Raw genomic sequence first — 257,435 nt, 5'->3', positions numbered from 1 at the left:
GGCGACTGATGGGCGGCTGCAGCCCCTCGCTGAGCTGCTGTCCCAGGCTGTTCCTAGGCTCAGGTGGATGTCTCCTCATCCCTGTCCCTGCTTGTGTCCCCCAAAACTCTGCTTTTCAGGGCCCCCACTGAAACCACCCACCAGCACCTCCACCCCCGCAGCCACATTTGTTGGGCTATAAAATACATGAATAATCGCTGGAAATAAAAAAGCATTAAAAAGAACCCTGCGAGCAGCAAAGAGCCGAGCTTTTAGCCAATCAATTAAAAGGCCGAGCGAGGGGATTAGCTCACTGAAATATTAATTTTTAATGAGGTTGTGTCTGAGCTCCTCCAAGCTCCCAAGGCCCTGCTCTGTGGGGGCTGGGCTGCAGGGGCCTGGACTGGGGCAGTCAGCAGCCACTGGTGAGCACCGCTGCACCTCCCCAGGGTAAGCACCCCTGCACCGACAGGTGAGCACCCCAACACCCGTGGGTGGGCACCCCTGCACCCACGGGTGAGCACCGCTGTCTGCCTGCCGCAGCCCGGCAGACACAGGCATCTCCATGGCCATGCGTGTTGCCAGCCTCCTGCAGCCCCCGCTTCTCGCTTCACGGGGACGGGCTTCTCCCACGAGCTGGTCTCATCCCCAGGTGTAGGGACAGCGATGGCAGCAGGGTGACACCAGCAGCCACACATCCAGCCCCGTGTGCAGTGAAACGCCGTTTCTCCCCGGTGCTGTCCCCTCCCGTCCCCACCATTCTCACTCCCACGTGGGGACAGACCAGCAGCCCAAGCCACCGCCAGAGCCTGGGCCCCTCTGGGCTCTGTATTTATAATTAAAAAAAATCATATACAAATACATACATATATATAATATATATATAAAAATGTGGGCAGGAGAGCATGGCTGGCTGCAGGGCTCAGTGCCCCTCTCTGCCCCGCGCAGTGATGCTTTGGTGGCCACATCTGTGTCCCAGGAGATGCTGGTGGCCAGGAGGCACTGGATACTGTCCAAGAGGCAGTGGGCTTGGAGCATCTCTGGGCAAATTCCTCCCCGCCACTCCGTGCCTCAGTTTCCCTGTCTATATGAGGGTCACCTCATGGCTGGACCCCTGGTAACAGGCACTTGTGGGCAGAGGACCACCATGGGACATCCCCGCAGCAGTGGCATACGGCCCTGGGCTCTAGGGCACCTGGATCTGCAGGTCCTCATCCTCGTCAGGGTCGCTGGTGCCGTCCCCAGTGTCATCGGGGCTGAAGCGGGCACTGCGCATCTTGCCAAAAAGTGGGGTGCTCTGCTGCCGCCGCAGCCTGCCGATGGAGAGCTGCCGGGGTGGGGGGCGGCAGGGCATAGCCCTGGGGGCACGCCAAAGCCAAGCCCATCCCCATGCACCCCTACAGCACAACTGCACCCCAGCGGGACCCCATTCCTGTGGCTCCCACTAAGCTCTGGGTGCAGAATCAGCCCCCCCAGCCTGGGGCTGACCCTCCGGGGCTGGACACCGCCATGCCGGGCATCTCGGATCCAGCCAAGAGAGCAGAGCAGGGAGCAGTCATCTCCCTAAAGTGGGGATCCCCCCCGCAAAATACCCAAGTGCCCGTTCCCGGGAGCCTGCTGTGGTTTTAGCTCCTCACTCGCCCTTGCGTGAAAATTCATCAACGAAAATTTATGAAGCAAATTTGAAATCCAAAGGCCCAGGACCTGGTTGGATCTGACCTTTTTGCTGCGTTTTACTGGAAAGCATGAATTATTTAAGGGTGAGTGCATGGGGAGGGCTGCAGGGGGGGAAGACGAAGCCTCCATTATTCCTCCATGATTTAATGAAGGTGTCTCAATAAAATAAAGGAAGATTATAAACACAACCCCCCCCCCAGCACCTCCCAGAGATGCGGCATCAATCTCTCACGGCCATTTCAGCTCTTCGCTGCTGCAGAGGCGAAGCAAGGCCATGGAAAGTTTTTAAGGGCAATAAAACCCATCTCTCACCTCCCCAAACTGGTATGGGATGCTTGGAGCCTGCCCTGGCCTTGGGTACTGGTGGGTGTAACCCTAAGCGGTGTGAAACTGGGCTGTACTGGTCTGTGGGCAGACTTATGCGGGTTTAACTGGGAGATGAACGCCATCCAGCTTGCAGCAGGGTGAAGGCTGCTCCAAGGATGGTTGCATATCCTCCAAGGATGTTGGAGGCACTTTGGCCATGCTTAGCCTGGGGTTCAACCTGGGAGATGCTGGCTGAGGGATGGTGGCAAGGAGAATGTGATCCCACCCACAGGTCCTTGCTGGTCCCCACCATGGCCCACCCCAGTCCCCTACTCACCGGGACTGCAGATGCTCCAGCTGCACCTGGAAGCTCTCGCTCTGCTCCGTCTGCTCATCCAGCGACCGCTGCAGCTTCCGTGTCTGATTGTGGGCCTCATCCAGCTGCAGGATGGGATAGGACGGGACGGGACGGGACGGGATGGGATGGGATGGGACGGGACCATTGGCAGCCGTGAGGGAGCGGAGCTTCCCACCCCTGTCCCCTCCACCAGCACAAGCTTCCCCACCTCGTCCTCAGCTTGAGCCAGCTCCTTCTTCAGCTCCTCCACCCTCAAGCGCAGCTTCTTCACCTCACCCTCGTGCTGCTCCACGCGGCGATTGGCATGGGCCAGCTCAGCCATCTTCTCCTGGTATTGCTTCTTCAGCTTGCTGTGGATGTGCTTCAGGTCGGCCAGCTCCTGAGGTGGGCATGGGGCGGGGGGCTGAGTGGGTGAGAGCCACCCACCCCACTGCTGGGTGCCCCTTCTACCTCCCCAGGGACCTTTCCCACCACCCCACCCAATGAAAGAGGAGCTGATGGAGCAAGGACGGGGTCACTACTACCCCTTAGATAAAGGGTGGTGGTAGAATTTGGGCTTGAGGAGGTCCTGGGGGATGCTAAGCCACCACTGAAGCAACAGGGTCACGCAGGGAGAGGGTGGTGGGGGACAGGACCACCCCCATGGCACCTTGTTCTTCTCAAAGAGCTCGGCCTGGATGGTTTTGAGGTCAGTGTCCAGGGTGCTGGCCGTCTGGCGCCGCTTGCGAGCCAGCACCTCCTCCAGGTCCTCGATCTGCGCCCGCAGCTTCTTGTTCTCCCGCTCCAGGTTGAGCTTCTCTGTCTCCAGCCGCTCCCGCCGGCCCCACTCGGCTGCATTCTCTGCCTGCAGCCGCTCCATCTGGGACAGGGAGACATGGAGTGGCTGGGGACAGCAGAGACCCCCCCCTCCACCTCTCCCTTTGGCCCCCCACATTGGTGTTTGGCCTCACCTCTGCACGCAGCTCGGCCAGCTTTTTGTCCATGCTGGAGCGAGCACCCAGCTCATCCTCCAGGTCCTCGGAGATGCGTCCCAGCTCGTCCTGGTGGATCTCCTTCAGGATGTTGAGCTGTGGGAGGACACACAGCACCCAAGGTGGGCAGCAAGGACCCACCTTGCACCACACAGGCCCTGTCCGCACCCATCCACTGGAGCAACTGTCTCTAATTAAGACCCTTAATGAGCACCCTGGAGTTGGGGAGGTGGCTGTGGGTCACTGTGTCCAACCATCAGGACGTGCCACCTGCCGGGGCACAGGCCACCCCCCAGGGCACCCCTGATCCCCAGGCACCTTGCTCACCTGCTTCATCACCTCCTGCTTGTTCTTGTTGAGCTCCTCATACTTGATCTTCCACTGGCTGAGCTCACCCTCCAGCTTCTCAATGCTCTTGCTGAGTGCCAGCTTGTCCCTGGGGAGAGGCAACACTGGCAGGACCCCATGGGACATCCCATCCCCGTGGGGACCGGGCTGGGCATGGCTGGTACTCTGTGAGGATGACGCCCCGAGCACTCACTCCCGCTCCTTGAGCAGCACTTTTTGGCACTCATCCAGCCTCAGCTTCAGGGCGGTAACTTTGGTGGCATCTTCTTCCACGACGCTGACGTCCTCCCAGAGCAGGCGGCTCCGTTCCTGGCGGGTGAAGGAGGCCCGGGGGCCCCGCTGCTCCCAGCTCTCGTCCTGCTTGCTCGTCAAGATGTTTTCCATCAGTTCCAGCTCCTGTGGCACCATGGGTGGCCCAGCACAGGGGACAGGGTGAGAGGCCAGCCCTGGCTTCCCACCCCCTACAGCACCCAACCATCACCCCATAACCAAGAGCATCCCTCCAGCCAAACTCAGCAGCATCCTTCCCTCCGATCCCCAGGGACCCCGTGCGTCTGATGGAGAAGGACCTGCCCTCCCTGGGGAGCTCCCATACACCATCACACTCTGCTGCCAGCTCCCTGCCTCCCTGGAAATTTGGGATAATATCGACCTACTACACCGACCTTGCCGTGACTGCCATGTGGGTAATCTTCTACCAGTCTCCATGAGTGCTCGGTAAATGAGCTGCAGGGGCTTTCTGGGGAAGGGACGTCCCTGGGGACTGAGCCAGGAGGCCACAGGGGATGCTCAGATTGATTTGCCGCTTGCTCAGCAGCTGTGCTGTCAGGGGGACTGAACTGGCACGGCATGGCACCCCATGCGGTGACTTCTGCGTCGTGACAGAGCTGATGGCAGCAGAGAGGGGATGGCTGGAGCAACTGGGAACATCCCTGTGGTGGCTCTGGTGTCCCCTCCTTCCTGCTCCTCCTCCTCCCTTCAGCACAGACCTTTGCCAGAAGCCTGTATGGACACTCTGGCATTCAAGCCATTGCTGGGAGATGCCACCAGCACTGCCAAAGCCACCGTCCCCTGTGCCAGCACACCGACTTTTGCTTAACACCTCCAAAGTGAAAGCCCCGAGAAAAGGACCAGAGCCAATGCCAAGGTGATCTCACCGCACGGGTCTATGGGGGTCCTGGACACCCCCATGACACTCCTCCAAGAGGGGCCTGTGTCCCCCCACGTGCTGCTCCAAGAGGGGTCTGAGCCCAAAATCCCACTCCAAGAGGGGTCTGACACCATGACACTGCTCTGAGAGGGGTCTGACGCCCCCCACGCTGCTCCACCTGCCCTCTCCAAGGAGGCTGACCTGCCCTGCTAATCCAAGAGGGGGACTGCCCCTCCACGCTGCCCACCTTTGTGGGGCAGGAGGTGACCCCTGTGGGCACCTGCAGGCAGTGGTGGTTTGGGGGCATGTGTGGGCAGCTGGCAGGGCTGAGGAGCCCCCTTGGCACCCTGCCAGACCCTCCTGCCCCTCACCTTGGCTTTTTGGGGCGCTTCGGCCCCCACATCCCGCACAGGCTCATGCTCAGGGTCAGTCTCTCCCTCCGCCCCATCGGCATCGGGTGGGCTGCCGGTGCCTGGTTGGCCGTGAAGCCGTGCCGACAGTCGGGCAGGCGGCGGGCGCTCGTCCGGCCGGTCGCGGTCGTGGCGCAGGCTGGCCAGCTCTTTGGTGAGGGCCTCCAGGCGATGCCGCAGCTGCCGCACCTCCTCACGGGCCCGGTTGCGCTCAGCCCGTACCTTGCTCCATTTCTCCCGCCAGTTGGCTGTGCAATCCGACCACCATCGCATTGTCTTCTCCATCTGGGCTGCCCGCGCCCGCGCCTCCTCCAGCTCCCGCAGCCGCAGCTCCTCCCGCCCTTCCCAGTCCCCTTCCAGCAATGCCGGGGAGGGGCCGGGTGAGGGTGTCCCACTGAGGGGGGACGGGGAGGGCTCGGGGGCCAGCAGGGCCAGCAGCGAGCCCCCCGGCAGTGGCGGGGAGCCAGCCAGACGCGAGGCCCCGCTTTGGCTCATGGTGGGTCTCCCTTAGGGCATGGCTGTCACCGTGGGGGTGGTGCCTGGGACCTGTGGGAGACAGGAGGGCTCAGGGGGACTATGGAGGGATGCAGGGAGTGGCTGGCGGAAAGGGAGGCACAGGCCCTGGTTTTGGGAGGTAGCACACTGAGTGTTGAGGTCCATGGCATGGACCCCGTCCAGGTCCCCAGAAGACTCTAACAATGTCCCCAGCTGGGTCCCTAATAACCCCGGTGAGGTCCCCAGTGATGGTCCTAGCAAGGAGCCAAGTGATGGCCCCACCAGGTCCCCACCAAAGACCCCAGCAAGGTTTTCAGCACAGACCTTGGCAGGGTCCCCACTGAGGACCACAGTGAGGTCCCTGCTGATGGCCCCAGCAGGGTCCCTGATGCAGACCTGATGAGGTCCCCAGCGAGGACCACAGCCCACCACCCGGCCACCAGCACCCTGTCCCAGCTTCACACCTTGTCCCAGCTTCACCCTGCAGCAGGCACCAGCCTAGCCTGGTGCACCTCTGCCAGCGCCCTGGAAGCAACGTCTACAGGTCATCTGGATGACATCATCCACATGAGGTCATCTGGATGACGTCATCTGCAGGCCTCCAAGATCATACCCTGTTACTGTGCTGGGGGGACCCGGCTGCACCCCAGCAGCTCCGGTGCAGGTCACAGCCTGGACCAGGCGCCAGCGAGGCAGAATCAGCTCCAGAAGATCAAACCGGCTGCAGTGGCAGGACGCGCGCCAAGGTGGCCAGACCCGCTTGCCGGTGCTGACGCAACAAAGGGCCGGTGCTGACCGCCTACGGCCCGGCCTCGACCTCCCATCCCTGCTCGGCCAGGCGGCTAAACCGCCCCAGGAAACCTTAATGGGAGCCTGTGCGTGCCCTAATGGGATAAGTACAGAGGCTGGCCGCCGCCAGCCCGCAGCCTCCCGGCAGGTTTTTGGGATGGTATAGCCCGGACCTGCCGCCAAATCCGGTCGGGCTGCGAGAGTCGGTGCCGGAGCAGCGGCCGATGGCAATTACGTGCTTTGCACCGGGGAAAAAAAAAAAAAAAAATTATCTGATATTATTTGCTGAAACGGTGAAGTTTCGGGAAAACTCGGCGGCGAGCACTGGTCCGTGCTCTGCTGCTGTCCGCACGGGGCTGCTGCCCCGGGGAGGGATCCCGGGGCCCAGCAGGATGCGGCACCGGCGCCCGCGCAGCGCCCCCGGGAGCGCGCCCCCCCGCGCCGCTCCCGCCTTGAGCGCGGCCCCGCCAGCGGTCCCGGGCTGCCGGCGGGGGGGTGGAGCCGCCCGCCCCTCGCGCCTCTCCATTGGTCGTAGGCGCTGCCACTCCGCCGCCGGCGGTGACGCGGCCCGGCCCGCGGGACCCGCCGCATTCCTCCGCGCCCGCCCCGCCCCGTCCCGTCCCGTCCCGCTCGGCCCGGTACGGCCAGTACCGCCCGGCGCGGCTCGGCCCGGCCTGGCCCGGCTTGCTGCGGTACCGCCCCTCCCCGCCCCGGCCCGGCCGCCCCCGCCCCCCCCGGCAAAGTTTCCCGAAAGTTTCCCGTCGCGCCGGTGCCGCGTCCCGCCTGCCCTGCCCCCCCCACTCCCTCACCGGTATCGGCGCGGCGGCGGTGCAGGCAGCCCGCGCGGGCCGAGGCGCTGCCGGCCGAGTCTCCTCCTCCTGCCCTCCCCTCCTCCTCCTCCCCTCCTTCCCCCGTCGCTCCCGCCCCCCCCCCCCCCCGCCCGCTCCCGGGGGGCGGGGGGGGCCCGTCCCACCGCCGGAGCTGCCGAGGGGGCTCCCACGCTGCTTGTGTCACGGGACGGAAGCGGGGGGGGGAGGGGGTTGCTTGTGTGCTTGCACGCGTGGGTTTCCAAGCTGTTGTGCTCGGGGGGCATCGCACGGGGAGTTTCCACAGCGATGCACGCGCGTGGAGGCACGCCTGCGTGCTTGCACACGCGTGCAGGGGGGTGTTTGCCCACGGGGGGGATGTTGCTCGGGGGTGTTTCTGCAGATTTTTTTTTACGTGTAGGCGAGTTGCACACAAGTGTCTGCGCCAAGGTGCAGTGCCTGCACACAAACGTGTTGTAAGCGTGTGTCCAGGCGTGTTGCCCGTGAGCATTTGCACGCGGGAGGTTGCGCACTCCCGTTTGCATGTGGTCGAGGTTGCTCACGGGTGCTCGCAGACGCGCGCGGGGGCGTGCTTGCACGCGAGCGTGGTGCAGAGAGGGGCTTGCACGGGCGCACACTCACACGGCCATGCTTCCGCACATTTTTACGGGTGCTTGCGCACAGGCGTGCTGGCGCACAAGTGTGATGCACATGGGGCTGCAGCTGCCAGAACTTCAGCTCGGCCCTCGGCTTCTCTCCAGCCTGGGCCTCTTCAGGAGCTGAGGGCTCCTGGAGCTGCTGGCACCATGGCCTCGGTGCTGGGGGGCCGGTACCGGCTGCTGGAGCCTGACCCTTCTTCCCTCTGGCTCTGGCTGCTCTCGCAGGATTGGCACCGCTCTGCTCCAAATCCTTGAGTCGGAGGCTGGGGCTTGGGAGGGGACCTGTGGGGAGGACGGGACATCCCCACCCAAGGGTCCCCACGGGTGAGCGGGTCCCAGCCACACAGCACTGCCCACTGCGTCCCTGCATGTCCCAGGGCTGGCTGCGTCCTTCTTCCAACCAAGCAGCCAAGCCTCAAACCACCATTTCCCCCCGATGTTCTTCCCTTTGCTGGATGATTTTCAGCCACAAAATTGGGAAAAACAAGCAGCTGAGAGGATTTGTGTCCCACATGACACAGAAGTGATGCTATGGGACCCTGATACCCTTTTGTCCCCCAGCATCAAGCAAAGCAGGGAAAACTAAATCAAATCAAAGCAAAACTGCAAATGCCCGTGCATGTTCTCTCCAAGCCCAGTATTTTTCCACTGGTAACAACCCCAAAAAGCTGGAGGCGGGGGATGCTTTGCTATCCCACGCCCCTATCCCTGTATTTTGTGCTGGAGGAGCCTGAACAGGCGCCTTCGCTTGCAGCTGGTAAAGCAATTTTGCAGGCAGTTTGGCCCGAGCTGGTGGTGCGTGCTGGTGGGTTTTAACCCATTCCTGGCACTAAAACTGGACTTTGAAAGCTGGCAAAGTTTTTCCAAGTGTGTCCTTACTGTTTGCTTGGACGTGCACATCTCGGTGATACTGGCAAGTTCAAGGATGTGTAGCAGCATGCTGGGATCTGTGGGTTTTGCCCTTGCAAAAATCAAACCTCCTTGGCCCAGGCCATGTCACCTCAGGATGTGGACAGTGACCCATCTCCGTGGCCCATGGACCATTCTCCTGGCACCCTTCTTCTCCAGCTCTGGGTTTCCAGCCTGGCTCAGGGTCTCTGGCTGTGCCCAGCAGACCCCCTTATATCTGTCCCAAAGGGTTCTCACCTTTGGGATGGATCAGACAGAGGCAGAAGGTTGCCCCGTGCCATGAACTGAGCCCTGGAGACTCGTTGCATGAATGGCTGCAGGTGCTGGGCAAGCACAGTGTGGCATCACTGCCCTGCAGCGGGCACCGGTGTGGCAGAGCCATCCGTGCTTCCCATGCCTCTGCACATGGCCATGTCCCTGCAGCCCCTGGAGCACAAGGTAAAGCCGTTTGGGGCAAATCTAACTATTTTGGGGAAAAAAAAAAAAAAAGAGACGATCTTTTTTCCTACAACTGGGCCAGCTGGCATTGCTGGGGAGCTCTGACACCATGGCTGGGGGTGGCATGGAGGATGCTGGCTCTGTCCTGGCAGTAGCGTCAAACTGTGGTATCACAGAATCATAGGGTATCTTGAGTCGGAAGGGACCCATAAGGACCACTGAGTCCAACTCCCTGCTCCTTGCGGGACTACCTAAACTAAATCATATGATAAGCGCATCGTCCAGTGCTCCTTGAACTCTGACAGGCTTGGTGCGGTGACCACTTCCCCGGGGAGCCTGTTCCAGGGACCACTACTCTCTCAGTAAAGAAGCTTTTCCTAATGTCCCACCTGAACTTCACCTGACACAGCTTCATTCCAACTCCTCATGTTCTGTCGCTGTCACCAGAGAGAGGAGATCAGCACCTCCCCCCTCCGCTGCCCCCCTGGAGGAAGTTGTTGACTGCGATGAGGTCACCCCTCAGCAGTGAGGTCACCCCTCAGCGATGAGGTCACCCCTCAGCCTCCTCTTCTCCAACCTGAACAAGTCAAGTGACCTTGTAAGTCTTGGCCTTGACGCTTTTCACAATCTTGGTCACCCTCCTCTGGACACACTACAATAGTTTGATGTCCTTCTTACATTGAGGCACCCAAAACTGCACCCAGGACTGAAGGTGGGGCAACACCAGTGCCGTGTAGAGTGGGACAATCACCTCCCTCGCCTGGCTAGCAATGCTGTGCTTGGTGCGCCCCAGGACATGGCTGGCCCTTTTGGCTACCAGGGCACACTGTTGACTCATATTCAACTGGCCATCGACCCAGACCCCCAGATCTCTTTCTGTGGGGCTGCTCTCCAGCCTCTTGTCCCCGAGTTTGTACGTGTAACCAGGATTACCCCATCCCAGGTGGAGAATCTGGCACTTGCTTTTGTTAAACTTCATAGGGCTGGTTATTGCCCAGCTCTCTAGCCTATCCAGATCTCTCTGTAAGGCCTTTCTACCCTCAAGGGAGTCCACAGGTCCTCCTAGTTTAGTATCGTCAGCAAACTTAATGTACCTTCCATTCCCATGTCCACATAATTTATAAAAACATTAAAGAGCACCATCCCTAAAATTGAGCCCTGGGGAACCCCACTGGTGACTGGTGACTGGCCACCAGCCTGATGTGACCCCGTTTACGATAACCCTGTGAGCCTGACCCGTCAGCCAATTGCTCACTCAATGTGCAATGGACTGGTGCAGCTGTGTGCTGGACAGTTTGTCCGTAATGATACTGTGAGAGACAGCACCAAAAGCTTTGCTAAAATCCAAACCCACCACATCTACCAGCTTCCCTTGGTCAACTCAACGGATGACCTTGTCATAAAAGGAAATTAAGTTGGTTGAACAGGACTTTCCCCTCATGAACCTGTGCTGGTTATGACCAATGACTGCATTGTCTCTCAAATGTTTTTCAGTAACTCGCAGAATAACCTTCTCCGTCATTTTACTGGGTACTGAAGTGAGACTGACAGGCCTGTAACTACCAGGCTTTTCCTTCTTACCGTTCTTGAAAACTGGGACAACATTTCCCAACTTCCAGTCGACTGGGACCTCTCGAGATTCCCAAGACTGTTAAAAAATAATGGAGAGGTCCTGTGATGGCATCAGCCAGCTTTTTCAGCACCCTAGGATGAATCCCACCAGGCCCCATAGACTCATATGCATCCAGCTGGAGCAGCAAGTCTTGAACAAGCTCAGTGTTGGCTGGGAGTTTATCATGCCCCCGGGCATGGTTGGCCAACATAGGAGTGTGGTGATCCCAGGGCCCACCATCGGTGTTGAAGATAGAGTTGAAGAAGGTGTAAGCATCTCCACTTTGTCTACGTCCCTATTTGTGAGGTGACCGTCCTCATCAAACAATGGATTAGTGTTATTTCTGAACCTCCTTTTGCTGTCAACATATTTTTAAAAGCCCTTTTTGTTGTCCTTCGCAGTGCCAGCCAGCTTTAGCGCTAATCCATCTTTGGCCACATGAATTTTCTCCCTATGGTGGCGAAAAACTCCGTAGTCCTCCCGCATCACCTGTCCTTGCTCCCAACATCCGTACGCTTTTCTTTTCCACCTCAGTCCTACCAGCAGATCCTTGCCCAGCCATGCCAGCCTTCTGCCCCACTGGCTTGACTTCCCACACTTACCGAACCATGCCATGTTGATGGTCTGCTTGGAGCCCAGCTCCTGCCCTGGTGGCACTGCTGTGGTGCCAGTGCTGCCACAGTAGCCAGCCGGGACCTTCAGCATGGGAGAGCAGGAGTTGCTGGTGAGCCACTGGTGGGGAGAAGCTCATTAGAGGCAGAAGGTTAATTATATCAGGGGAGCAGGTTGGTTTTGGGCCACGCTGAACCGCAGCCGTCTGCTGTGTCCTTGGAGTTTGGCACTGCTGGGGATGCTCCCTCCTGCTCTGGGCTGCGAAAAAGAGTAAGCAAAAGGAAATGTAAAAGCTCTCTTGATTTAATCTGCTCATCCGCATACACTTCCTTTTCTGCTGCCTCAACTATCTGGAGTGGCTGATCCCATCGTGGTAGTGCTGATGCTGAGAGCTGCCCTGTGCCTAAGGTAGGGGCTTTGCTGGAGCGAGGGGGGGTGCGGGGGTCTGGCATGGCACTGGAGGGGCTTGCTGGGGTGCTGAACTGCTCCTCACAAAGGCAATACCCACCCAAAGTGACACCCATGCCCTGCCATTTCTGGAGGGTGCAGCAAGGGAATGATGCCCTCTCTAGCTCGATGGCAGCGGGGATGGTGTTTGGCATCACCAGGCTGCGCCAAGTGGCAGGGGAGGTCGGGCTGAGCGCCTGCATCAGGCACCCTGGGTATCTGAGGGTTATGTCGGTGAGAAGTGAAAGGGTTCTTTATTGTGAAACATCCTGAAAGGGACGTGGTGGCTGTCCCTCGCTGGGGGTCAGAGGGCAGCCTATGCAGGCAGCTGCCCACAGCGCTGCTGCTCCTGCCCTGGGAGGCTCCGGCTGCATTGGCCATGGCCAGCCTCAGCGCCTCAAAGCATCAATCCCATCACTGCATCCACAGTAAAACCATTTGTATGGGGGGGTGCACCCTGGCACCACTGCACTCACAGCCCCTCTCCCCAACTACTTTTGGTGCTAGTGGGTGTTACCGTGGCGGGCGTTGCTGTGAGTGGCACTGGATGCAGTGTTGCAATGGATGCAAACCTTGCTGCCAGCCACCTTCCCCCCACCCTGTGCTGGGGATGCTTCCTCCTCCCCAGCTCAGTGCTGGGCCACTGCCAGGAATCGCGGGCACCACGGTAGATCATGCCGGCGACCCTTCTGGCTTGTAGGCTGCTTGCTGGGGATCTGCAGCCACAGGCTGGGATGGCAGTGAGGTCTGAGTCCCTGTTGGGGCAGGTGGGGGGAAGGAGGAAACCTTACTGCCCGCGGTTTTACAACCGTAACGGTAAAATGGATGCAAAGGGCATCTCGCACCCCAGTTGCTGTGGCAAACAGCCTCCACCTCGCCCTGCTGCTGGCGCAGCTGCTTGGTGCTTCTGGGCTGCAGCTTTGCCACCATGATGGCTTTAGTGGGGCTTGGCTGCTGGGGGTGGGGGCAAGCCGCCAGGACCCCATCTTTGTCCTGCACCCAGCATATGGGAAAGGGCCAAAGTCCCAGGGGATGTGGGTGGGGGGATCCAAGGAGCTGCTCTGGTACTGGGTGCCTTTTGCAGGAGAGGACCATGGCGATGCCCACCCCTCTGCTCATTGCCCTTGTCCTCTGCCTCACCAGCCTGTGTCCTGGGGGCTCAAGGTAGGGACATCTCCCATCCTGGTGTTGGGCTGGGTGCTTTCGGTGCTGTTTGGGGCTCCCAGGGCTGGGGTGGGCTGGAGAGCGCGGCAAGGTGCTGCACACCAAGGCTCAGCTCCCAAAACAGCTCTGTCACAGCTGGAGAAGAGCAACATGGACACCCTGGAGAAGGAGCTGCAGCAGGGCTGCGGCAGCACCCACCATGCGACGGAGAGGTGAGCCCCAGCTCCCACCCCCCTGTCCCTCAGACCCCCCCAGACCCACAGGGGCCAGATCCTGCTGCACCCTGCCCTGAACACCCTCCCCGTGCAGGTTAAACAGGCTGGAGGAGAAGCTGACCCGCCGGGAGAAATCCAACTTTATGGGCTGTGTGGTCGAGACCTACGTGTTCAAGTTTATGACTGAGCACTTCAGAGGGTTAAACCTCAGCAGCAGGATGGTTGGTCTCCACCCCTGCCACTGCTGGGGCTATTCCTGTACCCCCTGGGCCTCTCCACATCCCCACCCCTTCCCTGGGGAGGTGCCGGGGGGTGCTGGGGTGGCTGACATTTGCTCACACTGGGTTTCTGTCATCCTCCAAGGATGCTTTATGCCAGAAAAGCCTTCTGAGATGTGGCTCTGCCAGGGTGTTGCAGGCAGCCATGACTGCAGGTCCCCAGCACTGTTGCTGGGATAAATCCAAGGGCTTCTAAAGCCGGTGGGGTTCTGCAGCCGAGAGGCAGGATTTCCATCCTGAAGCTCTTCTGATTTATGAACAGGGAAGCCCTGGCCCCCACCTCCCCACCATGGGAAGGGAGAGGGAAACCGTGGTGGGGAGCATGCGGGGCTACTTCCCTGTCCCAGTGCAAGGGGGTCGTGCAGAGGCACCGTGGCACTTCCTCCCCAGCCATGGGGCTGCCCTGACAGGGAAGTCCAACCGCTCCGGCCCGAGGTCCCTTTGTGCAGGACAAGGCAGGTTCTGGAGGCAGGGGTGCCTGCCTGCCAGCTGGAACCCCTTTCTCAGGACCTGGGAGCCGAGGCTGTCTGAGGGAGCTCACCAAGGTGTGAAATCCCACTGGGAAAGCAACCCGGTGCGACGCCATCTGCCCTGTGCTCTCTCCACAGCAGGGCCAGCGCAACAAGTGTGCCCACCCCTGGGTGATGGATCCCCCGTCCGTGTGCTATGGGCTGGGAGGGCTCTGACATTGAGACGGGAGTGGCTGCTGCTGCTGGAACTGCCACTGGGGCCAGGGAATGCTGTGGGGCCACATTGGTAACTGGGGTGGCTGTGCTAGGAGGAGCAGCCAGGGCAGCACCCTGACCCCACTCAAGCCAGCCGAGCATGGGGTGGCCAAACTCATCTCTCCCCTGCCCAACGGCGCAGGATGCAAAGCCGGGTGGTGGTAGGAGGCTCAGGCACGCCATGAACTTCCCAGCGGAGTTCGTGGAGGGTGTCTGGGCAGGGGGAGTGGAGCAGGACCTTGTCTGCGTCTACATCCACAGCCCCTGCATCTTCTAGGTGAGCCACAGGTCCTTGCATGGACCCCTCAAGCATCCTTAACCAGCAGCATGCCTGCCCCATCACGCACTACCTGCTGCTCAGGATGGGTGGGATGTCCTGGGGACCCAGGACTCTCCCTGCAGGCACCCTGGCTCTTGCAGGATGCCCACAACAGCTCCTTGTTGAACAATGACATGCTGGAAGTTTTCCTGAAGAGCAGGCGCGTGTTCGGGCTCAGCTGCCCTATGGAGATCCAGTTCTGGCATGACATGATGCTGGTGAGAAGGACTCCACTGCAGGCATGAGGTGGAGAGTCCCCAGAACTGGTGTTTCCCCTGGAGTTGGGGAAAGAGAAAGTGTCCACTCTTTGTATTGGGACCAGAAGGTTTCTGGGGTCTCTGGGGAGCAGAAAGGGTCCACAGCTTTTGCCCTCTGTCTCCTTTCCACCAGGATCCCTCCAATGCCACCTGCATCTTCTGGCAGCCCGGAGTCAGTAAGTGTGGCCGTGGCCAGGACCGGGGCAATGCCAGCTCAGTGCCACCCCAAAGGCTTCACCCATCTGCCTCGTGGGCAGCCCTGGCAGGGCTCGATGTCCCCTCGATGTCCTCGTCCCCTGACCGCTGTGCCACCCTCTGATGGATGCTTTCTGGCAGGCGCTGGCAGCACAGGCAGCTGGAGCAGGGAGGGCTGCAAGATGACGCACAGGGAGGGCACCGTTATCTGCCACTGCAACCACCTCACCTACTTCGCCATCCTGCTGGTCCACATCCGTCCTTCCTCCTTCCTTCTTTCTTCCTTGTCCCTCCTATCCCCATGTTCCTTCTTCTTTCCCTCCTTTCTGCTTCCTTATCCTTCCTTCCCTCCCTTCTTCCTTCTTTCCTCCTTCCCTCTTCCTCCTTCCCTTGTTCTCTCCGTGCCTCTTCCTTTTCCCTCTTACTCCTTTCTCCTTTGTATTTCCCTCCTTCCTGCTTCCTTCTTCCCTCTTTCCTCTTCCCCTCCTTCCATCCTCCTCCTTCCTCCTTCCATCTTCCTCCTTTCCTCTTCCTTCCATCTTCCTCCTTTCCTCTTCCGTCCATCCTTCTTCCTTCTCCCTGGAAGTGTGAGTGTAGGTGGGTGTGGGGGGATACAGGGTGTATGGGGGGGTACAGGATGTGTGGAGGATGTCCTGCAGGAGAGGGTGGCCAGGGGGGCAGTTTTGCAGGGGGTCCCGCCCTTTCCCAGTGGGCAGGTGCTGCTGCGGGACATGCTCACCCTCTCCCTCCCTGCTCCCGGCAGCTCCCAGCGGGCACCCTGGGCCCAGCCCAGCTGGCATCGCTCACCCACAACAGCACCATCGGCTGCTCCCTCTTGGCTGCTGCCACCCTCTGCACCCTCCTGCTCTGCTGCTTCTTCAGGAAGAGTCGTGCTGTGCCGTGCCGTGCCATGCTGTGCATACTGTGTTGGGCTATGCCATGTCTTGCCATGACATGTCTTGCCATGCCATGCCACACCATGCTTCACCATGCCGTGCAGTGCCGTGCCACCCAGTGGGCACCCACCAGCACCCCCTGCCCTCCCCGCTCTTGCAGGCAGTGGCTGAGGGACAACACCACCAGGATCCACAGGCACCTCCTGACCACGCTGCTCCTGCTCAGCTGCAGCTTCCTGCTGAGCACAACTAGCTAGCTGGCTGTTAGCACCGAGGGGCTCTGCCAGGTCACTGCTGCCCTGCTGCACACCAGCCTTCTCTGCTCCCTGGCATGGATGGCTGCTGAGGCCTTCTACCTCCTCCTCCTCAAGGTCTACAACATCTACATCCAGCACTACGTCCTCAAGCTCTGCCTCTTCGCTTGGGGTGAGTGGGCACCGGCCCTGCCTGCATGTGCCTGTCCATGTGGCACAGCCCCACACAGCCTGTCCCTGGGCCCGCAGGTCTGCCCACGCTGGCCGTGGTGGCTGTTTTTGTCTTCAAGGGACATACATATGGGTACCTCGCCATCAGCACTTCTGAAGGCTACAGGAACGTGACTATGTGAGTGGAGGGGCTTCCAGCTCCCCAGGCACCCTAGGCACACCAGGCACCCTGTGGACCCTGAGCACCCCTGGCACACCTTACTTCCTGGCCACCCCATCACCCTGGGCACAGCATGGGCTGCAGGCACAGCGTGCAGCCCAGGCACAGCATGCACCCTGGGCATGCCAGGCACAACAGGCACCCCGAACACACCAGGCATGCTGGGCGCTCCGAGTGCACCATGAACCTTGCATATACCAGGCACACCGGGCACATGGGACACACTGGGCACCCCATGCAGTGTGGGGACCTTGGGCGCCCCAGACACCCTGGGCAGATGGGGCTGTCTCAGGGCTGGGGCCAGCAGGAACCAGCCGTAGCTCTGCTGGGTGTCAGTGTCTGTCTGAGTCTGCCGGCTGCCCGCCTCCATCTCACCATGCATGGGGGCACCCACCACTGTGCCTCCCATGCTCAGCTCCTCAGCGATGCTGGCCCTTGTCCCCAAGAGAGTCCCCCTCCACCAGTTGCTGGCTCACCAGCCCACTGGCCCATTATGCCACCCTCTGCTACGCTGGCATCATCATGCTCTTCAACACACTGGTGCTGGGGAGGGTGGTGATGATACTGCGGAGGATCCAGTGGCAGAAGGGGCAGGCAAGGAAGGACTGGGAGACAGTGCTTGGGCTTACCTGTCTGCTGGGTACCACCTGGGGCCTAGCCTTCTTCAGCTTTGGTGTCTTCATCATCCCCCAGCTCTACCTCTTCACCATCCTCAACTCCCTGTAAGGTCGGTGAGGAGCACCGAGGCTGGGGGGGGAGAGTTTTGGGTGGACGGGCACCCTGTGGTTTGGGAGCAGCAGGGTCCTCATCACCTTCCTGCTCCTCACAGGAGCTCGGTGCACCCATGGCAGTGACCATGTTGCCACCCACCCACAGGTCTCTTTGTCTCCCTCTGGTACATCACCATTTACCACCTGAGCAAGCCAGGCTCCATCAGCAACACCTCCAGATAACGCACCCTGACACTAGGGTGAGGGGCTGCAAGGAGAGCTTGGGGGCTGCTCCCTGAAGACACAGCGTGGCGCCATCCCCTGGGCTAGACAGCCAGCACTGTGGATGCCACAGGTTTCTTCAAGGGATGCATTTGGTCTCCAAAGCTGGGTTTCTGGGTGGTGGGAGCTGCTTGCTGCTGGGGGGCTGCAGCTCAGGGCTGCCCCAGTGACCACCCAGGGCAGCCCTGCCAGCTCGCAGCCCCTGCATTAGTAACCAACACTGACTTCACCTGCTGAAGGCTGACACTTCCCATTAAAAGCACTGTTTAATAGCCGATGCGGGTCTCCTTCACTGTCAGAGGAGCAGTGCAGCTCTGGATGGGGTCCCTCAGCCATCTGCTGTCACCCCGTCACCCCACAGTGGGCAGAGCCAGCAGCCACACTCTGCTTGTCGTTAGTGAAGGTCCCACTAGATGGCACGAGGTTTTTGAAGATGGTCTCAGCTCTGGACTGTGCACACGGCGGCATGTGCTGCCGGTGGTAGCCGGTTAGTGGTGCTGGTTAGCGGTGCCAAGGAGCCCCCTGACAGCAGTGAGGGTACAATCTGGGCCCCCTTGGGTTGCTGCCACTGTACATCTCACAAGGGACAGGCAGAAGCAGGGGCTCTCTGGCTACAGCCCCCCAACCCATTTGGTGCCAGCATGGCTGTGGGCTGGCAAACGTGGCTGTAAGGCTGCTGCACCCCCAGACCACCCCGACCCCCCCTTTTCACCCACAACAACACCCCATCAAAAGCCCTCCTGCTTGCCCCAAAGCCAGTATGGGGACAGAGGCCACCCACATCCCTGGGTCGGCAGGAAAACAGGTGAGCAGGGCTTTGGCTTGGCATCGGGTGGATGTGCTGGGGCAGAGAAGAGGGTGGGAAGTGAACTGATAACTCGGCTTTCCTCCTGCTCTCCCTGAGGAAGGCAGACCCCAAGCAGAGCTCCTCAACATGACCACTTTATTGGGTTTTAAGTGGTCCAGCCTCCGGGAAATAAATAGCAAGGACAAATCGCAGGGACTAAAACCATCAGTTGGAGGCAGTGAGTCAGGTCTAAGCCCCCACTGCATCCCCATACACCAGGCTTAACCCGGAACTGCACCCATGGTTTTTACCTTTCCTGGTGCCTGAGATTTTGGAGTTGGGCATCCTGCTCTACCTGCCAGGATGCAGAGCAGCATCACAGCACGGTGATGCCAGTATGGCCATGAATCCGCCCATGGGGACAACGGGGTCCCCACCGTCCCCATGCATGTAGCTTGCAGGGTGCACCAGTGAGGTGCCATTTACTCATGCTGCCCATTTCTGGTCCAGTGGCAGGGGACCAGGCATCACAGAGCAGCCTCACAGGGTGACATGTGGCCTGACTGCCTTCCCATGCCGCTCTGCCGAGTGCCATTTCCCTTTCTAGTTGTTTCCCGGGACCTGGTTCCAGGCAGTGGAGGGAGCTGCTGGCTATTGTTCTTTGTTCTGTGCACAAAGTGTGGCCAGTGCCGCAGAGTTTCCATCCCTCCTGCCGGCGGGCAGGACAAAAGCCTGTCCCGCCGGGCACCGTGGTGCCCCTGGCTTGTGGGTGCGCTCCCGCCGCATGGCGATGAGCTGTGCATGTCTCACTGCTCCGGCGGCTGACTTCAGCTATTAAATAAGAAGCCTTGGGGTTTGGTGAGGTGCCAAGTGCCTGGCTTGTCCTCCATGAGCTCCACGGTGGAAGAGTTGCATCCTGGCTGTGGCAGCTCCAGCCCCTGGGTTGCTCTTGGGGTGCACTTTCTGCGCCTCTTCTCCCCACCTTGAGATTTCAGGGCTTGTGGCGTGAGTCATGCTGGCTGCTGGTGCCTGCACATGCACCGATGCCAGCATGAGAATACACCTTGTTCCGTTATCCGGTGGCACTTGGAAAACAATATCTTGGTGGTTGCCTCACAGCAGCGGGAACGCAACACCTGCGGGGCCCAGTGGTCCCTGGGGAGCTGAGCCTGTTGGGGACCAGTGGGACATGGTGGTCTCTGGGGAGCTGAGCCTGTTGCTGGTGACCGGGGGCAGAAAAGGCCCTTTTCCAAACCGCACCATGCCAGGAGCAGCATCAAAACGCGCCCTGAAGTCCCCTGGGAGCACAGGGTGGGATCCAACCTCCCACCACCCCAGTGCCCCACAGCAATTGGGCTGCCTCACCCCAGCCCTAGGGCACTGTGGGCAGGAGAAGGGGAAGCTGGCCCATCTAACCTCCCCAAGGAGAAACAGTCCTGTTTACCTTCCCCTGTGCCTTATCCGGCAGGAGGCCAGCGCTGAGCTGCCAGAGGTGGTTGTTCCATCCTTTTTTCCCCAGGAAGGTGGCTTGGCGTCACCACGGTGCTTTAAGGCTTAAATCAAGTGGCAAAGCTCTGGAATTATTGCAAATACTTCACATTTTGGGGAAACAAGCAGCCGGGGCAGAGGCTAAATCCATTTGGGAATGGGACGCTGGGGGCAGACCTCGGCTGATTTTGGGATCCACCTTTGGAATTTGGCTGCCAGGGAGCAGACAAGCCCAGTTCCCACATCCTGCGGGAGCATTCTCACCCAGTTTTCCCCCACACTTCCCTGACATCATTGTGGGTTTATTTGCAAAGCTGAGCCTAAACAAATAAGTCAGGTTTATTGCTCTCTCTACGGTTGGGTTTTATAACCCTGGCACCCAGTGAGTTGTTGTTATCATTGCTGCCTGACGGAGAAACCCCGACGTGGTGTGGGGGTGACTCACCTCCCCATTTGATGTGTTTTCGGGAGCAAGGCTGAGGACGTGGAGTAGTGGCAATGGGGGAATGGGAGCACCCACAGCTGCTCAAGGCAGCTGTGGAGCTTTCTCGGCCTCCCTGGGATCACCATTCCCTGATGTTCCCAAGGCTGCCCTGGCATCACTCAGTGGATTTGGATGGGGGACCTCTGGGCATCCCCTCCCACCAGCACTCATCTGCTTCATCATCATCATCCTCACCCTTCTGCGCCATCCAGTGGAGTTGGGCTGAGCCAGGGTCTCCCATGGTCTCCCAAGGGGCTTTTAGGGGGGGTCTCGGCCCCCTGGGCTGGGGCTGTCACTGCTCGGGGCACTCGCCGGCTCGCCCTTGGCTTCAGACGGTGCCAGGGCACCTCTGCCCGTACTTGCCTTGCCTTGCCTTGGCTTCCAGCAGCCTGGCGAAATGTGCCCTTGCCTGCCGGAGCCTGCCCGTGCCATGGCCATGCCGCCACGCTCCTCCAGCATGCTCCTGCTCGTCTGCCGCCAGCACTGGGGCCTTGAGGAGCTTTTAGGGGTTTTAGGGGTTATTTTTTTTAGCTTTTACAATTTTAAAGAAGCTTTAGGAATTTTTTTTTTTTAACCTTTTAGGCACTTTAGGATCTTTTAGGGCTTGTAGGAACTTTAAGGGGCTTTAGGAGCTTTTAAAGCTTTTAGGAACTTGAAGGGTTTTTAGGATCTTTTCGGGCTTTTAGGAACTTGTAGGGCTTTAGGAACTTTTAGGTTTTTTAGGAACTATTAGGGCTTTAGGAACTTTTAGGGCTTTTAGGAACTTTAAGGGGTTTTAGGAGTTTTTAGAGCTTTAGGAGCTTTTAGGGCTTTTAGGAACTTTTAGGGCTTTGAGGGTTTTGAGGGGCTTTGAGGGTTTTGAGGAGCTTTGAGGGTTTTGAGGAACCTTTACAGCTTTGAGGAAGTTTTAGGGGGTTTAGGAACTTTTATGGTTTGGTTTTCAGGAACTTTTAGGGCTTTGAGGAACTCCTCAGCTTGAGCAGTAAACCCTTATCAGGCCGAGTGAGTGCTGCCGGCCTGATCCCAAGGGCAAATGTACCTTGCAGGAGACAACACAAGGCTTTCCTCCCTCTCAGTGCTCAGCCAGTGACTTTGAAGACGGCAGCACACACAGACACCCCGCCCCCCCCCCCGATAACATCAGCAAGTGCAGACGTCCACCAAAATAACTCCTGATAAGGTCAAGTGCAGACAAAAGGCTTTTTGTTGCATAAACAGCGGCAAAAAGGTGGCCTAAAACCTTTCCTCACAGCGACACCGGATCCGCACCTGATCCCCCGCTCCAGGAGGGCCTGATCCTGTGGGAGTCACTCCTGGGTTTAGCAGCCTTAGCCCTGGGAAGGCAGATTTACGGCATTTCCTGAAGGAGCTGGTCGGGATGACCTGCAGTGGGAGGCTTGGCTCACCGTGATGCTCCTGCAGCTCTGGCTGCCATCACGGCATGTTTCAGAGCCCGCCCCACTCCCTGCGGCGTGGGGATGGTTGGGCTTCAAAGGCAGCCGCGTTAGCCACGGTCCAGCCGCGTGAGGCCGCATGAGCCTTGTCCCGTGGGAGCCTGTTCCCACAGAAGCCGGGGAAATTCGGAGCTTGGAGCTGGAAATTAAACCAAGCTGGGGGACAATGGGAACATGCCGGATGTCCTCCTCTCCGGGGCCACGGCTGCCTTTTATCTCCATTGCCTTCTCTACTGGATCAGGAGGTTGTTTCCACCCTTCCCCCAGCAGAAAGAAAAGTCTCATTCAAGCCATTGAAAATATCTGCAAGAGCAACTATTTACCCAGGGCACTTCCCGGAGCCCTCCCTGCCTGCCCTCCTCCCCCCGGCTCCCGGCAGCCCCAGCTTTCTCCCGCCAGGCTGCTTTTCAGGGCACACAAAGGGCTGGAACGGCTGGATGTGGGCGCCGCTTGGCAGCGGCTTCATCTGCAGCATCCATCGCTGCCACGACACTTTCAGCCTCAGCTCCAACCGCTGCCGCGGCGTCCCGAGGGGGTGGGAGCCCTGTGCCGTGGCCGGGGGAGTCACGTCCAGGCTCTACCCCCCCACATCCTAGCCCACCTCCTCCAGGGATGTGCCGGGGGGGGGCATGGGGGACCCCCTCCCCAGCTGCCCCCCAGTTCGGGGCCTGGGCTTCTTGCCCTACTTCTCGCCTCCCTCGTTTCCTGCGGGGAGCGGGACAGGGTTCACAGGGACACTCTGTCCCGGCTGATTTCCCATTAATTGTTATTTTTTAATCCCTTTCGCAGCCAAGCGTGCAGCCGCCCGGCTCCGTCCCTCCGCTGGATGCCCGCCAGCCCGGAGCTGAAGGGCGGTGGGACGGGGCACCCCCGGCTTCCGCTGTCCCCAGTCGTGGTCCCCCAACCCGCCCCGGTGCCGGTACCGGCCGGGTGGGGTGATGCAGCCCGGTGCTCCCAGCCAGAGCCGGGCCGATCCGGGCTGGGCTGGGCTGGGCAGGTGCCGTGACCAAGGGTTGGTGGCCCCGCTGTCCCCGCAAGCGATCCCGGAGGGTGTCGGAGGGGTCGGTGCTGCGCGACCCGTCCCGGTCCCGCCCCGCTGAGTCACCGCCTGCCCGGGGGGACGGGGCGGGGCGGGGCGGGACCGTGTGTCCCGCTGCACCGCGCCGAGCCGAGCCAAGCCGAGCCGAGCCGGCTGGGCTGCAAGGTGCCGAGCCGAGCCGGGGCAGCGCGCCCAGCCGGACCCGGTCACAGGTATCGGGGAGCGGCTGAGCCAGGCGCGGGGGGGTCCGGTGTTTGCTTTCGGGATCCCAAAGGCCACGGTAAGGGGCGCTGCCTGGCATGCCCTTACTGGGGTTGCTGGGAGGGGATACTACGGGGTCCTCGGTGTGGGGCGGGAACGCGGCGGGGGGCAGGAGGGACACACTGCGTGCGGGCCGAGTGGGGTGGGCATCTGTCACCCGCTGGGGTCAGGCCAGCAGGACTGGGAGAGCACTGAGGCTCTGCGTGGCTGGGACTGGTGCCACTGGGCAGCACCTTGGGGTGCCCAGTTGGCCAGCAGAGCAGGGAGCAACCTGTCTGGATGGAGCTTAGGGGTGCTTTGTGGGGTGAACCCTGCTCTGCTTGCTACGGGGACATTTTGCCTCCCCACGCCTGAGTGGTGGGTGTGACACCTTCATCTGGGCAGGGACCGGAGGGTCTCTGCTCATGGCCATGGCGTGAGTTGTCTGGTGAAGCCTCCAGCCCTGCTAAATGGGTTTTGCCCTCGCCTGCTCCCACCACCCCTCACCCCTGCCCTGGAGCCAAGCGGAATTCCCAGGCCTCAAAGCCATGAATCCCCATGAGACACCCAGGGCCAGCTGCTCCCGGCTGCTGCTGGTGGCACAGCTGAGCCCCATGAAGCCCTCACTGCTAGGCCAGGCCCTGTGGGTGGCTGCTGCTTCCCACTCTGGGTGAACCACCAGCGCACCCCATTCCTCCTCCTCCATGCTGGCGGAGGGCGCAGCATCCCTGTGGGACCGCCGGCGTGTCTCAGCAGGGTGTTCTCCCTCCTCTAAAATGCTTGTTAGGGGGACTTCCTCCTGCAACATCTCATCTTGCTTCTGCCCGTCCTGGCATGCCGCTGCAGGGTGCTCTGGGTGCTCCCTGCCCGCAGGCTGCCTGAACTGCCCCTCCAGAGGGACCAGCAAAACGCAGTGAGGCCAGCTGGCAAACTGAAATGAAGTCTCCTGGAATAACCTCCTGGCAGCAAGTCTGAATGGCTGGTGAGGAGGGAAGGCAGCCAAAGCTCGTTTCACGATCTGAGGGCTGCAGTAACCCCCCTCCAAGCTCCACCGCCAGTGGGGAGCCAGGACTGTTTTGGAGATGTTGGGTGGACAAATTCTTTAAGCCCAGGACCACAGCCACAGTGGGTTTTGCTGTGCCCCTTGCTGTGTTTGCAGCTCCCATGTGAATTAAGCTGAGGACTAAAAATGCTGCATGCTTGGTTGCCATCCAGGTCTTAATCCCGTGGCCCGGGGGCTGCTATTCACAGAGCAACAGGTTTGCAAGCAACTGCACGCTGCTGGGATGGGGACCTGTGGGGCTGGCCGTCCGCACACCTTGCAGTGGCACCCACAGGTGTCAGAGGGACGTGGTGTTGCAGGGTTTGCAGACAGCGGGCTGGGTGGCTCCTGGCGTGCCTGTGTCTGCATGGTACCAGCTGGGCGGCAGCCTGTCGACACCTGTTTTTTGGGAGGGCTCTGACCTGCCAACTGCTTTCCCATCAGCTCACCGACAGCTGGAATTTGGCAGGAATTGGGGGTGGGGGGCGTGTGTGCCCATGGCCTCTTACCTGGCTCTTTGTGTGCTGCTGACCTTGTCCTGGCTGTGCTTGGCTTTTCTGCAGCTGGAAAAGCCTGCTGGGACTGTATTCACCCTTGCCAGGCTCCAGGTTGGCTGCTTTCTGTGCCAAATGCCTGGGAGCCTGATTTGGGGTGGTCCTGGGCTGCTCTGCACAGCCTTGTACCTCCCTTTCCCAGCACCCATGGTGCAGGCAGATGATGGAGACCTTGCTCATGCAGAGCATGGGACAAGACCTGGGAGCAGATGGGGTGTTTTGGGAGCCATTTAAAACCCGAGGGGTGCTTTGGAGGGAGGGAAGGTACAAGCTGACCCACAGGAGGAGGCCAAGCGCACCGTAAGGACGTCTGTACTCCTCTGAGGCCAGTGACGAGGTGTGGGCTGCTGGGGGAGGACGACCTGCGCCACTTCATTCCCATTTCACGGCAGCCCTCAACTCGCCGCAGGCATACCTGGTCCTTCGCAGACCATTTGCAGCCCCTGCCGAAGCCTCAGGCTTTGCATGCCACAGAGCTGGGTGCCATGTTGCCCAGGCGCTGGAGGAAGTGCTCGTTTAGTTCGCTGTGATATTTCTGGCTGTGGTGTTATTTAGGAAATAGAATTTTTCTTTACATTTTGAACATTACAGCCCAGCTTTAAGGAAAAACTCCATCTTGAGAGCCTCAGACACAAGTGGTCTTGCCTGTGCCAGCCTCCTCTCAGCTCTCCCCACGCCTGCTGGGGAAGGGATGGTTGCCAGCGACTGGGGAATACAGATCTGGCAGGGAGCTGTGCCGCTCCCGTGGGAATCTTTGTCAGGTCTGGTTTTATCCTGTCGACAAAACTCAGCTGGTGGCTGCTGGGTGTTGTGTGCAACCCCACAGCCCAGGAAAAGCTGATCCCGTGGCACAAGCTTGACACAGCTGGACTGCCAGCATGGTGCACCTGCCGCTCAGCTCCTCGGCATTAACGAACGTGCCGGGTTGGACCCTGCCGCCCACCAATGATGGGAAAGGCTCGCATGCCGATGCTGTGAATAATGTGTGGGCTGGCCCCTGCACCATGGGCCGCTGGCCAAGGACAAGGGCACTTTGTGAAGCACCTGGGTGACCGACACTGAGGCATCCCCTTTGCGGGGGGGTCCCCGCTGGGGTCCCTGCCTCCTCAGGCAGCTCCAGCTCCAGGGCACATTGTCTGTGATCCCTAGAACGGGGATCGGTCACGGAAAGCTGTTCTGCATCTTGAGGAGTCCATCCTGGCTTGACTCTCTGTGCCTCAGTTTCCCCATCTGGTTCCTGAGTCCTTGCCTGGGTAACAGATTGTGGGTGATGAGGTGCAGGCTTGTTACCACCTCGAGGAACAGAGCATCGGTGTATTTTCCTAACGGACCTGGAAGGAAAACAGAGATAAAAGCCCCAGGATCTCCCTGTTTCCGGTGTTTGTTTGATGCGTCAGTGCATCTTCCCTTCTCATCAGGAAAAACGTCATGTCCAAAAGCCATGTGCTACCTCTAAAAGCTTAAATACCTGCTACCAAGTCACCCAGGGACCAGTAAGGTGATAGTAAACACCAGGCTTTTTTTTTTGGTGGGTTTTTTAGGGTTTTTTTTCCCATTTGCCTCCACGTTTAGAGGCTGCAGTATTGTTCCTTGACTTTGTTTTTGGAGACCAATGTGTTCTTTCAATGGGAGGACACAATGTGATGGCTGGGGCTGAGCTTCCCTCCATGCTGGTGGCAAGGGAGCCTGGTCCTGACTGCGTAGCCCTGGCGGTGTCTCCACCACCTCTTTTTACATCATCTGACTGATTTTGGGGGCAAACCAGAAGTTTTTCTATGTGTTACTGTTCTTGGAGGAGCTCCGGCTGGGGCAGCGGGTAAAGCCATCCTGCCTTGGGGATGATGGTGTGGAGGTAGGGCTGGTGCTGAAGGATGTCTCTGCTTGGTCAATGGGATAGCGCGGGGCTTTTGAAGTTGGGTGACACTGAGGACATGCTCTGGTGGCAGTGGGGAAGCATGGCTGCGCATTCCCACTGCCACCCAGGGATGGGAAGATGACGGGGCAGGATCCAGCCTCGGCGTGGGCTTGGAGCATCCGGCTCCCTCCAGCACTGCTTATCGCTGGCACGGATGGGAGCTGTGTTTTCCCACTGTGAAACCTTTTTAGGGGATTTTCTCTCGCTATTGTTCAGCTCAGGAAACAGCAATCGGTGTCAGGGCGAGCGGGACCATATAGGTCTTGGAGGGGAAATACCAGCTCCCCCACCCACATCCCTGGAGGGATTTCTGGTCCCAGTTGACTAACGGCTGAAAGGGGCTGATCCTGTCCTCTGACCACCCCAGTAGAATCCTCAAGATGCCAGCACAGCAGGATGGGCTGAAGCCTCGTTGGGATTCATCATTCTCCTTCTGGAGGGGATGCTTTCCCAGCATGCCAGCTGTGTGCTGCAGTTGGCATTCATGTGCTGCACTATTGCTTTTAAGCCATGCAGGTGTTTCCCATCGCCACTGGCATTTTGCCGCCCCGGATCCGTGCTTTTTGGATCCACATGTGTGATTTCCAAGTGTGCGGCAAGGCACCAGAATGCCAGCCCCATCCACATCCAGCTACTGCTGCCAAATCATGCCTGTGCTGTACCCTCCCAGCCCACACCGGGAAACCTCGTTAGTGCCACAGTCAATTATACCCATGGCAGCAGGTTAATTAACAACCCAAAGCCCCCGTCTTCTGGTGATAAACTGCTGCAAGAAGCAGACAGGGAGGGACGGCAAGTGAGCTGTGCCTGCGGTGACACGCCGGCACAGGATGTGCCCTGGATCCGTGCTGGCCAGAGAAACCGCTGGGAGAAGCCCATGCTGGTGGGAGAAACCTGCTAACAGGGACACTGAATTTCAAGCAAGCAGTTTTCCCTCAACCTTCCCATCTGACGACCCTTGGGTGCCTGGGAGAGCTCACCAGCCTTTGCAGGTGATGCTGGTGGGTGCCCTGGCACCCGCTTGCAGCAAATGAAACAGAATGTGGCCACTCAGTGGGTTTTGAGAAAGATGCTTTGAGAGTGGCACAGGAGCAGGATGCAGTGGTGGCAAACCACGTGCCGGTTTGGCTTTGGGCATTGGCGAGTGTTCAGCTCTCCTGGCTGGTCCAGCAGACCGATGCTGTCCTGCCCTGGGGGGGCTTCTGCTGGTTACCGGACCCTGGCAGGACAGGTCCCACCAGCCTCAGCCCATCACTGGGGTGACAGCAGGGTGAGGAGGAGGCGAAGCAGCACCTCAGAGGCAACTTGTGGCATGGGGAAGGCAGAAAGCATGATGGAAAGAGCTGTGGGTGTGAAGGCTGTGGCTGGGTGGAGTATGTGGGTGCAGAAGCACCCTAGGGTTCTCAGCGCTGGCCTTGGTGAAAGTCACAGCAGCCCTGGCCACATATAAAGACAAAGGAAAGGGTGGTGGAGCAGCATGCTGGATGAAGGGATGGAGAAAGGGGATGCAGAAGTTGTTGCCTGGCTGGTCGTGAGGGGCAGAAGGGGTTTTGGCAGCTGCGGTTGCTCCACTGGCATCCCCAGGGAGAGCCTGGGACAGCCCATTTCTGCCAGGCTGAAATGACAGAGAGGTTTGCAACGTGCCTGGCTCCTTGGCTAATCTGCAGAAGCTGAAAGCACCCAAGAATATAATTTTAGGGCTGGTGAATTAGGAAACCACTGTTTCCTTCTGTTCCTATCGCTCATGCTAAGAAGTCAAGGCCCGAACCAAGATGTGAAGCAGGAAGTGGAAGAGGGAACCCCTCCCATGTCAAATTGTTGGTGGTTGGCGCCCATGCTGGGGTGGTGGGCACTCTTTCTGTGCTGAGAGCCCAGGGACCTGGCTGCCAGCCTCCCCCATCTTTCCAACCCCACAGCTGGGTGGGATGCCCAGTGCTCGTGGCTCCTCCTGGTGGCAGAGGCACTGGGGAGCTGGCCGTGACACTGGCCAGTGTCCTACCAGCACAGACTTTGCTCTCCACCGGCTGACCCCATGGTATGGGTGATACCCAAATACTTATGTGGCCCCTTTCCTTTGTACCCTTCCAGGCTCTGCTTTCTCCTTGGAGGCCAAGCCAGAGAGCCGCCTGGGATGAAGGTCCTCCTTCTGCTCCTTCTCTTCCCTCTCCAAGGTAGAATGCCCCAACTACATCCTGCCCCGGGACAGTGAGCCAGGTTTGGGCTGCTGGAAGTAACTGGCAGCCCCCCAAAATTGACTAGGGGGCACTGAGGAGTGTTTGCAGCTGTGGCTTCCACAGAGGTGAAACGTCTTGTGGGCTGACATGTCTCTGGGGCAGGATGGGACCTTTCCAGGGAAAGGAGATGGTCTCTATCCATCCCTTCTGGGAATGGAGAGGTCCTCTGTCAGTCTCTGCCAATGTGGGTGGTGGCACCTGGGAGAGGGTGCCCCCAAGAGATGGCGGAGGTCCTTCTGCCCCAGGAGCTCTGGCGAATCCTCCTAGCATGGCTGTGGGGACACTGGGGAGATGGCCTCTCTTAAACAGCCTGCCCAGGCAGAGAGCCTGGTGTGCCATGCATGATGGCTGATGCGGGGATGCAGTGTTTGCCAGGGGCAGCTGCCCCTCCGCCTAAACCAATGTCTCTGTGTGTTTGTGCAATGCAGGGGTGGGAGCCACTAGCCACCGGGAAGAGGACTTCCGCTTCTGTGGTGACCGAAACCAGACCCAGAAGAGCTCCGTCATCTATGAGCATGGCCCTGCCAGCATCTCCATCGAGAACACGGCCCAGGCACTGATAATAAAAAGGCCCTTTTTGCTAAACAGGAGAAACTTTTACAACAAGTACACCTTGCCCCCCACTTTGGGCAGGTACCGCTTCTGTGTCTACTGGTTCAAGGCCAATGAGACCCTGAAGTTGGTGTATGGGAAGCAGAGCTTCATCCTGGGTGGGGACCCATCCAGCAGCATCAGCTGGGGGAAGGAGAGTCAGAAGACTAAAAGAAACAGCACCTTCATCTTCAATGCGTCCTGCATCTCGAAGGATGGGAAGAACACCTCCCTTGACAATGCATCCGAATACTTCTTCCCCGGTAAATGCAAAGCAATGTTATTTTAATGGAATAAAGGGTTCATTTCATCCCCAGCCCATTCTCTAGCCATCAGCAGAGCATTGGTGGTGTCCCAGTATGTGCTACAGTATGATGATATGAAGACACAGCTGAAGGGTGATGGAAGGGGACATAGTTTGCTTGAAGGAGCACAGAGGCAGCCCCTGGTACCCAGGTTCCCTAGAGATGAAGATGGAGATTTTCAACAGTGTTTTGCCCCTTAAAATCCTGGGAAATTGTGTGCTTTGCAGAGGTCTCCAAGGGTCCTGTCTGCAATGCTAGGCACCTAGCTAGGCTGGTCCTGATGGCCTTGGTGGGAGCCAAGCTCTGGGTGGCAGCATGAGCCCTCTGGGTTGGGGTCTCCATCAGCTCCCTGGGCTTGGGGTCGCCCTGAAGCCCTCTGCTTTCTTCTCCCACTGGGGCTGTGCCCGGTTGGTTCGGGGCATGGGGAAGCTGGCTCTGTCCATGCATTTTATGGCATTTCTTGTTGTGTGTCTGGGAGCAAGACGTGGAGGAGCAGCTCGCCACCTTGGACAGCCTCATCGCCCGGCCCCCGGCACTGGCTGCAGGAGCCACAAAGCAGCAGATACTTCGGTGGTGAGTTCCCAGCTCGTGCCGTTCCCACCACCAATGCGGTGCCAGCTGCATCCCACTCAGTGCGCCTCTTCCCTGGCAGCGAGCTCGGGCACCTGGAGAAGACACTGGCCAAGGTGGAACTCGAAGGGCAGAACCAGACCTTTGGGAATGCCACCGTGCGTGTGACCATCCTGAGGGTCCAGCCCACTCAGGCTCCTCTGCACCTGGCCTTTGCTTCTCAAAGAGAGGTATGTCCTGGGCAGCGTGTCCTGATGGTCTTGGCCCACCAGCATCCTCTCTCAACCTCTCCTGACAAGTGTCTCCTTGCAGGAGGTTGGAGAGGTCCATGGGTTTACGGTGGACCTGCCGAGCAGCCTGTTTGTGACAGCGAAGGAGAGGGAAAAGGTGGTGGAGCACAGGGTGTTCCTCATAGACATCGACAACCAGACCATGTTCCAGGTAATGCCCATGCACATGGCATGGTGGGGTGTCCCCGCTGTGCTGGGGGCTCTGGTGGCATAGGGCAGCAAGGATGCCACCCAGAGCAGGGTGCTGATACTTGCTTGGAGAAGATGCTTCAAAGATAAGCTAGAAGCTTGATGGGGAAAGAGGCACTGGACCTCCTTGCACACTCTCACCCACTTCACACCCAGCAGCTCTTCCTTCCTATACTCCCACTGCATCTTCTTCTCTGACAGGATGAAAACAGCAGCCACATCCTGGGTGACAAGGTGATTGGCATCTCCCTGGTGGACACGGTGGTGGCCAACCTCTCCGACCCAGTGGTCCTCACTTTCTTCCACAACCAACTGCCGGTAGGTGGGGAAAGAGCCTCATCAAACCTCATCCCACCAGGAATGGAGGGACAAGAAAGGCTCAGGGCCTGCCAGCTTAGAGAGTGGTCACAATCCAGCAGGTCCATGCCCTTGGCCTGCCTGTACAGGGTCTGCTATGTCTTCTGGGGCTGACTCAGATCACGGCTCCACTGTGTGCACCGGTGGTGGCGCTGCCTGCACAGGAGATGCTGCTTTGCAGCTGTGTCACCTCCAGTCATGCTGCTCAAAGCTGAACCCCTTATTTTAAAAAGGGGACCTGGGAGGATGTATCTGCTCTTCAAGCTGCCAAGAGAACGGTCTCCGCCTGGAGCCCACTCCCATGATATGGGACAGTTTGTCTCCTGAGACCTTCTTGCCTCCTGCCCCATGTTCTCCCCTATCAAATGTGCTGGGCGGTCAGCAAACCCACAGCAGCACCCTGATCAGGGCCCGTGGTTTTTGTCATTGCAGAAGAACGTGATCCCGCTCTGCGTCTTCTGGCAGGAGGATACCACTGGTAAGTGCTCCCACACTTGGGTGTGAAGCCAGGTGCTGCCTTTGCTCCTTTTGCAGGGTACCACAGACCCACTGGTAGGGGTAAAAGTCGCTCTGCACCTCCCTTCCTCTCTCCAGCTCCATAAACCTTTCCCATGGGGTGGATTTCAGGTTTTTCCCTTCAGTTTTCTGCCTCCCTAGGGATGGGTCCTGATGCTCAGGGTGCTATCTGAGTGTGTGTGCTTGGCATGGGACAAGCTAGGACCCCCACTTTTGTCCCTCTCCCTGCCATGGACACGTTGCCCTGAAGATGCACAAACTCAGAGAGGATGTTCCTGCTGCTCACCAGACGCTCTCCCTTTCTCTTGCACAGCCAGTTCTGGGAGCTGGGACAGCTACGGTTGTACAACAGTGATGGGCGGCAGCCAGACAGACTGCAGATGCAACCACCTCACCTACTTTGCCGTGCTGATGGTGGGTAGCACCTTCCCACAGCTCTCTACATCGTTCCCACCAACTGTTCTTCCTCACCATCTCTCACTCCTCCTTCTCCTCAGATATCCTCCCCGGAGATCACTTACATACACAGGGATTACCTGAGTATCATAACCTACATCGGCTGCCTGATCTCAGCTTTGGCATCCATTTGCACCATCTTCTTCCTCTACTTCAGGTGCAGTCTGACAGGTCACCACATGCTCCCTGTCTGTGTCCTGTACATTGCCACTACACATGGGTGGGTGCAAGCTCTCCAAATGCAGTTGGTGGCCTGGCTAGAAGCATGACAAAGGAGTCATGCTTGAAGAAAGTAGAGTTCTCCTCACCAGAAACCACCCCCTTGGTCAGGTCTCCTGCAGTGCACTTGAAAACACTGGCTGTTTTCCATGATTTTGGAAAATCGGCTTGGTGGTTGTTATGGATCCGGCGAGCAGAAGCCTGCAAATTTCTTTTCAAGGGCCCGGTGGAGAACACGAGTGTCTTCTTCTGAGTCATGTCACTGATCCTATGTGGATGATTCAGAGCTGAAATGATGTCACTCCCTAACCCCCATGGCCTAGACCTGAAATGCAGGGTCATGTGCAAGGACCTGTGCACATGTAACGGGTGGTCCCACCCATGGGGCTAGGCTTTGAGGATCTCCTGGCTCTTCTGGCTGGGGCAAGCTGCCCCATGCGGAGCTGTGGGGTGTTGTGGGGAACCAGGGATGCTGGCCAGGCATGGTGGTGAGTGTGCCCCTCTCAATTCTCCAGAAGCAAGCAGCAAGACCAGATTACGGGCATGTACATCCACATGAACCTGCTGGGTGCCATCTTCCTCCTGGACGTCACCTTCCTCATCTCTGAGCGTTTGGCTTCCAGCAGCAGCGAGGCAGTCTGCAGAGCTGGGGGGCTGTTCCTGCACTTCTCTCTCCTGAGCTGCCTCACCTGGATGGGCATTGAGGGCTACAACCTCTACCGGCTTGTGATTGAAGTCTTCAATGCCTATCATGACCACTTCCTCCTCAAGCTCTGCCTGGTGGGCTGGGGTGAGCATGTGGGAGGCAGAGACACCCTGAGGGCACAGGGCACGGGGTGGAGGGGCACCCGGGTAGGTCTTTCCCACCGTATATGGTGCCTGGATGGGGATGGAGATGTAGCTGTGGGGGAGCAGATGTCTGAAAGCAGAGAGGTCTCTCTGTCAAGAGACTCGGTGGAGAAGGAGACTTGATGGCTGAGACAGAAGCAGGTGCTAGAGCAAGGGTGGGTCACTGCTTGGGGTCTTTAAATAGTAATGAGATCCTTTCTTTCTGAAAGAAACATTCAGGACAGCCCAGAGAGATGGGCTTGATACAGGAAGCACTCACGCATCTCTGCTGTGCTTTGGGCAGGAGGCCACAGTAGGAAGATCTCGTGATCTTTTGTGGCCTAAAATTCCATGGCCCTGGGAGACCCTTGGCTGGGGTCGGTGCAGCACAGCTCAGTTCTGGGCCAGGGCTTATGTCAGGCATCCTTGTTGCGTGCTCCATCCTCAGTTCCCCCTTGGGAGGGAGAATGTTGTTTTGTACTCTGGGGAGAAAGGGTCAACGAGTCCTTCCAGAAGGTCCAAGGGCCAGGGACTAGGGCGGCTGCTTCACTCTGTTCTTGCCACCCAGGACTCCCCTTCTTCTGCGTGATGCTGATCTTCCTGGCTAGCTGGACTAACTATGGCCCCTTCTCCATTCCTGTCTATGAGTCTGTTGGTGGCAAATCCACCAATGCAACCATGTAAGTCATGGGCAATGGGTCGTCTGGTCCCTGGTCTTAGATAGTCAAGTGGCTAAACCTACACCATGTCCTACAGGCTTTCCTTAGCCCGCCTGTGGCTTTTCTGGGACTTTGTGCAGGGTGGTGGTGGGGAGTCCCCCCTCCCTGTTTAACTAAGCTGGGCGCTGGGTTTGCACCACACCTTAGTTCTCCCCCAGACCCTCCAACTCATGTCCCTGTGGGGTGTCACAGCATAACCCTCTGCCCTTTCTCCTTCCTCCAGATGCTGGATCACGAGTCCCCTGATCCATAACATCGTGAACCTGGGTTTCTTCAGCCTGGTGTTCCTCTTTAACTCGGTCATGCTGGGGGCCATGGTCCGGGAGATCCTCCGGCCAAACAAGAAAGGCCACAAGCTCAAGCATGTCCTAGCACTCTTTGGGCTGAGCATCCTGCTGGGCATCCCCTGGGCACTGGTTTTCTTCTCCTTCACCTCTGGTGTCTTCCGCCTCGTCTCCCTCTACATTTTCACCATCATCAACTCCCTCCAAGGTGAGCCTGGGACGCCGGGATCCTCTGAAGGGCACCAGGGCTTTCACGGGATATTGGTGGGGTGGTGACAGGGTACAGAGAAGCTGTCCCTGGCAGGCTCGCTTTCGGCTGCTGTTGGTTCGATGGGGTTCACCCACCCTTCCTTCCTCCTCTCACAGGTTTCCTCATCTTCCTCTGGTACTGGACCATGGTCCTTCAGGCGAGAAAGTCCCCTGACACGCAGAGCAGTTCCGACAACGTCAAACTGCAGCCCAACAGCAGCCAGAGCCACCTCGGCTGAGCCCTGGGATGGTCATGCTGCACCGTGCTGGGGCTCCCCACGCGGTGGACGGCAGTGAGAAGGACCAACATCATCTGCTTTGCTACCGCACCTGCCTCGTAGGGCTGCTAGGAGCCCAGGGACCCACAGTGGGACTGGCTGCCCCTTGCCTCTGCTGGCCCCCCTTCCCTAATCTTCCCACCCCACCACGTCCCACCAGGCAGCGGCACATCCCTCGGCTTGGCATCCTTGGGGCAGGAGGGAGGGATGCTTGCCCGGGCAGCGAGGGCTGCGGAAAGTGGAGGGGGCAGGGACAGGGTCCCCAGTGCCTCTGGACATCCCCTCCTGTGCCCCGAGGCCAGGGAGGATGGGTGAGAAAGGCTCCATCTTCAGCCCTTACTGGTGGTCACCAAGAGGGTCCTTCTCCAGTGAAGATAGAATAACGCTGCCCCCGTGACACCCTTTAGCAGCTGAAATAATGTATTTTTGTTATTTTGTTGGATGTATATTTTTGGATGTTGTAGAAATTGAATAAGCACACCCACACACTAGACTTGTGCCCATTAAAGTTCTTCCTGCTCGGAGTGTGGCTCACTGGGTGTCTCTGCTGCATGCGTTGGCGGGCTTTCTGATGGGATCCATCCCTTGGCCGCAGTTGTCCCATCCCTGAGGCAGGACCTGGCGTTTCACCCTGTAGGATCCTGCTGAGCTGCAACCAGTAACGGTGCACCCAGCAGAGCACCAGCAGCCTGGTGCTGTAGGGATCTGGCTGATGGAGGGGGGATGCTGTGGCTCAGGGGAGTCTCTGGGGATTGTCACTACCCACCAAAGAGGGAGGCTAGTGGAAGACAGGAATCTGAAGACAGAGGCTTCGCAGGATGGGAATCGCCTCCCACGGTGGCTGTGGGGCCAGGCAGTGCTCCCTTATGGACAATGCTCCACTTGAGGCTCATCCCCTTCCACCCGGCTCCTAGCTCCTGGCTGGGGCAGGGGGACCTTCCTGGGGAGGGGATGTTTCATCCCCAGTGGCTCATGGTGATGCCTGGTGGCATGCCTGGTTTGGGAGAGGGAAGCTCCAACACGTCGCTGGGCTGGTGGGGTCCATTGGCCAAGGATTTGCCAGGATGGGGGGGAGAAGGGGGAAGAAAAAAGCCCTGAGTCACCGAGGGGAATTGGCCAAGGGGGAAATGACACACCTCTGATGGTTACCACTGTTGCTGCGAGCTGGGGAAGGTTGCTTGCCAACCCACAGGAAGGCGCAAGGGATTCACAGAAGCAAAATGAGGTCATGGCCGTTTCCTCAGGAGCAGCCCCAAGCCCTGGGGAAGCCTGGGGAGGAGCACAGCCACCAGGACAAGGGGGAGCAGACCATCATGGGATCACTAGAGGTGATCAGGATACCCCACAAAACAGCATGAACCTGCTCCAGGGCACCATCCTGCTGCTCCTGGTGGTGCCTGGTGAGTGGAGGGTGAGGGGGATGCGGGCATCCCTGTCTTGGAGTGTGTGTGGGCTGAGGGGGTACCTTTTCCCATCGGAAAGTGTTGACCCAAAGATTGTGGTGGAGTTTCACCCTGAAATGTGGCCAGGCCAGAAGGGAGAATGCCCCCTGGGATATGCAGAGAGCTGGCAGAGGTGAGTGGAGGTGGGGGGGTGGGGGGGTGGGGGGTGTGCGGTTTGCTGCTGGGGGCTATGTTAAAACCTGGGACCAGCATCCCAGAGTCTCTTCTGCAAGCCGCCCTAGGGGGGCTGGACATGGTGACATGTCAATGCAGGCACGGTGGCTTTGCCTTCACCAGCCCTGATGGCTGTCCAGTTGCTTTTTGAAGCCCATGTAACAGTAGGGCTGCCCCTTAAGAACCTGGAAGCTGGCAGATTCTCCTGCCTCCCTCTTCCCCTGTGGGCAGGGGGAGGACTGACCCTAGATATTTGGGGTTTCCCCCCATTTCCCCATACGCTCTTCTTCCCGATGCTTCTGGGGGACAGGAGAGCTGTGCTGGTGAGTGTTCCCCCCCATCACTGTCCTTGTCCCGGTGCCCACCTGGTGCCACGGTGCCCAGCAGTCACGCTGCTCCCCTCCTCCCCAGCCCTGGGGCGGGGTGACGGGTACCACCAGTGCTGCAAGATGGTGGAGTTGGAGGAACAAGGTGACGGGACCCTCAGCCCTGACTTGCCCCGGCACTGCCTGGAGCTGGGGTGCTCCAGCAGCTCTGCTTGCGCCTGCCTGCGGGAGCACCGGCTCAGGTAGCAGGCAGGGATGGCTGTGGTGGGGTTTGGGGGCTCAGTCCCCCACATCCACTGGTCCCACAGCCCTCCTGCCCTGCAGGATGCTGCAGTCAGGGGGGCCAGTACTTCGCAGTGGGCTGGCTGGGCTGAAGGTGCTGCTCCTGAAAATCAGCAGGGCTGTCACCCACGATGTCCTCATCACCTTTTCCCCCTAAGAGATGAGATGGGCCCCTCTCCCTTGCTCAGTAGGGTCTGCATCTTCCAAGCATCCCTGACCCCTGCCCCAGGGCTTGGTGTGCCATGGTGTGCTCATCCTCTACCCTGTTCCATGGTTGCATCATGGGCCCACGTTAGCTTTAGCATCCCTTGGCAAGGAGTCACATGAAATGGTGCTTGGGAGGGAAAAGCCCTCCCCAAGGAGCTGTCCCAGCAGCAGACGGGTTGTCAGGGGGAGGGGGAGGAAGAGGAGGAAGGTGTGGGACCTTGTGCCTTCTGCCCACTCCCAGGCTATCCCACTCTCTGGATGTTCCAGGGAACCATGTCCCATGGGGTGATGGTGGATTGTGGCTCTGCTGGGAGCTGCTCCCAGTTCTGCCCTTTTGCTGTTGGGTGCTCGGTATAGTGTTCTCCCCTTCGGCCCTTGGGGCTGCTGCCAATGTTGCACCTGAGCACGGCTGAATTTGTGCCTGGACAAGGCTGGTGTGTCCTGAACAGAGAGCTGATGCTGCCAGCAAGCAATCCCCCACTGCTGTTCTCCACCTCAGGGCCCTAGGATGCCGAACATGACAGAGAAGGGGAAAGCAGGCAGAAACCAGCTCCCCAGGGAGATATTCTGGTCCCTGAGCAGCCAGACAGCATGTGTGGTGGTGAGAGTCCTCAACATCCAGCAGCTTGGCATGTTCAAGGTATGAGCTGGCATTGCCAGCATCCCTCCAGCCGCTACCACTTGCTACCTTCTGGCTCGGCTCAGGGAGAGTTGCCCCCATGCAGGAGGTCAACCAGACAGGGCAGGTCCTGGACAACACTCTGGTGGGCATCACGGTGGGAGAGACAAGAATCTCTGGGCTGCAGGACCCTGTGCAGCTCGCCTTCGCCCGTGGGCAGCTGGCCCACATAAGTCAGCCGGGCCCTGCCTCCATCTCTTCTCCGGTGCCCCTTCACCATGGAGTCTGTTGACACTACTCTCCCTGCTTGCAGGGTGTCACCCCACAATGCGTATTCTGGGATCCCAGCAAAGGTATGGTCCTTGTCAGGGCTGGACATGGGGCCGGGCGCAGGTACTGTGCCCAGTGCTCATGGCCATCACCCTGTGCCTGTTGCAGGGCAGGCAGGAGGCTGGAGCGGCAGAGGATGTGTCACACAGCCCAGGGACAAGGAGACAGTCTGCTCCTGCGACCATCTCACCTTCTTCACCCTTCTCCTGGTGACAGTCCCACTCCTCACAGCTCTTACTCGTACCCTGGGCTGCACTGCCTGCCCCACCTTGGTGGCTCCTTGGGTGTCATGAGTAGCACAGGGCTAGTTATAGCTACTCCCAGGCAAGCACAGGTCCCAAAATCAAGTCCTGCCTGGCTCAGGAGGGCAGCAGTAGCTCAGCAGAGTGGGTAGAGGGTCGAAAAGGACCCCAGTCTAGTGCAGGCTCTGGAGAAGCAAGGCTTGGGGTCCTGCCTTCTGGTAGAGGCTCCCAGGAGAGTGCTCATGGTGGTCCACCATAGCCTTCACTCATCCATCACCCCCACCCCAGGGAGCACCTTCTCAGAGCCTCCACTGCCCTGCTTCCCCTGGAGACCTTCTGAGTGGACAGACAGGGGGCTTGTGTGGGGTCCCTGCAGCAGCCCACTGGGGTTATCAGCCCTGTTGGCTCTTGTAGCTGCAGTTCGGTTTTCTAGGTTGATCCAAGGCCTGTGCAACTCAATGTGCACGTCTTTGGCAGAATCCAGCTCTGGACAGGCCCACGGCACAAGCCTTGATGGCTGTTGCCACTGCTGGCTGCAGGGTAGCCATGGCTTTCTCCATCTTCACCATCACCTTCTGCATCTAAGGTAGGATGTGCCAGCAGCTCCCTGGGGACTTGTCAGGCTGGGAGAGGTGTGTGTCAAATCTGATGCCTCTGCATGAGCTTGCTGCAATACAGCGTGGGGCCTCGCTCAGCTGTGACCCCTGCCTTTTCTAGTCCCCCTGGGGGACACTCAGGTACAGGTTCAGGTCCAAGGAGACCCTCCACATCAACTTGGGGCTGCACGCAAACCTCATTGGCAGCCTGCTCCTCCTCAACCTGGCCTTCCTGCTCAACAGCGGAGTCTCCAGTGGGATCCAGACAGGGACCTGCAAGGTCCTAGGAGGGGCTCACCCACTACTGCCTGCTCTGCTGCTTCACCTAGATGGTGCTGGAGGGCTGTCACCTCTACCTCCTCTTCGTCAAGGTCTTCGCAACGTACATCCACTACTACCTGGCGAAGCTGTGCCTGGTGAGAATCACCAGCCCGGTCAGGTTGAGGGGAGGATGGATGAGGCTCTGCAGCTCTTCCAAATGTCATGGTCAGGATTGGGAAGTGTCTTACACAGGCCCAGTGCATGAAATTCAGGGCAGCACCTGCAGGCACCTCCCATCCTGCTGGGGACCAGCCTCCTGCCATCGAGCAGGTGATGTCCTCAGGGGGGTCTTTGTTTCCCCATTGCCAGCCCTCCACGGCACCTTGGGGGCATCAGACCAGATGATCCTGCAGAGAGGTTAGGGGACACCTCAAGCCCTGCTGTCGAGTGTTGTCCTCCCGCCTCCACATCACATCCCAGCAGCAACTGTTATGCCCCCAGCACTTGTGCAACCTCAGTGTGTCCCTAAGCCCCATCTTCCCTGAGGTCAGCACACCCAGGGACATCCCGAGACCCCAAGCCAACCACCTCGCTGGCTGCTTGCCTTTCTGGCCTCCTCCACATGTCTCTCTTGTCCTTCCAGGCTTCCCTGCTCTTGTGGTGGGGGTGGCAGGAGCCATCGACAGCTACGGAGAATACAACATCCAGACCATGGACCACCAGGTCATAGCCCAGCTGTGCGTGTGCCACTACCCACAGGGCTTAGGTGGCCCTTTGGCAAAGGGAGCGGTAACCCGGCCCTGCTGGGAGCATGCCGGTGGGGGGTTGCGCCCAACCTGCTCAGCTTTATACTGTGCTTCTGCTTCCCTAATTGTGATTACCACACAGCAGCTACAGCCGTGGTAACCACCACCACCTCTTGAGCCTCCTCGCTCATGCCTGCAGGCCTCCAGGGCATGGAGGGACATCCAAGGTCCACCTGGACCTTCCCTAGGCTCCCTCTCAGCTGAGCAACACGGGGACAGTGGATCTGCAACACTGTCTCCCCTGCTTCACCCTGGCCTTTGAAAACCCCACCAGCACAAGGGTATTCCTACACCCCCAAACATGTCCCCATGGGGAGGCTCCCATGGGTGCTCCTGGGGCTAGCAGAGCTGCTGGAGGCACCACAGTTGTCTCTTTTCAGGTGCTGGATCACTTCCAAACATCTCCTGGTCCACTACATCACCAACTGTGGCTACTTCAGCCTCATCTTTCTCTTCAACATGGCTGTCTTCGGGGTGGTGATCCAGAAGAGCTGCTGCCTGCAGGGCATGAGGGCAGCGCAGAGAGACCGCAAGGCCTGGAAGGTGGCTCTGCTGGCAGTGGGGCTCTCCTGCTTGCTGGGAGCCACCTGGGCCCTGGCATTCCTCACCCATGGCACCTCCTCTGCGCCCATGCTCTACCTCTTCACCATCCTCAACTCTCTCCAAGGTCAGGGCCAGCTCCAAACTGGGCTCCCTGTGCTTAGTTGGGGAACATGGAGGAGGCAGGAGACAGCCTGGCAGTGGGCTGACCAGGGGTTCCAAGGCACCTGCATCTTCCCAGCACTGTCATGCCCTTCCCTTTGGCAGGGCACGTCAAGCAGTAGGTCCAGCCACCAGTGAGGAGCTGGTCATGGCTCCCAACCACATCCACTGCACTGGAGGGGGGGCAGTTCTTCCAAGGAAGTCATTCCTTAGCAGAGGAACACGGACATTATCCACCCAGGCCATGTCCCAGACAAATGGCTCACCTGAAGCATGGGGACACCCTCCTGCAGGAGCGAGCTGGGGGAACCCCCTGGAAGCAGCAGGGAAGTGCCAGCAGCATCCTGGCAGGATGCTTCCCACCGTCTCCTGCTGCTGCTGCTGCTGAGTGTCTGCCTTCCTTTCCCTGCAGGAATCATCATATTCATCTGGCTGGTCATCCTCTACTACCTGAAGACAAAGGAGACCACTGGCTGCCTCTCCCACATCATGACACAAAACGACAAAACTGCCACAGTGTCCCAGGACTAGCTGGGCTAGTTTATGAGAGCTGACTTTACCATGCCTCAGTTTACCCTTCAGTGGGCATGATCCACCTTAGCAGGGCTCTTTGCTTCAGCCTTTCTGTTCCTAGTGGCCTGCTTTGGGCAAGGAACTCCAGAGACATCCCTTCTGCTAAGGCTGCAGCTCCCCTGTGGTCTTGAAGTACCCTGATTTCATTCCCCCGAGGCTCTTGTGGGGGTGAGGAGGAAGCCCACGAACAGCCTGCTTTCAGCCAGGATGGAGCCATCCCCCTCTTCACTAGAGATGGCCTTTGGTGCTGGACTAGCCCAGCGGTTGGTTTTCCTGCTGTTGGATGTGGGAGGATTGCCTCGCCCCAGCCCAGACTCATGAGGTTCTGGTCTGGGAACGAGCCAAAAAAAGAGAAATCCCACAGGCTTCTTTGCAATTCATCCTCTCCAAATGGACTAGGGATGGGCTTTTCAGGCAGGGATCTGCTGGACATCCCTCCTGCAAAACACCCTCTGGGGTCAGCAACAACTTCTGTGAGGACACTGTGCTTCAGCCCCTCACAGGGAAAACACTTGGCTTCTCCTTGTCTGTGTTTTAGTGTTAAACCTCTGCCTGCTGTCTGAGCACTATGACTTCAGTCTTTGATGCTTACAGTACAGTTTGTTATCTGCTTTATATTAGGCATATATTGATGGGCAAGAAATCTTGCTGGTAATTTGTCATGAACAAAAGGAGAATTCTGTCATGAATGATGGAAGAAAGATGCATGGATAGGTGTATATACACACAGAGAGCAGTCCTTTCTGCTAGTGCTACATCTGTGTCACACAGAACCACGCAAAGTCCAGCTCTGGTGGGCAAGTATCTAGTGAGGGTACCTCCATCTCCCCATGCACCTAGGTGACTCTCTGGGGAGGAGGAAAGCAGGAGGAAGGAACCTCCCATCCCTGGACACATCTTTCGAGGCTGGAGAGCATGAGCCAGGAGGGGATGAGAAGGTTCTAGGGATCCTATGGGAAATAGGGACTCTCTGATGGGACTCATCCGTCAAAAGGCACCATTTGCACCCAACCATCACCTCCTTCCCAAAAAAAAACCCTGTAAAGGCACAGGCAAGAGCCTCTCTGCTACTGTCACATTTATTTGGAAACAGCCGTTTTCTACACCATTCGTCGCCTCACGCTGACGGCCGCAGCAGCCACAGTGAGCACACTGAGCACACACAGCAGGATGAGGGCCCCGGGGAGCCACGGGTTGGGTCCTGCCAAAGAGAACAGTTGTTTACATGAGGCTGGGGGCAGATTTGTGGGAGGTCATCTCCTGTGAAGGGTAAGAGCTGCTGGAGCTGGGGGTACTTCAGGGCCCTGAGGGCATTAACAGGACTCAGTCACCCCACTTGGCCTCACTTGGGGCCTCCACCCACACCCGCTGCCCAGGAGCTCCACTTAGCTCGGCATGCACGCCTGGTCTGAGCTATGCTGTACGGGGACTTGCCCCCAGCCCTGGTCCTGGACCGCTGCTTGGATCGGTGCTCAGAAGGAGCCTGCCTTGCTGGGTTGGTCTGGTGGTCCAGTGTGAAAATCCATTCTTCCTTGCCCAGGGTGCTGCACCGACAGCCTTCTGGCTTCTGGTCCCTTCCCACCCAGCTCCCCTGCTCAGCCCAACCTGGGCCTGGTATGGGGATGCTCATGCACAGCTAACCTCTCTGTGCTGGTTTGGCTTCTGGAGTACGCTGTGCATGGCCATGACGTCTGAAAGACTCCACGTATCTGTGCAGGGCAGTGATTTTAGCAGCCCTTTTTAATAATCTGGCATTGCCTAGACAGTTGCAAGGGTCTGTGAGCTGCTCCTGCCCTCCTCAGAGGGACACACGTACCCCCTAGATCCTGTTGGTCGGTCCTGGAATGGTGGGTCTCTGCTCCCAAGGAAGGAGCAGCCAGCAGATGGATAGGCCCATAGGAGACAATCTTATTGTAGTCATTTGCCAGCGTCCGCTTGCTCCTCCAGTGCCTGGGGCATTGCTGTCAAAAAAGCCAAGGAAAGAGTGATGGGACCAGAAGGCAGGGACGAAGCCTGCTCCGGGGACAAGAGCTGGTGGTCTCCCCCTGGCAGAGGCATAGCTGAGGCTGCAGCGTAGGAGCAGTTACGACCCCAGAGCATGAGAGGAGCTGGTTCCTGAAGGACCTTAACCTGCTCCTCCCCAGGTCCTAGCACAAATCTCTCCTCCTGCAAATACCCAGCAGACAGAGGGAAGAGGGAAAGGAGCTCTCTGGTGGGTTCAAGCCCTCATAACTTTAGTTCAGGGCACTGGACTGAGCTCCTGCTGCTGGGAGGTGTTTATTGTGCTGAGGCACCCGAAACCAGAGCAGAGCCTCTTCTCCAAACATCAGGCCAAGGGAAGGGAGGTCCCCCTGTCCGCCCAGGGTGTGATGCAGACCACCAGGAGAGCTCACCTTGGCACAGGGTTCTGGGCTGCTGGGGAGACAGAGACGGACACGACAGTGCAGGAACACCTCGGGGTAACCAATAAACTGAAACATCTGGAAGCTGAACTTGGCGGTAGTGGTCTCTCCAATGGCGTTCATGTATGTCACTGAATCGTCGTGGGGACACCTGGGACACGATGGCTGAGTCAGCAGGTGGCAAAAGAGGGGGAGCATCCCAGCCTGGGACACTAGAGCAGACAGGGACCAGGTACAGCCCCCAAGCTTTGCTGAACAGGACTATTTCTGTCTTGGTGCTAGTGGGGATGCCTTTCCTTGGCACCCTGTGTTGTGCCCAGCTCAGGGAGGAGCTGCCACCAGCACAGGAGCTGACTGTGTCATGCTGTGTGGGGCCACAGCTGCTCTGCAGGAGTGGAGTGAGCCTGGCTGTGGCTCTCACTTCCCAAATAACCACATTACTGGCTTCAGCTTGGCTGCAGCCATCTCTAACACAAGCTTTTCAGCAGAGAGCTCTCTGCACATCCCAGCAAGGTCTCCCGTCTCCCCTCCTTGCCTTTTGCTTCCCCAGCTGGCCAGGAGTGATGCTAGAGGGAAGGCAGCACTATTGGCAGCAGAGCAGGATCAGGAGAGCCGCCTCAGTTCAAAGCAGTTAGAGGGCTCATCTGTGGGGCTGTCCCACCTATTCAGTGATGGTGTCCACCATAGGTTCCACTTATGAGCAATGATGGTGTCATTGCTCATTTCTCCCTCACAGCAACCTGCCTTAGCAGCCTGCAATGGGACATGACTGTGCTCACGGTGCAAGGAGACCAGTTGCACTAGGGGCACTCCACTCACCCCTTCTCAATGAGCTTGTGCCGCACATCCTGGTAGGGATCTGCACTTGGCGTGGCCCAGCAGTCCTCAACGTTCAGCAGGAAGTACTTGAGCTGGTGCTGTCCTTCTGTCTCCAGCAGGACATAGAGCGTGTCCGTGACATGGATGGCTGCAGTCGGCAGGTGATAGGGCTGGAGGTAGGAGGGGGTCTTGTACAGTCTCATGCTGACATTGAAGTGTCCTTCTCTGACCACAAACTGCACCAGCCTGAGAGGAGAGGAGGAGAGCTCATGAGCAGAACGAGAAGTCAGGAAGAACATAGCGCAAGTCAAGCCACAGGCACAGGTGCATTGACTCTGGAGGTGCTTCTGCTCCTGGGTGGAGCCTCATGAGAGCCATGCCTCGAGCTGCCTCCTGGCTGGTGTGTCTGCACACAGTGCAGACAGGGGCAAGGAGCTCCAGAGCTTCCCACTGATCGGCTCACCAGTGAGGGCTATAGGAAAGGCAGCCCAGGGGGTCCTAACCCGTATCTCCAGAGGACCCTTATTTTTTGGTTATTTGGTTTCAAGCAGTGAGGACAGGAGAAAGGTGGATTGTGAGTGTTCCTCCTTGACTCTGTCCCAGGCCCAAACCCTGTGTTGAAAAACCGTGTTGAGACGAGAAAGGGAGGCAGTCTCATGCGGCATTGCTCTCAGAGCTCTCTAGTGACTCCCCAGGGCCTTTATAGATCACCTCACTGAAGGCACCTATTTTTCTGCAAGCTCAAAGATACCATGTCAGCAGCAAGGTAAAGAGGGACCACTCACTTGTCAACAGCAGTGAGAGCAAAGGGCAGTTTCACCACCTGCTCGTAGGCGTAGACGCAGAAGAAATGCACCTCCAGCTGAAAACTCCGGGAGATCATGCCCCCACGTGCTTCCCGCTCTGATTCAATGACGTTGGAGTATGACACGTGGGAGCTGTTTTGCTGGAATGACAGAGAAATCAAGTCTCAAGACCGTGAAAGAAAGTAAAGAGCACATGGAGACTTTCATGCTCAGCTGAGTAGGACAAGATGTGCTGCCAGCAGGGGTTTGGTAGAGGCAGAAGAGCTTTCTGACAGCCCCCCGGGAAGCCTTCCAAGGGGAACAAGAGCTTTACAGCATCCAGATATAAAAGGAAAAGCCTCCAGGGCTTCCCCTTGCTGTCCCCACTCAACAGGTCTGCTCCTCTCACATCTTTGGAGCTATGCAGAGAGACTCTGCCGGATCCTTACCTGAATTATTGATCCACAGGCAGTGTGGTTTTCACCTGTGAGAGTGGCTGCAAAAAACACCTCACCCTGTTCTTCCCTTTCTGAGACCTTGCATGCCTTGTTCTTCAGGTGGATGAGCTCCTGGGGGATTTTCAAGAGTTCAAATGCTTCCTTCCTCACCATCATCTTCATGTGCTCTTCCTCGCAGGACAACTTCAGTACCACATCTGGGGGAAAAAGCCATCTGCAATAGCAATAAGGAAGAAGCCTGAAGCAGCCCTAGCTCAGCTATGGGATGGCACAATCTCAGTGATCTCAACAGACCCTCATCCCAGCCTTGTTGGAGGCTGCTGGTAGCGCTCTTCATAGACACTAGGCAAAAGACAAACCTTTGGGAACATGCAGAAGTGAATGGGGGTCTGTCATTTTCTACTGGTTGCCTAAGAGCTGCACAAAACCATGGCTGCCACTACTCTGAACACAGTCCTTAAGCTCAACACATTGAAGGCAGATGTCGTGGACCCTTTTGAGGGCTGTCTACAGAATCACTGCAGTCTGCTGAGGGCACCAGACAGGACAATGATCCTCTCTTTCAGATGAAGAAGACACAGGTTTTGGCCAGTGTCTGAAAGGGGCTTCACTGTAGCTGTGCTTGTGTGTGTGTGTGCTCGTTCTGAGACTGTGAGGAAACTGTGCTCCGCAGCACGCCCTGCTGCCCTGGCACAGCTACACCATGGCATGGCTTCTTGACAGCCAAGGAATTAAGGGATCAAGACTTTTGGGGAGGGAGAAAATGGTCTGTGACTGGGTCTTGTACTGATGTGTGGTCAGGACATGGTGGTGGTGGTGTGGAATGCACACAGCTGAGACATGCTCCTGGAGTCTGCAAAGGAGAGCAGTGGTAGCACCAGTGCATCGTGCCCATCACCCTTCCCTCTGCTGCCAGTGGACAGGCTGAGGAGGACACACCAACATTCCCAGTACTACCTTGGCAGAACACTCCTGTGAAGCCTGCTTTGCAGCTGCAAACTGGTCTGTCCTCCACCACCTGGCAGTCCCCCTGGTGCTGGCACGGGTTGGGCAGGCAGGCGTCTGGGCTCCTCCTGAGACGGAAGGCAACCCCTCGCCTCTGGCCACGTGGGCTTGCCAGCTCACCTGCAGCAAAAGTAAGGTGAGTAAGCTGAAACACAGCAAGAATATCTCCCCTATGAGAGATGTGAGAGCGAACTCACCCCATGGCATGAAGCCTTGCCTAGCTTGCAAGAGCTGAGACTCTCACTTAGAGCCAGAGCAGGCACATCTGAGGAAGAACCTGCCACCTTGGCTTGCCTGGGAGCATGTGACTGACAGCCTGGGAGACCTCCTCAGTGGGGCTGTAATCTCGATCAGAGCTATAGAGCCTGCCACCAGCTAGGAAGGAGAGTGGTGGCATGTCACAGCACCTCTGCCCATCTGCATGGGTTATATACCATACACAGCTGGGATGGAGAGCCTCAGTTTTCTGCCTAATTTGCTGGCTATTGCACCCCAGTTCCTGGCCATTCTGAGCCCTGCTCTGTTGTGCCCCCTTAGCAGCCTTCAGTGGTGTCCTGAATGAGGAACCTGGACACAGATCAGGTGAGGGTTTGACCTCTCCTTTCCATACTACCCATCTGTGACCCAGCAGGGACAGTGTACAGGGAGACTCACTCTTGTTGCCTTCACAGCCAGCCAGGCAGAGGGCAGAGACCAGCAGCAAACATCTCACAGTCCTTTCCTGTAAAAAACAAGCAGGCTCTGCATAACTTCAGTTTTTAGCATGCTCACTGGAGATGATTGCAGTCATTCAGAAAGAGCCAACCCTCAAGCATAGGTGCGATAATTTCTGTGCTGTATTTCTCCCAAAACCTCCAGGTTCAATGGCACAAAATAATACCTGATCCCAAAGGGCCAGATCAGCAGTGCCTCCCCCTCACAGGCTAATACAAGGGTCAAATACTGTCCTGAATTTAGGTAGCTATTCCAAAAAGAGGAGGCAGGAGAAACCAGACCTCAGACCTGCAGGGATGTGCTGACAGTGATAAAGCCACATTTCAGTAAAAACAGGCACTTTGGGTAAAACCACAGAGCTGAGGCATCAGTCCAGGCTCCCCAAAGAGGAAAAGTTTCCCTCTTCCCACTACAGCTCTTTTGAAGAGGTTCGATTTGCAAAAGGATCCTTGCTTTTCCAGTAACCCATATCCATATCAAGGAGACAACAGGATAAAAAACTCTCAAAGCCTTGAACTCAGCTAAAATTAATGCCACAAAGCCACAGACTAAGATGATCTATCCCGTCAGCACAGATAATGGTTTTCTTTAGGGAAATTAATGGTGTGGTGCCAGATGAGCCCTGGACACTGGAGTGTCCTTATCAGGGATGTGGATATGAGTCAGCCGGGGCCAATGGCTGGAGCAATGCTCTGCCACCTGTCTGCCCCGCTGGGCAAAGCCAATGCCAAAAGCCCCACTCCAGTTTGGCAGCACATTGCATACCCCCTCCGCTGGACCCCAAACAGCTTCAACCACCAGACATCTGAAAGTTTATTCCCAGCTCTGCTCCTTGATTGCTGCAAGTCCTGAGAGAACCCACCAGTGTCAAGATCTCACCCTGTTCTCATCCCACTTACCATTGCCAGGCCACTCTATGCTCCTCCACTCACTGCTGCCCCGGGTCGCTCTTGTGCTCCCCGCCGCATGCCTTATATCGCCTTCCGGCAGCTCATCCTTCTCCCCCACGCAAACATGCTGCCTCCGTGATTGCACAAGAGCCAGCTTAGCATCCTTCAGCCGCGGCTGGGGTGGAAAGGACTCTGCGAAAAGTCCATTCTCTGGCATGGATGGCTCTCCTGATTAGCCAACTGCTTGTATACACTGACCCAATTCACGGCCCTGATGTGATCCCAAAGAGGGGGAGTATCTGCAAAATCCCAGGGAATCGGGGCGTTTGTGCATCCAACTGTTTTTGTGGTACCTGCTTTTGACGCAGCAATAACAACAGATACCACAGCAGCACACGCGAAGGCCAGATAACTGCATGTACTGAATACACGCAGTTTCGCAACTGCAAAGTGCATTTGCTTCAGCTGGTTTTTTAATGACTTCTGACATCTAAGATCTGGTAAGAAGTACTGCTGAGAGACGGCGAGATGAGGGCTTGGTCCTACCATGCTTTGTTTGGGGAACAGTAACCAGCTGCAAATAGCAGTAATCACTCGAAGTGATGCTTCTTGATATATATTGACTATACTCTGTGCATCCTCAGAGCTTGAATTGCTACAGTCACCACAACACAGCAGCAAATGTGAACATCCATCCATCCATTTTTTTTTCCTAACCACAACAAAAAACAGAAACCAAAAATGTTTAGCACATGACCCTGCTTACAACCTAATAAAATACTAAATAAAAAAAGAAACAAAAAAGAAAAAAGAAAAAGGCCTCCTGCTATCCCCTGCTGACAGCTTTTGGGTGAGAATCTCTGCTTTCCATTATGTATTTTACAAAGCAATTAACCGGGACAGAAGCTTGCACGGACTCGCTTAGAGGTGCAAAGGCCACGTGGCCCACAGGCTTAGAAAGCAACAAAGGAAAAGGAGAGGAATGCTGGTGGAGAGCGCGGGTGGGTTTTTGGGTGTTCTTCTTTTTTTCAGAGAGTGAAATTCGTCAGTTTAAGAGCAGCCCTATGGTCTCCAAGGGGCTACTGGCAAAGCCATCCTGGCCGGCATGGTTTTGCCGCTTCCCCCTCATTTTGCCCAAAAATCTTCTGGACGGGGGGGCTGCCACTAGAAACCCACGGTCTCCCCAGGCGGCACTGGGGCGGTTGCCAGGAGCTTTCAGCCGGGGAGACAGCCCAATGGCAGGGAGGGCTGGGGCAGCCGAGGGGATGCGGGATGGGACCTGAGGAGCCCCCTCGAGGCCTGGGGGCAGCCTGGGGGAGGCCTGGGGTGACAGGAGGCCTGGGCGGGGGTCCTGAGGGTAGGGCAGCCGTAGGCCCTGGGGTAGGCTGGAGGCAGGTTGTGAGAGAGGCTCGGGGCAGGCTGGGGTAGACCCCAGGGTGCGGGAAGTAGTGGTAGCCCCCGAGGTAGGTTGCGGGGAGGCCCGGGGGAGGCAGCAGGCCCCCGCCACGGCCCCAGGCCGCCTTTGCGGCGGGCGTTGCCATGGCGCACGGGCTCGGCAGCAGCGCTGAGGCGGCGGCGGTAAGGCCGGGGGAGGCGGCGGGAGGGCGGGGGAGCAGCCGCCGCAGGCTGGCTGTCCTTGGGAGCCGCGAGGCTAAGGGGGCGGCGGGGGCGGGAGGCTGTCGGGGTGGTGCAGAGGCCGGGTAGCAGTGCTGGGCCCCGGAATGCCCCCCATCCCGCCACCCCCTGCCTTCCCAGTGCAAGGTCTGTGTCTCCTTCTCGCTGTCTGTGCCTCACGGGGTCGGCCTGACCGCAAGAAGGGGGAAGCAAACAGGCCCCACCTCCCTAAGATGTAAATAAATAATATAAACAGCCCGCTGTCCTTGGAGGCTGCTGACTGCTGTAAAATGTCCCCCTCCCTTCAAGGCCCCTAAGCAGCTGGCCAGGCTCGGTGCAGCCCGCAGGCTGTGGTGTGGGGCATCGCAGGTACCCAGCGGCTTTCCAGAGCTGCTTGCCAGCCGGCAGCACCCCAGGAAGGCCAGTGGACGCAGCATTTACATGGCTACAGGAAACAGGATACATCATGATCTGAGACTGAACGTGGAGAAGTGCTGTGCCTTACTAAGCCAGGTTGCCCCTGTTCTGTCCTCTCCCCCACACTCGAGTTGTCCAGGAACATGCAGCCACTTATTTACCAAGCCCAGCCCAAACTCAAATTCAGTGCTCACACTTTACCGTCATGCTTCTGGCTGCCTCAGCCATGCTCATGTACTAAGTCACTGCAGCCGGAATGCGAGTCTTGCTGTGTTGCTGTATACTGGGTCCCAGCCCTGAATTCACCCTGGTGCATGCATTTCTGTAGTGCCCAGGAGGAGGCAGAATGGAGGTCCTGGAGGAGAAGGAGGAAGAGGAGCAAAGAGAAGAAGAGCTGAAGGCTTTGGAGATCAGTGATAACCTCCAGGACGTGGAGACTAAGGTGCCTGTGGAGCAAGTCTGTGTCCCAAGTGATGCACTGTAAGTCACCGTGTGTCTGTCCGTTACTGGGATGAGTGGAGATGGCCCCTTTAGGGTCTGTGGAGAGATTGCACTCATGTGGATGGTGCGTGTGGTACCCTTGCACAGTGGGGGAGTGAGCAAGTTTCATGTGCCCGGTGTGTTTGTCCATGAGTGGGCACGTGTGAGTTAAGACAAGATAACTCACTTCATTGTACATTTGTTCACTGCTGTATCATGGCACTGTATAAAGATCCCCTGAGCCTCTGGGTATTTGTCAGCTTGCCATCACTCCAGAGAAGCTTGGCTATGTCAAAATCATGTCCTTGGATATGATCCCCATTTTTTTTCATGGGAAATAGGGAGCCCCTGCCATGTTTTGATAGCAGGTCATCTTGCTCGAATTGCTCCTGGCTTACTAACTGTGTCTCTTTGCCTGCTCCTGCCCTGGAAGTGACTTTGACTGGAAGTCCATTGACACATCACAGTTACCAGCCTCATACAAGACAAACTCCCTGAAGGAAAAGAAGCTGCTGCACATCGCTGACCATTTCTTCCAGCAGTACACTCACCTCTGCCCTGACCGCAAGCCACTCTTCCTCCACCCGGTCAACGAGTGTGGCGTGGAGGTATGGGAAGGTGCCAGGCTGGGCCACAGCGCAGGGGGCACTTGGTTTCCATAGTGCCAAAAGTGGGGAAGGACAGCAGCACTTCCTGCCCTCTCTCCTGGCCAAAGGAAATGGGAACCCACTTGCTGTGCTCACAGCACCCTGGGAACGCCCTGGCTATCCAAATCCACAAGCACATTGTACAATGCACATGGTGGTGGTGCCATGCAGGCTGCAGGCAGCTCACAGCCCTGCAGCGTGATGCTTAGGAAACAAGAAAGACCACAGAAACATAAAGGAAAGTAAGAGAAACACATGAAATAGATAAGGCTCAGGCTCAGTCACAGATATGGATTCAGAGCTGGGTCTTATTCTGAACTTTGCAGAAGTTACAGGGAAGGAAGTAAATATGGAAGTTTGTGGTCTGGTTTTGTTTAGGACTGGACCCAAGCTGCACGACTGTTGTCTAGTTCTGGACCTGATGCTCCCCTAGGCATCTGGAATTGCCACTTTGGACCAGCTTTCCCCAGCATTTATTGTATCATTAACATGCAAGGCAAAAAATGCTGGAGGATGTAAAACATGGAAAGGGTAGTAGCTATTTGTCTTGCTTGAAAACTAAGAGAAGTGGCTCACACCTGTAATGTGTCTGAGATAAGCTTGAAGTTTTAGCCACAGACAAGTAGATGGCCTCTCAACCCCATGCAATTTCCATCTCGGAACAGGTGAGGAAGGTTACTGACACTGTTGGTATGCTCTAGGGAGGTCCTGAATGTGAGCTGCAACATCCAGGGGTTGTTTGAGGATGGCTTCGGACAGGAGACTCTGCCAGGCATCTGTTGGCTAACTAAAGTCCTCTTGTTGCCCTACAGAAGTTTGTGAGCACGACAGTGAGGCCAACCCGGCTGCCTTACACAGAGCTGTACCACTGGGATGGCTGTGCCAGCTTCGTCTCTGATTACCTCACCATGGAGCCCCTCAAGTCCCCGATCACACCGGTAAGAAAGGGGCTGCAGTCCCATCAGAAACAGCCCCATAACAGTGGTAACAGAAGGGCCTCTCAGCAGGACACAAGGTGGACACCCCAGTGGCTGGGATTACAAACGTCTTTGACCCTTCCGTCATCCCCTCATTACTTAGACAACCCCCCAGTTTTCTCAGGCCCTGTGCACTCTGTTTGGACCTGTAATCCCAGTACGTGTACACTGTTGTACCTGTCAAGCAGTTAAGCACCATTTCTACACGACTGGGCCTGACCCTGCTCGCAGCCATCCCAGATGACCAGCCAGTCTGCTATGGGTTGCAATGACTGACAAGCTTCCCCTCCAAAGACCAGGATGCCTTGAAACAAAGGAGCATATAAAACCTAGGGGATGATGCTTGACCTCAGTGACCCATTCTTAGGGGCTTTAGCCATTTCTATCCCAATTTTGGGGAAATTTTGGTGTGGCTGAAGGGAGATTTCTAGACTGGCAAGAAGGGATGGTGCCAGAGTTGGGGCAAGTTCTTGGCTGGTGTGAATCAGCCAAGGCAAAGGGAGCTTGCTCTTTGATAGCAAGCACTGCTGATGCCCTGCAGAGTGCCCCAAACAATCTACACCGGCTCTGTGCTGGCCAAGCATGTCCCAGGGTCTCAAGAGGAGCTCTGGTACTTTGCGACCACAGAGAATGTATTTCCATTTAGCAGACAGAGACTGCTAAATGATGCCTGAGATCTGGCAGTAGACTATGTAGAACCTCTCTGCATGCAGTATGTACATATTGATCCCTTTGCTTGCTCACCGGTGAGGGCCAGAAGGGAATATGTTCCCTCCTTTGAACCGTAATTTAGCTTATGGGTCTTTTGCTTTGAAATGCTGCAGACAGACCAGCTAGAGATGGAGGTAAGCCCCACTCCAGAGTTGTGGTTAGCATTAAGTTTTCAGCAGTTTGATGATCTTCTCTCCCTATGGTTAAATTTGTCACCAGATTTGGGGTCAGAATTTCCCCAGATCACTTTGGAAGGGACTTTTAGGGTTTGTGGCTTATATAGGAATTTTATGTAACAGATTCCCTATGGGTGCAGAGCCCAGGGATATGGGCAATGCCCTCTCTTGCTCCTGCTCTCTGCCTGGTGTGTGTTTCATGTTTACAAAACAAGCACTGTGAACATGCATATCTCTCGTTCAAGCCCAGTTCACTGTATTCCCCAACCACAATCCTGCAATACCAGAGAGGGAACTGCTTTGACTTCAGTGTGCTGCTGTGCTCCATGCTGATCGGGGCCGGGTATGATGCCTACTGTGTGAATGGGTATGCCACCCGCAAGATATGCACCCTGGACGAGACTCTGGAGTTGTGCCCACTGCTCAGGAAGCCACGGGAGGTGAGACCTGCAGTGAGTGGGCAAGGAGGAGCCCAGCATGCATGCTCAGCCTGTTCATTTCCAGTGAGCTCCAGTTGAGCTAAGGGGAGTAGCTTCAGGTCCACACTAGGTTTCAATCTGTACCAAGCAGGGACCTCACCACAGGGATCTTTTGAGTGATTTCCCTGAGTTCCTTAAGAGGCCTCTTTGGCTTCACTGAATTCCTGCTTACCTGGTCCAATATTGCAAACTGCCAAGGGTTGGGAACTGAGAGGTATCAGTAAGCCGTATGTTTTCTCCCTTCTCTTGATCTCTGCTGGGTTTCACAGCAATACCCTGCTTTTCTGGAGGCAGGTACCAAAAGAGGGGATAAAGAAGAAGTCCAACAAGTATAGAGTTAAGCCCCCACCAGACCTGCAGAGCAAATTTGAGCTTCAGCAGGAGGCCAAGATGACGGCAGAAAGTGAAGCGGCTCAAAAGAACAAGGAAAGAGGAGAGGAGAAGGTCACGGTGAGTTAGTGAGGTCCACCTCACTGTAAACTCCAGGAACAAGAGCTGAGACACAGGTAATGGCTGACCAAAGAAAGGAGGTCACCACCCTCTGCCATGAAGCATGACACAACTCTGATCGTGGCCACGAGCACCTGGCCTCTGGGAGCATGTGCTGGCACAGGACTGTGTACTGGGTACATACTACTGCTCTTCTGAAGAGCGTTGAAGGGCTGGGAGATCTTTAGAAGTGGGCAAAGGAGAGGATAAGATTGCTGTTGGGTTGGACTAAAGAGTCAATAGATAGCAGTAATTACTGCTCTGTCCTCTGTGCTACAGGAAGTGGAAAAGCCCAAGTGTGACCCTTTGTATGGCTTACGTGTGCATGCATGGGTTTTGGTTCTGTCTGGGAAGAGGGAAGTTCCTGAGACCTTCTTCATCAACCCCTTCACGGGAAACAGCCACAGCACCATGGATGAGCACTTCCTTGGGATCGAGAGTGTCTGGAACCACAGGAACTACTGGGTGAACATGCAGGACTGCTGGAACGGCTGCAAGGTAATGAGCCCTTAAGCACCCTGTTTCTGGGAGGGACAGTTGGGCTAACCTGAGTCCTGGGGAAGTCCAAGATCAGTGGTGATCCCAGTTTCCACTTAGCATTCCCTGTGTTGGCTCTGGTCATGTTGAAGTGATTACATAGACTCTGGAACTACGCCAGGACATCCCAGACCCTGAGCAAGCAGATATGGATCACATCTATTAAACCCCTACAGTGCTAGAATAGCAGCTTTTAAGGCTGGCTGGACACTTATTCTCTCAAACAACAGCTTTTAAGGCAGAGAATGTTTTGAGCCTCTCAGGCTCTTGATTAGGCTCTTCCCACACCTCAGCTACTCCTCAGCTGATATAAAGTCTGAGAGGCGAGGGTCTGAGTTAGAGCAACTTGACCCTAGGGCCGTGCACACCCCGAGGAAAGAGGCAGAAGCGTTTCCAGCAACTTCCTCTCATCTGTGACAGAGGCACCGTGAAGAAGGGAGTCTGCAGCCCTCTAGGCACACAGGCAGTTTTTGGGGTCTCCACCAGCCAGCCAAGGGTCTGACGAGCCTACCTCACTGACATCCAGTCTAGAGTCCTTTAACTCTCTAACACCCAGCCAGGTCCAGAGCACCGCAGATGTGCAGGAGTAGCGTTTAGTTTAGTGTCAGGCCCTTGAGACTGCCCTGTAGTTAAGTGGGTTTCTTCTGTATTGCCTAGGATCTCATCTTTGACTTGGGTGATGCTATCCGCTGGGAAATTATGCTTTCGGGGAGCAACAAGCCTCTTCAGCTGCTCCCAGATGCTGAGGAGAAAAAGGAGTTATCTGACAGGGACATGGATGACATGGTGAGTGACCCAAATAACGGCTCTCGTGCAGTGGCGATGCTGTATTGAACTGATGTGTTCATAGGCCTGCATATGTTTGCCTGCCTGCTGCCCTCTCCAGGTCAGATCACTATTGCTCTGGCTAGGTGTTGGTTGGTACTTTAGATTCCTTCTCAGTCTTGAACAGTTCTGGTGTTTTTTGAAGCAGGGCCCCAAGTGGTACTTCTCGTGTCCTGGGTGGGTAGGGATCTCCAGTAGGCCTCCAGTGCATTGATCTTTGGGATGAAATAATTTAAAAAAGTAAAATTCAAACTGAATTTTTTCTGGACACTCTTTCTCTGCTGGTCAGCATCCTGCTCTCCTACCTGCTAGGTTGAGTGGCCAACCAGATGTAGAAATAATGTATGTACTCTAATATACCCAAAAAACTCCTGTGTACTGGAAGCAAAAAATGGTATGTTGTTCTGGTGGGAGAACACAGCATGATAAAGCAGGCATTGCACCAGGACGGAGTAACACCAGTAACAGTATGTTCCCTCCTGTTACCTACTCTCCTCAGCCTGTGCCCATAACCGGGGAGCAAAGCACCCTCCATGGTCTACCTAAAACAAGCTGGTTGTTGGTTTGAATGACGATTGTCACATTTGTTCCCTGTCCAGCGTAAGCGTTAGCCAGAAGATCATTTCATTAGTACGGGTGTGCTAGTGAGAGCGTGGGGATGCAACAAAGCTCTCCTTCCACGTAAACTGCAGTGTGCTGCTTTGCCTCTGTCCTCAGGCTGTGTGTGACCAACCCAGCTCTCACAACTGTGCCCACCCTGTTCCCCAGGACCAGTGCAGCCTTGCACGAGCTGAGCTCTGATCTCTGCACCGCATGTCTAGAACCAAAATGCCTCCTGGCACAGTAAGACAAGCTGCCAAAAATGCAAATCTCTGCTTCTGTTTCAGCAGGAGAAGGAAGAGGAAGACATGAGTTTTGACATGCCACCATCATGGGTAGCCCCAATTCAGATATCTCCCAGAGGTATGTATTCTTCCTTTGCCTTTTGCTTGCCTTCCAGCTAACCTTTTAGTGGATTTGGGACATTTGTTTATCTCACTCAAGAGTTCTCCCTTCAGGTTGGACAAGGTACAACAGTGAAGTGCAGTAGATGAAGACAGCAACAGCTGTTGGTTTGAGTGCCTGTCCTCAGTGCACTGTCTCATCCTCACACATACACACATACACACACACACTCTCTATCAATATCTACTTTGGGGGATAAAAGACTTATACTATTATAATGTTAAAGCACAAGAGGCAGGGTCTGAACAGCTTCACTGGCAGCTGAACGCAATCAATAGATGCATGGTTCCCTTAGACCATGGTTTTCTCCCTCTTGAATTCTTTTTCTTGGGGCTGAGTATAAGGGAGCGAATTTTTCTGACACCTCTCTTGCCCACTGCAGAGTTTGAGACCCGCTGTTCCCAGGGGAGGAAAGTGATCCTGTACAAGAAAGCAAAACTGGAGAAATGGGCACCGTACCTGAATGGAAATGGGCTGGTGAAACGCCTCACCATCTACGCAGACTTAGACCGTAAGAGGGATGAGTGAACCCACTCGGCACGCTGAGCAAACACAGCCTGGGGTGTGCTGATGGGAAGTAGGAGGTGGTCCCCTTTCTGCCAGAGTCTCTCTTGTGCTTTCTTATCCTCCTTTCATGTTTGTGGGGGTCTTATCTACCGCATCTTCAAATGCTTCATCATGCTCACTGTCTGTCAAACCCCAGGACTTTCTAACACTGCTAGGGGTTCCTGTGAGAGTTTGAATCTGTTTTACACCCCAGTGGTGAGGCTGTTCAGTGTCGCAGGTCAGACGCTTGAATTTTCAGTCTTCAGAGAAATGGAAGGTTGGTTTGATTTGATCCACTAGTATCACTATTCCCGCTGGTGTTGACAGGCACTGTAGAAAGGGGCAGCTACGGACTGTGGATATTTGTGTACTCCAAAGCATTATTCTTCAACAGCTGGTCCAAGAAACCATGCAGGTTCCTAACTGGACAGACAACGTCTTGTCCTCAGCCTGCTTGGATAGTGGAATGCCCCTATCTCATTTCCCTTCCCTCCTGACTCTATCATTAAATATTTGGGATGGAATTTCTCTCACCTAACCATAGCCATTTGCTGTGCCACCTTCCCCCCTGACCTGGTTACTTCAGTTCTTGCTGATGGAGAGGAATAAATGAGCTTAAGGTATAATTCATCGACTCAAACACAGATAAGGATTTATCTACAAAATGCCCCTGTGCAGAGGGCTAATGCCAGTGACTATATGATTTCTGCGGCTGTATCAGGAGCACAGGATGCTTGCATAGACACTGAGAGCTCATCAGATGAATCTTGCCACCTCCAACAGGGTGATGTAAAGTTGTGAAACAGTTTTCTCCTGCCAGGTACTGAAGTCGTGGAGGTGAGGGAGTGGTTCAAAAACCGAGAAGACATGTTGGATATGAGAGAAGTGAATACACAAACACAGCTGACCACGGAGTACTTCAGCCCAGGACACCTTCTCAGCCTTAAAGGTATGCCAGCTCATCTGGGCAACCACTGCAGGTGATGGGACTTCATGTGAATCCCTTCTAGCAGTGGCAAAAGCCCAAAGTCGGGGGGGCAGCAAGCTTGTGGGATGAATCGCCTAGATAAATAATATGGTCTCCAGTGAAGAGCAGAGAATTGGGTTGTTGGCTTCCAGTCCTGGACAGTGCTTCCTCCAGCACAACAGAAGAAAAAGACGTATCTATCATGTATAGGGTGATATAATTTACTTTTACCAGTAGAGGTGATAGAAGTAGAAACTTTCTCCTTAGGATTATGTTTGGTCTCTCAGCGTTGTGCAACTTTGGGAGGGAAAGTCCTGCATCAGACCTGTTGCTACAGCATCATTGCACCCGTTCCTGCTGCACCCGTTCTTGGTTTGGGAAGAGCAGGGTCCAGGCTCCACTCACTACTGCCTTGCTGTGTAAGGAAGGCAGTGGCTCTGCAAAGCTGTCCTGCCATCCCCATGCCGTGGCATATTGGTACACAGCAGCAAGAAGATAGCATTCCCTTCTTACAGTCTTTTGATTTGTTGGCTGCTGAAGAAAATGAGACTTCCTCTGGACACACTTGTACTCACCATATTATGGTTGCTAATTCTGAAAACGTATGCAATTTCTCTTATGTCCTTAGCTCACACCTCTATGTTGCTGGAACCAGAGACTGACCATTCGATGGAGTTTTACAATGAGGCGCGAGTCGATGGTCTCCAGAAATGTGTTGAAAATGCTACCGGGTTGACAGAGTACTTCGTGGGGCGGGATGACTTCCTGCACATCCGGCACGTAGAGTTTGGCAAAAGAGGAAAGAAAATACACTTGCCTGGCACCAGAACTGACAGCAACTCCCGGCCTATAGTGGTATGGGCAAGGCAGGAACAGAAAAATATCTGTCACTGTGATATTTATGCAAAACATACTGCCTAGGGCTTTAGGTTCATTTTCAGTGGGCACAGCCAAGGCAAAACTCCAGATGGGACCTCCAAGCCTTGTTCAGCTGCTGAGTCTCTAGTGGCTTTCCTGACAGAAAGCTACAGTGTGACCAGTTGTCACGAACTGCATTGAGGAGCTAGAACGCAACTAGGAAACTAAGTCTTGGAAAATGTCAGAGGAAAGAAGAAAGCTTGACTATGATTTGGAATGAAATTTTCACAAGACCCAAAACTAGTCAAATGATTTCATGTTCTGACCCCAAACTAATAATATTTTAGATTCTGGTGAAGTGCCCCGTCACTGATTTGTTACAAGCAGATAATCTACCTCTTCCTCTAGTCGGGTCTGATTTGGAGGACGGAAGAGGGAGGAAATCTGACATCTGGCAGTGTGGCTCAGACGCTTCACCTGCCAAGACAGGCAGTGGCCTGCCTTTGGACCAGCACCCAACGCGCTCCTTTTTCCTTCCTTGTGTTGGCAAATGTGCGAAACTGTTGTGCTCCAAAATACCTTGCTTCCTGCAGTTCCCTCAGGCAGGGATGCATCCCAAGGTAGCTTTGAGCTTGGAGAGCATACTTCAGTCCACAAATAGGAGACTTCTGTATTGCTTTAAGCAGCTTTGTGCTTTTTTTCTCAGGTGCAGGCCAAGAGATGCTGTGATAGTCCAGGCAGAAAAGCTCAATTTTTCCCTTGGCTCTGGTAAAAAGGTACCTACCCCAATTCTACAAATTTCGTGTGGTCTAACCTGCTTCCATCTCTTCCTTTTCACCCCCATTAGCAAATCAAGGAGTGTTTTCACAGAAACCTAGAAAAGCCTGCGGATGAAGATGTAGCAGAACGTGTCTTTCTGATCACGGAGGAGACGATCCATCTAACGTATCATCTCAAGGATAAATACATTACTGCCTCGAAGAAGGATTTCTTCAAAACAGCAGGGAGGGATAGGAAGGGAAACGAAATTGTCATGACCCCAGAAACGTGCATCACATACCAGGTATGGAGAAAAACTATGTATATTGAAGCTTTTCTAGACACAAAGGGAAGGTGAAATGTCAGTGGAAGAACTACAAGAATGACATATTCCATGCTGCCCCTCTGCTCCATCTGCACCCCTCCATCACAGAAAGCCCCAGGCTGACGACATGAAAGCCCCTGCAGGTGCACTACTACCCTGGAAGTGACTGGACAGGCAGGATGTAGTGTAGCGTGAAAGGCCATGCCTTGCTCTAGCCATGCCTGAGGTCATCTTCCCAGACTTGGTCATCAGGCAGTGTAGACACAGTCACTGGGATCTTGCACGATGCTGGTTCAGCAGCTGTTGGGCTCAGTCCTGCGGATTCATGGCAGGGAAGCTGAAATTTCCTCTGCCATTTTCTCAAAGAAGAGATACAGCAGAAATGCAGAAGCAGACAACCTGTGTTCTAGCTCCAATTCTGCCCAAGGCCACATTGTTGCTTAAATCTCCCAGAGTTTATGCTGCAGATGCAGAGCAAGATGCTTAATGCATTGCTGATAGATAGGTAGCCTTAAATAAAAAATAGTCCCCAAAAGTGGAGTGCTGTCATTAAGCCAGATTCTCTCATGTGGGGTAGGGGGTCACTCCACTAACATCGTTGATGTGAGTCTGTAACCAGGGGCAGCAGTCTGCCTGTAAATTCTGCAGTGATGCTGCACAATTACACTCAGGAAAATCAAAAAAAGATTGCAAATACAGGATTTTTTTAGCATTATGCACTTTTTAAAAAGTTTCTCTTTCCCTTTGGGGAGAATACCCAGAACGCAGTTGGTGGAGTGCCATCCTGTCATCTCACCCTGCAAAACCAGTTCCAACCAAATAGCAGCATCAGCAAAGCACAAGATGTGCTATCTGGCTCACATTACTGATAGATTCAAAATCGAAATGAAGTCTAATAAACTGTTGACCATGGGTTATATGTTTCAGTGGTGGAAATCAGCGGTGCTATATTGACTATAGCAGAACTGTGCCTGTTTCTGTTAGCAGAGTACCTGGTCCCATGCACCTGGAGAGCGCTACTGTCTTTCACTAGCTTATCTGCTTCCAGGCAGGGTCCTCTGAGAGAGACAAGAAGCTGCTCCAGCTGTACAAATTGTTGCAGAAGCTAACAGAGGAGGAGAAGCAGCTGAAGCAACAAGCCCGGCAATCCGAAGCAGAGGTAACAGGGAGGTGTCCACACTGTGTCAAAAGTTGGTCAGGCATGGAAACAGTTTCAGCTGACTGGTTGCCAAAGTATCTTCAGCAGAAACTGTGATAAAAATAAAACTGGTGTCACAAAGCTGGTCTCCATGCTGAATTATCAAGCTTGCAACCCAGCCATTGTCCAATGAAGGTATAGTTTTGATGTATTTATGGAGACTCACGCGCTTTCCAGCTCCTGCTCTTACTCTTCATTCTCTGGGAGGAAGACTGTTTGAGAGAGCAAATGCCAGCATATGAATTGGGGCATCTGGAAACCTGCCTGCTTTTTGCCTGGGAAGGGGACCAAAAAGAAAGGATATATTATGTAATATTCTATCGGGTTGCTAGGCATTTCCAGGAAGCCCTATCCAAAATATTGAAGTGACTTTTTGTGGGAGCAACTGTAGGGAAATACTTCATAAAATACATTGCTTGTGCCACTAATCACACTGTGACCGGTGTAACAAATCCATGTTCTTAGAAGTCTTTGTAATGACTTCATGATAAATACAACTATTCTAGCAGATGGAGGCAAAGCTGCTGGATTTTATTTTAGTGTTTTTGTGAGGAAGAAGAGCCCCTGAAGGAGCTGGAGAGGGAATGCTCAGCTATATTAGCACAGAATACTAGTAATAATTAAGAACAAGATTGCAAAAGTCCATTTTATTTTTTTTTCCAGAAATTTGAAGCTAGTTCACTGTGGCCTCATGAACTACCTTGCCAAATTTCTCAGTCTTGATGTATCAAGACAAAATATTCACATTGCTTGTGCTGTATGTCCTGTTAAGACAAAGAATAAGCCAAAGCTATTAGTGCAATTTCAAAAGTAGCAGCAAGACTATGACTCCAGAAGAGCCTTCTTAACAGATAACATCAATAATTGTGTTCAAGAATTTTATACAGAGGAGCAATCTAAAAATAAGACCACTGTCTGCTTCATCTATCGGCAGGATATGAACATATTTGTATAATCTTCTATATTTAGCCTTTTGCAACAGTTCTTGCATGCAGTGTCTGCTCTGATAGCAGGTCACACATGTAAAAGTACTGTGGTCTTGTGGGAAAGCTGAGGGGTCTGTCTTCTGATTTTTTGGAAGGTGTTAAATATTTTGAAGATCCGTGAGAATGAAGAAGCCACTGTTAAATTATCAGTTTCAATTTATAATACAGAGAGGAATGAAAAGCAAAGACAACAGTATGAAGCCATGGTAGGTAGACTTCATTAATCCCAGTATTTATTACATGTACACAAAGAAATCCAGAGTAAGCTTTTTCTGTGCGAGGAATTATCTCTGAAGAGCTTTTAGTATCATTAAAATATACTGGGCCAAATCCCTAGCAGGTGTAAATCAGCACAGCTTCAATTGACTTCCCGTGACAATATAACATGATCATGCTATGACCTTCTGACTTTCTGGAAAAACTCGCATCACTGAGAAAGATTATTGTTTTATTGTGTTTAGTTAATAAAGAAAATAATTAACAAGGATTAGCTGGTAACCGGGATTATGAGGGGAGTATGATAATGGAATCCAAACTGCATCTTTCTAGCCAGGGCTCATTGGTTCAGGCAAATATGCACTTCTTTGTGTGATACAAATCAGTTGTTTTCTTGGTTTTCATTATTATTTCCAAAGCAAATTTTTTTCCAGGATCTTTGTTGAGGAATTAATACCTTATGAATGTTCTAGACAAATGCAAAAAGATTCAAGAATAATTACTTGCAATTTTTTCAAGATCTCCAATATGCTTCTTGTTTTTAGACTGAACTTCCCTGAATAGAGAGGTTATAAAAGGTGATACTAGGTTTTTCATGCCAAACTTCTGGCGTGAAACACCAATAGGGGCAAAGATCCAAGAATGAGTTATTTGCCAGACTACAAGCTGGTATCACTCAAAATACGCTGTCTTAATCTCTTTCTGTCCAAATAGAAATGCATTTTGTAGAGTCGTTCTTGCATCGCAGTGGATAATGTGTTTTGTGCAAGAGATATCTCTACAATCAAGGAAATGAGGACAAATGTTGAAAAGGACGATAGAAAATAAACTACAGAATGAAAACCGCATTGGGAAAGGGATGGTATACAAAGCTAATGCAAAGCAGTAGTTTTGAACAAACTATAGGAAAAAGAAACGTTATTTCCTCCCTGGGCTGGGGGAAGGAGTTTTGCCCTTTGCTTTTATTTTGCCTTACCCACAGGGTGTTCGAGGGAACAGGTAAATGGGACTGTGACTCACTCTCCTTTCCCCTCCAGAAGAACACAATGGAGGATGAGCTCCTGGGACAAGAGGAACAGGATCTGGATTACCTGGCACCTTTCCTTATTCAAACTGGCCACAGAGAGAAAATGACCAAGGGGCAGGCCCTGTGCATCAGAGATGACTGCCTGACTGATTTTAAGCATCGTCTCATTGATAAAGCTAACATCATCCAGGCTCGCTTTGAGAAGGTATTCCTAGCCTTGTTCCAGGATGTGCCTGTTACTTGAGTCTCTTCTGCACTAGCAGGAGGGTAACACACATCTTGTTGCGACAGCAGGCGAGAAACAAACCTTTGGTTAGTTTAAGAGTCATAAACATGCTTGTATACCTTTTTTTTTTTTTTTTTTTTTTTTCGTTAGCACGTGAGATCAAAGAACAAAATGGCTCCAGAGTGAAATGTAGTCCCTGTCTCAATCACAGCTGATTTGGTTCTCCAGGGCTTCTTGAATGTAGTGAGGCAAGGCATTCAGGTTTTCCTGCCTCTCACTCTTCCACGTTTTTATTCCCCTTGTTTTCTTGTTCTGTGAGACCTCATCTGAAACTTACTGCCTCCCTTGAAAATAAACCAGCTCTGATTTGCGGCTTCCTTCATCTCAGCTCCCTGAACTTTGCATTGCACTTTCGTATGCCTTTGCTTCTCGCTCTCCTCTTTACTATCCTGACTTGTGGTTCCTCGCTCCCCCAACAGGCGGTGGAAGAACTGCAGAAGAAGGACCAGTGGTTTCAGGAAAACAAGAATCGGCTCAGCGCAGAGGAGGAGGATGACTTCCTCACACGTTACTTTGAAAATGCATTCCACATCCACATTCTGGCGCTGAGGCTCAACAGGTATTGGGAAGGACTGCCTGAGTACAGTGCCTAGGGGAGGTCCCCAAGTCAGCCCCCCAGGAACTCAGCACTGAAGCTACTCTATAAAATACTCTACTTGATGTCCCGCTGTGGTTTTCCTCTGATATCCCCCTTCTTGTCCTAGGGAAAAGCAGACGGCGCCACAGAAATACCTTGCTCTTGAAGAGAAGCTGCGCAAGGATCCTCGCTTAGCTGAGCACCTCAGTCATGCCTGATTTCTTTATTCCTTCACGCCAGACACTGTAAATCAGGGCTGAAGCCTGTTAGAAGCAGCCTGAAAAAAATGTGGAGGGGTTTTTCCTACTTACCTGCAGTAAATCTTTCATTAATACCAGATTCATGGAGATTTTAATGAACCTGTAGCATTCCACTGTCTTTTTCTTTTCCCTCATTTTAAGGCCCATCTACAATTACATCAAGAGGCTGAAGGAAGGCAAATTGTCTTCTCAGGCTGTTCCATCATGTTTGAGACTGAAGTCTGAATGAGACCTTAGCTTTAAGGTCTGCTTCAGAAGTTGCTCCAAATTATGCACGTTATATGGCAGGGCTTTTCTTCCCCAAACCTTCTCCCTAGCTGCTGACATCAGGAGCAGGATTATTTGGAATACTGGTTCTTTTCCAACATAATAATATTTTAACAAAATCATAATTTCATTTTAGAATTTGTTATTTTCAAATATTTTGAACTTGTGAGTTCACAACAAATATAAAACCACTTTGACCTGATTTAGAGCTCTCTATTAATTAGAAACCCCAACAAAGACTAATACTCAAATTGACAAACTTTGGATTTTTAACATCTTTATTTTTCTCTTTGAATGTCTCCAATCATCATTCACAAATATTGGCAGACAGGGTGAAAAGTCTAGAGAAATCCAAAAAGCATTCCAAATCCAAGAAATTTTAGGTAATCAAGTATTTTGGTTAATAATCATTCCCCAAGATCCACAAATGGAAGTCAGTATGTGTGTGCCACGTATTGGTATTTATGTAAGTCCCTGAACCTGGCAGGAAACAATTTCTTATGTCACCCATAGTATATTAGGCACCATGGATACCTACGGTGGTTCTACCTACAGTTCTCAACAGCTACACTCTTCAAGGAACAACCTCTCATGATCCCCTTCAACGACTGCAGCTGGGGGAAGGCAGAAACTTATTTTGCTATGATGCAGCAGAATAAGGGACATTTCACCTGAAATACAGCATGAACCAGAGCAGATTAAACTTCTTGGTTTATGGTAGCTGTCCATTTCAAGTGTTAGTAGATACACTACAGAAAGGGCTTTTACAGAGAAACACATCCCCCTGTGACTGCCTCTTTTATTGCAAGAGTCATTTTCTCTCGGGTTGTTTCTGTTACATTTTAAGAGGTAAACACAGTGTTAAAACCGGAAGCCAACATAGCTCATTATGCCTAATCTGAATATCCTGTGTCATTAAAATATACCAGATTACCCTTATAGAGAGCCCATTAATTTAGGTGTTGCTTAAAGGATGCACTCCATTTTGGGCTCAGCAATGGAGAGCAGAGAATTCAGTGTCTCCTGTGGGAGGCAGTTGCAATGTTTGGCACCCACCACAACAAATCCCCAGGTCTGCCAGGGCCTCCCAGCTCCCAGTTTTGGAGCTCTGAGCTGTTTCATGACAGTACATCACGTTTCAAGCCACTGACAACAGCAGCAGCCTACTGTACTCCAACATGCTGCTTGACAGTTCTGCATCCCTCTGTCAGTGCTTGGCTACTGTGGTGACCTAGCCACAGACAGAAACAGGCCAGGAAAGGAGAAAGCTCAGAACAGCTCAATCTTTGAGACAGAAGGGTATTCCAGTAAGATCATGCTACTGAAAAGAAACATCAGGAATTTCAGGAAGGAACTAAAACTATTTCCAAATCACAAGGACAGCAAACTGCTGAAGGGCTGAGGGACCTTGGGGAACTGGGGAGAAAGGAAGCCCTAAGGTCTCTAGGCAGAAAGAAAGGAGCAAGCAAGCTTGTGGTTATGAACTCATCAGTGCTAATTCAACACCAGAAAAGAACAAATTAATTTAAAAAACCTTTTACAGGCACTAGGGACATAGCAGCTGCCAAAAAAACAGCTAATACATATTATCAAGGACTAGCATCAAACTAATTTTATTTCCTCTTTTGATGGAGTAATTGGCTTCAGAGACAGGGAGGGAAGCGTAGAAGCGGTGTGATTCCAGCTCAGCCAGGCTCTGCTGGGAGGAAAAACCAACTGAGGCCCCGGTGGGCCTGGCTTGCCGCGGGTAGCAAGAGCCAGAGAAGCTGGTGCCTGGCAAAAAGACACAGAAAAGGAGGGAGCCCGGCGAAGGGGAATCGCTTCCTGAGGACACGCCGGCCATAGCCCAGACACACAACCGCCTCGGCCGCCAGCGGGCCCTGAGGGTAAAGGCCGCGAAAGTGCCTCTCGATCGTCCCTTCCGAAGCTCCAGGCTGAGGGACCTCCAGAGCCCGCAGCGAAGCGCCAGCGCCCGGCCCCGCTGCCCGACACCGCCCCTGAGGGCGACGCAGCTCCGCCCCACAGCGCCACAAAATGGCGGCCCCACGGCTCTTAGCGCGCTGCCCTCCTTATTGGCCGCGCTTGAAAGGCTCCGCCAAGAAGCTGCGCGCCGAATGGCCGACCGCTCTGCGGTCGCTAAGGCAACAGCCCCTCCCTCAGTTCCTATTGGTCGAGAGCCGTGCGGAAATCGCGGCAACCGTCCGACTCGGTGTGGTGGGGCTCAGCGGCGCCGGGGATTGGCCAGGGGATGGCGGCTTTGATTGGCGGCGGCCGGGCGGAGGCGGGCTGTGGCCGAGGTTTGTTGTGAGGGGCCGGTAGGCAGGCGGCACTGGGGGACCGGTGCCGCTGGCAGAGGTGCGGGAGGCCCCGCCGAGCATCGGCGCCACCAGCGTTCAAGTGTCCCCCGTGGCAGCTCCGGGCTCCGCCCGCTGCTCCTCATAGCTCGGTGAGGCTGCGGCGTCCCGAGGAGCGCTTCCTGCCCGGCACCGCCCGCCGGGCTCCCTGCTGGCCCGTCGCTACCGTGATGGTCGTCAGCAGTGAGGCCTCTCCCCGCGCTCCTGCCGGGCCGGGCGGCGGGCTGGGCCCCTGCCCGCTGCCTCGGTGCGGCCTTCCGGCTCCTCGGCCCCAGTGTGGCGGCCGCGTCGCCATAACCCCGGCCGCTGTTGTTTTTTTTTTTTGCCTCCAGGGTGGCCGGGGAAGCTCGGGTGGATGGCTTGGCGGCGGTAGGACGTGCCGGTGGAGAGGCGGCCCGGGCGGTGGAGCCTCGCTGGGAGGAGAAAGGTGCTTCTGCCCTGCCCGCCGGAGCGGCGCCGCGCTGAGCCATGGCCGGGGCCGTCGCCACTAAGACGGCGTGGAAGCTGCGTGAGTGTCGGCGGGCTGCTCTGCCGCGGGACGGCAGAGGATTTTCTCCAGCTGGAAGGGGGGGGATGGAAGAGGCGGTCTGTGATAGGAACAAGCTAATACCCGCCTTGGGTGTGGATGCCCCGGCCCTTACCCAAGTTTTTAACTCCTAGAAACCCTTTCTGAAAGCATGGCAGCATGGTGTAATAGCGTAGAGCCTCCACATTGCCATTTACCCTTAGCAGGTTTGCCGGTGATACAAAACTGGGAAGAGTGGCTGGCAAGCCAGAAGCAAGATCTGGACAGGCTGGAGAGCTGGGTGGAGCGGAACCTAATGAGTTTCAATAAGGGCAAGTGTAGGGTCCTGCATCTGGGGAGGAATAACCCCCTGCACCAGTCCAGGCTGCAGGTCAACAGAGAGCAGCTCGGAGGAGAAGGACCTGGAAGTCCTGGTAGACAGCAAGTTGACCGTGAGCCCAGACACGTGCTATTGTGGCCAAGAAGGCCAATGGTATCCTGGGGTGCATGAAGAAGACTGTGGCCAGCAGGTCGAGGGAGGTTCTCCTCTGCCTCTGCTCTGCCTTGGTGAGGCCACATCTGGAGTGCTGTGTCCAGTTCTGGGCCCTTCAGTTCAAGAGGGACAGGGAACTACTGGAGATAGTCCAGTGGAGGACTACGAAGATGATTAGGGGGCTGGAGCATCTCTCTTATGAGGAAAGGCTGAGAGACCTGGGGCTCTTTAGCCTGGAGAAGAGAAGACTGAGAGGGGACCTTATCAACACTTAGATATATCTAAAGGATGGGCGTCAAGAGGATGGGACCAGGCTCTTTTTGGTGGTGCCCAGTGACAAGACAAGAGGCAACGGGCAGAAACTGGAGCACAGGAAGTTCCACCTGAACATGAGGAAAAACAGCTTTACTCTGAGGGTGGCAGAGCACTGGAACAGGCTGCCCAGGGAGGTTGTGGAGTCTCCTTCCCTGGAGATATTCAAAACCCACCCAGATGCAGTCCTGTGTAACCTGCTGTAGGCAAAACTGCTTTAACAGGGGGCTTGGACTAGATAATCTTCAGAGGTCACTTCCAACCCCCACCATTCTGTGATTTTCAAAGGGTCACGGCCTGTTCTTTTTCTGAGTAGTTGCTGTAATGCTATCCTAAATTTCTAGCTAACACCACGTGACTCTCATGCAGTGCAAGAACAACCAAGGGAGTGATGGAAACCCCACTTCAGAGCCGAGGCTGCCCCAGGGAGTTCCCTTGGTCTCAGGCGCTGCCCTTCATTGCTGCCACTTGTTGCAGAAGGTGCACTGAGCTTTTTGCTGCAGGAGGGGTGAGGTGATCTTTGCAGGGCCTGTGTGTCTCATTCTCTTGAAATTCCTTTGCAAGAGATAATAGAAGTCTGCTGCTTTTATGTGCATTATTTTTCCTCCAAAGGAGTATTAAACAGTTGGCGACTGTCCGTTTCCAGCTGCTTTGCTGGTGACTGATGAGTTATTTCATAGGGGCTCTTGAGGAATGCTTAGAAGCAATGGGAAGTGATTGGTTGGTCAGAAGCGTGAGCTTTAGACCTGTGACTTGGGGCCTAGAAATTAGCTAGCAGAAATACAGTATCCTTGACTGGTGACACATTAAAGGAGATGAGAGAATTAACTTAGTAATCTCATACCATTTTGAGCAGAAAGCCAGTTTGCTAGGTTATCTTCCCATTCCTGAAACTCCAGTTATAGGAAAAGCTGAAAGTCAATCAATCTTCATTCTCTTTAAGTGGGCAGAAGCTCTTGATCTTCATTTCTGATAGGCTCTGCCTGATCTGAGCATCCTCTTTAGAGCAAGAGGCATTCTGAATGTTAGAAATGTTTCAGTGATGCTATGTAGGAGCTCAGTATTACTGAGCTGGTGGGTGATATCTGGTGACGAATACTTAATTAAAAAAAAAAGGTTGTGAGTTTAAGGAAATTGGCCCTTCATGGAGGAGCAGATGAAGCTATCTGGCCATGGCTGGGTTATAACCTGGCTTTTACGAGCAGAGGGTTGAAGCTTCAGCAATGACGTTTAAACTTACAAGATACTAAGAATGAAATCAAGAGGAGGGAAAAAGCGGAGCTGCTGACGCACTCGTTTCAGCAGCAATGCTCAGCATCAAGTCTGTGTATACATACGTACGTATGTACCTTAGCATTGTCAGCTGGAAGGTTGGTCTTCCAACACAAGTATATTTTCAGATTTGCCCTTTTCATCTAATTTACAGCCCAGTTACCTTTGTAATTTGAAAGGTGTTTCTCCAGCTAAAATGAAAGTTGCGCCCTTTTGCTTTCAAAAAAGCACTCCTGAGAGCTTGAGATCAAAGCACCTGTTATTATTGTTGCAGCCATCTAATATCCTTTTGGATTAGTGTTGCATGTAAAATGATGATCAAATTGCTCCTCCCACCAAAACAGTCTGAATGAAAGCTGAATTGATTGCTGCCTAGCCTTTTTACAAAAAAGTTTCGTAACTATTAGGCATGCACATCCCATGAGCTTTCAAAGACGAGAACTGTAAGAGGAAGAAATTGGTAAATACATCTGCCAAAAGCCCCTGCCAAAAAATTGAGTGGATTTAAAAATCCACCGTGCACATTAGATATCTAAGCAAAGATGCTCCTTTGGCTTCTCTTTTGCCCCAAATTTGTATCTTTATGATGATGCTTCCTTGGAGTTCTATCAGAGCTTCCCCTCCACCCCCAGTTTTTTAACAGTCTTGTGATATCAATCGCGTTTGTTCTCTTGTGCCCTTTCGGATATATATTCACCCTTCCTTTGTCACACCTTGCATTGCTGTGTTTCACCCATGTTACGTAGTGGGAATGTAGCAAAGCCTCTGCCAAAGTTTGGAGGAGGGAGCTCCGCCTATTCCCTCTGCTGAGTCTGTTTTTCTGAGTAAGGTAATAAACTACTTCTGCTAATCCACCAGTTCCTCTCAGGTTGGACAGTCTGCTGCTTTCTAGAACGGGATTAGAGGGCTTTTTGCTAGATGACTGGCTGCTGCATACTGCAGCTTCTCAGGCAGCTCAGCTCACTGAGACCCACCTGAGTACCAAAGGTAAAGCAACTTCTGTGGGCAGGTTGCCATAGTTGAGCAAATCTTTAAAAGCTACTGTGCTGCTGCTAAAGAGAGAAGATGCTTTTTGTAAGCCATGTGGGCACTGGAGTTGTGAAGCTTGGTCAGCAAATGTCTCAAGTACGGCAGGCAGCGCCAAGAAGGACTGTTTCAAGCAAGATAATAGTGTGACTTCTTATCTGAACAGTGGACTGCTGCAGCTTGTCCAGTGGAAATCGGAAAGTTTTTCTGGAGGAAAAATTTTTTTTTTTTTTAGTCCTTTGGGAGGGATGGTATAGGGAAAATTGTTATATTAGTCTGTAATAACTAATATAACTTTGTTTTGTGCAGATGAGATCACGGCTCACAGCAGCAGTGTATCCTCAGTAGTCCTGGGGAAAAGTTCAGGTCGGCTGCTGGCAACTGGAGGAGATGATTGTCGGGTCAACATATGGTCAGTTAGCAAGCCCAACTGCGTCATGGTAAGAACAGGCCTGTTTTCAACTGTTGAAGGATGGGAATATTAATTCTGAGGTATGGAGGGTGGGAATGTGAGGGGAAGGATTGGCTTGTAGCCTGTGGGACTTGTGATAGAGTTTACCAGTACAAAGCTGGGTGACCGGATTCTAGCTAAAGATAGTGACAGGATTCAGTAACTGGTGAGACCACTGTTCCAGAGAGGATTTGGGGTGGCTGGCTGCTTCACCTGGGCCAGTGCTTGCTCAGATAATGACTTGTGCCTTCCATTACCAGGGTACAGATAATTAAATGCAGCTAGTTTTATAGTGCAAGCTACAGGGGCCAGTTTTATACTCTGGAGTTTGCCCTCACAGCAGGAAACATCCGCAGCAGGATGCATTCCAACCTGTCCCACAGTCACTAACTGTCAGCACAATGTTTGTCAGAATGGTTTGCTAACTTGCCTGTAGGCCGGGAAAGAATGATGCTGGGCACGGGGTGTTAGAAAGAGTAGGATTACCCCTGCAGTGATCACTAAAACACACCATATTTAACAGATGTCTGTCCTGCATCGCTTTTGCTTTGGGTGGTTGTAGTGGAAAGCCGTCTTTAGCTAGTGTCATTTGTCACTTGTTTAATTAACAACACAATGATGTTGTGTTACTGAAGGCATTTCTCTAGCCAATGTGAACCTTGTGAGGAAGAAACTGAGAAAGCGGGGTCAAAAAGACTGGAAGGAGAATGTGTTGACTTTATTTTTCCATTAGTTTACTCAGGTCAAGTATAAAGAGGTTGAAATGAGTGCGAAAGGAGTTTCTTGCCTTTGGGCGTGCTGTGCTTTTTGCATAGTGTACTCAAGTGATGTCTTTCCAGGCCCTTCATGGTGGCATGCCACTAGTTTGAAACCAGAGTATTGTCTTCCATGAGAAGGAAGGCTGAAGGACAAAATACCTCCATCCCCCATCTGTTGGAGCAGAGCTGTACCTCTCCTGCACTTCCTGGGAACCACGGGTGTTAAAAGCTGGTCTTTGAGGGACTGACTGGAGCTGCTGAGGGCTTGTGCCATTCTTGTATCTCAAAAGAAGTTTGATTTTGGGGGATTGTGCTGTGTTTTTTGTCCTCTGAAATTCGTCTGAACAATACATTGTTAGGATTGCAGATGTTTATGTGTCGGGGGAGAGGAAGAAGAGGAACTTTTCAAGTAGCGTTGCGACTTTGGTTCCAGGGTGAGCTCTGTTTCTCACTAAGCAGTGAGTAGAGTGTGTAGAGGATTTCAGTTGCATGTGAAATCTTAAGAAAGCCCTGTCAGAACAGGCAGCTTTCAACTGGTGTTCCCAGCCTCTGTACATGTGTGGGAGGCACAGAGCTAGCTTGGCCATTTAAAAAGACCTGTTTGAGGATGAAGTAAAGCATAGAATATTGCTTAATTGACAAGTGAAAAGACTACAATAGTGGTATCTATGTTGATTTGGTTTCTAGAACTAGTTTTAAATATTCTTGTGTTTTAATTAAATACTGGTCTTTCCAAAATACTTACGTAATTTGTAAGCTTGTAGATGCTCAAGGATGAAAAGAACTGCATAGGTGTGAATTACTACCTTATGCCTCAAGTTAATGCTTCAGTAATAGCACCACATTATCGCTGTGACACCCATTGCTGGCAGTGACATATGGCTCCTTGCTTATGTGGAGGTTTCAAAGTAGCCCTGCTTTTGTTCTTGCTTTGATTTTGTAACTGGTTCCTGACGCTTACGTGACCCACTTAGAGCAAACACGGTGCCGTTGCACTTGCACAGCATAATTTTTATAATGTAAGCATATGTCAAACTTGTCTGGGCACCTGCACCTAATGTTTCACTACCCATGTCTCTGTTGATGCAGCCTTTAAAAATTGTTCAGTGCACTGCAGAAAGTGGGATAACATGCAGGGTGTTATATGCAGTGACGGTCTTTAGGATGCTTTACTGTGCTGGAAGCTGATGAGGAAATAAAGGACCAGTGGCACAACCAGGTGGTCCCAACTCAAGGCTCAATATTTCAGTTACCAATCAAAACAGTGCCGTTGTGGAGAGGCCTGTGTCAGTAGCTGTTAATTGTGACTCATGGCTTTTTTTGCAGAGCTTGACAGGCCATACAACACCCATTGAGAGCCTGCAGATCAATTCGAATGAGGAACTCATCGTTGCAGGGTCCCAGTCAGGGTCCATTCGAGTTTGGGACCTGGGAGCTGCCAAAAGTATGTTTCCGTGTTTTGACTTCTGTTAATGCACGCTTTGTGTAACATCCTTGTGCTTAACATCTATGCTGACCCAGAAGGTTCTCACCTTAAGAAGGAACAGGAGCCTGCTATTGCTTTCATCTTCATTTCCATCCCTCTTAGAGGGCTTTTATGCACTTCCTACTGAGACTGTAGAGCTGTGTATGCAGGCTTGAGCAGATGTTTGTATGTGTATTGTGGAGACTGATTTGAGGAACTAGGTTTTGACCTAAGTGTGTTGAAATCTATGTTCCAGGTCAGGTTCCATGCATGTGTAGAGCAACCAGGCATACTGAATTGGTATTTAGAGCCTCAGCTTAAAATTGCCAACCTTAATAAAAGGATCTAAAATTAGATTGGAAGTTTTGAGTATATTAGGATCTGCACAAGTCCAGGAATCCCCTGCTTGCTGACCTCTTGTCCTCATTCTTAGGTTCTAACTTTTCTTTTGTTCCTAGAGTGATTTTGCTCCTCTTCTGCTTTTGCATGGCCATATAAATAGACAAAGACCTTATTTTTAATAAATTGTAAAAGCTGTGAACTCATCGAGCTCTGATCCTTTAAAGGCCAACTGTTGAGTCATGCTTATTTATTGCATTTTTCTCAAATCCTAGAACAAGTTTGCAAAGGTACCATGAATCACTTGAGTACATTCCAGCAGGAATACCATAAAATGACTGAATATTTCTTGTAGGTTGCTACTTGTTCATAGAAAGAACGTGTAATGAAAATAGACTTACACGGCTGAGCTAAGGAGACAAACAGCAGGTGGCATAAATAATAAAAAGCACTTTTGTCATTCAGACAGTTAGAATGAGTTCAGTTATAAAATAGTTTGGCTGTACCAGTGGAGAGTAACTGATCTGGCTGAATTTGTTAGGAGACCTATGAGCCAGTGTCTGTGCAATAACCACTCCAGGTCTGGCTCAAGAGCTAGTTTCTGCCAGGGGACTCGTCAGACTGTTCCAGATGACAGATGATAGAGAGATTGCCCTTGTTATCTGAGCGATTTTAGTTCATCGAAGTTGAGTTCTGCATTTGTCTCTGCTTTCAGAGATATAGTGTACCAGTTCTACTGGTCCTTCCTGGTTTCCAGAATGACAAGAGGTGTTACTTAGTTGACGACTTGCTGAACACTGTGATCATTTCCTTGTCTCACGCTTTCTGAATGTCCTTTCCTGGTCTTGGGGATCATTCTTGCAAGGGGCACTTGAAGGATTCCAGGGCAAATATTGGAACCTAAAAGGCAGAAATCAGGCTTGTGTCTGGATGAGGGTGCAGAGTCCCAGCAAAAGGTCTGGCTGATAGCTGCAGGGTGAACAATGCAGGCAATCAAATGTCTCTTTTGCTTCCTGCCTAAAACAATTCCCCCCCACCTCCATCTTGCTCTCTTTGTACCAAGTGGAAATATACTCTGCCTGACAGCTGCCTCAAAGCCTGGCTTTTTAGTTTTCTTTTCAGAATGGAAACCTTCGGAGTTTTATTCATAGTTTCCACACCTAAGGATGGGACTTTCATTAGGGTCATTGAACATGGGCCCTCTATTGCTGTTTCTTTGCATTGCAAGGGTAAAGGCAGAAACATTTCCATGAAATAATGTATACAAAGGCATAAACAGTGTATAGCATGTCTAATGTGTGTTGTATTAGCATGTGCTTAACGGTGAGGGTAGTGTGGCTAAACATGGCGTCTGGGGGAAATGAACTACTAAATATTTCCTTCCTGTTCCTTCTCCCTGCTCTGCTTCTCCCTTTTCCCAGTTCTTCGTACCTTACTTGGTCACAAAGCAAATATCTGCAGCCTTGGTTTCCATCCTTTCGGAAGCTTTGTGGCATCTGGCTCTTCGGACACAAACATTAAGGTAAAACCCAGCTTCCCCTAGAGCTTGCGCTCTTTACTTGCAGTATCTTCATTTCAAAGAGTGCTAGAAGATGTTTTGTGTCCAGCTGTTGGCAGATGCTGTACATCATCATTTCCATGTGTGTGGGCAGGTGTGTTTATGAGTGCTTGTGAAATTCTTGCATGTATTTTCACAGAGGTAGCTCATGAGTGTGACTCCTCTGTTGTGGAATGTGTCTCTGAATAAGGTGCCAGCTCAGACCTGGTGTCAGCAAGCGCAGGTGTCCTGGTTGCTGTGGATTGCATCTGCTTCATCAAGCTGGTATTTGACTGTAGGAACTGAGCTTCTGTAGTGAGAAATATGTTACAGAAGTGATTGTCACTTGGGGAAACTAGGTTAGGAAATATCCCTGAAGCAAATGGGTTCAACAGCCCCTTCAGTGTTTCTGCAGTGTCTGTCAGCTTGGTGACAGGGAGAGGTCTTGTTCCAATGGGACTCTTGGGCTCCCCACGTACTGCTCTAAGCATATCTTCTGTTTGCTTGTAGCTCTGGGATGTAAGAAGAAAAGGCTGTGTCTTCAGGTACAAGGTAAAATGCTTCATTAGTTTTCAGGTGAAGAGGGGAGAAAGATTTCTGTGGAGGAGTTGTGAGCAAACCTTACAGTGATTAATTATGTATGATTAACTTCCTGGTTTTTCCAGTATGGAAATAAGATCTGCATGATTTGTGAGGTGGCCTGGCAAACCTCTGCAGGCCTCTGTGAACTGTATGGGAATAGGAAATGGCTATTGCAGGAGTTAATGTACTGTAGTCTGGTTGGCTTTAGTGGTGGGTGGAGAGCATCCTTGAGTGTTTCTTTATACTGTGACTGGTATTACCATGCAAGTCCCCACTGCATAAAGATGATTCTGTTCTTGGGGCCTCTTTTTACCCAAAGAACTTGCTGTATATTAATTCCGTTTAGAAACCAACTTAATGGCACAGCACTTCTGACCACCTATAAATCTGTGTAATTTAAAAGTTGATTCTTATTAATTAAGCCAGATCTATATTTACCATACTTAAACTGATGGCAGAAATCTTGATGAGAGAGAGATTACACACATTTAGCGTGGATGGGTATAGCTCTTGAGTGTAGTGTTTAGTGTTCTGTGAGCTGTGGACTCTGTGAAATGGTTACTTGATTATGTTGTGTAGGATTGAAAGACAAAAGCCAGAATTCCCTCTATAGGAAGGACACCCCCATTTGTTTTTCTCATTTCAGGGTCACACAGAAGCAGTTCGATGTCTCCGCTTTAGTCCTGATGGGAAATGGTTAGCCTCTGCTGCTGATGATCACACTATAAAGGTAATTTATTGTGACACCCTCCTTATGTGCTCATGGCACGTAGGAATGCTGGGGTTGTCTTTTTACCAGGCATTACCAGCACTTGCTCATAAACCGCTTTAGTTCGTTAGGCAGCTGTCTGAGCCCTGTGGCTTTGCAGGGAACAGTCCAGTGACCCACAGCATCCAGAAAAGAGCTGCAAGTGTTGAAATGCACTTATCCAACAGACGTGTTGGCACTATGCGCATGAAAGGTCAAGTTTTGATGGTGGTAGCATTGTGAACATTGGCCTCGGTCACCTCAGTAAACGTTACAAGAAGGAGCTGTCCACAGCACGTTGCTTCGCAATACCAATTTCTGGCTCTGCTCAGTTAATTCAATAGGAGTGTATTGTCGTACATGTTGCATGTGATTATCAGTCTGAAAATTGCTGTCAGGAGTGAGCAGAGCAAGAGAAGGAATTCAGAAAAGTATTGACTGAAGCAGTGACTTCAGTTATTTCAGACGTGGTGTGGAGGAACGTGGGTGAAGGACTGATTTTTTTGTTTTCAGCTTTACATGAAACAAGCTGATCAGTCATTTCCCTCTGGATTTTTCAGTGGAGACTAGAGCGCAGGAAGAATGAATTGCTAAGGGATTCAGAGCTTTTGGGTTTTTGTTTGCTTTTGAAATATAATCTGTGGGGACAGGTGGAACTGCTGTTTTTTATTCCAGTCTCTAAGTATAAACCAGAAACTTCAGGGGACAAACTAAATGGAAAATTTAAAGAGAATGCCAAAAAAAAAAAAAGAGGGGAAAAAAAAATAAAATGCAGCCTTAAATGGCTGGGATGGCAGTCCTTCCCTGATCATTGCTTTCTTTGACAAACTTGTGTCTGTTCTTGGAGAGGGCGAAGTGTTAGAAGGTTGCTAGTATGAGGAAATCCGAAGTGTATCTGAATTCTGTAATGTGAAGTCTTTTCAAGAGTCTCTGTGTTCTTTCCTTCTTCCAGCTGTGGGATCTGGCTGCTGGGAAGATAATGTTTGAGTTTACAGGACATACTGGCCCAGTAAATGTTGTTGAATTCCATCCCAATGAATACCTTTTGGCTTCTGGCAGCTCTGACAGGTACATAAGGGGAGGGAGAAAGAACGGAATTGCATATGTTGGTTCCTTTTCCTAATGCCCTTTCTTTTATGAACGTGGAAAATAGGGATGTCACACAGCTCAAACCTGCCATCGCAGGAGCCTGACACCTAGCCAGCAGCATGTCACAGCACATGCAACATGGAGATCTTGCCTTCTCAGCCAAAATTGACGGCACCGACCACACTAGGAAACAATGCGATAGCCTCAAGTGTCTTGGTAATCCAGCTGACTATCTGAAGAGCAAGCAGTCGTGCTTAGCTAGCAGGGTGTCCTTTTAGGTCTAGGTCAGCTCTAAATACCTATCCATACTGAGAGCCTCGAAGCATCTGTGGCTGGGTTCACAGATCTTAGCTAGACCAGCCTGTGTAAGTTCATCATATGTACACAACAGCGAAAGTCATTCTGGCTGTTAGCGTCTTCAGTTCTGGATCCTGCAGCAGGTTTCTAGAGGGATGAGCGATGATTTTTTTTTTGTTCTGTTTCGTGTGCAGGACTGTTCGGTTCTGGGACTTGGAGAAATTTCAGGTTGTGAGCTGTATTGAAGAGGAGGCTACTCCTGTCAGGTATATTAAATTCCTACTGCAGTGTACTAGGCAGAGACTAAAGTGGGGGTGAACGGAAGATTTCATGAAAGAGACATTTTCTGGGGAGAAGTTTGGGCAGCTTGAGATGTTGCTCAGGCCCACCAGGTTGCACAAGTAAACACCAGATCGGTGGGTTCATTGTTAGAAACGGGGCTGGCGGTGTCAGTGAAGTCAGGGATACAGCCCTGGGGTCCTTGTGGGACTGAGCGAGGTTGGAAATGTGGGCCTAATTCTGCCTTCCTCCCAGGTGTGTGCTCTTCAGCCCAGACGGCTGCTGCTTGTATAGTGGCTTCCAGGATTCGCTGCGTGTGTACGGCTGGGAGCCAGAGCGCTGTTTTGATGTGGTCTCGGTGAACTGGGGAAAAGTAGCTGACTTATCTATCTTCAACGGCCAGCTGGTAAGCCACTGCTCCTGAGAAGTGGGGTAAGTGGCTGCGAGACATGAGATAAAATCCTCCTGCCTCCTTCCAGACCTTCTGACCTTTAAGTTAGAGTATAAGTGGCCAGGGCTTGCAATGTGCCCAGCACTTGGACAAAGATTGTGTACTTTTGCTTTCAGCAGCCTTGTCTCTCCACTTTGTCTCTCTTTGGCTTCTGGAGGAAAGAACTGGGGCTTGGTTTGACCGGTATTTGGAAACTATGCTTGGCAAAAGTTTTGTCATAGCCTTTCATAAAACATTGGCAGCTCCAAGTTGAAAAAGCCGAAGAACTGAACCGAGACATTCTCAAGCAGGGTTGCTTAGGGTCACTTCACCATGCCTGTTCTCAGAAAGACTGGTGTGTGCCCTGCTCCCTGGTGAATTACCTTGATCTTTTGCCTCTGCAGATAGGAGTTTCCTTTGCTCAAAGCACAGTCTCTTCCTTCGTTGTGGATCTTGGCAGAGTCACAAAGTCGGATTCTGTTCCTCGTGGGCTGATCAGGGACGACGAGCCTTTTGTGCCGCCTACCCCCACGGGATCCTCCCTTCGTCGCATCTATGACAGGCCCTCAACTAGCTGCAGCAAGCCACAAAGGTAAGGGAGTCTGCTGGCTTGATGAATTTCGAGATTTTAAGGAAATGTACCAAGGAGCTTAGTTCTCTCGCTCTCTCTAACAGAGTCACAAGAGTCTATATGACTTGCCCTGACAGTTCTCTTTTTTTTTTTTCTTTTTTTTTTTTTTTTCCCCACAGCAGAGTGAAGCACAACTCAGAGAGTGAGAGGCGCAGTCCCAGCAGTGAAGATGACCGGGATGAGAAGGAATCAAAGGCTGAGATCCAGAACCCAGAGGATTACAGAGAGATCTTCCAGCCCAAGAACGCTATCTGTCAGTACCAGGGTTATTGCACTTTTGAGTGGTGTGTGATTAGAGCTGTAGACACTAAACTGGTTCAGTAGAAGTGAGCTTTGGCTTACCATAACAGAGGATTCGCCTGTGACTGGGAGAGTTTAGAAAACTGTTCTTTAATATTCTGTGCTTGGACACTGAACCACAGATTGTGTTGGTGAACTGCTGGAAGGTGGCACCTTCGCTAGGGTGCAGTGATGTCTAGTCGAAGGGTGGCTGAAGGTCGAATCCAGAGCTGCGCTGTAAGTGTGCTGCCTTCCTGTCCTGACTAGGAAGAACTGCTGGGTCTTTGGAATTAGCTTAGAATTTTGACATGTATAAAATCAGCAGCCTCCATTAAAGAAGGCAAAATGTTTAGTTAAAGCAGAGATCGTTGTTCAGGAGGCATAGTGCAATACCTGTATCTCATTTTTATGTAAATGAGAGAAAATAGATACTCTTTCTAAGGAATGAAATCTAAGTCACTATTTTAATTTACTTATGTAAATCAATTTAGAGGGAAGTGAATTTTTTGTAATATAATTTGTTGTGACAGTGCCTTTTACAGTAGCATTGAACTACGTGGGTCAGTGTTGTCACATCCATGAAGGCTGAAAGCCATTGGCTAAGCTCAACGATAGTGTCAAGGTCTGAAGGAGATAACTCTGCTTGCCATATCACTGACTACTCTAATCTGTGGAGTTGTTCGACATCTCCAAGCTCCAAGGCTGACTTATCGCTAATCTGTAGCCTTGGATGCTCCTTCATTTGTTTAATTTTTGCTCTCTTTCTGTAGGTCGAACTCCTCCTCGAAATGAGCCCTTTCCAGCCCCTCCTGAGGATGGTGAGTATGAAAATGACCCCTTGGTGGGAATGAGGTTAATGGCCCTCAAAAGAGGGAGAGCTGACTGTCTGCAGAAGCAACTACTTGTAGTCTAGCTATACAGAACCTTTGCTCTCAACTTCTCTAGAAAGGAACGATCAGTTTCTGCTTTCCCACTTCTTTTCAGAGCTTGTAGCTGCGAAAGAAGCAGTGAAGCCCAGCCAAGCTGTGGATGTCCAGACCTCGTTGCCAAAGCAAGAACTTGTACGTACTGTATGTTTATGCTCCCGCTGTGAAAGATATGTGAGAGCTGGAGATTTTATGATTTCTAATCAAGCTGATCCTTTCCTGAAAAGCAGTAAAAGTGCAGCTCCTGTCTTTGTCCTGCAGTGTCTCTTGCCTGAGCAGTAGAATCAAATACCAAGCCTCCAACAGGCAATGGCTTTATTGCTTTTGTTGCTCCTTGCACTTGCAGTTGTGTTTCTCCTTGCATCTCAAAATTGGGCCACTCTGAATAGACCAAAGTGTCAGGTTTCTGCAAGTGCTTGAACTAAGGCTATTTTGTCAACAAAATCACAAGCAGCTGATGGGCCAGTATACGTTATACTGGCTTATTTAGAAGTCTGTCTTGGCCTTCAGGCTGGCCATGGCCCATTGCCCTGATTTTGGATGCTGATAGCAATGACAGCACTTCTGCTGGGGCATGTCCATGTTCTTTGCAAACCTTAATTACATCTTGGTGTGTACCTGACAGAGATTTTATTGCCTCTTAAACTATGCTAGCAAATTGGAGACTGCTTCTGCATTGGGACACTGCTGTGAGAGAAAAGTGGGTCAGGAGAAAAAAAGACCAGACTAGGGCCAGTCTGTTGCTGCTAGAGCTTTTATCCCAATTTCTTCTGCAGCCTGATCCAGTTCAGAAGCCACCAACTGTCTCTTCAACTCCTGTGACCAGAACAGAGCCGTCAGTGATTCCTGCAGCCAGGAATGAGCCCATTGGCCTGAAGGCCTCTGACTTTCTACCAGTAAGTGTCTCTGGACAAAAGTTTTCAGCCGGTGTCTGTGTTGAGTGGCATCGGCAAGGGGGTTCGCTGAGGTGCAGAAGTGTCTTGGGTGCTTTCTGTGGCCTGCAGTCCTCCGTACTGAATAAGAGCACATTACCTCCTGCTCTCCCTCTGCTTCCCCTACCACCTTACCCTCCCGCCTCTCGACTGCTTTGACTTGCAGTTCCTGGGGAATTAGCACCGCAGGATTGCTGGATCCAGCCCCCGTTGCGATTGACACGTTGCTGGGAACACAGCAGTGCTGATCCACACTCATGAAGAACCTGTTATCAAAGCAGAGAGCAAGGGATGAGACAGAGACACTGAACAATTCCACATGTGAGACAGTGATTCATTTAGAAAGCTGGTGTCCACCATTATGCACACGTAATTATTTCACAGGAATCTTTGCCTCTCGCATCTCAGAGGCCTCTTGGCCTCTCTTGGGGAGGGTTATCCCTGTCCCAAAAAGGAAGAAGGGACCAGAGCATCCTGATGATCCCAGACTATAAATGTGAACAAAGGAGTAGTGGTTCCAGCATGGCTTGGGCAGAAATCAAATTGGGAGTCTAATAAATTGTGTAAGATTTATGCTTTTGTAATAAAATTTACTGATTTCAGATGAACATCTCACATTAAAAAAATAGGGTTTGCATGAAAACATTTCTTCATCAAAACATACTGGTTTTGAAAACTTATTTTAATTCACCTTTTCTTAATTTTGAGAGTTTTTTGAACACTTCAAACATGTTTGTGATTGATATAGTAGAAAAGGCCAAAGAGAAGTAACTGAAATCAGAACAAATTGAGCATTTCTAGTTTAAAATGTTTTAAAAACAATCTGTAAGGAAGTCAGTATTTACTGGCACTTTGTACACCAAAACCAGCTCTTGCTTAGGCCAGAGAAAGCTCCTACCCTTCTGTGCCATCCTGCTTTGCTGCTGCTGCTCCACTGGTGTCTGTACTTTCAGGCTGTGAAGAACCAAAGCCAGACCGAGCTCGTGGATGAGGAAGCCATGTCCCAGATCAGGAAAGGCCATGAAACCATGTGTGTGGTGCTCACCAGCCGCCACAAGAATCTGGACACCGTGCGGGCTGTGTGGAGCACTGGTGACATCAAGGCAAGGATGTGGAGATACCTGAGGGGAGCAGCTGAGCAGCTCTTTTGGCTTGCCTGGGGCTGATTCTGCTTCTTGCACAAAATGCAGGGTCTCGCAGCTTTTGGCCCCGGGCGTGCACCGCAGAGTGCCGCTGTGTCCCGCCTGCGGTTGAGTGGTCATAAAGCAGCATGGAGAAAACTCTCTCACGTGAGAGTTATCTTCTCCTTCCTAGCCAACTCCACGTTTCCTCTACCTCGTTTTTGAAAAGCCGCACTTGATACTAGTTGCATTAGCCTAGCCAGGTTGAGCTTTGCAATAGACGACTTCTTTTTTTCCCCTTCTCTCTCAGAACTCTGTGGACTCTGCGGTGGCAATCAACGATCTGTCTGTTGTTGTGGACCTCTTGAATATTGTCAACCAAAAAGCGTGAGTCCTCGGTGGGGGGAGCCCCTGGGTTACTCAAAAGCCATCAGGAGCGCTTTGTTGTTCCTGCCTCGTGACCGGTGGGCCACGGCAGTGTGAAATCCACATGTTTGTGGTCAGACTTTCAAGCCTGCAGTGCCAGTAACTGGCACTGGAGTTGTATGGGGCCTTTTCTATAGGCAAACGATGTCTTGCAAGGAAAATTGAAGTCTAAGGGCTTCATAAAGTGATTCTGCTGAGAGTCGATGAAGTATGTCAGAACCTGCCACTTTCTGTCACAAGGGGGAGTCGGTGAACTTGGTCAGTAAACTTGAGTGTTGCTGCCTTGGCTTTTTTGACAGAAAGCAGTGTTTGTGTCGACTCAGCCTTGTAAAGCCTTAGTCTCCGGTGTCAGAATGTGTCCTTTTCTTTTCAGGTCTCTCTGGAAGCTGGATTTGTGTACTATAGTCCTGCCACAGATAGAAAAACTGCTCCAAAGTAAATATGAAAGGTGAGGCCCCAAGAACATGGTGTGCTTGGGGGACAAGATGTTGATATTCATAGGAGAGCTCCACTGGGTATAGCTGAAAGAAAATCTGAAAAATCACAGCAGATACAGTATAATGCCAATACAATGTGTGGAAGAGAGCAGTGGAGTTGCCAAGTGTGTAGGGGGAAAAGATATGGAATGTATGCATGGGCAGGAAGAGCCGGATATTGACATTCAGCATAGGTGCGTTGGATTGAAAGCATCTCTGGCAGCCAGGAAAGGCCAAATTGATGTAGAACAAGTGGGCTTTGTGCACTGTTGACTTGGGACAAGGGGAATGAAGTCCTGTGACAGCCTTTGGGTCACTTGGAAGATTGCTTTGAACAACCTCATCGTTAGGTGGCCAAAAAAAAAAATGCAGCGTCTCTCTTTAAGATGGAGTTTCTGCCCTTCCTTCCTGCCAGGAGAGAGGCTCCTGCCAAGTCCCCTCAGCAGGACATCTCTGCTCTTGAGCAGAAAGGCTCCACTTAGCAGGGTATGTGCCAGGACCTTTCAAAAGGGCTCACTTTGTCAGTCTTGACTTGAACCAAGAAGCGTTGGTAAGGAGAGCAACAGCCAAGTACCAAGATTACAGGTGGTGTGGGGGGGCCATCTGAGTAGATTGTCCCCAGTGACTGGATGTGAGTGAGGACTGTGTGCTGGGAGGAAAGGAATGAAATTCATAGCAGACCCGATTCTCTGCTTTTCAGTTACGTGCAGACTGGCTGTACCTCCCTGAAACTCATTCTCCAGAGATTCCTGCCACTGATCACAGACATCCTCACTGCACCGCCTTCTGTCGGAGTGGACATCACCAGAGAGGAAAGGTGAGGTGCTTACTCACCTCTGCTTGCTCCCTTTTTGAACCAGTCTGTCGCTTGGGTGAGCTCTGCTCCTTGCCATTGGGGTTTTTATGCTAGACTGGGCATGCCTGCCTTTTTGTCTGCAAACACCAAACCCTCCTGCTCTGGGAAAAACACCATGGACTGCTTTTCCCTCTGTCACTGTGTATTGAGTCATACCTAAACAAAGTGTGAGTATGTTAGGAGTAAAACCACCCTGTGGCTTCACCCTCTGCCTCACAGGACACAGCCAGGCCCTGGATTTCCAGTTCATTCACAGGATGGCTCTGCTCTGAGAATTGGCCCTCTGAAAACAGCACCTCCTTCCTCCCTGGGCTTTGCTGCCAAAGGGGAAAAGAGGTGTGAAAGAGCCCTTATGTGGATGCCATCCTCCTGTGTCATCAGGATGAGGGCTGAATATGCGATGTTTCTGCAGAGCTATGCTCACATTTCAGCCTCTTCCAAGACATTTGCACGGCTTGTGTTTTCTCTCCTGCTTGAGTTGCATCTTTGGCACTGCAGGAACAAGCACGTCTTGAGCAGCTGAGGATTCATGCTGTGTCTGCTCTTGGTTGTTCGCAGGCTCCATAAATGCAAGCTGTGCTACAAGCAGCTGAAAAACATCAGCAACATCGTCAAGAACAAGTCTGGGCTCAGCGGCCGCCATGGTAGTGCCTTTCGGGAACTGCATCTCCTCATGGCTGTTCTGGAGTGACAGCTGCCACCTCCTCACATGCAAACACCGGTGGCCAGGCTCCCCTCTGCTCTTGGTCTGGCTGGATTTTGCCTCTCTCCATGTGTCCACCTTCCCCCACAGCATGGTAGGGAAGTGGAATCTTGCTGGCTGGTTGCCTGCCCAGCCCCAGTGCCTTGCAGGCTGGATGGAGGACTGAAGCAGAGAGGTGTCTGTGCTGTGTGAGGGGACCCGGCTGGCGGAGGGCCCTGCTGAGCCCCTGAAGGGAAGCAGCTTCATTTTAGCTCTTCATCTTGGCATCAAGCTTGCAGCTGCTCTGTCTCTGTGTGCTGGCCTTTCCCAGGTGGGAGGGCTCCGAGCCTGCTGTCACTTTTTCACCCGTGTGTGCTGTCGGTTCTTGTCGTCCCGTGCTGCGGCCAGCTGGCCCTGCTGGCTCTGTGCAGCATGATGAAGACTGCAGCGCCCACCCCACAAAAGCCTGCTGGGGGGGAGTGCCCTTTCCCTGCGGAGGGGACTTCTTCCAGCTGCCACGTGGGACTGGCCCCTTTGGCTTCCTTCCCCAAACATGAGCCAGGACACCATGCCCAGTGTGGTCTCAAGGACCTGTATCAAGAGGAGGCTGGCTCTTGGCTTCTTAAAAGTCTCTGCTGGCACCCTGAGCCACAGAAGGTTAGTATCTTCAGACTGTTGCTGGGAACCGAGGTCTACCTGGATCTGTTAAAATATGTGACTTAAAGCAGGACTTGTGGGATGTGTTTGCCTTTGGGGGTAAGGATTTGGGAGGGTGGAGGAACAGAGGACATGGACTAGTGTCTTTCTGCATCCACTGGATTGCTCTTTAAGGTGGTGGTTTTTTCCCAATAAATGTCTGTCAGAATCTTTCTGTCCCTCTTTCTTTCCTGTGGGGAAAGAGGTTCCTGTTGGTGCTTCCCCTGCTCCTCCCAGCCTGTCTCCCATTTTATACACTGGAGCCTGTTCTCCAGGAAACTGTAACTTATAATGAATTTTATTAAAAGATTTGTAACTTTTTTTAAAAAAACCCCTTGCGTTAAATGCCTGAATCTCTTGAAATACTGTTCATCTTGGCACAGCTTCTGGCTGGGAGTGTCCAGGGAAAGCAGGGCTCTGTTCCCTGCATGTCCCAGGGTGAAGCTGGCCATTCTCACCCTTCCTGCTGGGAGGGCTGCTGTGAGTAAGTGGATGCAGTAAGCAAGGACAGTGCTTAGCAGGTGTCTTGCTGAAACCCCGGGGGAGGTTTCACTTTGCTGGGTAGCTCCCAGCCCAAAGAGCAACATAATCGTTTGTGGCTTGTCCTTTTCCCTGGCCCGAGCCCCTGGGGATGCAGGAGCCTGTTTCAGGTTTGTGTAGTGGGGCCAGCAGGAAAGCTGAAGCCAATCCCTACCTTACTGGTCCTTCATCCAAGTTTTAGTGAACGAAGGGGAGCGTCCTGCTCTGCTCCATGGCTCTGGAGGAGGTGGCTCACACAGCCAGAGGCCCAGAGCTGAGGATGCTGCCTGCTTTGAGCACCAGGAGCTCACGGTGTGCATCCTGCCTGCAATGCAGCTCTCTGGTGATAAGCCAGTGCCTGGACCCGACTGAGGTGTGAAAAGGCTTCACCAGCCTTCTGCCTCCAGCCCCGCATGCCTGGAGAGCTGGGAGAAGCATGAGATAGAGCAAGATACTGCAACACTGGGGCTTACTTAGGGTTGAACAACTCAAATCTCTTGCTAATTAAGGGAGGCTGATAGCTGCTATCTGGGGGGGGGGGCTGTGCTGCCAGAGGCAGCTGCAAGAAGAGGGATTTAATGAGCTTTTCCAGCCAGGGGGAGATGGGGAGTGGGACTGAGCAAGCCTCAAATGGAAATAACAGTAGCGCCAGAGGATGGGCTTTAACAGTTTATTTAAAATAGGGTTTGTTACAAAACAGGATTACTTTTTTTAATTATTAAAATACATAGAAACATCTAATATTACAAAAGGCTAAATTTATTTTTCCCCCCTTTTTTTTTAAATAGAATACGTTGTGGAAGAGTGAGAGGGGGCTGGGGTGGGAAGGAGCCATCAGTGCATCCATTCAGTTATTTGCAGCAGGCTCCGTACCCACGGGTGGGTGCTCAGGGGTGCAGGGAGCAGTACTGTCTCCTCTAACCCCCCTGCCAGCTGCTGTCCCAAGACATAAGCCAACAGGCTTCTGGGCTGGAGGTTTGGGGATTTTGTTTTGTTTTCCACTTGTTTTCCATTCCAAGACCATGTAAACAGGGTATAAATATTTCAAACACTTTCATCTTGACCACACTGTGATCGCTCTTGACAAGACAACTGGTAAATAACTTTACAATAGCTTCATTCAAAACTGCTAAATCCAGCCTGGTGCCATGCAACACAGGCAGCCCCACAACTGCTCTCCCGCTGTGCCGGGGTGGCCGGCACAGGGCCCTGGCAGCACCAGCACCACAATGAACAGCAGGCAGCTTGGCTCATGCATGGCACCGAGGTGCCTTCATGCAACAACAGAGCTTGACAAACCTACGGGGAAAGGAGCTGCTGGGATTTTTTTTCTCTGCCTTAAAATGGAGGAAGCGCTGCTCCAAAAGACATGGGGCAGCTATGTGGATGCAGTCCTCGGGGAGCCAGGGCCAGGCTGGCCCTCATGATGGGGGTAGCAGAGACATGTCCAGGGGCTTGTCTGGCTCCAAGGCCCCCCCCCCCCCCCAGCCAGATAACTCTATTGATGTAAAAACAAAGCTGGAGACATTGGGGGAGCACCCAGCAGCTCCCCGCTCTGGTTAAAACCATCCCTCCAGCAAAAATAAAATGTCATGCAGCTGAGCATCTGAGGGGGTAGATCCCTGCCCAGCACCACTGTCCCCCACCTGGAGATGGGGGTCTGGCTGCTGGGAGACCCTGGCTCCGTGCTGCTCATAGTGAGAGGTGCTGTCACCCTCTGGTCACAGGTCCTGGTAAGCGAGGGGATGGCACCGAAGCCTTTGTGTCTTCCAGCAGCCAGCTCTCTGTAGCTCCGTGAGGCACCAGGTCCTGCAGCAGGTTTGGTGCTGGGGCTGGCACTCATCACACAGGGACTGGTCTCAGCTTCCCTGGGGGGGGGGAAGACACGCATGGGTCATGTGGCAGGGCACAGGGGGTGGGGGGGGGGCATGGCCATCACTGCCCCAGCTCCATCCGGGGGCGTTTCAGCCAGTGCTGCATTAAACTGGTACCACAAGCATCCCCATGAGCAGCACAGCCTGGCACCCCTGCCCTCCTCGGGAAGCAGGGCCAAAGCAGAGCCCTCCACCAGCTCCCGGCCGGAGGCACTCACCTGGCAGCCATGGCTGCCCCTAAGTCAGGCTGAAATCGAAGGGGAGAAATGTTCAGCCTGGTGGCACAGCCACTGCCCTGCAGCATCTCTTCCCCCCGCCCAGAGCCGACCGCAGCAGCTTCGTGCCAGGGTGCTCTTGGGGAAGTGCTAACCAGGCTCCCACTGGCTAATTAGCCATTAGTTAATGAGCTGATTACAGATCAGCTAGCTCCTCGATGCAGGCTTTCCCTGCCAGCATCTGGCTGGGCTGAGGGTGGTGTAGGAGTCTCCTCCAAGGGAGGGACCCCGGCTGGGCACCCGGGGTGCGGAGTGAGGCCATGGGGCCCCACCACCTACCTGAGGTCTGGAGCTTCCTGCGGATGGAGGCAGCACGGCCGGAGAGCTGTGCTGGGCTGGGGGACACATGGCCCCGGCTGGAGGGTGCTGCAGTCCCGGGTGAGTCACCCTGTGGGGAGATGGGGCATGGCCCCAGAGTCAGCCCATGCCAGTCCTCAGAGGGAAGGAACAGGGATGGGCTCGTGGGCCTGCCTGGGTAGTGGTGTCCAAATATGCTCTCGGGGTACCACAGGGCTGCTGCAAAATAGGGCTTGGAAGAGCCAAGGTGGCAGCATCAGCTGGCCGCTGCTGCCTGGGGACAGCACACATCCCGCTGGGTGACAGTCCCCAAACGAGGTGGCTCCAGGGGGGGACACCCATCAGCAAACAGCCATGGGGACAGCACCCCCCCACCAATTCCCCGGGACAAGGAGGAAGAGGAAGGGCACCAGCAGCCCCTCGGTTACCTCCAGCTGCTCCTGGCTGGGCCAAGAGGCCAGCTCAGCCTTGCGGGAGACGGGACCCAACTCCACGGAGCGAACCCTCTCGGCGAACTTCAGGGAGCACAGAGTCTCACTGGTGTTCTTCTCAGCGGGAGAGACCTGCAGGCAGGCAGGAGCAAGCAGAAAGTCACCTTGCCCGATGCCTGCACAGCCCCAGGGCTCCCCCTGGCCCCCGGCAAACATGCCAGCACCAGGCCAGTGAGATGCTATTATTAACCCACCGCCCCCAGGATAGCCCCATCCATCCGTGCCCGGGCCAGCCAGATCCCCTGTCACCAACTGCCGCAGCACAAGGGACAGCTGGGAAAAGCTGCAGCAGGTGGCAGGGGCTCGGGTACTCCCCGAGGGGGCTCAGTGTGGGTTCAGGCAGCCGAGGGGGGGGGTCACAGGCCAGGTATGGAGAAGCTGCCAGAGCCTAAAATTCTCCTGGCAAGTGAAGGGATGGGGAGATGCCAACATGCAAGGTACACCATGCTCATCCCTGTGCAGGCAGAGGGCGAGATCATGGACCTCTGCGTTCATTCCCCAGCCCCTAGCCTTGTCGGGGGCACAGAGTCGAGGACAGCACTACCCCCGGCCCTACGGCTGGAGACTGGAGGATGTCCCCATGGGCAAGGCCAGTCCCCTGGTCCCAAGCCCAGCTCCTGCCTCCAGCATCCCGCCCCAGCACTGGTGTGAGCAGGGCCCAAACCCATCCCAAAAAACTGCACCCAGTGGCTGCAGGGATGCTGACGGGTGCCCATCCCCTACCTGCACCATCATGAGGGTCTTGCTGTCACCGCTGAGCGAGTCCTGCAGCAGGTAGGTCAGCTTGGAGTTGCGGAAGGGCACGTGGCCCTGCCGGGAACGCAGGGCGTAAATGACGTCGCCCAGTGCTGAGAGGGACTTGTTGATGTGCTGCGCCTCGCGGAGCCGGCTGCCCTCCGCGCCCGACCGCCCGACTCGCTCCGATCCCGCCAAGTCCACCAGGTTCAGCTTCCCTGGGGGGACACAGCCAGCCCCCACCCCACCCCAAGGCTGGTGTCAGCACCCGGCCCCATGCAGCTCTGGGGCCCAGACGCCCCGGTGAGGGGCTTGCTGCATGGCACTCACCTGTGGTGCGGAGCCCCGTGCTGCGGTCAAGGCCGCGGACAGTGACGATGAGGAGGGCATGGGAGCGGGAGCTGTGCTCGTTCAGGTTCGTGCACTCCGTCGCCCGGTTGACATGGCCGAACTCGAAGACCTGGGGAAGCCCAGGGAGGTGAGGGGTGAAGCCAGCCTGCCCCAAACCCACCACAAACCCCCACCGTGACCTGGGGATATAACCTGAGTGACAGCCTTCCATGAGGTGCCTGGACCATTGGAGTGATGACTGCTGTGAGGTCTCTGCCCGGGTGAGGCAGTGAAGGCTGAGGGTGACAGGCACTGCAGTGACAGCCACATCCCGCTAATCCCCCAGGAGCTGCTGGGGCCCCACGCTTTTATTTTTAACCCACTGCAGCTCACCCCATGGGACAGCGACCATCACATTGCACCCAAGCACCTATTTTGGTCTCTGTTGCTCCCCAGCGCTTCAGAAATACTCCTGAATTTGGGGGTCATGCACCAAAGACACCCCCCCAGTTCATCACACCCCCCGTTCCACCCTCCTGCTCCCGCTGCCCCTGCCATCTCCCCGCACCTTGTTGATGTCCTCCACGCTCTGCACCCTGAACTCGGTCAGCCCGGGCACATAGAGCTGCCCGCTGCCGTCCGGGCACAGCTTGATCTCCAGCTTCTCCTGTGGCTCCTTCCCCAGCAAGTCCCTGGGCAAAGGGGCATCCGTCACCATCCCCACCCCAGGGATGGGGGGGATGACAGGCGCTGGCTCCCCTCCAGCATGGCATCCCAGACTCCTCCTGGCCTCTCCTGCCTGCGACTGGGCAGGGGAGGAAAATATTTCTCATGCTCCCAGTTGGTTATTTCTAAATATAACATCTAGGGTCGGGGGGATTAGGGAGGAGAGGGGGATGCCTCAGCCACCGCATCAGGGCCAGGGGAGCGGGAACAATGGCAGGACTATGAGCTTGTATGAGTAACGGAGCCCTTTGAAAGGGCGTCATGCACTGAAACAAAATGTAAAAATAAATCCTTGCGTGGCCAAATCCAGTGCTCAAGGCCCTGGGAATAAGCTGTGTGGCCAAGGCAGGGCTGGGGGGATGGGGAAGAGCAGCGTGGGGTGATGTCCACCGATGCCGGCTCCCCAGCAGCTCCGCTCACTCCACCAGAAAGCTTTTCCCCATTCCCTGTACCTGAGCGCCTCGTTGTAAATCTCGGCAGCGCTGACGCTGATGGCGTAGTCCCAGTCGGCCGCCTTGCCCCGCACCTCGGAGAAGAGGAGCTGCAGGGCTCGCTGGTTGATCCCTGGGTTAGCTGCCGTTCCCTAATGGATTGGGATGAGGAATGGGGTGTGGGGGGGAAACACTCTCTTGCATTTTATTCTGCATTTTTTTTCTAAGCAGGAGAAGCCCAGAGGGTGGGGGGACATTGTGGAGGGCTGTACGAACCCCTTGGCAGCAGCAGTGACCATCACTGGTGCACCCCGGGTCAGAGCTGGCCACCAGCCTGGTTAGGGGAGGGTGCCAAGACCGGGCACCATGGGACGGAAAGCTGAGGAAGAAGAGGGAAGCAAAGCCAGTCAAACTCACCTCCATTGTGTAGGTTTTTCCTGCCCCTGTCTGCCCATAGGCAAAGATGCAGACGTTGTAGCCATCGATACAGGAGGTGACCAGGGCTTGAACCTCCTGAAACACCTGGAGGGGGGAGCAGGTGTCAGGAGAAGGTGGCAGCATCCCCATCTCATACAGCAGTGTGGATGGCAGCACGCACCTCCTCCTGGGATGCTTGCGGGGGGAAGACTTTATCCAGCTCGAAGGACACCTGCTTCCCCTTGTGCAGGAGGTGCAGGACAGCATCATCATCAGCATCGAAGCTCACCGCATTGCTCGCCTCCGGGCCCTCGCCATCCTCCTTTGTGATGGGACGGACTCGCCCAAAAACACGGATGTTTCCTTGGGTGGGGGGGATGCAGGGATGGTTTCAGCCCCAGTGCATCCCACTGCAACACCCCCTGTCACCGACAAACACCATGCAGGGTTGAATGACAGAAGCATCCCATTGCCAACTTGAGCATCTTACGGAAATATGAAGGACCCAAGTGGGGTGATGCTCCGCTGTCCCTCCTGCCCCTCCCTCAGGGACATGCTCTCCCATGGTGGGACCTGCCACCCCCCTCATGCACCTTTCAGCCGCACCAGCTCATTGTGACACTTCTTGCGGAGCTGCAGCTCCCGCCGGTACTTGCGCAGCAGCTCCCGGTTGGTGCTGTGCACCTCCTCAATGGCGTGGCCGATCTGGGGCGGGGAATGGAAACCAGTGGCTCAGCGACCCCCCCGCCCCAGCATCTCCATACTGCGTGGTGGGGAAACCAGGGTTCTGGTCCCAGGGAGGGGGCTCACCTCGGCCCTGGCGCTCCGCAGGGTCTCCTGAAGGAGCAAGGGGAAGTCACGGACCTGACGCTTCAGGCTGTTGTAGTCATGGGTGAGGGTACGCAGCGCCGGCTGCAGTGTCAGCAGGTTGGTCCGGACACCTGCAGGCATGAGGCGGGGTGAGGGGCAGGTGGCATGACCACCCCAGCAGCGGCCGGGTGACCCTGTGAGCCCTCTGCCCCCTCCTCACCCGCTAGGTTTTCATGCACTGCTTTCATCTCCACTTGGGCACGGGAAAATGCCTCTTCGATGGCGTGGTTCTTCTCCTCCTCCATCGCCTGCATCTCCTCCAGCATCTGCCCATGGGCTCGCTCCAGCTCAGCCTCGTACATCATGATCTGGGAGAGGAGCAAGGTGGGGGTAACCAGTGACCACCCGCTGCTGCACTGTATCACCCACTGAGCACCACACAGGCAGGAACCATGGTGGAGCTGGGCAGGGTGATTTCTGATTTACACCCGTCACGCTCAGACCTGAGCTCGGAGCTGAGCCGCTGTCTTTTGGGAGCTCTGCAGCTGCTGTTCCATCTCCTTCAGCACCTGTCTCTGCATCCCCACCTGCTCCTGCAGGTACTGGTTTCGGGACTGGCTCTCACACAGGGCTTGCTTTGCTTTGGCCGACTCCACCTCCACTGTCTTGATGATGTACTGGGGAGAAAAGCACCAGAGATGGGGTGTACTGGGGAAGCAGCACCCGAGGGGCCTGGGATGGAGCTAATTTAAAAAATCAAGGTGCTGCACTGATGTGCTCAGGGCAGAGGGATGAGTGGCACTTGCAGGGCACCCACTGGGCACCACTAGGCACCCAGCCCAGTCAGGAGAGATGGAGAGCCCCATGGCGCTCACCTTTATTTGTTGGGGCTGGGACTTGAGGCTGGCAATGGTCTCCTGGCTGTCCCGCAGACGCCGGCTGAGCCGCTCCTCCTCCTCGGCTCTCTCGGCTAGGGAGTCCTTGAGCCGCAGCTCCACCTCAGCCAAGCGGTTCGTCTTCTGCTGCACCTCCAGGTCCAGCTCCGCCAGCTTGGCCCGCGTCTCCTCCGCCTCCCGCTGCAGCTGGGACAGCCGCTCCTGCAGCCCAGCATTCTCCTGGCCCCAAAACAGCACAGCTGAGGCCGTGTCACCCATGGGTGCCTGTCATCATGCCGCCACCGCTGCCGACTCACCTGGAGGTGGGTGCAGTCCCGGCACGGTGCTGCCTGCTGCTGCCGCCGCAGCTCCTGCACCTCCCCCTGGCACGCCTTCATCTCTTGCCGCAAGCGCTCGTTCTCGGCCGCCAGCAGGTCCCGGTGCTTCTCCGCATCCGTGCCGCCCTGTGGACGGGAGAGGATGGAAGCCTGCTGCACTCCAGGGATCCCCCAGCCCACCATATGGGGGATCTCCAGTCCCCCAAAGAGGGTCTTTCACTTCCCCTCTCAGGGTGACGGTGCTGGGGGGGCCTTTGCTGGCTGCGCCCCAGAGTCACCAGTAACAACATTACGTCGGACAGGAAAATCCCACAGATTTCATCACCCCATGTCTCTCTCTCAGCTCCCAGGGTCCAAACTGTGACCTTGGGCAGGTTTTAATCCTTCTGTGCCCTCCCCCTGTGCCCGCTTCCTCCTTGGGGACCCACAGCTCTGGTGTCCCTTGGGGCAAGGGTGGCTCAGCCCAAGCCCGGTGGCAGCTCACCAGCTCTGAGCGCAACCGGCTGATCTCCTGCGCCTGCTCCAGAAGCTTCGCCTTCAGAGTTTCAACCTGTCAACACAGGCAAGGTTAACCAGGAGACATCTCAGCAGCTTTTGGAGAAGACCCCATGGTGTCAACCCGGCCACTGACATCCAGTCTGGCTCGCACCTTTGTTATGCCTTAATTTTCCACCTCGCTCTGAGCGTCTGATTCACATGAGCTGATTAAAATGAGCGTTAATGAAAGCCTTGCTTTGACCTTGTTCGATCACGGGTATAATTTGTCCACGTTGAGCATTAGCAGAAACCATTATTAAAAAAAAAAAAAGCACCGTCTTTGGAGAAGGAAAAGACCCAAACCTATCCATAACTGTGTTTAAAGAGCTAGAAGTGCCTCATCCTGCCCTTGCAACACTGCTTTGCTTTGCCTTCTCTACTTTTCTTTCTAGGAAAGTTATCTTGGGAGAAGGAGGGAGCAGGAACTCTCCAGCCATGTGTCTGAGTCCGATGGGAGGATGCTCACCAGTCACCCCATCTGGGCATCTGCCCATCCCATGGGGACCGGTTGCAAAACCAGGTGGGTTCCATAAATCCTCCCATTTTTTGTGCTGGGACCAGCGAGTGTCCCCCCAAAAATATGCAGTTATTCAAACTAACAGTGGCAGTGCATGCTTGGCAAAGCCAGCGGTCTCATGGGCTGTGTTTCTACAGGGTTTGCCCACCTGCTCTGTCCCTCAGCCCCATGCCCAAAAACTGATGGCTGCTGGGCAAGCATCACCACCTTCCCAAAACTTACCCTGGAGAGACCCAGACAACCTGGCTGTGCCCCTCACCGCCATCCCCCAGATCCCAGCCTGGCTCCCGGTTTCCCCATGCTGGGAAGCCGCCGCTCTGCCAAACCCCTTGCCCAGCCGTGGCAGGCTGTTGCCCCATCCCAATAACCAGCTTTTTCTAAGCAAACGGGCCTCGCTGGACCATCATTTAGGAACTGCTGATTAATAACAAATGCAGACATGCTGACACAGTGCTGTAATTAACGATGAGAAGTTATTAAGCCACCGCCCTTGCGGAGACAGCACGCTCAGCACAGCACGGCCAGGGCTTCTGCGGGCGAGCTCCGCACACGTACGGCTACAAGCCAGTGAAGGCGGCTGCTACCTGCTGGCATTGAGAACCCCCTTCCCTCTGCGGCAGGGCTTCCCTGCTCTGGCTGGGGGACCAAGCACACCAGCCTTGTGCTTGAGTGGGAAAAATCTCATTTCCGTATTCAGTAAGGTGGATTATGAAGGTGTTTTTTAAAGTCTCTTTAAGAGTGGGGGGGGACTGAGAACAGAGAGTCACTGCTTGTTACAAGGAAACTGCTGCCCCAGCTGGCCAACTCGCACACCGGAGCCTGCCCACCACTCCCCATGCCCGCAGCACCCAAAAGTGCCAATGCACCTCCATTCCCTACCTGCTCCAGCTGCATCCTGCTCTCCAGAGGTGACAGGGACTCCTTGGCAGCTGGATCTTTGGCAGCTGGATCTGGCTCAAGCCATGGGCCGGCCATCCCCAAGCTTTGGAAGTTTGGATCAATGCTTTGCTCCGGCCAGTGTTGGCTGCACTCGCTGCTGAACTGGCCAGCGCGGGGCTGGATCCTAACCGCACTCACACTTGTGTCATGCAGAGTATGCCAACCAAATGCAGGACAATTACCTCCGCCTTTCTGACACCCGTGGAACAAGCAGAACCTGACTGTAACAGCTTCCACAACAGCCACATGCAAATTCCTTTATGAGCAGCCGGAATTCCACACCAAGGATGTGGTCGCGCTGGCACAGGGGATAGTTTTGGGGGCGTTTTGGTCACGGCAGCCAAGCTTAGCCTGCTGCAGCAGCCCTGCACTGGGAGGGTGGACGATTGTCACAGGGCTCCAGCCCCAAATCCCAAAGCCCTCCCGTCCGCATCACATCCAAGGAGCTGCGTGCCCTCACCGGCGTTAATGCGGTGTCACCGTAACATCAATCGGGGGGCTGCGAGCACCCCAAGGGAGGCACAGCCAAAGCCGGCGGGACGGCCATGGAGCTCAGGAGCTCCTGGCTCCCAGATCATCCCTATGCACCTCAGCGGAGAAGATGCTCCATGATTGAGGTCCCTCACTAACCGCAAGCCACAGTGCACCAGCCAAGCCACAGCCTGAAGCTGTAGAACCCAATGGACACCCTCGTGTCCCCCTGTCTCCGCTGTACCTGGCTTTGCAGTTGAAGAGAGTGGGAGAGCTCATGGTTCTCCCAGGCAGCGAGCTTCTCCTGCAGCCGCAGCTTCTCCTCCTGCAGATGTGCCATGGAGGCCATCACCTTCTGGATCACTGGGAAGGGCCGGGCCGCTGGAAGGCTGGCGCGTTTCCCACCACAGAGCTTCCCTCCTGCAGTGGGAGCAAAGATGGAGCCGGTCAGGATCTGGCTGCCTCGCTGGGGAAGGGGATGCCAGCTATGGAAAGAGTCCCCAGGAGCTGCAGTGGAGATGGGATGGCAGCAAGAGGGACTTGGACTTGCAGAAGTCCCACGGAGAGCAGTGACAAGCCGGCGGGTGCATCCCAAGTGCCACAGTGCCAGCCAATGGCTAATGGTGGGGGTCCAGCTGGGTGAGCCCCTGTAGAGGGGTGGGAGCCAAAGGGATCTGCTGATGCTGGCTGAGCATCCCAGGCTGTAACACAGAGCACCTGCCCACGCCACCGTGCTGTGACCCAGCCCCATCACACGCTGAGATGCTGCCGCCTCACTCAGATAACAACCGCCTTCACCATGGCGCTCTGATTCATCCTGGCATCCTTTTTTCTGAATGAGCAGGTGCCAGTGGAAACCAGTATGTGATCATGTTATTAAAGACTGCATCGTTACACACAAATATAATGGAAGCCAGATTAAAATTATATGGGTACCGTGAATGGCTGTATTGCCTAATCCTTGTGTGTTCAGCTTTCTAACCTTCCTAGAATTATTTTAAACATTGTTTTCTTCGTGTTAATAGAGCCCTCAGTGCTGACAAAAGCCAACCTGGCCATACATCAGAGCCTACCAAATGAATTCCTAAACGACTTGGTAGTTCCCAAGAAGAAATGAGCTGGCCTGACTCATTCCCAACATGGGGATGAGGCACCGCAGCGGGAAAAGTGGCGGCCAGGATCCCGGCTGCCTGGCGCCCTTCCCTGCCTGCCCTGGATTTCACCTGCTGCCACCAGAAACCTGAGGTTTTAAAGGCAGAAGGTGATGCTGGGAACTGCTTCGCTGCCTGAGGGCAGATGCTGCCTGCTTTATGCGAAACATCCTGAATATAAGAAACAAGACATTTTTGTCTGTGAATCAGGCTTTTGACCTTTAAAAAGAGTTAAAGAGCTAGCAGAGTGGGCAAAAAATGAGACCAAACTACGGTTCTGCTGTCGACTGTGTGCCATGGGACTCACCCAGCAAAGTCTGCAGGAGTTCTTGCTGGAGTTTGTTTTCCTGCCTTGGACTGGATACCCTGAAAGAGTGCTGACGGGCACCAGCTTTTCTTTATTTCTGTGCTGAAAGCTCAGACCAGCTCAGGTAGGGGACTGTGATGTTCCCTTGAAACCCAACACACACAAAACCCACCCCAAAACTCCTAAAGTCAACAGGAACGCCAGCTCTCGCCCCTCAGGGAGTGCGCAGGGATAAGACAAGATTACAGGAGGCACCAGGGCTCCTGTGGAAAGACTGGGTGTCTGCACACATCATCCACATGAAACCTGGGCTGGGAGCGAAGGATTCTGCAGGGCTGGATTCAAAGCCACGACACGCAGCTACAAGTCAAACTGCCAGGCAGGGGTGATCCCGCACGGACAATGCATTCCTCTTTGCTCCAACACCTTCCTCCTGCAAGAGCATCCTTGGGAGAGGAGATGCCAGCCAGACCTGCATTACATCTACCACCGGGCAGATGTGCTGGTGGCAACGTGGGGTTTGAGCATGGCACACTGACCCTCCTGTTTTCCAAAATGCTTTAAAACCTCTTTGGAAAGGCAGCTGCTTCCATGGCTCTGCCCTGTTACCACTGCCAGGCAGACTCCCTTCCTCCTGCATCCCTGCCCCTTCCCACCAACCATGTCGCATCAGGAGCCGCTCGGGGATGCAGCCAGGGACCACGCCAGGAGCAGCACCTGGGAGGCACCCTGACAAGCCCAGACAATTTGGTCCTGGTGGAGAAAGATGGGAAACCATGGGGATTCAGCCACCCTGGTGTGGCCATGCACACTGTGAGTGTTTTCACAAATACAACACTTTCCTTGAGATGGAGGCGAGCGGCGGGTTTGCTGGTGCTCCTGCTCTGTTCACCCGGTTAAATAATCCATCGGTCGCCTGGCATCCGACAGCTGCCTGGTATTTGATTTCTACTGGGACCCAATCCCCCTGGTGAGTGCAGCTGCGTGTCTATGTGCGCACCAAAAGAGAAGTCCCCCCAGTACCCACTGGCAGGCACTGGGCACCTGTCCCATCGCATCCCTCCTCCCAAGCACCCGCTACCGCATCCTGGCTTCCCCCTTACCTGCTTTCTCCAGGTTCATGGTGCAGGCTGCCTGCACCGGCGTGGCAGCTGCTGGCTCACAGGGAGATGCCAGCAGCTCCTCTGTGGCCGGTGTCGGGGTCCGGTGCTGGCTCTCTTCCCGCCGCTCACCTGCCGTCTCCCGCAGGGCCTGTGTCCGTGAGAAGAAACAGGACGGAGAGCTGAGATGCAGCGACCATGCACGACGTGATGGAAATGGTGCTGGCGTGCTGGCATTTCACCAGGCTGGCCAGGAGGTGCGAGCAGGGAGGAGGTACACAGAGGACAGGATGGTGGGACCAGGGGAAAGCCTCCCTCTGCGTGATTTCAGTGTTTTCAGTGTTGGTAAGCTGCTGCAATGAACTTACTGTGTTGCTTTTAGTTCTCCCCATAAACAACTCAGCTTGGTCATGCAGATATACTGAATATTACCTATTTTTCTCTCTATGGCCTTAAAAAACAAAGACCCTGGCTTGCAGGCGGGGTTGAATGCGATGCTGCTCGCTGGTGAGCTGCGGCTCAGGTAATGCCATGCCCCGTGGAATGGAGCACAGCTCCGAAAAAAACAGAGAAGAAATCTGGAAGGAGGGAAAGGAATATAGAGAAGGTCCCAAATGTTTTTATCTGTTGGACCTATCACTGGCTTGCAGAAAAAAAAAAAAAAGTTAATCTGTTTTTTATCACTATTGTAAAAAGTGCTATGGCATGGATACTTTTGGAAGCTGAGCTGCCAATCAGCCAAGGTCACAGAATCGCTCCCTGCCCCACTCAAAAGTGCTTTTCTTACTTATATCTTATTGCAGAACCTGTGCTCGCCCCATGGGCCAGCAATGCTGGGAAACCCATCTCACCCAGACAGAGCAGTGAATACTCAGGACATGCCAAATATTTCTGAGAGTAACTTGGAAGGAAGGAGATGGCGGCAGTATCTCCCGGAGAAGCTGCATGTCTCTGCATTTGAGGCTCTGTAAGGGTTTTGCCAGAGGGAATTCATCAAGGCTGGTGTGAGATAGGAAGGTGTTTTCCTTCTTTTCAAAGGGGAATTTAAACGATTTGCCTGAAGCCCAGAATGAACTGGTGGCAGCAACATCAGTACACTGTGTCCTGACACTGTCCCCAGCTGCAGTAGCCTTCCTCTTCCTCCTCCTCCACCTCACTGGCAAACACCACCTCACGGCACTGCATTGTCTTATCAATCTTCTGCCTTGAGCTCTCCTGCTACATGACCCAGAAGTGACCCAGAAAATGTTATTCCAGGTTGTTCCCCAGCGTTTTTCGGTGCCTTCCGACTTCCTGGAGATGCTTGTCCCTCCCCACCCATGCAGCAGCACTGCTCGAGGCACACGGTGCTGGGGTCAAGGAGGAAACCTGCTCCGGTGACGGGGGGGACCAGCCAGCTCCCACTGAGGGATGGCCCAGTAGGGTGCGAGCCATCCTACCCACCACCCCAAAACCACCCTTCCCACCCGAGCCACAGCTGGCTCAGCGCTCCTCACCTGGAGAGCCAGGCAGGGCCCGCGGGGGGTTGCAGCGTCCGGCCAGCTCACACGGAGGATTTTACGGTGAACCAGTGCAGGCAGAAGAGGAACCTGGGGAGAGGAGTCCACTCCGCTCCTGGTGATGAGCGTGTCCTGCCTGCGGCCTGAGATGGAGCGAAAAGCATCACTGTATCAACCCCAGACCCCAGGATGGGCACAGGCTTCGGCCTCACTCAGCAAACCCACCTCCTCCTCCTCGCTGCTCCCGCTGCACCAGTGCGGCAGAGACGGTGCATGAGTTTTATTTAAAATGTTAATTATGTTAATTAGAGAAATTAGCCCTTCGGGGGGTGGAGACTGGTTGTAATGAGAATTCAGGGTGTAGCATCCTTTTGTCCTCTGCAGGACCAGATCCCACTGGGGACATCCCACCCCTGCCCCTCGTCAAGGTTCTCTGCTTTGCTTCCCGTGATCCTATCATGGAAAAGCTGCCAAAGCCGGCTTGCATCACCAAAACAGGATGGACGGACCCTGCCGGCATCACCTCCCTCCGCTGCCCCCAAATATTTCCTTTATTTGTCATGCAGCCAAACCCAAAAGCAGACAGGGCAGCAGTTCCTTGCCTTTCTGAGCTGCACAGAAGGAAAAGAGCATCTTGAGGAGCTTTTTCCCGGCGGCTGTGTCCTCCTCTACTACAGGAGAAGCGGGTGGCAAGGGCTACATCCCAATGGGACCTGCTTGGGGACCCTGTAACCCCTCCCCATCCACTTGCCACAAGCTCTGCCACCACCACAGGCAGCCAAATGGCTTCTCTGGCAAGAAAAGAAAAAAAAAATCAACAACCCACAAATAAAACCCTACTAATGTAGGGGGTTTTTTCCCCTAAAATGATCCGGAGGCACTTGGGCCTGAGGTGGAAGCAGCGTCAGGAGGGAGATGTGCCCCGATGAAGTCAGTCCACCGCTCTGGACTTCTTCCCAGTCTGTAATTAGTCATAACATTTTGCTCGCGCTGTGAAAACAGAGGATTTCCAAAGCACTAGTGGATGCCTGGATAACAGGCAATGAGTTCCCCATCCCGGCATGGGTAGTGGCAGCCACTGGGCAAAGGAAGTGCTGAAAACCCCGTTTTTGGAGGTTTTGATGCCAACCTATGTTCAGCTGGGCTGGCCCGAATGCAAGAGAAGAAGCAGTGCCCAGATAAGCAGCTGCCAGCATGTAGGGATGGGGAACGCTGAAGCCAACAGCAAAAAGAGCCTAAACTGGGGGGGGGGGGGCTCAGCCTCCCCCTTTGCTGAAACCCATCCGGCACCACTGTCGAGGGAGGCAGGAAGGGCTGTTTCCTGACAAGCAGCTGCAGGTTAAGGCAAGCAGCAGCCTCCCCGCCTGCAAAACAGCTCAGCTGCTGTGGAGAAAAGACCTTGACTAAACTCACCTACGGGGTCTGTGCTCCAGGGAGAGAGAAGGAGCCCTTCCGAGGAGCCGAGGCCGGGGAGAAGCGAGGGCCCCACGTCTTCCCTGCCATGCGTGCCGCTCTGTTCTCTTTCTTACGTGTTAAATTTTAACCTTTCTCCCTAAGCTGCTGGCTCAGAAGGGCCTGGAGGGAGATGGAGGCTGCCCTCTTTGCTCACCCCCGGCTGCCTACTGCTTCGTGCCCACTTTGGAGTCTCTGTTTCTCAAATCCCGAGCTTCATCCGGAAAGAAATGCGAAAAATGCAGGCTGGCCTGTTCCCAGCCTCTCCTTCCCCAAGCATGAGCAAGGGCGTGAGCTCAGCAAGGCTGAGCCCCAAAGCAAAAGGACGAGCCACTGCGCCTTACTCACCGGCTGAGGGAAGGTCCTTCGTCTTCCAGGTGGCCCTTGTGGAGGGCACGAATCCCAAATCCCAGGTTTTGCAGGATGTGATCATGGCACGGGGGTCCCGAGCGCAGCAACAGCTCTGCGGGAAAGTGCAAGGACAACCATCTCAGCCCACCTAAGCTTCCAGCCGTGAGAGCCCAGGGGACCGAGCTGGGGCAAACCACGACGGCAACGCCGGCCCGAGTCCCAAATCCCGTGGAAAGTTGCACCAATCCCGATGTCACTCCCGGGGTGCCGAAAGCCCCGGGATCCCTCCGGGCTCCCGGCGGATGTGACATAAACCGGGGCTGTAATTAATTTACTCATTCCTGAAGCCTTTCCAGGCTCCTCCTAACTGCGACTTGGGGGTTATTTCTTTAGAAACTACAGGCTCGCGGGCAGCCCGGGGCGACACCGGGCCCAGGCATCCCCCCCGCAGCCCGGGGCCGTGCGGGCACCGCAGCGCCCGGCCCGGGGCTGCCTCGGCGGGGGGACAGGGGCGCGGAGCCCCGGGTACCGCCCCGCCTGCCCCGGGGGTCCTTTGTTCTCCCAACCGGCGGCTCCGGGAGGGCGGGGTGGTCCCGGTCCCATGTCCCGGTCCCGAAGCGCAGGAGGCGCAGCCCCGCCCGCAGCCCCCCGGTGCCGGTGCGCAGACGTTCCGCCCCGCCCCGCTCTGCGCCCCGCTCTGCGCCCCGCTCCGCGCCCCGCTCCGCGCCCCGCCGGTCCCGGTGCTGTTCCCGATCCCGTGCCGGTCCCGGCGGCGCCGCCCGCTGCAGGCTAACGGAGAACCGTGCTCTCGCCGCCCTCCCGGGTGCTCCGTGGCGCGTACCCCCCCGCAGTCCCCTCAGACAAAGGGACCCCCGATCCGTTCCGGTCCAGCCCGCCCCCCCGCCCGCGGCGGTGCCAGTGCCGCGCCCGCGGGGCCACTCACCGGGCGCGGGGCGGCGGCACTCGCGGGGCAGCCGGCGCCAGCCCCGGCCCCACCCTCCCGGGCACTTCAGTAACGGAAACGACGAGCTCCGCCCCGCTCTCGTTGCCGTGGAAACCCCCGAAACCCCCCGACGGGTGGCGGAGGCGGGGCTCCCCTCCCACCCCCACACCCCGTACGGCAGCGGCGGCGACGGCCTCGGCGGGCACGGGGCTCCGGAGGGGGGGGTGTGTGGCCCCGGCCTGGCCCCGGGGAGCTCCCAGTGCGTCCCCGGTGCACCCCCAGCCCCTCTTGCCGGAGCCCTGGCGAGCTCAGTGGACCCCCGGTGTCCCCTCGGCCCTTCCCAGGGCATCCCGATCCCCTCATACTCCCCTGATCCCCCCCTTGTCAGAGCCCTGGGGGTCTCCAGTGTGTCACTGGTACACCCAGTGTGTCCCTGACCCTTCTGACCCTGGCGCCGGTGCTTCCCGAGGAGCCCCGGTGTGCCCTCATCCTGCCCACGCACCCCTCCCAGCATGGCTCTTTGGAGTGCTCCTGGCCCTCTCCTCCAGCACCAAAGCCCGGCACGGCCACAGCTGCGTCCCTCTTCCCTTGGGGGATGATGGGAACAGAGCCACCAGCACCACTGAGATGATGACTGCAGTGCCAGTGACCCGCACGCCAAGGACCAGAGGTGACAAACTGTGCCCTCACCCACCGCTGCATCCCCATCACTCCCAAACACTGATGCATCAGCTGGCACCAATGCTGACCGGCACCCCAGGCTCACTGGGGGCCCAGATTTCACCAGGAAAACAACCTGTTTCTAACCCGTGGGCACGAAGACAACAGCACGGTGTGCCCTGAGAGGTCTCCAAAGGCCCTGGTGTCAGAAAGGCAATAAAAGGTTCTGCTTTAAATATAATTTATGATTTGTATCTACCTGTCCGTATTGCACATACAATCATTATGTTAATGGCTGGTTTGGGTGACACAAGTTACTCATGACTTGTTCATGGTAATTAACTGGCAGTACTGGCTATCTCCCACAACAAAACTTCACTTGGTGCTCGTGGCAGCAGCAGGTGCCCCATGCCGATGGCTCATATCCGCACGCCCAACGTCGGGCTGACCCGTGGGGCAGGGGTCCTGCGCAGGTTCAGGGACACAGGGGTGGCAGTCTCTTGGGAGATGTTGGTTTGGTGCCAGCCCTGCAGGACAGCTCTGCCCAGCTGCGGGGTGTGATCCTCTCAGACCAGGGGTCATGACATCCCACCCTGCCACGCTCAGTCACAGCCTTTCGCTCACTCCCGGCCAGGTTTGGAGCAGAATTCAGCCTTGTCCCTTTAGCCCAGCATCTCCCTCTTGGGCATCCTCACCCAGGACACACCCTCCCATCCCCTGCCACCAGTCAGCCCCATGGATGGGGGATGGAGGAGAGTCATCGGCAGGCGGGACAACAAGCCACTCCCGCCACTCACCCCAGGGAAAGGGGGCTGGGAAGGGTCACCTCGATGTTCCCATGCCCCTGGCCCAGCACCGTTCTCATCCATGAGAAGCAAATGCCATCCTGGCCCCGGCAGCTGCCTCCACCGCTGTGCTGAAGCTGCCTTCCCCCCACCACAGAAAAAACCCACCAGAAACCTCCCAGCTTCTGCAAAGCGGCACCTCCCCTTCGCTGCACCTGAGGCTTATTGGCATTCCCAGCACAGAGCCCTTGGCATGGATGTATGTGAGTGTGTGCCTATAGACACACGTATGTTTGTGTACCCATAAAGGCCCTAAGCAGTTGTGCTGATTTGCATAAATACCCTATTATCTGTGCAGCTCCTTTGGCTGGTTTGGTGATAATATTAACAGACATAAAGTTACTTTCTACTTTCCGATAGCGACTGTAATGCCATATCCTCACTGACTTCATTTACACTCTGTAAGAGTAAAATAAATGTTTATGTAAATGACTTTAACTGGTAAGTAATTTCCTGGCTTTTGAATGCTTCAGGTTTTTAATGGTATTGCAATTATGCAGTGCACCTAAGTTGAATCAATTACATCAAATAAGTCTAAATTAACCAGGCATATGTGTGAATTTCCCAGTTTAGAAAAATGACTTCATGAATTATCATGGAGCAAAATTTGAGATGCGGAAGGACTTTTGTGCCAACAGCCGTATTCAAATAGTCACCTGGGAGCATTAAACCCCCCCCACACCCGCCCTGAGCTGCGGGGCTGACTGTCGGTGAGGGCAGTGTGGTTTTCCAGCAGCCTTAGCACACCAGGGACAGGATCCCCAGGGGTCCAGAAGTGGGGTTATTTAGGGTCGGATGCATGCTGGTGGTCAGGTACCAGCTCCGTGTCCCTTGGCCGCGATGCTATTTAGCTCAAAGGAGTGCTGAAAATCCCAGGGGCTGCCTGGGGGACTGCAGGCAGCATGGATACCTGTGCAGGCAGCGGGCACCCTGCCCATATCCCACCTCTCTGCAGGGATTCACCTACAGTGGCTGGAATAATCTCAGCCTCGTCCCCGCAGCGATGCTCCAGTCTTCCTTTTCTTGGATGTCACATCTCCGTGACCTGAGCAAGCACTGAATGGCTGACAACATCACCGAAGGTATTTTTAGAAATGCTGCTTTGCAGGCAGGCAGAGAAAAGGCAGCGACAGGCGGGGTTTGCAGCCAGCGGCACCCTCCTGCGAACACTCAGCAGGTAGCAGGAAGGCTCGATATATCGACAGCCATCAGCGCTAAAACACAGCTGCCCTCCACGGACGGCACCAGCAGCACGGCACACATCCAGGGGACGGCAGCCCCAGTGCGGGTTTAGCTCTTTGCTTTTATCTCAGCTCTTTCCGTAGCTGAAAAGCAATTGCTGTTGCAATGCTGTGAAGTCAGGCAGGTTAATTTGCCTTTTACTTAGATGAAGGGAAGCTCCAGCAATCGAAAGACATCGCTGAGTGGGGCCTTTTGCATCCGGCTTTTGTTCTGCTCCAAGCAAATGTTTAACCTACATCTGGAAGATGGCAAAAAAAATCCCCCAAATCCCAGCAAAAAAATTTAACTCCCCCTCCCTAACCTAGTCCAGGAATGCAGGCAGGAGCATACCTGAAGCCTCTTGTATGTTGGGATGCTCCTTGTAGAAAATTCCCACCAGAAGCACCAGACGTCATGAGAATGGGTCCCTAGAGCGCAATTAATTATAACCCAGCTCATTACTCTCATTTTGCTCCTCCTTGAGGAGGTGAGGGGATTTCTCAGTGTTGCTGAGACACAGTCTGCCAAGCCGACATGAAATGCTTACCAAAGCAGGAACAAACCCCCTGCATTCCTACATCGCCCTTTTGTGCAAAGATAGGAGTTTTAATTAAGTCTCAGCATGCTCCTGAGAAATTTAATACTCATTTTAAAGTCCACCAATTGAATTAATTCAACCCGGAGGCTCTGATCCTTGAGATAGGGTTGGATTGAGCAGGGTGGAGGGTGAGAGCTGGGGAGGGGTGTTGCAAGGATTGCCACCTAAATCTGACACTTTGGGATGCTGACGGCGTGGGCAGCAGCTTCGGATGGTGGTGGGGGGCTCCGCAGCTGCTAGGCTCATCCCCCTGGCTAAACCTTGTGAGCCAGCTAGGCCAGGTTTGGGGTGGCAGGGAGCAGCCCAGGGCAGCATGGAGCTGATCCAGAGCCGAAGAACTTGGCTCTGCCTTTGTCCCCCCGTGCAAATCTTCTTTATAGCAAGCAAATTACAAAAGCAAACTCTTTTAAAATTTTTTTTTAACTCTACAACCCGCATCACAACCTGAGCCGCAGTCAGGGGAGTGCAGTGCAGTGCAAGGTGTAGCAGCAATCAGATGGGCAGCTCTTCCTCCCCGCTGGATTTCCTCCCTCGGACTGCATTGCAGAGCCGTCTAACCAAAACCTCACCCTCCCTGTCTCCCTTTTACCTACCTTTTCTCTTCATCATATTTCTTTCAGCTGATTTCAGGTACGACTTGGGTTTGGCTTTAATGCTTGTGCCTCCTGCCCTAAGGAAAGCACCGCCAGGCTCATCCTGGGCCACATTGGCTGATGAGGAGCTGGGAGCTGCTCTGCAGGAGGACTGCAGCTCACCTGCTAAGTCATTAATGTTTCATGGCATTAACCAATACGAGCGCCTGCTTATAAAGCACTTCTTAGAAACAGGGCTAAGAATAAGCATGAGGTGGCCCAGCTGAGGCGAAACCTGCCCTGTCGGCTGGGGGGTGCCCATGCTGGTTTGAGCAGACCTAGTGAGGGGGCAGTTTGATACCAAGTAAATTCCATCCAGGATATTTTATCCTGCAAATAAAAATGAAAGCTGTACTGGAAAGATCGCTGCATCCCAAGCAGGAGGTCCTGGAGCTCCTGGTCTGGCAAGAGCACACCAGCAGCCCCCCAGCCAGTGCTTACGGGGCATCCTTGGGACCCTCTGCTTGGGACTTCGGGTGCTTTCTGCAATTGTTTTAAAATAAAAAAATATATGAAGATAGAAGCTGCAGGTGGATAATTGGGATTTTTTTCAGTGTTTTCACATCTGCTGCTCATTTTCTCCTTGAAGCCAAGCCCCCATTGTGCCACCGAGCCCCTTACGCTAGCTGGGCAACACCGGTAACAGGGTGTGCAAAGGCAGGGTTAGGCTTTCCTCAGCACAGGCAGAAGTGATGGCAGCTATCTCCTTTAAAAAATACATTCAGTTCTCAGCAAAACCATTTATTTTTAGTGCCCTCCAAGGTCAGCTTGACTTTGGAGAAGAAATGAAGCAAGAGCAGTAATTCTGAATAATTTAGGGAATAGAGTTTCAGGGCTGATGTAAAGTGGCTGTGCCGTGTCGGGGGGGCTGGGGAAGTGCAGGGCTCACTGACACCCAGCTGGTTTAGGCATGGACACAGGTAAACCAGTAAGAGCCTCTACAGGGAAGGGGGAAATACCCCTGTGGTCACAGAGTAAATGCACCCATGTAAAGGAAATTACTGTGACAGTGGGTAATCCACAAGATGGACTCAGCTGCATCCCGACTGCAACGTGAAAGCCGCACCCAACAAAGACATGAATATGCAAATAAGGTGGGATGTTCTCTGATGGAATTAAATAGCCTTCCCACTAACCAGATTTGACTGCTCGATATTGAACTGTCTGCAGAATCCCACTGTGAGTTCACCCCAGCACGGCTACAGCCTCACTGGTGCTGCCGCCACCAGGTCCTCAGCACGCTCCGTGTCACCTATAGATTTTAATGTGCCCTGGGGATGTCCAGCGGGCACAGTGCAGCCCCTCCACTTGTCCCACTGTGTCTCGGTGCTGGATGCCAGGCCACCACCGCTCTGCAGCTTTGACCCCAAAAGTCCTCCAGTGGGCTCTAAACATTATCCTCCCATGCATTATTGACACTCACTATGTATCATGGCTGGCCCTGCGTTCGCACCGGCGATGCAGATCAAATGCAGCAGCGGTGCCTGTGTCAGCTGCTGGGTGGTCGTCAGCAGAGCCCCTTGGCCACAGCCTAGGGACGCGCCAGCTCAGCCGTGCCCTGACATCCATTTGCATTCGAGCCCCCCGCCCCCCCCCCCTCCCCCCCCCCAGTTTTCCCAGTGCTGTGGGGATGCTCCCACCACCTCTGTGCACTGCCCGGTGATCTCTCCCCGGCTTTATCTTCCCTGAGCTGGAGCACGCCAGCCTGCCCTGTGCTGTTGCAGCTTCCCACTTAGCAAGAAAAAAGGCTGGTGTCTTTCAAGTTTAACTTACTGAAGCAGATTTCATGATGATTTAATTATTGTGGACCCAACTGGGACCATATTCTCATTTTTTTTTCTTCTAAGCTGTAGTTGAGTTGGCAAAGAAAACTGTGCTCAATTACTAGAAAGAGTCACCAAAGAGGTCCATGAATCAACCTGCCAAAATTTTACAGGGAAAAGTATTTTTTCCTTTTAAAACAATACACAAACAGATGCACAACTACCACAGAAACTCATCCTGTTTCCGAACAAAAGCAAAATTTCTTGTTCCTGTGCTGGTGCTTCAAAGACATCATTCTGTTGCAGCAGACGTCAGAATTGCAAACTGCAAATGAAGTGACAGGATCTGCCCTCAAAGCAGGTTTTGTACTCAACAAGGGTCTTCTGCTTCTTGGATAAGCGAGCGGAAGTTGGGGAGACAATCAAAGGAAATGTTAAATTGCAGCCTCCCGCTAAGGTTTAGGGAAAATGGAGCAGCGTGGCACCGTGCAAGGGTATTTTAGAAAAGAAAACTTTTACATCTACGCCCAATGAATATTAAACAGCCACACGCTTCAGCTCTGCTGCCTGCGCCCAGCACTGCGTGAGCAGATTTAATTTGTCTTTATGAAGAGGAGCGGACCCACACCCATATTTTCATGCATATTCCTTAGAGATGAGCGTGATCTGAAAGGTGAACCTGGGTCCTCTCTGCCAGGAGATCCCTTGAGCAATCACTCACAACTGGAAAAACGAGGAGACATTAAGGCAAATCCGGCAGCGCAGGCAGGAGGAGCAGGCAGCAGGGTTTATGCAGACTGACATGGAAGAATTGCCAGCCCGCTGGTTTTTTTCATGCAAACCTTCCTGGGCTTTCAGAGCTGTCTGGGGATCCTTGAGAGGTGTCAGGTGGAAAAAGAAGGATGAGATGGAGGAAGAAATGGCAGATGAGGTGGGATTGAGGCACATCCGGGATGCTCCGCATCCCAGGTAAGGTGGGACTGGGGTTCTCTGGGGCTCACATGTCTCTATTCAAGCTACTTTCACCTTCAGCCCATCTGACAAAAAATTCTGCTTAATTAACCCCTTGGGAGACAGCAGCAGAAGAAATACAGCACCTCTGTGCAAACATCCGGGCACGTTTCATGAAAATTACTCTGATCCAGAGGCATTTTGCTGGTTTTCAGCCCCAGCCTTTGCTTTTGATGTAGACTCTGCTCCACTTGCCCCCAGCCCCACCCTACAGCTCTCACCTGTGGGCCCATCCAGGCCAACCCTGGTCTCGGCCACATTTTTCAAAAGCATCCTCCTCCACGGGCCAGTGTCCTCATGGTGCCTGTGGGTCGGCAGAAACACCCCCCAAGGCCGTGGCTCTTGCCCTCCTCACTGCGGGCAGGGATGCTCTCCGTAGCCTGCATCCCACTCCTCTTATCTCTCCCCTTGCTCCAGCCCTGCACTGACAGTCCTGCCAGCGAACACAGTGCGTGCATGGCTCCACACAGCCTGGGAAGGGGTGCTCAGCTCCGGATATGGCCTGTGCAGACCCCCACCACAAGCCTCGCAAGGGAGCAAGCTGGGCTGGTGTGGCTGTGCTGGCATGGCCAATGCTGGCAGCAGCTCTCTGCAGTGGGGTGCTTCACTTCGCTTTTCTGCACATGGTGCCATGCTGCTGGCACGCCGGCACTGAAAAATCGTTGCCTTTTTGTCAAGGGCTTTGCCAACACTGTCCCAATCTCAGGGGGCCCTGAACGAATCCCCCCAGCAGTTCTCCTCTTCCCTTGTTAAGGACCAGTAAAGGTGATCTGTAACGGTGCTCAGTCCCAGAAAGGTCCCAATGGCTGATGCAGAGCTGGGCCTGCAGGAACCCCCAGGGATGCTCTGCTTGCCACCAGCCTCCCCAGTGAGCGAAGGCAGAGGATGGCTTCCCGCACCCAGTGTCACCTTCACCACCAAACTTCTCAGCCTATGCAAACCTCTGGCAGTTCTGCCCTGTCCATGACCAGAGACAGAGAAAGCAACGTCCCCTCTGCTCCCATCTGCCAGTGCATTAAGAAATTGAGAGCCCATTAAAGTCCGTTCCCTCCTGAGCACCATTGGTCCCAGGCAAATTGCTGACACAACTGATTTAGTAGCACTGGCAGCCAGGTGGACTTTCCTCCCTCCTCAGACATCCAGATTTAGATGGGTTTGGTGTCACCTGGGTCTGCTGCTCTGAGCACTGGCTATCGTCAAAAGAAGTGGTTTAATTACACAGAATGAGTGTGATAATTTGATTTATTTTTTTTTCCCCCATCACCTGTTAAAAGTTTAGCTTGGTCAATGCCTTTCCTTGCAGACCTGCCTCTTCACTGCAGACCACATGAGGATGCCGGGATGGGTTGGGAAAGAGCTCAGAGGAAAGTGCTCCTCTGTGCTCACACCATCCCATCAACTGCATCGGCCAGAAGGCCCCCATAGCACCAAAAACTCTCCAGTTTCTCAATGCAGGCAAGCTGGAAAGCCCCATTTCCCTGCCATTAACCTCCACCTGTGAGCACTTTCTAGAAAGCAGCCAAGAACAGTAGAACTGGGGAGATTTGCAAAATAAACAGTGATCAAACACAAAGATCTCGGTTCCTGCTCTGGAGGGCATCTGCCAAGACACGCAGATTGTATCGGGCTAAATGACAAAAGGAAAACCACCCTAATTAGTGTTCAGAAAAGCACTTTAATGAGAAGCATGTTAGTGTAAAGAGCGAGACCGCCAAGAGGTGAAGTCATTACTAAATGCCAGAGAAACAGGAAAAGGGGCAGAGCCAATCTCTACCTGCCCAGGCCGCCGCACCATTTTCTCACTTTTTAAAATAGTATTTCAGGTTATTAGTGAGGAATTTATAAAGCACAGAGCTGAATGCCCAGCAACAGGGCAGAGACACTGCACACAACGAGCTCTGAGCAGCCGAACGCCAGACATGGCCAGCTCACCCTGGGGAGGGTTTGGCAGCCCTCGCAGACACCTCCCTTCCTTTTTGGGGCATAGCATAGGTTTTATGGCTGGAGCTTCCCCTCACAAAGGGGAGACCAGAAGCCCTGTCAATGCTACAAGTCCCGTCTTGCCAGCGACTGTGACAGCCTCTAGTAACCACGGCAGCAGAGATTTTTTTTTTTCACGTGATGTTGGTATTTCTGCAGCACAAAAGAGCCTCTTATCTAGAATGAGTAACTAGTCTGTCTGGTCTTCACTCCTCTGGTTATTGCTAAGACAGAGCGGCACAGCATGGCCCACATGATGCTCACCGTGGGGCAAATTCGGACTATCCATGGGGAGACCCATGGGCTGGGACATATGGGAGGTTCCAGACAGCAAAAGGATGCTCACACGGGTGCAGCAATTGTCCTGCTGCATGGAGGCAGATCCAGCCCACCACGTCCGAACTGTTAAAGCTGGAAAGGGAGCAGTGGCCATCCTGGTGAGCTCGAGTTTACAGAGCAAGCATCTGCAAAATCGGTGAAGTACATTGGGCCATGCCATACCCTGGATGTCACAGCTAGAGCTGGCAGGGATGTCCCCTGGCTGCCTCATAGCATCCCCACAACCTGGTTTATTCTCCAGTTGTTTACATTTCCCCCAAAATTCCTTCCAATTTATCCAAGAAAAGAGTTTTTGGACTTTAACTGTTTGACTTCCAACTCTTCTCATGCATCTAGTGACTTCTAAAAGCAGAAAAAAAAAAAAAGGCACGAAATAACATAGGTATCTAGGCTTTACTTCTTCGGATGACTCAAACCCAGCTCACTGGATATTGCTCAGATCTCCCCAAGACATTCACCCTAGGGCATGCACCAAAGTTGGAAAATTTTGTCCCAAAATAAGAGTGGGTAAATGAGGAAAGAATGAGAAAAGGAAAAATGTCATTCAGCCCAAGCTGCTGCCAATAAACCCTGGCATGGGCACCCATCAGCTTGCATACTTCTGTGTGAGTCCTTCCCAAATGGTGATCTGGCTTTTTTTTCAGGGTGTTAACTCCAGTGGGACCATTACTACATTTAAAAGGAGCTGTGTGCTAGGGGCAGAGAGAAAACCAGACTTGCATTAACTCCATTTTAGAGAAAGGTAAAGGGGATTCAGGGAGATTTGATTACAACCATGACTCAAAGCAGATCTACACAGTGGAAAAAATATGTATAGGTAGAAAAAGTGGTTTACAGACCATTCCCAAAGTTAGGAGCATATCCTGCTGGTTAAGGTCTCCAGGCTTCAAGGTTAAAGTGTTTAATTTTATTTCAAGCTTTCTAATTAAGCACCATTTAACTGGGCTTTCCACTTATCCCACAATTTCTTTCTTGGCCTGAGTCTAATCCCCAAACCTGCTTATTTGTTTTTACTTTCGTTATAACCTTATCAGTGATTAACCTGCAATTGCACTTAATCTTTTTAAAAGATTGCTCTGACTATAAATACAGAGAAGCTACATGCCCTGTTTCTGTCCAGAGGAAAACAACTTCCTCCACAGTCAGATGCCTATGGTGGGATATATTATTCCTTCTATAAGTTGTTTCTTTTTTTTATTGGAGACATTTGTCTTCTCTAACTTCATACAGATCATTAAATCTGTATCGCTTTTCTGAAAGATGGCCAAGCACAGGCCACAAGGAATATGAATACACCTCCAGCATAAAAAGTACATATAAATATTAAATAGTACCTATCTATATATAGAAGTGTGTGTATATGTGTATATATATATATATATAAAGCTTCCAGTAAAGATGCTACTTGTGATAGTGAGGTAAAACCTAGCACATTAATACAGATCCAACAACAGCAAGCTCTGCGTGTTCCTTCAGCAGTTATCTGTCCCACTTATTTCACTCAAAGCAGCAACAGCAAAAATATTGCTGCAAGAAAACCTGGTTTCTATGACTATGGACCTCTGAGAAATCTGTTAATCAGAAATATAAGTCAGGAGGAAGTCTGCAGTGCAGAATTCCAGGGTGCTGGACTGGCAATAAGCAATTGCATGGCAAGATCCACCAAATACTGCATTAATATTATTAAAGGATATCGTATCGATCCAACACTTAAGGACATCAAAATGGAATGAGCAAAAGCTAATAAGAAATGCAGTAAAGGTACATGGAGCATTACCAAATCCATCAGGAACATTGCAAGGGCAGTGGAAAGAACAGACCCATGATAAGCGCATGCTGCAAGCTGTTTAATAGGAAGGAATGCAAAGGAAACCCATTGCAAATACAGCAAAACCAGTAAAGGAATGGAATTACAAAATTCAGCAGAAAGCAAATTTATGGCAACCCCCAAAATAAGAGGCACTAAACATTGCCCACCTCCTTAGCCTACCTGTCATTTATAAATAATCCCGCACAGCAGATAGATCTGAGCTCAACTCTCCAACTCAGCCTGTAAGCCCAGCCCTACCTTGACCTTAATTATTACCTGGAGAATAATCTCTCTGAAGAACTAAAGCTGTAAACAGATCGCAGAGGAGGATAATTTTAAATCTCCCCGTGGTTCCAGAATTACCAGTTACGTATCCATCATCATCTAATGCTGCGTGTTGAAAACTAAGACCTTCACTCAAGTATTTGCCACTTAAGAAAGTATTTTTCCCTCCTTCTGGTGATTAAAAAAATATTGCAATTCTACTACTAGCATTACATGACCTCTGAGACTCTAAAAACTTTATTGGAAAAATATGTGAACTGCACATGGGGACCTTCCTGGCTCTGTTGGTGCAACAATGAGCAAAAAGTTGGAAAACAACCAGAAATTTGAAATAAATCCACAGCAAATGGACGGTGGTGTTTATTGTAGATAAAGTGAATTATGAAAGCCATTACAGCCCACTATTTATTTAACGCTCTTTCTAAACCATATCAAACCGTAGCAGCAAATCAGAACCCCAGTTTGACTTTTGCAGATTTCCTGGTTGGATTATATAAATATTTATATAGAGAAAAAAATACTTCGCACTCCCTAGGGAAACCTTCTGCCCAGCTGGAAAACCTCTTGCAAATGACTGAGGACGAGAAATATTTAGGGAGCTTTGGGTGAGTCCAGGATTTCCCCTGAAACATTAAGGGCATTGGTGGCTTCAGACACTCCTGTGGTATATTGGAACTCATTAAACCTGTTTAAAAGAGAGCAAGCCATCGTTAATTAACACTAACACATATTCTGGCTTTTTCCGCCACAGAAACCCATCTATTTTGCAAGAGAGGTAAAAAAAAAAAAAAGGCAACAAAATAAGAAGACCCTGTAGGAGGTGAAGATCAGCCCCAGGCTTCTGATGGGAAGAGGGATCACCCACGTATGGGGGCGACACCAGTGCTGACACCCTTCATGAACAGCCCAGCTGTCTCATGGCCAGACCTGTGAAACCTGCAGCACTGCTCACCTCACAGTATTTGCTGAACACCTGAAAAGTCCCTTGGCTGTGGCACCAGGCCTGCTCCCTGGGGCAAAAACCTGCACCAGCTTTTCCTCTGGAGGATGGAAACCAGCTCCTCTCGACAGAGCCAGTGGTGCTGCGGAGATCTGGCCAGCCAAACCTTGAGGAGGATCTGCATCGTTTCACTCGGCAATGTCTCACCTACCGCTTCTCACCACCTCTCAGCTCACCAGTAGCTCGCTCCAGTTGTTACTAGGTTTGAGGAAGACAAGGAACTGGTGGTGCTGGAGGAAGATCGGACACCTCAAGCCATCAGCTGGTCATGCTGGCTGCTAACCAGGCATTTGCCTTCCCATCCAGTGCCAATCCAAACATGGCTGGGAGAGCACCTTCACAAGCACCCCGTTGCAGCGATGTGCAAGAGCAGAGTGGCTTCCTCATGGGAAATGTGGCCAAAAGCCAACCAAGGGACTGAAAGGGGATGGAAACTGGCTGCTGGAAACGTGGCAGGTCACTGAGGTCCAGCAATGAGCTCAGGGGACAACCTTGTGCATGCTTGTTTGCATGCTATGGGCTCTGGCATGACTCTGAAATGCTGGCTGGGAGAGGAGAGCAGTTACTGCACTTCTCTTTCCTGTCCCAGCTGGAAACCAACACGGCTTCTCCTTTCCTGCATTTGATTAATCCCTCCGGGCAGTGGCAGGTTGGTGCACCCATGGAAGCCCAGGGCTGGAAGGGATCTCCAGGAACATCTCCTCATCCAGGATTGTGCTTCTCCATCCCTGAAAGACGCTCATCACATCTCTTCATAACAGTCACCAGTGACGGAGAGCCCACCACCTTCCTGGGGTGGACAGCTGGCAGGAGCTCCTCTTCCCAGAGGCAAACTCAAGGTGGTCTTGGCACCATGCAGGGACCCACAGGCATCATGCAATCTATACACACCAGGATGGACCTCGGCCTTCTCGTGACAGTGTGATTTGGTCTGTGCTTGGCTTGTGAGCATAATCCACATCCTTTTTGGATGAATCACTCTCCAGCTGCTGCTGAGAAACCTTGTTGGTTTTTTTCCCTTGTTTCTGCACAAGTGGTGACTCAGCTGTTAGAGGCGAATAACTTCACGCTTATCTGAACACTCATTAACCATCCAGGGCCATAAAAAGCAATTTCTTCAGGGACCCCTCCTGTCCATAAGTCTGGATTTTGAAGCAAGAGGGCTGGCCTGAGATTTAGTGGGGATATTCACAGAATCATAGTGTCACAGAATGGTTTGTGTTGGAAGGGACTTTTAAAGGCCACCTAGTCCAACCCCCCTGCAGTGAGCAGAGACAACTAGATCAGGTTGCTCAGAGCCCCGTCCAATCTGACCTTGAAGGTTTCCAGGGATGGGGCTTCTACCACCTCTCTGGGCAGCCTGTGTCAGTGTTTCACCAGCCTCATTGTAAAAAATTTATTCCTTATATCCAGTCTAAATCTACCCTCTTTTAGTTTAAAAACATTAGTCCTTCTGTCACAACAGACCATGCTAGAAAGATTGTACCCATCTTTCTTATAGGCTCCCTTTAGGTACTGGAAGGCTGCTGTAAGGTCTCCTCGGAGCCTTCTCTTCTCCAGGCTGAACAGCCCCAACTCTCTTAGCCTGTCCTCACAGGAGAGGTGCTCCAGTCTTCTGATCATTTTTGTGGCCCTATTCGTAAAGATGCTCAATAAAAATAGATCTCCAGAGCATGTAAGCCTTGTGTGGTTCTAGGTCATATGGCAGAGGTTTTTATCAACAATGGGTGAAGGTCTAGGCAGTAAAGAAAGGCAGATCCTACCTGCAGCACTTAGCAAAGCCTACAGCTACTGCATGGAAATTGTTAATGACAAAAAACTTCTACCTCAGAGCATTTGCCTGACTCCTACTTCTGTCCCAGGACCTGCTTGTTTCTCATTTCTTTTCTTTTTCTTCTTCTTCTTTCTCTGAAATCTCAGCAGCAAGGATTTCTTCATCCTTTTGTGCGGTAGAAATCACACGAATGGTGACTAAACTATCAGAAGATTTTGAGAATATTTCTTCTCCCAGGTGGGTGCATGCTTTGTGGGAGGTGACAGGCGATCTCTGGTGCACTGGTGATTTCGGTGGGGTCGGGCTGAAGCTGGAACCCTGAGATCCATAAAAAAAAGACAGAAATCAACCTTAGCAGACCCTTGCCCACTGTCCCCAACCATGGTGTCTGCACTGTGCAAGGCAGTCGGGTGTTTCATAGAGTTTCACCACACTGGATCTCATCATCGGGATGTCGGTTGCTGCCAAAGACAACCCCTGTGTGAAGGGCAGCTGGGTTATATCCTGCACATCCTGAGAGAAATGAGTAGAGATGAGTGCAACGAAGTGTTCTCATACCTCCTGCACTAGCTCTTGTTTTGCTCCTGAAGTATCTGGAGAGGTTTATCTTGGCAAAAGCTTGGCAGAAGTGTTGTTGTGAGGGAAGGGCTGCAGACTGCCCTGTCCTAAAGCCTCCTTTAGAGAGGAGCCTCAGAAACCACATCTGTGGATGTGCCACGGAGACAAACGACCTTCTAATGGGGTCCTGCTAACCCCATGAATGGGGTTAGCTCCTAAGGATGGGTCTTGTTGCCACTACCATATGGAGTGTGTGGTGCCGCTGTTCACTGCTGCCTTTAACTGGTCATTAATTAGTGTTAAACACCACATTGTGTGAGGCCTGGTGTGCTTTTGTGAAGGACTGCAGAAATGCAGTTATGCTCAATGTGTCCTTGGATATTTACCCAGCCTCAAGGGTACGCTCCCTATCAGCTGCTTTTTCACCTCCCTTTACACGTCCAGATGTGATAGTCTGCATAACTCCATGCTGGGAAGAGGAAAAACAAAGTCTGCATGGAGATACGACCTTTTTTTTACGAGTTTAGCAGAGACACTTGGAAGAAAAAAAATAAAGAAAGAAAAGCAGGGCTATTTTCTTTTGCAGTTGCTCATGACAAAAAAGCAAGGGTGATTTCACTGCAGCTCACGCAGAGTTGGCAGGGTGGCGTGCCTGCTGCTGGGGCCTCTGCCCCAGCCGTGCTGTGAAAGCTTTGCAAATATTGACTGGCCTGTGGATGCTGGATGTCGGCATCACCCTCCGTCCTGCCAGCACTTCGATTAATTATGAGTGGCTCTGTCTCTGCATCACGAAAGAGATGTTTTTCTGTGCCTAGAGCCCAGCTAGAAATCAGACTCAGATTTAGCATAGCTGGGCAAAAAGTCAAGGTATTTCCCTTTTGGTTGCAAAACAAACCCCTGTGGGACAATGACATTCTCCCAAGGCCATGTGTAAGATGCTGGACCACACCTTCCCATCTGCCCATGCTATGTCAGACTCTGATGACCTGAGCTCACTCCTTTAAGGCACCTTAATGACAATCTCTGGAGCCGGTGTCGGAGAGCCACTTGGCACCTAGTGAAGCAAAGCCAAATTGCCATCCTCTCAATGCTGACCTGCGCCGCCTGCATCGCCTTCAGCTCCTTCAGCCTCCACCGGAGCTGTGTCAGCTGCCCTTTACCCCCCATCCTCCCTGTGACGGCCAGGGCAGCCTGGAAGAGCTTCGGGGTGTCAGCTCTCGGGGGGATGATCAGTGGGTCTCCAGGCGCTCCTTTCTCATCTTTAGGTTTATTGTTGTTTTTCAGCATTTTCCTACAGCAAGGAAAGGGAGAGATCATTTCAGCCCAGTGACATATTAGCTGGATTTTATAATGCAGAAAAATCAGACTTTAAAAGGACAAGGATTTTTTTACGCATTAGGTAGGACACAATAACAAATTTAAGTAATGCTAAAAACTAAGGTGGATATTTTAATATTTTTTTAAACAAATGCTCTTCGGCCACTTTTGTTCCTGAGCTGCACCCACGTTTAGTGGTGAAGCTTTGCAGCAGGGCTGGCCTGGCTCTGTGCACTTCCAGCCTCCCCAACCCACAGTGAGGGACGGGTGCCCTCTGCCGAAGTGCTGCAGCTCCAGCCCAGCTTGTCTGCCTAACGCCAGAGCTTTCCCAGGGCTTTGCACAGAGAGAAACCTCCCCTGTGATTCTGAAATCTATACTCTCCTTTTTTTAAAACCCCACAGGCTAGAAAGCAGCAGCCCCACACGCACTTGGCCTTCTTACGCAGCAGCTTCTGAGACTCCGGATAATGAACCAAAATCTCGTTCAAATCCTTCTTATCCAAAATGAAAAGGTTAGCGAAGCCGTGAGCTACGACGTTTGCTGTCCGGCGATTCCCCCCTCCTGCTGCCAGCAAGCTGAGAGAGACACGGCGAGATGTCAATGCTGTTATTCACAGGCTCAGCACAACTTAAATGTCCCTTTTCATGTCTCCATCTCTCTCTTTCAGAGGACTCAGTGTTTAATTTTCACCCCCAATGAAATTTCCCAAGCTGAATTTTTAAAGAACGATGCGAAACATTGGCATGGAGTACTATATAAAAAAATATTTGCCTGTTTGAAGCTTTAAATATTGTGTTTTACACCAGTCTAGTGTCTGCTGGGCTGCAGGGAGGCAAGCTCTACCACTGTGTTACAAATTGGTACAGGACTTTACGTGACCATGAAATGGGCAGATTAATGGCTGGGGGCCTGTTTTAGTAAAATATCTTTTCTTATTCATTTTCCCACCCCTCCATATCCCTCTGCCTACCATCACTAACTCACCAGGCAGAAAACAGTACGATGACAAAGATAGTGGGAAAGCTCCAAGAAAAAAAAGCCGTAATTTGTGTAGCAGATGCTGCAGTGTTCGTAGCTCTCAATCACAAAGAATAATTTGGGTGTTGCTGATCTCCCCACCCATAGCCCGCAAGCTGTATTTCCCCGGCTCCCTGGCAATGCTTCACTCACCTTATTTCTCCAAACACTGATCCGGCTTTCAGAGTCACCAGTACGGTTTTGCCGTTGGGTCCCCCCAGCACCTGCACTTGTCCTGCCTGGATAATGTACATCTCGCGGCCAATTTCTCCCTGCAATGAAGATAGGTGCTGTGTGGGGTACCCAGAAACAGGGAGACCTTATGGGTGCCCTAATCTGCATCTTGCTGGAAACCCCCATGGCCATACTGCCCTCTCCAAGCTCTCAAAATGCTTTGTCCTGATGGTGCTTCACTCCGGAGCATCCTCATCTAAGCATCTCAAAGTCCCCTCCAGCTCAGCAGGCTCTTCCCAGCTCTTCTGCTGTTCACGGCTGCAGCAGAAGAGGTCAGACTTTGCACAAGACCAGCTGCAGCTGAGGATGTTTCTGCTTTGAATTCCCACCCTGTGAAGCAGCTCGGTGCCACGGTGATGGGCCAGGCCTGGCTTTTCCCACTCTGCGTTGCTCCTAGTGCCCTGCACAGCCCAGCCACGAAACCAGGGATGGAAGAGCATCTCATTACCTTCTTACACACATAGTCATTAGGCAGGTAGACCACCGATCTGAGCCGCTTCAGCATGTCGAAGATCATCTGCCTGTCACAGCCCTGAGCCGAAAGAGAGCCAACAGCAGTGTTAGTCTGTGCCAGCATGGCAGGCTTCGCCGACCAGGACCCGCGCTGCAGAGGGTACCTGGAAGAGGGCCACTTTGCTCACGATATTGTAGTTCACGTCAATGGCGATGTCCAGCCTCATCTTGTCCGGCAGCTGCACCAGCAGCTCTGACTCATCTGCGAGACAAAGTAGAAAACTGGCTGTTTCCAGCACTCGATCCGAGAGCGCATCCTTGTGGCAGTGGCACTGGGAATGCAGCCCATGTTCTGGTGGCAGAGGGCAGGAGCCAGCTCACCCAGAAAGGCCCCCTCCAGTCTCTGCCCACCCAGCAACTTGCAGTTCTAAAACCAACAGGTGATGGAGAGCTGCCCTTCGCATTTTCTTTGCCCTGACATCTCTCAGAGACAGATTGGTGAGCCCAAGCCAGCATCTTTGTTGGCCAGGAGAGTGGGTGCAGAAGTCCTGCCTGACGATTTACTGGTAGGGTGACCCAGTGGGTGTGCTGTTGGACACGCTCTGGCCAGTGGTTGCCAGTCACTGCCCTCTCCCCAGGGACCGGGAGGTGGGATCCTGGAGTCAGTGTGCTATGAGTGATGCCAGGTCACCAAGATGCTGTGATCCAGTGGCAGCCTATGCATCCTATACGTGGGCAAACAAGCCCCTATATCGAAGGGTAGAATAAGCCACCCCCAATCCCAAAACTGCAGTGTTGTTTGACAGTAACATTTCAGATCTGCCAAGCAAATACAGTGAAACACATGCAGTGCAAGTATTGACACTTGGAGTGGTTGGATCTCACCTAGCATGCCTTGAGAATGCCATGTGTACTCATACCACGTTTTCACCCGGTTCTGAACAGTTTTGGGGATTTTGTAGAAGTTCATATATTTAATGGTACTGTCCATGCAGCTTCGATAGTAAGTTTGCCCTGCGGTAGCAGCGCCGACCACATCTCTCATCTGAATGGGAGGAAGAGGTGGAAGAGATGTTTTAATTCCTGTCATCCATCACGCAGTTTAAACAGGTTGGAGCACATATGCAGAGTCCTAACAACATCTGCCAGATCCCTTTTGTCTTCCACCGATGCTCAGCAGGTCCTCACATGGGGAAAACAAGCCTGGAGATGCAAACCTGTGGACCAACCCCACCGAAACCTTCCCCACCAGAGGCTGGGAACCCCCGCCAGTCCTGCTCACCTGCCCTATCATGACAGAGAAAGCAAAGACGCCTGTGAAGTAGTTCAGCAGCTGGAAGATGATCTCAAACAGCGTCTTGGGGTCCGGCAGGCCCCCGATGGTGATGAGGGTTTTGACTGCCCAGTAGTAGCAGCGGATGTAGCTGGGTGGAAGAGAGGAGGCAGCTTTGGACATGCTCCTGGTGTGAAAGGCCTGTTTCACCCCTCAGTACCAGGCTCACATCCTCTGGCCATGGCAAGCCAGAGACTGCTGAGACTAATTATGGGTGATGAATGGAAAATTAGGGGGATGCAGACTCCCCACCACACCTGCAGGTGCTTCTGGAGATGCTACAGGAGCAGGGGCATATAGAAACCCTCCAGAAACCTCCATGTGGGAGGCTCAGCTGCTCTGGCTGCTCCCGTTTTCTGCTTCTTACAGCTCCACTAAATAAACCACCAATGTATTTTTAGCAACTTTTACACTTTTAGAAATAGTCAGGGGAAAAAAAAAGAGTTTGTGAACAAATTGTTGGCATGGGACTCAGGAGATGTCAAGTGAATTCTTGATTCACTAGTCGTGGGCACTCCCTTGGATGTTATAATTACACCTAGAGATACCCATATGTATATCACACAAAACACCTCTATAGCAGCAACACTAACACGGAAAGCCAAGAGCTCAAAGGGAAGGCGACACCCACACTAAGGCTGTATGGATGACAGTCACTTGTCCCCATCTACACCCACACCTCACAGTAAGTTTTTAATGCACTTGCCCGTGTGTTTTTGCAGGAAACTCTCGTTTACTGCATAGTGCTAAATTAGTTAAACATTACTCAGTGTTTTATTTTGCCCATGTTGTACAGCACATGGGTGTGGGCATTCGCTACAAGGCAGCGTTCAGCTCATGAGCCAAGTACTCTCCCTGTGGCATCCATCACTGACAATGCAATGGACATTTAACACATGTATCTTGGAAATGCCACAGCAAAGGGATGGAGTGGCCACTGTCCCTGTCTTGCACCCTGGGAATGATGGCACTGGGTCAGCCCAAGGAGCCTGACACGTGGCACCTAGGACATAGCTTCAGGCCTCCATCCCAACCTGGCAGTAGGTCACGATGAACAGAAACAGGGCTCACACTGCCATCCTTCTTGGCCAGGGAGCATTCCCTTGCTTTCCGGCACCGGGTTCCCAGGTTTTCAGCCTCTTCAACCTGCCATTGCCTTCTACCTGCAGCCTCTTCATCTTGCAGCACTGTACGTTACTGCACAACGCATCTCTCCTGTCCCTGTCATTCTCCCTGGCTCCCCATCTTCCCCCCAACCCTTTACTTCAGGGGTATTTATGAACCCGGATGCATCCTAATACTTCCATTCTTGCTCCAGCTCATCACAGCAAGCTGTGCTGCATGAGGACCCAAGCCCTGGCTTGTACCTGTTTCCTTCCCCATCGTAGACCCAGGTGGTAGAGCCCAGTCCTTCATAGGCTGATGCCCAGTAATAGAGGCAGGAGTTCACATGCAAGCTGTACAGTAAATAGGCAGTGGTCCGAATCACTCTGAAAAAAAAAGGAGAGAGCAGGAGGGGAGATGACATGGCATCTGCTGGGAGAAACACATCAGATCCCCCTCAGCATCACAAGGAGATTTGAAGCGATGAGCTGAGTGCTGACCATGCAGTTGCTGCCAATGCAGGAACCACAGAGCACCCAAACATGTGGCCTTGCTGCTCCCTCCCACAGCCCTGCAGCTCCAGAAGTGCCAGAAAATAAAGCAGCTTATACAATGGTGGCTCCTCTTCACCACCAGCATGCCTGTCCCTACTGGATCAGAAGGAGGTGATCCCACCCATGCAAGCTCCAGGACCCTCATGTCCCACCTGCATCAGCCAATGCCCATGTCAGTCGGTCCAGGGACAGTGGGAAAATAAATCAGAAACCCAGAACGGGTGCACACCGAAGTGAAACTTCTTCCCCAGCAGCAAACAGCAACTCTGCACTCCCTCCCTCCCTCTCACCTGTAGATGTACGCCTTGCTCAGGATAGCCTCCAGCCGGTTGTTGAACTCAAAGAAGGCCATGTACTGGGAGGAGAAGGAAAGCAGCGTGCTCCAGCTTCCCGTGGCCACCACCAGGAGAGTTACATCCCTATAAAACCCCACTCCCCCTCCGTTTTCCTCCTGCAGCCCTTCTGCAGCATGAACCACCATGGACAGATTTGGCTCCATCTGTAAGTGCCCTTCTATTCAAATGTGAGGGTGTTTTAGGATTGAAATGAAATGTTTGACCAACAGCACCGCAAAGCCTTCAGGATGAGACTTCCCGTCCATTTTACAACCCTCTTGTCACCATTGATGAGTCTAGCAAGCCATAGCTTACCCCAGCCAGCGTGGGACTCCTCCACATCCACTGCAACTGGTGTTCTGCCTGATTTTACAAGTTCCAACTCACCTTCAGACAGCGAGGAAAGCGTAGGAGTGGGTTGACACCGACTTTGAAGTAGAAGAAATCCAGGGGCAGGAGGCACACCACATCCATCTGAAATCCACACAAAGAGAGAAACCTCTGTGGGGATCTGCAGGCGTGGTGAGGTGAAGCTGCAAGCCACAGTTCAGATTAAAGATTTAAATTAATAAATAAAATTACATCAAACCTTAAAGCGTTGTGATCGCAGGTAGTTCTCTCTCATGGCCTTTTTATCGGTCTGATTGGGAATAGGAGGGTGAGAGAGAGAGAAAGATTGATCATTGCTTGCAGAAAGGAAAGTCATGGCCAACAGGGTCCTGCCTGGCTTTCCTCTTCTGCACTGCAATAGGGAAGATGCTCCCTTCATGCCCAGGAAGGGGAGTAGAGCAAGAGGAGCAGAAGACGACCTGGCTGCATGCCACCTTCGCACCCTATCTCAGGACTTCCTGTGCTCGTTTTGCAGCCCAGAGAAAGCACATCGCAGTGCCAGCACTGCAAAATTCTGTTTACAGGAGAAATCTCCTTGTCTGAGCATTTGCATGGGCAACAGGAAGGCTGCACCTTCAAGATTTTGTTTTTCACAGCTTATTTAATTGGATATGGAAACCAAATCAAGGGCTTTCACTTGTCTCAGGCATGTGATCTAGCATCCAGACTGCAATTGCTTTTGTCATATTGCTAATGCGTTCTGCCTAGCTGTGCTCCTGAAAATTAAACCCAGAGTTTATTATGCTGTCTGATCACGGTTAGCAGCATATGGTTGTGCAGGGGCTGGTCGGCGTGCATCTCACTGCACTGCTGGCAGGACTGCCCTGTAGAGCAGCACCCTCTGAGCATCCCTACCCAGGAATCACACGCCATGGACCACACACTTTATAGATAGGCTGGTGCGGACTTTAGGGGAAAAACAGTCTGTTTGGCAGACAAAAACACTGCCAGCTTATCCACTACATGGCAGGAGAAATGCCTGCAGTCCTCCAAGAGTGGGCTCAGCCCTGGTGGCCACAGCCATGGTGGGAGAGCTTGGAGAGCTTGATTCAGAGATCAGTGACCAGCACCATCCATGCCACAAGGGGTGATGGGAGGTTGAAATGGATGCTGCCACTCACTATTATGTCTCCTCCCTGGACAAACTGCATTCGGGTCTGAAAGACGACGATGTCCAGCAGATAGACGAGGTCACAGAGGTAGTCCACAAGCAGCCAGCAGTGGATGTTTGCCGGTGTCTGGTAGGGGAAAGCCCAGCGGACAGGGATCAACCAGCAGTTCCAGTTCCAGGCCACGACAACGAAGAACAGCCACAGCACATACATCAGGTCTGCACACAGGGAACCGCACCACAATTAGCTGGACACATGTCCCTTGTCCATGTGAATCTGCTATGCAAAGGGTTTTTCATCCCCTGCCCTGAGTGCAGGGAGGAAACATGCAGGTCGCTTATCGACAGCATTTAATTACAAATGAGCTGGGCTCTAGATGCAAAGTGAATACCACCATTGGCAGAGCACCTTGCTTTTTATCAGAAAGCCTCTGCTAACTTTGCTGGTTATCCAAGGTTTGCTTTTGCTTTACTCCCACAATACCGACCTCCCTGCTTTGTTTTTTTCCTCTTGGGGCTGTGCTGAGCCGAATGCTGGCTGCCCGAGCCTAGGGGCTTCAAAACAGCTGTGAAATAGCAAAGACTAAGGAAGGAGCTGGGTTCCTGTAGGGTGTCCACCAGACAGTGGCTTTTTCTTTTGCAATTGTTTTTATTTGGGGTGTCCACACCACAGGGACAGCGTTTGTCCACTAAAAAGCCTGAAACAGGAGAAAGCATCTGCCCATTCGCTGTCTGGTCATGCTCCTGACACCCAGAGCTATCAGGAAGTGTTTAGGAAAGCCTGTGCATCTTAGGGGAATTTAAAACTCTGGTTTTTAGTAGACAGGTATAAGCTGAGTTGCTACTTCCTTAGTCCATCCTTCTCTACAAGGTCTCATCTTTTACACCTCCTCCCCTCCTCCCCCCCTCTCCCCCAGCCCCACCAGCTTGCCCCCAGCCTAGGCGTGTGGCCACGGCTCCATCACTCACTGGTGAGCGGGTCGATGCTGCTGGGGAACCCGTAGTTCTTCAGGCGGTCCAGCCAAGGCTGGTACTTGAATGTGCAGCACAGCATCTCGCAGTAGTGCTCATCCCCCGCCGGCTTGTTCCCCTCTGGCTCCCCTCCTGGGGGCGGCACCAGTGATGCTGCAAGTGCTGGCTTGGCGGGGGCTGGGAGAGGACATACCGTTATTTTAAAGGGCAGAAAATCCTCTTACAGCAATTTGTTTTTAAGGCCCTTAAACTGATAATAAAGTAGCTGTCTCCCTGAGAACACAGTGTGTGTGGGGACTCACCAGTTAAATGTTCCCAGTGCCACTCAAACTCACATGCCACAGGGCTCTCATCATCCGAGGTGACATTTGGGTCAGTCAGCTTCTCCTTTGCCTTCTCAGTCCTCTCTTTAAAGAGCTTCACCAGCTCCTGGAGCCGGTTGTTGATGATGGTACTGCTCAGGCTCGTGGCTGAACTGATGCGCTCGGGCAGGCTGTGAGGAGACCATCAGGCATTTCATGTAGGTAGGAAAGCCCAAGGGCAGGTTGATGACCCATTTTTTAACCTACAGGATCCTGAATTAGGATTTACCCATATTTATCTGGTTATTGTGTAATGAGAAGAACACAAGTTAAGGTGTTTTCAGTAAAATACCATCAAGCAGCAGCAGCCCGAGCCTCATCCTTGCCCTGGGGTGTGAGATGCCCTCAGAGGTACTTGGAAAGCACCAAGATCCCAGGCTGGATTGCATGTGCTTGGGAGAATATGATTTTGGAAGAATGATGGGGTGAAAATGTGCACCAAGCCTCTGAATTTACAAACTATATCATCTCTTTTCAGCCTCTTTATTAACATTAGGTTGGATTGAGATCAGGATGCTTTACCTAAAAATGACTGAGAAGCATCACTACAAGGGAGGAAAAAAACAAGTTCATTTGCTGTAGCTCCAGGCTGGTTCATTGTGAAAACTGGCATAAGGATTTCTGCCCAGGAAGAAGGTAAAACCCTGCACTATGTGGAGGTGCAGACCCTCCCCAAGACTTTGCTTCCCAGGGAGGACAGCTCCTTCTGAGGCTGCCCCTGGGGCTGCAGGGAAGCCAGAACCTGGGGTGCATGATGCACAGCTTGTGCTTGCTTTCTACGTGGAAGAAAAAGGTAATTTCTCCACAATCAGTAAAATCAAGGTGTCCCCATAGTGCTATAGTGTATGTATATCAAAGGTGCACTTTCTCTGTGGTTAAACCTAGTCTTAAGGAGAACATTTCTACCTAGATATGGGAAAAACAAGAGAGCAGTTTCTGCTCCAAGGAGCATCGTGATCATTATTTTTGGAGAGGAGGTGCATTACTTGTTACGCAGTGCTAGACCTGCTGTGGGCACAGCTGCCTCTCCCTCTGGTATCCCAGAACTTCTAGGATCTTTGCTATTTCCACCCAAGTGCCAGGATCCAAACCACTGGGAGCCTGGCCCATTTGGAGACCCTTGGTCCGACCATGCACCTTTCCCTCTGCAACTCGTCCCAGACCAGCAGCAATCGGGTGGGGGACTGGATCACCGGTCTCTCATCCAGACCACCCTCCAGGGCCAGTAACTTCCTCCTGTGTTCACAAACACAGCAACTGAGGCTCAGCTTTTCCCTCATCCTCAGCCAGCTTATCTCCCTCCTTCTCCTCCTCAAAGGTCTCATCTGTTTCCACTTCCCCTTCTCCTACCAGGGCTGTTGCCTGAAGTAAACAGGAGCAAACCACCCTGCTCCTTTGCTGCTAAAGCCCTGTTTCTTCCTGGGCACAACCGAGCCTGTGGCTGCAGGGGGATGCAGCTACCCAGCCCATTTTGCAACCCGTTTTGGGCACCTGGCAAGATACACAGAGGGCGGGCACTGCTCTGTGCTTGTCCCCAATGCTGCACCACCACAGCACTGCACTTTGAGAGGCAGGCAAGGAAAACGCAATACCAGTATGGAGCAAGACAGCAAAATCTGGAAAAAAAAAGAAGGTACTGAGGACACCACCTGGCTCTGAGCTGGTTCTGTAGCACCTTAAACCCCCAAGACAAAGAGTGAATTGCAGAACAACAGATACACAACATAGACCCTCTAATGGCTGCTGGTACCTGCAAAGCCAAGTGCAAATTGCAACAGCCAAACGGAGCCCTACAAACACTGTCCTGGCAATGCAGAGCCAGTGACAGCTGATGTCTTCCTAGAAGATGTGTCCTAACGCAGCTGCCTTTGGTACAGACAGGTATCTGGAACAGCTTCCTTACATGTGGGCAAGCAACGTGACAGAAGGAAGATGACAATCTCAGAAAAAATCTCAACTGGTTCCCAAACCTGCAGTCAAGTCCAGAGTTTTAACTGTGACAAAGAAACTGTCTTCTGCCACCACAGCTGTTGCTCTAAATTAACCAGGATTTCACTGACCCTGGTGCAAAATGGCTTGGTGCTGCGTGTGGAGCAGGAGCAAGCAGGATGCCGAGGTAGATCATCCTGCCATTGCAAGTCTCCTGAAGAAAGCCAAATATTGTGAACCCACCCATCTCTAGCCTCAATGGCTCTCAGGCACGCCCTGCTGGGAAGGGGAGCAGATGAACAAGACCAACGAAACCTTCATTGCCCAAAGCACGCAGCACAGGAACGGAGGAAAACCACTGACCCCCCTGTTAAAGTACCCTCAGATGTTGATGGAGAGTTTCCCAAAACCGCATCAATTTGGAGAAGTAGTTCTGCCAAGGCCCATGATGTTGTTAGGACAACATCCATCACCTCTCACTGGTCTCCAGCTGCCCCCGCCCACCTCTGTCCCCTCAGGGCACCACGCTGCCCATTGCCCATCCTCATCCATGCGCAAGCCCAAGATGCCTACACTGACAGCCCAAAGGCCTCTTGCTCTGTAAGGGGGACCTTGCAGAAAGGGTATCACTGGCCCCTCTCTTTGCCTGTGGCATGGCTCCCCATGGGCCACAGAGCTTGTGTTGTCTCCCTCCAAGTACATGCAAAGCTTTGTGTGTCAGCATCCATCTGGAAAAATTGTCTCATTTTGCTTCAGGTTAATGCATGCCCTCGGAAAGATGTAAAAGGAGATAAATGTCCCCAAGAAGGCTGTAAATTCAGAGGCACAGCAAAAATCCCTTGATACTCTGCAGTGCCTGTAGTTCACCTGCATTCCCAGCAGATGTAAGAAGGAGCAGGAGCTACCCAAAAACTAACTCAAACTTCAGTGGATTTTGGAAACAGGTGAGTGAAGGGCTCAAAGGGAATCTGGGATGTTACATTAAGTCCAATGGAGAAGTTCATGTATGTGCAACCCTAAGGCCAAAACTTGAAGGTCCAGCAGTTTCTCAGTTATCCATGTTAAAAGAGGAACTTGTGTGATAATCCCCTGGAAAACATTCTGTCCTTTGAAATGGTCCAGCTGCACAGGACAGCACCTCCAGTTCGCTGTCAGAATGGCACTAAAACACAGATTTTTTTCCACTGATGCATGAAGACTTCAAACTGCATGTCCTACAATGCAAAGAGACCCAAGAGATGCATAGCTAGCTAAGAGGAGGCGTGTATGTAGACAAAGTAAAAGCTAAAGGTGGAAGATGAAATAAATAAATTAATAATAAATTAATAGTAAATAAATTGAGATGTGGAAATGTGCAGCACAGGTACAAAGAGCTGCATGAACCTCCTTGCACAAATATGCAGGAAGCCAGGTATGAAAGAATTTGAATACAAACAATAAAACTGTAAATTACCACCTTCAGAGACCAGGTAGAAAGTGCAATTGCCTAAATAGAGATATAGGATGAGCAACACGAGGCTGGCAGCCGCTGCCTGGGCTTGGTCATTGGTGTGGACCATGGGTGGCTTCTCCAATGCTGCCCAGAACAAAGCCTCCAGCTGTGCTCAAGTACCTCTGCAGCACCGGCCACCACGCAACCACCCACTGAACAGCCAGCTGTGATGGAAGACCCCGTCGCAACCTAAACACTGCTCCATTTTCAATGCCCTTGGAAAGCTGTGGCCATAAGCACCGGGCTGTCCTACACCTGCCCAAAGCAATGTGGGACGCACAGGCTCCCTACCCATATGGCATCATCTGGTGTAGCCTGGTATTTATCACCTGCAAGATCTTGTTTCCAGGCACCAATTAGGCAATGTGTGTCTCGTTTGTGGTGAGTCTTTTGTGACTCTGTGTAAGCAATGTTAACTCTAATCCTTTACAGACCCTTGTGGGAAAAAACCTCAAGACTATGGCCAACAGAAATGACTTAGGATAAATGGATGATTGCTCAATGCAGAGTTGATGTCCTCTTCCTCTGAAAACACCAGCTGGAGCTGAGCATTTTCCTTCTGGTTCAGAATGAGGAAATGTTATTTCTTTATGTAGCAAAACAGGAGTTGCTTGCTTTTAAAAATCTTCAGCTCTGCCAAGATACCTCCAGTCTTGTCCTGACAGACACTACCTAGAGACATGGCAGAAAGGTTCATATGCTCATACTGCATATGCAACCTTCTTGTAACTGCAAATATACAACCTGTTTTAAGAAACTGGTAGAAAATATCGTGAGAAAACTGAGGTGCTCAAAAAAAAATAGCCCTACTGAGGAACCAGAGGATCACAGAATGGTTTGGGTTGGAAGGGAGATTTGAAGGGACACCTTCCACTAGAGCAGGTTGCTCAAAGCCCCATCCAGCCTGGCCTTGAATGCTGCCAGGGAGGGGGCAGCCACAGCTTCTCTGGACAATCTGTGCAAGTGCCTCACCATCCTCATCATACAATGTCTCTTCCTCATGTCCAGTCCAATCCTACCCTCTTTCTGCTTAAAACCATTGCCCCTTGTCCTGTCACTACAGGCCCTGGTAAAAAGTCTTTCTCCATCTTTTTTACAAGCCTCTCCTTACGTGTTGAAAGACCACAATAAGGTTTTGATAAAAGACTTGATAAAAAATGATGGTGGGGACAGAACTGCACATAAGTAAGTGGATCTAAATAAACTAAGGCTGTGCCTTTGTGTTGCTGGACCCTGCGCTCCAGAGATGCCCAAGAGGTGCTGAGATGCGTGGCATGTGTGTGAATCCAAATTGCTGTCCATTTTCTACATGGGTTGAAGGCATAAGAGCCCATCACCTTGACCCTGATTCAAACTGAGAGCTGCCACGCCTACTGATGGAATTGGAAAACATGGACTCTTCTGTCTCAGAAAAACAGCCTGTTCTGTTCATTAACTTAGGAGAGAAAAATGCATCCTGAGCAGCAACTGCCAAAGGTGTTTCCCCAGACTGATCCCAAACATTCTGTGGCTGAGGATGCAAGCCTCGACTGCTCTTCAGAAATGAGCTTGTTATCACAGGACAATTGTTGTCGCTTGGCTAAGAGAAAAAAGGCAGTGAGATACAGCAGGCTTTAAATGACTGGCCTCTTAATGCTGTCAGTATTTGCACTGCAGGTATTTTGTATGACTCCTTGGGCTCTGCTTTCCCAGTTTAAAAAGCTGTTCAACAGACTGGATTATGGACATTTTTGCCATTTTATTTCCAAATCCTCCAGGAGCTTGCTTACTAAAAGATCCAAGCTGTTAAGTGAGGATGAATATAACACCTGGTTTTCAGCACAGAACAAAACACCACAGTTTTTATTTTTAATCCTCTGCAAGGATGAGCCTCAAAACCCCCCCAAACAACAGCCAAAAAAACAATTAGCTTCCTCCAGCCTCGATTTTAAAGCTCAGTTTTAATCCTCCCCCTCTCCAAGCATCCTTGATCCAGAGGCACAAAGCCAGGGGGGAATATGCAAACCCTTCCAGCAAAAATGCAAGAAGAAAACTGTTGGGTTTTATGATGAAGGCCTATACCCAGCAGACAGACCCCCACCCTGTGCTCTGAATTTGGGAGCAGACACCTGTGTCAACAAACATATGAGATCTGACCACGACCTGGGGATTGAGCCCATCTCCAGGAGGACACACAGACAGGGCTGTCCCTGGCCCCCAAAAGCTTTACATAAAATTTAACCATTTAATTTAAAAAACGCAAAAATAGAGGCAAGGCCTTGCATGGGGTTGACAGCCACACGTCACCCTGGCTCGCTGTCCAAACCTGCCAGAAACAGGTTGCTCCATATGGTTGTATAAATTTTCCTGCACCAGCACTACTGGGGGGGGGGAGGTGAGAGCCCTGGGAGCCAGGGACCGTGTCTGGGCAGAGCCATACCTGGAGGACGCCAGCGCTGTGCCGGGCACCACCAGCATGTTGGGAGTGCCGGTGTCGGGCACTGGTAAGTGGGCACCGTTGTTCTCCACAGCATCGCCTCCGCTGTCCACAACCTTGATGTCCACGGTGGGGTAATTACCTGGCCCGTGGAGAAGGACAATAATTGCAGGTGAGAGGGGTGCAGGGTCCAGCCTGCAGCCAAGATGGATCCCCAAGCCCCATTGCCTCCACCAAGCTGCCTTCAAACCCCACAGCACACTGGAAGATCTCTCCTTTTCCCTCCATTCCCTTCTCATCTGGCACTCCTTTCTCCTAACAATTTAAAGCTTTTCTTTCTCCTTTTTTTGCCCAGTTTTTAACACTATAAGAAGTGCCACCTTCTTCCCTTCTGCTTTCCCAGCTTGCAGTGATTGCAACTACTCTGTGCAAGCATCGGGTCCCCGTGGTTCAGAAAACGATGGAGATGGGGATTATCAGCAGGAACACAGGATTTCCAGCTGCAAAACTGCCTCCCAGGGTCTAGAAAATCTCTTGGGTCTTCTGAATATAGACATATGGACTATGCAAGCTCCAAATTACACGACCGCTTGCTTTTCATGCAGAAGGTGGCCCTGTTTAAAAAAGACCTTACAGCCTCTCTCTTTTGCAGAGGTAGTAACTGCTTCCTGCCTCAAGGTTCAAAGCGGGAAGGTTGGATGTTTATAGTGGGTAAAGAGAGGTGTCAAGTGCCCAGGGGAGAAATGGCACTGGGGGTTATCTTGGCTAGACCCTGCAGCCAGACGGGCTCTGAAATGTCATCTCTTTTCTTAGCTGTATAACAAAATGCAATGAGTTCCTGCAGGGTTGCTTCCAATGGAGGTATTCGCATGTCTGAAAGACCCTGTGCACAGCGCCCCCCCCTCCCCCCCGATGTAGGACAGTGGACCAGAGTGTGGCTTGATCAAATCACCAAGAAAAGGCCAGTTTGGGTTGCAAAGTTAAAATCCCATTGCATGTAAGGAAAAGCATCAGAATTGGGCTCGCTGGTTAAAAACAAAGCAAAGCTACAGAAACATCATTTGTACTTCTGGATTAAAAAGCAGAAAACTGTCAACAGCAAACCTCCATCTTACCGTCCTCTTGGTATGAGTGGGTTGCATGACTGCTGAGGAGAGAACTGCGTGTGCAGCGGATATTTAACCCTCTGCCTGCACATCCTTCAGGAGAGTTTTGGGCCAGTCAGGTCAAAACATACAGCATACCATTTATGGATATTGGCAAACGCTCTCTAGGGGTTAGCTAGAAAGGCACGTAGTGACGAGGCGAGAGCGGAAAAAACATGAATTTTGTTCCCCAGCCTCTGTGCTGCAATACAAAGCGTGCTTTTATTTATTTTTTTCCCAAAAAAGCAACGAAAAGCAACTACTCCAGCAATAACCCCTTGCCACTCTCAAGCTATGCAAGCCCGTTGTCAAAGCCGACATCTCTAGTACCTAGGGGGGGTTGCTCCTCATTGCAAAAATTGCGGTTGACAACTCCAGCCTTTGGCGTGCTGGTGACAAGGATGGGCATGTGGGAGGCAGCGGTGGCTTGGTAGCTGGGGACATTGGGGAGCTGCTCTAGCATGCTGCGGCCGGGAAGGGAGGTGTCCCCGCCATTGAGCGGCTTGTCATGCACCAGCTGATCTAGCTCAACGTCTCGGACACGCTTGGACATGCTGCTAGGTGCCTAGGTGCTTCAAGCAAAGGACAAGTCATCTGAAGCTGCAATAAAACACAGAGTGGTTTGAGACAGGACGGTTGCGTCAGCACAAAGAAATGCAGGGCTGCTGGGGTTTTTGTTTCCGCCCATCGCTCACAGGTGTGGGTGGCACAGGACAGTGGCAGCAAGCATCCTACCACACGCTTTTCTAGCACTACTCCAAGGTCAGGTGCTCTGCAACGGCTGCAAAAGCAGAGAAATTGCCAGCCTATACCAGGGCTCATGTCAAGTCATCTGTTGTGCAACTGCCCACTCAACGTCAGTGGAGTTATGCCAGGATCTGCCTTTGCTCACTCAGGCTGTGATGGGAGCTCACCGCCCGATTTTCATTACCAACCCGTTACCTCTCCTCAAAGGTTACATTAAAATGTGCTTTATGCCACCAGTTATTTCCCAAATTGAGCAAAGTGGTAAAGAAAAAAAAAACCTTTTTACCCACCCGCTACATTCTTCAGCTGAAGGAGATTCACATCAGAGATTGCTTAATCAACAAGACTAAGCACTGCGTAAGCACCAGCCTTTCCGAGCTGGCTCTGGCTGATGACACTATTGCCATCGCGCTGTGCCCATGGGATGCTTTAAGCCAGTGAAAAGCCCCAGCTGCCCTCAAGGGCCCACGCTGCAGAAAACTCAGCTGCCCGCTCCCAGACAGCGAGCAGTGGGCAGAGAGAAGCTGCATTTGCCCCTCGCCAGGCATCGTACTGCCTGCTTCGCTGCATCCTAATTTGGCGTTAATGCTGCTATATATTATACCTTCAGCATCGGTTTCAACAGCTTCAGCTGTCTCCTCTTCCACCTTCAAAATGAAAAAGCCATTTTAATGAGAAAAAGACCTGCTCCATCAGCAAGAACGGACTTGGCTGCTTGATTGGGTGCCCCATATCCCCCCACCATTCACCAGCCTCTCAGTCTGTTGTTCAGTGCCAACATTTTAGGGTGAAAGCAGCCCTCCCTTGGTGCACTGCTGCTGTCTCAAGTGCAGAGATGGGGACATCTCAGTGGGCAACATTCCCAGTGCCCATCCCGATCCCTGCACCTCACCAGAGCACTGCGTCCCCCCGGACAAGCTCCGAGCCCCCAGCATGTGATGGGCAGCAAGACCTCATGGCAGAGCTGAGACCAAGCAAGGAGCAATGTCATACCTGTACAAAAGCACCTTCAAGATCACTTATCTCAGCTTCTTCCAGCTGCTCAAACCTGAGGGCCTCCTCTGCAAAGTAGGCTTCATCCACACCCTCATCAGCAGTGAGCCAGAGCGACTGAAGCGGGGGGCTGGATAGTAGAGATCAAGCAGAGACAAGTGTCTGAGCTCACTTTTGCCCTTTCTGAGGTTGGGCACATTGCGAATGGGGGGCATCAGGTCAACGGGGATGGTGTACGGCTCGCTCAGTGTCGGGGAGCGCTGCTCTTCCAGCTCCACTGCAAGCCTCATTTGCAGGGGAACAATACCAGAGAAATCTTAGTTTAATACCGTAATGGTACAAAAAAATTGGCTGCTTAGGTTAGAAGGGACTTGGAAAAAGTATTGTATGGGAGACCAGGTGAGAAATGCATAAATAATGCACGGCATTGCATATGTATGAGCAAAAATTACAGATGCAGAAAACACAGGCAGCATGTTTCTCCTGCTGTGCACAATAATTTTTCATATAATTAAAATTTGCCAAATAAAAAGCTAAGAGCCAAATTTCCGGGCAGGGCTGCCCTGCAAACACCATCTGAATCCCATGTTTGCCTCTGTGAAACACCACCAGAACACATAATTCTCATTTTCCTTCAGCAGCAAGCACAGACCTCAGCTCCACTATTCTGACAAAGGGTGCTCACAAGATCGATTTTAGTGGTTTAATGTAACTTTATAACTGAAAAAAAAGCCTCATTGTGTTGTTCTGTGCATATATCTCCTGATTTGTCCTTTGCTGGTGAGAGACGCAAAGTGGGGATTTGGGATAATGAAAAATTTTAAGACAGCTAAATACACGAAAATTGAAAAACCATCTTTCTGCATTCTTGGCAGGTCCTAAGTCAGAAGCATACCTAGTAAGCAGTGGCTGTTTTTTCTCTTTTATCTCCATGTCTTGAAAAACTGTTATTTTCCAAACTTTCCAGTTTCCATATTTCTTTTTAAAATTATTTTAAATAATTCCCCCCATTTAATGCAAGTCTTGTGATCCTAACCTAGAAAACCTGTCGTTGTTTCTCTTTTCCCGCAAACAGAAAAACACAGTGAAGGGTGGAGAAGCATCTCATTCACCCACCAACTGAAGCTCAATTTTCTGTAGTCAAGCTCTAGGGAGATTTTGATGAAATAGAAAGAGGTGGGTTTAACACTGAATAATCATGTATTTTCAGCTTCTCCCTGAAAATCTAGCTATTTCAGGGGAACTAACGGAGAACAATATTGTAGCGCTAGGTAATAAATCCCTACATGTTTATCTCACGTGAAATCAGAGTAAAACAGTAAACTAAGCAGAAAGATTTTTCTAAATACCATCTAGATCAAAGTCACTGCCTACAACAGCTAACAGTAACTCAGCTACTTTCTACAGCAGGAAAAAATGTAAAATTGCACCTACTTGTATTAAGTAGCATTTTCAGGTACAACACATAATCCTGACTTTAAACTCAGCTCTGTAATACTCATAGTAATTCCGACTGCCCTGAATTAATGGCTGTGGTTTTAAATAACGTGGACCATCTCCAGGAGTCAGGTGCTCCCAAGTCTTGACGAAGGCACAAGCTGGGGCTCCTGTTTGGCCAAGTGGCTGGACCCTGATGAAAGGGCTGTGGTTGCTATGGGCGGCCGCAATGGAGCCTCTGTCACCAGGAAACACTCGCCTGTCACCAGGTACCACGTCAGCAGCGAGTCCTGGGGTGAGCTGGTTTGCAAAAGCATCCCTCCCCAAAGCATCCCTCCCTCCTCAGCACACCCCAGCAGCCCACCAGGCTGGGGAGCCCCACTCTGCCACGAGGTGCTCGCTCCTCCGTGGGTGTTTCAGCCTCGCTGGCTTCTGACTGCAGCTGAAACAACAACCACAGTCACACGCTTGTTTCCAACAAAGCCGTAAAAGCAACAGGAGCCACTCACCCTGCGTTCTCCTTCACCTCCTCCTCCTTCTTCTCCTCCTCCTCCTCCTCTTCCTCCCCCTCCTCCTCCTTTTCCTCCTCGGCAGCGCTCGGGGAGCACAACCACAGCCTGGGGAGAAGAAATTCGTTAGGTGAAATCCAAAAAATATGTCTGAACCTCACAAGAGGAGCACTGCCAGTCTCTGCATCCCCTTTGGCTGGAGATGCTCTCCATCCATCCTCCAGCCAACATCTTGAGGCGACACACACACTCTGCACATGTTGTTTCACAGTCCATTAGTGTCTGCAGCCCCAAGTGGGTGGGAGGAAGAACAGAGAAAAAAATAGAGTCCTTGAGCCTTCAAATTCCCCTTGTGACGTGGGGAGAGGATGTGCTTAGTGGTCATTTGTTGCTGATTTTGACCAAAACCTCCCTGCTAATGAAATCCACCCTCCAGGACAGGACATGCTTGCAGCCCACAGCTTCTCAGGCTCATATACTAAGGGGAAAAAAATGCTGAAAAATATTTTTATAACGTCCAGCATTTTCTGGCTGAGCAGAAGAGAGCTCTGCTGAGTGAACGTGGCTCTGGGCATCACTTGTGCTTAGTGCAGGTGAGCATTGCCCATGTCAGAGGTGGTGGCTGCTGCACTCACCCTCCACTGCACATGTGCTGGGCTCAGGGAGCATTTTGGGGGGCTCCCAAACCCTTTGGGAGAGTGTATGGACACCTCTCATGCCCCTGCTACAATGCAGCCCGCTCCTGGCTCTGAATGCATTGCCCAGCCCTCAGAAGGACCTCAGCAGGGGTTTCTTTTGGAAGAAGTAGGATGAATTACATAGAGAACACTACCATTTTCAAATGTCCTGACAGTTGGACCTGCAGTTGATGGAAACGAGGTCCAACCCTCTTGCCTTAGGGACAAAATCTACTTATGGGAAGCCTAAGCAGAGCACCCTTCAGCTGTCCTCCGCAGGGCAACACAAAGCATTGCATTCATGGCTCTGCCCCCACCCAAATTTCAACACCAGCAGGAAAGGCTGTTTGCTCAAACACCTTTTGGGTCTTTCTGGTGCCCCCCTCCTTGGAAACAGGCACCTCGGCTGCCTGCTGCCAGCTCCATCGCTGGCAAGGAGAGATGCCCAGGGATGTGCTCATTTCCTCCCATGGCCACCATGCGGGTAGCCGGAGAGCATGCAGAGCTTCCCATCAACAGCATCTCCCTTCTCCTACCTGTTTTCTTCTTCCTGAGGTTCCTCCTGTATGGGGGGAAGGGGACGAGCGTCTGCTACCAGCTCAGCCTCACGACCCTGGGCCATCATCTTGCATGTGACTTCGTTAATCCAGTCATTACTGATCTCTTCCAGGACGAGGTCAGTCTCCTCAGGTTCCCCAGGAACAATATGGACTGAAACAGGAATGGGGAAAGGGAGGTGATGAAGTGAGAGTAGCATATTTTCAAGAAGCCAGGGGTAGGGCCAGGGCAGGTCCCACGTTTTAGCTGCTCGATGCAGAGGTGCTGCTGCATGCCACAGACTTGTGCAGCCCCAGTCCCCTCGAGCTGTGCCAGATGGATGCCTTGGGCACTTTTGCCAGAAGGAAGAAGAAAATTCACTGTTTTGTGCCAAGGGCAGCTGGAGCCCTATGAAATCTGTAAGTCTTTGCATACAGGTGCCCATCAGCTTCCCTATGCGCCTAGAAACCTCCACCAGCAGACAATCTGGTCTGTCTCCAGGCCACGTTTTGACTCTCCTTGCAAACAGAAGCAGCCAGAGGAAGACTCCAAAGCCTTTCCCTTTGCAAACCCCAAACGAGATGCTGCATTAGTGCAGCCCAAGGGCCCTGGTTTTCCAGAGCAAGGCTCAACCTGGAGGTCACATTGCAATGTCCTGAAGCATCATGCCGCATCCACTCCCAGCACTCATGGCATAGGAAGCATCCCACATGCCCCGCAATTTCCCAGCATTGCTAGGAGAAAATCCACGGTGGGTTATCAGGGAGGTTGTCAGACCTGCTGCAAAGCGAAGAGCGTGGGCCTGACCGGTGACCAGCCCCCTCCGTGTCCCAGGGGTACCCATCCTACCATGCCAGTCACACATCGGAGAAACAGGAGGAGAAAGCGCATCCATATACTGTAAAACCAGTTTATTTTGAGGTCTGCCTGACAACAGAACTTACATGTCCACAGTGAAGGTAATAGGAAATGTGCAAATTCAACTACAGAAAGGCAGGAAACCCACCCACGGTCAGCTCTGTGCCATATTTACCCACCCCACAGTGCCCACGCTGCTGTCAGGACATTCCCTCTAGGTCTCCATTAATTAGAATGCAGGACAGCAATCAGGGAGATGGCTTTTAAGCCACACTACAGCTTTTGGATACATTATATGAAAACAGGGTAAATACTAAAGTTGTAGCCTGGTACCAGTGGGATTCATTATAAACACAGGGGATGGACATCAGGTTGGATTCTTGGCTCATGATTCATCTTTATGACTGTCTAGATCATCCTAAAGAGACATGATGAGACAGTGGGAGACCTTATCGGGGCCTTTCAATATATCAGGGGAGGAGTTGAGGAAAGATGAAGAAAGACTTTTTACCAAGGCATGTAATGACAGGACAAGGGACAATGGTTTTAAACTTGAAGGAGGTAGATTTAGATTGGACATAAGGAAGAAATATTGTATGATAAGAGTGGTGAGGCACTGGAGCATGTTGCTCAGGGAAATTGTGGGTGTCGCCTCCCTGGCAGTGTTCAAGGCCAGACCGGATGGGGCTTGGAGCAACCTGCTCTAGTGGAAGGTGTCCCTGCCCATGGCGGGGGGGGTTGTACCTGATTGTCTTTGAAGGTCCCTCCCAACCCAACCCATCCTGTGATTCTAAGGTCTGTACTAAAAACCTGGGGTGCAGGGGCTTTCATTCCATCCAGCCCAGCATACCTGGCCTGGCTCCGCCTGCCTACACACCTCTAGGCTGGAGACAGCCCCTGGGATCCCCTCCCTGCTGGGACACTCCTGCTGCCTGTTAGTGCTGCAGCCAAAGAGCTGTGAGCTTCAGGAAGGAGCAGCCGTAGTTGGGAGAAGAGTTTGGTGTAAGTCCTCCCATAAGGAGAGCCTGGGCAAAGGATTTCAACCTTTAATTCCTATCCATTCGCCTAGAGATTAACTTCACCCACCTGCATTTGCTGCTGCAAACCAGAGCCCTTTCCACTGGCTGGGAGAATACAGTCAGTTAATGGAAGAAAAGCAATGAGAAGCTGACGAGAGCTTTAAGAGCTTTGTAACATTACACTTCAGAGGCAGAAGTCTTCTAAAAGAAGCCTGTGGGCTTCAGCTGGAAGTCTCAGGGGTGAATATTTGGATGCTAGGAGGGGCTGAGGGGGCCAGGAGTGCTGGGAGGCTGCAACAAGAGGCTTTCTGCCTCCAAGGTGTCCTGAGTGATGCTTTTCTACCTTCCTATAAATTGTAGCTCCCATCTCGTAGACATCATCCTGCAAAACCAATAGCTCCAGTTCCCAGAGGCAAGGATGAGCCAGGATGGGACAGCACTGGGACCAGAGACACACAGCCAGCCTCTGGTCCCCGTCGCCCTGGCTGCGAAGGAGCTAGAGACAATTTGCAGATTCCCCTTTGCTTTTCCTCCCCAGCTGCACTTTCTCCTTGGGCTGGTCTCGTTTGGCTGTGGGAAGGGCTGGCTTGCCACAGTCTTCGTTTTCCGTTTGTTTCAGAGGCGCTAAGCCCCTTTGCCCCCTGAAACAAAAGGAGAAGGAAAACATTAATGAGCATGCTGGCACTTCTGTGACAGGGCAGATCTCTGCACCAAAGTGAGCTGCAACGCCAGGCAGCCAGGCACAAAGGGTGCGACCGCCCTGCAAGTGCGGCAGCATCCCATTGGTTCTGCCTCTTTCCAAAGTCCATGGCAGTGCTCAGGTCTCCAGTTTGTACAAACACACAGAGAAACACCTTCCCACAGGATTTCCCATTCCGAGATTCCACCAGTGGCTGGTGGCTCAGTGGGAGCAACCTCCTAGCATGTCCCTGGAGGGATGCACAGCCTCCGTGTGCCACCGCGCATCCCCGCTCCCCTCGGCAGCTCCCATGGCCCAGCCAAACACTCATTCCTTGGGACAGCACTTGCACAGGGCTGTATGACATCTCCCCTGCCTGGTCCACCCATGGAGGCAGCTGTGGCTCCCAGCCGGGCTCCCTGTTTTGCTCAGCATTCCACAACGTGGCTGGTGGGGGGAGTCAAGCCCGCAGAGCCAGAGCTTGTTTCCCCTCCACAGGCAGGCAAGAAGCGGTGTGAACCCCGCAATGTTTTCCTACAACCATGCAGACTCACATCTAATGCATCTAACCCCAGGATTTTGTTCTCCCAAGGTAGCTGTCTAGACATCTCACACCAGGCTTGGCAAACACCCTCGATCTGGACAGCAAACATACCAAACAGTGCAATGAAGGGGGCAGGTGTGAATTCCCTTGTAATCCTTTGATCAGATTCCACCAGCTTGGCAAACATCCTCCGGCACAGCTCAAGGACAGACCTTGATATCAGCACTAACCTGAAAACCTGGGACCTGAGGATGTGGGATGCAGCACTCAGAGACTCCAACGGCCTGATTTTCCCAAGCCCATGCCACAACCCTGGATCTGCTCCTGCTTCTCAGGCATCAACAGCCTCTCACGGCTTCCACAGGGGATTTCAGGGGCTCCCCAGCTGGCACCCATGGCAGACCAGGGAATAAAAGCAACCAGCAGCCCCTCTTCTCAATGACCTTTCTGACCTCAGCAAGCTAACCGGCACGGTGAGATGGAACAACCACTTACTTTCTTCCACAGGACTCGAGGCTGCTGCAGTCACTTCCTGCCAGGAGGAAAATGGAAATATGAGATGTTGCCCATTTTCGGTAAAACCTAAATTTGCACCCTAAATGCCCCATTTTCACTAAATGTGGCCCTTTTACTGTAAATAGCTCATGTAATTTCTCGGGGCATGTTGGATGGCTTGACCATGGGCACAAGCACCCGCAAGCATGATGGTAAGGGCAGGAGCACATCAGTGAGTTCGCCTGGGTGCAAGGGAAGGAAAGGAGAGTGTGTAAAGCTGCTGCTGCTGCTGCTGCTGCTTCTCCTTAGAGCTGGACCACACCTGGGTGAGATGCCAGGGCCTGGACACCACCCTATGCCACACAGAAAGACGAGGAAATGGCAAAGAAAGCACATGCTATGGGCTCTCGCTGCTTAGAAGCCAAATCTTGGTTTTCATCAGCTAAGCAGGTCGTGGGGATTTGTTCTCTTGAAGGAGTGGGTTGACAGCCTAAACCATGCTGTCCCAGCACTGATCTGGAGGCATCTGCATGGCAGGGGACACCCTCCCTGCTGGGGATGTGGCATTCACGCGCCCTTTGCGTATCCAGCAGACAGCATACCTGTGAGTCCTGCTTCTCCCTGGTCACCGGCTGCGGCATCACCTTCTCCAGCCCCTGGACAAACCAGGCAAACATCCTGGTGACCAGAAATCACTGTCAGACCCGGCAGCGAGAGCCTTTGCTCCCACGGCAGCCATCCCTCTGGCCATGGTAGCCTTGCAGAAGATGCAGCCATGGTTACCTGCTGCCATCCCCAGCCAGGGATCGAGGGATGAGGGTGGCCACTGGCTCCAGCTGCTCCTCGGCCGCTGCTGGCTCCACAGCTACTGGGGTACTCTGGGTGGCTGAAACACTGCTTTTTGACTTTGCCCGGGATTTCGTCTCTTTTGTGCCTGCTCAGGTTTATTTGGATAGGCAATGCAGCAGTCATCTTATAAATTGTTGGGGAAGGGGAGCAAGCGAGGAAGGGTCACCTCCCACAGAGGGAGAGGGTTGGGGGACATCCCTGGCAGGCTCGCCCCCGGGGACCCAGCCTGGGATGAGGACCCGGGCAGTTTGGGGACAGATGTGGTGTAGAGGCAGTGTTGTGATGCCAGGACCCGGCATGCCCACCCCTCTTGGCACAGTTGGTACAGCAGGTAACGGAAGGCAGCCCCAGCGCCGGTGCCTGCTTGTACCCAGGTTCTCAAAGGCAGCATGTCCCCTCTGAAAGGGCCACCCAGGGAAAGGGGATCACTCACCTTCCACCATGGCTTTGCACTTCTGCTCCTTCGACTCCAGCTGCAGAGGGACAGTGACCAATGGACGTGGCAAAGCACGATCTGTGGCCCCACATCACTCCGGGCATGCACATTCCCCACCCCAAGGGGACCCATGCACACAGTCCCACACACCCTCCACTGCAGTTTTGCCCCCATTTCATTGACAAGGACTGTTAAACCCAGACCCCAGCTTTGCTGGCACCAGTGGGTCCTGAACGGAGGGTGGGGGCAGCGTGCGGACAGGTTGGGGAGCACAGGGACAGCACCCCAAGGTCTCTTTTGCTCTGCTGATTTCCCCTGGGGTTTCCCTCCCCAGGGTGGAAGGACAGGGAGCCCACTTCGCTGTCACCTCTGCCCAGAAGCCCCCCAACTTCTCCCAGCCAGGCGGTGCTCACCTCTGGCTTTTTCAGCATCTCCGGCTGAGGCACCATCCTCTCGAAACCCTGCATCAGCCAACTGAGCACCCGCACACCTGCCCTGCAGGGAGAGCGCACCATGGTCAAGGAAATCGTCCTGCACCCCTCTTGCCCTCCCCCCCTGCCCCCCCCCCGCCGGCCTACCACTCCTCTGTGCCAGCATCTGACCCAGCCTCAGACTCACAGCCATCCAGCTCATCCTCCTCTGGATCGAAGGGGGTTATCTCTGCAAGGAGAGTGATGCCATGGGGGTGGGGGAGAGCCAGGACATGCACTGCTGGGAGCTCCTGATTCTCCCACCAGCCAGCTCAAGGGGACAATAGCACCACCATCACTGACTGCAGAGGTGGGAAGTGGGAGTCCCAGAAGGGCCCCCAGGATGCTGCAAGCTCCCGGCTTTCCTTACCTAGAACATCCTCTTCCTCATCCCTGAGGATCTGGACCTCCGTCTGAAAAGCCAAACAGACCGTCACCTGCCCTGCAGCCAGGGGGCGGGGGTGTCATTCCACCGGGTGGGGAGGGAAACCTGCCCTTTCCCCGGGGACAGATGAAGGCAGAAGCCCAGGCAGGGCAGGTTTAGTTACAGAATCACAGAATGTTAGGGGTTGGAAGGGACCTCAAAAGATCATCTAGTCCAATCCCCCTGCCAGAGCAAGACCACCTAGAGTAGATCACACAGGAACACATCCAGGTGGGTTTTGAATGCCTCCAGAGAAGGAGACTCAATAACCTCTCTGGGCAGCCTGTTCCAGTGCTCTGTCACCCTCACAGTGTTAGCACTGGGAGAGTGATAGGAAAGAACAGAAAAAAAAAAAAAAAAGAAAAGAAAGAAGAAAAGGTAAAAAGAGCTAGAAGCCCAAATACACCAGACCATTGCCCAGATCTGTTACCTACTTGATCAGGAATGTCAATGCTTGTCTCGACACTCTTCCCGAGCACCTGCAGCATCCCCGGGGCTAGGACCGGCTGGGGAATCACCTTCTCCAGCCCCTGGGAGAGCCAGGAGAGAACACTGCTCCCCACGCTGCCAGGAAAGAGGGTGAGTCAGGTTGGGATCCCCATCCCGGGCATCCAGTCCCTGACTGAAAGCAAAATCCCAAGCAAACTGTGTTGCATACTGGAGGGTGCAAGAGCAATACCTCTCGAACACGGAGCCTGGGTCCTCAGGGACTGCAAATCCCACCTTCTTTTCCATTTCTTCAATGGCAGCAGGAAAAAAAAAAAAAAAATAGAAAAGAAAGCTCCCATCATGGCTCCGTCAGCTCCTGGTGTGCCAGGCAGGAGGGAGACAGGCTGGTAAAAGCACATCTACCTGCAGTGGGTGCTTACCTTCGGTGCATGCACGGTCAGCAGCATCCCCAGGGCCACCAGCTTTTCCCATCGGTGCCTACAGGGTAAAAGGCAGAAGGTGTCAGAAAGTGAAGCACAGGGGACTCTGTCCCCTGCTCAAAGAGGTCTGCAAACCCCAGGGACTCCCCATCCTTCCTGCTGCCTCCTGGCAGCTCGGAAGGGGGATGCATCCTGGCCCCCATCCCTCCCAGGGATGCTGCGGAGCATCCCTGGGTGCCGCAGTGCAGGGGCTGGGCACAGAAGCACTGGGCATCTCTCCATCAGGCTCATGGGGTCCTTGGTAGCCCCTGAACTGGCTCCATGCTCACCTTAGTCGGCTCCGGGTCCCGCACCAGGGCCGAAGGTGTCTCCTCCGTCAGATGGGGCACCGGGGGCTGGGGAACCACCCGCTCGATCCAGCCCAGCATCCCTCCACCTGAAGGCAGCAAGGAGGGGTCCCCAGCCAGCGAGAGGCCAGCAGCAGGAATGCACGCTCCACAGGGAATACAGGGTGCACCAGGAGCTCACACTGTCCCCAGGGCAGCCCAAAAAGGTCCTTGGTGTCCTTCTGTTCCTGCGTCCTGCTTGGGAAACATGGCGCTGCAGCACAGCCAGACCAAACCCGGCTCAATCCCTGACCCCTCACTGTTATTGTGAGCAAACTACTCCCTCTATTTTAAGCTTGCAGGCTCAGTTAACTTGCTTTTCCTAAATGTAACTGCTCATTTGGGGGTTTTCTTTGCACAGCCTTCCATGGCCAGGGTTGCACAAGGAGAAGCACCAGTGAAGCCGTAGCAGATAGATTACAGAAACTGTGATGCTCTCCTCAGGGTCCCTATGCTCCCCCTCATTTTTTGTTTGAGGACTGAAAAACAATAGTAATTTGAGCAGAATTGGTTTATTAGCATGTTCATGTCCCAAAACACGTATCAACTCATTCTGCCTCTAGCACACAACTCTGCTCCATCACAGCCAAGGGCCATGGTGGCTGCTGGGGCAGACACCTGCCTGGGGCCCTGGGGAGGGCAGCAAAGGCAGCCAGTGCTGTCTTGCTGTGGCTGCTGAGACGTTGAAGGGGTAGGCAAAAGCAAGACATTGCAGAGCAGGGATTCAGCTGTTCGAGCTCTGTTTGTTCTATCATTTTGAGTCATCCCCCCTCCCCCTTCTCAGTGAGACTTCAAGCTGGGACGCAGCACCAGTGAGCCGAGCAAGGCTGCACGTTCCCATGCTTGGGTACAGGACAAGGGCTGGGGGCTCTCCCCCAGCTCAAACTGGCGATGTCTTCTGCTGCTGCCCCTCCAAAAAGATGCACTCTGCCCAAAATGCCCCTCCAAAGATACCCCACTGTTCCATGAGGGGCTCAGGGGCATCTCCAGTGGTCCCCATGCTGCTGATCACAGGAGACACCCTCAAAGGGCAAGACAATGCAGATACCTGAGCTCCATCCAGCCCAGCCAGGAGACTGCATGGGAGTTTTGATCCCAGGTTAACATGTGGCCCCAGTCTCATACACGCAGCAGGTTCCAGGCTGGAAGCCGCTCAGCGCTGGGCTCTTTATGTTAACCCCTCACTCAGCTTTAGGGAGTGAGAACAGAACACCTACAAATCCCTCAAGGTGGGTCATCGGGGGCTGCCCAAATCCTTGCATCTTAAATCTTAACGAGCTGAGATTCCCAGGTGAGGTGACATGCATCCTCAGCTCTTTGCTCACCGCTGCCTTGTGCAAGCCCAGGAGCTGGGTTGGGATGGGGCCAAAGCATTGTCCCACGCAGCACCTCCAGCCCCCGGCACCCCACGCTCTCTCCAGGAGAGCCCCCTTATCCTTGAGACAGGGCGCATGCAAAAAACCCCTCCCAGGAGATCTGATGACCAGAAACCAATTAAGAAATTGCCTTTTACCTCTCACTGGGTGTAGGGGGATTAAGGAAATGCAAATGTCCCAGGAACAGCAAGGAAAACCCAGTGGAGCCATGCAGCACAGCAGCATTTCCACCCATGCTTTGGAGCAAACCCCCTGTGACAGCCAAGGTCTCCTCCTCCAATATAAGCTTGCGCAGCTGTAAAAGCCTGGAGCTTAAGGCCCGGGAAGGAAAATGGAGGCCCAGGGCCATTCCTCTGGTGCATTCAAACGAGAGAGGGGACAGAAACATTTGTGGGTCCCCAAAAAACCAGTTGCTGGAAGAAATAGGAATAAGCAGCCAGGATTTGCCTGCACCGAAGAGTGGGCAGCCATGTGCACGCCCCCCACGTTATAGGCACTGGCTGATGCCACCACCCATCGTGCCAGCTCCGTGGGGCTCTCACCAGCGGGCAAAGGGCCCCAGTCTCAGACAGCAAGAAGCGGGGCGCATCCCCATTTGGAGAAGGGAGCCCTTCAGCCTCTTCCTCCCATCCAGCATCAGATCAAATCCCTCCATATTACCCAGTTCTATCGCCCTTGCATCATCACTCCCCATTGACCTGCCGCATCACTCCCTCACCATGGACCTGCGCCCCCCGCCACAGCTCACTCTCCAGCTCTGTTTCAGAGCACCAAATCCCCGCCACAGCATGTGGAGGTGGCCCTGCAGAAACCCCAGCTGCATCTCTCACCTCCATTGCAGGCACTTACCCCCGCACGCTCACAACCGCCTCCTTGGGAAGCCACCCCCGGGATGTGTGGGCTCCCTTGGCCACTGCAGCTCACCGCTGACCCCCCAAACCCACCCTAATCCGCTCAGGGCTCTGCAAGGATTAGCCCAGCACTGCCTGCAAATTGGATTATCAGCATCCAGCTGTCCTGAATGCCCTGGCTCCCATCAGGGAGCCTGGATTTTGTGCAGGATAGTGCAAAGAAACCCCCAAAATCAAGGAGGTTTGAGCATCCTCAAAATCCCTGGGGCCACCAAAGCTACCCCAGGCACTCACCAGCTGGGTGCAAGCCCGGCAGTGCTGCGGGGAAGGCCGCTGTTTCACCCAGGTGCAGGTGGGCGCAGGGATGTGCAGCCGAGCAGCAATGGGGCTGCCAAAACCTTGCAGGGCGATGCAAGGGTGATGTGCCGACGGTGAAGTGCCAAGGGTGATGTGCCTGAGCATGCTCCAGCCACAGCTCTGCCCCCCCACCCCGCAGGAGGCAGCAAATCTGTGTCAGGCTGAGCTAAGTCTCCCCTTGCTGAGCCTGCCAATTGCTGCTTGATCCGTTTACCTCCAGCCCTACGCGGCTGCCAGCCTTTCCCATCGCCCCTAATCGCAGCCTTGGTTACACCCCAGAATCCAGGTATCAGCACAGCTTCACTGCTCGATGTCCAGCCCCAGCTTCTGTCTTTGGCTAGAGCTGCCCAGAGCACTACCAGAGTCCCCTGACCAGGTCCTTCATTCCCCAGTCCCATGGGTGTCCCCAGCCCAGCACCTCTGCAGCTTTCATTCACAGCGAGGGAAACTGAGGCACAGAGCAGCCACCTCCAAAATCACACCTTACTCTCCACTCACTGGGCCTGGGGAAGCCAACTGAAAAGCATCTCTATATTTCTGAGATACCGTTCACTCTGAAGCAGAGTGATGACTGATGAAATATGAATCAAAGGTGCTTGCCACACCCCCTCAGGCCTCACGGCTACCACAGCCATTACCCAGCCTCATCTCTCCCCACTTTGCTCCCCGTGACTCCAGACAGAAGAGCTGTCCCTGCCCCAGCAGTGATCAGCAGCAAACCCTCCATGGTGGCCGGCAGAAGAGTTCAGGGCTCCCATCCCAGGCCAGGCAGCCCTGATCATCCTGGTTTCCCCCTCCTTGGGGTGAGCTCAGACCCTCCCACAGCACCTGCTTGCAAACCTCCAGCCCCCGTAGTGCAATGGGATCAGTCAACCCTGCGCATCCCTTCGCCTCTCCAGCCTCTCACGCTGCCTCCAGCCCCGGCGCAGCCCCTGGCTGGCGGTGCGGAGGGGCAAGCAAGGCAAACTGCGTCGCTGAGCACACCGAAGCCCTGTATGCCTGTGCCATTGTCACACAAAGCATATGGGCCACTGCCGCTCCTCCCTTGGCCCAGCCTACCCCAGGAAGTGCAATAAGCCGAGATGGCCACCACCAGGATGCTGCCTCCGTCATCAGGCTGCAGGGGCCAGGGCTGCCAAGTGCTGGGGCAGGTGATGCTCCAGCACTCCAAAAAAATCCCTTTTTAATCTGTTGGCAACTTCAGCTGCTCCAAATGCACTCCTCTGCACAGGGCTGGGGGTAAACCCACTGCTCTGCACTGCGGGATGGATGCTGATCCCTGCACCAGGGCTGGGGGTGGCAGGGGAGCCTCGGTGCTGAAAACAGGGCACAGGGGCTGCTGCATAATGCCTTGAAACCCCTGGATCACCAGGAAAAACCACCCATGCAAAGGGAGCAAGAGGTGGTGCATCCAAGAGCCCCATGTGCAAGCTCCTGGGGAACAGCAACGGCTCCTGGACAGGCGTGGCTTTAAACCAACTTGTTGCCCCTGCAGCAGGATCAGCAGTTGGAAGCAGCACAGGCCCAAATCCTGCAACCCTTGGGGTGCAGCCTGGCCCAGGTGCCACCTCACAGGAGGCTGCCAGGGTCCCACCTGAGCAGATGGCACTGCCTGAAACAGCAAAGCGATGCTGGGGCAGTTTCAGGTGGACTTTTGCAGGCTCAGGTTCATGAAATCCTGCAGTGAGGGGCTCAAAAAAAGCAGCATCTGCTGATGGCTAAACCTGCATCTCCCCTAAGAACACTCTGGAGGTGCATCTTCGAGCCAGACCTGTCTACAATGGTCTTTGACTTATTTCTGCAAGCGAATGTCCAGGAGGAACCCCGGGGAGGAAGGCAAAGGTTCAGCTCCTCACCTGGGCAGTGCTGTCACTACTCCTGGCATGCTTGCTGGAGAACTACTTTCCATCCATTTCTGCTGTCCTTTCATTTGCATCCCTAGTTTTTATGTTCCTGGGGTAAGGCAGGAGGGATCAGCGATGTTACCTGCATGGAAAATAGCTGCCAAATAGGTAAGGTCTTCTGGAAAAGCAAAGACACCTTAAGGGTCTCTTAATAATGTGCTGAGGGGATGCTGCTCCTACCAACCGCTCCTGGTCCTCCCTCAGACAGAGCCCAGGGCTCTGGCGTCTGCAAAAATTATGCAGCTTTGCTGTGACTTAGGAAAATCAAAGGCGAGAAAGTAAAAAGCCCATGCAAAGCACTGGTGGCACCGATGTGGTTTTGCCTGCCCTGAGGATACGGAGTATTTCCTCAAACCACAAAGTTCAAACGTGGCCACAGCTTAGGGCTATCGGCTGTGTTTGAACTTTTCATCTTCCCATGGAAATCATCCAGCTGGGAATAAGAAAGTAGGGCAGCTGGGAAAGGTATTGCCCTTCTGCCACTGGGCACGATCCTGCTCAGCAGCACTAACGCCCTCCCAGGGCTCAGCACTGCTGCCACGGAGGGACTAGTGACCCAGTATCAGTGTCAGCAAAGGGGAAGGGGGTCCTGCCCCTTCCCCTGAGACACAGACATCCCTCCTCCTCCTCCTCCAGAGCACCTCTCTGCTGAAATTTAAGGAGCTCTGAATGGAGCAGCCAACCAAGAAGGGATGCTGAGACATCTCCCAGCCACAGAATCCTGGGCGAGTGCTGTCCCCACTCTGGCCTCAGTTTCCCATCCCATCCCCTTTCCAAACCTTCAGCCAGAAGTGTTTTTACAGTGATCTGGAGATGAACACACATCTTACCTGGCCTGGGTGTGGGATGGAGCAAGTCAGGTTGTCTGCAGGTAGCGGGCTCCTCTCTCGCTATCACAGGATGGGGGGGCGGGGTGTGTGTGTGTGCAGAAAAAAAAACCTCTGGGAAAGCTGAAAGAGTCATGCATGGGGCTGGGGTCCTCGGAGCACAACGCCCATCAGCTTCTGCCTCCTAAACGGGCAGTTCTTTCTGGCAGGCTGAGAACCCTGCCTGCTTCTGCCCTGAAGCCCCAGCAGCAAGCTTTGCCCCAGGGAGGGAGTGGTCCACCCCTAGCAAGGGCCAAAAGCACATTGCAGATTCTGTTTGGTTTTGCTTTTGGCCCTTTTGGAGCCTGCCTGTACCCTGTGTCTCGACTTCCAGTTTCCAGGTGGATGAGCTATTGTTTCTCCATCAAAAAAGTTCAGGGGAAAGAAAGAAAATATGAAAAAAAATACCAAGGCAGACAGTGCACAAATGACAAACAGGGGAGGTGGAGCCCGGCACGTGGCCTCCACTCCAGAAATCTTACACACTCACAGGAAGTTATAAATAACTATAAATTTATTAATAAAGCAAAACCATTTGACACTCACACAGAAGAGCAGGATGTGTTAATACAATATATATACACACATACATGGAGTATCATCTTAGAAACACACGGAGAGCAGTGTTAAAGGCACTGCAAGCCACACAAACCTCATCATCCTTGGCCGCAATTTCCCACACCCCTGGGAACTCTGCTGGAGGCTTGAGCACAGGTTATGAGGAGCGTGAGAACCTCACTGGCCATGAAATCCCTTGGATCCACAGCTCAGGGGCATCTGGAGACAAGCTCGTGGTCCGGCTCCCACCTGTGGTCCTGCTCTCCCTTCTGAGTATCCCAGGCACACTGCGAGAGCAGCATCTTCATGTCCAGAAAAGCAGCGGAGGCTGCTGCCGGGAGGTGCTGCAGAGCATCTCCCTGGCAGCTGGGGAGAAGCTGTGCTCACCAGGGCCCAGGGGAGAGCCGTCATCCCCGAACCTTGCGGGTCTGCCGTTATTGCATCTCAGCAGTATGCCTGTGTGTGCAGGAACCTTCCCGCAGGTGAACTCGCCACCCAATGGAGAAAGAGTCAAAGTCAGAAGAACAAGGGTTTTTTTGCTTATTATTAATAGCCAGGCTCCGGCTCCAGCCTGGACTTGATGGTAAATACCCAAGGGAAGTGTAGAAAGTGCTCTCCTCCCTCCTAACAGTGCAAGGCCAGGCTTGAGCACCCAGAAATGGTCCCAAACCACTGTCAGAGGATGCTTTCCCCCCTCGCCCTCCACTCCAGCACGTGGGCCCTAAGACCAGAGCGTGCATGTCTTCCTACCCAGATCGCAGGGATGGTACCTGCTCCCTGGAGAGCTGGCAGGGCTGCCTGGGCATATCCGCAGTCCCAGGGGTGTCCACGCCACGGCTAACTCAGCTCAGCCACCTGCCTGATGCGCAGAGCCGCTCCACAGGCATTCCCAGGAGAACCGAGCAGCCTAACCGCACCCCAGTGCCATGACTTCTCCCTAGTAACATGCGACAGCCCTTCAGTAACTTAACACCCAGCCCTGGAGATGTGGCAAAGGGACCGACCATGGAAATGGCTGCTCTCACCCCAGTGCCTGTTTCCTACAGCTCTGCTCTGGCTCCAACTTGCTTGCCAGAGCCAGCTGTACCACAGACACAACCTGGGCAAGCCAAGATGCCAGGCCCCAAGCATCACCCATGCCCAGGGAGATGGACAGCCCCATGGGGGGAAGGATCAGAAGCACCTGCTGGATTCCAGAAAGATTCAGGTCCCAAACATCTGCCTGCATCATCAGTGGTTTGGTATCACCTGGATCCAGTCTCAGCCTGGAAGAGGAATTTGGGGCGGTGGGATGGGGAGGAGAGGGGGAAGAGACCTTGCAACTGAAATGGAAAAAGGGATGAAAACCAAACCACTGCTACAAATAAAGAACTGGAAAAAAAAGGGCAAAGAAGCCAAGAAGGTCATATAAAAGTATAAGCAAAATAGCTGTGGAGGGGAAGGGGCTGAGGCAGAGCTAAAGGCATCCCATAGGTAGGGTAAGGGGAAGTGAAGACTGGATAAAAGCCCAGGTAACAACTACCTTCTTCCTGGACCCAGGAAGCCAGAGGAACAGCAGCCCTAAACAGCAGGATTTATCTCCTGGACAGCATCCACACTGCTTTCATCCAACCTAACCCTCCTTGCTGCCTCTCCAGTGGCATCCTATGCTCAAGCTGCCTGCCAAAGAGAACAACCCTACAGAGCATCCTCAGGTGGTCTGACAACCAGGTCTTGAAGATAAGCACGAGCACTTGCCACAGCGCTGACGCAACACCAGCTCCAGCACAGTGACCTTCTTGGGTGATGCGAGAGGCCAACCAAGCATGAAGAAGCCTGAAAGTCTCTGGAAATAAACATCAGAAGCGAAGTGTGACGCAGGTACAGAGTAGAAACATGTTTTACTTCCAAGAGGCTTTGGCCACATCTGCTCTTTGGTTTGAAATGGAAACACCAGCAGTTTGCAGAGAGCCCTTCACAGTGCGATGCCCGGGGACATCAGCCCCCCCGGTCAGTCCCTGCCTGCCCAGCCCAGCACCACGCTCCTGACACTCATGTGCCCCCTGTATTTCCATCACCTCTCACCTCACGGTACAAAACATGACTCAAAGGCACAGCAACGGAGATCAACCTGCTCCCCCAGCCTGCCCGTACGCAACACAGCTTGCTTCCAACTAGACAATCGCCCTATAAAAATATACCCGAGGCTCTCAGTAGCCACTTGGCCACCTGCTCCGCACAGGTCCTCCACCCGCCAGCTCTGTCTGAAGCCACCACAGCCTTCTACTGGATTTGGGCTGTGGCAGGCAGCAAACAAGATGAAGAGACTGAGTCACTACAGGCCCACGGCCAGTCCTACTTAATCATGCTCTGATGCTGCACCATGATGTTTTTGAACCTGGAGGCACCTACTCACAGGTACTTGCTGAGGACCTGGACCTGGGCTCATCCCTGCCGAGCTCCCCACAGCATCCCCTCTCCCCCAGGTGCGGGCCCTGAGCACACAGCCCTGATGATGCTCTCTCTGCCCAGGGCACTGCTTGGCTGTTGCCACAGCCTAAACAGAGCCAAGCTCCTCACTGGGACACCAAGGGCTTTCCCAGCTCTCAGCGTGAGGGAAACAGGGGCCACCTCCATCCTCCTCTGCCTGAAGCACCCAAGGCTGTCCAGCCACCCAGGCCCCTAGGGAGGGGAGCGAGCAGGGCACAGCTATTTGAGTGCCACACTAATAATTTCTCCAAACCCCTCCTCTAGCTGGTAGTGTCCCCCTCCCCAAAGAAATACAGCCACAAAAACCCCTGGAGGTGCCAACAGGGTCCATTTCATGCCTTCCTCCTACTAAAGATGAGCCTCTCTGCAAGCTCCCAGCTCTGGGCACTGATCCCAGCTGCCTGTGTCGTGCTCAAGCAGTCAGGGTGACGGCTGGACCTCTGGAAGCTGTGCCAGGCTGCTTCGGGCAAGGGCAGAGCTAACTACAGCCCCATGCAGAAACAGAGCGAGGGTTCAGGTGGGTGCCATGCTTCCCAACTGGCCCCAGTCCCATGCTCGCAGCCTCCATCACCACTAAGCCCTTCTGTAAAGACAGGATTAGCCTTCCTTGGTTTTACTCCTCATTTTTACTCCTACAGTAAGGAATACACTGAACTTACTACATATTAAACAGCAAAAAACAGCTACCTAGAACCAAAGAGCTCTTTAAAAATCCAAGTTATCACTTTTTTTTTTTTAAAAAAAGATCCAGTATGACATCAAGTTAAACTATACAGTATTTTTAATGAATATTAACAAACTGCTTAAAAAAAAGAAAAAAAGAAAAAAAAAAGGAAAAACAAATGCAGACAGAAAACCCAGTAGGAAGTTCTACATCTTTGAGGCAACATGAAGGAAGATAACCATCGGTCCCTCTTCCTTGGGCAGCAGAGAACAAGGTCTGCTTTAACCTCCCTAAAGCTGCATATGAAGACTCAGCCCCAGGGTCAGACCTGTCATCGAGCTGTCCCAGCCCCTGAAAATGCATCCCATTCCCCCTCATGGTGCTGGAAACAAAAGCTTTTCTCCACCTTTCAGGTGAGCATCCCCTACCAGCAAAGCCCAACTCTCTGTAAGGTTAATCTGCCTATACATGGACATTTATTAAACTTGTCCTAACCACCTGCGCAGCACATGGGCAACTTAGTGGCCGCTGTTCACTAATTACAGCTCATCACAACACTCCCACTTCATTTGAAGGCCAGCCAAGATCACCGAGGCTGGCAGGGACCTCTTGAGATCATCTAGTTCAACCCCCTGCTCGCGCAGGGTCAGCTACAGCAGGTTGTCCGCAACCATGTCCAGTCAGGGCTTGAATATCTCCACAGATAGATATTTAACATCTTAATATCTCCAAAGCTGGAGAAGAGAAGGCTGGTGGGCAACCTACTAAGCATACCTTCAACCTCCATGGCATCTAACTGGCATGTAATGGGTCTCTTGGTCATGAGAAGCAAGCAAAATCCTGCAGAGGAAAACACCCAAGGCTGCATCAACCTTGCTAGGGGAAATTTATTTTTAAGTGATGTTTACAAGAACTGTGCAAAACCTGAAAAATACAGAAGAGGTAAAGAAAGAGTAAAGGGGTAAAACAGGACTCCCGCAAGAGGGGAAAAAAAAAAACGCTCCTCCTCTACCCACTGCTAACCTTGCCCTCCCCATGGAGCTGAGCCCACAGCCAGAAGGATTCTCCTGGCTCACTCCGGTTCCCCCCAGCAAATCAGACACCAAGTCCCTGGCGCATGGCGTGGGCTACCACCAGCAATGGTAAAATCTCCGAAGTCTTAGGTTATTAGTAGTGTTCACCTCACCCTTTAGTGTTCCAGCTGCTGGGACGGCCCTTTGCCTGACCCCCCTGGAGGTACGCTAATGGCCCAAGTGCTGCAAAGAGGGAAGGGGCCTGGGGGCTGGAGGTGAGTCTTGGCAGGAAAGCTGGGTCCCTCAGGAAGCAGCTCTTAAAATGCCAGGCTCTCAGCCAGGAGCAGGGCACGGTGGCTCTCCTCACCACGCTCTGTGGCAGCGGTGCAGCGCTTGCTACTCTTCCCTGTGGTGCTGGCAGGGACGGCGGGCGGGCAGGCTCGCTCAGAACCCTTGCAGAGTGTGACAGCCAGCGACTGCAAAAGCAGCAATGCCAAAGTGCTTTTTGGAGCTGTGGAGCCCCATGGCTTTTCCCTTTCTACACTCTAGAAAGAGGGAGAGCAGGGGAGGTCGGGACAGTCACTCAACGCTAATGACCTGAAACAGTCCTCTCAACTGAGCTTGGACCAAGAAAGTTGGGGAGATCCCAGCAGCAGAAACCTGCTACTTCCTCGCCGAGCAGTGCATCCTGGGAGAAGGCGGGGCTGGCTCTGCCTTGCTCCCGAGTCCTCTCCTGGAGGAGAGCTACCCAGCCCTTCCCACCAGGCAAGGCAGGGGAAAGAGGCCACACACGAAGGGGCTGGTGCCCGCAGTGGGCAGCTGAGCTCTCAGCGCTGGAACTGCAGGTACAACATGAGCTACAGTCCAGGGGACGCCAGGCAGCTAACTGGCATCATTTCCTTCTCCCCACCTCCCTCCTTTCCTCTCCACCCTTCGAGCTTTTCACGTTGTCCGTCGCCCCTGCCATACAGGCAGTGTATCAAGCACAGAGGCCAGAGGAAAGTTTACCTGCCCACCCATCATACCTCCCCTTTCCCCCAAGCTCCCTGGACGCCATCTACAACTGAGGAGAGGGAAGGGGAGGCCGAGGCTCAGGAGCGTCACATGCAAGCTGAAAGCCGCCAAGAGGCAGGAGGCTCACGGCAAGCAGGCAGCCACCTGGTAGGCGCCCTCGGCCGTGTGCTGGACACTGTGCTCCTGCAGCAGGCCCAAGTCCAGAAACCGTTCCCCGCACCACATGCACTTGTACTGCTGCTCCCGGGCGTGCACACTGTGGTGCTTGTTGAGGTGCTCGCGCTGCTTGAAGGCCTTCTCACAGGAGGGGCACTTGTAGGGCTTCTCACCCGTGTGCACGCGCCGGTGGCGCTGCAGGTCCGAGGCATACTTGAACCGCTTTTCACAGTCGGGGCACTTGAGGGGCTTCTCGCGGGCCGGGTCGCAGCGGTGCTGCACGAACTCGGAGGAGGAGAAGAAACGTCTCTCACAGAGCGTGCACTTGAGCGGCTTCTCGGTGCAGTGGGCCAGCTGGTGCTTCTGCAGAGCGGAGGCCCGCTTGTAGGACTTGTTGCACACCGCGCACTTGAAGGGCCGCTCCGCGTTCTGCACGCACTTGTGCCGCAGCAGCTCTGAGGACTGGTTGAAGCCTTTCTGGCACACGTTGCACTTGAAGAGGTTTTCTATGCCGTGCACGTGCTGGTGGTACACCAAGTGCGAGGGCTGCACAAAGCCCTTCTCGCACAGGTTGCACTTGAAGGGCTCCTCAGCCTTGTGCGTGCGGCGATGGCGCATGAGCGCGTACTGCTGCTTGAAGCTCATCTGGCAGAGGTCACACTTGAAGGGCCGCTCCTCGCTGTGTGTGCGCTCATGCTGCCGCAGGTCTGAGGGACGCTTGAAGGCCTTCTGGCATTCGCCACAGCGGAAGGGCCGCTCCCCGCTGGGCGTGCAGGGGTGCTGCAGCAACTCCGACGACTCCTTGAAGTGCAGCTCGCAGACGTTGCACTTGAAGAGGTGCTCCCCTGAGTGTGCGTACATGTGGCGCACCAGGTGGGAGCGGTGCTTGAAGGTCTTCTCGCACACCGTGCACTTGTAGGGCCGCTCCGAGCTGTGCGTCCGTTTGTGGTGCACCAGGTGGGATGACTGGCTGAAGCTCTTGTCACACAGCGTGCACTTGTATGGCTTCTCACCCGTGTGGATGCGCTCATGCCGGGACAGCTCTGAGAGGTGCTTGAAGGTTTTCTGACAGATGGAGCAGCTGTAGGGCTTCTCTGAGGGGTCGAGAGGCTGCGAATGCTCTGCCTCGGGAGGCTTGTAGGTCTTCTCACAGATAGAGCACTTCATGGCATTGCCATTGTGGACATTGTGGTGCTGTGCCAGCGAGGTCAGGAGGGAGAAGCCCATCTTGCAGACGCCACATACAAAGGGCTTCTGCTCCACCTGGATGCACTGGTGTTCGAGGAGGTCGGTGGCCTGGTGGAAGATCTTCAGGCACTGGGTACACTGGAAAGAGCGGTCATGGCCTGGCAAGCACTGGTGCTCATGGGGGTTGGAGAGGTGAGCGAGGTCGTGGCCACACACACCACATTTGTGGGACGGCTCTCCAGCCTGGATGGGGGCGTGCTGGTGGTGCTGCAGACCAGGGTCCGGCTGGAGCAGGATGCCGTAGACGGCACAGCCCAAGGGGTTGTCAGCAGTGCTAGGTGGGATGGAGTGCTCTGGGAGGGCGGCTGCCCCAGCGTGGTGCTGCTGCGGTGGTGGCGGCTGCTGTGGTTGCTGCTGTTGCTGCTGCCAGCTTTCTGACATGCTTGGGAAAAAAACCCAGGATTTTAGCAGTGACAGCTTCAGCTTCTCAGTTGAAAAGGTTCAAGTAAAAACAAAAATCGAAAGAATCCAAGATCCTGATCCCCTGAAGTCGAGGACATAAAATCCTGCCCGCAGCCAGGATCTCGGGAAGCAAAGAGACTCCACAGCCTCCTCCTTAGGTCAGCACAAGTTCTTTGTGGAGTGATTTGGTTTGGCTTTTTTCTTTTTTGGACAAAAGAACAGGAGGCAGAAGCAATTGCCTTGAAGACAAGAGGAGGCCCTTCTCCGTGCTGGCTGCAATGTGCTCACATTTGGGAAGGGCAAGGGAGGCAGCCCAGGGAGCAGCTCTCTCTGCAAGGAAGAAGACAGCTCATGTCAGGTCTCAGAGGAAAGATGGGCAACTCTCTAAGTCAACCTCCCCTCACAGCTCACTTCGAAAACTCTCCTGCATCCCTGCAAAACTACCAGGAACCCAGTGTGGGAGCGCTAACCAGAATGCGAGCCCCCTTTGCTGCTGTGTGAAGGGCCTGGGACAAGGCGTGCTCAGCCCAGAAAGGGTTGGGCAGCCAGGCACGCATTTCGTGCTCTCACGAGAAGCAGCACAACTGCCCAGGTCCCAGTCAGCTCAGCCGCTACCTGAACACTGTCAGTTGCTGGATATTGCAGCCCTGCTGGGGGCACGGGCTGAGAACAAGAGTCTCTGCACGGGCTGAAGTACACCAAGTGCTGTGCAATCAAGAAGCTAATGGGTTAGATTTTACAGATATCACGGCAAATCCCAACCTGATCCCATCCCAGCTGAAACCCCCCTGGTGAAGCAGTTCTACTCCTTCTGCAGCTCAGGTATCGGGCACGTACCCCCAAAGGGATGCATGTAAGAGATTTCCCTCTCTCCAGGCAGCACCTGTAGACTAGGAAGAGCCAGAGAGCTCAGGGGAAGGTTTGCCCATAACATTATCCTATCCGTAGACAAAACACAGAACCCACAGGTATCGCGCACAGCACTCTCTGTGAAGATAAAGGAAGTGTTAAAGCAATGGCTCAGCTGAACCTCCTACCAAACCACTGAATAAAAGCACATCAGAGCCAAAAAACCTACACCAGAGGTGCTGCCTGGCCTTACTATAGAGCATCACAGAGGTTTTGCTCACCAAAAAGTTCCAGCCTTTCCAGAGATGTCCAGTAAAACCTGGCATGAACTCAGAGAAGAGTAGAAACCACCAGCAAGCAGCAGATAGCAGCCGTACTGACACACCTCAAGAGAGAGGAAGGGTTCAGGCCTCGGCGAGAAGCAGCAGCTAGGGCTGCTGGGCCACGAGCCCCTAACCCCGCAGGAGCACCTCTGTTTCTGCATCAAACCGCCTGCCCTCACCTGGGGTAAGTAAGACCTTGGTCTTCCAGGAAAGTGTCTGTTGTATTGAAAACTAAGTAATAAGAGAAACCCGCTTTCCCAGCATCCCCACCTCCCCCAGTGCTCAGCTGGGACCTGATCATGGCCCACAGCTGGTGTAGCGCTGGACCACGCTTCTGCCTGTGGGGACACTGTATTACTTTGTCCCCCGGCACAATTTTGTGCAGTAAAACACCCAAAGGTGCCATCGTGGCCCTGCTGGTACGCAGGATCTCCTCTTTCTCCTGACATAGCTCACCTTGACTGTTAACATGAAGGGAGCGCTCGCAGTTACGATACCTAGCACCCGAGCTCGACGGGATACAAAACTTCAGCGCAGACCAGCCGCCACCTTCCCCCACAGGCATTAACCACCGGCAACAGCACCCCAGACCATGCAGCCTAACAGGGAGGGAAAGCTTGCGTCCCCCCACCACAGGGAAGAATAAGAAATACCAACCTTGGCTTACCGAGGGCTCTGCACGGGTACCCGAGTCAGCACCAGCTCCGAGCCTAACTCATCCCTCCGTGGGAGGTGGGAAGAGACAACCATTTAAGGAGAGAAGAGGGGAAAGCAGAGGTACTTTCAAACTGGGGAAGCGGCTCACAGCACGGCCTGCTCCGGCATGGTCCGGTCCGCCTCCCCCTGGCTCCCCGCTCTCCGGGCCTCCCACAGCCGGGCTGAGGCCGCCTCAGGGAGAGGCGCGGCGGGGCCGCGGGACGCGGGGGCGGCCGGGGAGATCGGAGGCCAGCCGCCGCCGCCGCAGCCCGCGGCGAGGCCCGTCCCGCCGCTCGCCTCTCCCCATGGGACGGCTCCTCCGGCCCCGCCGGCCTGTGCACAAACGCGGTGGCGGCGCCCCAAGGCCTTCACCGCCGCCGCCGCGCCGGGAGGCCCCGCGGTGGCGTGGGGGGGGTCCCTGCCCGGCCGGGGCCGCCCCCGCCCCGGCGAGGCCCACACAAAGGGCGGCAGCGGTGGCCGGGCCCCTCACCTGCGGCGGGAGGCCCCTGTCAGCCCGCTTGCCGCCGGCGGGGCCACGGCCTGCCCGCTCTGCCCGAGCCCCGCGCTGGCGTGGCGGCGGGAGCCAGGAGGAAGGGAAGGGGACGCCGGTGCCGGAGGCGGGCGGGCGGCGGCCGCGGGGTGCGGGAGGGAGGGAGGGAGAGAGGGAGCGGAGCAGAGCGGGCCGTCCGCGGCGGAGGAGGAGGCGGGGCGGGCCGGGCCGCGGCGGCTGCCCCCTGCCGGACCGCGCCGACAACAGCGCCCCCGCCGCCGCCCGCCGACACCGGCATCGCCGCGGCGGGGCCTGGCGGGCGCGGCACTGCCAGCAGCGTCCCGGAAGGGCCCGGCGGGCGCAGGCGAGGCCGGGCCGGCCATGAGGGGCGCGCTGGTGGGGTACAGCAGCTCGGAGGAGGAGGAGGAGGAGGAGGAACAGGAAGGGGGGTGCCAAGGCCGCGGCACTCAATGGCCCCCCCCGGCCAGGTGGGCGCGGCGGGGGGCGGCAGGAAGGGCCCTTCGCGCGGGGGTCGGCGGGAGCGAGCGGGGCCGGGTGAGGAACGCCGGCCTTCCTCCTCATTCTCCTCCTCCCCCCCGGGTCTCTGCAGCGCCGGCCGCCCCCGTCTGCCCGTCCCCGCCGGCCTGCCGGGCGATCCGGAGCCGGAGGAGGCCGTTAGCGACGACAGCTCCCGGCACGGCGGCCGCGTCCGCGGCTTCCCCCACGAGCGGGGCAGCTGGGCCACGCACGTCTACCTGCCCTGTAGGTAACCGCGTCCCGGGAAAGCACCGGGAAGGGCGGGCGGGACGGGGCCCAGCCGGGTGAGGCCCGACGAGCCCCCGCCGGTTCACGGCGGGGACGAGAGGCCTAGGGCACCCGCCTGGCCCCCGTGAGGATCCTCGCCTGATGCTCCGGGGAGGACCCTGGCTCTGACCGTGCTGCCCTGCAGACAGAGCCCAGGAGGAATTCCTGGAGCTGCTGGAGCTCCTGGTCTCCCACGCTCGCACCTACGTCTCCTCAGTGGCTGCCATGGAGGAGTTCCACCTCAGCCTCTCGCAGTGCGTGGTGCTGCGCTACCACTGGATAGACCCCTTCGTCCGCTCCCTCAAGGAGCATCTGGCCACCTTCCACAGGTAGGGACAGAGGAGCCCCGGGAGAGCAGTCCTTACACCCTGTCCTCTCCCTCGGGGTCTGTGTTTCACCAGTGCCCACACCCTAAGTCGTTGCTGGAAGCTAGTGCTGCACCTGTAGAGCTCTGGGGAGTTTTCCTCCCTGCCTCGGGATCCAGCACCAGCCAAGTCAGGTCTCAGCTTTCAAGGACGAGGCCAGAGCTGTGCCATCCTCTAAACCATGGATGGTTTTGTTGCTCGCATCTGGCTCGGGCACCTGCTGAGCAGCAGCTGCTTCAGGGCTTCAGTCGCCATCCAGGCCTTGGAGGGCTTTGAACTGGGGGGAATGGATTAATTTGAGCCCAGAAAGGTTCTGGTTGCACCGATTTGGTCTGACTGCGGCATACATTTGCCTTTATCTTTCCACAGCCCGGTAGAAATCCTCTCCCCTCCCCATCTTCTGCTTTTTTCCTTTCCTCTTGTTTGTCCCACCAGCTGAAATAGGATATTTCTTGTTTCAGGTTCTTCTGTGTGGCCGACCAAGTGAAGGTGTACACCAACCAGAACAAAACCAGGTGAGCGGGCAGTGGGGCAGCCTGCCTGCGCAGGAAGAAGGCTGGGCAAGGTGCTGGGCGGGATGGGAAGCATCACCCTGCCTGTCCCACGGTGACCAGCGTGAGCTATGTGACAGGGCAGTACATGATCATGTTGTCTCTAGAGGTTCCACACCTTTCCCCAGCCACTTGCACAAATTTTTAGTTTCAGTGCTGATTCTCTGCAAGCCCTTGGTCTCATAAGCAGTGGCTGAACTTCAGGTTGCACGATTTCAGGCTTCTGAAGAGAGGAGGTGTGTTCACAACGTGACCTGAGGCAGGCCTTTCTGCTAGGTTAGATTCGTGCTACGGTTTCACAGCAGCTAAAGGAGGCAGCTGCCTTCACTGCCACCCTCCACCTGGTTTGTTCTGTGGTTTCACAAACCCTTGTGAGCAGCCTGGGGTGAGCAGAGCTGGGGGCCACCTCTTTTGGCAGTGGTGCCAGTCCTGAAGTTGTGGCGCAGGTCTTCCAAGAGCTGGAGAGAAATGGCTTAGACTGTGCTAATTCTCCTGCGTGTCATCTCAGAAGCCTGATTCCAATTGAATGCAATTAAGCAGTTTCAGTGTCAAAGCAAAGGTGATTAAAATTGTGAGAAGTTGCTGAATGTAGCAGGAATGGCAGCCCACAATAGTCATGGGTGGAACGAGGCAGATCCTGGCTGAGACTTTGTCTTCCCCTCCTCTCCTGGAGTCTGGAAAGCATCATCCAGACGGTCCTTGAGGAGGTGCCTCTGTCACGTCTCTCCAGCTCAGTGCTTTCTGTTCCCGCTTCCTCTCCCACTGTAAAACCCCTCTGGCAACTTCCGCTTTTTGAGTGCGGCTCCTGCGCGGCACAGTGCTCTGCTGAAATACCCATTGAGGGCGTCCTTTGCCTGGAAAATGAGTTCTCATGTCCCAAAAGGTGCTGAGTCTATCCAGTAAATCCACATGATACATCATCCAGTCCTGTTTCTCCCTGCTACCACATCTATTTCTGTTTTTCTTCAGAATATGTTCAATGTCCTTGAATGGTTAAACCTGGCATGCCTCAAATTATCTTTTGTGAGGGGCTAGGGAATTTGCCTGGTAGGAACACAGGGCTAAGTATGCTTACGGCTGTGCTTTTTGTAGCATGACAGGGTGCTTGCTGTCTCTCCTTGTCTTTCTTTAGGACCTTTATTGGCTTGGAGGTCTCCACTGGGCATTTCCAGCTGCTGGAGCTGGTCTCGGAGGTGGACAGAGTTCTGGAGGAATTTGACCTTCCCACATTCTACAAGGTGAGGGTTCTCCCATGTACTTCCCTGCCAGTCCTGCTGGTTTCCTGCGAGAGGTCCTTGAAATGTTAACCCCAAATAAACAGGAGCAGGGAGGTTAGACTCTGAAAAGGTCTCCTCTGGGCCAGTTGGTGATACTCGTACTTAACGCCCTGAATCTTGCTGAGAATGGGACTAGTGCAAGTCTGTGACTTCTGTATTGCATCCTGTGCAGGAGAGTGAGGCTGTTAACTGTCTGGTGGCCTCCTGAGAATCTGGTTTCTGGGGCAAAGGGCCAGAGTGTACGTTGCGGTCGCTGCCCTGCTGTGCGTGGAAGCAGGGTTGTCCTAGGATGGAATGGTCTTAGAGTGAGCACTGTGGGACTGCGGGCAATGCGTATGCCTCTTCCGTGGGCAGTTTCCTGCAGCATCGTTCCGGCCTCTTTGCTTGGGGGACAGTTTTTGGATTTTGAAGGGCCAAACCCTGATTTCTCTGCCTCCAGAGCTCAGCAGGGGGCTCTTGTGGGTTATTCAGAAGTGACCCACCTACTACTCCAGGACTGTTTGTGAGAGGTTCTCTCTGCAGTTGGAAAAGCCTCTGCAGAGTTGAGCACGGGGAGGCTGGGAACCAAGCAGCCTTACCTACTGGTGTCCAAAAAGGCTGGGGAGCCCAGTACTCATCTTGCCTCCAGCACTTTCCATGTCAGTTCTGCAACTGCTGAGCTGGCAGAGGGGGCTCCCAGCTTTGGGATCCTCCTACCTCTGCAATCCCAGGCAGGGCAGCACCACATCAGATCTCCCACTGCGGCTCCATGCGTTGAGCAAAGCCGCTTTTAGCCCTCACGATCTGATGCCTGTTTTGTCTTCAGGACCCGTCGTTCCACATCAGCTTGGCCTGGTGCGTCGGAGACCTGTCTGGCAGGCTGGAAGGGCAGTGTCTGCGGGAGCTCCAGGTGCGTCCCCACACAGTGTGGAGAGCAGGGGAAGAGCAGCGCTGGTGTCCAGCCACATCTCCCTGACAAGGGTGGAGAGTGGGAAATTATCTTCACTGAGCAAGACAGACTTTACTGGGTTGAAAAAAGAGAAGCTTTTGGGGGAAGCGTGAGTTAAATTACCCTCCAGAGGGAAGTCGGAGGCTTCCAGCCGCAAACAGCCTCAGCTCTGACTTGATTCAGAGAGGGAGCTGCCAGTTCCCTCCTCTGGCAGAGCCTCCTTCTTGGTACTGACTCCTGTATCTGTTTTCCAGGACATTGTGGATGGATTTGAGGACTCAGTGCTCCTGCTGCGTGTCCAATGGGAGGAAATCCGCTGCAAGTCTGGGAACAAGTACTTCTCCTTCCCCCTGAGGTAGGGGCCAGTGGGGCTTTGTGTTTCAGAGCCTTGAAGACCCTGATGTTCAACCAAGGACTTCTCCAGCACAGTTCTGTGCACCATGGGCTGTCACGCAGCTCCCACGCTCTTCTTGCCTGCTCAGCATCTCTGGGGTGTTTGTGGCCTCAAGTCAGGCTACTTCCAAGTTGGAGTTGCTGGCTGAGGAAATGTGTGTTTGTAGCAGATTTCATCCTCGCTGCTGTATGTGCTGCAGTCAGCACCAGTGGTTCCAGCCATCCCATGGTTGCTAATTTTGCTGATTTAAAAAAAAAAAACAAAAACACAAAAAAAACCCACAAAAAAAACCCTCTATAAAAGCCATAGAAGGCTTATGGGAAGGAGGAAGAAGGCAGCAGGGGAAGCTGTTGCTAAAGGGAGAGTGTCTTGCACGGTTGGAAATAGCACTGCCTGATTGTCCGGAGGCTCTGAGCATGCTTTGAGTAGCAAGAGGCAAGGACCTGGAGCTGGACTGTCTTGCCAGAGCACCTCCCGACTGTAAGCCAGCTGGGACAAGTTCCTGGGTCGTGTTCTGCATCCCTTTCACACCGCTGCTGCCTCTATAGCGTAATTTCAGTATCTGATCCCTTTGCCAAACAGCAAAAGATGAAATCTGGAGGGGAGAGGTTGGAAACCCCTTGTGTTTTGGTACTCAAGGCTGGGCCTAAAAGAAGAGCTTTGGTTTAAAATCGTGCTTGCCATAAGCCCAGGACTTTTTTGGTGGGCAGCTTCCCCCAAGAAGCTTGCTGCTGTGTGTGGGCAAGCCCAAGAGAGGGCAGTGTCAGCTTTTGTCTGAGCTGGAAGGGCAGTGCCCACGGGTGAGTCAAGGGGTGGCAGCTCCTGCCCAGGCCCCATGCTTTGTCCCTCTGGAAACAGCACCCCGGTGCTGTGATAGCCCTGGGGGCAGCGGGCTAGACTTTGTTCCTTGGGAGAAGCTCCTTTTTCAATCCTTTTGTCCCTGTGGGGAGGTCGGCTGCAGCTCTTAGGTATTCGGAGCAGGACGGCAACGTGCTGCCCTGAATCTTTCATTCCACATCTGATGAAAGACTCCGGGACTTCTGAGCAGTAAAAATCTGTTTCCTCATGTCATGAAATTGTTTGCATGGTGTATTTCAGCCATTCCCTTTCAGACATGCCCAGCTCCCACAGGCTTCAGATGAGGCGATGCATGCAAGTGCTTCTGTGAGCTCAGTGCTGCACTGCCTGTCCTTGCACACGAGAGAGCCTGGGGACTTTGTGGCCGTGGGAGCATCTCAGCACAGGTCGTGGTGTCTGCCAACACCCATGTGATAGCTGAGTTTCAAAATCCTTCACGAAATTCTGTTAAGTCTGCAGCCAGTTCGTTTCTGGGATGGGGATCTGCGTGGTAAGGCGTGTGAGTACACCCCGCGTTTTCTTCTGGGGAAGGAAAACCAAACAAAGACAGATATATTTAGCCCCTGGGGACTTCCAGTGAAACTGGCTCCGGCAGGACCGGTTTCTCTGTGGTCTGAGCCCAGCAGAGCCAGGTTAATGCTCAACCAGTGGCCCCGCTCCCTCCCCAGCGGGGCCTGGCTTGGCTCATCGCCCTCTTTTGTAACTCTGGCGGGTGTCAGGGACCCCACTTCTGGCAGCAGAGATGGGGGATGGAGCTGGGCTCGGTGGCAGCGCCACGGGGACAAAGTCCGGGGATGGGTGGCTGCTGGCGCAGCTCGAAATGGTGGGTGTGAGTGGGCAGGTGCGGCAGGCTGGGCGTGCGCGGGGACAGGTGGGGCCTGGTCTGCATGGGACACATGTGAGCGGCTGCAGGGCTGCACCGTAGCTGTGCACACGCGTGTGAGCGGCTGTAGGGCTGCAGGGCTGGGCCGTGGCTGTGCACACGCGTGTGAGTGGCTATAGATAGGGCTGCGTGGTGGGGCCGGGCCGTGTCCCTGTCCGTGCACACGCGTGTGAGCAGGTGTCGCGGGGGGGGTGGTGGTGTGAGGGCGCGCATGGCCCCGCCCCTCGTCGCCGTAGCCCCGCCCCTCGTCGCTGCAGCCCCGCCTCCTCGGCCCGACCCCGCCCGCTCCCCGCCGAGCCGCGCCGTCGCCGGCGCTCCCGCGTCCCTCAGCCGCGCTCCGCGTCGCTCCGCTGCTCCCGGCGGGCAGGGCAGGGCAGGGGAGCCGAGCCGAGCCGAGCCGAGCCGAGCCGAGCCGAGCCGCGCCGCAGTGGCCGCCCATGTGCAGTGCGCCGCCGGCCTGATCCCCCACACAAAGGCGGGACGGGAGGCGACGGGCCGCGCCTGGCAGCGCCGCCCATGCACCGTGCTCAGACCCCCGCGGCGGCTCGGCCCGGGGCCATGAGGGAGGTGTAGCTCCGCCACCGCCGCGCTCGGCCCGGCCCAGCGGGGCCCCGGGGGCAGCCGCGAACCGGCGACGACGGCGGCGGCGGCGGGGCCCGGTATGGCAGGAGGTGGCGGCGCCCCCTGCCGGGCGGGCGGGGCGCTGCGGGCGGGCGGCCTTCCCCCGCTGTTACTGGTGCTGCTGGTGCTGCTGGTGGGGGCGGCGAAGGGCGAGGAAATCAACGCGGAGGTGAGCGGGGGGAGAGGGGCGGCGAAGGGCCGGGGGGGTCCCCGGGACACCCCGCCTGCACCTGCGGCTGCGGGGCCTTCGGGCCGTGCCCCGCGCCCCGAGGGCCCGCCAGCCGCAGGTGCAGGCGGCGGAGCGGGGAGGGGGGAGGGGGGGAGGGGGGTGTGTGTCGGGGCGGTGGGGGAGAGAGGGAGGGCTTCGTGCCCGTGCGGGGCCGCGGCGGGGGAGGGGGTGAAAGGGCCTTTGAGAAAGTCTGTGCTCTGCCACCCTGCCCGGGGCGGGGGAGAAGAGATGAATAGGAGATGGAAAATTGGTTCAACGTTAAAGCGTTTTGTAGGAGGTTGGGGGAAAGGAGAAAAATTGGGGGAAATGGGAAAAATTAGGGGGGAAAAATTGGGGGAGGGAGAAAAATTGGGGGAAAGGAGGAAAATTGGGGGAAAAGGAGGAAAATTGGGGGAAATGAAAGATTGGGGGAAAGGAGAAAAATTGGAGGAAAAGGAAAAACCTGGGGAAAAGGAAAAAAAATAGGGAAAAGAAGAAAATTGGGGGAAAAGAAAAAAAATGGAAAAGGGAAAAAATTAGGGGAAAAAGAGAAAAGTTGGGAAAAAGGAGAAAAACGGAAGAAAGTGGGAAAAAGGAAAAGGTGGAGAAAAAGAAATTGGGAAAAATAAGAACATTGGGAAAAAGGAATTTAGAAAAAAGGAAAAAGTTTCAAATGTGAAAAATTGAAAGGAAGAAAAAATTAAAAAATCAAAAGGAAAAAATAACTAAAAAACAAAAGGAAAAAAATAAGCCACAAAAGCTAAAAGTAGTAATAAAAAGAAAAATTAAAGAGAAAGTGGTTAAAGAAGAGCGGCAGAGGCGAGTGAAGAAAGGAAGGGCCCTGGTGCCCCAGCACCCCCAGCCGCCGCTGGGCACCCCGGGGGGCTGCCGGCCCTCGGACAGAAGCCCCTTTGTAGGTGCGGCCGGGGCGGGGGTCCCGGGGGGTTGGGGGGGTGGCTTGGCCCCACATCCCCCCTGGGGGCCCAGGGGCAGCCTGCGAGCAGGCTGCACCCTGCCACCTGCCCTCTCCCTGGGGCTGGGGGGGCTGCCGGTACCCCAAGATTGAGCATCCCCCTGTTTTGTGGGGCAGAGCCCTGCTCCTGCCTGTGCCGCCCACGTGCCCCATCTCACCCATGCCACCTGCCTGGCTGCGGCACTTGCCCCCGGCAGCTGGTACAGCTGCCCCGTGTGGGGGGCTGGGGCTGGGGGGTAGCGGGCCAGATCCTGCCCCGATGGCCTCTCGGAGAGCTGTGTCTCCCCGGGGAGCTGCGCGTCCCCTCATCCGGCTGCTCCCCACCTGCAGCCTTACACTCAGCTCTCCCGGCGCAGGCATGGCTGCGGCTCTATGGCTACCTGCCGCAGCCCAGCCGGCAGATGTCCACCATGCGCTCGGCCCAGACCTTCTCCTCAGCCCTCGCCGAGATGCAGAAGTTTTATGGCATCACCGTCACTGGCGTCCTGGACGAGGAGACCAAGGCGTGAGTTTCTCTGTGTACTCTTGCTGTAGCAGAAGGCAGCTCTGCTCCTTGGTGCTTTGGCTCTGCCTGCACCTGGAAATGTGGGTGCTGTCTCCCCTTTTGGGGGCTGCACCCACAACACCTTCCTTGCCATTCCCTGGCCGTGGTGGGCTGAGCCCTGGCTCGATGCCTTCCTGGCAGGTGGATGAAACGTCCCCGCTGCGGGGTCCCGGACCAGTTTGGGGTGCAGATGAAGTCCAACATGCGGCGGAAGCGGTATGCGCTGACGGGGCGGCGCTGGAGCCAGAGCCATCTCACCTTCAGGTACCCCAACATCTCCAGGGCTTCCCACCCCCCAGCCCATGGAGAGCCATGGACCCCCTCAGGGAGCAAGCGCTGTCCCAGGCCAGCCCCAGTGAGCTCTGTACCCTCAGCATCCAGAACTACACGGAGAAGCTGGGTCGGTACCACTCGTACGAGGCTGTCCGCCGAGCTTTCCAGGTGTGGGAGCAAGCCACGCCACTGGTTTTCTGGGAGGTGCCCTACGAGGACATCCGGCAGAAGCGGAAGAAAGAGGCTGACATCATGGTGCTCTTCGCCTCCGGCTTCCATGGAGACAGCTCCCCCTTCGATGGTGTCGGGGGGTTTTTGGCTCACGCCTATTTTCCCGGCCCTGGCATGGGAGGGGACACTCATTTCGACTCAGATGAGCCCTGGACACTGGAGAACACAGATGTGTCTGGTGAGTTGAGGGCTGAGGAGGTGGTGGAGGTAACCAGGGGAGCCTGGTGGGCCCCTGGGTTTGAGGGCAGGGGGATGCACTGGTGCAGGCAGGAGTGGCAGGGAGAGCAGCTCCACCGTGGGCAATACAGGCAGCTCCTGCCGGAGCAGCCTCGTGGCAGGGTGTTAGGGCCAAGGACATGCCCCGTGTGCTGTGCCCTCCACCCCGTCTTGCTGATGGTGCCTTTCCCTGCAGGGAACAACCTTTTCTTGGTGGCCGTGCATGAGCTGGGGCACTCGCTGGGCTTGGAGCACTCCAGCAACCCCAGCGCTATCATGGCCCCCTTCTACCAGTGGATGGACACAGAGAACTTCCACTTGCCCGAGGATGACCTCAAGGGCATCCAGCAGCTGTACGGTGAGAAGCTGGGTGCGGGATCAGCCCAGAGATGGGCACACGTGTGGGGAAACTGAGGCACAGGCACTGCTGGTCTGCATCACCCCATCCCTCCTGTCGCCCGCCTGATCCAGGTACCGCTGACGGGCACCCTCAGCCCACCAAGCCTTTGCCCACCGTGACACCCCACAGACCTGGCAGGCCAGACCAGAGACCCCCTAAACTGCCCCCTCCAGGGAAGCCGGAGCGACCCGCCAAGCCTGGCAGCCCAGACCGACCTGACCAGTACAGCCCTGACATCTGCGACGGGAACTTTGACACAGTGGCGGTGCTGCGTGGGGAGATGTTTGTATTCAAGGTACCCACTGGTGGGACCTGCTTCTGCTCTTTCCTTGGGGATGTGGTGGGTCCATGGGTCAGAGGGCCCTCCCGGCGGGATGTCTGGCACGGGGACTGTGCCCCTGTGTCCCCCACATCCTCTGCCAACACCCCTTTTCCCACAAGGGCCGGTGGTTCTGGAGGGTCCGACACAACCGGGTGCTGGACAACTACCCCATGCCCATTGGGCACTTCTGGCGGGGCCTCCCCGGGGACATTGACGCCGCCTATGAGAGGCATGATGGGAGGTTCGTCTTCTTTAAAGGTGAGCAGGGAAGCTGGGTGGGAGGGCTGAGGCAGGGGGGGACCCCAGTGTCTTCCCCCTGCCTCAAGCTGCTGAGAGCTGGTTGGCTTCATCCCATGCTGATCCACCTCCCCAGCTGGAGCTGCTGCCTGATCCCAAAGGGACACGGCTGCCACAGGTGTCGCACCCCCGTCCCTATCCATGTGTGCACATGCTGCAGCAGCTGGGCATTGCCGCCTCATCCCCCTTCTCCATCTTCTTGCCCTCCAGGTGACCGGTACTGGCTTTTCCGAGAAGCCAACCTGGAGCCTGGGTACCCGCAGCCTCTGGTCACCTATGGGCAGGGCCTCCCCTACGACAGCATCGACACGGCCGTCTGGTGGGAGCCCACAGGGCACACCTTCTTCTTCCGTGGGGACAGGTGAGTGTCTCAGGGGTCCTCCTCCCTGCTCTGCCACCTCCTGGCCCAAGGCAGGGGTGGGCATGGTGGGCAGCGGAGACCCACGTGCTCCTCACCTGCTCACCACCCCTCTCCCCCAGATACTGGCGCTTTAACGAGGACACTCGCTTGGTGGACCCCGGGTACCCAAAGCCCATCTCTGTCTGGGCGGGCATCCCTGCCTCACCCAAGGGTGCCTTCCTCAGCCCAGATGCCTGTAAGTAGAGGAGGAGAAGAGGGGTGGGCGGCAGGGAGGGGAGCAGAGGAGATGAGATCACCCTTCTGGTGGCCTGGCCACACAGGATGGAGGCTGGGAGGGTGCCCGGGAGTCAGCAGTGAAGCCCTTTCTGAAGGGTTTCACTGGTCCCAGAGCAAAACCTGCTGTCCTGGACATCTGCAGGGATGCCCAGGTTGTGGGGTGCCTTGCACCTGCCCGCTTACCCCTCACCTCCATCTTCTTCCTCACCACAGCCTCCACCTACTTCTACAGAGGCACAAAGTACTGGAAATTCAACAACGAGCGGCTCAAGACAGAGCCGGGTTATCCCAAATCCGTCCTACGGGACTTCATGGGCTGTCACACGGAGCTGGTCCCAGACCACCATCCCCGCTGGCCTGATGGGGACCAACCCCCTTTCAACCCTGATGGGGATGGTCAGGCTGAAGGCGAGGAGGAGGAAGAGGAGGAGGAGGAAGATGAGGAGGATTACAGCAAGGGCGGTCACCAGCCGGGCGGAGACGTGGACGTTGTGGTGCAGATCGATGAGTACACGCGCACCATGAGCGTCATCATGGTGCTGGTGCTGCTGGTGCTGCTGCTCTGCATCCTCGGCCTCATCTATGTCATTGTCCAGATGCAGAGGAAGGGCACGCCCCGAATGCTCTTATACTGCAAGCGTTCCTTGCAGGAGTGGGTCTGACCCTGGCTCCCTCCCCAAACCACCCCTGCCACCATGGTGCTAACGATGGACCTGACCTCCCCCTTCTCTTGTCCCTCCCCATGGCCTCAGCCCTTCTGCCCCATTGTTGCTTGATGCCTCCAGCCTCAGAAAAGAGGGGGTTGCCCACTGCACCCCCAGCCCCTCCAGAGCAGCTGGGCTGGGCCGGGAGATGGTCATGGGGGGGGCTGGAGGGCATCCAGGCCCTGCCTGCTCCCCAGAACCTGCCCACCCCCGGCCGTCACCCTCAGGTTGCCACCCATCATGTTGCACCCACCTCTGCTAAGGGGTCCCAGCAGGCTCCCTTCCTCCTGCCTGAACCCGCTGCGGCTGTGCCTGTTCTGCGTGAGGTGGTGAGAGGGCTGGGGGCTGCTCACAAGTGCTACAAGCTGGCAGGTCTCAGCTGCCAGCACCTGCAACGGCAGGGATGCGCAAGAGGAAGAGGGGGCCGAGCTCATGGCCGTGTTTGCTGTGAACCGTGGGGATACGGGGATGTAGTGCCTGAAGAGAGTAGGATGGGGGAAGACGCCACCTTTGCAACCCCCACCCTGTGGGCCGAAGCCCTGGAGACATGCAGTGCCGTGGGCAGGGCGATGGGCACGACCGCCTTGTATGTGCATTAAACGGGTCGGGTGTGTGGAGAGCCGTGGTGCCATCCTTTCTGCTGCAGGATGGGGACAGCGCCCGAGGTTTGGCAGATTTTGTGGTATTGCCATGGGGTGCCACCCTGCCTGGTACCCACAGGGGCTGGGTGACATGCTGGGGGATGTGGGGAAGGGGTTGGCATGGCTGGCGATGTCCCTGCAGCAGCCCCCACTTTGGGGCTACCATTTGGGGGGGGGGGGTGTCAGTGAAAGCAGCCCACCCACCCCCCGGCAGTGGACAGAGCCGCCTTTCACCAGCTCCCACGGCAGCGGCAGCGTCCTCACCGGGAACACAGCGTGCCTTGTTCTCCCCTGGCCGGCACCACGCTCCAGCCCCGGGGTGGCCACCTCCCTTCCCCAGGCAGAGGCCAGTGGCTGCGGCAGCTGGGGATGCTGCATGGTCCCTCCTGGAGCTGGTTGACTGGGTGCTTTGGCTCCCTGTCCCCATGCGGCCTCGGCGTGTTTCCGGGGGGGAAGGGGGTGGCCATATCCTGTCTCACCGCTGCTGTCTCAGTGGAGAAAAGCAGGAGGAGTTGCAACTGCTGCAGAAATCGGGGAAATACTCATGGGAGTGTGAAAGATTAGACCCAGGGAGGGAGGGGAGGTTGGAAATTTGCTTTATTGAGGGAAAAATGTTGCTCAGCCTTTAATGGGAAGGAAAACCAAACCATGGTGGGTGGCATGCGGTGGTGATGGAGGTAGCGGCTGCCCTGCCTTCACTGGTGATGCTCACCAGGGTGGCGAGCCGGGGCTGGGTTTGCTCTGGAGCCATGGGTGCAGCCTCAGGGTGGGTGGCAGAGGCCTGGCATGGTTAGTACACCAGTGGGGGATTGTGTCTGACCCATCCCTGTGGGGATGACCCTATGAGACCGGATTCCAGCCAGCATCCCCTTCCCACCCCTTAGACTTCCTCCAGCCTCCCCTGGGCCCAGCACCCAGCCAGCACCCATGTCCTGCCTCTTTCCTCATAGGGCTGGTGGCTGTGACATGGCTTGGTGCACCCTCCCAGCCTTGGCAGGAGCAGATCCCCCTTCACTGGTAGGGGTGAGGCTTTTGCGTCCCGTCCCCCCCATGTCCTTCCCCCTGCCCAGGACCCAGAGCTGCTGGCTCAGTGCCCAAGACTCGGCTGCAGCCACTTCCTGGCACTAAATTACTGTCACACCACTCTTCAGCCACTAATTACTTTAAAAGGGAAGGACTGATGCTGGCTCTCGCCCTGCTTTCTCAGGGCTGCTGGGGGTGGGGGGGAACCCCATGGCCTTGGGCCATCCCCTCCCGTCCCCTCCTCTCTCCTCCTCTCCCCTGCCCTGGCCTTCATCCCTGCCTGTGCTCAGCAGTGATACCCAGCCATTTGTTGAGTCCCTGGGAACCACGCTTGGCTCAGACCCAGCTCATCGCTGCAGCCAAGCAAGAAGCCAAAATTAGGGACAGAAAAACCTGTGAAGAATCGGGGGGGGGGGGAAGAAAAAAAGAGGTCTCCAAGGCTCTGGGCTGTTGTATTCCGTCAGCCAGGCTGTGTTGGGTCACATTCCTCAGCTTTTAACTCCTTTCAATTCGGTTTTGATTATTTTGGCCAGATTTGTGCTTGCATGGGTCATCTCCGGAGCCATGGGAGGACCCACAGCTCTGCTGGAACGGGAGCCCTACAGCCTGACACCCCAGCCCGCCCCAAACTGGCACCAGGAGCTACCAAAAGGCATGAACCTGGCCAAAAGGCGAGGTGAGAGGAACATGCGGCTGGGATTTGTTGCTCCCTGCCCCCGCAAAGGCAGCTCCAGAGGCAGGCACAGCTGCATTTCCCACGGCAGATGCATTTCCCACGGCAGATGCATTTCCCACACTAGCTGCACTTCCCATGGCAGATGCATTTCCGACAACAGCTTTATTTCCCACGGCAGCTGTGGTTCCCCTCTCTCCCAGGGCTGCTGAGGGCTCGATGAGATGCAGGAGTAGGGACCCAGAAGCCTGGTGCCTGGAGAGACGCCTGGCTCATAAGGCCAGCCAGCTGAGCCAGCCAAGTATGCCCAGGGCCAGCTGCTTTCGGCATCCCCTTCCCCAGGCAGCCCTGCCACAGCAGGGGAGGGGGGGCTCCATGCTGGGACAGAGGCTGGGAGCAATCCCCCAGGGGGAATTAGCTGCACTGGGAGCGGAGGCCCAGGCTGCCCGAGTTCAGTGAGCTGGGACATCACTTCCCACCCCACGCCCCGCTCCAGCTTTTCCCCGGGTGCTGCAGCGGAGCTGGTGCCAGAAGCCTGGGGCCATCTGGAAACACTCATGGACAGCAGCGAGGGACCCCACTGGAGACAAAGCCCAGCATTTCAGCAGGGCTCAGGCTCTTTGCCGGAGGCTCCCGCCCTGCCTTGCATGTCCACAGCGGGGTCAGTTCGCCTCCAGCCACCCACGCATGCAAGACCCCAGGGAGGGCAGGGATGAACTTGCTGCAAGGGCCAGGGCCTTTGGTGGCTTGAGGGAGTGGGACTCCCGCTCAGCCTAGCCCTGGCAGGCACCAGGCAGCCCTGCCAGGATCCACCCCCACCAGGCACCTCCCAGCTTCCCAAAAATAGGCTGGAGAAGCCCGACCTGGAAAAGACCCTAGGAGCGCAGCATCCTCCAGGCCCTGCCGTGCCAGGCGGTGCTGGTGGCTGCAAGATGGGGCTTCATGCACCGCTGGAGTGTGGGTGATGGGGGTGACCAGGGCTGGCAAGGGCTTTATCTGCCTGCTTGGCACCATCACAGGAGAAACCACGCTTCCTCCTGCCTCCTCCTCTTCCTCTGCAAGTCAAGGCATGATCCCTTGTGCACCACTGGGGAAAGGACCTGGAAAGCAGAAAGGAAGCTTGGCTTGGTGCAGAGGAAGAACTGGGGCTGGGATACGCCAAGCAGCAACCAGCCGGCCTCAAGGCTAGAGGAAATGACACTGGGGACAGAGGGAAGAGCCACGGGGCCCTGGGAGGGGTTGAGCCTGCTGCCTGTGCACGCTGCAGTTGGCACTGAGGCTCCAGGGGCTGCCTGGGCAGGGGTTGGTGCCAGCACAACCCTGCTGTGTGTGGGATGCACCCTCCAGCTACATTGAGCTTGGCACACGTGTGCGTTACTCATGGCCATCGCCTCCCCTTGCAGCCACCCTGCAGGCTGTGGTGCTGGACTCTTCATCTCCCAGGGAGGAAAGTGATTTCTGGGGCTGCAGGGGCAACGCACAAGGTGACAGTGGAGCAGATGGTCTGCAGGTCTGCTTCAGCGCAGCTTAGCATCCATCATCTTCTCACCTCTAGCGGCGCTGAGGCTTTCCCCATCACATCCCAAGGTAGCTCTCATGGTGCACAGCTGCTCCCTCATCCAAATAATATCAGGCTTGGGTGGTCCCATTTTGCAGCCTGCTGGGGGAAACTCTCACCCCTCTCCTGCAGGCACCAGCGGGGCAGGAAGATCAGCTCTCCCCGTGTGCAGAAGTAGCCAAAGTCCCTGATACGGTCACTCATTTTTCCTCAGTGGTGGCCAATGGCAAAACTCAAAATAAATATTTCCCTTGCCTCCAGCACCACCCACCACATGCTAGACAGCAGCTGCAGGGGATTAGCGTCGTCCTGGAGGTGCAATCCCTCTACAAAGATGACAACATTTGGCCCAAGACATCCAGGGAGATGCAAAAGGGGAGGCAGAGAGGGCAAGGAGCAAAGAGCTTGGCCCAGATTTATTTTTAATTCTGGCATATCACCTCCAGGATCAGAGCTCTGTGCTTTGTGTCAGGATCCACTTAATAGGAAGGAGACAAAGAGCAAGAGGAAGGCCACAGGCAGGGACAGAAGCTCTTATCAGTGTCCTGCCACTCTGCTGGTCCCGACTCCCACCCAGACTGCTTCTGCCCCAGCGGACAGGCTTTCCAGGAAAACCCCGTCATCCGCTTCCCCTGCCAGCTGCTGCCACCTGCCCAGGCAAAGCCACTGAGATGAGGGATGTCCCAGCCTTGGCTCGCACCACACAGTGACTGCCTGCTGCTCCAGCTCTGTCTGAGAGGACCCGGGGAAGGTCGCTCACCCATCCCTTGCTCTGAGGTGCTGCAGCCCCTGCACTCGCCATCCTTCAGCGGCCAAGATTTCAAACAGAAGCTTTGCCTTTGATGTAGAAAGCAGGCTCCCAGCACTTAGGTCCCGATCAAAGCACCCAAGTGCAGGACCTTGCCCCAGCCAATGGAAGAGGACGGTGAAAAGCTGGCGGAGGCAAGGAAAACTCATCTTCGGGCGGGCCTCGCTCCACCCCAGGGTTGAATCCAGGGCTCCCTGTGAAGAAAGATTCCTTTCACTCCCACTAGATATGAACTGCAATAAGGAAGGAGCAGGCCACCCACAGAAAGGTGAACGAGGAGATATTTAAGACCTTTTCTCTGCAGGCTGCCTGCACTGAACAGGACTCCCCCTCTGCTCACCCCTCGCACTGCTGGGGCTGCCCGGGGAGCATACGGGCAACAGCTGTCCTCGGGGCAGGCTCCCATCTCTGCACCCACAGCCTTCCTGCCTTCCTCCACACTTTCCATGCCAGAGGGTGTTGCATCCCAGCTGGGTCAAAAGCCATAACCAAAGCAGTAAGAAGCTGGGTGCTTCATCACAGCAGTGTCACTGGTGCATGTTTGCTCTAGGAAACGGCTGCTGACAGGATGCCTGTGACCTTTTGGTGTATGTGCCAGCAGCGCCCTCTTCTCCTGCAGGGAGAGCAGCCACTCTTCACTCACCTCCAGTGAGATGGTTAAAGTTCTGATGGGAGAGGAGGATTAGAAGAGGAAGATTTTTGAAGAACACCGTGTAAATCCACCACCGTCTGGCCCTAAAGGAAAGAGCCCGTATCTGATGATGCTCCACTTTGCGCAACATGTAAACAGGAAGATTCAGTATTTTGTTTCATATTAAAAAATACACAGAGTGTCCACATGGATGTAAGGGTTTGTGGCTGGGAGCTTTCCAGCAAATCTGCTAGCACAGCTTCTAGAGGTCAGGCAGGAATTGGCAGCGGGGCCCATCACATCTCTCCACAGAGGCAGCCAGCTCGGAGCCCTGGGGAGCCAAGCCCAGCCCCCAGCCCCTCTCCATGCATTAAGGTCACTCACTCAGAGCAAGCCTGGCTGCTCAAGGACAAGGGGCAACTCCAGCATGGGCCCTAGCGGGGCAGGGAAAGGCAGGAGGAGCAGCTCCCAGTGAGTGCTCAGCTGTCAACGATGGCCAAAACCAGGCACTCAGGAGCAAGGGCTTGTGGCAAAAGATGCATGCTTTACCCTGCTGGGGTCTGATGGATTCCCGCAGCAGCTCCCCCAGCCCTGGCAAGCTTTGCAAACGTGGCAGGAAAGCCTTGCCATGGACTTCATTAAGGCTGATCCTTGGCACACAGTACAGTACGATTCTACTTAACAAATCTCAAGTCCAGCCAAGCCTTGACAGATGTCACAGCAAAATGGATGGTGCCTCTCCACGTGGGCTTCCTTGTCTTGGCTCCTTAGAGCTACCAAGCTATTCAGCTGCTATCAAAATTGGAAAAGTCTTCTCCAGAAAGCTGTCTGCAAGCACAATCCAACATCACGTGGCAGCATGGGGTCAGCACCTTCAGTTCAAAGCCCACCAGATTTAAAGGTGCAAATAAGGTGGATGACAAATTATAGGTGTCCCAAGAACTTGCCACAGTGGTAAAGTGGGGTCTCTATGGAGCAGCGAGGGTGCAGAGACATGCCAAGCCTTTAAACCAGGTGGAGAGTCAGTGGTCAGGATTAAATCCAGAACCTGGGGCAGAAGTCCCCCAACAGGCTCTCCTCCTCCTGGGAGAGACCAGCTTCCTTTTACAGGACAATAATGAAGTCTTCCCAATTCACTGCACAGCCCAACACCAGGGAAGGATCAGTACCCATCTTAGGTACCTGCTCACTGGAGTAGCTGGGGGGGGGGGCTTAGCCCCAGGGAGGACAGGCACTGGCTTCTCCCAGAGCCTCTCTGTTGTGGGCAGAGGTCTGCAGCCTCCCCTCCACAGGCCTTTCCACAACAAAGGCAGACTAGTTCGAGGCAGGGAAGGGCAGCTTCAGCACAGGAAGAGACTTCCGCTCCTGTTATGCTGCTTTGCTAAACCTCCCCTTTGATCCCTGGGGAAAGGGACAATCTGGCAGCTGGAAGACTATTGTGCGACTGTTGCTATAAGTAGGCTTGGTTGAGAGCTGAAGCAAGTTGTTTAACTACACAGGGAATAGAGCTCTGCCCTAACAGGCAGGTAAGAGCAATTTGTCTGCTGGGAAAATGGCTTCAAGTAAGAAAGGAATGAAAAACCCATTTCCATGTACTAAATGTGAATAGCGTAAGGTTTTGTCATAGGTAGAGTACCACAAACCTCAGGGACTGGAGACAGATCCCGTCTCCTCTGTGGAAACCTTACTATTTTTTCCTCTCTCCAGATTGCTGTTGTTCATGTCTGTGCTATCCCTTAAACAGCAAGGCTGCCAATCAAAGTCAAACTCAGAGGCTAACATTTGGGTTCCTAAAGAAATTATTTGGCACTTTCTGAAGCTCTAATACACACAAGTTAAAGGATCCATCAGAGGAGGAAGAAGCCAGAAGCAGACTTACAGAGTCAAATGTTTAATAACTTTCCAAGAGCAAGTATTACATCCGTGTTTAGAGCATATACAAAATAAGAGATGGAAAACCAGGAAAGAAAAAATAAAATCGGTATCTTCAAGAGGGCACACTTAACCCTATAATTCCCACTGAATCCCCTCTTTGGAGGCACAACAGCCACTTTGAGCAACCCCTCTGTGCAACACAAGATCAGGTACCCGGCCACTTGCAGTGTTCAGGCTCAGCACTTTAGGAACAGCTAGGAAAACTCTGATTCTGTACAACTTGTGCACCAACAACATAGTCCCAGACCTGTTACATGGTTAATTGTGTCCTGTCTAGAAGAGGGATACCAGATGAATCGAAGTTACCCTAGGCAAAGTGAACTGATCTAAAACTTGGTCTCAGCAGGGCCTTCTCTTCCATCTGCTTTTGTTTTCCTATTGACCCCGCCATTTCTCATATCTCTTCCCAACGTGGTGTTATTGCTGGACAGAGCAGGGAGAAGAAAGAAGACATTTATTAGACTCGGCAGCACCAAGACAACTGTACTGGGAGGGGTCGAAGCCTTCCCCAGACACCCGTGGGAGGCTGCTACACCTCAGAAGGCAGTGATAAGTTCCCCAGAGGCATCACCTACTGTTAACACTGCCTTCTACCTCCCACTAAGATCAGCACCCAACATCCTCCCTCAGCTCCTTGAAATTTTGCCCAGGAATCTACTCTGCTAAAAGATGCATCTGCACTAGGACAGGCTGGCCCTGGCAAAGAAGGTGCTTCCTCCCAAGCCTCAGGATTGCTGCCAATATGCCAGGGACGACCCTCCCATCACCATAAGAGCAGAGGTTGGCATCTCCTCCTTGTGTATCCCCTTCCCACCTCATAGCACCACCATCTGCACTAGGCAGGGAGGAGAGCAGAGGAGAGTAAATTCGGGCTAGAGGGACACAAACAGCATCACTCTGGGAACACAAGTGTGGAGCGGCAGCTAGCTCTGAAGAGCAAAGCTGCTGTGCTGAGTCATGGGTGAAAGCTCTGGAGAGATGCTGGGAGGCTGCCACCCTGCCCAGAGTCCTTAAACATGAACAGGAAGGACATGGGGAGCAGCTGCACAGCTCACCCTGCTCCTAGATGGGAATGACAACTTTCACATGTTTTGGCAGGAAAGCCATTCAGCAAGGCACCCCCGACAGACTGCTCACCCTGGCAACAGCGAGGGTGCTCCCTGGGTGACGGCCAAAGCTGAAAGAGCTCTGCTGCTAGAGGAAACTCTGGCTTGTGAATGCTAGCCTGGCCCAGCTGCTGCTCCCACCCTCCTTGCCCACAGCCAGCTCACCTTGGCTTTGTTCTGGACAGGCAGATAGAGCTTGAACTCAGCTGGGAGCTCATCCTCTGAGTAGAGCCGGTCAGAGAAGTACACTCGTCGGATGCGACAGTTGGCGTGGATCTGAGAGTCAAAACAAAGAGTCAGTCCATTTTTCACGTGCTCTTTCCACAACCAGCTTCGCTGCCATGCAGCAGCCTGGATTCCTTGGCTCAGCCAGCTGGAGAAGAGACCTCTGCCTCTCCCTGGATCTGACAGGGCATCAGAGAAGAAATGTTGGCCCATGCTCTCTGCCTCTGCTTTGCATTACATGCTCTCTCCAGTGATGCAAGCTGGCTCAAGAGATTTGGCCAAGCTCTGGCATCTCTGCAAACTGAGATCTGCCTTAGTTGCCCAGAGGGCTCTTTGCTGTGAACCCACTTCTGCTTCTCCACTGGTATCAGCATTTCCCAGAACACTCAGCCTCAGCTCGCTGCATTTTTAACACTCCCTCTTCAGGGCCTCCCTGAGGTCAGGAATAAGATTGTCCAGTTTTTGCTGCTTCCACTATCAGCTGGCAACAAAGGAGTCGCTCTAGTTCCCCTCATGGGTATGTGAGAAGGCAGACATTTCCCAGCTGACTGTCTGTTCATCTCAGGGCAACCCCCCAATGCAGCAGTCCCATTGTACTAAGGAACAGGCACGCTCCAAACACAGGCTTTCCTCAAAACAACGCAAGCTGCTGGACATGGCAAACACAAATCCCTAGCATACGGAATACATTTCATATCTTCAGCAGGAACCAATGCTGTGTCAGCTCTGGTCCAAAGGACTCTGTGAAGACAGGGTCACTCCACCTGCACTAGGAAAGAAGCTTGACCAGGGATATGTATGGACCACAAGACCCTGGGTCCTTACCAGCCAGTTCCCACTCAGCCAGCCACTGGCTGGCGTATCTGGACAGTAAGGTAGCACATGGCTGTTCTCAGCAGTCCTCCACCCAGCAGGACATGTGGCACGTCACAGGGAACTTTAGGTGGACTGTGACTCTTACCCGAACCAACAGCCAGCAAGAGAAACAAGATGGAAATAGGCTCCTTCATCCTAGTCTAGTCCAGTGAAGCGAGGCAGCACCAAGACCTCTGCTGCCTCAGTCGAGCCTTTGCTCTCCTCCTGCAGTCCTCTGCAAAGAGCAGGACTGGCAAAGGAACCAGTCAGGGCTAAACACAGATTCCCAATCTACAACAAGGCTGTCCCAGCCAGCAGGAAGATTGCCAGCCATCGGTTTCTGTGCGCAGAACATGCCTGCTTCTCACCTGAACTCTCAGGGTCTCGATGTAATTTGTCCCGTAAGCCCGGCGCGTGAAGTCTGACAAGTTGAACTGGATTTGGTTCCAGCCATCATCCAGCCGCATGGGCATGGTGCAGATGAAGGGCTTCACCCGAGTCGTGCTCTGATAGTTACTTGCCCGGAAACGCCGGCGTACGTTCTTATCATCCAGCACCTGGGGCAAGGAAGGCAGGCCGCTGACCCAAGCGTTGGGGGGGGCCCCCGCTCCCCAAGACAGCAGCTGTTTGAGACATGGACTCTACCCATCTCTGACAGAGGGCTCTCCTACTCGCATCCCTCCATTTCACAGCAGAAGTATTTTTAACACAGGAAACAGACCCATTTTCAGGAATAGCAATGATACGCTTGTGAGCTGACTGATGCTCTCACAGCAGAAGACCTGACACATCACATGGCCAAGAAAGCAAAACTGTTTTGGGGACCACTCGCTGCCTGGGACAAGTTCCAACATAAGACTGCAGGCTCCCTGGCATCTTCCTCACTAATCCCTGGAGGGGTATCCCCACTGCACGCTCCTCACCTGCACTTCGAAAGTGAAGTATTTCTTCAGGTTCTTGATGATCATCACTAGGAAAGGTAGTTTGATGCCCAGGGTCTTCTTTGGGTCAGCAGGGCATGTGATGTACGTGGTACTGAGGGACAGAAAAATGCTTTAGGATCTCGCATAGCACAAAGTGCACAGCCCGAGTCTCACGTCTCTCCCTTGACCTAACGTAGTCTTGAAGGACAGGCAGAAAAAGATAGAGGTGATCATAAGAACTCAGCAACAATCAGGGCTTCCTGTAACAGGAGGGAGAGTTTCAGAGGCAGCTGCAGGGAGAACAAGATAAAAGGCCCACAGAACGCATTTCAAATCCCACTTTTCTCACTCAGGGCTCACTTCCTAGACAGCTTCACCTCCTCAGTTTCAAGGCCATATCAGCACTGTTTCTTCACACAACCTCCTCCTACCCTTGACTGAACAGGTAGAACCCTTCAGAGCACAGCAGAGGCCCCGTGCGCTCTATATGGCTGGTAAAACAGAGGTCATGAGCCCTAGAAGTACACGTCACGCCTGGCAAGTTCTGTATCAACACATCTTGGGAGGAAGAGAAGCGTTGGCTCAGGCTGTCTGCAGGAGAGGAGTCTCCGCTGCCCTTATAAGGAGCGCCCTGCTCTGAATCACTCCTGGAGAAGCCTTGGAGACTGAACCTGCTCATGGAGCTGGCGTCTCTTTCCCCGGTCAATGGAGACGAGGTTGCTAAGTGAAGCACCATAAGCAACTCCCCTCATAAATCTCCCTTTGATCTTCCTGCTGTCAGGGGAGCAGCCATCACGTGGGGAGAGCAGCAGAGCAGGCCTAAGACAATAGAAGATGCAGAAGACAGTGCTGCTTTCTCAGTAATTGGCAGCATGACCGGGGACCAGGTATCAAATACAGCTTTTTCCCCCGCAAGTGATAGAAAAATAATGGGACTTTATTTTCATTTTTTATCCCTTAGCCCCACTAAGGATGACAGAGAGCTCTACAAGCACGTCCAGGGAAGGCACAGTACAGTGCCACAGAGGGTATCAGTGATCTGATGACAGACCACATTCTTCAATTTATTGACAAAGAGGTCGCAGTAGAGTCTGCTGGGCACCGACATCTTTCACTCTGCTCCAGGGCCAAGCCCTCAGGGCACACTAGGACAGAAGAAAATGCCTTCTCCTACCTGACATTAGTTCCTTCAATCTCCAGCACCAGTGACTGAATGTCATTGTCGGTGATTCGCTTGATGTGGCCATTGCGCACCTGGAAGAAAAGCGGGGCAGAGAGCACAGACATTACTTGAGAAGGAAGTGAAAGGCACCCACAGCTCCACTGAGAGGGGGGAAAAAGATCCCAGGAGGACCCATCTACATTCAGTTGTGTCCTATTGTCCTGCACGTTGCTGTTTTCAAGGTTTTGATCAGTGCCCCAGAGTGCCAGGACTCCAAGCAAGAGTTTATGGCCCAGCATGCTGCATGGACACCGAGTGCAAGACTTCAATCTATCCAAGTACGCTACAGTGAACACAAGTGACTCAAGCCTCATGTTAGAGGCCCAAATAAACAAGCATAAAAGTGTCAGAGCAAGATCAAAATAGAGTGGGCTAAGGGGTAAAAACAAGTAGGAGCGATATGGGGGCAAGCAAAGGGAGCCACCAGCCAGCCACTGGTCACCAAGGGGTCTTGGTCTCTACTGGCTGACTGCCTCTGTGGAAAAACTCAGTTAAAATTCTCCATAACTGCAGCATGCGCAAGCACAGAGCCATCATCTGCTCTGCTGAGGGGCACAGGGATTTGGCTACTTGGATGCAGCCAGCTCCCCACAGAGCTCAGGGAGACCAGGGCCGGAACCAGGAGCCAACACAAATTCATTTTTCTCCACAAGCAACATGGATGAATCCCAGGGTCTGAGGATTTTTTTTCTAATGAAGCAGCTCACTTCCCATCAAATTTATCTCCTTTTAAAAGGCACTTTTGCTAATTAAGCCCTGTGCTCTTCCTCAATGCTAGATCAGCAAATTGCAATGCTCCTCCTGGCTCCACGAAGTAATTTCTTTAGCACCTATCACTGTTGCTAATACACAAGATACATTAAGCTTCTAATGGGATGGTTCCAGTCATGAGCTACAAGATGATTTACAGCTTTAGCAATTCATCTTCAAAGTTCCTTTCTTCAGAGGGACCCACCTGGGTGATGTTGCATACATCTACTGCTGGCAGAAAGAGAGAAGCCCTGTGAGCAGCCCACCCCACCGGCCTGTCTCTACACTAAGCAGATTCCAAGAAACCTCAGCCTGGATCATCCAGCTGCTGCTGCTGCTAAGCATGAGAGCGCAGCTCACCCTGCCAGGTTGTTCTTAACTCTGCTTCAAGCCTGCACAGATACTTCCAGTACACATTCAGCTCAGAGAGAGGATCCTTACAGGATAACCCTATTTTTCCTTTGCATCAAATACAACTCCCATGGATTTATAGGTCTATCCAGCAGAAACCAACCGCACGAAGTCTGGGTGAGTTGCTGCATTGGGTTTTTGGTTGTGGTGTTTTTCGTTGGGTTTTTTTGTTGTTGTTGTTGTTTTGGTTTTTTCTTTTTCAATCACCAGCCCAGCAGAAGCCTCATGTTTCTCTGGATTTGAAGCAATTGGCATATGGCAAATTAAATCCTGGAAGCCACATGGACACAAAATGCAGACTTAACACCAGGAAATAACCCTGCCTAAGCAGGTGACAGCAGTGCACAACAAAGCCTGCCTCCATGCCACATAAGACAGCTTTCACCAAGGGTAGCTTATGGCTCCACAGAGGGGAGAAGGTTCAGGTTTAGGCTTCTCTGGAGAGGACAGTAACAGAGAACAGCTAAACATGCTTTAAATCAATTAGTCAGCAGTGTTTCTATCTGCAACCAGGTCCTCTTCCTCAGCCTGTGAAGGCTTTCCTTCCCCAGATTACAGGGACAATGAAAAGAACCAACTCTTCTACCTCAGCACAGCCAGAAACACACAAGGGACCACCTCCTTGATGGAGGACATGTTTTCCTCACAGCCACAGGAGCGCTTCTCTTCCCCCACCAGCTCTGAGGGGTCCTTCCCAATGAGCTCACACAGACCAAGAGGTGACCCCCAGCTCCATCAGGCAGGAGGGACAGTCCTGCTGAGCTCGCAGTGGCTACTCAGCAAGAGCTCCCAGTCTTCAGGGGCTTTCCCCTACTTCATGGAAGCTCAGACAGATAACATATCAGAAAATTTTAGAAATCTAAACAAAACACTCCACAGTTCTACTTGGCCAATATTTTCCAGCCATCTTAAGCCTAAGAAGGTGGATTTTTGAAGTTGCAAAAAAGAGTAACAGCCCTCTTAGGAAACAGAAGTTCTTCAAATGCCTACTATCTGCTGAATCAGGATAACTGGGAAGTTACCTGCTGTCTAAAGACAAACCGCAAAAGCTCTCTTTGCAGATGCAAACCTCAAATCTCACAGGGTTTGGAGGGAGCAGCAGCTTCACAGCCAGTTGTGTCTGGACATACATATTTCTTGAGGCTGCCATTGCTGCTAGCAGCGCTAGTGAAATGACACAAAGACCAGAGGAAAAGCAGCAAGGAGCAATCCTCCCCGGGCCCAGCCGCCCACCCACCGCTGGACGGGATGCCACGGTCCAAGGCCGACCTCTGGAGGCTCCCTCCCGCATCATTGCTGGCCATCGTGTTGTTAGGCGATGGGCTTGTGCCAGCAACAGCAAGCTGAAACCCGGCCCAGACAACTGTAGGCATGGGTATGCCCTCGCCTTGGGACAGGCTGACGGTCCTCAAAGCCAGCAGTGTGTCCAGAACAGGGACAAGGCCCTTGTGCCACCTCCCCCGGAGCAAAAGAAGAGGCAAAAGCAGGAGCTACCTGTCTCTGCTGCAGCACCTGGTGCACACAGGTTTGGGGAAGCGGAGGGAGCAGCTCAGACTGCTCGGACTGCTGTTATTTGAGATGCAGAGATCTGGGGCAACCTGGACAAGGATGCTGTGCCAGAGAACCACCGAGTCAGAGAAGGGCTGCGAGAGAGGACCTCACCACAGCGTTTGCAGGGACTTGATCCTGGCCACACTCATCGGGGAAATTGCTACCTGCATCCTTGCGGCTGATACCTGTTTTAATGTTGTGGTGCTCTAACGCTAGCTGACCTTGTGTCCTCCCCACAGCATTTGAGATTGCTAATGATATTCTGCGTTGACACGCCAGCAGAAGGAATGTGGAGAAATTAGCAAGAGGATTGATAGGTTTGACAAGTTTCATCAAACCACTCCCATTTGCTCTGCATAAAAGCATCAGCAAGTCCCCTGGAGACTGGTCAGCGCGTCTCCACACATCAGCAAGGGGGACCATGGTGCCAGCACACTGCAGGAATAAACCGAGGACTCTGAGCAACAAAGTGCTGGAAGGCAAACAGGTCTCCAAACCAGCCACACACAGTGCTGGAGGGCAGAAGACAGCACAGCCTACAAGTTACTGGCTCTCTGCGAACAAGGCTGAAGGAGGAACCTCTGCCTGCAGGGACAGTTGGACAGTCACTGCGCTCCTTCCAAGGCCTGGATGCTTCAGTCCTGCCAGAGTTCCTTGGGACAGGGTGCTGGTGGCCAGAGCAGATTTGGTTTCGCAGGGTTTGATGCCAAGGCCTGCCCAGAGCTTACCCACAGCCCCTGAGGGAGAAGGGAGAGAGAAGCAGGACAGCATCCTACTACTTCGAGGGAGGTTACAAATGTTCACAACAAGGAAAGGCTTCTGGTGCCCCATTTCTACACCTGTATCAAACAAAGAAGCCTCTACTTCACACTGTCTCCATCAGCACAAGCAGTGCACATCCTACTAGGGCCAAACAAGAAACGGTTTTCCCCATGTCACAAAGGCTTGAGATTCCCCAAGATCTAAAAAGAATAAAAATAAATCAATGTCTGCAGGTACTTTTTGCAAAGATAAGAGTGTCTGCATCAGGACAGCTATCCAGTAACCAGGGCATTCACCCAGGACACGGGAGAACATCAAATCCCTTGTTTCCAGTTCTCACCAAAACTACCAGTGCATTTCATGCACACCTGAAGAGAGCAGACATCACTTACTGCAAAGTTTCATTTGCTTTCCCACCCTTCCAGAAACCCCAACCCTAACCCTCTCCTGCGGCAATGCCAGTCCTGGGATGTCTGGATTTGGACAGGTCAGTATTTTCCAATAAATAAATAAACCCACTGGAAAAAATCCCTCACCATTTCTGGACATTTACACACTTCATGAACGCACTGCCCAAGCTGGACGCCAGCCTGCCCCTCTGCTGCTGGCCTGGCAGGTTCTTGCGTGAAACCAGAGAGGCTTTATCGTCAACTTAGCACCCAGCTCCCTGCTTGCAGCAGGCCGTCAGCACCCAAACCATCACTTCCCCATGCTGTAAGCTCACACCATCTTCACACTGCCCAACACGCAAGTCAGTAGCATGAGTAAGATTTTCTGAAGGGGCTGAGAGGGGAGAGGACACCCATACACAGTGGAGTAAAGACCTGAGGGACTCCTCTTCCTCAGCTCCAAGGCAGTAAGATGCCCTAAGTGCCGCCCTTCGCCATCTGCTGCTGAGAACACACCGAGGGTGTGGGATCAGGAATGCCAACGCTATTATAAACCCATCACCCAAACTCCTTTTAAATGGAAAAGCGAGGTGAAAGAGCAAGCCACACCAATATCCACAGGCAGAAAACCCACTCTGGTTTCACGCCACACCTTTGTGAGCAGGGCAATCCTCACAGCAAGCTCGTCCAAGCTGGCCACACTTCCTCAGCACAGACGGGCCTCAGAGTGAGGAACAGCATCTGCACACACCTCTGCTGCTCACAAGGACGCAGAGCTGCTGCCATCGGGTAGTGCCAGAGGAGCTCAGCCACATGCAAGCCCTACAGCAGGCAACAGAAACAGCCTGCACGCCCAGCTGCTGTTCTTGTGAACAGCAGTGCTAATTTTTTGTCAGTCTTTTCTGGCCAATTCAGCAACTATTGCACCCCAAGGGACTGCTGCTTAGGTCCACCCTGCAAGCAGAGTTCCTGCTGGCCACCCCACAAGCTGCACAATCGCAACACTATTAACCTACACAGGGCAATTCATGCTGGAAGGTACCTCAGGAGGTCTCCAGTCCAACCTCCACCTCCAAGCAGGGTCAGCCCAGATTGTTCATGGCTTATCCAGTCTGGAGGCATGCTACATCTCTTTGTCTAAAAGTCTTTAATGCGTCCTGTCCTCATACCATCCAAATAAGCTGCCGATCCTTTTTTCAAGTCAGGACTATCTGTGCAAAAGCCCTAATGCAGGCACATGCACACAGCCAGACTATGTGAGGCAACACAGTTCTTCACAGAGCTGCAGGGGTACCTCATTGGTGGGAAACGGGATGGATCTGTGCTGCCTGTCCCCCATCCCACAACTTGTAAATGCTCATGCGAGCCCACTGAGGTCAAACAACCACCGCTGTCTGCTGAACTGCCTCAAAGGCTTTAATTCCTGCTGAAATCACAAGCAATTCAGGTTAGGTTCAAGGTTCAATGCTGAACACACATCACAACCTCAGGAAGGTGAGCCTGCTCCCAGCGAGCGTAACAAGTGTTTTGCAGAATCGCTTTCACGTAGCAACACAACCATGGGTGGTTTGTGAAGGGGATGAAGCAGCAGGTCTCAACACCTCCAGACTTCCTGACAAGGGCTCCCTGATGTGAGATACCCGAGAGAAGGCAGGGGACCCTCAACAGAACCGCTCTCGGAACAGACAGGAAGGAAAAAACAAAAGATGAAACATTCATGACTTCTCAGGCACCCTAAAAGCCGCCACACAGCCTACCTTAAACACCTTTGACAAGCCTGTTAAAAAAAAATGGGTCACATAGGAGAGAAGACCCCCGTCTCAGTTACACCCAGCCACTGTGGGGAAGCCGCCGTGCATGGCGAAGGCTCCGCTTCTTTTCTGTTGCCTGCTTCCAGCGTCTGATATTTTTTTGTAGCCTCTTACAGTGCTGCAGCCCCTCGCACCGCGCTGGCCCGCCCTCCTGGCAAGCCTCTTCTGCTCAGCAAAGGCAGAAAAGAAGGTACTTCTGTAACACCATGTGCTCCTCCAAAAAAACCCGGGGGGGGCGGAGGGGCGGGGGGTGTGCGTCCCGGTAACCTAGCACGGATTGCTCGGACACCGGCAACCTGCCAAGAGCAGTCCCACGGGTGCCCAGGCCCCACCAGCTGCTCGCCGGTAGGCCGCGGCCCCTCGTCTCGCCACGCCGGGAGGCTGAGGGCAGCGGCCCCGCCGCCCCCCCGGCCCTGCCTCACCTTCTTGTCCCAGATCTGGAGCGGCTTGCTGCCAATGCTGTACAGCACCGAAAGGAACCCGCTCTGGAACGTATTCTTGAACATGCCGGGGCCGCGGCGGGCCGGGCCGGGCCTGGCCGGGCGCTCCTCTCCCGCTGCCGGGACCGGGACCGGGACCGGGACCGGCACCGGGACCGGGACCGTCCTGCGCGCAACGATTCCTCCGCACCGCGGTCTCGCGCTTCCGGGTCGCGGCACCGCCGATCGCCAGGGAACTACTTTCCGCCCCTCCCGGCTGCTGTCGGATCTACTTCCGGCCGCCGCTGAGGGACGGGGTGTTGTGGGAGCGCGCGCTACCGCGGCAACCGGGATGGGCGGGGCCGGGCCGGGCCTGCGGGGCGGGGCCTCCGGGGCCCGGGCAGGGCCCCTCCCGGTCGCCGCGGTGCCACCCCGCAGGGAGGCGGTGGGAGGCCCCGGGCAGGGTACGGCCCTGCCGAGGGCTGGGGCGTGCCCCGTTGCTCGCCCCGCCCTGCCCGCCCCGACTCTGTCTCCCGGGCCCGGCTGGTTGCCACAGCATCGGCCGCAGCGCCGGGCCTCGGGCTTTCACGCCTGCCGGTGGGCCGGGTGCCCAGGAGGCGGCCGCTGCCAGGCTCGGCCCGGCGCCCCCCAGCCCCGCGGGGCCCAGGCGGGGCCCGGCGTGGCCGCAACGCTGGGCGCCGTCCTGAAATCCTGAGCACGGTGGCGGCCCGGCTCGGGCAGGGCCCTGCGCTCCAGTGCCCGGCGCCGGGGCCGCTGCCCGGCCTGGAGGTCTCGCCGGGCTGGAGTCGTGCGAGCACCAACCCCGTCCCCTTCCCTCGTTTGCTCAGCAAAGCATGTTAGTGGGGCCAAGGCCGTTCAAGGCCACACACCTGCTGCCAGCCCCCTGTACCTACTGGCACCGTGGCTGGTACCGCATCTACCGAGTTTTGCTCACAGAGTTTGGGCTCTTCTTCCCACGGGTCTCCATTTCTCTGTGCTGGTTGTACAAGACCAGAGCATCCAGACAGTGTTTGCTCTGCTTTGCTGCTTCCTTTAGCTCAAATCTTCCTCCCAAGTTCCCAAGCTTCTCTTGCCCCAGCAGGTAACATCCATCTATCCATCCATCCATCTGTCCATCCGTCCATCCCAGTCCTGGTGCTGGAGAGCAGCCTGTGCATGTTATACATGCCCGTTGGAAATCCTGCGTGACTCAATGCCAGCGGCTCCATCAAAACACGAATGAAGAATGCTCGCAGCTTAGCCCTGCCTCTGAACACCTGCAGTTTGGGGTAGCACTACCACAAAGTGTGAGTACTGGAAAGCAGCTCCTGTCACTCCCATGCTGTTTCCTGACTTTGGTCTTCCAAGACATGGCCAGACCCTTTCCTGCAACTCTGTGGCCAAGGGAAAGGCAAACACCTTTGATGGGAGTGGAAGGGAAGGGTGTTTCAGTCAGACAACAGCAGTGGGCACGTCCCACCCTCCACCAAGCCATTCCCCAGCCCTCTGATGCCAACTGGGCTGGGGCTGGCTGCAGCCACGTGCTTGGAGCTCTCTGTTTCTGCCACATGCTGATGTGGCACTAACAGTGACACACTGGTGCCGGAGGCTGCTGCCGTGTTAGGTCAGAAACCGCTGGGACGTCTGGAAATCTGTGCTTTCCAGGGGAGCCTCCTGCACATCGGCTGCTGTGGGAGGTTCTCCCAGTAGTGCATCATGCTTGCTGTCACGGTGGTGTTTCCTTAGACAGCATTTCAGGCCAGGACTGCTCCATCTCTGTGTGGAAATGGGCTGGATTGGGCACTTGCTGACACCAGCGATACCCATCACAAGGCAGACCTGTAGGAGGAAGGGGCAGGAAAGTTCTCAACCACAGCGGCACCATCAGCGCAATACCTCCAGCTTCTACTTGATGCTCTAAGCCATGCAGGGACACTAGCGCTATGCAAGGGTCTCCTCCCAGGGGAGAGGGGCAGCAGCTCCAGCCACCTGGCTTGTTTGAACAGGAAGGTGCTGATCTGTGCCCAGGTGGAGATCAGGATTTTTGGATTCGTGGAAAGAGGCAGCTTTGCCCTCCTGGAGAAGCACCAGGAACATGGCATAATCACCCAGGGCTGCAGCGCACACAGCTGGGAGGTGGGCAGGCTCTGCCTGGGGTCAGCGAGGGCTGCGTCAGATCCAGCCCCTGCTGATGTCTGTGTGGGTACCCAGCTCATTGTGGGCAGTACCAAAACCCAAGCAAATAAAGGTGCCTGAGGAGTAAACTGCTGGAAAAAAACTTTCCCAAAAGCAAGAAACCAAAGTGTCTTCCCATGGGTGCGAGAAATAGATGATGCACTTTCCCTCCCTGCCCTCCACCAGCTGTTGCTGCTCAAGCCAAAATAGTGCCCCTGCCCTTTGCCAACTCTGGTTGGTGAAACCCTCTGCACTCAGGATTCACAGAACAGATTGCACACAAGCACACAGGCAGGCAGAGCCCTGTCCCAGCTGCCTCTGCTGCCCGGCTGCCAAGGGACCATTTATTTGTCCAGGAAATCTCTGTGGCACAGGGACAGGAGCAAAACCCAGTTCATCTTCAGAAGCAGCTCTTACTCGGGCACACAGCGTACGCTGTACAACCCCACATTTTCGTGCTGTTTACTGACTCTTTTTAAATTGTCATTGCTTTCAGCTCTGGCCTAGCCTCCAGTAGAAAGCTTTATTTGTTGGAGTATGTTCATCTTCGTGCTCCCAGATAATTGTGCCAGCAACAACCCTTGTCTCTTGCTGCGTGACTGCAGAGAAACGGGCTTTTGTTTTCCTCTTTGCGAGCTGGGATGAGATGCAGTACCTTGACAATATAAGGGGGGTGCTGATGTACAGCATTACTGGTGTATGGATGGGGCCAGCTTGGGCTAGAAATTACATTTTAAAACTGAAATATATTACATTTCTTCCTGCTTTTATAACACCTGTAGCATCTATTTTCAATGTACGGACACTAAACAGCATAAAAATTACCATCCTGCATCCGCTTTATGGTCCTGCAGTTTAACTCCAGGCCCCTGTGCACCTCTTGTTGCTAATGGCCCATCCAAATCCCACTGACAAGCACAACATCGTCTGCTAGTTGTGCTTGTCTCTCCCTTGGGTACGAATGCTCTGACTGTCCCACACACTCAGTCCCTTGCAGTGCCAGCATTAGCAGCACTTTCTCCTTCATTTACAATTCCTTGCACAAACAAGTGGAGCACCCAAAAAGCAAGGCGTTATTTAGAAATGATCAGCTATATTTAGTCAGTGGGTTAGAGTACACTTTATATGGCATGATTAAATAACTTGTTCCCTTAATCAGATGGTAAGAGACAACTGGGACACATATCCAGCTGCCATTCCTGAACAGCCTGCTCATTCACACGCTCTCCACTTGCCAATTTAATGTTGTGTTTTGCTGCAAGTGATGCACATGGAAATACGTTGTGATTTCAAATTGTCCCTATTTCTCAATGAATTTTAACAAAAATTAATACCCGTTGCCTCTCCTCCTTTCCCGGGCACACACAGGCTAAAGGAGAGGGCAGAAACAGAGAAGCCTAATGAGTTGTTAACACATATTGATAGACGAGGCTGGTGTTCAGAAAGAGGCCTCTGGGAGATGTATATCAACGAGACTCACCTGCTGATGTTACCCACCCAGGAGATCGCTAGGAAGTTGGCATGTTACATCACTCCTGTTCCCAGTTCCCAGGGCATAGAGGGACTGTATTTTGGGGAGCAGGTGGAGAAAAAGGCCCATCCTAAAAGAATAATCTGGCCCAGAAGTGAGCAGAAATAACTGTCCTGCCCTTCAGAGCTCCCAGCAATGTGATGCCTTCAGAGGAATGAGGTCTTTAGGAAGCTCCTGAAACGCTACTGCTCTAAACATTTCACATTGCTGAGTGCAGTTACTAGAGCAAAATGTAGCAACTCTCTCCAGTATCACCATGTCTACACTTGCCTTGGAGCACACAGTCTGGGTTCACAGCCTGGGAAGTCCTAACCTGGACCGTCGCGCTCTTGGATTAAGCCATTGCTGGAGAGTAGACACCTAGGGCTGGCTGAATGGCCCAGTGGGCCAGCTGAAAGGACAGTGCTTGGACCAGTAAAACCAGAACCAGATTCAGTCAGTACCTTTGTGAGCCAAAAGCCTTCACTGCGTGGCAAAAACGAGAACAAAGCAATGACTTCTGCAAGGGGTGCGCAATCCTGGGATTTGTCCAGATGACTCCAGCCATCTCTCCCAGCCTGGATTTTCCTATGGGATCACGACTAGAGGGAGGGCAGCTGTAAAGAGGAAACCAAAAAGGGAATTGAGCAGGAGATCCACAGCCATCACATGGAAGGGAAGGCAAGGTGCAGAAGTGGCTTTGGGTGCTGAAGGAACCTGGATGAAGGCTTTGGACCTCATGCTGGCTGAACTCAGAGCAGTGCAGACGGAAGAGGAGGAAGCTGGGCTGCTGCTGGGCAAGGGATCAGAAGAGAACAGGGGCAAAAACATCAGTGGGTGCAGAAGGACACAGTGCCAGCATGTGCTGGAGCTCTTTGGCAGAGAAAGTCAAGGAAGCAGGACATGCTACTTTGGTGGGACCACCGTGCAATGGATGTCACGGTGGAGCAAGAGGCAAGAATGAACAAAACCTTTCTGACTCTGGACAAACTAGACACAAAAACCAGGCAGACAAAGAAGAGTTTATTTCCGACAAGCAACAGGTAAAAGGAGTCATTGAGAACACCCTTCAGAGACAAGCTGTTGACTTGGAAAGGACCTGGGCTGCAGCAGGTGGGAATAGGGAGCATGACCCAACACTGTCAGGAGAGGGGTGGATGAGGTAGCAACAGCACTTGGATGTGCCACCACACTGCAAGGACCTCAGTTCGGTGTACGCTCGCAGCGCTGCTTCTGCCCAGCACACGTGGACCTCACGTGGACACTGCCACTGGCTTTTCCCTGCAGGGGCAGGCTCTCACCACTGGCCAGATCCACACCAGCCAAAAAAGAATCTTGCTGAATTTAGGCACCAGCACAGTCCTGGATACAGCAGGTCTATCATTACACTGTGCCTCAGCAACGGACCAAGTCCTGCCTTACAGCACCAGTAGCTTGAACTCACCCGTTGTACATGTCCACATCTGGTGCCACACTGGCACACCTCCAGGTGTGACGCACGAGGACGGTGTTGGCAAATTTCCACCTGTACCACTCATGGGCTTTGTGCAAGGACTCACTCCTGCATTTCCATTTCGGCCATCACCCAGGGCTGGGTGCGAGCAGCACCGTGTGGTTCTGTGCCAGCAGGAGCCCATGGCTCACCTTACCCGAGCCCCACTCCCTGGGAACTGGCAACAGGTCCACCCTAGTCGCAAGCCTTGTTTCAGAGGTACCCTTGGCCTGGGCAGCTTCAGCATAAGGGAAAACTGTGTAGGGAAAAATGCACAGGCAGTGAAGGAATGGGACAATGGAAGAGAAATGACCATGTACAGTCATACAGAGTCCAGCTGGAGGTTTTTAGATCAGAGTTTCAAGTGTTCTGTTAACGTCCAAGACCAGAGCACAGCTTGGACAACCACTAGCATTGCAAGCAGGCTCTCCCAAGAGCTGCTGGTGAAGTACCACATCTGCAGGGGAACTCCTGCAATGCAGAGGCCCGTGGGCAGGGGCTCCAAGCTCAGGGCTTTACAGTGATGGTGCTGGGGAGGAGGAAGAGAGTCTCAGCCTGAGGAAGAGATGGGAGTTCTTGGGGTGCACAGACAGAGCCATGGCCAAGCCCCATGGGCTGGGAAAAGCAGGTACCACCATTGGCACCCAGGCCATCAACAGGCAGGCACCTCCGGAAGAGTGTGGGGGCCGAAGGAGGGACAGCCCCAAAGGTGGCAAGCGGCTCCTTTGCCTCTGATTTTGCATGACTAGTTCATCCTGCTCTCCTCACCCAGCCTGTCCGAGCAGGGCACAGGAACAGCTCACGCTGCCAGCGTTCTCCACTGTGGCCAGTCCTGCCTCGCAGCTCCCTCCCCACTGAATACTCCTTCTTGTAGGCTTCTTTTAAAACTTTTATTCAACAATATAGACTTCTTTTAATTATAATATGGAACTGTCCATCGTGCTACTACACCCCCTGCCACGCCCGTGCCCTGGCAGAGAGAGGCACAAGCTGGCTAACCATGGTCCGTCAGAGGTTGAGGGGGAACAGGAATGAATAACTAACCAACAAGTGCTTTGCACACCCTTTACGTTTCCACGCTTTCTGGGTTGGGAAGAGCTCAACAAGGAACCAAAGGCAGAATAACCTTTAACACTTGGAGGGAAGGGCTGCGGCCACAAAGAGGCGAGTGCCGTCCAGCCAGGAGCGCTGCCCCACTCTCAGCCCTGCCTGTGCCACGCAGTCTGCCTGCGCCACGCAGTCTGCCTGCTGTCACTCTACACACGCTGATAGGACATTTGATATGGTTCTCATTCTGCTTATGGAAAATTGGGAGCAACAGCATCAGACTTGAGGAGAGATGGGAGGAGGGAAGCGAGTGTCACAGGGCACTGCCAGCTCAACACAGGGCTCCTCTGGCCCCAGGTGATGAGGAGATTGCCGGGCACGCTGCCCCATGTCCTATCACCCCACTCCCAGCCAGGCCTGGCCGTGTCTCCATGACCCGCTGGAAGTGGGGACCTGAGGGGATCCTCAGCCTGCTTTGCAGGGGGTAGCAGGGTGAGAGGGGAAGGCAAGGGGGAGTCCCAGTCCAGCAAAGCAGCACTTGCACAGGCAGCCAGGCAAGTTTTCTCCCCAGCCTCCTGTGTTAAATCTCCCTCCACTGCTGCAGATGTGTCCTCTAGTTCCACTAAAGGCTCCTGTCATGGCACAGCACACTTGCAACAGGCACGGACAAGCCAGGAAAGTTGCTTACTGCATCCCTCTCCTACCGCATCCCTCAAAGGTTGCTGCAGTTCTAGTTTTGAGCCTTTCCTCTTCCAAGGCACTCAGCCAAACCTGAGTTCTACCTCTGCGAGAAAGCTGTGGCCAGGCCAGCTGAAAGGCCAGGACATGCACCAGGACTCTCTCAACCTTCTCCAGGAGAAGGCATATGAAGATGCATGTTCCCCAGCCTCCTTCCTTCCTAAGAACAAGACACTGTCTTCTCCAGCTCCCAGCTGTCCCTACAGGCAGGATGACACTTTGCTAAGGTCCAGAGGAGAGCAAGGTTTCCTGCTCTGAGTGCTGGAAGGACCAATAGATACGGAGAGCAACTGGCTTGAGCTGCAGCCAAGCACACTCCCCTGGGATCAGGAGACTCCGACCCTCCTCGCTCCCAGGCTATGCTTGGCTCAGCTGCTGTTTTCTGATGGGATGAATCTGTCACAGCTCACCCTGCCCTAGAGGTGGGGTAGGGATGTGGGGAGATCCAGGACAGGTTGTTCCAGCCTCTCTGATTACTACAATCAGGGAAAGCCATTTACCCATTTCACTTGCTGGGAAGAGCATCTCTCTCTGCTTGAGGGTACCAGGAAAAACTTTCTGACTCAGGTTTACAGAACTGATACTTCCTGGAGCACCACCTTGGAACTCCACCATCAGGTTTGGACGCTGTCAAGCACTCATACAATGATCAACATTTTTCACCTATCAAAATTCCCACACTGAACCCGTTCTCCCCCATGCCTCTTCTGCCTCGGCCAATGCCAACATGCAAAAGCTGGAAAACAGGCAAGTTTGCCCTGTAGCAGCTTGGACAGGCCATGAGAAACATCCATTCCTGCCTCCTCCCAATGAAGCAATGCAATACATGTTTAAAATCAGTTCAGAAACTGATGTTAAAACCCTAAACCAACCCTGCTGGTATTAGTACAGCTTAAGAGCACAAGAGACCCCCATGCCTCTCAGGCCAGGCAGTCTGTAGGTCAGGAAGGACAAAGGGCTGGAAACACTTGCCAAAGCCTTCAGCAGCATCTGCACTCCGAGAGGGCCCTGCAGCATGGCAGCAACAGCACCGACAGCTCCTCAGCCTGGCCACTGACAACAGCTCATGCACTAGGGTAGGAGGAAAGAAGAGCTACTCCCTACTCAGCACATCTTTAGAAAAAGCTACCCTCCCAGGCCAAGAGGAGACAAGCATAAGGGTATGCATGTGGAGAACCCCCAACTTCCAGCCATGCATCAATGACTTCTCTGACCAACCGTCACAGACAGACTGAGACCAGCACCTCGGGCACCAGCTGTTTGAGTCCAATATACCACAACAGCCGACTCCCAAGCCGAACCCAAAACATTGCACCTCCTCTGTGGCCCCATGGGGGCGGGAGACAATCTGCCACAGTGAAACTCTCAGGGCTGACGGCACAAAGAACTGCAACCACAGACTAAGAGATCCCAAAATACTGAGACAAGAAGGGCTGGAAGAGCCAGCTCAATGCCTTGAGCTCTCACTCCTTCCGGCTATCCCATAGATTTGAGACGGCAGACATTCAGACGTATAGATATTTATTGGTTTCAGTGAATTATACAAATGGATTGACCTGCTATCGATGCCAATAGAACTTTATTGGAATATGGAATGTAAACAGATGTTTCAAATAGAAACATTGCAACCTTATAAAAAATTAACTATTTCAACAATGCCGCAGAAGGAAATTCTGTGTTTAGGTGCTGGTGGGAAAACACTATCTCCAGCTTCTAGGTTTGAGTGTCACCAGAACCACTTGATGAAGTTACACACAGAACAAGTAGAGGAGGCAACTGTGAATTGTGGGGCTATAAAGCCATTGAGGGATCTGATGAAAGAACCCACAAGACGAACCCACCCCACCCCCCGCAACAGGATCGGCACCCCAGAATTCAACAACACGGCTGACTTTGTTAAAACACTACGTGGGATCCCAAGTCCTGGATCAGTAGCTGCACAGCCCCCTCCCTGACAGACCACGCCGCTGTTTGCTGATCCTTCCCCCTCCCTGTGCTCTCCTCCCCGGCCTCCTCTCCACTCCTCCACCCTGCGGTGCTGGATTGAACCGCTCCAGAGCTGCGCTCTGGCACAAGTCTGCATCTGGCATGAATTCTCATGGGAGCCACGTCACGAGGTACGTGGTTGCACACCTATCACAAGTCTTGCAACACTGACTTTCCTGAGCTTGGTGGGAAAGTCTGGATAGTCCCTCCCCTCTGCTACCACAAGAGCAGCCCTCACATTCACAAGTTTCCAAAGCAGGTCTATTGAGTTTCTTCTCAGAGCGAGCCTTTGTCAAACACATCTGCAGGGGGGAATCTCGCCTCTCCCCAGCAACTTGGATCAGTGCCTTCGTTTTAATGCTCCAAACCAATCCTGAGATGCTGCTGGGTTTGTGGGCTGTTTTTTGTTGAACCTCCCCCCTCCCCCCCAAACCACCCCGGCATTCACAATTGAAACTGGAATTCAAGGGCCAAATTCAAGCCCAGAGTGAGCAGTAGGACTTGGACCTCAAAACAGAGTTGCACCTGCTGACCCCCAGCCTGAATTTGGTTCATCCAGAGTCTACAAGTCAGAAAGGCATGTTTATAAAGAGGCATGCTAAGGGCCAATGGTGGAACGACCAATTTGTCCCCACGAGCATGATGGGGAAGGCTGGACTAAGAAGGAAGAGAAGGATCCATAGAGATGTGAACCAGAATCAGTTGTGTTGAGCCCTGGGGATATCACTACATGTTTAGCTCTTGCAAGACCGTTTGCCCAGGGCTTTGGTACCACAGGGTTAGAGTTACATTAACCACAACCACCAGAGAGGAACTGAGGTTTATGACCCCCCCCAAGGTTAGACTTCTGCCGAGTATAAAGGGGAGGGGAAGGAGGGGGGGGGTGTCCTTGGTTCTTTTCCCTTCACTGTGTGACCAAAGGTTTTGCTTTTATTTGTAAACATCTTGAATTACCCGTTGTTTTCCAGTCTTCATCGTGCTGTTGTCAAGCCACTGGAGAGCACAGCATTTTCTGAGCTGGGCTGGGACTGCTCCTTCACCACTGGATCTGCAGGAGACACAGACCAGGCAGGAAGGGGAAACAGCATTTAATAAAGTGGAAGTTCCACCCCAGCAAACCCTTCTAGAGAAATTACCCTCAAAACCCACAGAGCTGCTCAGGCTTTCGCAGAGTGGGGAGCCAAAATTTGCCCCCACAACCCAAGACCCCTCTCCATCCTAGCTGGCCCCAGCTTCTTCACAGACTCACAGAAATAGGGGTGCTCCATTGCCTCCTTGGCGGTCAGCCTCTGTTGATGGTCATATCGCAGGAGCTTGTCCAGGAGGTCTAGGACTTCAGGACTGACCAGGTGTCTGTTCTCACTGTGGATGAAGTTCTCCCAGCGCTTCCGGGAATGCCTGCAAAGGGATCAGCTGTCGCTACCCAGCTATGACCACCACAGCAGCACCCAGAGGTCCCAAGGGAACCACCTGCCACTATTCACTTTCGAGAAGAGATGGCTGCGATGGACATGGCCTACAGCTCTTCCTTGCACAAGCTACTGCTCAGTAAGCGCTTGCCAAAGGGGGAAAACGCTGTTCTTTAGGTACTCAATTGTGTGGATGTCCTACGCCTGGGAAAGGCACAATACTGCACATTCCCTTCTGTCTACAGGGACTAGACAACAGCATGCAGGGTGACACCCTTGGCACCAGAAGGGCCGTCCTCGCTATACCATCCACCTCTCGTCCTTTTCAGAAATCTCACCTGGGAGATTCTGAGCCCCTTAGCCCACACTCAACTCCCGTGTCTGCATCTCCACTTCAAGGATGCCCATAAGCAGGAGAAAGATGGGGATGGCTCATGGATCACGGGAGAGGCAAAAGGAAAGAGCCTGCATTTCAGTGACCTCCTGAGATGACAAGCAACCAGACAGGAGGCTTGCAAGCAGCATTGTGACCCAGAAGATAAAAGCAGGCCTTTGCTGAGAGCCCTTCAAGAGCACGGACATCAGTTTATCTCCCTCTTTGTGTTACAAGGAAAAAAGGGAGCATTTCACTTCTCTACTTACTGGCCCAGGATATCATTGAAGTGCGGGTCCAGTTCTATGTGGTACTTCTTGAGATACCCATACAGCTCATCTGTGCCCAGGACCTTTGCGATACGAACCAGCTGGAACAAAAGGCATGTTGAGAGAGGGCAGGACAGGCCACCACTCTCTTGCGAGGCAGAGATGCCCAAATCTGAGCTCTCCTTCTGGAAACATCCCAGATGGAAGTAATATCTCCCTTGAAATTTATTTTTGCAACATGTGCAGAAAACAAGTCTCCTACACAAGGCAGTGAAGCATAATCCCAGATGGGTTAACTAAGCATGCAGCAACATACTCCCAGCCTGGTGGTCCGATCCCCAGAACCTCCCCCACTATACACACAGAGATGAGGTGGTGACAAATAACTCATGAAATAAGCCAGGTAGCAAAGTCTTTACTTGGTCATAATTGTCCTGGCCATGGAAGAAGGGCTCCTTTCGGAAGATCATGCTTGCCAGCATACAGCCTAAACTCCACATGTCTAAGCTGTAGTCATACATCTGAGGGGAAAAAGGAGAAGCTGTCAGAAAAGGCATGCTCACCACGGCCCGGCTCCCCAACCGCACAGGCAACCTCAGCCTTTTCACTTCACAGATGGCCTCCTTCCAACCCAGGCAATGCCCTGGCAGGCAAAACCAGACAACTCAAAGGTGGCCAAGTGCAACCACAAGTAGTATCACCAGCTAGCAAGGAGGCAGCAGACTCTTACTTGGTAGTCCACAAGGAGCTCTGGTCCTTTGAAGTACCTAGAGGCCACACGGACATTGTATTCCTGAGCTGGATGGTAGAATTCGGCCAGACCCCAGTCTATGAGTCGCAGCTGAACAAGCGATAAAGAGACACAGAGTCAGGAGGCTCAGTATGAGCCGGTTAGGGGAAGCCGCATTGGCCAAACCTCTCAATCCTGTGATGCAAGCATGGAGCCTGGGTTGCAGGGAAGCACTCTGAGGACAGGAGATGGTCTCAGCAGTGCTCTGGTCAGGCTCTTCCCTTCCCCCTATCACTAGCTGGCAAAGCCCAGCTTAAAGAGGTCCTCTGCCTCCTGAGTCCAAGAACACTGTTACAGCTGGGCAACTGGCTCCTGACCAGCACCACCAGCCACAGTGGACAGGTCGTTGGATACAGGCAAAAACCAGCTGTCTTACGTTTAGAGGGGCTGGGCCAAAGGCCGTGCTGACTCAACTGGGGGCTGAGAGCAGGAAATCAGGTAGGAGGGGGGCCCACCATGTCCTGCAAGGCAGACCATCTCCTCTGCAGCCCCAGGGGTGGATGACCTCCTGTGTTATAGGTCCCTGGGGAGACAGGTACACACAGCACCTGCTGAGGTTGGAGTACCATGGTGGGGTGGGGAAGCTCCCTGTGCTGCCCATTTCCATGGTAGTGAGCTGAGTACAAACATTTCTTGGGATGTACCTAGCACACCCCAGAAGTGAGGAAGCCACTGCAGGACAAGCAGGCTGTGCTACAGGAGGAGCTTATGCTCCCTAGGCAAAAATATCCATGTGTGTTTCAGACAAGGCCATCCTTCTTTCGCCCAGGCCCTCTGCACCCTACTGCCACACCTCCCCAGGTGGAGATTAACAGCCCAGACCTGCTCCTCTCAGCAGAGAAGCCCAGTGTGGTTGGCTGGGGAGAAGCACCACCTCCAAGCCATGGACTCCCACTGCGGTGCACCCCAGTGGGACTTTGGCCATCTGCTAACACAGGCACAAGTGGAAGGGAGCCAGTAAAGAAAGGTTAAAGGGGCAAGTACAGCTGCCAAGGCTATGGGTACAGAGGTGGCACAGTTTCAAGTTTCCCTGGAAAAACCCTGCTTCTAAGCCCTGGTGCCACAGTACCTTTTTCTGTTGGTGGTCTATCATGACGTTGTGGGGTTTGACGTCCCTGTGCATGATCCCCATGCTGTGACAGTAATCCAGGGCCTGGCAGACACACGCACATACATTAGACATGCCTGTAACCACAGGTGCAGCATTGACAACGTAACAGACAGTTCGCAGCCAGGAGCAAGAGTTCACAAGGAAGTGCTGTAACCCTGGCACAAGAACTTGGCATTTTCAACTCTTACACTGAACACGATGAAATGACAAGCTGGCAACAAGACCGTATTGATCTCATGTCCTACAGCAGACACAAGTCTTGGAACCATGTTCCCTGCACGGTCTTTGAAGAACATGATGCAGAGGTGTCCTGCCTGGTGGCAAGCCCAACACACCAGCCTGGGTAGCCCTGCACTTCCTAGATCATGCTCTCTTCCCCAGAAGGGGATGATTCTTACATGCATACAGTTTTATGGCCTTCCAGTGCAGCTTTCCACTTGTGTCTCAAAACACACTTAAGCTAGAAAGTCAGCTCTGCCCTGCTCATTTAAGCCAAACTTGCACTTACAAAAGGCAGGTGACAGCACACGAGGGAGGGTGATGCTGCTTAAAGCTTGAAGGCAGGAGCACACGTAAGCTCCCCAGCTCCGTGACCTTGCACCACTCGCCTCCCCCCACGCAGCTGTTGCCTTGAGCAAGGGGGTGAGAATGTTGTTTTCTCATCTCCAAGGGGGAGGGACATCCATCCATCAACATCTATCAAATACTCTGAGATCTCCAGCAGCACAGAGGGAGGGTGCGGCCTGCAGTCATTCAATATCCAAGACATCAGTGCCAGGGAAGTAACACTGTCCTTGGGCCCCTGCCCCAGCAGGAAGCATAGGAGGCAACAGCTTCCACCACAGCAAGGCCTCAGGGAATATCCCTGCAATGGCGTGTGGCCTCGCAGCCAACAGGAGTCACAGCAAAGGGTTGTTCTGGGATCTCCAGTACAGGAGACTTATAACAGGTTGGACAAACTGCTTCCAGGGATGAAGCTGTTCTAGTGTCTTGCTTACCCCAAGGCTGGATTATTTAAATCTCATCACCCCTCCCACCCTAATCCGGAGCTGCCTCAGGCTCCCTCCAACCTTCACCAGGAAGGTCTTTATCTTGCAGATAGGGCGCAGAGAAGAAAGCCTACCTCAAGCTCACTATATCTATTTCAGGAAGCCTCCTGCAGTCACCAAGTCCTGGAGCACAAAGGACCTTCCCCAGCCTGTCCCACTCATTTCCAGAGGCAGAGGAACTGCAAAGTGCCAGCCCAGAAGTCCCGAGGCCCTGCTAGGACCTGACACAGCCAAGCTGCTGCTCCAGCAGGTCAGCACAGAACAGTCCTGGGATCAGATGAAACCTGTAAGCTCCCCCTAATGCCCTGCTGCCTCCCATGTCCTGTAGCCAGAGACCCCAGAGAGGCAGCTCAACAGATCTCACAGATCTGCCATACGGCTCCGTAAACATTTCCATGGGGAGGTGCAAGATAGGCTAGTTAAGAGGAGGTATTTAGGGCACTCCTTGCATTCATCAGAGGGGCAGGGAAAGCTTTGGCTGGGAGGTCTCAAAGGATAATACCACTGTTATATTAAAATATAACAGCCAGCCTAACCAGAAGCTTCGTTCCCCAAAACCACATTCACAGGGTTCTGTGATGACAGGGCACCAAGCTGGCCAGCTTGTTCTTGAAGTGTCCTAGATCCCCCATGCAGAGACACAGGGGTCTAAGACCAAGTGGGCAGAAGTTGACTTCTGGGACAGCATTTGGATACTGCTGCAGAAGAAAACGTGGAGCTGGCAATCCCTCTCTTGTGCTCTCCCTAGCATCCTAAAGAGTCCCCAGTTCCCCAGCCCTGCAAATGCCTCTTGGTGCTTGTACTGGGTCTGACTGGGAGGGAGCTGATTTTCCTTATAGCAGCCCAACAGTGCTAGAGACACAGGGAGAGCAAACACAGCCCCACCTGGCAACTAACAATCACAAATGCTTCACGGGGAAAGAACAGACCCCAGAGAATCAGAGACTCTTTGGAAGTGACCAAAGGTTCCCAGTTTGACTGTAATACCTGACAGCAACAAGCCAGGTAACCAGATCTCTTCCCAAATCTTCCCAGGTTATGAGACATGGATTCTGCATTGAACATGAGAGAAGTAACCACTTAGTAGCTCTGCCCCATGAGACCCACTGCCGCCTCTCTCATTCCTCATCTCCACATCCAGACTGCCATATGCAATGCCACTCACCTTCAGCAGCTCATACATATAAAACCGAATATCAAAGTCTGTCAGGATCTGGTACAGTTGCTGAAACAGATTTGGGGAGGGAGGGGAGAAAGAAAGAAAGAAAAGGAAAAAAAAAAGAAACAAAAATAAATACTCAAGATTTGGATTAGTTTCTTTTCCTGTGCCCCACCTGCCTCCAATCACCAATCCCATTCCAGACCCCCTGTGAATGCTAACACTACCAAGGGCTGTCCTGGTCTCAGACCTGCTAAGGCTACAAGCTAGGAAATCCAGAAAGGACACAAGAGCTCCCATGAAATGCTACTGGGATCATTCAGACCTGTCACAACTTCTTTCCAGCAGGAGACAGGCACGCTGTCTGTCCAAGGAGAAGACAGCGAACCCTTCAGAGCATGCTGGAGTTGGCACAGATGATCTTGACTCTCTGTTCACATGCAAAATCGTCACGGTAACTTGACAACATGGATAACAGCAAAGCAGCCAGGCTGGGAATACATGGGTGAGGCTTCGAAGTGCTCAAGGTGGGGCAGGGAGAGGAAAATATTAACCTAAAAGAGCATGGAGTGAGGAATCACACAGGGTTGAGGCAGCCTCAAGAGTTGCAGCAGCTCCGCTCTATCCCAGGATAAAGGCTAATGCAACTCAATGGCACAGAAACGCTTGTGAGGCCAAGAAGAGCATGGCTCGGAATCTCAGGGAAGTACCTGTCACCAGCACATGTTTGCCACCCTCCTCTCCTCTGTGTCTTTCTGCTACTCAAGCAGAAGTGACAAAGATCCAGGGTGTACTTTAACCTGCACTGTGCCACCAGCACCATCACTGGAGAACTTACCCTGCTGCTCCCACGCCAGGTCACAACTGGCCCCAAATTTGCCTTCTGCTCTATATCTGTCACTGGCAGCAGTGCCAGCCTGACCCTGTAGGGCTGTGCTCTCATCCAGGGATAGCAAGGTGAGACGCCAGGGCAAGGAAAAACATTCACAGAGCAGCAGTAGGACCAGACCCTCTGCCCTTTCTAACAAACAAGGATCATCTCACAGCTCAGTCAAATCACCAATTGCATCAGCACTGGAGCCAGCTGCCCACCACAGGCACCACTTGGCAGCTTCAGAAAAAATCCCAGAGTGAGGGACTCAAATTCACATTCCAAGAAAGCAGCTCTGGCCTTGGGTCCCCTCCGGGCCTGCCTTACTTAGGGCCAGATCCAAACAGCTCCACCACCCCCAACACTGCTCTGGGAATCATCTGACAACATACAAGTGTCACTTACACATGCAGAACTTTAACAGCCTCCAGGACATGAGCTGCATTGTATTCTCATGAGCTGGGATGATCCTAACGCTTCGGAGCAACCCACTGAAGCAGACAAGAGAGCAGGCAGCACAAAAAAAAAAAAAAAAAAAAGCCACAAGCTACAGCAGGGATAGGTTTCCCGACTCGGTTGCGCATGGCTCTGATGCACAATATGGGGCTAGGAGAGGACAGCTGAGCCCTTCCAGGAGTTTGTTTAAATGGCTTGCCTAGGTAATGAACACTATGGGGGCACAGAGAAGCTTAAAGCATGTCTTTCTGGGAATCATTACCCTGTTCAACATCACCTGGCAACATCAATGCACCTGGGGAAGGAAGAGGGCAGGAGAGGCAGTGGCAGAAGCCGGCTAGACCAAATTTTCCCCATTCCCTGGCTCCTCTGCCTCTCACTGCCTATGAGCAGGGAGGGGATGGAACGGAGGTCACCAATGCCTCTCTTCTCAGGCCCATGATGCTGTCGCTTCTCTGACTCACAGCTTTCAGCACAGGCAGCCATTGGGCAACCAGCTTTCCACAAACTTCCCTAGAAGAGCTGCCTGTGAAACCCAGCACCCCTGACCCTCTCACTGTGCCATGGCCAACAGTGTGACTAGCGGCACCCAGGCTGTGCTTGCTGTGGGGAATAGACCCTGCAGGAGAGTGCTCAACCCCGCTGCAGGCAGCCGGTCAACACAGAAGGCTTTGAAAGACAGAGCCAAGGTTTCCACTGCAAGTGGGTCCCGCACAGCAGCTGCCCCAAGAAGGCTTTGACAGCGGGCTCCATATCCTCTCTGCCCAGCCTAGCAGGGAGAACAGACACCTCCTTTACAGACATGTCCTACATTCAGCTATTACAACCGGCTCTTTGGAGTAAAGCTATCAGAAACATCATTGTGGGGATCACTCAGACCCAGCTTAAACATCAGCTCAGCTAGTTGCTAGTACTCAGGATTGCACAAGGCCTTGGAGACCCAGGCTGCTCGTCTTCCTCCATACGGAGCACGAGGAAAGCCCAAATTCACCCATAGGCAGCCTCTACCCATCTCCAACTTTTGGTGATATTTTGGCACACATCATGTAATCAATCGTAAATTAATCCCATTGGTGCCTGAGGAGGTAGAGACATTCTTCCCCTCTCCACAGGGCTGACAGGAGTTGAACGCTTATTCTTCTCCCTTGAGTGAGCAACACAGCTGGCTACGTGCAGGAAGCAGCATCTGCAAAGCAACAGGGTGGCTGCAAGCTGTCAGAAGAGAGACACTGCTTTGGGGTGCAGGGCAGGCAGCAGGAAAAGAAAAAAAAGGGAACAGCTCCCAGAGCATCCCAGCCTTGGCAGCCATGCAAGGGAGCAGAATCTTTCATACTTCTGCATTGTCTATGCAGGCCAACAACTATTTTTTAAAACTAACCTTGGATGTACAAGGATAAAATCCACACACACACTTCCTTCACTGCAGCTTGGCCTGAAAATTCACCGTGGTACAGGCAAATCGGAAGATTTGACTCAAAAGCCTGCTGTCCCCACAACTCTAGTAGGCTGAACATCCTGAAGCAACCTTTCATCACTCACCTTTCTTGCCCATCTCCTCTGCTTCAGCTGAAAACCTGTTGGTGTGTTTTAAGAACAAAATAGCAAACCCAACCCAGAACTCCTCCTCGAGACCTGGTTCTGCCCCCTTCTTTCCCAAGGGATTTGCTTCTTCGGGGCAATGAAGGGCACAGTACCGGGTATGCTCCCAGACTACACAAAATACATGACAGCTGACAGCTGAAGGACAGGCGTCTCACTTCTAGATTGAAATCAATTAGCGTAAGACATTTAATTTCACTGATGGTTACTCAATTGACTGCGTGGCTCTGCAGTGCAGCTATCATCTAAGGCAGGTGACTGTGGGTAGCTTGAGTGCTCACAGAGAAAAGTAATACAGCAGGTCTGAAGAGAAACTAGCCCTGTACACAAGCTGCCGTCCTCACACAGCAGAATACACGTTTAGTCTAATTCCAACCCATCATCCCCGTGACTACAGAGGAGTCGCTTTCAGAAGGGAACCAACCGGGTAATTTAAGAAAATGTAATCTGCTCTAGGGAGGTATCACCTAAGTCTCCTGTTTGTACTGCCATTTAAAAATAGCCAAACCATGTGGAATACAAGCTTGTGCTTCTGATCTGGAATCGTCCACAGCCATGGCTTAGGCCCCACAGAACTGCAGCTTCTGGCCATGCAAAGAGAGCTAAGGGAACCCAGCAGCCATTTTCATAGGTGCACGGACATGAATAGCATCCTACCATTTGAATGGGCAAAGGGGTAAAAGTATTAACATTAAGCAAAAAATAATAACGTTGAAGGAAAGAAACTGCCAGAAGGGAGACAACTGAGGATACATCCAAGCTTGTGAGCAACTATTGCCAAGAGGACAGAGAAAAACACAATGCTGTAAAGCAGTCAGCAACTGCCTGCTGTACACAAGGCGCCCTGGGAACATCCTCACACACCCTGAAGGTGATTTGCCAGCGAGATGCATGGTACTCATCAGCACTGCTGAATCCAGAAGCCAATGCAGAGGTGGGTAGATCAGCAGAAGCCACATCAAAAGAAAGAGAAGAGGTCCCTGTCACCAGGATTAGCTCATGCGACAGTTGACTCCAGCAGAATTTAGCTGCACCAGGAGATCAGGACTGTGGAGGAGAGGGGACAATGACTGAGTGCTCTCCAGCTGCTTCATGTATAGAGGTACAGGACAGGCCAAGACCTCCAACGCAAGTGGTCTCATCTACTCTGTGCTTTCTGCTTGGCAAGGGCACTTAAGAGCATGGGAAGAGATAGTTTGGGAGTCCCTGTATAGAAGATACCCACAGGCACCTGTGAGTAGCAGCAGCTCTATAATCTGTCAGTTAGCTGCGGCCCCAAGAACCTATCCAAATAGGCAGCAGAGCTCATGGGAACGTAGCTCAAATAACCCACATGCCCCATACACAACTAGTGAAATTCAGGTTACAAATGAGCTCTGAACATGAACAGGCATACTGCTTGCCCTAGGGCACACACTCACATTCCCAAGACAAGTTATTCCTGCCTTGTACCAATCAGCATCAAAAGCATCGATATCTTCTGTCTTGGACTTCCTTGAGGAGCCAGGCTTTCTCCTAGGACCCTAGAAACGATCTGCTGCAAACTTGTCCATTGCAAGAGCCAGAGCTGAGCACTGTTACTTCTGCTGTGGCCAAAGCAATGCTGCCTTACTGGCTGCAACAGTGCCTGCGGCAGCTCTCAGTACGGATGGGACAGCCGACCTACCATGTACTCCGACCCCTGCATTTTTCAGTGAAGAGTCCCTATTTGTCACCAGCCTCAAGCTCCACTTTGTGAACGTATTTCAGTTACTGGGTGATAACTTTGATGATAACTACATTTTGACTAGGAGACAGAGAAAGTGATCCTCAGCAAGGTGTGCCACTGCCCTAGCAACCTATTTTATCTCAAGTCATATTTTAAAAATAAAAATAAAAAAATCTCAAAATAGAAAGTTAAGAACTTCCAGGATCAGCCTCATGAAGAGTCCCTGGGTCAGCAGAAGCAGCACAGGGACACGTTCCCAACATAGATGTGGCACTGGAACAGCCCATCTGATGTCAATGAAACCCAGACAAACCAAGCCTGCTTAAATTACCCCTGAAAGGTCACTGCATAGCACTCCTCTCCTGGCTGTTTACTTGATGGAGGCAACACTCTTCTCCCCATGCAGAGCTGTCAGGGCAGACGCTGCTGCAAGTTACTATTATTTTAGCCTCTGCAGTAAGTCTCCGCATGAGATTAAACAGCACTAAGACTACCACCGCCAGCATGGCCGCAGCTCTGGCTATGCACAGGGTCCCACCCAGCAGGATTCAGCTTGCCAGACCAACCCCAGAGGGACAGAACCAACACGTGCTGCCTCGCAGCATGCAGGGTTGCAGGTAAGACAGTCTGTGGGCCAGCTGACAAGCTGTCCCTTTTCCACCAACACCAACCCAGGGTCCTTCTTGGGTGTTTGGTGTTATCTGCTGAAGCTGCATCCTACAAGGCATGTACCTACATAAGGCTCTGGCACAGACAGGAAGATAAAACCACCGTCCCATAACATGGAACAAAAGAGATCCCTGAACAGTGCAGGAGCAGATGACTGCTGGGTTTCTAACGGCAACTGCTCAATTAATTCTCCACCACTGACTTAACAACTGAGGGTAAAGATTCACATGGGGGAAGCAAAGATACCATTAAAATAGGTGTGGTTGCTAATTATACGTCACTTTTGTGCATCAGCTTGCTGCTGCCAGCCAGAAACATTTCAGTAGCAGAGGCAGTTGCAGCTGCACTCACACACAAGGACCCTCATTTTGGGAAGGAGTAATATCACTTGGAGCTCCCCAGAAATCAGAAGAGACAGGGAATATGCTGCAGCCTCAGGCAAGCAGAAAAGCTCTTAAGGTGAACTGAAGACTGCTCAGCCCTCTGCTACCAGGCCCACAGGCAGTGGGAGACGTGCTCTCCAGCCTCCGCCACCCCAAGTCCCCAGGTCTGAAGGATTCCAGCATAAATCAGTGTCACCTGCTCCATCAACTGCATTGCTGTAAATAGAGCATCACAGCACAGGGATTAACTCTGGCTGAATATATAGCACAGCAGTAATTACTAAATTGAGAGGGGAGCAAGAATATCTAACTTGTTGAACTTACTCCTCAAAGTTGGGAGGAGACTCAGCACACAAGCCTTTTATTCCTTCTCATCTAGAGCCTATTTACAGGTTTCTGACTTACATGGGGAAAGGAAGGTGAAGCTGACATAGGTGAAAACTCCAAACTGCCCCCATAGCTCTCAAGGAGTATCTGACAACCCAAGATCACAGCATTCTTAAATGGGAAGCTTCCCCCCTCCACACTCAGGCAGACTCACCTTAAAATCTGTGTTATTGATGTACTCAAACACCAGAGCAGGGGTCTTTGACTGCAAAAGAGAGAGTGAGTCTTGGTTTAAAACACCCTCTTGACTTTTCTTCAAGAGACCAGAGAAAGCTTTTGCTTCCTGTCCAACCCTCACTGTGGAGAGCGGGGCGGGAGCAGGACAGCAAGAGAAACACAGCCCTGCTCCTGCAGCAGGCAGCCACAAGCTCCGCTTATACCCCACACAGCAAGCACCAACGCGGCAGTTTTGGCCAATGCTGCTCCTCCCCATGCAGCAGAAACAGCACTGGGCAAGGCAAAAGGTGTCACCAGGGGCTAAGGCCTCGCAGCCCATTACAGGGGGAAGGTCAGTCAGGACTGCCAATGTTACAGCAGCGTCATTTCCTCTACGTGGCTGCCAGCAGGCTGGGAGTCATAGACGTCAGCCAGCTTCTCATCAGAGAAAACTTCCTGGGAACGGGGTAATTGTGGCAATGCAGACAAAGGATATGACCTCTGGTCACCGGGCAGGACAGCAACCAGAAGGATGAAAAGTGCCTAATATCCAATTGCCCTGGCAGATACTTATGTTCCAGATGCCAGATGAGCTGGAAGGCTACAGGCTCTGCTTTCTTACAGAAAACCTGTAGGGCTCAGAAACTTCTTCCCCTTCAGCCATGGGAAACTCACAGAAGACACAGAAGGGGTGCAAGAGTCTGGTGAACACGGAGAAGAACATGAGCCCGTCCAAACCAACCCATCCCAGGAGACCCTCATGAGCTGGACACCACTCGCCCCTGACTGGCATGAAGGCACAGGCAGCACCTAACCCGAGCAGAGAGCAGAAGTCATAGGGCAGTGCCTGCCTCGTGTCCACAGCCGACAAGGAGGCAAGCCCACCACACACACCGTGACACACAGGCACCTACCACCGGATCCTTGACAGTGTCAATCAGATTAATGATGTTGGTACCACCACGTAGATTCTCCAGAATCTTAACCTCGCGTTTTATCTTCTTTTTCTTCACTGGCTTAAATAGACAAAAGAAATTAAAAGTGAGAGTCCTTTCAGAAATTAACACTGATTTCTGCCATCGATTTTGACTGGATCACATTACCTCCCCTCCTCTCTCTGCTCCCACCCTCACAAGTGAACATTTTTACTTTCAAAGAGGAGACGAGCACCTTGCACGAAGTCAGATTTTCCTCTCATCAGTGAAAGCTTTCCACTCATCAGGGGAAAATCAAACCACTCCAGACGAATATAATTGTGACTCCAGTAACGGTGGTTAAAAGCGGCTTGGACTGCTATGCAGAAATCTCAGCACACTCATTCTATGTGATGCATTTAGAGCCACAGGACAAGCATGGTGGACCTCATATCTCAGCTTTTGTTTACCAGCACAAATTTACTCCTTAATCCAAACCCATTTCCCCAAGTACTTTAATGCAATGAAACAATGAGCTGAGAGTCTCCTATGCCAAGATTTCTAGTAAGCTCAGATACTGCTACGCCTAACTGTGCACTCATCTTTTGCAACCACTCCAAAAGCACAGACCCAACTGCACAGCATGCCATCACATCCATATACCATGATTATTTTTAAAGCCTGCAGACATTTTAAACAGTTTTTGACTCCTCCTCGAATCTGCGCAGTCCCTTGCAAAGTAAGCTTTTCTCTGGACACCAACCCTGTGGAGAGTGACAAAGAGCAGCTGCTCCTAAGGCAGGGGCTGGGAGGCTGGGTTAGCTTTTACACTCTGCTGATCCAGCTGTTTGCTTCAACTCAAACGAACGATCATTTCTGTAACTCATCCACTCCCAGGACAACTCTAGCTCTATGCCTGCTTGAAAGGAAAGGCAGCTTAGAGCAACTAAGAGGTGAGACTTAACAAGCCTTGGCTAGTGACTGGTGTGGGCATCACGTGCTGCGAGTCACTGAGCCCTTCCTTGCGGAGCTGGAACATCCCCTCCTGCATCAGCAGTACCATTGCAGAGAGCTGCAGAGACATCTTGCAGGGACTGACAAAGCCCTTGCCCTATCTGTGAGGTTTGCTGATGACAACACTCCTCTCCAGACATTCAGCTTTCTAAAACATTCACCATCCAGCACGGAGTCTGGGGTGTGAGGAGGTGAGTGATGACGAATGGCAAAGACGTACAAGGCACCTTCCCAAAATGACACATTATCAGATGTCTACATGAAGGACAAGGAGCCACAGGAGCTCAACAGCTCGCACTCACTGCCTCTGCCATAGCCTCCCACTTTGATGATGACTGCAGAGTACCAATGGGGCAACTCACTCTCCTGTTACAAGCAAATCCAAGGCAATCCCTGCTTCCAGACCCCTCACAGGAATGTACAAGCAGACAGGAGAAGGAACAGAAACTTTTTACATAGTGGGAAAATATGGCGTCTATATAAGTGGTAAAACATGCTGTCTTTCTGGGCTATTCAGGTGGCTGAAACCTTCAGATTTGAATCCTGCCCTTCTCTTCCAAGTTAAAAGGCAGGAGCTAGACTTTCAAGCCAAAAGATGAGAATCTCAGCCTGAAGCAAAGTGCCAAAAATAACACGGATGCCAGCACAGGGAGCGTCAGCACCTCAAAAAGCCACTGTGGAAAACGGCAGCAAGGCCACAGCAGCTGTCAGCCAGAGATGGAGGACACAGGGGAGGGTTTGCTGGGGAAGGGGTGACCAACAGCCCCAAAGCAGTACTCAGGCACAGCTGGAGCCCGTGGGAGGTGGGACAGACAGGGAGAAGCAACCAGACCAGGGGGATGGGAATCAGGAGAAACAAGGACTACATTTCTGAACCTGAGAGGAAGATGCTTCATTAGGGACTAATTTCATTTATGTCAGCATGGCGACAGACACTACCCTTGCATCGCTCACGTGCACTGATCTTACCAGAAGGCCAAGATGGAATTAGAGGATGTAATTTGGTTACTCTGCTCGTCCAGCAATGCAGATCCGCACACAAGCTGTCTTCCAAGGAGCTTCAAAGAGGAAGGTGAGCCACTGCCACCCTGAAGGTGCTCGCTGAATGGCCTGGCTACTGACAGACACACATCACAGCCCCTCTGATGTGACACTTCCACCTGATCGGGAGCTGAAACAGTGCCTGAGCACAGCCAAGAGAATCCAAAACCCACTTTGAAATACCTTTTCTTTTGCACTGTAGTTATTTCTAGGGCCTTTTGCATCAGCTAGGTAGGGGAGGATATCCCTCTGAGATTTCCATTTCTCCTTCCATAGCAACCACCACTCTCACTGGGGCAGAAGATCTTGTCTCCCAATCACTTCCACATGTTTCCACCTTTTTCAGGACGGGAAAATGATGCCCTGCATGATCTCCACCAGGAATCTACCCCTACCCACAACACACTTACTAAAAGACACAAGCAGACAGAATCGGCGACTTTTGGGAAAAAAAGAGAGAAGAAAGTTGGTCTTTTTTTAATGAAATGCCTGCAGATAATCACCACCAGCAGCACCTCTGACATCACTGAGGGCAGACACTCCAGCAAACAGTCTCAGCAAGCGGGAGAGTTAAAAGCTGCTTGCTGTTTGCATGTTTTCCTGCTAAGCTGCAGTAGCGCAGAGCTCTGGCCAGGTTGTCCACAGATGGCTACGCTACCTCCACGTTGGCTGTGAGCCTGGGCAAGGGCCCCACAAGCCTCTGGGCAGGGTGGGGGTATGGGAAGCCCTGCTCATTGCAGGGTCGTAAGCAGTGCATCGTCAGAGCGTTCTCCCCACCTGCAGCCAGTGGTCAGGCCAGGGTTTTCCACCACCAAGTAAACAGGGATGAGACAGGGAAAAATGCCACAGGCTGAAGTAATGTTGTCTTAGAGGAAAAGCTATTGCCTGAAAGTTTCCTCAGAGTGCAATGCAAGGGAACAGAGGATTTCCCCACGTCAGATTCACAGGAGAAACAGGCAACTGCTGGCCTCTACCCCACCCAGCATTCACCTTACCAGCCTACCCAGCCACAGGCCACCTCCTACCCCCAGGCCGTCCCATGCCATTGCTCCAGACACAACTGCAAACACAATCTACTACCAAAGAGCACATCAGGTTTTGCCCAGTAACTGATTCCAAGCCCAAGCTCTGGCACCTGGCAAGTCAAACACCTTGGTGCAAACCACTCCAGCATACCACCAGTACTGCACTGTTCACAGAGAAACTCTGCTGGCTTCCCTCCTGTCCCCAGACCCCAGTACTGCTGAAACCACAGGCAATCAGCAGCACATCCTCTGAGCACCAGGATTAAGTCTGGGTTGCTACAACTGTCTCTCAGAGTCACCCAATCTGTCTCTCCAAGGATGTTGACTCCAAACACACATGGATTAAATGTGAACTATCTGAAGCTATTATGGCCTTCAACCATCTGCCTCTCCCAGCAGGGATAGCTTCTAAAACATCAGCCCTTGCAGCCAGAGTATTTTTAACAGTAGTCATTTAAGGGTATTTTATTAAATCAGGCTCTGAACAGCAGCATTTCAAGTTGTGTTTCCTACACAGCTTCAGTCCCCCTACCCTGGGGGGGTTTCCAGCAGAGAAATGGAGCAGGTACCTAGACAAAATTAACCGCTCCCGAGTTTGATCCGCCTGTGTTTGCAAGGCAACATTTTATACAGGTGCAGCCCCCCAACTCCATCTGTTCCCACAGCAGAGGCATTTCAAAGCTTTCCTCCATGCTGGGATTCTTCAGTGATCAGTACAAGTCAAACCCTCACTGCAGCCTTTCCCTCCATGCCAGGCCCCAACAGAGTCCCTCTGCTCTACGCAAACACCTATTTCCATGAAATCCGTAGAAACCTGACAGCTCAGAGACTTCTGTCGTGTTTGGTTGAAATTGGCCTACCGGTGCAAAAACCACTTGGGGGGAGGAGGGGGAGAAAGGCTGACAGCAGGATTGCATAAGGCTCGTTTCCATAGGAAACCAGGCTAAAAGACAAGTCTCAGTTTAACCGTGTCTACACTGGGAGGGGTTTAATTACTTCAACTGCAGCAGTACCCTTAGAACAACATGACTGTCTAGCACCAGCCAGTTTTCCAGTTTCTCAGGAAATTGCTTCCTTCCTGGAAGTGAGGTGGCTGCACATGGTGGAGACAAAACATGCAGCTCATGGCTGTCCTACACTGAGTGCCCAGAGCAGAGGGACAAGGTGACCTCCAGCCACTGGAGGACAGTGTCTGCCTGACCCAGCAGCTCTCACTCAACTGTCCACAGCTGATCACTGTTTGCTGTAGGTTTCCCACCCTACCAGCCAAAAGGATCCCATGAGGGTGCTTCAATGTATTTGAAACTCAGGCTGAAAAGGCAGTGACAATGGCCAGTGCTATCCCAGCTGCCTTTGCCCAAAGATCAAGGAGCATCATGCGATGCCATTGCTCTGCAGAGGTAAGAAATGGCATGGGATAAGTAGTTGCTTTGCAGTCAGGTAGATGCAGAAGAAAACACCTCTCTGTGACCAAGAGACCAGATCCTGGGTCACTTGCCATGAGATCATGTAAACTTGTAAGCAGGGAAGGAGTCCAGCTGCAGCAAACACCAGCTGGGAGAATTAACATTGTTTGCTAAAATAAACCTTTAAATACAAGGCTACAACCATCACTTCCTGTCTTGAACGAATAAATGGCTGCCCAGTTAATCATCTTTTTTGCTTGGTTTCTAAAGCAAAGGGAGTACACTCTTCTGTCAGATGCTTCAGTTCCAGCCTTCCCCAACAACCTGGGGACCCATTGCTTGAATTCAAGCAACGAGAAAATAAATTGGTTACCCCAAGTTCTCTGCATGTTTCCACGCTGAGAAGGAAAAGTAGTGACCAGGAAGGCATGTGAAATACAAGCTAAATCCAGAGCACAAAAATAATTTTCCATTAGCCGAAAGCAGGCAGCACACACGCACTGCCAGCTGAGGAGCACGTGCTGCTCTGAAGGAGTCACAGAAGGTGCTGGGTTTTGCCAAACAGGTGCTCTGAAAAAGACCTGGGGTTAGCACAGCAGGGGAGAAGGTTTAGCAGTCAAAACGTACAAATCTGCAAGAAACTAAAGAAATTTATTCCACTGCCACATAAAGAAAAAGGTCTATTTTTTGCTCAGCAAACCTGAATAGCCCGGAAACACCATGATGATTCCAGTGAACAAGCAGGGAAATCTCAACACACAACATCCAGGATCAGCAAAAGGCTCAAGCAGCATCCTTACGACAGGCTTTAAACATTTAAAAGCTGGCACTAGAAGCTCATTCGTCTCTAGCAAGTATTATCGAAAGGATCACAATAATCAGCCTATAAAGCCCGACGCCAATTGCTCAATAGGAAAATTGGCTTCAGAGCAGCAGTGCTTATTTTGCCAGACATCAGCTGGGAAACCAAATAATCATATTCAAAAGAGCTACAAAATCAAGGAGCCCACTTGTGTTAATATTCTGTCAGTTGTTTGCATCTTACAACTTCCTTTATGGGAATTCAAATTTTCCCAAGTTGCTCTTGAATTTTAGAAAAGAGAGGGGAAAAAAAAAACCACCTACCAAAGCACCTTTGCTTTTTTATTTAAGTTTGGTAGAATATACCAGCATGTGTTTTGAGGGCAGTGCTGGTCTTCCCTTCAGAATGCCTTTTGTCCCGCCCCAGCACATCCTGAAACAGCCCTCCTGGGCCTTCAGGACTGCCCAGGATGCAGCAAGACTTCCGCAGCCAACTAAAAGGGAGACCCACAAGGACCAAGCCCCAGTTCCCACCACCACTGCCTTTACAAGGGATAAGAATCATTCCTTCAGGCTCTGTCCCAGGCAGCTGTGAACAGACACAATGCAGTAACTCACCCTCCTCCTCACAGGAGCTGCAGCTTCACAGCTGGTGCCAGAACATCACTGCGAAAGTTACCAGCTGAATCTCCAGGCCTCTGTGAGACACTCTGTAGAGCCTCAGTTGGTCTCAGCTAGAAACAAGGCTGGACTCCAGCAGCCAACTGTGCCAAACTCAGTGTGGGCAACTCGTGTTTAAAAGGGAAGAGCTGTGTACCCGGCTGTCTTGCAAAAGGGCTTGTTTCAAGACTGCCAGAGAATGAAGTGGGCCAGAGTGAGCTGATTCAGTGCATGCAAACACAGGAGGAGCAAGGGACACAGATAGCTACCATAAGGAGGCACTGAACAGCTCTGGTGGAAGGTCACCGATGCAGTCAAAAGCTCCAGCCTGAGGGACTAACATCATCCGATCCTGTTTCCCTTTGCTATCCCTTCTGCACATCAGCATGGGAGTCATTTCAGCCCCCATCTAGAACATGCTGATGTATGTGGGCTCTAAAGCTTTTAGAGACAGAAGAGCTACCACAGGGCTACCTTGCCCAAATGTTTCTCTAGCTACTAGCGCGATAATTTGAGTTCAATGCTGGAAGGAACTTGCAGGAGTGCCTGGTATGAGCAGCAGCTCTGGAGGGTTCACAGAGCCCAAAAGGGGGAACAGGGGAAAAACAAAGCCAAACAAACAAGAATGCACTTGTGAAACCACGTACATGGTTGAACGTTCCAGTTCACAGACTCAGCAGAGAGGGACAAAAGCCACCAAAGGAGAAAGGGGCTATTTCATCACTGCTGCAGAACCTCCATTTCGCTGGTCCCTCTCCTTGTAACTGTATTCTTCCCCTAACCTCTGCCAGCTTGTTGTGCCTATGCAGATAGTAACCATACAAGGAGACTCTCTTTATGTGATGAGTTTAATGCTTTGCAGGCAAGTACAGCACACATAGACACATATGTGCATCAGGAAACCAGGAGGACTCCTGTACAGAGCTGACAATATGGATGCTGCAACCTCTGCCTTCAGCAGACACTCAGATGGTGGTAACAGTACAAGAGAACGGGCTGTGAGGGATGCTGTGGTCCAGCTGAAGCTCACCAACAGCCATCACTGTATGTAGCTAACAGCAACATTCTCGCCACAAAGAATCGCTCACAAAAGTTACAAGCAATGTGGAAAGTTTATCTTTGGCTTTTAGAGTGGCAACTTGCAATGCTTGTCACATCCCCCAGGAACACTGTTACTCCAGAAGGGAGGATTCACTTTCAAGGCGCATGAGGAGACTGGCAGACACTTTGGAGCTGCATTAGCAGAGAAGCAAAACGAGAAATTCATCAAAGAGACAGCACAAAGGTTGCAGACTGACCTCAGCGGTCCACTGAAAATTTGTATCTATGTGGTTAGATACGAAAGAGCAGAGCTGTGCTTTAGATACCTGCATTGGATGTAGACAATACATGACTCAGTGGAAACAAAGATGTCTTAAACTTTCTTTGTACATACCAAGGAATGTCAGACCTCATCCTAGGAGTCAAACCTCAGCAAGATGCAATTTAAGCAAGACACAAAAGCATGTACAGGACATGTTCACACATTCCCTCTTCCTGGCTTGATCTTCCTCTAAGCATGCAGGAAGCATGCCCACAGCTGTACCGAGGCCAGCCAGATCAAAAAGCCCACAAGAGCCTCCTACACCAGCTAGGGACTGCAGGAGCACAGCTGCATGGCTAACTCCACGCCCTACTACCCATGAGGAGTAGGAAGGTCAGTACAGTGCAGAGTCCTCCACTGCCTACCAAGATGACTTCAGCCCCATGGCTTTTTTTGCTGAATCCTTTCTCCTTGAACAGGTTGAAAAGGTGTAGAGTTGCCCTCTGCCTTGCTTTTCAAGATAAAAAGCTTTTGGAGATGCTTGGCAGGGGTTGTCTGTGCAGCAAACCAGGGCTCCTGCCTTTGCACACACTATCCTACATGGCGTGTCCTGATGTCTTATTGCAGTGGAGTGAAAAGCAACCTGCTTGCTTCGTTTGCCTTTTTCTAAAAGGGCTGCAGAAATTTCCTGCAAAACGTAACATTAAGAGCATCATATTTGCAAAGAAAGGCACTTGACCCAGGGAAGTGTAATGTTACAGTCATCTGCATGATCTTAATTCTGCTCCTTTGCTGACCACGCTATGACCACAGCTAGTGGCATAAGCACATCCCATTTTCCTGCAGGATTATGCCTGGTCCTGCACTTGGGGTAGCAGAACAGAAAGGCAATGCTGTGTACTGGCCACAGAAATGGGGCAACTTGCTTTATGCAAACTCAAAAGGCCCGGGGCATTGTGATACCAATCAGAGCCATTAGCTCCCTGTCCTTGCCCAGTGCTAAAGTCTTCACAGGCCACTTAAACAAACAAGGCAAGTGGCTGCCAGAAGAGGAAGAGAAGTTATCTCGTTCATGCAGCACTATATGCTCTAGTCTGAGCTTTGTTGAGGCTAAGGGACTTGCCCAAAGTCACACAGGAAATCTCTGTGGCTCAGCTCTGCATCAGAGAAAGGGTGATAAAATTTCCTGACCTCTCTGGGGGAGGGTACAAGATGTTCAGGTAGCACAACACCAAAGAAGGGGAGAAAAAGAGGCCAGGGAAGTACTTGCTACATGCTAACTTGAGCTCAGTAAGGATAAGCTGCTTCAAAGAGCAAGGCTGGGAAGAGACACCAGAACCCATGAGCTGCAGATATTAAAACAGTGACTCTTGCTGAAAATCACTCTAACACATAACATAAACTGTCCTCTAAACAAAACCTTAAAGAGAAAGGAGCAACTGTGCTAAACAGCTGCACCCGTCACCCGTCACCAGTTTTCCCCTTTCTCCCACCCCTACAGCCACACAAAACCCTGAAGACTTTTGGTGGCACTTCCCACCTCACAGGATCTAGCCTGAATTAGGAGGAAGAGAGAGACTCAGACTCTTTGCTAAGGCTCCACTGTAGATACACGCAATTACATCTTCAATTAAGTTTGAGTCTAGCTACAGGAAACCAGAGGCACTTTCCACAGATCAGAGTGATGTTATTGCCACACTTCACAGGTTTTCGTAACATACACAACACAGTGCTCTGAAACTCACTTTTCACTGACCCACTTTCCACAGAGAAGAAAGTTCATCTTTATTTATCTGGACTTTCTGCCTTTCCTTGCTCACTCACCGGAATGCCGTCTGCATGTTAATGCAAGTGGGGGGAGCCAGGGAAACTGGTGTCAACACCATCCGCTTCAAATCTGGGACAATCCAGTCCCCTGCTTGCAGGGCATTAAGGCAACACGTTCAGGCCCCAAGGAGAAGGAGCACCCAGCTGCCCTCAGATGACTCTTGCCAGCTGACTCACAGTCCAATGCTGACAGGCTCCCTAGATATGATAGAGTTTGGCTGCCACAGGGAGAGAAGCATCGCTCCAGGGGAGGCTCTTTCAGCTGGGAAGAGGCAAAGAGGAAGATTTCTGATGACTTTCCCTGCAGTCTCTTCTCAGCCTTGTGGTGTCTTTCCATGTGGGACAATAGGACAAGACCCAGGATCTCAACAAACCACAGCAGTCCTGAAGAGACCATCATGGGCTCCAGAGCAGCATGCAGAAGCGCACAGTTTCCCCAGCTTAGCCACAAGTCATCTTGCTGTAAAACCCAGCCCCGGCTACCTTTGACTACTCCTAGCAGAAATTCCTGCCTGTCCCTACTTACAAAAACCAAACAAACCAAAAAACAAACCCCAAAACCACATAAAAGCATCCAAAGGAGGGGGAGGCCCAAACAGCATACCAGAGGAACTCAGCTCAGTGAGGACACGTGAGCCTCACCACTCTGCCCTGAGGTCAGGCTCAGCCACAGGGGCTCTCCCAAACCGCTCACCTGGCCACGGCCTCGACCACAGCCAAAGCAGGACTGTGCGTACCTCCTCCCAGAGGCAGATGGGACATCATACCTTGCCTAGGAGTGGTGGCCAGATAAACCATGGCAAGCTCTCTGAGAAGCCAAGGAAGATCCCAAGGAAGTGAGTGGGGATAACAGCAGAGACAGCTAGCCACAGTATGGGAGCGGATCAAGCGAAAAAAGAAAACCCTCAAGTGCTACAGCCCTGAAGAGACGCATGTGTCCTAGGTAGCTGCTAGTCTTAGTGGCTGCAAGGGCACGTTAAGCTCAGCTCCCCATGCACGCTGTGGATCAACGTGTGCACAAATTCTTAGAACACCCATGATCAGACACTGGCTCCCATGTGCTCTTCGGGACCAAGTGACAAGCATTGCCAGTCCAACAAGTGACAACCACAAGTGTCAGCCAGCCAAAACCAAAAGCACCTCAACTCTAACCTTTCATTTCTGTTTTTCTAACACGCCTGTCTATGCCCAGATCACCAACACAGAGACAGTTACCACAGCTCACTGTGAGCCTGCTGCTTCAGTACCAAGCACGGTAAGGTGCCCTACAGCGGCTAACCCATGCCTTCAGCCATCCCAAACTACAACCAGTTACGGCTGCACTAAGGTCCCCACAGCCCAACCCCGCTAGGGCAAACATACCAGAATACAGGTGACCGACACTGCCAAACTTCAGACAGCCTCTTTCAGTCCCTCAAGGTTCCACGGTGTTTTAGGCCTGCCTGTGGCAAAGTTCTTTTCCACATCAGATCCTCTAAAGGACTGAACACAGAATTTTGCCTGCTTTTTTTTTTGGCAAATGGATTGCGAGGCATCCCACAGCCTGGCTCTGAAAAGGCCACGTGCTGGCTGGCTAGAAGCTAACAGAAGGTTTCCCCCCTCCAGGCTTCACATTCCTGTTGACATGGCAGTCCCTGGGCTGTTTTAGACAAGCATTGCCAAATATGATTTACCAAATGCAGGCAGCACATGCAATGCTGTTCAAATGTCAGGACTTGCAGCTCTCCTTCTCCAGAGCTCTCAGTCCAGAGCTATGCTGGACAGGAGAGACTGAGACATCAAAGCATCGCTACAACACGCAGGACACCAAATCGATTTCCAAACCCACCATCCCAACGTCCCTAATGAGAAAACACCAGTTTTGGGGTGAAGGAGGAGATCCAACAGCTCTTTGGCCCTGCCAACCCAGCTCCTCTCCCCCTTGCTTCCGGCCACCGCATGCCCCTACAGCCATCAATGGGACACTCACCTTGAGGATCTTCACGACGACCCTCTCGTTATTGGTGATGTTGATGGCCTCGAAGACTTCGCTGTATTTCCCTCGCCCGAGCTTTCGAACCAGCTGGTAGTCGTCCTGATTGCTGCGGGCACCAAGAGGAGAGAAGAGGGAGGAGCGGGGGGGGGGGGGGGGGAGAGGATAACTGACAGGGCAGCAAGCCGGGGGGGGTTGTCCTTCTCCCAGCCCTCGCCTCAGCCGCCCAAAACGGAGGGGGGTGGGGGTGGGCAGGGAACCCCCCCGTGGGCTGAGGCCCCCAGGAGGGTGCGGGGCCGTCAGCGGCCAGAGGAAGGAGCGGGGGGGGGGACGACACACACACGGACGGACACGGACGGGGGACACGGGGGGCCCGCGGGGCGCTTTACCCCCAGCTCGGGACGTGCGCCTCGTAGTCCCAGTACTCGCGGCTCCTCAGGCTGTTCACCTCGGCGTACACCCGCGCCCGGCTGCCGGCGGCCGGGCCGGGCATGGCGGCGCCGGGCGGCGGCTGCAGGAGGAGGAGGAGGGCACGGGGCCGGCGCGGGAGGCCGGCGAGGCGGGGCGCGGCACGCAGGAGGGCGAGGGCGGCGGCAGGCGGCGGCAGGGCCAGGCCGGAGCGGGGGGCCGGGGCGGGGCCGGCCCGGGGGCGGCGGGCGCGGGCCCCGCGCGGAGCGTGCCGAAGCACGGGCCCGGTGCCGGCGGCGGCGGCTGCAGCCTGGGCCGGCCCCAAGCGCCGCGCAGCCAACCCGGAAAAGGCGCCGCCACGAGAGGCGCCCGCCTGCCGCCGCCGCCCAGCCGCCCGCCGCGCAGCGCCCCCCGGCGGCGCGGAGGTCCGGCCCCTCGGCGCCCGCTAGTCGGGCGGCTGCCGTCACGCCCCGTCACGCCTCGTCACGCCCCCCCCCGAAACTGTCACTCACTCGTCAGAGCCCAGTCACTCCTCCTCTGTCCGCCTCGTGTCACCCGCCACCGCCCCCTCAGCCAAGCCCTCCCCGTCTCGTCACCCACCCACCCTCTTCCTGACCCCACCACGGCCTCGTTGCGCCCTGCTACACCCTGGCACCCTCGTCACCCCCTCACACCCTAGCGCAGACCCTGTCACCTCTGCTGCCCCCATCACCCCACTTCAGCCCTGTCACACCCCATTACACCGCCACCACCTGCCCCAGCCCCTGTTGTGGTCCCTCATTACCCTCTGGCACCCCACCACCTCTTGTCACCCCCAAGGTGGAACCTTGGCTGGAGGAAAGGCTCCATGTTCCTCTGGAAGGACTTCACAGAACCACAGGCTGGTTGAGGTGAGGCACCTCCGGAGGCCATCTGGGCCAAGCCCTTGCAGAGCCACTTGCCCAAGACCATCTCCAGACAGCTGCTGGATACCTTGACGGATGGAGACCCCACAACCCCTCTGGGCAACCTGTTCCAGTGCTCAGTCACCTGCATAGTGAAAAAGTGTCTCCTGATGTTCAAAGAGAACCTCCTGGGTTTCAGTTTGTGCTCATTGCCTCTGGCCCTGGTGCTGGGCACTGCTGAGAAGAGCCTGGCTCCATCTTCCTTGCACCCTCCCTCCAGTCCTTCATTCATCTTCATGGCCCTTCACTGGGATCTCCCCAATATGTCCCTATCTCTCTTGTACTGAGGAGCCGAGCATGGGACACAGCATGCCAGGGGTGCCCCCACCATTGTTGAGCAGAGGGGAAGCACCCCCTCACTCCATCTCTTGGAAGCATTTTGCTTAATGCAGCCCAGGGCACCACTAGTCTTCTTTGTGGCTTATGTTCAGCTTGGTGTCCACCAAGACCCTCAGGTCCTTTTCAGGCAGCTTTTTCAAGCTGCTTCCCAGCTGGGTGGCCCCCAGTGTATAGTGGTGCCCGGAGTTGTTCCTCCCCAGGAGCAGGGCTTTGCATGTCTCCTTGTTCAGGAGAACTTCAGGAGGCTGCTGCCAGCCCATTTCTCCAGGCTGTCCAGGTCCCTCTGGACAGCAGCCCAACCCTCTGGACTATCAGCCACTCCTCCCACATTGGTGTCATCTGCCAACCTGCTGAGGGTGCGCCCTGCCCCATCATCCAGGTCATTAACAATGGTGATTGGACTGACAATGCTTTACCTAATGCAGAGCCCAGGAGACCATTCACCTTCTTTGCAGCAAGGGTACGTTGCTGGCTCATGTTCAGCTTTGTGTCCACCAGGACCCCCAGTCCTTTTTAGGAAAGCTTCTTCCCAACAGGACTGAACCCAGTATTGACCTGTGGGTTGCACCACTAGTGACTGGCCTCTAACTAGACTTGGTGCCACTAATTGCCACCCTCTGGACCAGTTTTCAACTCACCTCACGCCCTCATCTCCTGGTGCCCAGTGAGTCCCAGGGGAACTGTCAACTCCAGCCCTTCCCCAAGCCCACACTCACCTCCCCGAGCTGTGTCTCATCACCAGCCACCAGCCCACGGGTGACAGAGCAGAGCTCGGGACACGGGTGTCTTGGTCTTACTCTGGAGCTGCTCCTGGCTGGCCTCCAAACATCAGCTTAGGCTCAGCTGGAAACTAGACTTGGCTCCAGGCTGTTTTGTACTAGCTGCCGAGGAGCCTTTCCAGCCATCAGGTCACAGGGCCACCACTGTCCTTCCTTTTCTTTAGGTATGCACTTTCATGTCCAAACCAAGGTGAGATTGGAGCCTTCAAACTGCACGCAGATTCTCCACTTCTTGGTATTGCTATTAATGGGAAAAGCAGCACTTTGTCAACAGAGAAGAAAAGCCTTAGGCTGCTCTGCCTGATGGAAGCACATAGATGATTTTCTTTTCCTTTGGGTGCTAAGAAAGGAAAAGGACCCACAGCATCCTTGATTCACACCTGATGTAAGTGCTGGGCTTTGAGGTTTGGAGGAAACCTAAGGAAATTGTCCCTGGAAAGGTAAGCATGTCGAGTCAATGGCACACTGTAAAACCCAGTGAGCTTCCCAGGTGCCTGAGCCTGAATGATGAGAAAACCCAATAAGATTTGATCATTTTATACTTTGGGTCCTAACTGAACGCAGTCCAGGCAAGACTTTTACAGGATCTTTGGAAAACAAGGAAGATGTCTTCAAAATGCTTGCTCTCCCAGGGCACTCGGCGCTGGAGAGAAAAGACAAGCTGGACACCCACTCCCACTAAACCTGTCTTAGCGAAGCAAGAGAAAAATCAGCTGTCCTTGGGAAAGTCTGCCACGTCCAGAGTCCAGCTTAACTGGCCTCTTCCTACCAGGACTGCAGAGTGAAAATGAATATCATCTCCGAGGACCTTGAGGAGATGCAGAAATACATAAGCAAAGCAGCCAGCCCTTGCATAAACTAGAACTTATGACAACATATGCAAAGCCATTGAGTCATAGGTTTAAAGCAGCACCGTGATACCAGCATGTGCGTATGCTTTTTTCAGCTAGAGCTGCACTGCTGCAGGGCTAACTTGTCCTTCTGTCCCAGTAAATTCTGCATGGGACCCCAGTAAAATCCTGCCTTAAAAGGGAGATTCACATTTCACCGAGTGCTGCCATCTGGGCATAATTACTCAAAAGTCGAGTTGACTAAAATTTTTCCAAAGGATGATTTTCCCAGTGGAATACGCTGGGTTTTCAGCAGTTTCATCACCGGTGATATCTTCCTCGGCACTTTCCAGCAGGAAACAGGCAGGCTACTGAAACAGCTTGCCAGGCTGATTCCTGGCATGAAAGCCGACTGTGTGCTGCCAGCTCCTCCAGCCTCGCCTGCCCAGCTGTGGGAACCAGGGCTGCCTGCTGGTTTCTGATGCTGACCAGTGCTTCCACAGCAAAAAGCCCTGTTTGCAGCTATAGGGAAGTTTGCCAAGCTTTACCTACTTTCTCTGAAATGCTAGTGAGCTGGGTTTTTTTTTAATTATTGTTACTATTTTCAAATCTGGCTGGAAAGGTCCAGCTGTTTCCCAGAGCAAAGTTAGGGAAAATATGTTTTAGGCCATTAAAAACACCTGGAGATCTTGTCCTGAAGGTACTTCAGAGCTCTGAAGCCTAGTGTTTGGCAAGGGATAAATCTTCTGGCAGAGATGTCGTGGGTCTCCTGCCGACCTCTGAAAAGCTTTGTGCAGCTGGACAGAGCTATAAACTTCTTAAAATCAGCACCCCATGTACCTGCAGCTGCAGAACCTCCAGCACAACCTTGCTGGACCCTCCAGAGATGCCATGCCTGACCACCATCCCATCATGGCTCCCTGGGTCACTCAACTGCCTCTTCCCCTCCTACTGTATGATGAAATACTGACTGTCTCACACAAAACGTGGGCTAGTGCAGAGACCGGCAGTCTGGTCATATAATTATCTCTGCGGTCTTAATCAGCCAGCTCACACAAGCGCTGCTTTTAACACAGGTTTTAATTCATGTCCCCATGTTAAGCTCTTCCATGGGATCCCTGTTCCACCCTGCAAGCAAAGAGGACCTCCAGGCTGTGTCACATACATGCTGTCCCCTCTCCCTCATCTCAAAATTATTGATTTCTGGCATCACGTTCTGTATGTGATGAAGATCCTGCAATGAGAGGTGTTCACCCCTGCACCTGATGAGGCTGGGAAACATGGTTCCTCCCATGGATCGCATGCCATTATGACTCAAGATGCGTTTTGAAGATGAGTTTTGACATGTTCTGGCCAGAAATAGGACCAGCATTGCCAGGGCATTGATTTTTCTCCCATTTCTATAATTGGGTTGACTCGCATCCCTCGTCCCAGAAAAGCCATGGAGATGCATCACCAGCCATATCATCAACTTTTGGGGGAGAGAGGCACATTTAAATAGACCTGCCACCCACTGCTGATGGTCCTTAGCATCCAGCACAGGGAATTCTGAGCACATCACTGTGCCACAGTCTGAATCCAGCAACAGGGACACTTAGAAATGATGCTCCACACCTTGACAAACCTCCTAAAATAAGCCATGTCTGTGAGGGTAGCTGCCTTCAGAACTGGTGCTACTGGTTCCCCCTGGTTTTACAGCCAGATGATGATAAAGCAGAGTCTGTAAGGGGAAGATTTGCAGCGTCATAGGCAGAAAAACCCGTCCATGGTGCAGATGGACCTCAAATGTGAGCTGGGGGCTAGTGCTTGCCTGCAGCCCTCTGGAGGCTTCGCCGCCCAGCTGACAGGCTGGATCCTGTTTGGCATTTCTGGTGAGTAGGATCTGGGAGGCAGTGCTTAACCAGGAGCTTGTGGGAACAACGCGCGTGCCAGGAGACCCCCCCAAGGAGGGTTGCCCCTTTGGCGTTGCACCCCCCTGTGTGGCTCCATCCAACCCCCCCGTAGATATGCTTGTGCCGCAGGCACCTCGCTGGGGGCTCAGGGACCCTTGGGAGGGGGCCAGCTGTGTCACTGGGGGCTGCCTCCCCCCATGCCCTTCCAGCAGCACCATTCCCCCAGCCCGGAGGCCTGCAGGACCCTGCTGGGACCCCTGCATGGGTGGAGAAGCAGGACCCAAGCTGCGTGTGTGTGTGTGTGCATATATGTGCGTGTGCACGTGTGTGTACATGAGACACCACGTGTGGCTGTATGTGTGTGGTCGTGTATCTCCGTGGCCCTGTGTCCCCCCATGCCCCCTGCCCCTATGTCCTCATGTGCCCACGTCCCGTTGCCCCCTGTCCCCATGTCTCTTCAGTCTCCCTGTCCCTGTGTCCCCCCATGTCCTCTGTCCCATGTCCACTCGTGTCCCCATGCCCGCTGTCCCTGTGCCCCTGTATTCCCCTGTGTCCTTGTGCCCATGTCTCCCCATGCCCCCTGTCCCTGTGTCCCCCTGTATCCCCATGCCCGCTGTCCCTGTGCCCCTGTATTCCCCTGTGTCCTTATGCTCATGTCTTCCCATGCCCCCTGTCCTTGTGTCCCCCCGTATCTTGTGTTCACTCATGTCCCTCTGTCCCCTGTCCCATGTCCTGCTGTGTCCCCATGCCCCCGTCCCTGTGTTCCCTGTGACGCTTATTCCCACGTCCCTCTGTGTCCTATGTGTCCCTTGGCCTGTGTCGCTTGTCCCCCATGTCCCATGCCTCCTCCCCACGTTCTGGGTCCCATGCCTCCTGTCCCCATGCCTCATGTCCCATGTCCCCCCGGGGCGGTGTCCTTTGTCCCCCCCATGTCCCATGCCTCCTCTCCCCATGTTCCACGTCCGCCTGCATCCCTGTGTCACCCCCGTGTCCTGTGCCCAGTCCCGTGTCCCGTGTCCCCCCCTGTGTCCACCCGTGCGCTCCCCGCCGGCCGCGCGCGCCGCCCCGGCGTTGCCAGGAGACGGCGATGGCGGAGCAGAGCCCGTCGGCGCTGCCGCGGCTCCGGGCGCAGCGGCAGGTACTGGCGGCCGGGTGTGGCTGGGGGGGGCCCGGGGGCTGCGGGGCCCCGCTGGGGGCTGCAGGAGCTGGGGCGGCGCGGGGGCCGCCGCTGGGCCTTAACGGCCGGCGGGGCCGGGCGGGGCCGGGCAGGATGTCCCCGGCTGCCTCCGCGCCGGGCACAGTCCCCAGAGGCCCCGGTGGTCGCTCGGCCGCGGGTGCTGCCTCGCTGTGGGAGGGGTCTGGAGCCAGGCTGGCCGCTCTCCCGTCCCACGTCCCCGGAAGGACCCAGGCTCTGCCGGCTCCTTCGGGTGCGGGAAGTAGCGGGGCTGGCCAAGCCCCCGGACCCGTCTGGTCCGGGGTGACCTCAGGCCCTCCCACCCCATTGGGCTTGGCCGCTGTTGCCCTGCGGTCACTTGCTTTTGACTCAACCGCTCCTCAACGCGGTGCTTAGCTCGGCCGAGGGCTCAGCCTGACCCCCACCTCGCAGCCTTGCTGCCCAGACCCAGGACCTCCCCATCTCAGCGCTCACCTGACAGGAGGTCAGCGAGCAAGCTCCCCGGTTTGAAATGTGTTGAAGAAAGTCCCCCAACAGCCCTCTGACTTGGGCTTCACAGTGATGAGCCTTTAATCTAGACACCAGCTTGCAAAAAAGGTGCTGCTGATCTCACAGGGATAAGAGTTTGGGTTTCCTTGCTGTTCCTGCACCCTGTGTAAAGGCCAGGCTGCCTTCTCCTTTCTCCTCCTCCAGCTGATGCTGTCTTTTCCCTTCGTGACAGCACTGTGTCCTCCTGAACAGTGAGTGCTAGGGAGATTTGGGATGAATTAACCCACACACAGCAAAATTTGAAGTTAAACAAATAGCGAAGATGGTGCCAAGAAAGCAGGAGAGTTGCCCAAGGCTGTGCCAGGTCTGTGAGGCTCTGCTCCTCTCCTTTCTCCTGGGGAACCTCACGTTGGCTCAAACCTGTGTGCATCCACGCTTGGGTCCCTCTGCTGAGTGCACGTTGCTCTCTTTCTTCTTGCCGGAGCCATGAACAGGCTTTTGGAGTAGATTTTTACCTCCTGGCCTGAATGTTGCCTTTTCACCAGAGACACAGTGAACAGAAGCTCTAGATGCTTTGCAGTGGAGTGCCTTTCTGCCAGCATCCTGCACTGGGTTTTAGCAGCTGCTCAAGCCCAAAGTAGCCACTTCCTGGTTAGTCCCAGACTAAGCCCTTAGAAACTTTGCCTTTGGCCAGGGGAGCGCTTGCCCTCCGCAAAGCAGTGCCTGCCTCACTGTGTCCCCACAGCACTGGGAATCGATCCCGAGTGGTGTCAGTTCTTTCGAGAGTGTACTCCAGTAATGGAGTATTACTCCATGCTGCAGTAAGTTCAGCTCTTCAGGGCATCTGACTCAGGCAGTAGTAGGAGACCCCATCTGTCCTACACAACAATTATCATCTTCTCTACAAAGAGGTGTTTTACCTGCCCGCATGAAGCTGTCACATTGGCTTTAACCTCTAGCCCTGGATTTGCCTATTTAGTTGAACTGAAAGTGCTTGTGTAGGAGGGGTTTGTGGGTGGATGAGAGGACAGATGGGGTCAGCCCAGGGTGGTCCTCAGTTATCTCTGCTCTGGAGAGGCTTCCTTGTCCTTGCTGTAAGCTGGAATCCCTCTAATGTGACCATCGAGATAATTTTCTTGCTGAATACAGGCAAGTGCAGCAACAGTTGGCCAGTGCTGGCTTTCTAATGGCATCTCTGTTGTTCCTTGGTTGTTGCAGTCATGTGGCAGGTACAAATCCAAGCTGCACGGTGCGACAGACTATTCTGTAGGGCTGGCAGCGGAGAAGAAATGTGAGCTGGCTGAGGTGAAGGATGAGATTCAGAGAATGAAGAAGGACTTGGGGCAGACCTTGCAGAACCTTGAGGTATGGCTCTCCAGGACCCTCATGATCACCAGGGCGTTGAACAGTCCTGTTACTTTTCACACTTCTTTCAACGTGCTGTCCCTCAGGCAGTGAGACAGACTTGGTCGGTGAGGGCTGTTCATAGCAGAGCATTGGTGTGAGTGGTCCTGGGTTGAGAGTGGGAGCTGTAAGTGTCCTCTGACCTCATACTGTTCTTGAAGGCAAGTACACCAACAGAGATCAGAGGTGCCCAGTGTCTAAAGATGGATCTTATTATGGCAGGAATTAATAAGGTGAGGGGAAGATTTTTAGGTAGAGAAGCTCAGATCTGCTGGGTGAGATGAAAAAGTCAATGCTCAAAAGAAAAATCTCCTTTTTGTCAGCTTCTTGAAGGTGCCTTTTGTGCCAGTTGTATTTTTTGTTCTATTGGCTCCCAGAAGCTTCCTGATTTGCCTGGGCTCCATGCAGTCCTCTCTGGGGTCTGCCTTTTTGCCATCTCTGGGATTTCTTCAGAGCATCCTCCAAGTCTCAGAGGCTACGTTCCTGCTGCAGGCTCCTTGTGGCTGTACCACCATCTCTGCCTGCCCTGTGCTGGCTGCCAAGACCTCCTCCTAGCCAAGATGCTCAGGAGCTTTTGGGGAAGGAGAGACCTCTGCATTTGATTCATACCCCTGATGCTGCCTGCAGTGGCCAGGAAGGATGAAGCAGGCAGCCTGTCCCTCTTGTGTAGCCACAGGGCATACACAGTAAACAAAGGGTGGCAATTTGTCTTGTGTTGGCTTAGCCAGGCTGACAATGTTTGTAGGTCAGGATGGAGGACAGATGTTGAAGCTCAGGCACATAAGAGATTTTTTGCTTATTCTTTTTGAGTCGGTGAAGTAGCAGTGCTGTATGAGCCTCCACCATGTGCCCTGAGCTGCACAGGGTGAAAGTGCTGCCACGGGAGAAATGCTAATAATGCCAGGAGCAAGCATGCCTGGTCCTTTGCAGTGTTCTCTGTTCCCAAAGCTGTTTGAGTAAGGGAAGTCACCACCTCTTGGCTGTTATGTGGCTTTATTTCTACAGGCAGTCACTGAAGAAGCAAGTGTTTGGTGGAGTGATGTTGAGAAAGCCATCAGTGGCTTTGAGAAAGACATGATCAGCACCATCTCCAGCAAGAAAGTGAGTATCGTAGCTTCTGAGAAGCTGAGAAACATGGAGGAGGAGAACCGTCAGAGGGTCAGCGCATCATGGCAACTTTTGAGGCTGGTCTGTCATCTGACAAGTATGTTGGTTAGGGAAAAAACTAACTCCCATACTCCTGTGGAGCCTACATCACATTTTCAGACTGTCTTAGCAAATCTCTTTGGACAGCCCTTGTCACACTTGGCAGTCGGTGACCAGGCCAGGTGCTCATAGGGCTGCTGAGCTGCAGCACAGTCCGGGAGCACAGCTGATGCAGGGCCCTTAACAGAGCCTGGGAAAGTGCATGGCCATGCCCCCATGTTTGGGGCAGGGTGATGCTGAGCAGCGTTTCTTGCTGGGCTCTTTCCTAAGTCAGCAGTGAAGGCTGCAGTATGGATGAAATGAAGTGGAACCGCACCATAAGGAATCGGGTCTGGGTGCTCTTTCTCCTCCCCAGGCTCTACTGTCCTGCTATAATCTGCTGCCTTTCTTTAGGATCTGCTGGGAGGGAAGTTGCACTTAAAAAAATTCTGTGCCTAAGGGTTATAACAAGAAGACGCTGCAGCAGCAGCTCAGGCAGGTGCATGCAGCAGTTGAGGAGAAGCAGGGCCTTGATGGCCCCTTGAAGAATGAAAGGAGTACAGCCCAGTGCAGGTCTGTGTAGAGATGCGTGGCCCTCTTCCTCCTTACCTTCCTACTCTGCTCCTGGCCTTGCTGCCTTTGTCAAAGGGCACTGTCTTCTGCCCAGGTTCAAACCTGGCATGTGTCTGCGTGCATGGGATGAGACCAGAAGTCTCACGGAGTGGAAGCTGTCAGACCTCTCTGTGCCCTGGAAAAGATGTGTGGTGGATCAGAGCAGTTCCCTGGGGACTGGCTGCTGCTGGCATGGCAGGAGCCTTGCCAGAGGGGACCTGTCTGCACTGCATGGACCCTCTAAGCTAGGACACAGAGCACAGGCTCGGTGGCATGCTGCGTCTCGCATTTCTCCCCAAGCCCCAGGTTTGCAGCCAGGCTGAAGACTCTGTTCTTTAGGTCTGCTTTACCCATAGAGCAAAGCTCTCTTATTTGGGATGCGGCTTTGGTCAGCAACCTGCAGCTCGTCTTCCTTGGGGTTTGCAGAAGGAGCAGATGGGACAGACACTCCGTGAGGTACATTTGCAGCAGCTGCATGTTAGAAATGCCCAGTACCAGGAGAAGATTGATGAGAAGAAGGAGGAGCTGCTGCAGCTAAAACTGACCTCAGGGAAGACTGGCCAAGTCCTCAACTTGTATAAAGTGAGTGAACCTCCCAGCACCTCCATTTTGCCTTTCTTCTGTTTCTGAGGGTCACACACCAGCTGATTAACAGCTCTCACATCCTTCCCTGTCTCAGAGGATGGCGAACACCTCTCTGCCTTCCCACAGACTTAGCAGTTCAGTTGGGAAGTTCGAGCGACACACCAAAAGCAGTGATGCACTCATTCGTGATTGCCTACAGCCTGACGGTGGGGTTCCTGCTTTGCAGCACAGTTGTTTTGCACTGCAGGGGAAAATACCAGTATGGAAGAGTTTTGGTGCTGAGTTGCACAGGAAATTACTTTTTTTACACAGCCTGTTGTATTTGAAAAGATGGCATGAGCTGCAGCCGTCACTCTGAGTCTCTGCTCTTAGCAGTGAAAAATGCGTCTCAGCTGGGTGTATTTGCTTCTCACCGGTCAGCCGTTCTGTCTGGGGCATTCCTAAACCCCAGCTGCTTGCTGTGGGCTGTGCTGTGGTGTGACACACGAGGACATAACAAAGCGGTAGCTGCATGACCAGGGCATGACGTTGCCTTCTGCAGGGGATCAGTGGTGCCGCAGAACTCCCTTGGGAGACGAGCTCCTGCACTGCCAGCCAAAACCAAGCTGGAGGAGTGGAGAGGTGGCTTTGCAGGTGGCTGGGAGCTGCCATTGTGCCTGCTGATGCTGCCCTACTCTCATGTTCCAGAAGAAGCTGCAGGACGCCATGGAAACATCCACGTCTCTGATGAAAGACATCTCCCAGAGGAAGGAGCTGCTGGAGAAAATTGAAAGAGAAGCTGCTCTGGTGGAGGAGGTAAGAGGACGATTTGGGAGGCCCCAAGACTCCACTTGGGAGGACTCTTTGAAGGTACTTTTTGTGGTATGTTGGATACCAATGCCCATTCAAGGCCTGTCAATGAGCAGGGTACCTGTGCCTTTCTGGGTCTGAGCAAGTCCCAGGGCTCCTGCCGATGCCAGTGAGCATGGGCAGGTTTGCAAAACAGGGCATGGATTTTGGCCCTGGCTCCACAGGTACCTGCCACTGGCTTCTTGAAATTCTGTTTCCTTGACCTTTTCATCAGCAGTGTCCTTCTCAGGGAGAAGTGGCACTGCTGTCATATCAATCAGGGGACATATAGCCTGGCGGGGACACCACAGCTTTGGGAAGCAGGTTCAAGGGGTTCCCTAGCTGTGCTGCCTGGCAGGGATGGAGACACTGGTGGCTGCATCCCACTGTTTTCCCCTCACAGTGCCAGGGGTTTAATTTATCCTGTCTGCCTGCTTCCCTGGAGGACTGGCCACTGTCTGGCAGAGGGACATTTCCCTGAGATCTCCTTGCCCTCTGTCCCTATTCCTCTGGCAGCAACGAGCCAAAGCTGAGAGAGTGAATCGGCAGCTGCGGAAGCAGCTCTCAGACTACAGTGTCCCCCCTGTGCTGAGTTACGTGCAGAAGAAGATGGCTGTTGCTGACCTCAAAAACAGCCTCCGGGCTTGGGAGAGGAAGGTGGCAGTTGCTGAGGTAAGCGAGACCAAGCTGGGTGCGCAGCAGCCTGGACATGTGCCAGCTGGGCACTGGGTCCCAGTGGAGGTGCATCTGCCCACCCTGAGGACTGGAGCGCTTGCTCCTGATGCACTGGGAAGATGTGCGAGAGTCTCGTGTGGTGGTTCCACTGGTGCCTGGCAGAGCCAGAGGCTCTTCCTGTTTACAGGGCAGCAATCACTCCCTACTCGAAGGACAGAGGCTGAATTTTAATGACTTAACTCGGAGGGGAAGCCAAGGCAAGGACACAGCTTGTAATTTGACAGGAAGCACCATCAGGCTGTTGCTATACTGAAGCCTGTTGTGTGTGTAAGGAGAAGGGGACATATTGGAGCCTGATGTGCTTCCGGTTCTGCATATGTAACCTGCACTGGCCTTTTCTAGAGCTCCTGATGGCTCCCTAGTGTTTGTAGTCTGCTTTGATGATCTCAGGCATTTCTTTCTTACTTGTATCTTGACCCTTTCCTGATAAGGAAAGACTAGCCAAGATCTGAATGTGAGTTTCTGGCCAAGTTGCAAGAATATCTTTGACTCTCCTTCTGCTCCAACTCCTGCAGCCTGGGAGAAGGTGGAGAGATAACACAGAAGAACATAGTCAAAGCCTGGATGTAGCAGGGCATGTCTGTATCCCTGCCTCACGTGCACAGCAGTGTGGGGAGAGAAATGCCTGGGGTGGATGGGATGGATAGTGTGGTCCTGTACTCCTGGCACCCTGCTTGTTCTCAAGTGGAGATGGGCTTAGCTGTGGCTGGGATGGAAAAGGCTCTGTGCTTGTGCCTGTCCAGCACTTAGGCACTCGGCACCCCAGTCCACAATGGACAGGGCTTATGTGGTCCGACGTTCCTCAGAGGTCAGAACTGCATGGATTTGGGCTTGACCCATCAGCGCCAGTGCTGTGGGTTCAGAAGTGGGGGTCCAGCTGTGGCTACCCCAGAGCTGGTGGGCAGCCTGCCTGCAGGCCTGTCTGCACAAGCAGATCCCTTCTTACCCAGGTGCTCCCCTTGACCAGGAGACCCCGGCTGTCTATGCAGTAGTGCCCAGAGTCCTGCCAGCCTCTGGGAGCCAGAGAGCAGTGAGGGCTCAAGAGGCTAAAGAAGGAACCTGTAGCTGTCCCTGGGATAAGAGTGAGGCTATAAACCTGTTTTCTTTGCCGGCCGCTTTGTGGCAGGGCATGTCCAACACCCCTGCTGCCATGCAAGGGGCTGTAGGTTTTTATACAGTGCTGTTGTGTGGGGTCTCCAGGCTTTCTGGGGCATTCAGGACAGAAACCAAAGCTGGTGCAGATCTGTCGGAGCTCTCCTCAGCATGCCACAGCGAGCACTGATCTCACGTGGGAGCAGCGGGGGCAGAAGGGGCAAGCAGTACAGCAGCTTAGGCCAGGCTAGATTATAGCCTTGCAGCTTTCTCCACAACATATCACTGCTGTCTGAACGTATTAAGGCCTTCCCCTTTCTCCTCTTGCAGATGTCCTTGCAAAGCTACCGCAGAGCGTGGAACCAGGTCAAGATGTCTGGTAACCAGCACTAGGCTTGTCTGATGCTGCAAGGGGGCAGTGGAAGCTGCAGAAGGAACCAAGCCTGTGGGGAATTTTGCTGTCAAGTGGGTGAACGTAGCACCCTGCAAGCTGCAGGGAGGTGAAACCACTTCTGCATGAAATGATAAAGAAACCTAAGGCTCCGTTGTGAGGCCGTCTCTTTGGTCTTTCCCAGCACGTGCCGGCTTCCACCAGGCGCCACTGCTTGGCCCTGCTAGGTCAGCTAGCTCTGCACTGGGTGTTCCCCCCTCCCTCCATCATCACAAGCAGTTTTTCTCTGGTGATCAAATCTGACATGTTCACAGGAACTGTCCTTTCTCTCTGAGCAAGCCCTGGTGATCACTTAATGAAGGAGGAACCAGAGGGGATTCCCTGGGAGATGTGGGAGTTCAACATCTCTGAGCGTGCACTGACAATAGAAGAGAGCAGAGCAGCATGAGCATATAAGGCAAATCATTTCAACATGGCATGCATGAACCAAGCAGACCTTCTGATCGCAAAAGAGTACTTCATTTACCTAAAGAAACAAATCAGCAAGAAGAGAGCAGCTACCCTTTTCCCAAGCACCTGGGGCAAGTGTAAGTGTCCCTTGGAGATGGGAAGCGTTTTCCTGCTGCAGGAGTTAAAAATCATCTCAGATGGCTCAGCCTCAGATGACTTCAGGTCATCTTTCCTTCTTGGGGTTGAAACCAACTTCCTGAAATATCCTCACTGCTGGTCTGGAAGCCTCTTCCCAGTCTTTGGGTGGAGCCTGCAGATCAGCTTACACTCTGACTAGCGTGGGGAACGTGGGAGGTCCTATCATGGTGGCCAAAATCCAGTTGCTGTAGTAGGACACTGGGGTGTATAGGAACAGCCCGTAGCATCTGATGCCGCCCTCACTTTCAGGACCCATTTCTCAGTCCCTCTAATCTGGCATATGACGGGGTTGCCAGCATCACCCTTTTGAGAGACAAAAAGGGCAGGGTTGTGTCTCAGCAGTATCCCTCCTGCCATTGCTCTCAGTGGCTGTGGACTTCACCAGGGTGAGAGGAGGGCCGATCACAGCAGTTCGGTCCTTTATCATCACTGGCAGCAAAGCATCACTGATTCAGGGGGCTGGCTGCCTTTGGGCTGATGATGTCCCTGTGTGCCCCAGAAGAAGTGACAGGCATTTCTCCCTGTGTCTCTTCATGTCCCCATCAGCCCAGACCCACGCCTGATCCTTTGGTACGTACCACAAGGAACCCCTCTTGGTTTTGCCTTCTGAGCATCTTTGACCCTGGCCACATCAAAGGCCCTTGGAGGCCCCAGCAGGGTGAGAGGTCCAGGGACCAGGAGCAGTGCCTGCAGGCCTGCAGGGAGACACACACCCTGCAGGTCACGCAGAGATGGGTACCACACGTTCAGTCTCCCACGCTTGCTGTTTGCAAGCTGTGTGAAAGGGATCTTTTCCTGTAAGGACAGAGCAGAAGCCCAATGACTGTTTTGGCTGCTCTCCCAGCCTGGAGTCAGAGACAAGCAGAATGAGGAGGAGATGGTTTGGCTGAATATCTGCCTGGTGTGGGTTGGCACTCTGTATCCCTTACCAAACAGCCAGCCACTTTGTCGGCGTCCCTGTGGCTGCAGCGTGCCGTTGCAGCAGTCCTTTATAGCAGGCAGAGATCCATGTCCACCATAGAGAGCGTCCTCAGGAAGTCACTGCAGCACTTTCCCCTGCCTGGCCAAGGGACCACTGTGAGCCTGTGGCTCTGGGCAGCCCCTAGCCTCCAAAAAACAGGCATGGGTGACCAGTGGGTGCTTCTTCCTCCCAGGACAAGCCCCGTTCCCCTTTGTCCTATTGGGCCGTTGGCAGGAGGGAGTGGGAAGGTGGCTCTCCACCCTGCTGGAGGGAGCTCTTTGCCACAGGAGCCAGAGGTTGCCTGTGATGGGATGGATCCAGCCCGAGACCCAGCAGTTCATGAGGTCTGAGGCAGAGAGGCTCCCCTGGGGGAAGCGAATGGGCTGAACGATGCTGCTGAACGCCAGTGGGGCAGCTGTCCTGAGCAGAGCAATATTGTTGTTGAGCATCACCTTGTCAAAGTCCTTGTAGGGGATGACAGTGCTGGTGGAATACTGGTGCCGGTCCTCCCGTTGCCTCTTCATGGCGCTCAGTCCAACCAAGGCCACCACCTGCTGCCTGCGTGGGGTGGATGAAGGGGACTGGGTGCAAGCAAAAGCCTGGGGCAAACTCTGCCTGCCCCTGCTCTGACTGAAAGATGCTCGCCTAGCTGCTGGGCAGCAACAAGACCCTCCTGAGTACTGGGAGGGGGTGTTACTCCCTCCTGATTCCCAAGCATTGCCTGGGGCAACACAGGACCCCTTGCAGGGCACGGACCTGCTCTGCAGGCTGGATGTGGCGCTGAGGATCCAGTGCTCATTCAGGTTGGAGCCGAAGGCCAAGAGATTGCGCTGCGTGTCCTGCAGTGCCACCACCCGTGGGAACTGGTCTGTGGCCAGCTGCGGCTGGGCTTTCCAATGGGGAGTTCCTGGTGGGGACAAGAAGTCCCTTCTCAGCTCATCAAAGGCCATGTGTGCCTTTGGAAAGCAGGACAGAGAAGGTGGGATGGTGTGAGGGATGTGAAAACTACTTCTTTCTATCAATGGTGAGAAAACTGTTGAGAAAGAGAAATTACAGTACCCCTTGTATGCACTAATTAATAGCCATGGGTGAAAGGAGCTGGTGAGAGGCAGAAAGCAAAGGCATCTGGGGCTCCTGGAGGGCTGACACGCTCCCAGTAGGTTATCCCTGGATCACTGTTCTCCCTGGCGAGGCCTGCCATGGTTGAAGATGCACATGCCCAGACCACTGTCTTGAGCGCCCTCTGCAATACTGGGTATAAGGACAGCCAAGGGAAATGGTGCTGGGAGAAGGCTGGAGGGCTATCCAGGTTTGAGCACTTGTTTAAACCTGTGTACAGGCTAGGGCAGTGTCAGCTGAACTGATTTCTTCGCAGCATTTGAATACATGTTTATTATATGCAGAATTAGCAAGGGCAGGGTCCACGCCATGGCCTGTTTGGGACAGGGGGATCCAAGGGAAGCCTTGGATGTTTTTTTCACAATTGTTGTCTTCTCCCTAAATATGGCCAGTCCTGCACATAGGAGATTCAGTACTCTCTGTGTGTCCCTCCAATAACTCTATTAGTGCTTATCTGTCCCACTGAGAAGGGCCTTTCGTGTCCATTTTCCCTGGCTCTTGTGATGTTGTGTTTGAAATGCCGTGGGGATCAGCTGGGAGGCAGCTGATGCTCTCAAGGCCTGTTTGTAGTTGATTTGTGCCAAAAGGGGTCACTTAACCCTGCAAGAGCCAGGAAAACATCTCTGAGGGTTGGTTTCACCCTGCCCTCCCCATGGGGGTGCCACTCCAAGGCTGGTCCCTGATCCCTGACTGGGCTGTCCCAACATGATGCCGGTGTCACTGCAAACAGAATGGTTCCAAAGGTGATGCTGGCAGCTGACAGTGACACTGCCTGAGCCAGAGGCACCTGAATTACTGTGAGCATGACTGGACTTATTTCATGTTATCTGGATCAACAAGGGTCAAAGACAACCTGCGTGAGACCAGGTGCTGGTGGAAACATGACCAGCCCGTGTCCTTGACCCACGGGCTGTGGGCTGGCCAGTTTGCTGACACCGTTTGCTTCCCACTTTTCAGGTCTCAGAGGAGGCCAGCACTGCCAAAGAAGCATGACCCCCATGGCAGCTCTCACAGGCAGCACGGGACCCTCTCTGGGGCCAGCCCAAGCCTCTTCCTTTTCCAAAAGGGCCAGCTGCCTCCTTGACACCATTGCTGGGAGATGGGCACCTCTCGTGAGGAGCTGCAGCAGCCTGGCTGCAGCCTTGGAACTAATGAGTTTTAAGCTCTGTGGTTAACAAAGCTGGCCAGACTCTGAACGGAGACAAAGCCTACAGGCTGCCTCCAGCTCTGCCCACAGCAAGTGGAACATGGTGCTTCTGTGAGCTTGCACAAAGCCTCCCTTGTGCAGGAGGGGATCCAGCCAAACAAGTGATCTCCTTGGCTGCATGTCTTCTGGTGCCCCATCATTTATATTTTTCCCTGGCTTGTTCCTGCTACCAAAGAAAATGTGACAAGTAAAAGCATCTGATAAAAAACTATTGACCACAGTAAAACACCAACCCAGCCAAACCAGTCTTTGCAGCCTTTGAGACACATTTATTCACTTTATTGCCTAGAAAAACAAATTCTGTGTGGTACTTGCATCACTGCCAGTGCAAAGACTCTGATTGAAGCTTGTGTTACCAAAGCGCAGTGAGATTCTGAGAGCCGAGTCCTGCTTCCTTCCCCAAGCCCAGTACCCCATGTGCAACGACATGTCTCTTAAGCCATCTCCTTGGCATTTTGTCCTTCTCCTTTTGTATTTCCAGATCACACTGCTCCCCTTGCTGCTAGCCTTAGCACTAGGGTCCTGACTCCTGGCTTCTGGTGACAGACTTTCTGGCTGGGCGCCCAGCAGGAACTCTGTGAGAAAATGACTTTTGGCCACAAGTGCCTTCAAGTCTTACAGGATTACACACAGACAGTTCAAATCTTACCTTGGAGACAAATCTTCAAGGAAAGACTTGACTCCAAGGCAAGGTTTGAACCACCTGTGAGTAATCCTGTAAGAATGCCGGGGCCACAATGGATGGGTTTTGTTCTGCGCTGAAGGCAGCAGCTGCAACGGAGGCTCCCATGGTGAAGGCGTGCATGTCCTGGACGGGTCAGATACCAGCACACACAGCAGAAGGAGGCCACCAGCATGTTCCTCTTGGTTGAATACATTTCATCAGTTGGCAAGCACACGTGAGCAAACCTGTCTAACACCCAGAGACGATGGTGTTTGCCATCCTCAAGAAGGTGGCCTGGAACTGTGCAGCCAGTAGTAGATGACTCCAGGCAAGTAGAGCTATTGCACAGGAGATCTGCTGCACGGCTTGCTTAGCCACCTCCACGGCTTGAACACATCTCTGGATGGGAACCTTGCTTTTCTGTCAAAGCACACATGGGTGTTACCTGCAGCAGCTGTGGCAGGGCACTGTTCCCCGGCATGACCCACAGTGTCCTGGTGCATGGGTTGTAGCAGCTCAGTGGAGCCATTTGGCCGGAGTTTGCCTGGAGCAGCCTGGTTGTGGAGAGGGCACCAAGTGACCCAGGAGACATTTTGTGAATTGGCTCAATATCTTTTGAAGGACAGTGGTGGACCCTTAAAATCCCTTCCAGTCCTGTCCCACATGAAATCCCTCCCTCCCAATAAGAACAGAGAAGAGCAAATAAGAAGAGAGGGAAGGTATTAAGAAAGCCAAGACGGAAGAGGAAGTGTCTGGGGCCTTTGTTCAATGTTATAAGAATAGTGCAAAGAGCTGATCCAGGATAAACCCACCTTGCTGGCTCAGATTCATTTACACATGTCAGTGGCCTAATGTTTCACTGGGAGGCTTTACACCAGATGAGGTAACAGCCACCCTTCAGTGACTTACACATGAGAAGTGACCAAGCCAAAGATCCTTGCAGCTCTGAAATCTCTGCTCAACTCGCTCACTTTCACTACGGACAGACACCAACCCGCAATTCTTTATTTTTCTCTCTGTAGCCAGATGGGAGTTTTACAGCCTTGGTAGATTCTTCCATACTAAGGATAATGGTACTTCAAATCTGGCATTGCATTGCCAGCTACATTCTGTTAGAAAGGTATAGGCTTGACATTAGGAAATTTTTTTTCACTGAAAGGGTTGTCAGACATTGGAATAGGCTGCCCAGGGAGGTAGTTGAATCACCATCCCTTAATGTGTTCAAAAGTCGTTTAGATGTGGTGCTTGGAGATACAGTTTAGGGATGTGCTTGGTAGAGTAGGGTCGATGGTTAGACTCGATAATCTCAAAGGTCTTTTCCAACCTGAATGATTCTATGATTCTATGAAATCAGAAAGTAGAAGACAACTAGGTTCTGGGCAGGTCAGAAGACAAACAGGCTCTAAGCTCCTTCTGGCAACAGATGATGTAGTAGTCCTGGAAGTACAGCAGCACCGTTAGAGGAGGCCTAGGACCAAGCTGATCCCACACAAGCATGTCACTGTAGCAGCCATCAAAAAGCCATTTCCACAGGCAGGACAGTGGGATCTGTCAGGAAAAGCAAAGAGCAATTACTAGCAGAAGTCTGGTCCGTTGGTAATACCATTCCCTAGGGGATGTGCATGCCTTTCACTAGATGACAGATCCATACTGAATTAGCTTTTCTATTATAAGGATGATGATTCAATTTTTTTCTAAAGGGTGCCCTTGCCAAAGGGCTCTGTGTCTGTGTGCTTCATAATAAAACAATTAAATACCCCATTAATGCTAAAATAGTACCAGGCTAGCAAAGAAAGCAGACAGAAAGGGTCTTCCCCTTCCCACAGAACCAAGAGCTGCCAAATTTACAGGCATTGTGGGAATGGAAAGAGTTTGAAATTATTTGTAAAAGCTGAAAGAGATTAGATGGGAAGGATTACAGATAGCCACAGGTTTTGCACTCAGAAATCACTGACAGATCGTTACTCTGAGGAAATCTGCCTCCAGACAACACTCAAAAGCTTTCAAATGAGTGGCAGGCTTGTTGCAGATTGGGTGACCTAGTCCACCCTCACTGGGCTAGTTACAAAACCCTTCCGGCTCTGGTCTCATTTGCTGAGACTGGAAGTTCAGGTATAACTGGCTCAAAGATCTCATTTATGTTTTCTCTGCACTGTCCTGTGTGGTCATGTCTTTTATTGTCTCTGTACAATAGCAGGTGTGGCATAGTTGAGTGAGAATGAAGGACTCAATACTAATGAGACTTCATTGACAGATTTCCTTCATATTGGAGTGTAACTTAAAAGGAATTCAAAAGGGAAAATAAGGCCTTGAGATTCACAGCTTCTGCCAGGCCACCAGTCTATGGCAGTGTTCCCACCAAGAGGAGCAAAACTGAGCTGGCAAGCCAGGACGTCTGTCCTAAGTATGTTTTTTCCAGTTTTGTTCATCTGCTTTTCTGATGGTCCCATCACTTTTGTCTAAACAGCATGGATCAGGAATACACAAAGAGAAGTCTCTTTAACACTCCAGTCCCTGCCTTGCGAGGAGGAGATGCCATGCATGTCCTAGGAGGAGGAGACGCCATGCAGCCCGATGGCTCTTCCAGTTTCTGCCTTCATCCCTGTCTACATCCTGCTTCATCGATGTGAGGATATGAGAACTCTCTAGATTTTCTTGTGTGCCGTATCCCTAATCCCTGTGAGGACTGGGCTGTTCTACCACCTGTAAAGCTGCAGGATACCCAAAACCATGACTGATAGAGCATGCAATGGTTTGGACTGCGAAACAGGGTCATACTTAATGGCCTGTGACAGAAAGCTGGCCAGGGCCAAGCCACTGTGCATGCACACTTTTACGAACAATTCTGCCTGTTGGGTACCAGATCCTTTGCAGCGGGAGGCAGAGTCTGGCACAGCCTATTCACATTTGCTGAATTGCTGCAGTGCTGCTTTCCTCCAGGCATACCTACCTTTTAACTGACCCCGTGCTCTTTCCCATCCACTGTTTCCTAGGTCCTGGGAAACTAAACGTTATCTTCAAAGGTCAGCTAAAGGTCTCTCCTCTAACCATTGAAATTTATAGCTTAATCCAAAGCTTACTTTGAACCCAAGCTAGCAGATTGTCAGCATGGGCGGAAGGTCAAGAACTGTGAGCACTCAAGCTACTAATGCAGGGGGGACTTGGCCACTCAACGCTGCTAACACAAACATGCTGGAGTGCTAATCTAATCAGTTCGTGAAGCTCGAGTGTTATTTTGCAATGTGACTCCCTGCCCTAGAACTCACACCAGTATTTAAAACCATTTGCTAGCTAACTTGCAACCCCAAACCTTATTCCTTTGGTCTAGATGCCAGCCTGAGCACAAGACACCCAGCTTAGGTCGGGATCTGTAGGCAACTAGAGCAAATCTCAAGATCTCAGCTGCTTCACATAGAGCTACGACTTTACATGAACAAGAGGCCATGGCTATGATCAGGATGGCTGCTACTGTGACCTACCTTGCAGAAACATGCCAAGAGAAAGAACGCAGCCAGCCAGGCCCTCCACTTGTCACAACCATGATGCAGTAAGAGCTTGTAGACACGTCTGTTTACAGAGCACAGAAAAATGGGAAGAAGCTTGATAAACTGTTCCCAGTGCACTGCTGGTCATTAACATCAGGATTAATGACACAGAGCAAGATAACGTGGTTTATATCAATCAGCCCACCAAAGCCGAAGGAGCTCCTCCAAATGCACACACAAATGAGTGAGGGGAACATCTTGCACAACAGCTCAGGTGACTTGTGGAAACATGGTGCATTTCTAAGACTTCAGCATTGAGTGATGGAGTGAAGGAGGAGGCTGCTCTGGACTGCTGCCTGAAATGAAGCCTAAACCTACACACACTGCCCAGATCCGTGTGCTTCAAAACAGGACCTGTTTTAACCCCTCCTTTCCATCTTTTACTCTGCACACAGCAGAAATCTATTCATATAGGAGGAGGAGAACTTCAAAAATGGCCTTTGTAAGTTAGGCTCTCTGTCCATACTGAGGGCACTGAAAACAAACAACTTGCTTCTGGTTTTCATGAGTGCTGAGTACATATTGGAGCCATGACAATATCCAAGGCCATTTATTTGGCTTCCAGTTTATTGGCCTCAGGAACCTGATTTTAGGAACTACTGTTTTAAGCTCAACAAAAGCTCTTATCACCAAGAGACTGACACAAGGGTCCTCCACAAAATGTTTGTGACTTTGTAGGGGGTGAGTCATCGTCAGAGCGCCACCGATGCTGCCAGTCCTGACCTCTTTACTTAAAAGACTTGATGTTTACCATGCTGCCTTTCCAGCACTGCTCAGACTATAAAATGGCAGCAACCCTGACTGGTGTATCCACTTGCAGCTGTCACTGGGTGACAGGTGACCGTGTCTCTCTCCTGGAAGCTTTGGGGGTAAAGCATGTGTTCATTCTTTAATTTTTGAATCTGCATGTGATGATGAACAGCTTTCCAGAGGCAGTAATGGAGAGAAACATGCTCTGCCTATTTATAGGTGTAAATAAGATCCCGTTTCCACCTGAAATATCAAGCAGTGGTTTGGAATCTGCCTCCTTCCTAGACAGCTCCTGGAGATGTTCACAGCCCTGGCTTCCTGGACCTTCCCAAGATTTTGGGGTGAAGGAGCAGATCTGGTGATTCAAGATGTATTCCCTGATGGGGAATACTAACTCCTGTCCTGTTTCCTGCAGTAGGACTCCCCTCCTTGATCCCTCCTTAGAGAAGGGCCAAGATTTACACTACTACTACAGTCCTATTTCTGAAGAGCTTGCTCCCAGCAGTACAAACCACATGCTTAGAGGAACTTTCGATGTTTCAAAGTTAAATTAACAAAGTTATTTAATTTCTGTTAGCACCTTGCTGCTCCTTTGAGACAATGCTAAAATGTAAATCTTGCTCATTAATTACTTCAAATGTCAAGGTTTAATTACAATGCCTCTGAGTTAAATTTCAAGCCAGCCAAATTTTCAGAGCCATACAGGAGACAGACAGACATACCCACAGCAAATTAATCCTTCAAAAAAGATGGTGATGATGAATGATTTCCCAGCAACAGTATTTCATCTTTCAAACACAGAGCACATTACTGGAGTGTGCAGAAGCCGGTGTCAGTAACTGTCTGGCCATCTGTGGGCTGGACCACAACTGCAAGGGAGAGTCTGCGTTCCTGCAGGAAGAGGAGTAAAACCAGGCATCATTACACAGCTCCAGAGAAAACACACACTCGTCCTACTGGATGGACATTCTTCCCCGTGGGTGAGGTAAAGGCTCATTAAAAATCAAATTGCATGTGGGTTGGTTATTACAGCACAGCTGAAAATCTTTCTGTAAGTGTGCTGGATTCCCAGCCATGCTTGAAGCCCGAAATGAAGGCAACACACTTGCTGTTTGTTGCGAACCATGCCAATTTGAATGGCACTGTTCCTATAGCAGTATCTCATATTTTGTCCAGATTTAGAGATGATGACCTCAAGGTAACAGCTACAGTGTTGATGCGGTAAATCATCTAAGTTAAAGCTAATAATTTTTGGCCCTCGTTTGGCTTGGTTATGAAAGCACAGCTGAAATCCTGGGTACCAACAGGAAGCCCCTAAAAACTGGCAGCTTTAGATTTCAGGTGCTGGGAAGTGTTCTGGAGATTAGCTGCTCACTGTAGGTATTTCCCCCAAAAGGAAACGCCTCTCTGCAGGCTCTGCGCCTGGCTGCCGGCACGGCTGACCTGCCATGTATGTTCAGCGCCCTTGCTGCAGAGCGCAACGTCGGGTTGAAGGTTTCCGAGTCTGCAATTTAAATGGCACCAGTCCCGGTTTCCCTTTTAAAGCTGCGGCAGCCTGAGAGAACCGGAGCGATTGGTCAGTCAAGGTGACAATTGTCTGCCAGATGAGAGGTACCAGCACACATTGCCTTGTTGTTGACCTCCAGAATACAGGAGTTTCATCTTCCTGACAACATTTTCAGTGGTGAAAGAGGATGAACCATCCGAACAAAGCATCTCCTCATTATACTCAGGGGACTGTAACCTCCTAGATGCTGTGCCTGTATCAGAAACTTACATTAATTTATACTGTTTTAATAATTAACAATCAGGATTTAGAAGACTGTGGCATGTTTTCATCCTGCAATATTTACTGGCTTCCTTAAAGCCCCAGCTCTGGAGCCATGTTTCAGCTGGAGAAAAAAAAAATTCAGTACTTTTTGAAAACTTAAAAATTGTTAAGAATTAGCCATCAGAAGAATATAACAAAAAATGTGCTGAAAAAAAATCTATGACTTTTAAGCCAGCTTCATGACTTTTAAGGCCCAATTCATTATTTTCTAAAATATATTGTCCAAGCTGTAATTTAGCTCATAAAAATGTTTGTTGCTCTAGGGCTAATAACACATCCCAGGGTTAATGGATTCTGTAACTTCCTGCGTTTCAGTTATTTTTACAAATCAGTCATTGTCAGACAGCTGGAGAGTGCTTTATTAGCGAACATCCCTGGAGAGCAGACACTCTAACACTTGATATCTCTTCGGCTTAGAGGATACAGCAAGGACACAAAGCTCCTCACTGCAACTTGGAAAATGAGAGCACAACAATGACAGAGCCTAGACGTGCTGCGCAGCATCCCACTGACCTGGATGCCTCGGCACAGGGTTTCCCCTGGCCTGTCTCTGCCCCATACCGCTGCCACCACGACTGGGGAGCGGGGCAGGTCTGACCCGCACCCTGCCCCATCAGCTGCTGCATGTGTAGTTGATTTTTATTTTTCATATGAAGTAATACTACAACATCAACATTAAGGATTAGCAAGTTTAATGCATTCTACAAGTTTTTGATGACATTTGAAAGCAAAGGGCTGTATTCTTGACTAATGTGACACTGCTCGAGAGATCAAAATCAACTTTATTAACATCACATCTTACATAAATATCCATACATATCTGTGTATCAGATTAAACACCATTCCCTTTTAGATCAAGACATGTTCCTGTTCTCTGTGGAAACCCATGTTTTAACTTTTGTGCCATTCACACTTAACTTTTTCTTTTTTTTTCGGTAGAATAATTACTGATATATATGGTAAACATGTATCTAAAGAAGGTAGAAATACATAACATATATGTCTATACATATATTAATGGGGTTTTCCTGGCTAAAGTATAAAAGCGTAACAAATTCAGCTACCCTGTTCATTTGAAAATTAAATAAACATTTCAAAATCAAACAGAAAACAAGGGGAACCAAAATGAATTTTTGAGAAAGTGTTGTCTCATGGGTTTTTTTAACTTTCTATCAATATCAGAAGTGGGTTTTTTCCCCAGTGTGAAGTACAACAGGCTTCTGAATGACTTCAGCTCGAGTCAAGGAATCAATAGCCGGACATATACCCATTTTGTTTATCTGCTGACTCCTTGCCATCTGTTAGTGACACCAGGAGGTCTAGCCAATTGCACTGGCAAAGGAGCTCACATTATAGAAAGTCCAGCAAAGGCTAAAAATGTAAACTTAATTTAGAGCCTTCTGGTACCTTTTTTCACAGATCCATCTCCTTGTATGGAGATGCTAATGGAAACAAGAAACAGAGGCTGAAATAGTGTTAAATGCAGGATTATACACTCATCTAAAACAGGTAAGGGTTTGATATTTTTCTATCTTGTCCATACCTTACTTGCATAAATCAAGTGTCTGCTCCTGAAGAAACAGTAGTGAAAGCAAAAGTTAATGTTTACTCCTAATGTGAACAACATATATTAGTTGCACTCATTTATACCACAACAGGTATGAAGTCACTGTCACCCTGTCAGTGACATTTACTGTCTTCTCCACAACACCGTAAACGACAATCCTAAATGGGAGATACACAAGGTGTATGACTTTGTTTTCTGAAAGCCTTATCTTGCTTTTGCCAAACATGCATTACCCTCTGAACGTTCGATTCTAAGGCAGCATTCAGTCATGACAGGGATCTGCCAAAGGAGACCTGTACCAGCTCATCAGCACTCTTGTTTGAAAACTGATTCACAGTTCTTAACAAACCTAAACCGTGTCACCTATGAGCCTTACTCCAAATGAAGCAGCAGCACACTCTTTTTGCAAGAGGTGAAGGACACCTTACCAGAAAGACACCAGTCTAGCTAAAATTGCCAGTCTCCAAGTCGCAGCAATTCTGCAAGGCAATTGAGGCAGGAGTGAAAGTACCAATAAAAAACCCCAAATGAGCCAGATGAAATGATTTGCCACTTAAAGGAGAAACCGGCAATAAAAATTATCTTTCCCCCCTGGTTCAATTCCACTCTTTCAGCACAGTTTGAGTATAATCTAATATAAATGTGCCCTTTCCAGAGCAACTGTTCTTACAGAGAGATCCACCTTGGCTTGATTTAAAGCATCCATTTGCAGGCCAAGCACCATGAGAAGCTTTTAAATATAACATTAATATGAACGATGATAAATAAAAATGGTTCAGATATAAATAAGTTCACAGACCAACAGAGGGCAAGGTACTAAGAGTAGATTACAAAGCTATCTGGGTCTGTGGTGCGTAATGAGATAATTTTGGAATTGAGAGCATGAGAAACAGAGCCCTCAAGGGAAGAAGGCTAAGTAAGATAGCTTTGGTCTCTGCTCATGTTCCTTGGCCCCCTTCTCCAGGCATGAACGAGGGGGGATGCCCTGTGGTGATGGCAAATGCGTGTGCAATTTGTTATTTTAAGTAGAAAAGCCCTCATTAAGTGAACTGGATAACGGCAAACACATCTACCCAGGAGTCCGAGGACAGAAATGCTAGTGCATTAAACACAGCATTACCTTCAGTGATTGTTACCAACCCGAACCTTGCCTGCATACAGAAGTTGTAACACTTTAATTATCATGAACTATACCAGTATTACTCTCCTAGCATGAACACTCTTACACAAGTATACTACTTGTATACCAGCATTGGTGATGCAGGCAGGAGAATGTAAGAAATAGTATAAAACCCATTTTATAAATGGTTTCACAGGAAAAGCAAATGGAGGTATTGGCCCTCTGAGCTTTAAGCTCAGGCTTCCAGGGAATTCACAGTTATTTCCCTGACACCTCTCTGGATTGGACAGGAATTGTCTGGGTGATTTTTTGAGCCTTCTTTTGAGAGACTGACCATGCTCAGATAACGACCTGAGCATGTACACAAGCCACCTTCTGTCTAGGAGTCATGCAGCCATGTAAGTGTGGCAATGACTCACAAAATAATTTGGAGGTCACTGGGCTCGACTGCCTACCCAAAGCAGGGCAAACTTTGAAGTTTGAGCCAGTCTAATCCAAGAGGTGACATTAGCTTGAGCTCAGCACTGTGTAATGCAGGATTAAATGGAACTAGTGCATGGCTGGCAGGCTTCGGGCATGGCTGGGGCAGGCACGTCATTGTCTGCACCTCACTGTGTTGATACGCCTGCTATCTCCTAAGATACCGCAGGGTTTTGCAATTTTCTGCTCCAGGGCTAAACATGGAAAGATGCTGGCATTGGGGAAAAAAAAAAAAGGCAGAGGGACAGAAAGGGCACTGTTAACACAAGGTGCATGTTCTAAGGCCGGAGAGGCTAGTGCCATGACAAACTACCAATTTGGAAAACAACTTCATCATTAGACCCTGTGCTATGCTGGCACAAACAAAAAAAGTGAAAGAGTAATTCAAAGGTTAAATGCTGTGAAACTGCATGGAAGCAAACAAGGAGAAATACTGAAAACCTGCCGTGATTAGCAGAGTGATAAACACCACCTAGTTTTTCAGCAGAAACATGGGGGCAGAAAAATCCTTCACGCATGGGGACAATGCCAATAAAACCAAACTGCCACACTGGGAAGGATGTTGCCCTTTGTGGGGCTGGGCAGGGTCCTCTGCTGCATGTCTCAGGCAGAGTAAAGGAAGAAACTGGGCTAGAGCTAAGGAAAAAGCTAGGTAAATTGCAGACAGAAAATAGCTGCCATACCCTCACTGTAAGACTAATAGTTCAAGAAAGTAACAAATGGCTCCTCACAGCCCTCAGAAAAAAGAGTATTAGATATCTTTGCTAGCACAATCTACTCTGGAGCATGCTGAAGCATTGTGTCGGGGCAAGGAAAATAACTAAACATGCCAGGGTGCAATGTCAAGATGTACTTTCCACTGTTATAGTCAACATGCACTTGGGTGGATGCTGTAAGAGAAATACTGATGTCAAACAAGGTCCTCTCACCTCTTTTGCCTGACATCACCACTGCCTAAGCTCTCAGATGGATACAGCAGCCAGCAGCACCTGGCTCAACTTTCACACAACGGAAGGTCTGGATTTTGCTGGCATTATGATTTGCTGTACACGCACAGCTTGAAAGGCAGGCAGCAGCAAAGGAAATCAGATGAAACCTAGCTGTGAAAACATATGTATAATGAGAATCTCAGCTCCTTTGAATCCTATCTCCACATTAGGGCACGTAAACGCAAATGAGTTCCCATGTCTTGACAGTGGGCACAAGGTAGTGAGGTAAAAACATACAAACAAATGGTGGCAGCTGCTTCCTCAAGATTCACATGACTTATTCATTGAAGACCTACAGCTCTCCAAGGCAAACTGCAAACCTTCAGTGCCAGTTAAATCTGGGTTTAAAATCTGGAAATACCATCAGAGTCAGGCTAAACGTGTAAGGGCTCTATCCAGGCCACCTATAAAGTAGTCCTCCCAGTGACTAGTGATTCACATTGCAACGGGGATAGCAGGTGACGGAAGCTGATCCAGGGAAGCTGCCAAATAAGAAGCCAGCGTCCAGCAGCCCCACAGAGCACGCAGTCTGAATGCTGTCCTATATGCCTTCAAAGCTCGTCCCTGAGCAGAATCTTAGCTATTAACACTCCTTCACAAGTATCACAGAAATTGACAATCCAAAGTGTGTGCAAAGAGCAACAAGCAGAGGTGTTAGAGCTGTGCTCATTCCCTACACACACCGAATAGAACGGAAAAGGTTCAGATCCAGAAAAGAGCCATGAACGAATCACAAGAGAGAAATCTCACTGAAGTCAGTGTGAACGTTGCAGCCCATTAATTTCAGCAGGAAGTTCAGAGATTAAATTAATTGTTGAGTCTGGGCCCAAGTCCACTTAAAATAATATAAATGATTGGAAGGGCAATCAACAGTCATAAAGGTCCCTAGGGCTTAGAGGTGCAGCAGCAGAAGATTCCTTACTCCTCCTGAGCAGTAGCTTTGTTCATAAAGTACCATGTAATGGTTGCAGACCCACTGAGAATGGTGCCAGCAGCTGGGGAACTGCTGAGAGCCTTTGCACAGGGCAAATGACATGAAGACAGGTCCCCTCAGGGATGGAATGGTTCTTCCTGCCCAAGTGTTTGGAGAAGGGACATGGCTACTAAGTAGTGCTTGAATTTTCTCTCCAGCTTTCAGAAGAAAAAATAGAGAGCAATTAAGGTACACACAGTTTTGATTGGAAGGCCCCATAATTATTTTTTATCTGCCATGATGAGAAAGCCCAGCTGCAGCCTCTGTTGCACATGAGCCGATACACACTGATGAGATGCTGGCACTGGCAAACAGCCAGCAGATAACCCATGGGTGGCTCTTTCCTTTAGCATTGAGGATGGCTGTAAAGCCTTCACCATCAAAACCCCCTTCTGTAAGAGGGACAGGCCAATGGCAGCAGGACAAAGTCCTCCTGCTTTCTCTACCCAGGACAGAAAGGCACAAAAAAGTTCTGTTGGGATGTATTAACAGAGAACAGCATCCACAGCACATCCTCTTGTGTGAAAAAGGCTGCCAGCTGAGGTGAACAAGTTGCAGAGATAGCTATTTGAAGTGCTTTATTACAGCGAGGGCTTTATGAGACCTACATCATACTTAACAGTGGCATGAAAAATAGACTTTATGCCCGCCACCCCACCCCCACCCCCCCCCCCTGCCATCTTTGAACAAATATTCCTTTACTATTCTCAGCTGCCCATGCTCCTGGCAGAAAGGGTTATGGAGAAATTCTGCAGGGGAACCTGGACAAGCCAGGTGACAGCTGCTGGGAGACTGCCATGGGAACCACAGGACAGAAAAGCTACAAAGGTTTTCTTCTGCAGATCCAAAAGTACCTTAAAAAGTTACAGCCTTTCACAGAGAAGAGAAAACTTAGAGCCAGATATGCAAAGGGTCATCTAGCAGGCCATCAGATGAGACATGCAGCATCCCTGATCCCAGTGTCTTCCCTTTCCTTTCTTCACACTGAGTAGGCACTGGAATCACCATCTGTGGGGTAGCTGCTGCATTTAAGATGAGGATAAGCACAGACATGATAAAGTGACCCATTTCTGCAGTACATAGGCAGTAAGGTAGTTGCAGAGGTGGTTAGGAGAATAAAGTTGTGCAGGTCAGCCATAACTTTCCTACAATGTTAGATGCATCCCAGCAGTTCTTGTTATATGTGACAACTGAATCCCTGGGTTTTACATTAAAAAAAAAAAAAACAATACCTGTTGAAATAGTACCAGCATGAGATGAAAGAGAAATACCTGCAAAGAAAACAAGAAGAGACTTCAAACCCCTCCATCGATTCCCTCACACTAAAGTTACCATGTCCTGAGGCAGCACTTCATATCTCCATCTATTTTGTGTTTAGATACCACAACCACCAGAGTGTCTTCAAGTGTAATTAACTGACACTGAAATTGCTTATGCTGCAGCCATCCTGTGAAGGTCTCGGAGGCTGGCACGCATCCCAGCACATTAACACAAGATGTCAACATCTTAGTGCAAAGACTCTTCTCACTGTCACGGTTTCAGACCATTCACCATGCATATTGCCTGCACTGACAATGGACCACACTTGGCTTTACCTGGCTAGGCCAATGGATCTGTGACAAGCTGCTAGACCGGGGGCTTAATTTTGTCTGCCAGGTTCATCAGCAGGAGGTGAATGAGTCCCCCATACTTCATATCACCTCTCTGAAACAGCCAGATCACTTCAAAGGTTAATCCATGACGATCAAATAGTAACTTCCATCCAGATGGGATGAAAAAAAAGTGGAGAGGGATTAGAAAGGACTGTGTGAAGTCCTCATCATTAGCAAAATACCACTGTCTGAAATTTTCATTATTTCACAGCATAATTGCATCACTGTTGGACTTCTTAGGCACAAGGAAAGCAACCACAAATGGCTCTGGTGATTGATGCATTTTAAGCAAAGTGCACATACAGTCTGTAGGACATTTTTTTACTCCTCCAGGGCCCCATGGAGTTAAGAAAATAGTTTTGTAATATCAGAAATGCTTCCCACTTTTTGTCAAACATCAGGAGAATTGTGCCTGTGTGATAAGGCAATATTTGACACACAATTGTAACACCAGCATCCAAGGGAGCAATGTCAACCTTGGTATGAATCTCATGGCCCAATACAAGAAGTGTTACTACCCAAGGAGAGTCTCAGAAGTTGACAGATTTAAGTGCAGTGTCATTTTTTTACCACTTCCTGGAGCCTCTTAATAATATAGCTGTGTCTGCAGTATGAATTTCTTGGGGAAATTCAGGTGGTAGCAAAGTGTGGAGGCTAGCAGAATGTAGTAGAAGTCTGGGAGGGAAGAAGGCAAATACCACACCATTTTCTTGTGTAAAGTCTAGTGAAAAAACAATCTGCTCTAACATTCAGACCCTGGCTTGTTCTGTGGAGTTCTGGGTGCTGTGTCAGTGCATACTTTGTCATGCTTTCCCTAGCTGTAGCTGGGAAACAGATGGGAGTCACCATGCTGCTGAAACCCACGTAAACACACCAATCTTAAGCAGAGCCTTGGGCTTTATGAAGACCATTCCCAGCTCTGGGGGATGTATATCCTCTTGTGACTGCACAGAACCATGACCAGCACATCATTGAATCCCTACCAGAAGTCACTCTCATGTAAGAAGAACAGGGACTTTAAGCTTCCCTTCAGAACTAATAAAGTAGTAGAAAACAGAATGAGGTGCAGATGATGCTTGGCTTTGTATGTTAGGGAGTGTTTTGACTGAGATTACTGATTGTGAGGGTAAGGCTGAGTGCTTATGGGTAAGGATGAGGGGGAAGGCCAACGAGGCAGATATCCTGCTGGGAGTCTGTTATAGACCACCCAACCAGGAGGAAGAGGCAGATGAGGCAGAAGTCTCTCAATCATTAGCCTTTGTCCTCATGGGGGACTTCAACTTACCAGATGTCTGCTGGAAATACAACACAGCAGAGAGGAAACAGTCCAGGAGGTTCCTGGAGTGTGCAGAAGGTAACTTCCTGACACAGCTGGTAAGGGAGCCTAGCAGGGGAGGTGCCTCACTTGACCTACTGTTTATGAACAGAGAAGGACTGGTGGGAAATGTGGTGGTCGGCAACCAACTTGGGCTTAGCGACTATGGAATGACAGAGTTCCCTATTCTTGGTCAAGTTAGGAGAAGAGTCAGCCAAACCACAACCATGGACTTCCAGAGGGCTGACTTTGGGCTGTTTAGGACACTGGTTGAAAGAGTCCCTTGGGAGACAGTCCTGAAGGGCAAGGGGGTCCAGGAAGGCTGGACATTCTTCAAGGAGGAAGTCTTAAGGGTGCAGGAGCAGGCTGTCCCTGTGTGCCAGAAGAAGAACCGGCAGGGAAGACAGGCTGCTTGGTTGAACAAGGAGCTTTTGCTGGCACTCAGGGAAAAAAGGAGGGGTTACCAGTCTTGGAAGAAGGGGCAAGCAACTCAAGAAGAGTATAGGGAGCTTGTTAGGTCATGCAGAGGGAAAATGAGAGGGGCAAAAAGCCCAACTAGAACTCAGGCTGCCCGCTGCTGTGAGAGACAACAAAAAATGTTTCTACAAATACATCAACAACAAAAAGAGAACCAAGGAGAATCTCCATCTGTCCTAGGTTACAGTGTAAGATGTGCCCCAAAAGTATTCTATTACCATCTTCAGGAGCTGTTGAGACCAGGTGGGGCGGTGCTCCCTGCCTCCCCCCTCTGGACTATCTCCTGTTACTGGGCACAACAATGCCTTATCGCCTGACCCATCGATAACTCGCTCCTGGACTATCTCCTGTTAATGGCCCATCAAGGAACTGCCTCATGACTCCCCATCCCATTGTGAGATGCTCCACCCGGGGGGAAGGAGCCAAGCAGTCCATGCTAAATATAAACTGAGATCTCCAACACCCTAGCAGCCTTCTTCCACTGGATTCCCAGAGGAGTTTTCCCCCCACTGGAGTTCCAGAGGACAAGAGCTACCTACCTACCACTGGACCTTCGGAGGAAGACCAGACTCTTTTACCTGATCGCTGCTTCAACAGAACTACATCCATCGCTTCAGGAGGACTGCAGCCAGCATCTTATTGGACTGCTACTGCCACCCTAACAGGGTGTCAGGTTGTATTTCTGACTCTGTCAGTGTAAACCAGTGGGTTGTTGGGGTTTTTTCTGCCTTGTTTATATATATATATATATATATATATATATATATATATTAGTAAAGAACTGTTATTCCTATTCCCCATATCTTTGCCTGAAGG

At 53.1% G+C, this 257,435-nt stretch overlaps 16 protein-coding genes across 24 annotated transcripts; 8 read left to right on the top strand and 8 right to left on the bottom strand.

Moving 5' to 3' along the window:
- Positions 1-1,165: 1,165 nt before the first annotated feature.
- CCDC102A (coiled-coil domain containing 102A) lies at positions 1,166-5,694 on the bottom strand. Its single transcript, XM_086469429.1, has 8 exons — positions 5,161-5,694; positions 3,833-4,035; positions 3,619-3,727; positions 3,271-3,387; positions 2,970-3,179; positions 2,529-2,699; positions 2,300-2,403; positions 1,166-1,292 (listed from the first exon to the last, which is right to left on the bottom strand). The coding sequence occupies exons 1-8, from the start codon at positions 5,692-5,694 to the stop codon at positions 1,166-1,168; spliced, it is 1,575 nt and encodes a 524-aa protein (XP_086325555.1).
- Positions 5,695-13,280: 7,586 nt separating this feature from the next.
- On the top strand, positions 13,281-17,386 carry ADGRG5 (adhesion G protein-coupled receptor G5). The gene is given in 10 exon segments (XM_086468807.1): positions 13,281-13,342; positions 13,440-13,566; positions 14,232-14,264; positions 14,769-14,885; positions 15,058-15,100; positions 15,261-15,367; positions 15,883-16,019; positions 16,176-16,441; positions 16,519-16,618; positions 17,107-17,386. Coding segments are annotated over 10 exon segments (1,272 nt in total).
- An 11,400-nt stretch (positions 17,387-28,786) lies between these two features.
- On the top strand, positions 28,787-34,701 carry ADGRG1 (adhesion G protein-coupled receptor G1). 2 transcript variants are annotated; one of them, XM_009954788.2, is made up of 13 exons: positions 28,787-28,826; positions 29,318-29,758; positions 30,250-30,358; positions 30,438-30,585; positions 30,668-30,796; positions 31,036-31,152; positions 31,624-31,669; positions 32,021-32,121; positions 32,205-32,320; positions 32,898-33,172; positions 33,779-33,890; positions 34,153-34,421; positions 34,580-34,701. In XM_009954788.2, the coding sequence occupies exons 1-13, from the start codon at positions 28,787-28,789 to the stop codon at positions 34,699-34,701; spliced, it is 2,025 nt and encodes a 674-aa protein (XP_009953090.1). The 2 variants fall into 2 exon arrangements, with proteins under 2 accessions (XP_009953090.1, XP_086325253.1); XM_086469127.1 differs by having other exon boundaries at positions 31,997-32,121.
- A 1,948-nt stretch (positions 34,702-36,649) lies between these two features.
- LOC104342249 (uncharacterized) lies at positions 36,650-41,258 on the top strand. The gene is given in 18 exon segments (XM_086468806.1): positions 36,650-36,707; positions 36,710-36,747; positions 36,749-36,924; positions 37,007-37,112; positions 37,671-37,811; positions 37,897-38,013; positions 38,104-38,143; positions 38,229-38,374; positions 38,377-38,473; positions 38,476-38,510; positions 38,840-38,961; positions 39,106-39,247; positions 39,249-39,413; positions 39,862-40,260; positions 40,262-40,299; positions 40,337-40,385; positions 40,388-40,568; positions 41,140-41,258. Coding segments are annotated over 18 exon segments (2,169 nt in total).
- A 1,142-nt stretch (positions 41,259-42,400) lies between these two features.
- Positions 42,401-48,590, bottom strand: LOC104343249 (uromodulin-like). Its single transcript, XM_086468805.1, has 9 exons — positions 48,363-48,590; positions 47,424-47,490; positions 46,722-46,889; positions 45,756-45,961; positions 45,307-45,467; positions 44,522-44,767; positions 43,694-43,853; positions 43,117-43,261; positions 42,401-42,501 (listed from the first exon to the last, which is right to left on the bottom strand). Exons 1-9 carry the CDS (start codon positions 48,588-48,590, stop codon positions 42,401-42,403), a joined length of 1,482 nt encoding a protein of 493 aa, XP_086324931.1.
- A 2,160-nt stretch (positions 48,591-50,750) lies between these two features.
- Positions 50,751-64,693, top strand: DRC7 (dynein regulatory complex subunit 7). Its single transcript, XM_086468804.1, has 17 exons — positions 50,751-50,879; positions 51,334-51,492; positions 52,344-52,469; positions 53,641-53,847; positions 54,169-54,318; positions 54,643-54,861; positions 55,558-55,686; positions 56,628-56,688; positions 57,113-57,241; positions 58,097-58,225; positions 58,872-59,098; positions 59,949-60,164; positions 61,234-61,344; positions 62,465-62,575; positions 63,623-63,817; positions 64,318-64,457; positions 64,603-64,693. The coding sequence occupies exons 1-17, from the start codon at positions 50,751-50,753 to the stop codon at positions 64,691-64,693; spliced, it is 2,529 nt and encodes an 842-aa protein (XP_086324930.1).
- A 3,051-nt stretch (positions 64,694-67,744) lies between these two features.
- KATNB1 (katanin regulatory subunit B1) lies at positions 67,745-86,133 on the top strand. 7 transcript variants are annotated; one of them, XM_086469622.1, is made up of 19 exons: positions 67,745-67,864; positions 71,274-71,404; positions 73,500-73,617; positions 75,399-75,499; positions 76,025-76,066; positions 76,743-76,826; positions 77,797-77,912; positions 78,425-78,496; positions 78,765-78,915; positions 79,344-79,531; positions 79,693-79,823; positions 80,620-80,667; positions 80,834-80,919; positions 81,570-81,671; positions 82,661-82,810; positions 83,139-83,215; positions 83,628-83,702; positions 84,431-84,547; positions 85,145-86,133. In XM_086469622.1, exons 1-19 carry the CDS (start codon positions 67,825-67,827, stop codon positions 85,275-85,277), a joined length of 1,962 nt encoding a protein of 653 aa, XP_086325748.1. In that variant the 5' UTR covers positions 67,745-67,824; the 3' UTR covers positions 85,278-86,133. The 7 variants fall into 7 exon arrangements, with proteins under 7 accessions (XP_086325748.1, XP_086325750.1, XP_086325747.1 ...); XM_086469621.1 differs by having other exon boundaries at positions 67,746-67,864; positions 80,834-80,910; positions 81,552-81,671; XM_086469619.1 differs by having other exon boundaries at positions 67,746-67,864; positions 79,690-79,823; positions 80,834-80,910; positions 81,552-81,671.
- Positions 86,134-88,325: 2,192 nt separating this feature from the next.
- KIFC3 (kinesin family member C3) lies at positions 88,326-99,141 on the bottom strand. Its single transcript, XM_086469077.1, has 18 exons — positions 99,108-99,141; positions 96,791-96,966; positions 94,567-94,632; positions 94,062-94,208; positions 93,745-93,984; positions 93,373-93,546; positions 93,090-93,237; positions 92,870-93,000; positions 92,653-92,764; positions 92,241-92,422; positions 92,060-92,164; positions 91,664-91,794; positions 91,054-91,177; positions 90,486-90,615; positions 90,144-90,373; positions 89,358-89,492; positions 88,912-89,020; positions 88,326-88,351 (listed from the first exon to the last, which is right to left on the bottom strand). Exons 1-18 carry the CDS (start codon positions 99,124-99,126, stop codon positions 88,326-88,328), a joined length of 2,385 nt encoding a protein of 794 aa, XP_086325203.1. The 5' UTR covers positions 99,127-99,141.
- Positions 99,142-117,369: 18,228 nt separating this feature from the next.
- On the bottom strand, positions 117,370-156,944 carry CNGB1 (cyclic nucleotide gated channel subunit beta 1). Its single transcript, XM_086468803.1, has 38 exons — positions 156,888-156,944; positions 156,345-156,453; positions 156,151-156,220; positions 152,857-153,096; positions 152,081-152,197; positions 146,062-146,114; positions 145,863-145,969; positions 145,534-145,591; positions 145,344-145,401; positions 145,099-145,228; positions 144,611-144,653; positions 144,349-144,430; positions 144,184-144,265; positions 143,768-143,807; positions 143,269-143,419; positions 143,088-143,163; positions 142,486-142,522; positions 138,890-139,064; positions 137,677-137,784; positions 135,731-135,860; positions 135,342-135,384; positions 132,849-132,987; positions 128,146-128,244; positions 126,982-127,139; positions 126,644-126,823; positions 125,685-125,893; positions 124,763-124,813; positions 124,561-124,647; positions 124,129-124,193; positions 123,548-123,670; positions 122,130-122,271; positions 121,733-121,892; positions 121,012-121,109; positions 120,843-120,926; positions 120,314-120,432; positions 119,572-119,718; positions 118,921-119,116; positions 117,370-117,585 (listed from the first exon to the last, which is right to left on the bottom strand). Exons 1-38 carry the CDS (start codon positions 156,942-156,944, stop codon positions 117,370-117,372), a joined length of 4,239 nt encoding a protein of 1,412 aa, XP_086324929.1.
- A 19-nt stretch (positions 156,945-156,963) lies between these two features.
- Positions 156,964-158,776, bottom strand: ZNF319 (zinc finger protein 319). Its single transcript, XM_009947130.2, has one exon. The coding sequence runs from the start codon at positions 158,774-158,776 to the stop codon at positions 157,115-157,117; it is 1,662 nt and encodes a 553-aa protein (XP_009945432.1). The 3' UTR covers positions 156,964-157,114.
- A 2,760-nt stretch (positions 158,777-161,536) lies between these two features.
- USB1 (U6 snRNA biogenesis phosphodiesterase 1) lies at positions 161,537-166,550 on the top strand. Its single transcript, XM_086469079.1, has 7 exons — positions 161,537-161,643; positions 161,766-161,917; positions 162,105-162,288; positions 162,786-162,839; positions 164,008-164,113; positions 164,958-165,041; positions 165,335-166,550. The coding sequence occupies exons 1-7, from the start codon at positions 161,537-161,539 to the stop codon at positions 165,437-165,439; spliced, it is 792 nt and encodes a 263-aa protein (XP_086325205.1). The 3' UTR covers positions 165,440-166,550.
- Positions 166,551-167,876: 1,326 nt separating this feature from the next.
- MMP15 (matrix metallopeptidase 15) lies at positions 167,877-173,260 on the top strand. The gene is made up of 10 exons (XM_086468923.1): positions 167,877-168,005; positions 169,374-169,522; positions 169,703-169,825; positions 169,936-170,243; positions 170,478-170,639; positions 170,753-170,976; positions 171,123-171,261; positions 171,511-171,661; positions 171,781-171,896; positions 172,151-173,260. The coding sequence occupies exons 1-10, from the start codon at positions 167,877-167,879 to the stop codon at positions 172,597-172,599; spliced, it is 1,950 nt and encodes a 649-aa protein (XP_086325049.1). The 3' UTR covers positions 172,600-173,260.
- Positions 173,261-178,001: 4,741 nt separating this feature from the next.
- CFAP20 (cilia and flagella associated protein 20) lies at positions 178,002-190,445 on the bottom strand. 2 transcript variants are annotated; one of them, XM_086469014.1, is made up of 6 exons: positions 190,338-190,445; positions 184,194-184,273; positions 183,020-183,131; positions 182,465-182,653; positions 181,182-181,292; positions 178,002-178,079 (listed from the first exon to the last, which is right to left on the bottom strand). In XM_086469014.1, exons 1-6 carry the CDS (start codon positions 190,419-190,421, stop codon positions 178,002-178,004), a joined length of 654 nt encoding a protein of 217 aa, XP_086325140.1. In that variant the 5' UTR covers positions 190,422-190,445. The 2 variants fall into 2 exon arrangements, with proteins under 2 accessions (XP_086325140.1, XP_086325141.1); XM_086469015.1 differs by lacking the exon at positions 178,002-178,079 and adding an exon at positions 179,851-180,333.
- An 8,359-nt stretch (positions 190,446-198,804) lies between these two features.
- CSNK2A2 (casein kinase 2 alpha 2) lies at positions 198,805-224,127 on the bottom strand. The gene is made up of 11 exons (XM_086468982.1): positions 224,024-224,127; positions 223,632-223,743; positions 212,586-212,687; positions 211,670-211,720; positions 205,449-205,508; positions 203,193-203,276; positions 202,064-202,174; positions 201,753-201,854; positions 201,334-201,434; positions 200,532-200,680; positions 198,805-200,330 (listed from the first exon to the last, which is right to left on the bottom strand). The coding sequence occupies exons 1-11, from the start codon at positions 224,125-224,127 to the stop codon at positions 200,254-200,256; spliced, it is 1,053 nt and encodes a 350-aa protein (XP_086325108.1). The 3' UTR covers positions 198,805-200,253.
- A 4,572-nt stretch (positions 224,128-228,699) lies between these two features.
- On the top strand, positions 228,700-237,323 carry CFAP263 (cilia and flagella associated protein 263). The gene is given in 10 exon segments (XM_086468802.1): positions 228,700-228,805; positions 228,956-229,091; positions 229,829-229,964; positions 231,708-231,854; positions 232,899-233,081; positions 233,506-233,577; positions 234,117-234,272; positions 234,963-235,070; positions 235,620-235,775; positions 237,261-237,323. Coding segments are annotated over 10 exon segments (1,263 nt in total).
- A 671-nt stretch (positions 237,324-237,994) lies between these two features.
- PRSS54 (serine protease 54) lies at positions 237,995-239,880 on the bottom strand. Its single transcript, XM_086468801.1, has 6 exons — positions 239,687-239,880; positions 239,191-239,488; positions 238,899-238,956; positions 238,573-238,664; positions 238,213-238,272; positions 237,995-238,081 (listed from the first exon to the last, which is right to left on the bottom strand). The coding sequence occupies exons 1-6, from the start codon at positions 239,878-239,880 to the stop codon at positions 237,995-237,997; spliced, it is 789 nt and encodes a 262-aa protein (XP_086324927.1).
- Positions 239,881-257,435: the final 17,555 nt, after the last annotated feature.

Source organism: Leptosomus discolor, chromosome 8 (assembly GCF_034619465.1).
Source record: "Leptosomus discolor isolate bLepDis1 chromosome 8, bLepDis1.hap2, whole genome shotgun sequence".
NCBI lineage: Eukaryota > Metazoa > Chordata > Aves > Leptosomiformes > Leptosomidae > Leptosomus > Leptosomus discolor.
This window is presented reverse-complemented; position numbering and strand designations above follow the sequence as displayed.

Bases quoted from the DNA above. Each gene is read 5' to 3' on its own strand.
- CCDC102A (XM_086469429.1), bottom strand. From the start codon at position 5,694: ATGAGCCAAAGCGGGGCCTCGCGTCTGGCTGGCTCCCCGCCACTGCCG. The intron at 3,180-3,270 runs GTGAGGCCAAAC...TCCCTGTCCCAG, and splicing joins TGGCCGAGCTGCGTGCAGAG to ATGGAGCGGCTGCAGGCAGA. The intron at 2,700-2,969 runs GTGCCATGGGGG...TGCCCACCTCAG, and splicing joins AGCTCTTTGAGAAGAACAAG to GAGCTGGCCGACCTGAAGCA.
- ADGRG1 (XM_086469127.1), top strand. From the start codon at position 28,787: ATGAAGGTCCTCCTTCTGCTCCTTCTCTTCCCTCTCCAAG. The intron at 32,122-32,204 runs GTGGGTAGCACC...CCTTCTCCTCAG, and splicing joins CCTACTTTGCCGTGCTGATG to ATATCCTCCCCGGAGATCAC. The intron at 33,891-34,152 runs GTAAGTCATGGG...TCCTTCCTCCAG, and splicing joins AAATCCACCAATGCAACCAT to ATGCTGGATCACGAGTCCCC.
- LOC104343249 (XM_086468805.1), bottom strand. From the start codon at position 48,590: ATGCCAGAGAATGGACTTTTCGCAGAGTCCTTTCCACCCCAGCCGCGG. The intron at 47,491-48,362 runs GTGAGATCTTGA...TGTTTTTTACAG, and splicing joins GTAAGTGGGATGAGAACAGG to GAAAGGACTGTGAGATGTTT. The intron at 42,502-43,116 runs GTACGTGTGTCC...TCTCTTTGGCAG, and splicing joins CGACCAACAGGATCTAGGGG to GACCCAACCCGTGGCTCCCC.
- DRC7 (XM_086468804.1), top strand. From the start codon at position 50,751: ATGGAGGTCCTGGAGGAGAAGGAGGAAGAGGAGCAAAGAGAAGAAGAG. The intron at 53,848-54,168 runs GTGAGTGGGCAA...TTCTGGAGGCAG, and splicing joins CACGGGAGGTGAGACCTGCA to GTACCAAAAGAGGGGATAAA. The intron at 57,242-58,096 runs GTAAGAGGGATG...TTCTCCTGCCAG, and splicing joins CATCTACGCAGACTTAGACC to GTACTGAAGTCGTGGAGGTG.
- KATNB1 (XM_086469619.1), top strand. From the start codon at position 67,825: ATGGCCGGGGCCGTCGCCACTAAGACGGCGTGGAAGCTGC. The intron at 67,865-71,273 runs GTGAGTGTCGGC...TGTTTTGTGCAG, and splicing joins TAAGACGGCGTGGAAGCTGC to ATGAGATCACGGCTCACAGC. The intron at 80,911-81,551 runs GTACGTACTGTA...TTTCTTCTGCAG, and splicing joins CGTTGCCAAAGCAAGAACTT to CCTGATCCAGTTCAGAAGCC.
- KIFC3 (XM_086469077.1), bottom strand. The intron at 93,001-93,089 runs GTGAGGAGGGGG...TCATGCCTGCAG, and splicing joins AGTGCATGAAAACCTAGCGG to GTGTCCGGACCAACCTGCTG. The intron at 91,795-92,059 runs GTGAGTTTGACT...CCAATCCATTAG, and splicing joins GAAAAACCTACACAATGGAG to GGAACGGCAGCTAACCCAGG.
- CNGB1 (XM_086468803.1), bottom strand. From the start codon at position 156,944: ATGGCAGGGGCGACGGACAACGTGAAAAGCTCGAAGGGTGGAGAGGAA. The intron at 137,785-138,889 runs GTAGGAGAAGGG...TCTTCTCCCCAG, and splicing joins CCTCAGGAAGAAGAAAACAG to GCTGTGGTTGTGCTCCCCGA. The intron at 119,719-120,313 runs GTGAGTGAAGCA...TGTCTCTCTCAG, and splicing joins TCAGTGTTTGGAGAAATAAG to CTTGCTGGCAGCAGGAGGGG.
- ZNF319 (XM_009947130.2), bottom strand. From the start codon at position 158,776: ATGTCAGAAAGCTGGCAGCAGCAACAGCAGCAACCACAGCAGCCGCCA.
- USB1 (XM_086469079.1), top strand. From the start codon at position 161,537: ATGAGGGGCGCGCTGGTGGGGTACAGCAGCTCGGAGGAGGAGGAGGAG. The intron at 162,840-164,007 runs GTGAGCGGGCAG...GTCTTTCTTTAG, and splicing joins ACCAACCAGAACAAAACCAG to GACCTTTATTGGCTTGGAGG. The intron at 164,114-164,957 runs GTGAGGGTTCTC...TTTTGTCTTCAG, and splicing joins ACCTTCCCACATTCTACAAG to GACCCGTCGTTCCACATCAG.
- MMP15 (XM_086468923.1), top strand. From the start codon at position 167,877: ATGGCAGGAGGTGGCGGCGCCCCCTGCCGGGCGGGCGGGGCGCTGCGG. The intron at 169,523-169,702 runs GTGAGTTTCTCT...CCTTCCTGGCAG, and splicing joins CTGGACGAGGAGACCAAGGC to GTGGATGAAACGTCCCCGCT. The intron at 171,897-172,150 runs GTAAGTAGAGGA...TCCTCACCACAG, and splicing joins CTTCCTCAGCCCAGATGCCT to CCTCCACCTACTTCTACAGA.
- CFAP20 (XM_086469014.1), bottom strand. From the start codon at position 190,421: ATGTTCAAGAATACGTTCCAGAGCGGGTTCCTTTCGGTGCTGTACAGC. The intron at 183,132-184,193 runs GTAGGAGAAGGC...TCTGTCCCTCAG, and splicing joins ATTGAAGGAACTAATGTCAG to TACCACGTACATCACATGCC. The intron at 182,654-183,019 runs GTGAGGAGCGTG...TCCTTGCCCCAG, and splicing joins ACTTCACTTTCGAAGTGCAG to GTGCTGGATGATAAGAACGT.
- CSNK2A2 (XM_086468982.1), bottom strand. From the start codon at position 224,127: ATGCCCGGCCCGGCCGCCGGCAGCCGGGCGCGGGTGTACGCCGAGGTG. The intron at 211,721-212,585 runs GTAGGTGCCTGT...TCTCTTTTGCAG, and splicing joins ACACTGTCAAGGATCCGGTG to TCAAAGACCCCTGCTCTGGT. The intron at 201,435-201,752 runs GTAAAGACTTTG...CTTTTGTTCCAG, and splicing joins GCCAGGACAATTATGACCAA to CTGGTTCGTATCGCAAAGGT.
- PRSS54 (XM_086468801.1), bottom strand. From the start codon at position 239,880: ATGGCCTTTGATGAGCTGAGAAGGGACTTCTTGTCCCCACCAGGAACT. The intron at 239,489-239,686 runs GTCCGTGCCCTG...CACCCCACGCAG, and splicing joins ACATCCAGCCTGCAGAGCAG to GCAGCAGGTGGTGGCCTTGG. The intron at 238,665-238,898 runs GTAAGGGATACA...GTCTCCCTGCAG, and splicing joins ACAAAGTGGCTGGCTGTTTG to GCCTGCAGGCACTGCTCCTG.